This window comes from Abramis brama (assembly GCF_963993115.1).
Source record: "Abramis brama genome assembly, chromosome: 3".
Taxonomy (NCBI): Eukaryota; Metazoa; Chordata; class Actinopteri; order Cypriniformes; family Leuciscidae; genus Abramis; species Abramis brama.
The window spans coordinates 39,213,320-39,501,677 of NC_139965.1; the positions used below are offsets into that span (position 1 = coordinate 39,213,320).

General features: G+C 37.4%; 12 protein-coding genes across 36 annotated transcripts in view; 5 read left to right on the forward strand and 7 right to left on the reverse strand.

The window, feature by feature from the left end:
* The window catches only part of crtc3 (CREB regulated transcription coactivator 3), a 48,522-nt gene extending 31,413 nt beyond the window's left edge, over nt 1–17,109 (reverse strand). For all 4 annotated transcript variants that reach the window (XM_084107609.1, XM_084107608.1, XM_084107607.1 and 1 more), the window contains exons 1-3: nt 15,690–17,109; nt 6,895–7,005; nt 6,126–6,254 (exon numbers count right to left, since the gene is read on the reverse strand). In XM_084107609.1, coding sequence (XP_083963735.1) covers nt 6,126–6,254; nt 6,895–7,005; nt 15,690–15,821 — 372 coding nt within the window. In that variant the 5' untranslated portion in view covers nt 15,822–17,109. The remainder of the gene's footprint in view (nt 1–6,125; nt 6,255–6,894; nt 7,006–15,689) is intronic.
* Nucleotides 17,110–22,043: 4,934 nt separating this feature from the next.
* On the reverse strand, nt 22,044–73,623 carry iqgap1 (IQ motif containing GTPase activating protein 1). Its single transcript, XM_084108540.1, has 37 exons — nt 73,391–73,623; nt 70,107–70,209; nt 46,243–46,399; nt 46,072–46,149; nt 45,819–45,895; nt 44,502–44,569; nt 43,969–44,082; nt 43,617–43,795; nt 41,632–41,719; nt 41,377–41,540; nt 39,774–39,858; nt 39,426–39,589; nt 38,155–38,315; nt 36,714–36,838; nt 36,461–36,624; nt 32,522–32,612; nt 32,258–32,425; nt 31,931–32,073; nt 31,633–31,803; nt 31,419–31,502; nt 31,125–31,196; nt 30,942–31,011; nt 28,126–28,490; nt 27,877–28,040; nt 27,502–27,726; nt 26,971–27,111; nt 26,292–26,376; nt 25,452–25,684; nt 25,221–25,353; nt 24,921–25,023; nt 24,703–24,838; nt 24,365–24,452; nt 24,066–24,275; nt 23,778–23,944; nt 23,540–23,662; nt 23,305–23,413; nt 22,044–22,860 (listed from the first exon to the last, which is right to left on the reverse strand). The coding sequence occupies exons 1-37, from the start codon at nt 73,434–73,436 to the stop codon at nt 22,747–22,749; spliced, it is 4,968 nt and encodes a 1,655-aa protein (XP_083964666.1). The 5' UTR covers nt 73,437–73,623; the 3' UTR covers nt 22,044–22,746.
* Nucleotides 73,624–75,295: 1,672 nt separating this feature from the next.
* On the forward strand, nt 75,296–76,326 carry cartl (cocaine- and amphetamine-regulated transcript-like). Its single transcript, XM_084109856.1, has 3 exons — nt 75,296–75,510; nt 75,784–75,858; nt 75,995–76,326. Exons 1-3 carry the CDS (start codon nt 75,379–75,381, stop codon nt 76,100–76,102), a joined length of 315 nt encoding a protein of 104 aa, XP_083965982.1. The 5' UTR covers nt 75,296–75,378; the 3' UTR covers nt 76,103–76,326.
* A 12,969-nt stretch (nt 76,327–89,295) lies between these two features.
* Nucleotides 89,296–90,215, forward strand: cart3 (cocaine- and amphetamine-regulated transcript 3). Its single transcript, XM_084107482.1, has 3 exons — nt 89,296–89,562; nt 89,668–89,751; nt 89,921–90,215. The coding sequence occupies exons 1-3, from the start codon at nt 89,401–89,403 to the stop codon at nt 90,026–90,028; spliced, it is 354 nt and encodes a 117-aa protein (XP_083963608.1). The 5' UTR covers nt 89,296–89,400; the 3' UTR covers nt 90,029–90,215.
* A 2,697-nt stretch (nt 90,216–92,912) lies between these two features.
* Nucleotides 92,913–98,369, reverse strand: cdkn2aip (CDKN2A interacting protein). The gene is made up of 4 exons (XM_084107403.1): nt 98,240–98,369; nt 97,458–97,704; nt 96,391–96,512; nt 92,913–94,311 (listed from the first exon to the last, which is right to left on the reverse strand). Exons 2-4 carry the CDS (start codon nt 97,700–97,702, stop codon nt 93,752–93,754), a joined length of 927 nt encoding a protein of 308 aa, XP_083963529.1. The 5' UTR covers nt 97,703–97,704; nt 98,240–98,369; the 3' UTR covers nt 92,913–93,751.
* Nucleotides 98,353–108,899, forward strand: tubgcp4 (tubulin gamma complex component 4). The gene is made up of 18 exons (XM_084107402.1): nt 98,353–98,556; nt 98,920–99,048; nt 99,144–99,266; nt 99,361–99,414; nt 99,939–99,995; nt 100,095–100,174; nt 100,271–100,472; nt 104,663–104,828; nt 104,915–105,039; nt 105,835–105,885; nt 105,966–106,071; nt 106,167–106,274; nt 106,364–106,508; nt 106,601–106,778; nt 107,673–107,807; nt 107,891–108,007; nt 108,410–108,549; nt 108,627–108,899. Exons 1-18 carry the CDS (start codon nt 98,479–98,481, stop codon nt 108,637–108,639), a joined length of 2,007 nt encoding a protein of 668 aa, XP_083963528.1. The 5' UTR covers nt 98,353–98,478; the 3' UTR covers nt 108,640–108,899.
* A 1-nt stretch (nt 108,900) lies between these two features.
* Nucleotides 108,901–136,795, reverse strand: tp53bp1 (tumor protein p53 binding protein, 1). 9 transcript variants are annotated; one of them, XM_084107394.1, is made up of 29 exons: nt 136,632–136,795; nt 133,257–133,462; nt 133,089–133,167; nt 132,922–133,003; nt 132,747–132,808; nt 132,191–132,304; nt 132,033–132,087; nt 131,548–131,708; nt 131,320–131,446; nt 131,025–131,113; nt 130,746–130,945; nt 129,078–130,365; nt 128,857–128,973; nt 128,508–128,708; nt 125,892–125,958; nt 125,565–125,648; nt 122,096–122,387; nt 121,935–121,994; nt 121,602–121,751; nt 119,531–119,751; nt 119,114–119,260; nt 118,438–118,826; nt 116,090–116,281; nt 115,390–115,572; nt 114,640–114,828; nt 113,270–113,364; nt 112,991–113,187; nt 111,857–111,993; nt 108,901–109,188 (listed from the first exon to the last, which is right to left on the reverse strand). In XM_084107394.1, the coding sequence occupies exons 2-29, from the start codon at nt 133,434–133,436 to the stop codon at nt 109,007–109,009; spliced, it is 5,340 nt and encodes a 1,779-aa protein (XP_083963520.1). In that variant the 5' UTR covers nt 133,437–133,462; nt 136,632–136,795; the 3' UTR covers nt 108,901–109,006. The 9 variants fall into 9 exon arrangements, with proteins under 9 accessions (XP_083963520.1, XP_083963525.1, XP_083963524.1 ...); XM_084107399.1 differs by having other exon boundaries at nt 133,257–133,394; nt 136,632–136,793; XM_084107398.1 differs by lacking the exon at nt 136,632–136,795 and adding an exon at nt 134,760–134,907 and having other exon boundaries at nt 133,257–133,394.
* Nucleotides 136,796–139,215: 2,420 nt separating this feature from the next.
* Nucleotides 139,216–168,923, forward strand: map1aa (microtubule-associated protein 1Aa). Of its 3 annotated transcripts, none has more exons than XM_084108988.1 (8): nt 139,216–139,361; nt 140,649–140,750; nt 156,353–156,435; nt 157,861–158,001; nt 158,107–165,091; nt 165,199–165,431; nt 165,636–165,832; nt 168,230–168,923. In XM_084108988.1, the coding sequence occupies exons 5-7, from the start codon at nt 158,257–158,259 to the stop codon at nt 165,789–165,791; spliced, it is 7,224 nt and encodes a 2,407-aa protein (XP_083965114.1). In that variant the 5' UTR covers nt 139,216–139,361; nt 140,649–140,750; nt 156,353–156,435; nt 157,861–158,001; nt 158,107–158,256; the 3' UTR covers nt 165,792–165,832; nt 168,230–168,923. The 3 variants fall into 3 exon arrangements, with proteins under 3 accessions (XP_083965114.1, XP_083965115.1, XP_083965116.1); XM_084108989.1 differs by having other exon boundaries at nt 165,636–165,809; XM_084108990.1 differs by lacking the exons at nt 139,216–139,361; nt 140,649–140,750 and adding an exon at nt 149,925–149,993.
* Nucleotides 168,924–171,758: 2,835 nt separating this feature from the next.
* ppip5k1a (diphosphoinositol pentakisphosphate kinase 1a) lies at nt 171,759–204,196 on the reverse strand. Of its 8 annotated transcripts, none has more exons than XM_084108956.1 (30): nt 204,113–204,196; nt 200,035–200,518; nt 198,909–199,104; nt 197,612–197,702; nt 197,410–197,495; nt 196,752–196,906; nt 194,870–194,971; nt 194,551–194,712; nt 194,299–194,420; nt 194,065–194,166; nt 193,841–193,927; nt 193,667–193,742; nt 190,944–191,053; nt 190,311–190,396; nt 190,098–190,223; nt 187,496–187,617; nt 187,221–187,403; nt 186,969–187,110; nt 186,632–186,855; nt 184,614–184,741; nt 184,404–184,518; nt 182,755–182,862; nt 182,491–182,604; nt 182,217–182,357; nt 181,977–182,070; nt 181,006–181,131; nt 175,894–176,073; nt 173,817–173,954; nt 173,553–173,666; nt 171,759–172,894 (listed from the first exon to the last, which is right to left on the reverse strand). In XM_084108956.1, the coding sequence occupies exons 2-30, from the start codon at nt 200,182–200,184 to the stop codon at nt 172,314–172,316; spliced, it is 4,161 nt and encodes a 1,386-aa protein (XP_083965082.1). In that variant the 5' UTR covers nt 200,185–200,518; nt 204,113–204,196; the 3' UTR covers nt 171,759–172,313. The 8 variants fall into 8 exon arrangements, 7 of the variants coding, with proteins under 7 accessions (XP_083965082.1, XP_083965086.1, XP_083965083.1 ...); XM_084108960.1 differs by lacking the exon at nt 175,894–176,073 and adding an exon at nt 179,553–179,615; XM_084108957.1 differs by lacking the exon at nt 175,894–176,073 and adding exons at nt 179,553–179,615; nt 180,632–180,661 and having other exon boundaries at nt 190,098–190,396.
* Nucleotides 204,197–204,654: 458 nt separating this feature from the next.
* mtfmt (mitochondrial methionyl-tRNA formyltransferase) lies at nt 204,655–212,644 on the reverse strand. The gene is made up of 9 exons (XM_084109226.1): nt 212,154–212,644; nt 211,860–212,060; nt 211,637–211,759; nt 211,404–211,506; nt 210,221–210,296; nt 210,000–210,091; nt 209,832–209,910; nt 209,086–209,162; nt 204,655–205,027 (listed from the first exon to the last, which is right to left on the reverse strand). The coding sequence occupies exons 1-9, from the start codon at nt 212,351–212,353 to the stop codon at nt 204,830–204,832; spliced, it is 1,149 nt and encodes a 382-aa protein (XP_083965352.1). The 5' UTR covers nt 212,354–212,644; the 3' UTR covers nt 204,655–204,829.
* Nucleotides 212,645–214,539: 1,895 nt separating this feature from the next.
* Nucleotides 214,540–232,633, reverse strand: znf280d (zinc finger protein 280D). 2 transcript variants are annotated; one of them, XM_084110345.1, is made up of 18 exons: nt 232,318–232,633; nt 231,533–231,695; nt 231,221–231,447; nt 230,843–230,945; nt 227,315–227,542; nt 226,710–226,757; nt 226,533–226,618; nt 225,273–225,499; nt 223,087–223,244; nt 221,675–221,775; nt 221,453–221,599; nt 220,740–220,874; nt 220,379–220,590; nt 219,838–219,978; nt 219,689–219,751; nt 219,434–219,552; nt 219,316–219,343; nt 214,540–215,767 (listed from the first exon to the last, which is right to left on the reverse strand). In XM_084110345.1, the coding sequence occupies exons 2-18, from the start codon at nt 231,693–231,695 to the stop codon at nt 215,329–215,331; spliced, it is 2,625 nt and encodes an 874-aa protein (XP_083966471.1). In that variant the 5' UTR covers nt 232,318–232,633; the 3' UTR covers nt 214,540–215,328. The 2 variants fall into 2 exon arrangements, with proteins under 2 accessions (XP_083966471.1, XP_083966470.1); XM_084110344.1 differs by having other exon boundaries at nt 227,315–227,545; nt 232,318–232,404.
* Nucleotides 232,634–234,287: 1,654 nt separating this feature from the next.
* tcf12 (transcription factor 12) overlaps nt 234,288–288,358 on the forward strand; it is a 116,301-nt gene continuing 62,230 nt past the window's right edge. Inside the window, exons 1-5 of one of the 4 annotated variants that reach the window (XM_084108264.1) lie at nt 234,288–234,553; nt 235,480–235,572; nt 236,558–236,630; nt 264,282–264,355; nt 275,672–275,774. In XM_084108264.1, the coding sequence (XP_083964390.1) occupies nt 235,501–235,572; nt 236,558–236,630; nt 264,282–264,355; nt 275,672–275,774 (322 nt within the window). In that variant the 5' untranslated portion in view covers nt 234,288–234,553; nt 235,480–235,500. The remainder of the gene's footprint in view (nt 234,554–235,479; nt 235,573–236,557; nt 236,631–264,281; nt 264,356–275,671; nt 275,775–288,358) is intronic. The other 3 variants (XM_084108265.1, XM_084108267.1, XM_084108266.1) reach the window with 3 other exon arrangements.

Below are 288,358 nucleotides of genomic sequence, written 5' to 3' on the forward strand. Positions count from 1 at the left end.
GGCCACAGTAAAACCATTTTAGACCACTTCATAGTTGAGACTGTATGTTATACCCCATATCATTTGTATGAAATCCCTGGCGTGACTGTGTAAATACTGTTGTCGATGCTCGGCCTGGGGAGAGAGATGATGACATAAGCCAGGCGGCTTGGATTACGAGGGATCCTTGCTAAGATCTAATTAGCCCATGGCTGCTGAAGCGGTGTGGAGAGACAGGGTGGCAGTGACAGCACCTTCATCTCAGAAGCTCCAGGATGGCGTGGGTGAGCTAACCTTTCTCTCTGACATTTCACACTCGACCCACACCGCTCGCCCTCCAATAGGACATGATTCCAGAAATACAGACAAAGCCAAATCAAGGCATCTGGCATGATATATGCGGCTTGAAGGCAACTACATGGGTTAGGAGGAAGTTGGACAGCGTTAGGTTGGCTGGCGAGCCTGTGAGAGAGTGTAATCTTGGCAGACGCGGTTGAATCGATGGGAGCAAAACAAGCCAACACTGTGAGGGACATCTGGCAATAAAGGGAAAAAAATCAAAGTGAAAGCAAATTTGGCCTTTGAATCCTCACTCATTTTCTCTCACTCAGCAGAATTAGAGTGGCATGAAAATGAAATGCTTTAGACATTAAGAGAAAAGCCTTGTGGGTGAATGTTTGTTAAGAGAGTCTCTGTTTATTTCGATTAGATGCAGAGTGAGGTTTTAAAGGACAAATCCAGTGAAAAATGAACCTAGGGGTAATTAACACATGGTTACCGAGTCGATCGTTCCCTGCGATGCGTTTTCATGAAAATCGAATGTATAGAGTTTTATCTTTAAAAACAGATTAGCTCATAACACTAGTATATGGGGCACAGAGTAAGTAAAAATAAATCGCTAGTTAATACCACTAACAAGGCTCAAAATAGCCTCACACTAACACGGTAACATAATGAGGGTCCATACATACAAACCGAAGCATTGAGAACTTTGTAAGTGTACAGACAGTTTAATAAGAAGATACTTTATAAAGACAGTACATTACGCGTTGACATGCAGGAGCCATCTTGGAAAACAGTCTCGACTAATCGAGCCACGAACGCCGTGCTACGTTAGATTTCACAAACGCAATTCCTATCGACCAGCTATCCTATCGACGGCGTTCGTGACTCGATTAGTCGAGACTGTTTTCCAAGATGGATCCTGCATGTCAACGCATAATGTACTGTCTTTATAAAGTATCTTCTTATTAAACTGTCTGTACACTTACAAAGTTCTCAATGCTTCGGTTTGTATGCAAGGACCCTCATTATGTTACCGTGTTAGTGTGAGGCTATTTTGAGCCTTGTTAGTGGTATTAACTAGCGATTTATTTTTACTTACTCTGTGCCCCATATACTAGTGTTATGAGCTAATCTGTTTTTAAAGATAAAACTCTTTACATTCGATTTTCATGAAAACGCATCGCAGGGAACGATCGACTCGGTAACCATGTGTTAATTACCCCTAGGTTCATTTTTCACTGGATTTGTCCTTTAAGTTTAAGAAGATTTAAAAATTGTTTTTCTTTTTAAAGAAAATGTGAGTGGCGTATGGCCGTGAAAAACATGACATCATAATGACAGGGTGTTGTCAGTGGTTTCCAGGACCATCAGTGTTATTTTAGTATTATTTATTATATGCTACTATAGTAATTATTAATATTTTGGATTAGGTTTTATTTTTATATTTTCAGTTTGCATTTTAATTTACGTTTAAGTTTTAGTCATTTTGTTGTGCTTTGGTCATTTTTATTAGTATCTGTTTTCTTTAAAACATTTCTATTTGGCTTTCTACAATAAAATTTTTTTGTTTCAGTTTTAGATTCAGCAAATTAGTTATTCAACTTAAAAGGAAATTAGAAATGCTGCCTTGGCAACTAACTGAAATAAAATAAGTTGTTAATCTAAGAATTATATTTGATTTCAATTAAGCTTTATTTCAATTACTGAAAACGATTTTGGTAACATTTTACTAATTGAAGCCACAGGTATAATACTTATCTCCAGTATTCATTGAACACACCTTTAGAAAGTATAATGCTTAAAAGTATAAAGTATAAAAAAGGAATTTTCAAATATTACAATGCATTTTAAATTTACAATTATTTAAAGCTGCAGTAACTTTTTTGAGTTAAAAAAATTTATCCAAAATAAATTTGAGCAAGTACATAACCAGCCAGTGTTCAAAACTATCTGCTCGTCTTCAAAACGGTAAGCTTGTAATAATGATTTTAATTCCAGTGGTACTGGTGGATTTCCGCGGGAAATTCGAGCATGTCTTTGCGTCATTACATCACATTTGTGCACATAAAGAAGGTGTCCCGGCTAGTAGGCTGTGTTGAGTGTTGAGTGTGATGTTGGAGGTGGAGATTTATAACCTTTTCTCACAGCACTTGATATAATTAAACTTATCAATTTGATGGCGGATCCAGAAAGCTTCAAACCAGTGGCAACTGGAGATTCACTCGTTCGGACTTCAGAGTGGCTACAGAAAAAAAAGAGACTGCAACCGGGCCCATGCGAAAACAAGGATAATATCGGAAGGGCATTAAATGTAGTCACGCAATGCTGATGTTGTTAACATTAACAATTTGAGAACAAAGTATAATTTGCACGGTTTGACGTGATATAAGCGATCGTTAGATTTAATCAGCGCAATTTACTGCAATGCTTTTTTTCTCTTAGTTAGTCAGAACAAAAGTGGATGTTACTTGTTCAGACGACATTTTCCAGTGAAAATTCTTATGTTGGTCATACTTCCAAAAAGTAGAATCTGTGATTCCGAATGCCAGTATCCACACCGGCGGCGCGGTGACTGACAGCCGCACATTCTCCTCAAAACACTGAATTCATCCGCGCTGTGCCGTGCCGAGGCACAACGCACGTAAAGTTGATAATTCCACGAATAACTGCAATTGCAGATTTCGAACAGAGATGGAGACAAAGAGGAAATGCTACGGACTGCAGCTTTAAGAAAAGATATGATTCATTATAACAAACATTATGAATACCATTAAAAAAAAATTATAATTACCACAATACTAACACCAAAATAGGAGAAAGAGCGGCATCAGCACTTGAAAAATCATTTAGTCTCACTACTTAATAAAGGTGATTGTGTTTTGTGTTTCATTTGCGGCAGTTTGTGCGTTGACTTGATGAAGAGATACTCAGCTACTCATCTGAGGCGATGCGTGTTGCAGTAACGCTGTCATTTCTGGCTATAACATGTCATATAGCCTATAACACATTCTCACACATTTATTTAAAAAAAAATTTGGAGGAGCAAAAATGACATGTGGTTTCAACAACCAGATACATTTACACTTGTCTATTTTTGTTTGGAATGCGTTTCAGTGGTTTGAGACCATCTGATCAGAGAAAACGAATGAAGTGACCAGGTGTAAACAGGCACTAAGGTAGTGACAACTGAATTAACATTACATCAAATTGAACGACTAGACGTTAATGACGCATTTGAACATGCATGGCTCTCATTTCTATCAGCACTGCAAACAAATAGGGAAATACATCTCGTCTCATTCCCACATTTTGACAAGTCCTTTTCTCTGCACCATAGTTGCTTTCACAGGCCCTGTGGTCTAAGGGCACCACATACATTAAAGAGTCCATAGAGACATTGCTGCCAGATCATTCTAGAAAAAGCAACAACTGGGTTAAACATAACAAGCCCAAAATAAGCAATCTGCCTCACACAAATAAGCCTAAAATAATGCTAAATATATATATCTCACAACTGCCCATATTTATAAATAAAAAATCTCAAAGATCTGAAGGATGCTTATAATAAGCGGACATGCCAACACTGCCAAAAAAAAAGCGTACGGTTTAAAGCAAAGGCTTAAACAAAAAGCAGTAAAATGATGGTTGTCCTTGTTACTGACACACATAATAAATCTAAAACACCAGGATTTAAAATCACCCCATTCCTGATGTCATGATTTTTCGCTGCACACCCTTAACATGTGTTCCTAACTACTCGTGTCTCTCCATCAATCACAAGAGCGTTACTGCTGTGAGAGTGAGATGTTGAGTACGACCGTCTGATGTTGTTCTGTACCTGGATGTAGACAAACTGTACTGCATACCAAAACTGCATCCAAAAGATCAAACTACTAGAAATGCATGACTGAAGTTCCTTTTTAACTATGCTTTTCATTTTTGTTTGTTCATCTCATTTCACTACATACTCTTTTCTTAACTATTCTCAACATGCTGCCTGTTTTTCTAAATATCAATTAATTAAAGCAGTCCAACAACAAGTTAATAATAGTTTTAAAACTATATACAGATAATAGATTTTAGTAATTACCATGCTGGCTGTTGCTGGTTCATTTTCTTCTGCCTTGGGATCTGACTCTGAGTAAAACATATATGGCTCTATTATAGCACTGGCCATCTCGAGCATAAAAATGCAGTGGGCATTTACTTACGTTTCTGAAAAATGTAATTCCCCTTGAAACTGTTTTTGATAGAGAGCTCAAATGGTAGAGCATGGTGCCAACAACGCCAAGGTCATGAGTTTGATTGCAAGGGAATGCATGAACTGACAAAATGTATAGCTTCATAAAGCAATTTAAGTCGCTTTGGAAAAAAAGCAAAAAGCAACTACCAAAATGTAAATGTAAAATCAGTCACAAACATAGAGGATGAGTCCTAACTTTAAGTATGAGAAATAGTAACAGTGATGCACTACAAACAAGTCGGAATGAAATCAGTCTGGACTCTTTACTGCATCAGATTAATATGTGTTCGTAAGCCGTCTTATTCATATGCTGAATTCTCAAACTAAAAGCAACAACAACAACAAAAACCAGAAAGTTCTGAGCCTAGAGCAAAAAGCTTTGAAGACGGTAACAACCCAGCTAACCATTTACTCATTAAACTCATTAAAATTATTTTCTTTGTTTCAGAGAAAACTAGAAACAAGTGTCAGCAATTAAGGCAAACAATCAAAAGCAAAACAATACAAACAGACAACGAGGTGAAGAAAACTAAATCATCTGAGACTCTGAAGAAACCCGTGAGAATACGCAAGAATATCTTCAGCTCTAGGGGAGGGAGTGGCTCACTTCACAGAGCAGAGTTCTGACAAACAGGTCCTGCAGTTTTTAGCATGACTGCGGTCACCATCACAAATGCCCTTTTCCCGCTCAAAGAAGAAGGGCGGCCGTGGCGCACAGTGTGGAATTACTTTGAACCCATCATTCAAAGTTCTTACGCAACTCAACTTTGCCACACTTTTTTTCCTTCTGTCTCCCTCACACTGTCTTTGTTGTCTTTTCGTATGACATGGCATCTGAGCAAGTGGGCCATTCCCAAACTACTCCAATTTTAATGACTACTGAGTAGCTTCTTTCTGTGTTTATAGATTTTTCAAACCCCAAAAGCTCTCTCTGGCTTTAAAAGACCGAAGATGAAATCAAAACTAAATCAGCAAAATACTCTTCATGCCCTAAACATCTTCAAAACAGAATGGTAACTCAGAAAGCATTAGGCCTTTTTATTTTTTTATTTAATCTTTAGCACTAAGCTAAATCTGCAGACCGAAATTATTTTTTGAGCCCACAGACGACTAAGCTTACAGACAACCACTGAAAAATTAATGAAAGAAATCCATCAACTACACAAGCGAGGAAGATAAAAGACCGGCCGGGCCGGCGTGGCGTAGTCAGTGACTTCGTCAACCTGCGTGATGAATGAATGCAGAACTAGCGGCAGAACACTGAAGACGATCTGCAGCAAGGTTTATTAATCACGCACTAATGAGGACACCAGAGTACTGATTTTTAAATCTCTAAACGGTTCTCATGAGAGGGGAGAAAACAGCAGGTTATTGCAGTTACCCACTCATTCACACCCACATTGTAAGAGAGGGAATATCAATACATAGAGGATCATCAACAGCCTGAAGCCTAAAAAAAGCTTCCCACATGAGCAAAGGTCAACATGTATGACACACACACACAACATTCTGAGCTCAAAATAATGATCCATCTACTAGCTTAAATAAAGACCCTCACAGATTATAAATCACTATTTCCCTCTACAAAGACCTTCACAGCAGTGAACTTAAAGGATATCTGCCGTCCGTGCTTGTCAATGGGCCTGCGGTGTGGTGAGTTGATCCGATTGCGGTCTCGATGGACCCTCTCCACCAGACCATGGTGTCTAGTCCCTCGCACAGAGTCCAGACCGGAGGGAAACACCCCCTGTGAGGAAATAAAATGTTGGTTAACATTCTGCACACAAATGCATGAATCTGTTTTAAACGCCTTTAATAGTAACAGCCTAAAAATTGTCAGTGAAAATACGGTGTTCATAATTCAGGACTGATAAAGCATGCAGAATACACACACACAAGTAAAGTATTCAAAGTGCCACCATTAGCTTGCATCCCAAGGTGAATTCAGTCTACTCCAAAGTGCTTTTACCTCTCTAGGTTTGGTTTCTCATGGCGAACAAAAAGTAGGGATCACTGCTCGGTGTCTCAAAGAAGCTTTATTCAGAGCAACAAGAGCACTTTCACCTGAAGGTATACAACACTGTTCTCCATAGGGGATAGACACAGATACAGTTCTTCGGCTCTTGGAGCGCACCGCTGTATCAAGTGTACTTGTGGGGATAGCCGTGTACTGAAGGAGTAGGCGAAGTGAGGGCAAACTAAGAGGTGAGGACAAACACACTCTTTGTTTTATAAGGAGAAGGTTTGCAATTACCGTCTCTTGACATCGTTTATCTGAGGGTAGAAAAGCGGAGTATATGGCTGGAGATTATCTTCTCCTAAATGAACATGACTAGCTGGACAGATTTAGTAGACTTTGAGAAGCGGATGGAGGACAACCCGGGTACCTGGAAATCAGTGCTGGCATTGCCTATCTGGTTGACGTTGGGCAGCGAGCCACCGTAGTACTGTGCCCGGTTCTGAGACAGACGGAGCTGCTGGATCTTCTGGTACTGCACCTTTAATCAAGAGGAAGACACAGTGAATGCATTTGAAAAAGAAAGGAGTGTGAGAGTCTACCCAGGCATATTATAAGGTGTTGCTGTAACATATTTGTATTTAACTAAGGTGGAAATTCTTGGAAGTGTGTTTGGTTTTAAGTGTACTTCTGAACCAAACTGGAGGACAGTGTGAAATTTGTTGTTCGGCAAAAGTAAACAATGAAAATTATCAATTCTGATCAGGCACAAGCAAATCAGGAGGCGTTCCTTCCTCCCACTAACCAAAGGACAAAATTTGAATCTCAAAGACTGACCTCATTTAATGATATCAATGGGTTACTACACATAAGCTCAAGTCCTCTTTTTAATCCAACACACTGACATTAAGCCAGAGCATAAAACCTGAGCTACGTCCTGCTTAGTTGTAAGGGCTACATTATATATATTATATATATTATGTAAGGGCTATATATATATATATAGCATAATCTGAAACACATCGCTGCTAAGATATCAATGAAATACAAGAATTCCATTGAAACACAAATTGAAACCCATTTTTTGCCAATAAATAGAGCTGCTCTTTAAAATTGCGATGAAGCAGAAGTAGCGACAGATCTTCTCCTTCATACATATGAGTGAAACAGATTGTCGAAAAAGAAAAAAGAAAATGTAGGGGAGATTTATATCTATTGGTGGTTGATGTATGGCATACGTCACCAGTTTTTAGTCGACGGGGACTAATTGCACGTTTATATTCATTTAATTACTTAAATATATACTGAGGAGAATACTAAACCATAATGAGCGTTTAATATATATAGGTGTAATATAGCCTATTCCGTGCTCAAGCACCGGCCAAAGTAATGATTATGAATGTGTCGGGAAAAATAGCAAGGAGACATTTAAATTATTTATTAATAAAATATTGATTTCTGAGTCAATGTCAGCTGCAAAGATGAAGCTGATGATGGTGACTCGCCATCTCCGCAACATAGTCAATGTGCCTATATAGAGATATGCGCATTTCATACGGAATATATAAGCAGAGAGTATTTCTTTTCGTTTTGAATTGGTTTAGTAAAAGTGGACATTTCAATCTTTCTAAAGATATATTTCTCATGTCAGTGAGGCAAGTAGCCTATAAGCTGAGTTTTGGTTCATTTTTGTGAAGCGCTCCAGTTCATGGAGACCGAGACAGCAGAAAGCACATCCTGTTTGATTTCTTTATCTTACAAAAGCACATTTTCATGTTATTGTGAGTTTACACAAATAAAAGTAGACCCTTTACAGTTTTGAATGATGAGTATTTTTAGTCGTTTCCACTGTTGTGACAAACACTTGGATATGTGCCGAATAATAGCGCACATCTAGGTTAACGTTAGAGCGAGCCGCCATGTGAAGTTGCTACTTACATGTTTCAAATGATAAGCCACATTTGAGATTGATGGATGATAGGTGAACGTTTGGATTTCCTGCCCAACATACTGTAACTACCACAAAGAACCGCCGTTAACAATCTGATCCTCACGGGCTGCGTGATACAGATTTTTTTTTCTGCGACTACAATTTTGGTCGACAAAGCCTCTTCTAGACAACTAACGTTTAGACGACTCTTAGAGGGCAGCGCTATTGATTATCATCTCTATCATGGCAAAACTTTCAACCGATTTTACTGACAAATAATTTTCTGAGCACACATACTCAAATCGTACGCAAATGCACTTTACGCGTGTACTGAACTAAAGAACTTTTGCGCTTTATTGCGCTTATACTGTCAATTGCTCACAAGGTTATGTCAAAAACACACAATGTTCACATCGTCTTGGCATACTTGTTCCAATTTATAATAAAGATATAAAACAATAAAATAAAGTAAAGTGAAAAAAGATGTGGGTCAAAACAGCTTGCTTTCTTGTGACACATTTCCTTTTGACATCTCTTGCCCCTTTGTAAAAAGACACCCAACAAGCTTTACTTGCATTGAACCAAAATTTGCTATCTTGCTATGACAGGTGGTATTAGAGGGAGGGACACTTTCATTCTAGAGAGCAGAAAAAAATCTGTTCAGTCAGTGCATGATGTGTTCATCTTTTTGGTCGGTTTTCCTTAAAATAATTTTAAAAAGCAAACTTTACCAATTAACTGTGCTGCCGTAATTAGATGTCAGAAATTCATATATGATGGCTTCGTCCACAGTGGCATCTACCAACATAACCTCACTCTAGATTATTGTGTTTTTTTAAAGAAATGGCCATAAAACAACAAAACACAAGATATTCTCTCACTCATCACACACACCGTTTCAAAGCGTAAGCAAGATGCTGCTTTAAATCCAGTGTTGACACTGTTCCACAGCTCAGAAACGCCATGGAGTTTAACATCCAGCCTTTCAATGTACAGCGTTATCAAAACAATGACACCCCAGCTGTGGAGCAGGACCAAGCTGCTTAGTGAAGCTGAGGATTTCCCTGGGAGAGCGTGCTTAAGCTTATGCTCTTCCTCTCCTCTGTCGACATCACAACATTGCAGACGATGGTTACTACATGGGGTGGCACCAATATGAAAAATTTGGCCGATACTGATAGCCGATAATTCTTCGTATTTGAAAGCCGTCGCCGATAACCGATATTTTGGCTAATAAATCTAAATGTGTATTTAATTTCTGAGAGCCTGATTTCGAAAACAAAAGATTTAGCATTAAAAGAAATGTCCCAAGCACTTCAACCTAAATCAAACATATACAGCAGTAGCCTAGTTTGAACCACTGATTCCTTAACTTTTCAAATTAAATTTTACACTCCTATGGCCAACTTACCTTAATAATAATAAATAAAATAATCTACTGCCTTACAAATAAACAAGTAATGCAAACAAGTCATTGGACAACATTACTTGCGTATAAAGAATCAAAATGCATGTGCCATGGATAAATGCAATGGAATAGCCTCCGCACGGACAATAATGAAATTATTTTAATTAAACCATATTGTTGATGAAAATGATACGAGAAAAATAAAAGAGCTAGTTCTTAATAATAATGCATCAATATCTTTGAAAAACAAACATCTGAAATGAATATTACTGTTTCAAATAACAGCATAGCTGTTTGAGCTGCGTGCGCTGAAGCTGAATGAAAGCCATAAACTGAAGCTTTCTGTTAGCGGGTAAATTAAATCAACGAAATGCATCCTATTTGAGATTAATGAGATATTTATACACCATAAACATATTAGGCTATAATTTAAATCTGCATAAAATGATGCAAATCCACAAGTGAACTTGAACTAAGTTACATGCTTATCAGAATGTGTAACTCCTGCTGTGGATCCGCTCTTCCCATAACAACAACGCGTTGAAACACGGTGACTAAACCCAAAGAATTCAATATTACAATAGTGTTCTCATAATGTTATGTAATATGACAGTCCCCCAATCATAGTTGTTAATGTTGTGCATTGCTGTTTGAGCTACATGCTCTGAATGCATACACACAAAATAAACAATGTTACTACAACTTACATTATTTTGCACAAAACAAAAGGCTGTGAATGCACAAGCAAACTCGACTGTCCTGTCATGAAGGTGTAACTCCGTTGTGGATGCCCATAACAACGTGCTAAAACACGGGCGCACAAATAATTCAAAACATTCTTAAACAGAAGTGTTTTCATTATAATTTTATATTGCCTATATGACAGACTTGCGCTGCACATGTTTTACTTAACTGTATTTTCCTTTTCAAAGTGATTTCAATCATATTTCTTTGGTCATTTTTTTTGAGAGAGATGCTAATGGTCCTGTCCGATTCAATGATCTATGCTAAGCTATGCTAAAAGTGGTACCGCCAGACCCGAAGATCGGCTGAATGGATTCGAAAACGGTAAAACTCAACTGTTTAACTCTGGGGGAGTTGTAAAATGAGCCTATTTCCAAAAAAAGTGGAGTATCCCTTTAAGGAAATAATCCATAATTTATCGGCTTTATATTTCAGCCAAATTGTCTTATCGGGTCGATAACTATAACATTAAAAATGAACATATATCGCTGATACCGATATGGTGGAGTTCCTACACTCAAAAAAATATTATTTAGGCCTAAATTTAAGATTACATATTTGAATTGCATATAAAACGTCCATCCATTTTGATTACACAGTTTTAACATAAACAAACTAATAATTTTAATGTGAAGCACATTTGCCATACATAAAAAAATTATTTAAGAAAAAGAGTTAAGACAGGTAAGATTTCTGTAATAGTACTAATAATCAGATTTTATATTTTAAATACTCAGCAAACAGGTTTATATATTTCTCATTAATAAATCTAATTTGTTTCAATCTCAATTTTACCTAACTGAATATTGCTTGCTTGTTCTATATAATAATATTCAAAGTCAAACAGTAATATACTATGCCATGATTTTTAGGGGAGAAACCCGTTTCATTTATATATGACTGACAAAAATGCCAATTTCCCCAATTCAATATTTTCCTCATGCAGTGGTGCATTAAATTCTCAGTTTTTGTTTTTTAATATTGTTAACTTTTACTAAGAAACACTTAAGATGAAAAATGGTACTGGTATCTTAAAACAAAGTGGCGGACACTACACTTTTTGTTCCATTGACTTTCATTCATGTGCATGTGAATGCTGGAGACAAGAAACGCAAGCGAAGAAGTTTTTGCTGCGTTCCAAAGTTCAAGTTTGGTGAACTCTGACAATTTGTATCAATTGAAGAGGTCTGACCAATAGAAGATTGATACGACACTCTTAGCTGAATTAAAAGAAGTATAGTGCAGTAGATTACGTTCAAAGTCTAGTGACCGTGGCCTAACAGAGACACCTTGATCCACTACTTGCATAGGCTGCACATGCCAAAGGACAGTGAGCACGCCTGCAGCTGGATGACTTGCAAACATGTAATGGGCTTATGGTCAACAAGTGTTGTAACAGCACACAGACAAGTTCGGTTTACATTTCTGTTTATCACATCCTACTCAAAACGGCAAGAATCACTACAGCTCTGCAAAACACCTGGTCTTTGCTTTCCGCCAAATCTCTCAGATCCACAAAAAAACATGATTGGTATCAAATCCGTTTCTACAAGCAGACATTCAAAGCATATCCAATTCTGAAGCGTGTTCTTGTTTCTAAAGAAGACAACTGTTTGACAAAAATTGTCAAATGATCCCTCTGTTGATACCAGTTTAATGTGCAGACAGACACCATAATTATAATGAAGCATTTTGTAGATTCACTTCCTCAAAGTTTACAGAGTAAACACCGTGGCAATGCTGTTTATTTTAGCTTCTTGAGAAATGTTGAGAAACCAAACACAAAGAAAAGTGGTCACTTTGACATGCCAGAAGCATTGTTAGTCATTTCGTTGTAATTGACACACTTCGCTGCTTACTTTGGGATTATTGCCATACAGTATACACTCATTTCATTGGTGGATCATTGCCAACAAGGTTTGGAAAGCTACAATACAATGTAAATGTTTCTGAAAAGTGCAATTCCTACAACAATCTTTTTTTTTCTTTTTTTTTTTTGTCTGTCAGCTCTCCACACAGAAACATTTGCAATTATTGATGTAGTATTGAGCGGTTTTGTTAAAGATTACAATGTTTAAAAATTAAAGGTCCCGTATTATGCCCCTTTTCACAAGATGTAAAATAAGTCTCTGATGTCCCCAGAGTGTGTATGTGAAGTTTCAGCTCAAAATACCCAACAGATCATTTTTTACAGCATGTTTAAATTGTCATTTTTTGGGGCTTAGAAAAACGCGCTGTTTTAGTGTGTGCCCTTTAAATGCAAATAAGCTGCTGCTGGACGACCCAGGGGGCGGAGCTTCACGAGCTCGCGCTCAGTCTGTCAGGACAATTTCATCTCACGGAATGATGATAATATCAGAAACTCTCAGTAACGGTGTTCATTTCGAGTCGGACAATAATGCCTACAGAGTCAGAGTGCTGTACAGAGATGGAACAGGTATAGTTTAGTAGTTTAATTACGGTTATTATAACGTATTTGTCATCTGCTTGTATGTATCCATTATTAATAGCCTACAAGTCTGCTGTCTGAATGATGATCAGACATATACTGATGAGTTTAATAAAGTTTATTGTACATCACACAAAAGATGAAGCGTCAGTTTTACTTCAGAAAATCACGTAAGAGCTGAGTAAACACAGTAAGTTATAAGAAGTGCGCAAGAGTAGAGTTGAGGGAGCATTCCTGTGGGCGGAGGTTAGTCAAAAAACTGTTCTAGTGACGTCATTAAAGAAGGAAGTAGAGGGATGTAGTCCAAACGGGCCGTTCGATGTAGGCGACTTCTGTTAAATAAAATATCTCGCTTGGCATTGAACTTTAAGCTTTATAATTTTACAGATATTATTTATACTCTAACAACAACATTACACACTAACTAAAGTTTGAAACATGGGATCACGAAGAACGGGACCTTTAACAAAATGTGTAAAATTCAAGAAATGCTTGAGATAACTTGCCTCTTTTTTTTACCTCTCTGAAATGCAAGCATTTTCCTCTAGGGCTCATTCCATTGTTAAGAAAGATTGTGGGTAAAGAGTTATGACTTTAAACTCTGACAGCGTACTATAACACAAACACAACCATGTTCTTGTGCCCTAGAAGAGGAGGCAGCCAAATCATGAACTGGCAGATCATGTTCATTCATTCCCGCCTACAGACTCCACACAGAGACAGAGTGCTGTCTGACGCTGCTTTCTGGTAAAACACTTCCCACTGGTGAAAGACCTACAGTTGAACCACTACACCTGACCGACATTTCTTAACCTTTCTCTAAGCCATACTTCAAACGCTAAAAAGAAATCCATTGCAGACATCAACAAAAACAAACTCAAGATACACACAAGCATTTTTCCACAACTAACAGTAAAGCAGCCTGAACATGTTCTTTTACTGGTCAGTCCAAAGCTAGGGGATGATGTTCACCATTACAAATGTTACTCTAAATGTTTACATGAAGTCCATGTAAATTAAACTGAAAATGCAAAGCAGCTCAGCACAATAAAAGCCTTTGACAACATGACCCCAACAAATGTTTACCACAGCTTCTGACAAAACACCAGTTACTATTTCTTGTTTAAAATCATAAATTAGCCTATTAAGTGAATCTTCTCTGGGGGAAGAGTTAGGGTAGTCAGTGACCACACAATATAAAATCAGTCAAGTTTTAGCACTCTTTAAAAAATAAAGGTTCTTTATTGGCATTGATGATTCCATGAAGATCCTTTAACATCCATGAAACCTTTCCGCTGCACAAAAGGTTCTTGATATGAGGGGGAAACGTTTATTCAGATTATTAAAATGTTCTTCACTGAGAAAAAAAAAAGTTTTTTTAATAACTGTGGTGGTGGTGGTGATGTGTGTGTGTGTGTGTGTGGGTCTTCTATGGCATTACTGCGAAAACTTTTTTTGGAAGCCTTTATATTTAAGAGTGTTAAATGGCTTTTACGTTCTATTCTGCTGATTCTTCACTCACTGGAATACTTGATTCTGGTTCAGTCGCTACATCATGCAGTCAAGTATTTCTGAATAACGATTGATGTCAAGGGCAACACTGTATAGACCAGGTTTGGTACCATTCTGGGCATTATTAGTGGGGTAATTTACGAGATACATCATAGGATCCATTAGCGCCTGCACTAAGCCATCCGGCTGATTTCTCTAAATAAGCTCTAACTTTAATAATGTTCAACCAAGGGAAAAAAGGCTTCTAGGGGGGTGTTTGGCTCGAAGTCATGGTGCAAAGGACCCTAGGTTGATTTTACTCCGAATCATCCCTTTAAGGCAGGGACACACCAGGCCGACAGTCGGCCGTCAGCGAGCATCTGTCAGGCTAGATTTTGCGGTGCGTTCCACACGATAACCGTGACGGGTTTATTTTCCAATAACAATTGACTGACTGTACATTATCCATTACAAAACGCAAGTAAATAAACACCCTCCACATATCCAAAAAGAGGTGCAAATTTAAAAACTTTACATCAGATTCCTCACACTCAAAAAGTGTAATAATAAAAGTGTATTCAAGTGAACTAATTTACATTGTGATTCTGTTTGAAATCACATACAAAATTATTTCAAACAATATTTTTAAAGACAACATTTTATTTCAACTTCTCATAGACTTGAGCTACCCCCACCCCACATATCCACATACACCATAGAAACATCTCTGTTTCTGTGTTCATTGACTCATTCTGTCATGTTATTAACACAGTTTTATTGTAGTAACAATAGCTGTGGTAACTATGGTATCTTGGCTGAAAACTATGGTTGCCATAGTGACTTGACTGTCTAGGCGGGTCATGACTATCAAAAACATCTGTACTTAAAGAAAAAATACGATTGTTGCTACTCACAGCTGAGACTAAACATAATGAACAAATCATGAAGTGATGACTAGAAAATGTGATGAGATCAATTAAAAGTATGATCGCTTTAATTATGTCCGTGTGAATCGAATGCGTGCAGTGTGAATGACAGCAGTCAGAGAGCCGCTGACATTCCCATCCCTTCTGAGCTCGATCTGTCGGGCATTTTACATTCACAGTGATTCAGTTGCGCATAGGACACACTTAACGTTAGGCATCTGCATTTGATGTATGAAATCGAGGGAGTGAGGTAATTTCCTAATTTGGCTGTGCTTACCCTTGAGACGGTGAGGTCTGTCATGAGCTGCTCGAAGGCCCGCGTCTCCTCCGCCTGTTTCTGGTTGTGCAGCGCGATCTTCTCGCTGAACTTCCGCGGGTTGGAGCCACTCGAGCCCGGGGATCCAGACATGGCTGGGCCGCAGAGTTTCGAGATCAACTTCGCAGGGAACTGACTGTTGAATGTTGTCGATACGTCAGTCAAATGTGTTTAAGTTGTCCCTCCATGTCTGAAAAGCGTGTAAGAGTGCAGTCCTGATGCTTTAGAGAGGTTTGACGAGGTCGCTTTAATGACAAGAGCGTTGCCACCATTAATGAGCTGGAAAACGCGACGAAACCGTATAAATAACAACTTAATGGACTTAAATCAGCTGAAGTACAAAGTAACGATAATATATAGGAATTCCTTATACTTATAACGCTATTTTTTTGTATACAGGCGATGAGCCGAATTTGCTAAAAGTTTGTCAGGAAACTGGACATCGCTATATATTCAAGCGTTATGACAGTTTTGTTTGGCATCACTAAAACAAGTTCTTGTCTTGTATCGTGGGGAAAAAGAGGATGAGATGTGGAATACTGTGCAATGCCAAACAAAAAAGCTTAAATAATCACTTGGCTCTACGAAACAAGTTGAGTAACGACTCTAGCTAGCGAGCTAAATACTTCAGATTCTGACGAGAAGCATTTTAATTGTGTGTTTTTTTAACGATTTACGCATAAATATTTAAGTGCCTACCATTATTTATGAATTAAGGTAGACAGTTGTTAATATAACTGTCTAAATGTGTGTAATTGACAGATATTGCTCGGTCAGGTACAGGGTAAAGTCAGCCGTAACAGCTAACGTTAACCAGCTAATGAGCGATATGACACAATCAAAATATCACTAACGAAATGTCACAAACGAACTGTAAATGACAGCAAGCGACCCATTTATGTGGTCAATTCAATCAATCTTATTGCTCACAACACTGAACTGAGTTTCGTGAGATTTCAACAAGTGGTCTCGCCGATGTAAACCTCATTACGCATTCAAAACTCATATAAACAGGTAACTTAAGCGCGACAGCAACTTTGCAGCAAGCAAGGTAGCAAATGAAACTCTGCACCAGACAGACACTCACTGTCCTGCGGCAGGACAACCAGCGGCCAGTGATCGAGCGCTGTTGTCATTCGAGTCAGAGAAAATGTTTAGATGTTACTGATTCGTGAAATGCAGCGGTGAAATCTGATCGTGTAGTCCGCGTGTAAGTTACTCCCTTGGACTCTCTTCTCCGTGTCCATCATCTAGATCCACCTGAGCTGCGATACACCGACTCGTGACTCCACGGCACACATTTGTTTTGTCAACTTCGATCCCTCACTCCGAGTGAAAACAAGCCGAGGAAAAAATAGACTAGCCTGCCCCAAAACTGTATACCAATTTTTTAAAGTTGTGTCCACAAGGAGGCAGTGGAGTTCTCTTAAAGGGACACACAGCCCTATTATTCATGTTAAAGGTGTCATATAGAACGTGCAAAAATAGAAATTGAAAACTTCTACTCTTCAAATCCTACAAAAATGTGGTCATGAATTACTAAATAGATGCAAAAATGAATGTGTGTGCATTATAATACTGTTATATTATGTAATACTGTTGTTGTCTTGGCAATAAACTGAATTAAGTTTATGAAGCACTAAAATTAGTAACTGGAACTAAATAAAAACTAAAACTATCTAATGTGAAAACTAAAATAAAAAATAAATTAAACCTAAATAGCAAAATCTGTGTGTACTTCTACTGACAAAAGCACATAATGAAATGAATACAAATTAAACTAAAATTAACATGAAAACTAAAGCTAATTCAAAATATTAATACAAGTGGAATAAAATCTAAAATAACACTGAGCAGCACAACTGTTTTCATCATTGATAATAATAAGAAATGATTCTTGAGCAGCAAATCAGACACTGAACACTGGAGTAATGATGCTGAAAATTCAGCTTTGCAGTTATGTATATTACATTTGAAATATATATAAAAATAGAAAACAGGTAAATAGTAAAACAGACTCTAGGTTGCCCAAACACATGAATTGATATTTAAAGGGAATGTGTAGGTTTTTAGGTATTTTATTATCTAAAATTACTATTTTTATTCATAAATATGTCCTCAATGGTATACAAATACCTCTGCTAATTATCTGACTTATCCTCGTAAATGAAGAATTTATTATCTTTATATACATGGGACGGGTAGGTCCACGGAGGCTTCCATGTAGTTCCGCCATCTTGAAAAACTATAATAGCAGAGAGGGACAAAAAGTACTAAGCCAACGCGTTTTCGTTCAGAGCCAGCGTCACGTGACTGAAGTCAACAGAAGCGGAGGAGCAGAGCAGTGAGAGGCGCTTGTCACTGCCCCGGCAAGTTTAAAAGGCTGCACTGTATGGTTATTTATACACCGTTCATTCATACATATGCTGAGTCACAGGATAAGGAGTCCTCGTCGTCCAAAAAGTCCAAAATAGACTGTAAAAGGAATCGTGACCGGAGATTACAAAAAACAAGGGTTAATGTCGGGATAGCTAATGCAGGAGAAAGCTTTCAAAAGAGATGGTGAAGTTGCCTGCTTTCTTCTCGACAGGTAAGTCAATGTTACGGTCTTAACACTAGAAGTACCAGAATTCCATAACTACTAGAACTGCCGCAAGCGGTCAAATAGATTCCAAACTATATATCTTTAATGATAAATACCCAATTGAGAGATTAATGCATTTATTGTATTAGGATATCTTTTAAAAACAAAACAACACCAAACTGTACATTTAAACAAGTTTAATTATACATTTATAAATAAATAATATCCGTAGATGTCCTGAACAAAATGACAGAGTAGCCTAGCCTGTTTTCATGCTTCCACTGTTCGATCGCGCCCGCGCCCGCACCCGCCTACACACACATCTTGACATTGCAGCCTGTTCATTATAGCCATAATAAAATAGTCAACCTAACATATAAAAATTCCACTGCTCTGTTTATATAGTCAGTAGCCTGGTACAATTCGTAGGCTACCATTTTTGCGCGTGTGAAGAGGATGATTTTTCCGTCGATATTGGAACGTGAGTGAAGTAAAGCCTATAATAAAGAATAGTTTACCATCCAAATACATTGCAAATGTTGAAACATTTTGATTCTAATTAGAGAGTTACGTGAGCCTAACGCAGCTTATTTCACTTTAGCTTATAAAGTATTTAATTTTGGCTTGTGTATAGTTATTTTTTCATTCTTGTTCTGTTCTGAATATCATTACATTTAAATGATTTGTTGTTGAATATGTTTTGTGTATTTTTTTTACCACATTTTATTGTTGTGTATATTGGTATAGCCTATAATAATACCGCGAAATTCAGTGCGGTCAATCTGACCGTCTATGGCCGAAATAGGTAAATATGTTCATTTGTTTTTTTGCCTTATGTGTAATTTATATGAAAAACATTTTAAATGAAAATACGGACACTTTTAGGAAAAGTCAGGTACTGGCAGGATTTTATTTATTTTTTCAACAAAGTTATTACAGATATAAAATTCAAAATGACCGCCATGGCACTTCTAGTGTTAATTACAAGCTTTTTTTCATTGCTTGGTTGTGAACTTTATTATATAGACAGTAGAACATTTATAGTTAAAAGTTAAACAGACTCTTTGATGAATAGCAGCTATTGAGTAAAGTAGAGAAGGCCCTAAAAACAAGGTTGTAAGTTTTGTTTGTTCAAAACTGTAACATTCGTTTGTTCGTTGTGTCAAGTTGCAGTTTGTTTGAAATAACAAACCAGTTCACCCGAAGGAAAACTCGATGAAGTGCTATTATAAGACATCCTGTCATAGCTTTTTGGTACATAACGGCTACCGTAGATGCAACACGCATTTGAAAATGTGAGGCGCTGGAGAGCACTATTTGTTTGAATGCAAAATACTATTTCACCGCTAGATGGGAGAAATTCCTACACAATGTCCCTTTAAATCCACATGATCTCAGTAAAATAAAAGTAAAAAATAGACAGAGTGACTATGACTGCAATATCAGTTTGCCTTTTTTCCTAACACTATTCGTTCTTTTTTCAGGACCGTCCGTGCCACTTACCCAGAAATCTTCCACCATTGATCATATTTACTCAGGGCCTCCTGGCTGTATACTTCATCCTCAGTTTTGTTGCGAAGGCATGTGCAGATCAGCTGCCATTTTTCTTTTCATATACAAAGAAATGAACCCTGCGACATTCATTTAGTCTATAGTTCCTTTATACTTAAAGAAGACCTCCATTGTGCCCGTTCTAAGAAACCCATCACTATGGGCAAAAGAGATAAAAGGAGGATAATATGGCCACTGCAGTCCATAGTGTCTTGTCATGCTCAGATGAGAGAAGCATGTGAGAATGATCATATTATTAAAAATATAACTCGGCATTCAATATCAAAGTGACTTTATATACTGTAGCACTCTTCTCTACTCCCTGAGCTGTAAATATAACTCCATTATTAACTTTGCAGTCAATGTCCTGATTAGGTCCCCTTTATGTAAGACGTTTAATTAAGTGACATCTAGTTTGCAATTTTTCTTTTTTGCATTTATTGTAAAAATGTCAACTAGTCGGTATCATCGGCCAGCGCCCCGAAACATTTGCGAGGCTTCAGGTGACCCGAGTTTGAGATCATAAAACTTGTGGCTATACTGTCCTTGCTTCCAGTTGATTCTGTGAAAAGCAGAATTGGAATATTTTCGTAATATTTAGAACCTAACTGTACACTTGTATTATCTATTTATCATTAACTATTTCAACATACCTGTTTTTCTGTTATATAATTTATATATTATTGTATTTATTGTTCATTTGAATAACTTTTTTTTCTATATTTGCAGTTTTCATTTCAATTTTAGTTTAAGTTTTAGTAATTTTATGTGCATTTTTTAAAAATTAGCTTTCATTTGTTTTTATTTTAATTCTTCAACTTATAAGTTAGTTGCACAAGTAATATTACTAATTGTTGTATTTTTTTATCAAATATTTATATTTTCTTTTATTTCAGGTTTCAGTTAACAAAATAACTTAATTTCAGTTAGCAATAATAACACTGGAAAGTACAGTAAAAAAAAAAAAACCTACACACCTACAACCTTTTCTCATGAATTCAAATGGTTAAAACTATTCAGAGGCCTTTATACTTTTCAACTTTTATAAATAGAAATGCCTAGTGATTAAATCTCTGTTAATAGGGCTTCAGTATTGGAAATGCAGTATGTACCATTTACATTACATGCTTTTTCAAAAATCTCATTTATTATGTTATGCTCAGTTTCCAGATCCCTATAGTATAATATACTGTTGCAGCAAAGGCTATAGCTATATATATATATACAATTGAAATGCCCAAATATTAAACCAGATTTTTATCTTTACATATCACAGCATCCCTACATTGTGTACAGCATAATACAAATTAATATCGAAGCCTAATTAATTGCACCTTTCAAATATAAAAAAATAGAATGATCATCTGAATGTGTTTGGGGTTCTGAACAAAGGCAAATTCTGTATACATCATTCTCCATCCCTGTGGTTTTCATTTATACAGTTTATTAATAGTTTTTCAGTGAAACAGCTACTTTAACAACTGACTGCTTGAGCTATCTGCAATTCATGAAGAGGAAAAAAACAACATTACATTGAGTAGATATTCAAGCAAGCACTTTGTGTTTTGAACCATACACTGAGGTCAAAGAAGATCAGGTTTGATTACTTTCTGCCGTATGAAACACTGGACAGTGAAATTTATCATCCCGTGTCATCCCGACTACATTTAAAGTGTTACTGGTGACATTAGCAAAATGACTTTACATTACTGTTACATTAAAACATTTTAACCATTCCATATCAGAAAAAAATACACACCTTCATCCTGCTTTATAAAACCTTTGTATAGAAAAAAGTGTGGCATTTTGTTTCAAAAGTACAGTAATTGAGAACATCCCAGTCAGACATAAGACCAGTTACATAAGTTTGATGTTCTGCTCTAAAACCTGAATAATTTTGTTTAATGGACTGAATTTAAATCCAACTTGATATTTGCAATGGTTTTTGAATAAAATTCAAAGAAAATGTGTCTGTACATCTTTTAAATGTAATAATTGCTGTGTTTATTATGATTACTGCATTTTCTGAACATAATAAGTGTATAAACCAGCATTACTAATCAGTCAAAATATATAATCATCATTCAACTTTCTCTTTATATATATATATATATATATATAAAAAGAGACATTAACTGCAACAGCAGACAATGAGATGGACTGACATTATAAGCACAATGTGTTGATAGGATAACATTTTCTCAGCAGTTTATTCAAGTTAAGGCACCTTTTTTTTTAAAAAAAAAAAAAAATGGACACAAGGCTGCAAAAATTAGAGGGACGTAAACTTAAACTCATCCAGCATGCAGTTTCCAAGTGCTCAAAAAGAAAAAAAAAAGTATTCCATTAGTATTCAGTTTTGTATTAAGTATTCCATTAAGTCCTCATTTTTGACCAGCCAATGAACCTATTCATAGCTAGGTTTTTTACAAATAAACAAAAAAAAACAATTGCTCTGATAAATATATTTTGGTAACATTTCGAGGAATGTGGCTATAACACTCATCCGTTTCCTATACGATAGGGATATGAAGAAACAGTTTAGTTTCTCCTAAAGAATAGATTAGGTAATAACAATTTTCATTTTACATATAACATGTACAGTATTCAAAGCTCATGCAAGGACAGTTTGCAAAAAGATCAAAGCAAACTACTATTGTTACTCTTTTGGACTGATAATAAAAACAGAAAACAGTCAACCATTACATATCTGGAAGATACAAATTGGTGGTCTACGACAAGTATAATAATGTACATTCAAGGAATCTATCCTTCGAGAAAGGCACAAAAGGTACACAGACATACTCAATATTTCAACTGTAAAGATGCATGTGGTCTGGGCTTCACTTTGTGTGCAACAGTCTGTCAAGTCCCTCTGAGTCTCTATTTGCCATAAAACTTCTTGTTGAGCAGGAAAATGAGGAGGTTAACATTTACAGTAGCTCGATCGAACAGCTTCATCACTGCCACCCCCTCGTACTGCAACTGGAGCAGGTCCTGATATTAAAGAGGACAGAAAAAGACATATACAGTTAAGGCCCATTCACTCCAAGAATGATAAGTCTAAAAAGGCATATATATATATATATATATATATATATATATATATAAAAAACACATGAGCAAAAACGTTCTGTTCATTATAAGCGTGCACTGCAGTCATGTCAGCTCTTTACAGTCTGTTGGATTATGATTGGCTGTCAATGTCAGCTGAAAAAAAATCACTCTGAAAGTCATTTCAACAATATCGTTCTTCTGTGTTGGTATCGTTATAGTTGTGGTGTGGACTTCCCTATTCTTACAGTTTTTGAAATGGTTTCTTTATAGATAGTTATCTTTTGGTGTGAATGGGCCATTAATCCTTACAAAAATCAAACATTCCTTCCGACTATATTAGATACAAACACACACAAAAAAAAATATCAAGGGAAGAACTTTCACCTGGTATTCTAACATTAATGTCTCCAAATGGACTCCCATAAGCTTAGCTTTCACCTCAAACACTCCCACAATCTCAGATGGTGAGATCTCGAAAATGACATTCTTATACCTGTAAAAGATAAAGCATATTATCATCAAGGACAACAAGAGGAAATGCAGATATATAAACGCATAGTACGATAAGATATGAATACAGTAGATGAATCCAAATGCACAACAAGTTGTTGAAACTCACTGATTTGTCTGCAGATCCTCAATGTCAATGAGCACTCCCTTTTCATGCAGACGGGCTGCAGTGTACTTCTGCGATACCTGCTTGCTCTTCTTTGCCTTACTGTCTCCAGGTTTCTTAGAAACTCTGTGTGTGAAGCAAAGGCATTTTCCATGAGCGTAAGACAAGAGCTCAACAGCAATTATCCAATCAGAGATAATGACATGAACTAAAATGGACAGTAAACACTCCAAACACTCACTTGCCCTTGCTGGCTAAATTGTCCATGCAGGTCTTGATGTATTGATTGTAGTAGTCAATCTGCACATTGTAGAAAGTGGTCTTGGAGTTCAGACCAGCATTGGTCTGCTGAAGCTTGACCAATTCTGCCTTTCGCCTCTGACGATATCGCCTCTGGTTCCGGATGTCCTACGTCAACAAATAAATCAAGACGTTTTAGTATAAAATTAAATGGCGAAATAGAAATTTCGCATTCAAGTACAGTCTGAAAATCCCAGAACGCAGAGGTCAGAGGACATAGGAACGGTACCTTGGCAATGTCATTGATAAGATCCTGGTATTTCTTCTCAGGGTGAACTTTACCCAACTCTCCTAGTCTTTGCAAGTTGCTCTTGATCTTATCCTTCTTGCCTTGCAAGGTAAGGCTGTCATCCACAACTGGTTTGGCTTGCTTCATCTTCTCCGGGGTCTTAGCATCACGAATGGCTCGTCGCTGCATGGCACGCTGGTACTCTGCTTCCTGTTTCAAATAAAAACACCAACATGAACAAAACAACACTGCTTTGATGGAGTTTCTTTTTCATTCTGAAATTCCTGCTATTATATTACCTGCTCTGGTGCAGCTACAGTCTCCAGGATCTCAGTAAGCGTTTCTCCTGGCTGAAACCTGATCACATCTACTATGAGCCTCTTGGTGCTAAAATGAACAAGATGAATGGACAAAGATTCATGGTAAATACTTAGAAAAGAAGCAAAACCGCATTAACAAGTAAAAACATTAGTTGCAGAACATAGTGAGCCTGCCACATTGCATTATCAAATTGTCTTCTCTGGGAAGGATTTGGTAAAATGAAGTATCTTAGGAGGCATCATACCTTTTGGAACTGCCTATCAAGATATCTCACTAGGTTTTGGAACAGAACAATTGAGTAAGGCTTTGTCCTTACTTGAGAAGGAGAGTCTTGGCATCCATTTCAGCATTGGCCTCATCAGGAACATCAAATTTGTTGGTGAGGGTGAGAGAGACTTCTGTCTTACCCATCATTTCCTTATTGGGATCATCAGCGGGAAGTGGGCTCTCACCTATGAGAGAGCAAAAATCCATTACTCTGACTCAGCAGGACCTCAGCGTCCTGACACATTAAAGCATTTCTCAGAGGCTCACCTATTAAAGACTCAATGGTGGGCACCTCTCCTAGGTCATCTAGCAACTCATGGATGGGATCATTGTGGTCTGGTGCGATGGCATCTTGGTGATCCAGCAAGAGCTAAAGAAAATCACACAAAATATTCAATCCTGAAAACCAACTATACTGGATGTGATCTCTTCCATAAAGGTGTGGTCACTTTAGCAAAATTCAAAGGAAAAAGGATCCATTGTCTATTATCAATAGTGTGGTAATGCTTAAAGCAGTGCTCAAAGGATTCCTCTTGATGTGACTGGACCTTTAGTCTCAGATTTTACCGTGTGAGTGTTGATGATCTCCCCAATGGAAATGTAAATCACAGGCTTGGTCAGGGTGACCAGGTCAGAGTACTGATCCACATTGAACTTGTCTTCCAAAGAAGGGGCGTCACAAGCGGACAAAAAGAAACGTCTGGGAGACAGAAACGTTCTTGCATCAGCATGGGTATATTATGAATTAAACTGCTAAAAATGAAGAAACAAACAGAAGCATTTTGATGTCACTTGTACCTAAATTTCTGGTAGGAGTTGGAGAGGTATTCATTGATGGGGTTCAGATGAGCATTGTCTCCAAGAAACATCTTGTTGGAGGCGGCATGCTGCAGCATTTTGGCAATTGATCCCAGGTTTCGCCTTTGTTCTGTGGTAAGCTGACCTCCAGCAGATAAATCTATGATGTCAAAGGCATCGGGAGCCACAATGGCGGGGTTCATGTAGCGGTAGTACAGCAGGTTGCCCACAATCTTAAAAGATAATAAGGATGAGTATGTTTCTTCTTCTCAAGCAAGTACAATATATTTGGAATTTTTTTAAAACCTATTATACATGTTTCTATATTTGTGCAATTAAAGATCTTCTGCTTCTACAAGGGGGTAAACAAAATTACTGAGAAAAAGAGAAGCAGCAAGGCAAGAATAAGAAAGATGTGGCTCACCTGGGCTGGGTGCTCATCAAAAACCTCTTTAAAAGGGTATAAGCAAGGGCCAAGAGGAGAGCTTGAGCCAGGGCATAGAGAAAGAGAGAGACAGAGCAAGTGTGGGAGAGATAGATAGAAGAAAAGAAAGGAGGAGGAATCTCTTTCCAGGAGAAAAGGAAAGAGATGGAAACCACATTTAGTATTCAGAGCAAGGAGCCTGTATCATCACAACAGAATAGACGCACGAGAGCAGAGACATGCTCAGGATTAAGGACAATGTTCCAAAGTGGGACAGCAGCGGGTGCCAGTTTAGCAAAGAGGTAATCAGAGTGTTTAAGACATCTGAATAAAGCCTGTCTTAGTCTGGAGACTAAAGTGTGCAATTACATCAGCCAAACGTTGGTGTGATTTCTAGCAGCTGTGATGTAACAAACCTTCAAAAGCTCATCCTCTGTGGCATCAGGGAACCTTTCATTAAGTGTGTCCTTCAGCGTCTTGGCAATGAATCGCATGCCATATCTACAGCGGAACAAAATCAATCAAATGTGCAGAGACTTACACCAGTGTTTCCTACAGAATTCTGCTTTTGATATATATTTGAATGTTGCTTTAGTTTAAATACCACTTACTCTAAAAATAGTACACTTAACATGGTTCAACGCTACCTGGATTACTTTTTTAGTTTTTAATGAGTCATTAAAAGAACCGATTCATAAAGAGTCATTTGCTGTACCAATCGGTGAAGTAAAGGCCATATAAAACCTTTTTTTTTGTGTGTGGTACTCTGCCTTTTTAACTCATTAGGTTTATTTCAAACTGCAAGCTCAGAAAAATATGATTCAGCTGCGGCACAGCAAAAAAAATTAACAGCGGTGTAATATTAACTTGTACAAAAGCATGAACAAAGAAACAGCTCATGTAACATATGTATTTGAATATTCAAATCTGGGCTTGCTAAAAGTCATTTTCATATATTCAAGAATGATTTATGGTAGGTGCTTCTAAATATAGATGCAAGACATGGAATTTGTTGTTCCCAGGGGGAAATTCAGGTGGTGGATATTAGGTACACGCATACAATTTTATCCAGCAGTGGCAGGTGTGTAAACTCACGGGATTTTATCCACAGAAACAATTATGGCAGAGAGAAATTTGTCTGTGACCGTCCTCATGTTCTTGATGGAGGCTTCCAGGCGGGTACGAACCTCCTCGTGACTCATTGCCTGCTCTGGAGTCACATCATATGGCAATTTACTGCAAAACAGAATAAGGGCATACTTAAAATAATTTAAATTAATAAATTATTATTATTAGAATATAAAAATAATCTAACTCTAAATTAAAATGCGAGAAAAAAAACACCCAATCAGGATGTAAACAAATCATATTTCTTTATATTTTCCCTCAATAACTACTGTTTTTAATCGAAGAACTCACAGTTCTGGAAGAGAAAACATAACCTCTAGAATCACAAAATTAACTATAGTTAAATAATTTTATATATAAAAAAAATTAACCACTTTAATTTAATTTATCTTTTTTTTTAATTTTTTTTTTTAAAGCAGGAATATATTAGTGGGGCCTTAAAATATTGTGTTCCATGACGAGAAGCCTTCAAGTCAAAAAGGTTGAGGAGGAACACACCTGGCCTCTCCTGTTTGACTCTCCATCTGGTTCACCCAGCTCTTGTATATGTCAACTGGGTCAGTTTTAATGTTGAGAGTCTTGTCATCCATGATTTCCTTCACGACCGGAGCCAGGATCTGACGAAGGGCGTTCTGACCTCGGGCTCCTCTGTTAAAGCTCACCACCATCTTAATGACTGTGGGGTTTCCTGTGACGATCTCCTGGATTTGGTCCACTTTTGATCTGCATTTACAAGACAGAGAGAGAGAGAGAGAGAGAGAGAGCGAGAGAGAGAGAGAGAGGGAGATCGCTGAGAGATCGTAAAAGAGTGCAAATGCATCTTGATAAATATGGAAAGAGTATATCATTTATGGAACATCACTCAGTTCCTACTTGATTTCCTCTTGCAGGGCTGTTTTGAAGAGATTGAGCAAGAGGTACTCCTCACGCTGATTGGAAGCGTAGTTGTACAATGTGAAAATCACAGAATCCATGAACTTGGTCGATTTGTTCTGGGGCATCTGAAAGATCAGCTTGGCCAGATAGGTTGGATTTGTCTGAAGAAAACAGAGAGGAAAATGAACAGGCCTGCTGAGACACTGATTTTCAAACAATTGTTGGACTAAATTTGATGAGGTTTACCTGTAACAGGTAGAAGAGAAACTGATATGCCTCCAGCTTGTCTCTCTTCTCTTTACTGAGAGCCTTCAGGCCTCCTTTCTGCTTGTTCATCATCATGAGGTTGGACAGCTCACCCTTGTTCTTCTTGGTGAGCTTCTTGCTGTGAGAGACCACCTCCTGAAGGGTGATCTTGTTTTTTACCAGCAGGCCAATCTTAATGTCCATCAGATTAAGGTCGTTCTCCAGCTGCTGGTTGGAGCGGATGTTGGTGATCACCTCCTCTCTTAGCCGCATCAGTTCCAGCTCTTCCTGGAAGTCCTGGTCGCTGTGGTCCAGCAGGTGGACAAACTTACGAACAACTGCCATTGGAGGATCATCTGCGTTGACTGTTAAAAACAGAATTTGGAGTTTGTGGTTTTTTTTGTGTCTATGCTAATAGGCCTATTTCACAAAATGGCGACCGAGACCGGAAGTAGGGTAACGATACTTCCGGTCGCGCCGCCGCCCGCTACGATCGCCATTCATTCTCAAAATGGACTGTGAACAGCTTGTTTTCTCTGGTCATTAATATATCTGACAAAAGTAAGAATAGCAGATGTTGTCCGTTTTGTTGATAGTTTTCATGGAGCTGTGACAAGATCGAAATTGGACAAAGGTTACAAATTATTCTTGACGTTTGCTTACATAAAAAAAAAAAGTTCCATTCATTTAAATGGCATGGCACTTGATGACTAAGCTCACACTTACTATAGCTAAACAAAATAAATAAATAAATAGAAATGATGTCTGATTGTAGGCTATGTTTGGAATCTAGTGGCTTTTGTTAAAATTTCATGTTATTAGTGTTAGTTTGTCCCGGAGATTGCAGCAATCTTCCACTAGTGACTAGATTATGGCTCATTTTTCATGTTACCACCATGAATGAAACTAAGAATTGTACATCTTTACAGTGAATTTGACCTAACGTTGCTAGTGGGTCTAATAATGAAATTAAGGCAAATAATTAAAAAAATGGTTAGACTAAAAACATGAATGAAGTGAGTGATATTACATGTTTTAAAAAATCATGATGTTACAAAATCACATTTTACTGTCGGGTCCCCTTATGAAAAGAAAATATATTTCCCTATATATGAATGATCAATATATTGAATGGTTTAACAGTATATTTGAAAATATACAGAATAATATATTGTGTTAATATTACAATAGTGAATAATACATAAAGAATTTTTATATATTTAAAAATGTGAGACATATATTTACTAATATATCATAATGTATGTAATTTTATATTCAGTAATACGCTTCATAATATACAGGGATTAAAGTTCTCAGTCGCTACGAGAGTATACGACGGATTTCCGTCAATATCAGCGTTCCCCCCGTCCTTATATCTTAAATTCACTGTTCATAATTTTAATGCTGTAAATATGCTTACATTTCTCAAATAGTGTAATAAATGTCTTAATTTTAGTTTGAATGGGAAAGACGAGGTGATTCACCCTGCTTAGGGGGTTGTGATCAAAGCCTGGAGTGGAGCAAAAGCATGTTCCTCTCTCCACTCTAAGCGTTCTGTTATCACTCCGCTCCTGATCCACTCCGGGTTTTCCAGTCCCGCTCACGGAAAAACTGCTCCGTGTTCACTCATTTTTAAGAAAGTTACAGAAAACAACTTCTACAAACAATTTTAATTTGCCAACAGTTAATAATAATAAATAAAAGTGCATGACGTGGAAATCAGATGACGTGGAAATCAGATAACAATCAAGTGCAATATAAACATGTTTTGTCAGGGCATCACTCCCGAACCGGCATCAACACTCCATTTTCAACATCTGCTTCCTCCTTCACACCACAGACACGTCTTTTTGTCGTCTGTGTCTGGCCTGATTTAACTTCTCCCCCAGTTGTTCCATGAAAACCTGCAAAGCACGGCCTGCGGTGTAAGATATCTACGACCGGACTCTCGTAGATTCGTAAGTTACACGGACTTCATCCTCCGTGAAGTGCTTAACACACAAAAAAGTGCCCCTCTTCTCTCGGTATAGCCCAAATCCAGCGCTTTTTCAACATTTCGTCACAAGAAAAGCTGTGCAATAATAAATACGGTTGTTTCTTCTATGAGTGCAAACATAAAAAGGTACGCAACAGGACTGGCCGCTTTTAGTCTCCGCATTTGTCCTCCGACTGCTACTGCTAGTGCTTTCACCGGAAAAGAGTTTACCCTACTTCCGGTCTCGGCGGCCATTTTTGTGAAATAGGCCTATGGACTTCTATACAAGCTGGTGGAAACAATTTGCATGTATACACACTTAAAATGTACAGTCTTTTTCTTCTGGGACAACAGAACAAAAATATTGATGACTCATCCTGCACTCTAATTTTTGTCCAATCAAATGTTCTCTTGAATGTCCCTCCCCTTAAAGGGATAGTTCACTCAAAAAAGAAAATTTCTGTCATTTAAATATTTGACTTTCATTGTATGATACCTTCATCAAAAATACCTTCTTTTATGTTCTGTAGGATAAATAATGTCATACAGGTTTGGAATGACATGAGGGTGGGTAAATAAAACAATTTTCATTTTTGGCATCTGCAACTGACCAGCAAGTAGAAAATTAATGTCCTTTAGCTGTGACATAAAAAAAAGCCTTAAAACAAAACGCCAACACGGGAAAAGAACTCCGGTCAATAAGCCATTTCGTGGTCTCTTCAAAATTGCAACAGTATACTGAAACAACAAATGCATGCCATAAATCTCCATAGATTTTTGAAGTATGTTCTAAGTGAGAGGATGTGAAACAAAATTTAAAGGAAGTACATGAAATGCTTACTGAGAGTTTTGTAGTCATCCCTTGCTTTGTTGGCTCGAATGAAAGCCTGAATTTTCACCACATCATTTATCTGAAATGAGAAAATTGGAGGGAGAACATTAAAGACCGTCCACTGTGTGGTCAAAGATCAGATTATATTAAATATAAAAATACACAAGTCCTTTGGTTTGACTTAAAACTCACATGGTCTTTGAAGTACTGAAGACGATCTTTGTATTTTTTGCGAGCTTGGTGCATCCTGACCATTGATTGAATCTACAGGGACAAAAATCATATATTTACCCACACTCAAATTTCACCATATTAAGATTGATCTTAACTCAAATAAAAGAGCCAAACCCAATAATTAGGGGATGACCACATATTTTCAGCTGTGTAGTGTATAGCCTAGCGAGTATAATCCTGACATTTTATGATGCAAGAAGCATGGCTCTTATATTCCATCAGAATTTCTCATTATGATTCTCATCATCTTACCTTGACAGCATCTTCAGAGTGATCCTTCAGGTACTGCTTCCTGTTATTGAACTTCTTTCTTTCCTTAAAGCCTCTCCAGTGGGCCTATAAAGCAAACAGAACCAGATGGTCATGATTGACTTGGTACAGACCCATAGATGTTATGAAATATTTTTTGCATTAATGTCCTGAAGTCTTGTTTAGGACTAACTGAAGGAAGAAAGAGGAGAATGACCTGTATGCATGTAACAGACGGCTCCTGAGTCGTCAAGAACCCAAGACGGTCTTTCATTCCACGTCGCACCAGAAAACCACGGCACCGGGCCTGCAGTTTGGCGATCAGACTCTCGTTGGCCAACCACAGTTGCTCTCGGTTATATGCATTGGTTACTCCTGACACAACAGACTACAAAGACACAGACAGTACGTTAATCAGGTAAAGAAAAAAATTATTATATAATTATAACAACAAAAATATTATGATTTTTTTTAAATGATATATAATTAAATATAAGTCTCAGTATAAGATTTACCTGTATTTCCTCCTTGTTGAGCTGAGTGTTGTTCGGAATGAACTCTGCAGGCGTATCCCAGGTGCCCTGTCCAGTCTTGAGGTTATAGTAGTAGTTGTGTCCTCCCTTCACCCAATGTTTCATCCATTCACTGCCATTATCCCCTACCAAAAAAACGCTATTACTCTCTCAGTCACAATGTGTACATTTATGACATGTTGTGATAGAATATTTATCACCAAATAGTTTCAAATAAATTATTTTAACTGAGAACATAAGTAGATTTTAGAGATTACCATAGATTTTTTGTACCAAATACCACAGAATCAGCACAAGAACCCATCTCACCTTCCTTATTCTTCTCCTCTTTAATTCGAAACAGGTCATCCTGGTAGGTTTGCGCACACTCAGATGTGATTCCATACAGACCAGAAGAAGGTGAACGCAGGGCTGCCAGTGTTTGAGAAGCGTCCTTGTTATCCACAGCCTCATTAATGGCCTGGATCGCCTGAGAGACTGAAGGTGGACAAGAAGATCATTCTTTAGAAAAACTGAGATTATTCAATGAATCCTCGTTCATATTAAAGCTAAGATTGAAATGAGGATTATTACACTGCAGAGCTTCTTCTGAGTCCTTGTTGGCTCTCATGATAGCATCCTGGATCTCATCCAGCCAAAGCACTGCAGAAGGATCTCCGCATTCCTGGAAAGACAAGAAAACAAAACAAGGAATCAATTACCAATGAATGACCATTTCAAAGAATTAAGATGTGTTCTGGTCACTCTAATGAAATTTCATTTCTATTATTTGATTTGTGCTGTAATTTTGATGACTGAAAAAGGATTTATAATTTATAAGTAATTTCTAGCTAAAAAATGATTGAGAACTAAGCATAACTATAAACATTTATATTGGCTATAGATTTTTCCATGGATTATCTAGGACTGGAAATTACACTTTTGAAATTGCAGGTTTTTCAGGATTATGGGAATTCTGTTCCAAGGCGAAGCAAGTTCTGTGCAACCAAACAGAATTGCAAAAAAATATTCGTGTTTTCAATAAGGATTAAGCAATTCCAACTAGATTTCGATTTTTGTAGTTGGTTAGGAATAACACTCATATGGGCACTAAGTGTCAGTTAAACCTTTTGTAATGAGATGATTAGACATTAAACAAATAGTCGACCAAAAAAAATGAAAATAATGTCATTACATACATTTGTCAAAATCCAGGTTTTGGAATCAGGTTTGGTTTGGAGTCAATGATGACAGTATTTTCATTTTGGGGTGAACTGTCACTTTAATTCAATTAACAAAAATGTTTTGACTGTCAACAGGAACAGTATAATGAATGTAAAACACATCAAGGTCATTTAAGTCACAACAAATGCTGTAAGAACTGTTAGAGAGAAATAGTATTTAATTATTCAACAATACAACTTCCAAAATTATATAAACGATTACACTGCCTTTCAGGAAAATAGCACACTGTCCATCCGAAAGTGCTGAGGAGAACTATAAACAAGACTGAGATGACTGACTTATAATCTAAATATGTAGGGGTACCTGTATCATTTTCACCACTAGATGAATCACATCTGCATTATTATCATTTGCAGACAGTTGTAGGATAAACACATACTAATGGAGGGGTTCATTACTACTACCACCAGGTGGCGCAGTTGCCCTATCATAGTAGTCCTCCTAACCGCATGCTGAGCTCAGTTTCCGGAGCACGATTTGCGGCTCTCTGATTTGCCGAATGCAAAGGTCCCTCTATGCAGTCCGCCCGCCTTTCTTGCAAACGTACAGCAGCGCAGCACACCAAACCTGAGGGTGTGGCAAATTGTGCAACAGAGGAAAACGTTGTTCCTTCAGGGTTGATAAGGCTCCGCTTCACTGTGTTACAGTTCGTCGGCTGTATAAAACCTGAAAGCCTGCTGAATTAGAGTGCAAATAAGACTTAATGTGTCCCAGTGGGGTGGAGTAGAAATTATCAGGATCTGAATATCTGAATAAAGTCTGCCAACTGTAACTAAGGAAGTGAAAAAGGGTGTGGAGTGTAATGTCCAAGATTACATTACCATCTTTTCTGGGCTTGTTTACAACCCTGAATGACAGAAGAGGAACTACTTTTTTAACACAGGATGTTACTACTAACAAATATACTACTAAAATCCATATTAATAGTTGCTGTGATTACTGAAGTCAAACAGAAATGCCTTGAATTGTTATTCTCTGTCAGGTCACATATCTCTCCATCTTTTGAGATCCTTGCTTATTGGAGATCATTTAAAATTGCAGAAGTTAAAAAAACAAATGAACAAACTTCCTTCCAAACCACTTCCTGTCAGTTGAGCAGATCTGGTATTATCTGTGCTTCACACTTCATAGTGACCTCAAGCTAGCGTAAGCCTGGAGGAGTGATGTCAGCGCTAAAAACCCTTTACTGAGCTACACCAGCTAACAGGACCAGAATTTTGCCCTTTTAAGGCAGAGAAAAAAGTCATCAGCCTTGTTATTTCCGATGCTTGTGCAAGTCTTTTTGATAGGAAACACTTTGTTTTTCCAGCCATGTTTTTCTTTTTTTGGGGGGGGGCACATGGGTTCAGAACTGACTTTGGCAGCAATTACGAGTCCCAAGAAATGTTTTATCATGCGACCCTCTACTAAAAGAGTAGTTAAAGGGTAAATATCATTACTTAAACTAGTAAGAAAATCCCCAAAATTTGGGATTTGGTGTCCATAATGCCTGTGAACGGGTATTCTGGATACTTTCTCTAGAGCTAAAAGATTGCTCTTTGCCTCAGAATCTTCAGTTCAGCTCTGAACCACAGTGGTACACTGCTGTGGTAAACCATGGCCTTCTCTGTGCCCATTCACCTATATCTCTGAGGTTTCCGTTCACGTCCACGGGAAACATGGGGCGTGGCTTAAAACACAACTGAAATACCCTAGACGTGAACCTCAGATTAGAACCAAAATGTTCTATTATCCTACAGACAGAAACCTTTTGAAAGAGGGACTTGTATAGCACTTTACTATGTAATACTTGTAATACTACACCCGAAGCGCTTTACAATCCTATCAGGGGGTCTCCCCTCAACCACCACCAGTGTGTGCAGCATCCACAGAACAACAGCGGCAGTGCGCTCAACACACACCAGCAATAGGTGGAGGGGATTATTATGAGGCCAAGATTGATAAAGGCCAATGGAGGGAATTTGGCCAGGACACTGGGGTTACATCCCCAACTCTTTATGAGAAGTGCCATGGTTTTTCTTAATGACCACAGAGTCAGGACCTCGGTTTACCAGCTCATCCGAAGGACAGATGACTTTCCTCAAAAGATAAGGTGAGATGAATCTGAATAAAGTCATTTTTACATATTACAGTCATTTGAAAATGTAAGGGGGTTTCTACTGAAAAAAAGAAGAAAAAAAAAAAGAGGAGAGCTGGCCAATAATAGCCAGACAAAATACGAGGGTGAGGAATGAGACTGTATGAGCGCAAGTGATGTCATTAGACTTGAGTCATGAGAAGCTCAGACTGAAAACCCACATGATGCAAGTTTAGAGAGAGAGAGAGACACACACTTTCAGACAGGGTTACACGGTTAATCGAAATAGAATAGAATCGTGTGATTTAATCAAATAAATATGTGCCGAAACTTCTGCTCCACATGAACTCTATCTCTGTAAGCATTGTGAGTCGCTTATAACATACATTTGGGAATCTTCCAAACCTTGTAATGAGAAGCACTTATAAACAGCTGTTAACAACAAAAGAGCTTTAAGGGCTTTCTGTGGGTTTCAGCCAAAATAAAAGTCAAACATATTAGTATTGTCATTTTACAGTTTTACTGTAAAATAAAGTTATTATTATATTTTTCGAAACCTTTTTTTACATATAGTAATATCATAAAAATGTTTGGTCAAATTGCACAGCAAACCTAGAGCTTAATAAATAAATAAACAAACAACGAATAGCAATTCAATTTTTTGTTACCCAAAACATGCAGCCCTATTTTCAGACCTTAGACTTCTCTTGATGAAGGGATTCGATCAGCTGTTCTCCAAATAAGCCAAACTCATTAAACGACTAAGAATGCAGACCCTCCTCACCAGATCACTTTAACTACGGCTATCTTCACACATCAGCAGAATACGTCTGAAGAGCTAAATAATATTTTTTTTAAACTGAATTTTGAAAATGAATTATGTTTATATGTGTTCACTGAATACAACCACAACTAGCTGCCTTTGACGTCACTGACATCTGTATGACATAACGCGCACTTCATGGCAATCAGTAAAGTTAGAGCTGTAAACCTAACACAGGTTATAAAGAATGGGAGAAAATGCTATTGTGTGTTCAGAAAGTGTGACAAACTTCCATTAGGGTTTGGACAGAGGAGGAAACAAAAACTAAAAAATGGAACCGGATATGAGAGGATGAAAGCAGCGGGAGTGAACCAACATGCTGAGTGGTTCAAAATAGATATTAAAAACTATTATTGTTATTGTTATGGGTTTGTATAAGAGTACGTACGTGGGCCTTCTCTCTCCTTGCCTCCTGCAGTATATCATAGTAATGCTGGGCCAAAGATGGATCTATATCTGTTAGCTTGGCGGCTGGGTTCTGTAAAGCATCCATTGTCTTCTGTAGGTCACCCTCATCCAGAGCCTCGTTGATCAGACCAATAGCAGCAATCCCTGAAAATGCAAGAGGACACGTACACTGTTCATAATGGAGAACAATCTGAATTTGCTCCGCTCATAATGAGGATGAATGCCATGCTTACTTTCATGCTCTTCTTGAACAGTACCGTTGACCTGGTCCACACAGGCCTGGATGTCATTCCAGGTGAGATAGTCACTGCCCTCCTCACGGGCAACTGCCTTCAGACGTATCAGCTCATCTATATACCTGCAGGGAATCAACAAGCAGTGGCTAAAACCAGGAAACAATTTGGCATCTTCTGTAGTCAACATGAAACTCATTCACAACACATTTTACTTTCGTGGTTTGGCATATTTCTGAGCAAAACAAAGTAGGCTGGGACCTAATTTTATCAATCGGAAACTAATTTGATCGTTCAGTACACTAATTTGTTCCATACAAGTATAGAGCCTGCAAGTTAGCTAAAATAATGCCTAAATAGCTATTTGGCTAATGGTTGACAATGTAATGGCCCATGCAGCCTGTGACTTTCAGCTGAAAGGAAAGACATTCCAGAGGCCAAGTAATAATATCACACACTTACTTAATGATTTTAGCCCTGGTTTTCAGCTCACCGACAGGTAATGGAGACAAAAATTCGGTGCTCGTTCAAGCGAATGACAATCGCTGTTTGAATGATCAAAGACGCTGAGAAATCCAATGAACCACTGATGACCAAGAGATATTTATCAAGTTACATATATTTAGACTGGTCTGCGAGTACTGTTGTGTGAAATTTGTTTTGACTTGAACTGTCATCGGCGATGTGGTGTAAAAATAACAGTAATCTGACGACTCTGGGCCCCATTTACACCTGACTACTTCTGGTCTTTTCACAATCAAGATAGGGGTTTTTAGTCATTAAAATACTGCACAGGTGCTGTTTATGGATCACAAGTGCTCAAAACTTGCATTTTGTTCAGGACGAGGACTTTAATGCCAACGTTGCCACACTTCTGGACAATGCCTGCCCCACAAAGCCATCCGATCAGAAAAAACAAGGTGCAAATGCCTTCCGAAATGCTTTTGAGACGGATTTAAATCAGATCGCTCAAACCACTTCAAGAGGTGGTTTGAGACATGTTCCAGATGAAACTGGACAAATGTAAATGCATCTGGTTGTAGAAGGCACATATGTAACCTTAACTCCTCCAAAAATGGTTAAAAATATATATATATGTGAGAGCGTGTTATCGGCTACCGGCTCCTGGTGGCCATATATGACAGCACTACTGCAATACGCATCGCTACATTATGGCCGACCAGAGATGAACAGTTGAGCATATTTCTTCAGCAAGCAGATGTGCAACACTGCCACGAATGAAATTCAACATTTGGCATCACAGACTGAAAGCTCAACAGAGTCTTTTGCATTAAAAGTGGTGAGCACTTTATTAAGTTACAAGTGTAAATATGGCCTTTGAAAGCCATGAAGTGTATGGGTGGAAACCGTGACATAAGTTGCTGTATTTTGATGAAAGGCCAAGATTAAGACATTTGACAACCACAAGCCTTATTCTCACCTCTGGGCGTACTCGTCCTCTACATTGCTGAGGCCGGTGACGTTACTGCTGAGCTGTTTCCACACCGCTGCCCGGTCCCCGACATCCAGCGCCTCGTTTATCAGCACTACCGAGGACAGCATCTCCACAGCAACCAACAGCTCGGGGTGAGACAATGAGCCCTGTGCATTCCAGCAAAGCACCAAAATCACTCACACTAAACTAAAAGGTTACAGTTCATCAACTTATGTAAACTGCATGTAAAAATTTGCTGCTTACAAAGGCATCATAGTTGCACAACTTGAGGCCAATTCACACCGCACAGACAAACAAACAAGTTGGCCGTTGGATTTAGAATTTTATGAAATATAACTGTCATGTTCACACTGCCCCAAAAGACACGACAAACTCTGATTGAACATATTCAGTCGGGTGAATACAAACCCTGACCAACGCTGACAGGGGTAACACAATGATCCGACAAAACCCAACATATCTGTTTATTGCCGTTTGTCTGTGCTGTGTGAATTGGCCTTTAAATATGCTGTCTCTTAAGATGCCAAATTTTGACTATATTCTAAGTCAGAATTACATGTATCCTTCTCAGAGAAGGCAATCCCAGAATTCATTTTGACAAGTGAAAAAAGATGCCGGAAATCGTGAGAGATATGTCAAGAGCAGGGCTGTCCCAGTATCAGATTTTCACAACCAAGTTATTCACAATAAAGGTATTATCATGGTATTTTTTTCAGTCAATCAAATTTTATCAGGTCAGTGCTATCAAATTCATCTTTAATCTTTGGCCAATGAATCACACTCAAAATACAGCTGTGCAGAGTTGCGGAGAGAGAGTCTTATTACAGTATTGTGGCATTAGCTTGGCAAGCGCACACCAAAAACTGATGATCGGCACTTCCTGCACCCTAGTGTCTAGCTCCTTGTTTTTTGGGGGTTTTTTTTACAGAATTTAAAAAACTGGCAAGCTCATTTTTTCAGGTGCAGGTAGAGTGTCTCACTTTCATCCGTCATCTACACAAACATGATTTTGTCTGACCGAAGTAGTCACACACTGTGTCAGTGTCTTTTTTTTTTTCATTTGAGAAGGGTCACAATATCGCCACCTGGATCAACCAGAGTGGTGCTGGATTGTTTACGATATTATTGGATGTGTAGTATTAACATGATAATAATAATAATAATAATAATAATAATAATAATAATAATAACTGGAGACAGTTATTGTCTCATTAGAAAATAATGTGCAAGTGTGAGCAGAGATTGTGTGTTTTAACCTCTGCGCTCTGCTGTTGCAGGCTGGCGAGTTCTCTCTGGTACAGATCTGCAGCACTAGGATAAACCTGCGGCAGCTGGGCATCTGGGTTCATCAGTTCATTCACTGTTTCCTCTGCTACACCTTTTCTGATGGCACCATTAATCCTCTCCACTGCCCGCAGCACTGAGATACACACACACACACATCTCATTGTTCTTTTCACAGAGTGACAGCTGTAGGACAGCATAAATGAACACATAAAAGAGAGACAAAGAAAACACTGGCGTCTCTGATGTACGGTTCTCTGAACACACAAAATATTTCATGAGTTTAAAAATAATGTAGTGATACATAAAAGAGTACACACATCTTTGATAGTCCGCTGCATGCGAATTGGCTGCCTCTACTCCACTCTGCATCTCCTCCTTCACCAGCGGCTCTCCCGGGGCATTCTAGGCATGAGGAAGAATGACACAAGCCAAAATGATGAGATACTTTTAGAAAGAGACCGTTCATATTTTTCACAGTTTGGTTTGTATCACGAATCAGTTGTGGTACAGTAAAGAATTGTTACTTCATTAATAGGGGTGTGCAATGATTAGGAAATCTGAGACCAATACAGATAACCAAAATTTTGACATCGTAAACAGAGGCCAATGTAAATCTGATTGTGATATTAATATTTACTGCTGGTTTTTTGTTTGTTTTTTTACTCACTTTTAAAAACATTAAGCCATACGCTGCAGTTCTAAGCTTCAGTCAGTAAGATTTTTAAGAAAAAGAAATTATAACTTTTATTCATCAAGGATGCATTAAATGATTAAAAGTGACGCTAAAGACTTTTACAATGTTACAAAAGATTTCCGTTTCAAATAAATGCTGTTCTTTTGAACTTTCTATTCATAAAAGAATCCTGAGAAAATGTTTCACAGTTTCCACAAAAATATTAACCAGCACAACGGTTTTCAACATTAATAATTATAATAAGAAATGTTTCTTGATTTCTGAAGGATACTGAAGACTAAAGTAAAAATATAAATACAATATATTAATTTATTTTAAACTGTAAAAATATTTCAAAATATAATTGTTCTTCTCTGTAGACTTCTTACGGAGACCAATTTTTTTAACGGTTCTGTATATTGCAGAAAGAAAAAACTCTTGCAGACGAAAATTTTAATTTTGTGATATCTACAATTTGCTTACCCTTTTTGGAGTTTTGTTTAGGATTAAGTAGCACAAATCACTAATAACTAAGCATTTTTAAAAAAGACGTCTCAGTGCCGTTATTACAGGATATTTTTATGCGGAATGAACTCTTATTGCTGTTATTATGGTCAGGCCAATCACATCGTGTATAGAGTCGGTGGGCGGGGCTTTACATAATGACGACAGAGTTGTGACGGTTCCGCGTGAATTCCCTGCTACTTGAAAACAAAGAAGAGCTGCTGCTGCTGGCGAACAGCGGTCTTTCGAATCGGCTTTGGCCGCGACTCTGGAGGACTTGGAGTTATGCTTTTCTTTGAGAAAAGAACGGCACTGAAGTCATTCTTAAAAAAGGAAGATGTGTTCGGAGTTTTGCTGACCGGATACAGCAAAACGGAAAACGCTCTGGTTGGTTGTAGCACTATCCTATTGAGTGCAGAGGGAAGACAACCGTTTATCCCGCCCCTCGGATTGAGCCCTGCCAATGGTGTGTTCCCAGACCCAACACCTTGATGTGGGTCTGGCTTGTCAGGCTAATGGTTATCTTGACCAGCATATATTTCTGTTGAGCTCTGGGCTTTGTCAGAGATGTGCAGTCTGACTAACTGTCCCTGAACTCTTGAAAAGGGACAGCACATAATGCATGTGCATTCAATATTCAGAATTCTAAAGGCATCATTAGACAATATCGAACCTCGTTGACAAAAGACAAAAGTTGACCAAACTATAAGTGGCAAACCATTGCGAGGAGCAGAACCTGTTACCTGTTCCTTCTGCTCTCGATCGGCCAGCAGCTGTTTGAGGTACCATCCCTTGTTCTGAGCCTGCACTGACTGCAGGCCTAACGCAGGGGAGCGGAGAGCGTCATACAGCTTGTCCTCATCCTCGCCCAGCAGGGCCTGTTCTGCCGAATTCAAGGCTTTGGACACTGAGAATCAGCACAAGCACAGAACTCAGATAACATCCTTCACTTCAGAAGAGCACAGAGAGATGGATGTAGACATGGGTGAGGAACATACGATTGACTTTGTTGATGTTTCCCTGGATTTCAGCCTGTGTAAGCAGCTCATCGTAAGCATCCCTTTCAGCCTCAGCATTCTCGCCAATCTATACCACAGAAATACACATTTCATTCAAATCTTTATCTTCATACTATGACACAATGGATAGATTATCAACAATGTTGTTATTGTAAACTAAAACTAAAAGTATAGTTTTCATTAAATGAAATAAAATTTGAAAATTAGAAAAGAAACGTACGTTTTAACAAATATTAGAAATGTTGCCTTGGCAACTGATATAAAATAAGCTGAGTTTGAAGTACTATTAAAACTGACATAAAAATAAATTAAAGCTAATTAGAAATATTAAAAAATAAAAATAAATAAGCACATAAAATTACTAAAACTTAAATTAAAATAAAAACTGAAAAAATAAAAAGCTAATTTATACTATAATGGTATATAAATAATAATAAAATTACACTGATTGTCAATATTTTTTTAGCTGATTGCATCACACAAATAGCGCTCTACATTTAGTTAATTCCAAAATATAATCTGACATATTTTTGCTAAGCTAAAAAAAAAAAAAGTACATTTATTTATTTAATGGCGCTATTTTTATTGATACATTTTATTGAGTAAAATGTAAGCATGTTTATGGCAGTCTGCTGTCTTGAATATATTTCAGTGATCTTGTTGCAAAGCTTCATATTTTTAATCATGAGGGGTGCATGCTTGGCCAGAATTTGTTATTTCAGTTAAATTTATCCAAGATAGTGGACAGAATTTAGGAGAATTAATATTTTATTATAAATGTATAATAATTATGCAGCCTACTATTTAGAGCAACCTTCACATCACACTTCTGATTAGGGATGCTCAGAATTAACCAATTAACCATTTACAAACATTCAGAATTTCGAAAGTAAGTTTTCTAGATATTTTGAAAATAAAAGTAGCTATATAAACTTCAAGCCAAAATTTATTTAAAGCGAAACTGAAACAGAAACCGACGTTGGGCTCACGTAAATAACCTCTATCATTCGGCACAAATCCAGATGTTTCCATATTCGCGATGTATTTGGATGCTAAGCTATTATTTATTATGTAAACTAGGCTTTGTACTTCACTCGCGTTACAATATCCACGTGAAACATCATCCTTCACATGCGCAGAAATGTGCTTGGCATAACATCCCAGTCGGGCGGCGCTCACACTGAACGGCACAGATTGCACTATGGACTATTTAAATTAAGCCGTGTAACTTTTCGTATGTTTGGTTTGACTATTTTATTTTGATAATGAACAGGCTGTGATGTCATGTTCACAAGAGCTGATAGGCTATGTTGTGTTTTTTTTTCTCTTATAACAGCGGAAACAACTTAAAATACTCCGTCATTTATGGTTATACAGATAAGAGTAAGACGACATAATTAGAAACTGGGTTTACTTTTATTCACTCACAATAAAAACAAAACATTGTGCTTTTGTAAAATAAAGAAAACCAACAGGATGCTCTTTCTTCCGTCTCAGTCTAGTTTTTGGAGCGCGTCATAAAAATGAACCGAAACTCCGCATAGAGACAACTACTTTTTTCTTTCGTTTTGTAAATCTGTGAATTATTTCAGTGATTTATATTTTGTGTATCTAGTCCTTTTATACATATATTCTTGTTTTGTTTTTCTCCGTTCACAGAAGAACTGCAGGTGCGTGATATAAAACAAAACCTCTCAAAATCAAATTTTGTTATTTTTAATGGGTCATAGACACTTATCCATTCTAATTTAACATAATCTTGTTGGTTAACGATTAAATGATCAGTTAACGAGTTTCGGTTGTCGGTTAGAAAAAAAAGAAAAAAAAAAAGAACATCCCTACTTCTGATGCCTTAAAATGCTGTCTAGCTAGCCAGGCCGCTAGGTTTACTGACAGAGATTTACAACCTTAGTTACCCAACTATTACAAATCTTTTAATAAGAACAGTACAGTGCAGTTCGTACTCTCTTTCGGGAGTTGGCCACTTTCTCAGTCTTGGCCTGGAACAAGGTGTCCTGGTACTGCTGGGCAGCGCTTTCATCCATCTGCAGTAACATGGCGTTTGGGTTTCTCATGGCAGCTAGAGTACCCTCAGGGACTCCATGGTCAATGGCGTCATTGATGGCGATAACAGCAGCGTGCACTGAATCATTGCAACAGAAAATAATGCTGTTCTCAATGTAAAACAGATCGTAATTACTGTGCTGTTAAACTCTTGGCTGTGCAAGTTAAGTCTAGTTGTTTATGTTTACAAGGGAAGGAGTTGCGCCAAAGAGCAAAGACGAATTCGACTTTAAAAGCAGAAACAATACTCACAGGCTGCTTCATCCACTGACAGTTCGTTAGCTAAAATCCCCCCAATTTTGCTGAATGATGGCATTTGAATGTTGTATTTCTCTAATTCAATCTTCATGTTGTTAATCTCCTCCTCTGAAAAGACAAAAAACAAACTCAGCACACAAGTCACAAAAAAAGGGATTATTTGTCTCAGTGGAAAGAATTCTGTTTGTTTTCAATTTTTTTTTATACAATAAGTATCTGGATAGACTCAGGATAAATACTGCAATGTCATGCTGTAATAAGCATGGTAACCTTTTGGAAGGTAATCTTGGCTGTGTGTTTTTCCTCGCTTTAATGTGATTGGCTGGACATTGTTCTCAATAGGTCTGGTAAATAATGTTTTCCGTTCATGGACTTGGCAGGCAGTTTGGGCAAGCCAAAATGGCAGGAAACACTCATACAATTGATGATGATTTTCACATTGACCGCAGCTCCCAGGAACAGGGGCTTTTCCAACTGTTATTGTATAAACTCAAGCTTTTGTTTGATACCACAGCGAGCTGACTCACCTGTGAAGGCGACCTTGCCATACAGGTCTGTAATCTGGGGTGCAAGGCCAAGTTTAAACAGGTAGAGGCTGTAGAGAAAACAGAAAGAGATCATGAGAAACTAATTTCCCAGAGGAGAGCGATCCTATTCCACAGGTGTGTGCGGGAAAAGGCACTCCTGAAAAGAGAGTCAGATGTTATCTGCATGACTTTCAAGTTTAACCCACATCCCTTCATCAACATTTGCTACAGAGACCCACAACAGGATTCAGTACCCCTCACCCCACGTCAGGCCTCTGCCAAATTCTCGCCCCCTAAATGCTGTTATTTCCTGTTTCCGAAGGCCAGATTTATGGCCTTTGGGCCCAGTGTCAATTCTGCATTGAGCAGGAATGTGAGAGTTACAAATGGCAGGATTCTCTAGCCTTATGTTAAGCGCCTCAACAGAAATCAGAACAGGTTTCCTCATTAATTCTGACTCATTAAATCCAAGTGTAGTGAAGTGAAGTGTAGATGCAGATCAAATCTACACAGGGTCATTCCCTTGCACTTCAAGGCATGATTAACATAATTTAGTGAAGTGGTTAATTTACATGAAACCCTGAATGTACTAGTTCACTAAAATGAATAATAAGTGTGAGAATGAACAGACTAACTAAATGATTCACTAAACAGAAGTATTAATTTGCTGCTGTTCAAAAGTTTGGGTGGTACGAAGTCTCTTATGCTCAACAAGGCTGCTTTTATTTGATTAAAAAAAAACAAATCAGTAAAAACAGTAATATTGTAAAATATTACAATTTAAAATAACTTTTCTATTGTAATACATTTAAAAAAAAAAAAAGCTAATTATTTGAATTAAAATTATTTTAATTATAAACAAAACTTAATTTTCAGCATCATTACTCCAGTCTTCAGTCACATGATCCTTCAGAAATCATTCTAATATGCAGATTTGCGGCTTAATATTTTGTGGAAACCATGATACATTTTTTTCAGAATTCTTTGATGAATAGAAAGTTCAAAAGAAATGTTTAGTAACATTATAAATGTCTTTACTATCAATTTAATGCGTCATTTCTGAATAAAAGAAAAAACTGACACCAAACTTCTGAACGGTGGTGTATGTAAACTTAGCAGAGCTAGATAAATGAGAGAATTATTTAGGAGAATGTTTAACTGTAGTGCTGCGTGTGCGTGCACTAGTATTTTGTTACTGGATAAGCTCTACAATTATGAACACAGCAGAACTACTGCAACACAAAAGAAAAATAAAACTATTTATTTTTAATCTTTTTTTCCCATATTTGTGAATGAGCACAGAGACACACTAGGTACCTGAGAGCATGTATGCAATAGATGCAGCGGGGCATGTTCTTCCTGTCGTAGATGTCTGTTGTCTCAGGATAGAAAATCTGACAGGGAGAGACAAGTATAGGTACTTTGATGAGATTGAATACAGCATTGTTTCCAAACATGGGAAAGGAGATCAGAGGCAAGCTCTGTCATGTTAGTGACTCAATGCAGCCGTAGAGAAATGCTGCAAATGACAGAACCATGCAGACTCGTGTTCACCACCTACACTCCTCACCTTAGGAAGGCCTTTATCTGTCATTGCATTCAGCCATTGGATGATATTGTCTGTGTGTCTGAAATGGAGCCCAGTGGCCTACAAATGGGACAAAGAAGCAACAAGTGAATCCATACCTTCTGCTTTTTCCACATCAGTGCTTTTGAAAATGGTTTTTAACTTAAGTCTTACCTTGTAACGTGTTTGTTCGCGGTCATAGATCCTTTTGATAGAGACCACACTGGGAGCGAAGAAGTTTCCCAGCTTGGCCAGATACACACCGTTCCTCAGGCCCTCCTCCAGCTCGGTGGTGGGCGGAAGATCCTCATTTAAACACGCTTCAATCCATCTGAAACACAAAGACACACGGCATTATATTCAGCAAGGTAATGCACACTTTTGTACACGATGCAAGTTACTAAGTTACAACTATCTAAGCAATGCAAAAGTATGCTATTATAAAAGAGACTTGCTATAGAGTCATCGTGTTAGGCTTGCTCATTATATTGCATTTGTACGGCTTGGCAGAGTTTTCAAATACATTTGAATACCTTTATATAGTTTAAACCTCTGGGGGATGTACTCAAATACAAAGTCAAATATAAAAGAGCCCGGTACAAAAGGTGGCACTCATGTGAAAATAAACACATTAGCACACCCTGTTCTCTTTTTCATTTGTTATGAGGCTTTATTACAACAGGGTTTTGTCCAAAGACCAAAGGTTATATCATGTGCATCACATTGACAACATTCTCCTGTACATTTCAACCTGCTAAAATGAACAAAAACATTCCAAGGCGGCCAAGAAATGTTTTCAAACAGAAACCACACAACCTGACAACATACATCAAATACTGAACATCTGGAACATACGTTAAAAACAAAAACCAGGTTCTGAAAAGGAGAACAAAATATCTTGCTCTGCTATGGTTGCCATCTACTTGCAGGTCAGATAGATGACGTAACAACAGATGATGATGCAAAGTTCCCATGCGATTTACATGTAATTTACATAATGCTAGTTGTCTGCTTTGCAAAGGCTAATTCTGTTTGTTCTAGAAAAGCAGCAGACTCGCTATGTCCGTTTCTTAAAGGCACAGTTACCCATAGATTAACTCAAATGTCATGATGCTCCAAAACTGAATCACTTCAGATGTTATCCCTTTTGTGTTCTTCAGAAGAAAGCAGAATGTGACCAGGGGACCGTTTAGCTTCAAAAAGCACCCAAAAAATATCAAAGTAATCCATACAACTGTGCCATCCAAATAAAGCCATACAATATCTTTGTATAAGGAATTTACTTTTGCACTTTTTATAGTAGTGTTCTTTTGCACCAAGAGAACACATCTATAAAAGAACAATAGTAAAGTATCAGATTCAGAACATTTTCAACCAGTATCATCAAGATCTATTTTCCAAGCTGGAATGTTTTAGTCCAGATTAAAATGTGAAAATGCATAAGTCTGAAAACAAATATAAAGTATTTAAGCACATGGTGATGTCTGATATACACCACAGTGAATACACAAATCTAAATGGCTATTTGAAAACATCCAAATACTGTTTGACTTCCTTTCATTAACTTGTGGGCATCAGAAACAGAATGTTGCGCAGCACTGCTTTGTGTACAGGGGTAACCGGGTTGATGGAAAAAAAAAACTAATGTGCATTATAAAAATCTAAACAATTTGGATAAGCTATATTAAATTATTTGATGTATTTTAAGTGGCCATGAGAACAACGTGGATGTTACCAAAGACAAGTTCCCCCCAATAATTCGAAATGACCAAAATGTACCCCCCAATATTATCAATGCTGCTCTGCCGCCCTCCATTACACACTGTGACTGCTCTGTTTCTTGTTATGATGACAAAACGTTTTTAGGCTGGTCAGCTTCAGCAGTCTAGTGGCACTCAATGTCAAAATGTTTGAGCTGGCCAATCAAAGCAAAGAAGCAAGGCTTTACTAGTGTACAAGTGCGAATTCCAGCATTCAGTTTTAAAGGTGAAAGAGTGCAAAGGTATTATGCAAATAGTCAAATATGAAATAACGATCTGAACAATTTACATCCGCCAGATCATCTCTCTAGGTATTGCCGTTACAGGTGATTTTTGTTACAGTGAGGTGTAATTTTAAACTAGCCTGATTTAATTCATATCTAGATAGTCACACACTATGAGCTTAATCAACTTCACAGGTAAGAGCAAAAAGTTTTGTAGAAGCTGCTTCATGTTTTGACCAACGTATGCAAATTCAAACAACACAATCTTAAATGTAGTGGAAGTGTTTTTGTGGCTGGGCTGTAGGCCCACCATAGACACTAGGCGCGTTTCCACTGTCGGGACCAAACATAGACAGTAAAAGAAATGGACACAGCGACCCCGTTGGATTCAAAGGAGAAAAGTGAAGTCAATTAGAAGCACTCACTTCCTGATGGCTGACCGTACTGCGCAGACTCAAACTGAGCTTGACGACGTAGATGTGACGTGAGCAACCCGTCTGTCTTCTAGTAGCTGTGCCAAGAGAAATCTAAATCATTCCCTTCCGAAACTTGCAGAGGCGGAGAGCGTGAGTAGGAGCTGTCCATGAGATAGGAGCAGGAGCAACTTTTGCTAAGTATTCTGATTAATTATTTTGTCATTTTGCCTCCACGTCCCCCCGATTGCCCGCGAGCTTCTCCTCCTGTCCATACGGTAATCTCTCTACTGTGCGACAGAGAGTCGCGTGGTCATGACGCAATCGTTAGCCTATTTTTACAAAAACGGCTTCTACGGGGCCATAACGTAAGATACAAGGTAATGGAGCCTTTTATACATTTTCTTGTTTCTTTAGAAATAAATAATGGAAAAATTGAGTCTTTAAACGCCTCAGATGTAAAGTTATTCGCTGTCAAAGTGACGCCAAAATGAATGGGATCCTTTTGATAGAGACCACACTGGGAGCGAAGAAGTTTCCCAGCTTGGCCAGATACACGCCGTTCCTCAGGCCCTCCTCCAGCTCGGAATGCTAACAGCAGGTGGGGGTCTGCTAATCAATGGCGGCGCCCGGGGAAGCTTCAATTTTTTCCGAATGATTGCCCCCCTGGGACCAAAGCAGTCATGCTAGTGCGTGCCAGAGCTAGTCGCGTTTCCACTGTCACTTCCAGGGTTTGATCGGGCCTCGTCGGGACTTCCTCTGGGCCAATGGCCATGGTTTTTTGGCCTGCCGACAACCTCGGTCCAAAGCGGGCCAACTCGGGCTTGAGGAGTGGTTACGAACAGAGGCGGAGTTTACCTGAGTCTGGAGACGGCAGCGCAGGATGATTTCATATAGCGATCAGCTAATATCAGCATTAAAGACTTTTAAAACCATTTTAGCTCAAAACTCACTTTCATACAGCAGCGAGTGTTTGAAATAACTTCTGTTTGTGATCCGATGTGGATTCTGATCACCGAATAAGGCAGAAATATTTACATGCGATGCAAAAGAATATAGGTGCTAACCATTACCACAGTAAACATGGTAAATACGGCCGCTTGAAGAAATCAAGACAAATCATATAGGCTTTCACAATCATGTATTTATTTTATCTTTCAGTGCGTCTCATCATCTCTTTATATACCGGACTGTCTGATATCCATATTTTGCTCCGCATTAAAATAAACCAACTCCAGTTTTTCGGGACCTTCCTCTGTTTCTCTGACTTAAAATATAACTGTGGGACTGTCACTGCGAGAGTGCTAAAGCTCATCAGGTCGTATTTTTGGTGGAAAATTTGAAGAAATTATCATTCTTTCTAAATGTGATGTTAAACACTGTCCTGTGACGACAAAAAAACAGAAACAGATGCGACTGAATAAGTACATGTGTCATCTTTCTTTTGAGAAATAACAGTAAATACCACTTTATTTCTGTGTGAATAATGTACAATCTTGACATAAATTCATTATTAGCCAAGCCCGGCCCACTGAAAGCCCTGGCTCGCACTGGCCCGACAGTGGAAAGGCGGATACTTGGGACAAGTCTCCCCCAATAATTAGAAATGGCCAAACTGCTGGTCTGCCTCAGCAGTATAAGCGCTCGTCAATGTCAAAATAATTGAGATGGCCAATCAAATCAAAGCTGATTTGATTTGGAATATATATTTACTTTTATAGTAGGCTATGTCAAAAGCTGCCAGGTAAACCAAGAAATTGGTCAAACTGGCCAATGGTGATTCTATTGCCACATGTATTTCGGTGTGATCTATTCCATGAAAGTGAAAACGGGTATCATTATTGCACTGCATGAACTGCAGCAACAGAAAGGCTCTCTAACTAATCTGTGAACGTCCACACAGGACACACATTCATAGCAGCAGCACAACCCTCCTTTCATTCCCTCTCTCATATGAAAAACTGCAATGGTTGGGAGACACACACACAGACAGACACACACAGGAGACACACCAAAGTCGATGCTTTTAATGGGGCCAGAGAATAAAACCACAAAAACCCTGAATTCTATCATTAACAGAAATGAAACTATTCATGAGTTGTACCATACAATATGGAGACATTTCAAATTGAATCCAATAAAAACTGAGACTGTAGCTGAGAAAGTGTAACAATATCTACAACAACAGACTTCCTTTCAGTGACACAGGAAGACAAAAGCTGCACACAGTTCACAGGTCATTCCAATAGGAAGAGAAGAGATGAGAGTGAGCTCCCAAGGAAGACACACAGAGGCTTCCCCCTCCGGTTATGTAACTCCAAGAAAAATATGAATGGGTCATATTGTGAGAACATTGAATCAACTTGTCCTCATATTTTCCTTGAACTTTTGAAATTAAAGTTTCAACTATGGCTAGATCAGGGGTGTCTAGTCCCCCGACAGTTCAGCTTCCAGCAGGCGTGTTGAGGCTAGTTGGAGCAAACTCTGCAGGACAGTGGCCCTCCAGGACCCTGGACTAGATGATGAATATTAGTGATATTACTGCGATCATTTTCCTGACTATATATGATTAGGGAATATTGTGATATTAAAAGTTAATTCATAAAGAGAGTAAGCCAAATTCTCTTCCCTTTTTCCATCTCACGACTAGCTGATATGCATCTGCTTCAAACGCTCTCGTATTTGTAAATATGATTTTAAAATGTTCCTTTTGTGTCCACTTAGTAAACAGCAGTAAGTGGTCACTATGTCTAAATTATAATTTTTTTAGCTCTTGATTTTGCCGTAAACAACTTGTACTTTGTAACATTAACTGTTCTATATTTTTCCCTTAGGAGGGGGAATATGACCTTTTTACATTTTTCAAGAGCAAATGCAAAAATATCTATAAATATCCAATATCATAAAAATCTGGAAAAATATTGAGATATTAATTTTTACCTATATTTCCCAGCCCTAGAAGTACTATGAAACATTACTGTGACCAAGAACGGAAAAACGTCCTCTCCAGTCCAAAAAGAACATATTTAGATCTATGAAGTCAGAAATCCCTCCACATTTTCATGACAACGACATTGATTATTAATTTCTGTATTCAAATCTGTACCTGAAAACTACTGTTACACCTACCTGAAAAACATGAAAAGCACTGTTTATTTTATTAAGTATCTTTGCTCTATTGTATTTATTTGTGCTATTTCTTGTAGTTTGATTATTTGTTCTTATTTTCTTTTTAAAAAAAATTGTATTATATAGGAGTCTTAAAGGCACAGCCTCAAAAAAAAAAGTTACATCCAAGAGAGAGGAATGGTCAGAAACAGTAAAGTAACTGTTTTAGAAAAAAACTAAAATCACAGGATAAACATATTAATCACTTATCAGTAAATGTGTTATCAGTAAACATCATTTTGAATGTGACTCAACGATTCTTAATGCATTAACTTCACCTTTTTCTTTTTTACCACTTTGGTTCTTGAGCCGCCTCACAGCTGCAGACCACAAACAGTCACTTCCTCACACATTAAAAAAAACTTCAAAGGCAAAGTCCTAGACAGTTACTCCACCAATCAAAGCACAGCACTGCACGAGGGGGAGGAGCCTTTAGAGGGAGTACTTAACACCACTGCTCCAGCATTTGAGTTTACAGGCAGTTACAATTCTGCTCATAAGTTCCCCCTGCAAAATCTGAATGATGTAATATACATAAAATAAATAATAAATTATTTTACATAGAATACTTTTCTCAGTTATAAAGAAACTTACACAAATTATCCTTTAAAGGGTTAGAAGTTCCCTTAGATATTAAAGGCATATTCAACCAAAATTAAAATTCTCTCATCATTTACTCATTCCAAACCCATAAGACTTTTGTTCATCTTTGAAACAAATGAAGAGATTTTTTATTGATTCCTGAAAGGTTTTTGTCCCCTCCATTGAAAGTCCAGCTAACCAAAACTTAATTTCAAAAACGTTATAAAGGGTTATAAACTTTTAAGGGTTAGAAGCTTTTATTCACATGTAAACATACATACAGCACATTACATATTGTACAGTAAAAACAGAAGCTTGTGCGTGTAATGCGCTAGAAGAAACCTCATTGGTTCCTGTGAGTGTGATGCACAAAAAAACCAAATGAGTATACATGAGTGCCATACTTGTATGTATGCGTGTCAATCATTGTTTAAATTGAATCTGTTCATTATATAAAGTGCTTGAATCTCTTCAAAAGACTTTGATTAAACTTCTTCCTAGTCTGTAATAATGATAATGTCGTCTTTATCACTTTTTGGGATCTTTGAAGTTTTGTTTGACATTCAATGAAGGGCTATATCTCTCCCACTAGTTACCTGTCAGTTCTCGATACTATCCTATCGAAATAAAGGCAAAAACAGCGAAAATAAAATCAACTTGTGTTAACCAAAAGTCTTATGGATCTGGAACGACAGATTATGTCAGTAAATTATGACAATTTTATTTTTTGTCATGCGTTTCCTCTTTGAGCAAAACTTTGACTGCAGTTAGATTAAGCAATTACATGTCTTCTAAAATGTCATGTAAACACTTCAGTTAATCTGAAAACATACCAGTATTATTTTGACTAAGACTAGACCAAGAAAATGTGACTAGCTCAACTTTGTTCAGAATGTTCACATATATTGGACAACAATTGGCCTTAGCATTGTTTGCTTGTTCCAAAAGACCACAAACTGTGACCACAACATATTTTTCTCACTATAAACAGAGTGTGCCATGAAACAACCAGCTGTACACCTGGACCAGTTCAGATGGGCAGAGAACAGGCAAATCAGTGGTGGAGCTTATCTGACCATATTGAAATATCTGACTAATATCATCCGAGAAAGGCACAGACACACCTTCTACCCAGCAGCATTTCATTGTGACAGCAAAAACTAAAAGAACTACATTTCGTCTCATATAAGCATTAAAAATGCATCAAAAAAGATTGGATTATGGCAGAAAGATAATGACAGGAAAAGCCCTGGCACGAGAAGGAGAGCATTTCACAGCGTGCAGTAGCCAAATACTCCATTACATGCTCAGCTGCAGAGGAGGAATTCAGTGCAGGACGACCTCCATGATCAGGTGCCACAGACACGCAAAAGCTGCGTCGCATTTCGAAAGCTGCGACCTCGCATTTGTCAGCCGCATACATCATAAAGGTTGTCTTATTTCAGAACAGAAACCATTATAAAATTGACTTATTCCTAGTGAAGCATAAATTGTTGTAACTTCTCAATGACTTTGGAATGTAGGGGTCAGTTTACCGAAATGAATCAGCCTCGATGTACGCAGCCGACAAATGCGACCTAAGGAGGATGCAGCCTACGAAATTAGACACAGCACCAGACTGAGCTGAATCACCTCTCTACAGGAAGCCGCTGTCTGAAACTCACTCACCCTGAAACACCCCAATGAACTGCTGCTTGTTTGCCAAATCTTCAACTCAGGGTTCCTACTTCGTACACATTTTCCATTTAAAAATTCCAGACTTTTCCAGACTCAAAATTCCAGATCTCCTTCCAAACGATTTTTCAGACCAAATTTAACATAAATGGTTCGCACAGCATTATTTTCGGCAAATAGTACAGTAATCTGTAAATATTTGTATTTTCTCTGTTTTTCATGGTTTTCTCAAAATTATAACATGCACTTGCATAATGAGGAGAAACCTAAAAAAAAAAAAACTTTATAACCTGCATAATATTCACCTCTGACACATGACTTTGATGTTGCATGATCACCAAACAGCACTGACATTATCAAACCACAAAGTACAGTCTGAATTAGATGATTGTTTGCTCCTTTATCTGTTGCTGGTTTGAGTGGCACACGCACATTCGTTTAGTGAAGTTCAAAAGAGACTCGATAATGGTAAATAATTAATTCAGTCAGTGTTCGACAATCAAGCAATCACTAAACTTTTACCATGAAAACACTCTGCTTGTAGGGCTGGGTACTGACAAATTTCACAATTTGATTTAGATTCTTAAGCTTGCGATTCAATTAAATTACGATTTTGTCTAAATTCCATTCGATACTGATTAATTGAGGTATATATATATCAGGTACAATTCAAGGCAAATGTAAGGGGAAAAAAAATGTCTCAACTAATTCTGTAAACTATACAGGGTTTATACTCTATACTCAACACAACTATACTCAATTTAATACTGAGGCAGCTTTATGTGCGCACATTTTGGGTGTGAGCACAAAATTTGCAGGAATAAATTAAATTATGCACAATACACACAATCCCCCGCCGTAATTCTAGCCCTGTAACAGCAACAATATTCATCCGGAGAAAAAGAAACGAATGAGAGGGAAGGTGGGTTTGTGTGTGACTTACTGGTTTCATGTTTCTATTCTGCAGAAAATGAGTATTGATAGCATTTCAGATATTTCAGTATCAATATGTATCGAAAAAACGATATTTTTGAAAACACTACCTTGGCACTTGGTTTATTATTTCAGATAGCTTTAAAAAACTACAATTGAAAATGTATATATTATATTTTTAAAAATTCAACCCGTCAAAGTGGCTAGTAGGAGGAGTGACTGCGCATCACGCCACTGCTGAAATCCAGCCACACTTTGAGTGTTAATGTCAAGCCCTGATTATACCTATTTAATGGCATAATAATGTTTCTACTCTATATTTTTTTGAAATATAAGCATTTAAATATTAGTATTTGGGCAATTGACGTGACGTGGCTTTTTCACCGTCACAGAAGATAAAAAATAATTTATTTCACATTTTCATGATTTTGAATACTATAAATGGTTAAACATTTTCTTGTTTTACATGAATTTGTTGTTTAAATACCTGATTTATTTTTTATTTTTTTACAACTTTGAGCCAAATCTCAAAATCGTCCTATGGTGTGACGGTAGACAACATTATTTCATAAATATTAACTTTTATAAATAAAGAAAATAATGTTTAAACATCTTAATGAACACTCCTGGCATAATTGTGCAAGTGTCTATTTCACTAAGTGGCCATCACTTTTCCTATACATACATTTCTAAAAGTGTAGGAATTCAATAAAGTTTGTCACAGAAAAAAATGTCCTTTGGTGTTATGCAATAACCTGATATTAAGTTGGGCAATATCATGGACAACTAAATTTAGTTGAAAGACCCCATTCAAGGTCATGTGACTGAAGACCCCTATGAAGCCCATGAGCAGTGCACATGGTAAGTATTTCTCTCAGAATTGTTCAAATATTTAACTATGTTTTCAGACCAATGAAGTTGTTAAGTTTTTTGTCCTTTAGTGTGACACTCCTAAATTTAATTTTTAATTTTTCTAGTATTAGCATGGTTATTAACTGCCACAAAAGCTCAAATGTCCTTTGGTGTGACATAAAATGTCCTTTGGTGTGACACTTTGGCCTGTCACACCATAGGACACAGATGTCACACCAAAGGACAAGACCTCCTTAAGAAGCTTTTAAAACGAATATATAAAGTTTCAACAAAAAAACAAATGTTATAATAAACACTATATATTCTGACTCTTTTTATGCAATGACTATCTTTGTCCTTTAGTGTGACGTTTTGTCCTATGGTGTGACAAACATAAAACAACAGAAAAATATACTTATTTAAAAAAAAAAAAAAAGAGTGAAGTTTGGCATTAGGGGAGTTACAATAATATCTCCTCTTAGATGGGTACAATTTCAAACAGTTTTGTAAGGTTGGCGAAAAAGTTATTGACATTCGTAGGGAAAAGTTTATCAAGTCCATCTATCCATGGTGAAAATGATTCTAATTAGTACTTTCATGTAAAATAAATATCACTTTAAGAAAATAATGTTTTAATAATGTGAACAATTCTGTCTCAAGTATTTTTTTATGTTATTTAATATAATTTCTTAGTACTTTTTAAATGTCACACCATAGGACACATTTACAGTACTGTTGAGTGAAAACGTGAAAAAAATATGTGAAGTCATTGACAAAATGAGTGACCACTACTATTTTCTGAAACTGCAGTTTTCATACTCCATAAATATATGTATTTTTTCTTAAAAAGTTATGTTTTCCAAAAAAGTACTTTTTCTTGGCCATTTGTCAACTACCCATTTATTTAAACATACATTAAATATTGAAGAACATGTTAAGTAAAAATACAAGGAATATGCAATACAGCGCATATATTTAGCAAAATGCTCCTCTCTAGATGTCTAACAAGTTTATAGTCATTGAATGGCTTTGAGGTTAATGTAACATTATGTGACATATTTACAACCTTCCAGGAGATCTACCTACCTGAAGAGTTCAGATCCAACCCTGATCCAACACACCTAATTATCTAGCGCCCCTGAAGATCTCAATTAGCTGCTTCAGTTGTGTTTGATCAGGGTTGGAGCTGAACTTTTGCAGGAAGGTAATGTTAAGCCCGAGACACACCAAGCCGTGTATATATATATATATATATATATATATATATATATATATATATATATATATAAACATTTGTAAAATGTAGTTTTATATTTCTCCATTATGCTTCATTATGATTATGCGGTTCACAGTACTTCATGCGATTGTAGTTCTTTCCCTCACTGAAGCTGTTGAGTACACAGTCTTCTACCTTTGGATTTTTGTTGGATTTTCAAAAAATGTTTGTCTTCATATCAAAGTTTGTTGTGGTGTGATTCACCTCATAGCTGATTGGCTTGGTTCACGACTTAAAACTCTTTAACCAAGACTCTTTATTTTTTTTAAATCCCTATGGGAGAAATGAATGGAAAAAATATTTCTGGAACCAACGCAGCTGAAAAGGGGGGCGAGCACTGTTGCACTCTATTGCATACATCTGGGAACCGATACACTGGTCCCAAGATGTATTTGGATCAAATATCTACAAATAAATAATACAACACATTTTCCAAAAAACAAAAAAAAAACACAGAGTTAAGCACAATACACCACTGTGAAAAAATACTCAATGTACTCATGCTGTCTGACACACACCCAAGTGCATGTACAGAAAGTCTCTCTCAAACCTGATTCTGAATTTAGTTCTCTTTCAAGGCTTTTTGCACTTGAATGGTCAAATGCAGGCAAACTTATGTCAATAGTATTCAAGTAATCAGAATTTATTTAATTTGTGTCTTTCTTAGTATTATTGTATTTGCCCTGTTGTTTGTAATTTGCATCGTTGAACTTAGGGCCCTTTCACACCTACCTTGTTTGGTCCGGATTTTCTGACTTTTCAGTTTGATCCGAATCAAAATTACAGGTGTGAAACCTCCCCCGGACCACGGTCCGAACCAAACAGACGAAATTTGGTCAGACGAAAAGAGGTAGTCTCGGTCCGGATCAAACTGAACAAAGGTTTGGTTCGTTTCTAGCGTGAAACAATTTTCTGTTTGGTTCGGACTTTCAGACCATTTACAGGAAGTTCCGGTGGTTCTCGCAGGATTGCTTACAGTCTTCTTCTCCTTTCCTGCCGGCAACGATAAAATGTTCACACAACGAGGACGTTCATTTGGCAAATTTGAACTAGCCTCGAGTATTAGTTGGTGCTGCAGGGAGTAATGCCGTAATAATAACAGTATAGTGGCAACGATATGCGTCTGTTCATTCATTCTTGTCAAAGTTTTTGTCAAAGTTACCCACCGAATTGACAACACGCTGACGTCAGACGCACGTCCGTTCAATCAATGTCAAGATGATGACCACAGGACGCAAGTATGTCATGTAAAGTTCTTTAGTGCGCTCGCATAATTGAAATGTGAAACCAAACCAAAACTTACCGAATGTATAAAATGTATCAAAACATGAACTTTGGTTCGGACCTTGGTGCGGACTTTCAGGTGTGAAATCTCCCTAAGTTTAATAATAAGTTGAAACAAAATAACAAAAATGTGAAATAAACAAGAAATTACTCATACGACGACATTCAATTTGTCATAAATCACCCACCCTTAAACATGATTCACTTAATCTTGCTGACCATAAAGTGTTTTGACATTTGTCTTCATTTTGAACTTCTGTTTGTTAAATATTTTGCTTGAAAAGTGATTGTACTATATTTTCCTAAATATCAATTCAAGTATCACTTATTTTAGTTATCTAATGCAATGACATTTAATGCGTAAGTGTCCTCATATCCCACTTTTAGGGCCACTATATAAGTATTTGGAGTAGAGGAAATGGACCTTGCAGCCAACATCTCCAATTTCCCAAACATTACAGACAAGCTTAGGCATCAAAATGGGTCTGTGGTTTTAAAACGAACAGTCTCCCCTTCCTCACTTTAGTGTGTGACAATGGACTTAGTGTGTGCTTCTTTCATTGGTATCACAGCTGTGACCCAGGGGTCAAGAGACCCTGTACAGTATTTCTGTTTCAAGAGAAAAAGTCATTCACGGAGGACAAATAATCTCACCCCCACATATTCTCACAGAAAATGTTGGAACTCTTAGAAGTCTAAAACCAAATATGTATCAAATAAATAAACTAAAAATAACTTGTCAGGTCAAACAGTCATCATAAAAACATGGACTAAGGCTCATTTCTTGAAGCCAGAGCCAAGTGGACGCTGCCATTTTCCTGGGAAGAGCACCTGTGAAAGGCTTGAGGGAAAAAAAGCAGTGGGTAATGAAGGGTGGAGCAGACAAACACAGGGGTGTGGGCTTTTTCCTGTCCAAACAAGGGAGAGGCTGTCTAATGTGTGAGTGAATGAGAGCCGTACTAAAGCAAATCACATAATGAACAATGACCTCATGCTTCTGTATAATTATAATTCTATAACTTAGCAGAAGTAAGAGAGTGAAGTATCATTGGTTCCCCCTCCCTGACACCAAAAACATTCATTTTCTCACCACCATTGCCTGGTGATTTACAGGTAATTACCAGCAGCTAAAACACCGAAGCTTGACCCTACATTTCTACAAAAAAGCAGAAATGCACTGAGAATCATTTTGGATCAGGACTCCTGAATTAAAGGGATAGTTCACTTTGAAATTAAATTTTGGTATGTTTTAGCTTACCTCAAGGACATCCAAGATGTAGGTGTCTTTTTTTCCGCAGTAGTTTCAATTTTTATATTTTTAGGTCAAACCGTTCTTGTCTGTCAGTCATATAATGCAGGTCTATGGTCACTGTCTCAAAGAGCATGCACAGAGTCCAAATTAAAACAATTCCCCGTCGTCCAAATTAAACAATTTCCCATCGTAAGTACACATTGATGGCCTAAGACACGAAACGAGCGGTTTGTGTGAGAAAACGAACAGTATTTATATCGTTTTTACCTCTTATACACAGCCATGTCCAAGTGATCTGATCTGATGTGTACGCAGACTGGTGCATAGATATATACACTAGATGTTGCTTTGTCTACGGCAGTTCATTGGAACGAATGTCTTTAAGGCGACATCTAGTGTATATATCTATGCACCAGTCTGCGTACACGTCACACACCAGGATGCGCGCGCGCCCTCAGATCACTTGGACGTGGCTGTGTAGTGGCTGGACGACGGGGAATTGTTTTAATTTGGACTCTGTGCATGCTCTTTGAGGTGGTGGTGGTGACCATAGACCTACATTCAATGACTGACAGACAAGAACGGTTTGACCTAAAAATATCAAAATTGAAACTACTGCGGAAAAAAAGACACCTACATCTTGGATGCCCTTGAGGTAAGCTAAAACATACCAAAAAACATACCAAAATTTAATTTCAAAGTGAACTATCCCTTTAAAACTAAATCTTACCTAAAGATTCCCACCCCTACTGCAAATAAAAAAAATTCTAGATCTAGTCTAAAGTAGTGTTGTCACGGTACCAAAATTTCAGTATTCGGTACCAATACCAGTGAAAATCCACGGTTCTCGGTACCAATTTCGGTACCAAAGCTTAATTTAGATTAAATTTACATAATTATATCACATAAGTGTATATCACAGTTACAAAGATGGAAACTGTAGTATTAAAAACACTTTACAATAAGATTCCATTTGTTAGATAACATTAGATAAAATGACCTAACAACAAACAATAGTTATATACTGTCGCAATTATTCTCCTTTAGGGGTTCATTTAAAAATACATTTTTAAAATCAAAAGTTAACATTATTTCTGTTAACATTATTTAATGCACAATGAATGAAGTGAACAAACATGACCAATCAAGTGTTTGTATTAATTAATGTTGTAAAAATATATTGTTCACTCAATGTGTTATGTTAGATAACGCATTAAGTGATGTTAATGAATGGTATCTTATTGTAGCGTTACCAAACTATACAGGAGATAAAACGTGTTTTATTTGACTTGACTGTACTTTTATTTAATCCAAAACTGCATTCATATTTAATTTTAAAAGGGCTTTTTAAACCTGCTAGGAGTTATCCAGCCAAGAATAAGACTAGAACTGCTTTTCTGACGGACTGATATTAATGACGGCTTTTTATTTCTCATCTCCATAAATATATCTATATAGTTCCTCTCCTCTATATATAAATAGGCTATATATAGTAGTAAAGCTAATGCAAGGGCTAGAAATCAATTAATTCTTTGCTAATACTTCCTCGTCATCATGGAGAGCGCAGTTCGCACCGCTTTCTCCTTTCCACAAGCGCTTGTTCTCCCGTGGCGTCTGTTGTTGCTATGCATCCATGAACATAGGCGCGCATGGAAAAACGAGCGCGCCGCTTCTATTATGAGCGCGCTTGCCCCGCGCCATTTGAAATAATGTATCTGCACGCGCAAAAACATCAGCACCACATCAGCAGCACCGCCGGTCGCCATGTCTCAGCGCTTTTATGAAGAGGACGCAACTGCACGCGCTTCGGGCATGCACGCGCATCAAGTACCGGGTTTGAGAAAACCTGGTACCGTGACGTTTAAAAAAAAATTTGTACCGAAGTACCGGGTCTTTTGACAACACTAGTCTAAAGTATTTTCCGAGGCAAATTAACTGCCTGCCACAGATGCTGTCCATAGAGTTCAACGTCACAATGAAATGGAAGTAGCAACAAATACGTACAACCTGAGTGGGGTTTCAGCTAACTAAATGATTGAGCATAAAGAGAAGTCTGTCATTTTCACTAGATCTAGTTATATGTTGATTTACAATATGAGGTCAAAAAATAAAACGTATGCATGCATGGATGAAAAGTTCACAATAAGATCTAGATGCATTTAAAAAATAGATTACATTTTCATTTCATGTCAACTAAGTTACAGTTACTAAGTTGTGTTTAAATATTTTTTTAAAGATGTAAACAATGGGCAGCCTATTGCACAGTTCCCCACATCCCCTGTATTGTTACAATTATTACAGCTCTATTCCCTAAAGGCAGCCAAGGTTTCTCTACCTCACTCTGAAAGCATATTTAAAACTGCCTGTAGCTCAACAGGAAATTGCATGAATGTTTTTTTTTTTGTAATAAGAGGAACAGGTCACTGTTTTTATAAGTGAATTTAATACAAATTTGGACAGACAAGCAAACTATCATTAAATTTGCCCTTTCTCAGTCTGCTTTAATTTTACCATTTGTGGAAAAAAAAATTGTGGAAAATAGCCATTTTCCAACCTATTCAGTTCTCAGTATTTTGTGGTGGTAGTTTAAGCACAGAGAGCAGCCTAAATGCCATTCACACTGGCAGTGATCTGCAGAATTCTGTGAATCCCTTCTTTTCAAGGAAAGCAACAGCACCTGTGGCGTGATGTGGGCAAGCAATGCGACAGAGTTGACAAAAGTTTAACTTTAGAGATTCACAATATTATTGAAATGTCATCGGAATTGGCCGATAAAGGCTTAAAATGTAACGTATTGGTCTGATATGAAGATTGAATATAGATATGAATATGCCTTGCTGATAAGACAACTTGTTGATTATGCGTCTGCATAACTCACATGTGTGCAAGGAGTGCTAGTGATAAGATCAGCTGTGGTGTCATTCTTGAAGTGAACATATATGGTGATTAGATTCACTCTTTCGGATTGCCATCTTGAACTTGAGCATGCGAGTGCAGAATGATGTGACTGGTTTGAATAAAGTACTGCAGGGATAATATCAAAACCCGGAAGACTATGGCCCAGTCCCAAATAGCACCCTAAACACTCACGGTCTTCCTACAAGTCCACACTTTCGCGATGTAACGCTGCTTTGACTGCCAGGACGAAGCCTTCAGTGAGAGCTCTGCAAAAGTGCGCATCGAGGGTGCATATCGGAAACCTAAAATGACAAATGGTACACCTTACGGACTCCTGGACATCACAATCATGCGTACATGGCGGCCATTTTAAGTCCACAAGACCGTAAGTTCATATGAGGTGTGCTATTTGGGACAGGGCCTAATTCGCCATTGGTTCTCTTAAGATTTTTCCATGAGATTTTAATGGGTCTTTCAATTTATGAGTGAAATAAGGTCTATGGTAATTAGGGCTGGGTAAAAAATATAGATTTCTCGATTTTAATCGATTCTCATTTTTACGAAACGATATCGATTCTTAAATCCCAAGAATCGATTAGTCATCCTGTTTTCAGTTGATGAATTAATGGAGCATTGATGCGCGCATCCCATCCAATAAATCTCAATAATCTTTGTGCTTTGTTATTATTGATATGAAACAAAGTCTCAGATTTCAAATTACGTCCATTTTCTTACGAAATTCAAAAACATAATTGCCGTTTTGGCGCTGTGGCGTGAGATCGCTCTGGCGCAGCTCAGTTCAAGAGAAGCAGCAACGCGGAGCGCACATGATCTTCTCTTCCGCCTTAATAACACCAGTTACAGCGCGAAATAAACACGAATGAGCATCTGAAAGTGTGTTAGAAGATAGAGTACAACTTATTGAAGTCCGTATCATGTCACATGGAATCGCTCAATCAGTGTTTCAACCGTGGAAAGACGTTATAAACAATGTCATGTAACGTCACATTTACCTCAGAAAAACCATATCCAGTGACCATAAACTCGTTAGTCAGCTGGAAAAATTAACTCTAGAGAGGAGCATTTTGCTAAATGTATGCACCATATTACATAATCATTATAATTTTTTATTGTTCTTCAATATTTAATGCATGTTTGAATAAATCTGGAAAGTTTTTATGACAGCCACCATTTCAATTTTTATATTTTCATATAACTTTATTATTATAAAAATAAATAAAAGTGTATTTTAAGTATTTGTATACAAATCAGTTAATTTTTACCTTCAATATTATAGTAGGCTAATGAAGCCTATAGGCTACAACTGACTCCCATAGTTTACAAGAATTTTGTTCCATTTTATTTTCCAGTTTTCCTTGAGAAAATTTACAATGTATTGTACCTGATATCCAAAATAATCGATACTGAATCGAATCGAATCGTAATTGAAATTGAATCGAATCGCAAGCTTGTGAATCAAAATCGAATTGAATTGTGAAATCTGTGTCAATACCCAGCCCTAATGGTAATCATGTCTTGGCGATACTTCAATGTTTTGCTCTACAATGTAAACCACACACACACACTCACATCCCAAACGTTCTTATCTAGTTACTTATTAGAAACATACTTTTTTTTAAATAAACAGAACAGCTACAAAATTCACGTTTTTTATATGGTTGTGTGTAACATTGTAGAGCAAAATGTTCAAGTATCGTCAAGTTATTTTTACCACAGACCTTATTTTACTGTAAATTGAAAAAACATATTATAAAAACCCATAGGACAATCTTGAGGGAACCAGTGGCGAATTAGTCTTCCGGGATTTGATGTCATCCCTGCACAACTCTATAATGACGTATTTTTATAGGCAAACCTGGAAGTTAGTATCACCCTGGTCCCCTCTACAAAAACCCAATAGGATATTTCTTTAGCCTAATAGGATATTAGGCTTTTGGATTATTCACCATCACTAAGCATCCAACAACTCTTTCAGTCTTTGTTTAAAAAAAAAAAAAATCTCAGAAAGTTTGAATTATAATAGTTTGCAAGAACCGATTATAAACACAACAAGGCTTTGAAAGTGCACTATTGAGTAGATGAGTTTACCTGTTCGGTTGATGACATTTAATGTCCTATAGTCCCATATAGCCACTTGCTAGCAATTGCCTTTTACAAGACAAGTAGCCTAAAGGCTTTAAAAAAAAATGTAAATAAATCACAAGAGGGTATTATTGATTGATTATTGAAAATATATTGGGCTTGTGTTCACCACAGACCTTATTTCAAACATTTAACCAAAAACCGATAAAAATAAATAAATAAAAAAACCACACAATAGGGGCTCTCTCTCAGAGTAGTTATAGGAACTCAGTTTTGGAAATAGCCACTACGGCGGTCCCCCGATAACTAAATTTTCCCCTAGAGCCATTGTCTTGGTTGCATTGACACCGCCATTAAGAACTCTGAAGTGATGTAAGATGGCCGACAGCAATGTCATTTAATCGTGGTATTCAACAACATCCACAAGTTGTGGAGTTTGGAGTCATAAGTTATGTGATTAAAAGAGCAAAAAGGAGGGCTAAGAGATTAAACCTTCCATGACAACTTGCAGTGCTATATCATCAAGGCTGAGAAAAGAACACAAGAACACAATGGCATGTGTTCAGCCAATCAACATACACTTCCATCAATAGTAGTTCCTATTGTGCTGGGTTACGACTCTACTCTTAAGAGCTTATTTAGTCCACCCAAAGGCATTACTATAACTAAAATCATTCCCAGTCCCTGCGGTGCAAACACGGCAAAAAGTGTACTACTGCCAAAAGTTATAGGAACAATGAAAACGTTCCTCCAAAGCCCCTACTTTAGGACGACGGAACTGGAAGTGCTAAAATGCTAACTCGTTTCTGTGTTTTGGCCTACAAAAATACATCATCCCTGCACCACTCTATACCAGTCAACAGTCACTAGCGCGTGCAACAGCCCCCTCCAGGTCCTAGAGCCCGCCAAGTAAGAATTTTATTTATTAAGGGGGAAGTAGAAAAGTAGAAAAGTCTAATAAAAAGAAAAGTAAAAAACACAAATAACAAGTTACTTCTTTTTCTGAATAAAGCAGGAATTATCATTAATATAATATCATTAAGAGTGTACTCACACAAGGCGATCTGAACTGTGCCAGAGCATGTTTGACCCCCAAATTCTGGTTCGTTTGACTAGTGTGATCGCTCCGTACCGTGCCCGGGCAGTTTGCTGAACCGTCCCTGGCCGGCTTGGAAGAGGTGGACAATCGCGACAGGGCACGGTACAAGGCAACCGTGCCTAGTGTGTGAGTACACCCGAAAATCACGTGTCTAATTTAATAGTAAGAAAGTATACCCTAAATGCTGAATAAAAATGACTACATGACACTCATAAATTAATTTTTTTTTAATATACTATACAGTTGAGTTTATTAATGTGTAATATTTCACACTTCTCTTTTTTTTTTTCAAATGGATGATGAAAATAACTTGAGTCCTTGGAGCTCTAAAGAAGCTAAAGGCGACAGGTCTGAACTGACCTGGCACTGAACTGATTTAACCATGCAAGATGCTTTAATAGCCATAAAAGAGAACTAAGTATTTTTCAAGGAAAAAAAGGAAAGCATGTAACAAACTACTTTTTACTGATGTGATACTAGCATAACATGCATACTTCTATGCAACATAACAGAGGAATCTAGCATAGGCTACACCTTCACAAAGTTATGAGAGGTGCGGGTGTAGTTCAGAAAGGACCAGTTTTGAAGGGCTGAACCAAATATTCACACATCCCAGTGTGAATGCCAGCAATAGCAGCGGTGAACCATACAACTATGTTGAGAGATACAAACCACAGGTTGCATTCTCTCAATCCTCGCTCACACTTCTCTTTCCCTGCATCCTCAGGATCAATCTCTTCTCAACATTTACAGTACAAAAACCTACAATTAACAGCAGGCAAAATGGGAGGTTTGTATAACACTCCAAAAAAGACGGCAAGCTGCCAGTAGACCTCATCATGACACAGCTGTTTTCCCAAGATGCTTTACACTTCAGCTGAGTAATGTTGTAAGGTCAATGAGGAAATTTTACTTGAAAAACAAAAGCGGAAAAAAAGCATCTGAACTGCTAGGTAATCAAAAATGGCTGACTCCCCCCACAAGGTAATGCATGCAACTCTACATGCAAAGCTGTGATCCTGTGCCCTTCTTGACCTTGCTGACACCAATTTTTACAGCAGGTCTCCTTCTGTTGAGCTCATACTGTTTAAATTTCCAGAAGCCATCATTCACTCTTAGAACCACATTGTCTTGAAGAATCCTTTAATGCTGAAATGGTTCTTTGTTACCCCTTTTCCACCAAGACAGTGCTGGTGCCGGTTCGGAGCCGGTGCCTACTCGCGAACCAGTTCTTTGTGTTTCGACAGCCAAAGAACCGGTTCTCGGCCAGGAAAATTGGTTCCAAAGCGGCACCAACTCTTTGCTGGACTAGAACTGTTCTTTTACCACGTCATTCTTACATCGGGGGCTGGGGGCGGGGTTATTGTCGAACTTCTTCTCGAACGTAACCTCCGTCTATAGTAATCCAGACGAGCAGCACAAATGTGTTCTAAACGTCTTCTTCTGACTCCAATATAGGATCACAAAGCCAGGAGAAACATTTGCAGAAAGACGATGTAATTGCTATGCTTGAAGTTGGCGCAAGCATTTCTGGGAAAGCTAAGACGTATGGCAACGTACACAGTGACGTAACGACGTCGTTCGCTGGGCTCTCTAGTCAGTGGAAAAACAAACAGGTTCAGAGAAGGTTCGCAAGTTGAACCAACTTTGAACCAGCACCAGTTCCGAACCAGTTCTTTTTTGGTGGAAAAGGGGTATGTGTAACAGTTTAGGGTTCTTTATACCCGCACTTATAAAAAAAAGTGAGCAATAATACTATGGAAGTCAGTATCAACTGTCTGGTTACCTACATTCTTCAAAATATCTTCTTTTGTGTTCAACAGAGCAAAGAAACTCATACAGGTTCTTTATAAAATCAATAGGGTTCTATAGCACTTTCAAAGCGGTTCTATTAAACACCAAAAAGGGTTATGCTACTGTTCCAAAGAACCTATTCTAGAACCATTTAGAACCAAATGAGTGCTCAAGAGTGCAAAATAAGAAATGGCACAGTGGTTCCTAGATAGTCACAGATGGAAATAAGAATGGATAAAGTAAGTGCAGAATTTGCATTACATAGCTCAGAGACCAACGCAATTCACTTGAGCAAACCGTCATACAGAGCAGGCTTTCATGCTTTAAAGTAAACTGTGGTATGGAAATAAACCAAAGATAAAAGCTCGTTTGGAAATATCAGCACAGCGGTATTCTAACAACTAACACAAATCCACAAGCTTTTGCTTTCAGACACTGCATATAAACCTGCAAAATTCCCATCATACCGCAGATCGCCGTACGTCACACTCGCTGCAAACTCCAAGAATTCTAGAGATCAAGCCCGAGGGCGAATACTGTCAGCTCAACAAGGTCTGAGAAAGAAACTTTCTCTCGTCCTCCAGGCAAAAGCCTGATGGATGACGTCAAGAATAGCAACAATTTGGAGTTTTAGTTGATTTATTAAAGTGCAGGCGCACTGTAAATTTCGGATGCCACAGCAGGCCAAATGAGGACACCTGAAGAGGGTATAAACAGCAGAATGACCTTGACTCTTTTGACCTTATCTGCTCTCTTATACAGTGGAGTTTCTTTCTCTCCCACTATGTCACGCACTCATTCCCTCAAACACGCAGACACCGGAACCAGTCTCTATGACAACCTCATGTTGCCACAGTTACAAAGTGAGATACTGAAATCAACAGGGACTGACTCACTTCCTCTTGCACCACTAATGTGTCTTTGTGTATGTAATGAATGCACTGACAGGCCTTAATCTCCAAAAGATCCTAAAAATATAGATACAGCTGATTAGAGACTTAAATAAACTTCTACTTTGGCATGTAACTCATCACACACCTTTTGTGGTACCTCGAAATGTGTGGTTTGATGGAGCTGAGCCATTTCTTATCCAAGCCACCTAACTAGACCTAGAAATGATCTAGAATGCTTAACCACACAGCAACATGCCTAAAATCACTTACAACACATTAGCAACTGCACATAAACAGCCTGAGGCAAGCACTACTCAAATTTACCTATAAAAATGTACAAATCTGCCCAGCCATTCAAAAGGTTAATGTCAGTAAGAAGTAGGGGTTTTTTATTAAGAAATTAAAGGGGTGATGAACTGAGAAATCAAATTTTCCTTGAGCTTTTGCCATATAAGAGGTCATCATACAATAAGAATATCCTGTAAGTTTCAGAATTGAAAACTTCCTTGCTAGTCCAATAAAAGCTTTTATTGACACCAGGCACAGCGAACGACAAAGTGTTTCAAAGTGGGGATCTATGACGTCAGAGTATCAAACCCCGCCTCCACAGAAGATGATCAACGCCTACTTCAACACTGCCTGTTTAGCCCCGCCCACCGATTCACACATTACATGAAACTCATTATAATATGCAAAACTGTTATCCAATCATAGCAGTGGGCGTTTACTTCCAAGTCTTCAAGGCGGCACGCCCATAAAAAAAACCGAGCGTTTCAGGAGCTAGGCTCAAAACCAGGGTAGAAAATAGCCTATTACTTATTCATTTTGATGAATGTAAAAACCAAGTGAACGTCCTAAGTTGACCTCAGACAACAATAAAAAAAAATTTAAAAAGCCAGTTCATGACCCCTTTAACTTCTTTTCATCAAGGACGCATTAAGTTGATCAAAATTGGCAGTAAAGACATTCATAATATTACAAAAGATTTCCAATTCAAATAAATGCTGCCCTTTTGAATTTTATATTCATCAAAAAATCCTGGAAAAAAAAAAAGCTATCATGGTTTACAAATAAATATAAACAGCAGCACAACTGCTGTTTATATCGATTCAACATGGATAATAATAGGAAATGTTTCTTGAGCTGCAAATCGGCACATTAGAATGATTTATGAAGGGTCATGTGACACTGAAGACTGGAGTAATGATGCTAAAAATCCAACCCCAAACTTTTCAACAGTAGTATTACGCACTCAGATCTCACTTTCCACACACTCCTTGAAAACCGGTTTTAATTTACAGGACAATTCACCCAAACATTTCAATTCTGTCCTTATTTTCTCACCCTTATGTCATTGCAAACTTGTTTGACCTTCCATTTGCACTACACAAAAGAAGATACTTTTAAGAATGTTTCAACTTATTTTGTACATAAAATGAAAATCTTTAGGGTTCAATGAAGTTTTGAGCCTTCATGGCTTTCACTGTGTGGACAAAAACAGCTGAAATACTCAAATATTTTTCAAATGTTCCACAGAAAAAAAGAAAGTCTTACAGGTTTGGAATGAATGGCATGGGGGTGAGAAAACAACGGCTTTTTTTTGGGGGGGGGGGGGATCTATCTTTTCATGGAGAGTGAGTTATTTAGAAATTCACTGTAGTCAGGTCTTGCTGAGACATGCAGATAGAAACCCAAAATCATGTGACAAATATTCATCCCAGAGACATTAAATAACCCCCAACTGAAAGCTAAGCTGCTATTTTAACCGTAACTGTTAACCGTCATGAAGTAGCACAACTGCCGAGGGGCTGAAATGGAGATTTGGACTCTTACCGTTTAGCCTCCTCCAAGTGGCACAGGTATTCATAGGCCATGTTCTGCTGACGCCGCTCATCCATCTCCTCAGCAGTGAGCCGCTCCACACCATCCAGGACAGCTAAAATGACGGGGGAAACATACGAGACATGAGAATGAAACACACTTACTGTGCACTGTTCAAAAGTTTGAGGTCAGGAAGATTTTTATTTCTTTTGAAAGAAGAAATGTTTCTTGAGCAGCAAATCAGCAAATTAGAATGATTTCTGAAGGATCATGTGACACTGAAGACTGGAGTAATGATGCTGAAAATACACATTTTAAAATATATTAAAATAACAGCCTTTGTTCAAAAAGAGAACAGTAGTAGATATATTTCTCACATACTGTACATAATCACTTAAATACAGTCACCCTCAAACGGTTAGAATAAAATGTAATTAAACTGCTCCATTCTAACCAAACCGTTTCAGCAGTTTATGCAAACTTTGTAATATACATAACGTCTTATGACCCTGACCTCTGTGATTATTCCACATACTGAAATCATTTAATCTTCAAAAAGAAGATAAATCGAATTATTAATGGCCGCACATACTTCAGACAGAAGAAATAAGGAGGAAACTTTGGAAATACATATTCGTCTGTAAAAGACCTTAGTCAGGACAGACACCATACTGAATTTTATGCGAATGAAAATGACACTGTAAGGGACAGACTTACAGTCTATCATGTAATTTTCAAAACACACAACTTTCAAAACCGTTTCATGGATTTTTTGTCGACAAAGCGTTTCTTTAGAAAGATGAACCACAACAGTACAATCTATTGAACACACTTGTACTTCTATCCCTATTTTTTTTATTCCTGCCAAAATTTAAATACGGCCTGAGATTTGAAAAGCTTCTAGGTTTGGTCTCTAGAGTCGTACAGGAACATTCAAAATGGTCTGAACTGTTATGATCCACTTTGGACCTATTTGATGCATTAGATGCATTTGTAAGTCAAACCTCTTTTGGAAAATAAACATTAAGGGAATAAATCAGGCTGCAAGGCTCTAACTCTGAAAACAGCTTTCATCTGAGGGGATTCACATCCCTAGCAGTCAGAGTGAGTAGATCCTAAATTGTGAATTTTAATAAACTTTAAATTTTAAAAGAGAGTGAGTGAACCATAACAGTATTCCAGTCTTAGATTTTGAATTATTAAACCTCAAAACAATCCTTTACCCTGCAACAAACTGCAGAGAAACCCAATTCAAAATTATGTTTGCATGTTCAGACGTGAACAGATCTATGACGAGGGTAATCTTAAGGTACTATGTCACTCATTACATTCTTCAGTGAGTGTTTCAGGCACTGCTCTAGAAGGTTTTCCAAAAACAAGACTATTAATGGCATTTTTCCATTGCATACAGATAAAAAAAAGTCTAGAAGATAATAAAATTACATGATTCACCCACCAAATAATTGTTGTTCAGAGCTAAATAGACTCAAGCCTCCTTTGAACTGTTATATTACCATACCTTTAAGTAAGTAATAACTAGCTTGCAACAAGAAAACATGTAAAATCTGGCATTTCATTTGTGTGAACCAATCTGATTCTTCTGAACAAATCATTCTCATTAATTTCCATGCACTGAAGTCTCTCCCTTTTTAATTGCCTTTAATGACTAATATTACAAACCCATAGCATTCGAGAACAGGCTGTGAAGGAGGGAGCGTATTTTTAGCTGAAACAAACTACTTGCCGAATAGAAGTCTTACTTTGGGCGAGTCAGTGTGTTCAGACTGAATTAGAGTGTGAAACTCAGTTTGTGAAAAAGCAGAATGAACTCGGACATCTACATTAACAACAAATATTGTTTGTTCAGTTTATCATGCAAGTCAATCCTTCACAGAAAAAAAAAAAGAAAAAAAAAAAGAAGCAAAGGGGACTGAATAAATCTGAATGTTTAAAATTTACTGATGACCAATGACCATGCAGAAATAAAGTCACCAAGGTTAGGTTAGGCCAGGTTTCACAGACAGGGCTTAGACTAAACTAGGATTAGGCCTGAATTCAATTAGGGTATTTAAGCAGCTTTTGAAGACGTGCCCTAGAAAGAAAAAGAAAACATTACTTTCTTGAGACAAAACAATGGCACTGACATATTTTAAGATATGTCAGTGCAAATTGCTTTCAGTTAAAACAGCTCAAACATGCATTTTAGTCTGAGACTATAAGCCGTGTCTGTGAAACCGGGGGTTAAACTCCCATTTACTTTATTTACTATAGGCCTAAGTTTAATTTTTATACTTTGATTAAAATCGTGCAGTTTATTTAAACCATTGTTTCAGTCAACCAAGTGTGTGTTTTTTTTACGAATCGATGAGTGAATGATTCGATGACTCGCTCATAGCACACAAAAAGACTCGTCTCCACCCACCGCCATAAAGCCCCACTGAACGAATCAGTAGAGCATCTAAATGAATCCTTCTAATTGATTCAAAAGATTCAGGTGAGGTGATTCACACCACTAAAGCGAAATACTGTATATTTCAAGCTTAGAAAAGTGAGTGGTTTCGCAGTTGTCAGCTAGTGAAACAGATCATTGAAACTGTATTAGAACCAGAAACAGTTAACCGCCTTTACTGCAGCAAAGTGACTCCATAATTAGTCTGTTTGGTTTGACTGGGTGGAAATAAATAGCAGCGCGCGATACAAAGACGCGTTTTTCACTGGTAGTGACGTCCGACCTTCAGTGGCGCGATTATGTTTAGGTTGATTGGTTTTCTGAATAATAAAGTCAACACTCATTAATGAGAGAAAACTTCGTTATGGGCTAGATCAAAACCACTGACTAACGTTACTTAATAAAACTCTTCTTTTTTTTTTCAAACGGTCTTGTCTATATCAAGGGTGTGCAGAGAGTATGTACGCCGTGCGCAGATATTTCATGTTCAGTTTATATTTCTTGATTAGTACTGCGGTTATCTCAGCATAGAGAACTGAATGTCGATGATTTGTGTAAAATTGTGTAAAATTACATTAAAAACAACATGTTTGGTTGCTCAAAAACGCTGTCCATGTGATCCCGCTCGGTTCGCCCCAGCACATACAGTATTATAATGCGGAAGTTGTTAACCATGCCGATGCAAACTTGAGCATTAAAAACACGAGCAACGGTATTAAAAGCATCAAAAGCAATTGAACGGCACTTTCTTTGAATTAAAGCATTTGTATAAAATGAAAAGTTTTCTTGTAACACACTGAGCAACATGTTTCAGAACGCCTAAAGAAAACGTATTACTATTACTTACACCCATATCTCGGTCGCTGACCGTCTGTCTCTTCAGAAGTTGACATGTTTTCTCAAAAAGTTAGTCCTATTTCCTTATTAGTTCTCAACGCAGATCTATGTCCTTTAGGATTTATATTTAGACCTTGAGAAGGCACCTCTGGCCCCCTTCTTACTTCGCTGCACAGTTTCAGTTACTTTTTTTTTCTTCTTGAAAACCCACTGATGTCATGGGCGTGTTCCTTCCTAAATCCTGAAGTATGCGTTTCAGGAAACACCCATTTCAAGAAAATCACTTCAAAACTTTTAACCGTGACTGCAGCGCCCTCTACAGGCCACACTGGCTGCCACCAGTGATACCAGTGATTCTCCAGCAGGGGTCCTAAGCAAACTTCCAACACATTTCTTGAAACCATCCCTGCGTCCCAATGTGCGTACTATCCACCCTATCTGCCCTAAATAGTATTGACAATTACTAATATCATAATGTCATAATAGCCTACTATTTAGGATGGATAGTATGCACATTGGGACGCAGGCAATCACTCACTTTCTGAAAACCTTAAACATAAAACCAAATTTTTTAAACCACATTGAGAGAACCTCTGACTCTTCTGGCAAAATCAAACAATTGCCTCAAAATCATTTTACCTGTGCTCAAAATAAAACAATGCTTTTAGATCATACACACACAGCGAGTCAATATTATGAACACTACAGATAATTCGTTAGACATTACATAAAAAATGGAGAACACAGAATCCAAAGCATGCAGTTACACAAAAAAGTATTGTGGCAAGGTAAACAAATTTTGCAATTATGTAAAAAAGTGTAGTAATGACAACTTGTTTACTGTATGCACTGCAAGTATTGTACTAAATATATTGTTTAGTATTGAATGTCTATATATTCAGCACTTAACTGTGAAAATACAGTGACCCAACTACAATAGCCAAAAAGCTTACAGTATAAAAACTCTAAATGAAAAGCATGTACACTCAGAAGAGTTGTGCAACTGCAGAATCAAGGTCAGTGAGAGAGATTGATTCTGCTTCAGCATCATGTCTTCATGTTGGGTCCACATTGTCCACATCACAGACAAAGCCAGATCCAGCCTTGATAACATCCTCCACATCTCTTGCTCTTTCTCGTCCTCCTCCTCTTCCTCCTTGTTCACCACCTCTTACACATAGGCTACTCTTCCTCCTCTCCCTCTTATTTTGTTTCTATCCATATCAACATTCTGCACTGCACTGACATTTTGAGTCAATTTTGGCACTCTGAACTGACTTGTATTATGTACAGTATGACCACATAATTAGAAATAAGTGTGAACAATTTTGAGTCGTTGTGTGTAAACGATGACAACTGTGTTGTAGTTGTGTTTAGCTTTTGCCTGCCTGTGTTTAGCGTTTCAAAAACACTAGTGCATCGCAGAATGTGTTTAGAGTTTTCGTTTATATACTGTCTATGAGAGTTTTGCAACAACAAAAAAAAGAGTGCTTGAGATTTGCAAATGGTGTCTTAACGATTTATTCAACAAATTGGAATATGCTCAGAGAATGGGATTTCATGTTTAAGCAATTCATAAAAACTGTAGCCTAATATGAGCTCATACAAACGGCAGAAATAATTATAAAATAATAATAAGGCTGTTCTATTCTATTCTATTCTATTCTATTCTATTCTATTCTATTCTATTCTATTCTGTTCTGTTCTGTTCGTGTTTCTACAGCTGCAGTATATGCCTGCATAGTAAACGACAGCAGGAATGAGAATTGCCTATTGAACATGCAATAAACCGCATGTTTGCCTACAATCTCAATTTCAGGAAAATAAATATCCTTTCTTTGCCCAATAGCTGACACGATGTAAGTGAGGGCGGGGAAAACCAGTTTATAAAGCAGCCAGTGAACTGTTAAACACTAACAGACCGTGTTTACTACTAAGTGACCCGCCTCTCCTCACCTCAGTGTCCTGTGACCCGGACAGTTGACTGGAGTCTGGACCATGTCGAGCTCAGAGATACTGTCCGGACTGATCATAGTCGGCCTCTTTATCGTCATGTGCTCCGGACAAACTTCACTAGAACTGTCCTCGGAAGACACACAACTGTCCCAGGATGAAACGGAGAACGAATTAGTGAGTATTCGCGAAATGAAACGCCTTTTTATAGCTTTGTTTATATTTCTTTGTAGCGTGATATCTTTTGACAAATGTGGCCAATTAGACGTGAACCAAAAACTGAATAGGCTAATTGGTTGGTGAAGTGTTAAAATTGTTTGTGTTTATTTTTAGACTGGTTTCATCTAACTTTGAATAAAAAGTATAATTATTTTCATTTATATCTTAAAAAAAAAAAAAAAAGGCTATTCAGTTGCTTGGTTTTTTTTTTTTTTTTTTTTTTTTGCATAGGTTGAGGCTATGACTGCACTTTTGGGGAGATATAAGACCAGTTTACCAACTTCAGAAAAACGTGGCATTGCACAGGTAAATATTGCTCCATTTCTTTGTCACCTTTTTTTCTTCATATTATATGTAATTTGCTTAAAAGGTCTTGTAAAACAACATGATCACGGTCTTCACATCTGATCATGAAATTCTTTCTCTCTGTGTCTCTCTGTAGTGTGCTGTGGGGTCCCGCTGCGCCATGAGACTTGGTTCACGCTTTGGAAAATTGTGTGAATGTGTCAGAGGATCCAACTGTAACTCATTTCTTCTGAAATGCATCTGAATCATTAAAAAGAAGCAAATCCATCATCCTTTCTTGATGCATAATGTCATGCCTGAAAGACGCAGGGTGGAAATCTGTTTTCTGAATCACTTGTACAAGATCTATGACAACAAGTATTTATCAAAACGCAGAATGTAACAAAACAGCATGGGTTTTATGTTTATTTATTTATTTATTTATTAATGGTTGTCTTGTGTTATCAATAAACATTATTATTCTTCAGCACTTCTTATTGTCTTCATGAATTGTGCAGTTATTCAATACACCCTTAACAAAGAAGTTAGACTAGTTTTAATTCTGAAATAAAAAAAAGTTGGTGCCTTAAATGTTTTAAGCACAATCAACTTGGATGTTTAAGTCATATTAAATTACATTTAACTTGAGTCTTGTATTACTTATACAAAAAAAGTTGAAAATTGTTTAACTTATTTTGATGAGTAAAAGCAATGTACATCAATGCAATGGGGGGTCATCAACTTAAAAAAGAAACTTCAGCTGCTTAACACTTTTACATTTAAGCAAATATTCAAACCGGGAATCTGTGATTAGAGTATTTCTCTTCACACACATTAGAGATTTTTTTTATTTTTTGGTGGTCAAGTGGCTTCCAGTGTACTGAAACTTTATACATCAATTCATCACAATACCAACAGTGACCAGACGAGTAGCCTGATTAAAAAGTCAATAACAACTATAATACTATAATAATAACTATAAAGCACTGAAAATTTGGTCACCAAAATGTTCAGGCCAGTTACAATGTTTTGGGATACACACACACATATATATAGGCAGGGATACATATACTGTATATCCATATCCGCGCCTGACTCAACTCAACAGCTTTTACGGGTGCTTTTCAAGGCAGGGTTAGGTAAGGTAAATGTAAATGTAGGTAAATGTAAATGTAAATGCAGGTAAATATATATATATATATATATATCTTAGACAAGGAGTACAGCCATCAGAGGTGTTTCTGGGAGTACAAACAGGCAAGTCAGATGTATTATGGGCAATGTAATTCATATTCTCACTGTGAACTTGATTGGAACATGCAACGCCCATCACAAATCGATTTGCAGAAATATAAGCAATAATTTAGTCTACAGAAAATGAGAAGTATAAAGTGCAAAATTCCAAATTTTAATCATTGGCTATGTGCATCAGATGTTTAAAGTCAATGAACTAGAAAATTACTAATTTAAAGATCCTGCAGTTTTATTGCCTTTAGGAAGAACAGAGACGTTATTCCTGAATGCTTTCTGGCAAGACAATAAAATGACGCAGTGTCCACAGAATCTCAGTTCATGAGGGCATCCAGGCCATTATGTTTGGGTTTAGACGCTCTTAATTACAGTCAATCAGGGTAAAACCCAGGGGTTCAATTGTAAAGTTGTCTGTGTGATCTATGCCCTGTCCTCATTGATCTAGAGAAAGAATGGCGTCCTCTGAGGAATGATAAAAAGCATATTGTATAAGATTAGATTGGTATCACATGCCATTTATACAGTATAGGTACAATCAGACTTTCCTATTGAAATACTATTCCTGCTTAAATACACAAAATATGTTTTCTGTGCTGATGCCTGTCACAATTAAGTGCGGAATCCAACACTGAATGGAATACATCCAGATGCAGTTATTATGAAAGACCCACAGCTGTGAAATAGGATGTAAAGTAAAAAGAGCTACGAAATGGATAGGCCTTCATTCGAATCCGATGAAAGATTATGAGCTGTTCTTCAATGCTGGATGTCATGATTTACACATTACATTCTTGCATTTAGCTGTATGACTTAAATGAGGCTCTATAATAAGACTGCAGTGTGAATGTTTCCCCTGAGAAAGAGCACAGTCGATACATTGGTAGTTGAGAGTGCAACTTTCTGGTCCATTTCTTGAAATCGGTCAGTTTAGTGTCCCCTTGAGATTCAGTGGTGCATTATTTAGCTGTCCTGTGTTATACACACGCACTCTGGCACTTTATTGATCCCTAAATAAATATGTTTAACCTGTTAGTCATGAGGCCAAACCACTGAATTATTCATTGTTCCATTGTGTCACTGAATAATATTATGGTGTAATACACAACTTGCTGCACTGTGTTGTTTTGTACCTCAGTTTTCCTGCGGGTGAAGGATTTTTTAACATTAATATATGCCTTTAATGTATTTAAATATACATTTAAGTTACTGAACAATGACAGAAATTAATATTAATTCAGGGCACGTGTTGAAAAAAGCTGGTTGTTATGCATTAAAATGTTTATCTTATTTGGAAATTGGATTTTATTCATTTATGGCCTACATTTACAGTTTGATTGTATAAGACATTTAACATAAACAGTAAGACTTGCTATTTGATTTAATCTGACATGCTAATTACAATGTTTAAATGAACCCATAATGACTGGGGTTATTATTTGTTTTCAGCATGTTTATGGCTCATAACATATCTGGTAATCTGATTAAATGGTCCGAGTGATACAGTTAATGCATGTCTTGTGTTTTTTTCATCACTTTTATTATGACAGGAGCTTTAGTGTTGGAAAATATGTCTGTAATATTACTAAACTACCTGTGAGCTGCAAAAAAAGGGATAATTACCAGACCTCAGCATCAATATTTCAATGCACAATTTCTTAGGTAAGGTAAGGTTTGATATAACGTGAAAATGACTCAAAAGTACATTCTTTGTTTCCTCAAATATGCGTGTATTGTTGCCACATATAGAAGCCAACATCTATAATACATTGCATCAGCTAAAAGAAATGGGAGACCTAAAAACACAACAGTTCAATGAAAATCACACAAGTTATCATTGAATATCTTGTAAATAAAGCAGTTCTCATTTGCGTTTGGGTTTCAGCTGTGGAGTGCTGGTAGTGCCTGCTCTATTCTTTATTGAGAAAATACTAATACTAATTAAACGTTTTTTCTTTGTTTTTATTATTTGGACAGTTAATGTTGAGTGGGAACTCACTATTCAGCTAACTACAATTTAAACCCAATCCTCTTCACAGAATAAATATTAATATACACAGTAAAAACTGTGATGGCATGATGCCAGAATTGGAAAAATAAATAATAATAAAAATATATACAATAATAAATTACATTCAAATGTAATCAAATAAACTTTCAACAAGACAGTAATGAACATTAAAACATTCTGCAACAGATAACTAAAAATATTCTGGCACAGATATCCGTTGAATATGAAGATCAGAGCGGTAATTGGTTTCTGAGGGTGTCCGGCTCATTTGAGTCCTGCTGTGACAGATGCGGGATGACTGTCCACCCTCAGTGACACCTGCATTTGATCTTTTTCAGAATGATGTGGAATGAAAGTTTTTCAAAGTATTTCACTTTTGTATTATGAAATGAATGGCAGTATGAGAAAGTGTGCTCTCTGTATCAACCTCACTTACCCTTTCTTCCTTTTGAAGCCATTTTTTTTTGTCCTTGTTTCCTTTTCTCTACAGCTACAGCTGCGATCACTGGTGAGGATTCGTCTCTGATTTATATCTCTGACAGTGAAGAGATATTCTGTCCGACCATTCTGTTTAAAGCCATAAAATTACAGGTACAAGTACAGTGCATGTAAGGTGAATATAGTGTGTACTGCAAGTAGGCTATTGTGTAGTATCGAATGTCTGTATATTCGGCACTTGCATACTGTAAAAATACATGTAGCCCGAATGCAAAAGCCCAAAAGGTCAAAAAAACTCTTTAAATGAAAAGCATTTTACGGTACACTCAAAAAAGTCGTGCAACTGCAAAAATAAAAAAGAGAAAGATCCAGCCTTGACAACACTACACGCCTTGTTCTTCCACATCCTCTTCTTCCTTGTCTACCACCTCTTACTCTTCCTCCTCTTCCTCTCTGATTGTTTCCATCTATTGTTGTTATCAACAGTCAGTGCAGCTGTGTCACCTGTGCAATCTGAGCTGGCTTGGAAACAAGAAGAGAAGAGAAGAGAAGAGAAGAGAAGAGAAGAGAAGAGAAGAGAAGAGAAGAGAAGAGAAGAGAAGAGAAGAGAAGAGAAGAGAAGAGAAGAGAAGAGAAGAGAAGAGAAGAGAAGAGAAGAAGCAATGGGTAGTGGAGATTCATTTGATTAAAGACTATCAATTTTTAAAAAAAATAATGATGTTCATGGATATCATTTATAACAAATACTGTAATGTTCCACAAAAAAAGAATAGCCAATTTTGATTTCGTGGTGACCTTAAGAATTACTTAATTCAAGATAAATAACTTTTAGTGAAGTAGTATGTCCTCATAATGATATCAAAAACAACCAATGTTTGTTATTTACATTGAACACTAGATGGCATTGTTTGTTTAATTATGAACACTGAGTTTACAACTTATTTTATTGAATATACAATAGGCATATAGTCCCTTTTACTAGGTCATATATATTCTAAAATGCTCATCAATACTTTCAAAAATAAAGATATTACATCCTCCTTTATAAGCTTAGAACTTAATGAGATTTGGGTTGAGTAAAGTCATCCAAATTTTCATTTAGAATTTTCTCAATAACCAATATGATATTAAATGAGTGGAAAAGCAAATACAGCTGAGATCTGATATCGGTCTCAGAATTTCATAAAACGTATAATTAAGAAATTGCAAATATCAGAAGCGAGACATTCCAGCAGGGAAGATAACACAGGCTTTGTCAGTCCTCAGTGGAAGGAAGCAGTTAGTGAGAGACTGAGTGAGTCATTAAGTCTGCAATAATCAGCTGCTCACTTCTTTAATTATTTATGCTGTGTAATTACGTGGAGCTGGTGGAGGAGGCTGGCAAAATGAAGAAGCGCTTGTTTTTCAAATAAACGCTCATTGGATGATGGAAACTCAATTTGCTGTCGGAAAGGACGTGTTGCTTTGTGTGACACTTGTGTGCAGGGTTAATGAACAGCTACCTTGAGTCACTTCCAGAGATATGTGCAATCTATCTAAAGCTGCTCGGCTGACACTCATCATTCTGTCCTCTTTGTATCTTGCAGGTCACCTTCCCTCTCTGACGAGCCACCCAAACATGTCCTGTATTTCTTCTTGGCTGCTGCAGTGAAAATGACAGGAACTTTGCTTTCAGAAGAGGCCATTGAGGCTCGCTGGTTCTGTCTGAGAGAAAATCTTATGGACTGAACACGTTAAACATTAAACTACTCTTTTACTTAAAATATTTATTTATTAAAAAGGTTAAAAATACACCGCAGACTATAAGACAGACATTATGTAACTTCTCTCCATCCACAGAATTTGCTGGGTCTGAGAATCTGTTAATACATGTAATGCGAGGAAAACCTATAAATTATATACAGGTGCTGGTCATAAAATTAGAATATCATCAAAAAGTTTATTTATTTCAAGAATTCAACTTAACAGGTGAAACTAATATATTATATAGACTCATTACATGCAAAGTGAGATATTTCAAGCCTTTATTTGTTATAATTTTGATGATTATGGCTTACAGCTTATGAAACCCATGAAATCAAAATCCCAGAAAATTAGAATATTACATGAAATCACACAGTAATTACACAGTAATACCATGGTCATTGAACCAGGTTTTGGTTCTTTTGGCAGTGTGGGCAGATGCAAATCTAATTTTATGACCAGCACCTGTATTATGTATAATATATTCACTGCTCACCATATATACAGAATATATATATATATAACATTCATTATTGTCATAAATATTTTACATTATTTATTAACATTGATTATGAAGATAATGTTAGTTAATGTTATTGTTTGTTGCATTGTTTGTTCATGTTAGTTCACAGTTCATTAACTAATGTTAAAAGATACAGTTTTTTATTTTAAAAATGTATTTGTAAATATAGAAATTAACATTAACTCTTAAATAATGATTTAAATAATAAATAACTTGACATTTTTACCCAAAAATTCTATATGTGCCAGTAATTCTTTTAAAAGGTCTTTATAAATCATTATAATAATTATTATTATTATTATAAAATTCTATGTTAGTGATTCAATTTTCTTGAAGAGAAGAATTCCTCTCTAAATATTTTCCGCAGAAGTCACCTAAAGTTCTTCTTTTGAATTTATTGCCTTATTACTGTCCTTTTCAGCCCGCTTTATTCTGTTATGTTGGCGTTAGCTTAAAGATGTGAAGCTTTTGTCTAAAAATGGATTTGAAGAGAGTGGGTGGAATGGAAGTCGAGTCGTTAAGCAATATTATAAAGCTTAACATCACGATAGCTATACAGTGCAATTAGGGAGATAAGAAACCCCTCGTCAGAATAAATAAAGCTTTGTAGGCAGGGCAGAGTTGAGGCAGATTTTTCAGAGACCCCTAATTACCTCACAATGACGCACAACATCTCAGACCGTGGACCCCGGTATGTGCGGACTGCCTTTCTAACTATTTTGTGAATACATCACTGATGTTTTTGCCCCAAACAGAAAGGAGTGGATGTAGAAAAGCTTTCACTTTCTGTCTTTGAACTTAATTTAGGACGATTTGGTGGAACAAATAAAACCAATGCAGTATGCATGCGACAATGTCAGTTAAGAACAAACGTTTTAACAAGACAACTGTCAATCCCATTAGAGAAATGATTCTTCTTCATGCTTCAAAGGCATCAGGAGTAAAGATGTAAATGGGAGGGTTTCATTATTCATCAACTTAAACAGGAACATGAAAAAAATATCAAAAGACAGATGATTACATCTGCGAACAAGATCCCCTACCGAAACCCTCAGCAGGAACAGAATGTTGCGCAGTGTTATTTAAAGAAGCGTATTGTACCCTTTGCTTTGCTCTGTGTACTTTTTTCCCTTTAATCTTCTCCTTATATGACAGGTCAAAGACAGACTTTGCAATCAAACAAGCTCGTTCCTATCTGCTCGTCCTTTTTGCCTCTTGTTTATCATTCTTTACCTCATCGAGACCCCGAAACACTCGAACTGCTCTTTTGCTATCTCATCTGCTCTCTAGCCAGTGTTTATGATAGAGGTGAGATGGGTCCGCTCAGTACAAATAGGCTCAGCTTGCGTATTAATAACAGCTGTAGGGATTCTTGAGTATGTGGCGATGCTTTTCTTTGACAGATCTTGAGCGTGTCGTGTCTTGTAGGATACCCAGGATGTTGATGGATGTATCTGTTAAGGAACCACACTAACAGGCACATCTGCTGCTGTTATCTTAATGACTGATGCAATCAGTGGACTGGAGTGTGGCCGTCACTGACACATGAGATAATCTTTGCTGCACAATAAGGTGACCTGATTCTGTCTCTATCCATGCTGACATCTAATTTTGCCCACTGGCCACTTCGCAACTTGATTAACTGACTCGCGTCCCGTTTATCAGCTTCATTTTTTGTGTTTTGGGATCTAAAGGCTGTCTGAAGCATGTTTGGCTTGTGTTTTGGGTCTCGGAATTGATTCCCTCCCTCTGACATAATGGGGAGTCTGTTTTGTGCGTTGACAAATGAAGGTCTGGCGCTAACAAGGGACCTCTGGCTACTGGTAAAGTGTTATAGCCCTCAGAGTAATTGACAGTTCAGACACAGCTCTTCCTCTCTCTGGGTTAGCGTGTCCCCCTGTTGCTATGCTGAAGCTCCTGAAACTACATGGTTTCTTTGTTATCCTTTTTCATTTACATTTATGCATTTGACAGATACTTTTATCTAAAGCAACATTACATTCAAGGTACACATTTACATTTTTATCAGTTTTTTACAGTGGCCGGGAGAGCTCAATGCGCTGCAACTTAAGAAAACACATGCAAATTGAAAAAAACACTAGCAAATAAAGAAAACATCTTCATCAGTTTGACAACACATGTGCTTCAAATACTCACAACACAACCAAATACAGAAACGCGCTGCAAATACTCACATCGCAACCAAATACAGAAACACGCTGCAAATACTCACAATGCAACCAAATACAGAAACACGCTGCAAATACTCACATCGCAACCAAATACAGAAACGCGCTGCAAATACTCACATCGCAACCAAATACAGAAACAAGCTGTAGATACTCACAATGCAACCAAATACAGAAATGCACTGCAAATACTCACAATGCAACCAAATACAGAAACGCGCTGCAAATATTCACATCGCAACCAAATACAGAAACACATGGCAAATACTCACAATGCAACCAAATACAGAAACAAGCTGCAAATACTCACATCGCAACCAAATACAGAAACAAGCTGCAAATACTCACAATGCAACCAAATACAGAAACGCACTGCAAATACTCACATTGCAACCAAATACAGAAACGTGCTGCAAATACTCACAATGCAACTAAATATAGAAACAAGCTGCAAATACTCACAATGCAACCAAATACAGAAACACGCTGCAAATACTCATATTGCAACCAAATACAGAAATGCACTGCAAATACTCACAATGCAACCAAATACAGAAACGCGCTGCAAATACTCACATTGCAACCAAATACAGAAACGCATTGCAAATACTCACAATGCAGCCAAATACAGAAACGTGCTGCAAATACTCACATTGCAACCAAATACAGAAACGCATTGCAAATACTCACAATGCAGCCAAATACAGAAACGTGCTGCAAATACTCACATCGCAACCAAATACAGAAACAAGCTGCAAATACTCACATCGCAACCAAATACAGAAACGCATTGCAAATACTCACAATGCAACCAAATACAGAAACGCGCTGCAAATACTCACATCGCAACCAAATACAGAAACACGCTGCAAATACTCACATCGCAACCAAATACAGAAACAAGCTGTATTGTTTCTGTATGAAATGTGAAATGCACTGCAAAATATGAAATGCACTGTAAATACTCACAATGCAACCAAATACAGAAACGTGCTGCTAATACTCACAACGCAACCAAATACAGAAACGCGTTGCAAATATTCGCATCGCAACCAAATACAGAAACGCATTGCAAATACTCACAATGCAACCAAATACAGAAACGCGCTGCAAATACTCACATCGCAACCAAATACAGAAACGCGCTGCAAATACTCACATCGCAACCAAATACAGAAACAAGCTGCAAATACTCACAATGCAACTAAATATAGAAACGCACTGCAAATACTCACAATGCAACCAAATACAGAAACGCAACCAAATACAGAAATGCACTGCAAATACGCACAATGCAACCAAATACAGAAACGCGCTGCAAATACTCACATCGCAACCAAATACAGAAATGCATTGCAAATACTCACAATGCAACCAAATACAGAAACAATCTGCAAATACTCACAATGCAACTAAATATAGAAACAAGCTACAAATACTCACAATGCAACCAAATACAGAAACGTGCTGCAAATACTCACAATGCAACCAAATACAGAAACACACTGCAAATACTCACAATGCAACCAAATACAGAAACGCACTGCAAATACTCACAATGCAACCAAATACAGAAACGCGCTGCAAATACTCACAACGCAACCAAATACAGAAACACACTGCAAATACTCACAACGCAACCAAATACAGAAATGCACTGCAAATACACACAATGCAACCAAATACAGAAACGCGCTGCAAATACTCACATCGCAACCAAATACAGAAATGCATTGCAAATACTCACAATGCAACCAAATACAGAAACAATCTGCAAATACTCACAATGCAACTAAATATAGAAACAAACTACAAATACTCACAATGCAACCAAATACAGAAACGTGCTGCAAATACTCACAACGCAACCAAATACAGAAACACACTGCAAATACTCACAACGCAACCAAATACAGAAACGCACTGCAAATACTCACATTGCAACCAAATACAGAAACGTGCTGCAAATCGTGAAACGTGCTGCGTGCTGCGTTGATCCTAGTTTTTGCTGTCCCTAGGAATCAAACCTGTGATCCTGTTTGAGCTATAACAAAGCTTTTATTAACCATGTTCGATGAAGCAATATCACAGAAGCAAGAATGCTGTTCAGAATATCATCACGGCTCTGACTGCCTTCAGTTCAACAAACAAGAGACAGTTTTTGCACTTGACCAAAAAATTTAATTTTTTCCTCAAATTCTCGCAATTTTGGGGCATATGTTCCTGAACGTGATGAATGATGGCATATGCTCAGCCTCAAATATCGCTCTGAAGCGGTATTAGCGATAGTGGGGATTTAGTGCAAAATATCCTCTATTAATGCACAGACTGATATTATTAGTGTATAATAACATTTTCATTAATTTTTTTTCTTCTTCCAAACTATTTTCAGGCATTCAGATCATCTTAGATTGTTTTGTATATAACAACTGCTGATGACTGGCAGAACATCTTCACTCTTTAAGTGATGGAAATATAATGAAAATCAAGAAAAATTAAAGGAATTTGGGATCTGATGTTCTGCTTTATATCAATGCTGTGATAAATTAAAAGGAGTCAAAATCTTCATGGTATGAAAATAAGACTCAAGTATATCAGATGTTAATTTACTTTTAATTTTTCAACAATTGAGAGGCAATAAGGCTGTAATGCACTTAACTTGATCACCTGAAGGAAAAGAGAAATCACACACCCACACAAAATCAATTCCAAAGATCTTTCCAGTAACTCGACTCTCTCAAGAGGATTCATCCGGTAGAAAAAAGGTGAGAGGTCATCGACATGCCCGCCAAAGGAGATCACAAACATCTTTGAACCAAACAAATGAGCCAGGATCTCAGAATTCGGAGGAATACTTAGATAAGTCAGGAAGATAATGAATTCCTATCTCACCCACACAACACTCCTGCATCGTCTTTGAGATTTGCCTTCAAAGGACAAAACCCATCTTCCTCTTTGCTGCATATAAACAACCTCCTTCAGTGGCTTAGGAAGGTTTTCTATAGTCCAATAATCTTAATGGGAACTTTAAGGTGAGAGTTTATTATTAAAAGATGTCAGGCTTTCTTTGTTGTATAGGCTGTTTGGCAGAAGATATGTAATTTCCTCAACTTAAATCGGAGACAAACCCTATTAGAGGGTGGCGAACCAAACTACCATTTGCAAACTGTCAAGTCAAACTGTGTATGAAGTCTGCATGGACAACAGCAAAACTTATGCTCAAGTTACTGCAACTGCCAGTGTGTATTTTAAGTTATATTCCTTTCAGCCATTCTCACACTTGTTCTGGATTTGACACCCTATAGCAATCCTGTCCTATCCGGTAATCATCTCTTCAAAAATGGTCTACACTGTTTTGACAGGAACGACACCCTCAGGACCTTATTTTAGCAGTGTGGAGAAATTTTATGCAAATAATGACCGTGAAAAGTGAAACATTTTGCTGGTGTTATACCACTGACATGTGTGCTTATGCATATGAACTATCTGCCTGCACAAAACTGAATCATTTTTCTTGGAAGGAAATTAAAATTGAGCTCATTTGACGTGAGTGGTGAGCAAAACTACCCCGACAGTGGTCGTATTAATAAACAGGTAACCGTGCAGAAGGACAAGTTTCTGACAGGCAATAATACATGTAGTAATTGGAATGATATGACTCATGCAGCCCACAGAGCAGTCAGACGGACCCGGTTTGATTCCTGCCTCTAACTGACAAAAGATCCTCATGAAGCAACTGAGACCGGATCAAAGTGAGGCTTGGCTTTGCATTAATCAGCAGGAAACAACAAAACAACACTTTGTGTGCCTAGAATAGGATTAATCAACAAAAAATGACAAAAATCTTCAATGGTAACCTGTGCCAAATGAATTTTTTGGCCAGAGAAAATAACTTTCTTGTGTGCATTTAAGAAAAATAGCATTAAGAATGGAGGACCATTCAGTTTCTCTTTGTCCTGGTCTTTTGCAGGTTTTCTTTCTGGCAAGCTATTGATGTTCCTTTTGGACGTTCAATAAAGACTGTGCATGCTGCTTCACAAAAAGCAGACAAACTAGAGATGAATGCAAGTAGGACAGCTGGTATGGAGGAACACTTAAGCTTCATCATCTTTGTGTATATTTTTCCATTACTAAAAATAAGTATTATGGTCATGCTAAACTAGTGTGGGATGACAATAATGTTGTTATATAACATATAATTTGAATATATTTAAAAAGAGGGCCATTTTATATTTACATTACAAAAACAGTGGGTTGAGGGCATATAGGGGAGAGCGGGGCAGGTTGTCACATAGGGATTTATGAGATTAGTGGTTTTGTATATTGGTTTCTATTAGTTATACGAATTTAACTTTTTACATATTAATATTTTTTGTAATAAGTGAACACAATAAAACCACCTTAGCATAGATTTAGGATAGACTATAGGCTGAAAGGTTGAAATATGTTCTCAGGACAACAGTATTTTCATACCAGGTTGAGTCACATTAAATGTCACATTTAGCTGTTTTTGTTCCAAAAAACTAAAACAAAAAAAAATCTTCAACCTGATTAAATCTTAAACTTTGGTTCTAAAGCACTCTGGCCACTTTCAGATGGCCAGGATGTGAGACCAGAAAACCAGGTATTTTTGAGCTATTTCATAATTTGGTAACACTTTAGTTTAGGGTCCAAATCTCACTATTCACCAGTTGCTTATTATATTACTAGCATATTGGCTGTTTATTAGTACTTATAAAGCACATATTAATGCCTTATTCTTCATGACCATATTCTACATCCCTTAATCCTACCCAATTCCTAAATTTAACCAGCATTTCTAAACTAATTAGCAGTAATTAGGAGTTTATTGAGGAAAAAGTCATAGTTAATAGTTAGGCCTAATCTTAAGTGTGACCCATAATGTTACCAGTAAATTTTACCATTGTGGTAATTACCATAATTGTACCATTGTGGTTTAAACATGCTTAAAAAAGTCAACGTGTTAAATGAAGTGTATCTTCTTCCTGTGCAATGATGGTGGAAATACTTTAAACGTTTTTTTTTTTAGATATGTGGCTATACAGATTTCAGAAATAAACAGTGACACCTTGTCCCGTTTCAAAAAACTTCTGCTAAAACACTCAAAAAGCAGAATCATATACAATAATAATATGCAAAACAATTACCAGCCTAAATCCCCTTCAGGCGTATTTCTGTCTTGTTTTGGACATAAACTCGGGAGCTTTACGCAATGAGTCATCGTCTGCGTCCTTTTTACGCATGGGCAAAAATCAATGTGTAAGGTGGAGCAAAAGAGGGACCGAAGTGAGTGGTGTGTCACTGGAGCAGATATAAGGTGATTGGACCGCGGGAAGCGAGTGTTCACTTGAATCTCAGTGCAGAGGACGCGTTCAATCTTGGCTGTGACCATGGAGAGCTCCAAACTCTGGACGACAGCGATGGCATGCGCTGTGCTGCTTTCTTGCATTCAAGGTGCTGAAATGGACTTTGACAACGAATCTGACTTAGAAACGAGAGCTTTGAGGGAGTTTTACCCAAAGGACCCGAATCTGACCAACGAAAAGCAGCTCGTAAGTATTGCGTAATTCTCTTCGCGTATAGAAAACAAATGTTTCTCCCTTCTCAAAAAGCAATTTAATGACACTTACTTTTGATTGATTAATTACTGTTCACAGCTGGGGGCTTTGCATGACGTTCTGGAGAAACTGCAGAGTAAACGCATCTCACTTTGGGAAAAGAAGTTTGGACGCGTTCCTACAGTGAGTAGCATAAAATAGATTTTTCACTATTTGATATTTAATAACACTTTATTTCCATAATAATAGAATGGATTTTGTCTAGATTCAAATCACAAATTTACTATCTACATTTATTCACAAAAACGCTGACAGTGAGTTATCTAACACTGACGATTTGCTTTCACATCAGTGCGACGTTGGAGAGCAATGCGCCATCAGAAAAGGCTCAAGAATCGGCAAAATGTGTGACTGTCCACGTGGAGCGTTTTGCAATTACTTTTTGCTGAAGTGTTTGTAAAGACAAAGATGGATTGTGAGTTGGAAATATACACATGGTATTACAGATATTTATATATTATGTGATTTCTATTTTTATGATTATGAAGCGCTATGAGAAAAACATGAATTTGAAAGATTGTTTAATTATTTGCTGCTCTTGATGTGTAACTAAACCTGAATAAATTGTGTGGACTTTTGTTTTCTAAGGCAGTCTGTCTGTTTCCTCTAGTATAATAAAGATATTTTGTTGTGGCATATAAATTAAATTGACACCTGACTTACTCCTCAATACACATGACAAAACATTATGCACTGTAAGAAAAATCAACTTACTAAAATAAGTTTTACTTAATAAAAGTTTATTTTTTTCCCTTAAGTAAAATCAAAAGTGGCAACCTGCAGTGAAAAGTTCACTGCACTTTTTACAGATGAAGAAAAATCGAGTTAAAATCAAGTAACTGAACACTCAAAATGTAATTGTACAAATTGTACAATGTTAATAGAAAAATTAAACGAATATGTTGTTGGTTAACACATCCTAAATTATGATCAAGATTAGTGCAATTGTTGGTTGCAGGAAAATACATAATAGGGTAACACTTTACAATAAGGTTCATAGTTAACATTAGTTAACTAGTTAACATTAACTAATGAACAATACTTCTACAGCATTTATTAATCTAAGTTAATATTAATTTCAACATTTACTGATACATTATTAAAATCAAAGGTTGTATTTGTTAACATTAGTTAATGCACTGTGAACTAACATGAACAAACAATGAACAGCTGCATTTTTATTAACTAACATCAACAAAGATTAATACTGTAACAAATGTTTTGCTCATTGTTAGTTCATGTTAGTAAATACATTAACTAATGTTACTAATGAACCTTACTGTAAAGTGTTACCCATAATCTTTTTGAAGCTATACATACCAAGTCTTGATTTTTGAATGTAATAAGTTGACTGAACAATAATATAATAATGACATATCAGGGAAAATGTTTTATAAAACACATCACCTCGGTTTTCCGTTCCTTTTCATTTCTTCAATTCGTCTCACACATCTCAATCTGCATGCATGATTTCAACAGCTTAAATATAACAAGGGTTTAAAATATGTGACATTTCTGAATTACAAAAAGCCTCTGACTCATAGGAGAGAATGAGGAAAAGTGCACAGTAAGTACAGGCTGTCCCATGATTAGCTCTGAGACGTCCAGCCAAGCAGAAAAACACACCCAAATTCCCTCAGATGTCAATCAAAGTTGGCATTCAAATGGGTGCTTTCACTTCTTGTTAGGTTCATTTATGTTTGTAAATATTTGAAAGAGTGCCAGCAGAAGAAGAGTGGAGAACGACGGGAAATACGTGTCTGCTGTTTCTGGCTGGCACTGAGGAACAGGTCAAGCACATCTCTGCATAAAAATAGATGTTGATGGGCCTCGTTTTATATAACAATCAAACCTCTGTGCACCTGTAAGCCATTTCATATTCAGATATCATAATGATTTTTCATTATTCATTTGACTGTGTAATTGCATTCAGGTTGCTGGAGAGGAAGCTAATTTATTATGTGATGCAAATATGAGGAAAGCAGAATGTGATGTTTAATAAAATTGTCATTTGCTTTAGGTAACAATTAGCTCTGCTCGAAAAAATGACAACTGAGGTGATGTAAACACAATAATCCTTTTATAAGCAGATTACATCCTGCAAAAAAAAGTATTTTACGAAATAAATATATTTTAAAATATAGCTGCAAGCTGTAATCATCTTAATCTTTTCAAATATAATGTGTTTTTGCTGTAATTTTTACAAGAAAGTCCATCATGAGTCTTCATTGACAGGGTTTGGATGAAACAGCAATACATTCTAGCTTCACAATAGACAAATGAAAGCAAATCCCTCCCTTTTACTGTTAAACTTATTATTATTTTACTGTCTAAGACATGTGATCAGTGCATGATGACTTATATTAAACAGTTAAGTTTAATTGCAACTCAAATTTTGTAAATCCAGAAGATATCTTAAGGTCCGTTTTTATTTGTATTTATTTCTATAATAAATAGATGTGGCCTTTTAACTTTTAAAACGTTGTATTTGTGTTTAACTGCTTAAACTTTAACCTTAATGCACCATATGTGATAATCAAACACAGACACCAAATTATAAATAGCACACATTTCATTTACATAATGCCATAAACCAGTAACAGTAATGCAAATTATGTATCTTTTCAAATACAGTATGCCTTTAAATGTCTCTTTAAGGAAATATTATGCTATATATTATATTAAAAGAGCAAAATGACATTGTTTCCTCAATTTAATTGTACATCAATATATTAGTCATGCCTGACAACTCACAAATAAGCTGTATTCAGTATATTTAGGATATATATATACACACACACACACACTAATGATGCAGCTTGGCATATGTACACACACACATACATTCTTGTACATCTATCTTTATGAGGACATTCATTGACATTCAATCAATCTCTAGCTGCTTACCCTAACCTTGCCCATCACAACTAAGTGCCTAACCCGAACCCTTACCCTAAACCTACCCTTAACCTAATTATAACCTTATCCCTAAAACCAAGTCTTGACCCTCAAACAGGCCCTTAAAGGGGTCTCAGATAGTGAGGACCGGCCAAAATGTCCTCACTTTTCTCTCTTTGTTCTCACTCCTGGTCTAAAACTCAAACTGGTCCTCACAAAGATAGTTGTACAAGTACACACACACACTATATATATATTTGGAACCACTCCATCAAGTCTGAGATCTCTACAGCTTACGGTCTCTGACGTCTAGACACTTTTAGCTAATTTATAATTAGCAAAACAGTACAAATACATCTGGTGTAATTAACACAAAACCTCTGGTGCTTGGAGCCCTAATGAAGTTTATTTTGATAAAATAGTGAGCACTAAGAATGTTTATTTTTAAAATGTCGCTACAAAACAAAACAAAAACAGAGGGATAGACAGAACATAATATGAACCCCAGGTAAACGTTACATTAAACCAAACATTTACACTTCATTGATAACTCTGCTTCAACATTCATCATGACACAGGTGGCGGTTTTTATTTGACATTCAAAAAATCTGCCCAAAGGTCCACAACAACAGCATTACCAATCTCTGTCACAGCGGTAGAAACGTTTCATAAATAAAAATCGTCCAATATATGTGAAGCGAGGGGAAAATATACAAAAATCAAGAGCGTCACAAAATCTAAGCATCAAGCTAACAATAAACATTTTTTTACTGTACTTTTATTATTTTATTGTTATTGTTTTATTAACTATATTTGTACAAATCCAATCGCTGTCAACTGCAGACTGTATATTCTCAATGTAATGCTTCAGAAATAAATAAAACAAAAGTCATTGACATTTATACTAATTAAAATAGCCGTTTTTAAACCGCCGACGTTTTTCATAGGTCAGATAGAACTACAACTGCAGAAATGAAGATCTAAACCATCTCAACTTCACAACCACAAACCATAAACAAGACTCTAAATCAACAGAGCAAGCCTTTTACAAGCCACAAAACTGACCGGCGGCACTTGTTTTTTAAGATCCTTTTACACACAACTAAATAACTCGGTCCTTCTCCATAGTGCCACGATCATACGATCATAACTGAAAACGGTCCAAATGAAAATCTTTGGGACGTCTCCACGGCTGAATCTTTATATCTTATAGCAGGATGGAGCTCTACTGGTCTTCCTGAAAGGGATAGCTGAGAGCTGGAGGGAAAACATGGCTCCTGGACTGTTCATCCAGCAGAACCAAATCGTCAACGTCTCGTCCTCGGAACCTGCGGCGGCAAACCTTCACTGTCACTTTTTGCCCTTGAAATACTTTGAGCGCTTCCTTGGAGGCCATTGCCTTGGCGGCGCACTCATCACGCCCGTAGCCCGTACCCATGTAGACGGTGCAGCAGCGCAGTTCACACACCTGCCCTTCTTTTTGGGTACGTCCCATAGGCAGGTCAGGAATGTCTTTGAGAGGTACAAACACACAGCTAAGACTGGCCTTGCATGACTCCACACAACTGCGCAAGATTTCGTAGTGTTCCAGGTTGGGACCGAAGCCACCAGCGGACACGAGCTTCCAAGCGACGGCCTTGTAGAGTCGATTATAAAAGGGCTGGTGTTCTGCGGGAGCTCCCGGTGGAGGGCCTGATTTCAGAGTGCTCCCAACACTCTTCGCATGAGCTTTAACATCTGGATCATTAGGTTTAGCCCTCTTACCCTGGTAATCAGCATCCAGTTCTGCAAAATACAGGGGGGGAAAAGCTCAGCTGTTATGCTACTGTTCAAACGTTTGTGGTCGGTAAAAAAGAAAGTAATACTTGGTAACACTTTATAATAAGTATACAGTAACAAAGGTTTGCAAACTATTTTAATTAATAGTTTATAAGCTCTAGTTAATACATTAATAGTTCTTCATTCATTGTCACTGTATTTAACATAGTGTTATTGTTTAATTAGCTCATAAAGAGTTAGATAATGCTTTGTCAACAACTCATTACCCATTTAGATTAGGTCACAGAAAATCGGAAAATGTCATTAATTAAGTGCTTTGAACTAACCTTTATTGGATTCATATTCAGCGTTCCTTCAAATGTTTACAAATACATTAAGCCTATCCCCAAAGCTAAACATAACTACTTAAAAAAAGTAAATAACAATGTTGTCAATATGAAATGCATACAAATACTCATTAGATCATGTTGTTAAAATACATCAGAAAGGATAATGTAATGAAACTACAGTTTATCAACTATTAATTAACTATAAACTAACAGTTTGCAAATTATGATAAATACGTCATTACTGTATACAGTACGTATTATATTACCTAACAATGTTAATCAGAAAGGACACATGGAACTGATCAAAAGTGCCAACAAAGACATTTATAATCTTACAAAATATCTTTTTAACTTTCTATTCATCAAAAAAATCCAGATAAAAATCAGCACAACGGTTTTCAACACTGATATAATAAGAAATGTTTCTTGAGCATCAAATCAGCGTATTAGAATGATTTCTGAAGGATCATGTGACACTGAAGACTGGAGTAATGAGCAATGAAAATACAGTTTTGCCATCATAGGAATAAATTACATTTTAAAATACATTACAATAGAAAACTGTTATTTTAAATAGTAATAATATTTCACAATACTACTGTTTTTACTGTATATGAAGTCTTGGTGAGCATAAGAGACTTTGAACGGTAGTGTACATTAGTTTTTATTTGTCCCCGTAGGGAAAGTGGCTTTTCAGCAATGTTCACATGCATCATAAATTGGCATACAAAAAATGTTTTAATAAAAAAAAAAAAAACACTAAAAAGGCTAGAGGATGCCTCTTATCACTCACAATATTGTTTGACTTGTTTAACAATCCCTTTTTATAAATACCATCTATACTATGCGATGTATTCCCTAACAAATTACTTGCCATTATTACAACTTTCCTTACTGACTTCTTCTGTACTTCGGTAGCATAACCATACCAACAAACAACACAGAATTTCATGACACTTTTCATAAAAGCACCATAAAACATTCAGTTGTGGACATTAAAGGAAGGCAATTTCTTTAAGAATACTCTGTCGTGTCGTCATACTAATGTAACTCGTCAGCACGTCCCATTTAAGCTCATGGTCTAGCACTATGCCAAGGTATTTATAATTTGGGTCACACTATATTAGGTGTCCTTAACTACTATCCTTACATTAAAAAAATGGATACAATGTATTTATTGTGCTTGCTAAACAGCTTTTGCTGCTGTTGAGGTGGGATACAGGACAGGTCTGGTGGTACGGGCAGGATTAAGGCTGGGTTAAGTGTAAGAGAAGGGTCAACAGTGTAAGCCAGGGTTCACCAATCTCGGTCCTGGAGGGCCGCTGTCCTGCAGAGTTTAGCTCCAACCAGCTCCAACACACCTGTTTGAAAGTTTCTAGTATGCCTAGTGAGACCTTGATTAGCTGGTTCAGGTGTGTTTAATTGGGGTTGGAGCTAAACTCTGCAGGACAGCGGCCCTCCAGGACCGAGATTGGTGAACCCTGGTGTAAGCATACATGTAGATGTAATTACAGAAATTAATTACAGCTATAAATACATGCAGGTATTTTTTTATTTAAATATGAATATAAAATGTAAAAAAAAAACATGCATGTACACAAGAGCATCGTATCAAATGATTAATTTAAATGTTAGTACAGTACAGTAGTTAAAGACTCCTAATATAAAGTGGGGCCATAATTTGTAACTGATAGTATTGGCTCCCCATTAAGTAATGTATTATTTCAATGACACACATTAAAGATAGTCCATTTACCTGAAACTGCAGGCCTTTTAGTTTCCCCCATGATTTCATCTCTAGTCTTTCGCTCAGGAGCCTCAATCACAGTGATTCCTTCGGCCATCTCATTTATTCTGTCCATTACAGGCTGTGGATATCTGCATTAAAGTCAATGACATAAGAGTGTTCTCAATAAAAAAGGAAAAGTTAAAAAAATAATAATAATCAGGTTTAAAACACATCTGACAATATTAGAAATGTATTAGAAGTGTGACGTGACTTTCATTTGGTAGCCGTTTTTAAAATATTAATATTACTAATAACAAAAATGTTCCAATGATAATTTATTTTAGATGATATTATGCCAGACTATGTTTTCCTTTCAAGAATTTCATTCTTTTAACCTTCATTATAATATCAGAACAGTTCTATCACATTCGCATTTTCTACTTTATGTCTCCCCAAAAAACATGAAAATTAATTTTAATATAGAAAATGTAAAATATGCTTAGCACAGAAGAGATTTATTTAAAGCCATTTTATGTATGTATTGTACACTACCGTTCAAAGTCTAGGGTCGAAAAACAAGGCTATTATGAAAAATATTATGAAATACTACAATTTAAAATAATATAGTTAAAATGTATTCTATATATTCTAAAATGTAATGTATTCCTGTGATGGCAAAGTTGAATTGTAGCCATTTCAATGCAGTAGCTATTACTTCTTTCTTATTATCATCAATGTTGAAAACGGTTGTGCTGCTTAATATTTTTGTGAAAAAGCTTGAAAAAATGTTTTTCAGGATTCTTTAATGAATATAAATTTCAAGACAATTCATTTGATCTCTCATAACATTATAAAGGTCTTTACACTGTAAATTTTGACCATTTTAATGCATCTTTGCTAAATAAAAGTATTAATTTAAATAAATGAATAAATAAACCCAAACTTTCAGGTAGCATATTTCAGTGTAAATTAATAGATCTGGCAAAATGAGATAAATGTCACTGACCCGTTTAGAACTGATGTTATACGAAAGGCATTTTACGTTCATGAAAACAACAACAGCTGAACAAAGTCCATGATAAAATGACAATTACCGACAGCCCAAAAACACGTGGTTGGCCCAAACCATAGACAGAGACAGTAGTCTGTCTAAAGTAGGACTTGGGGTCCCAGGTTGGATTGTAGGAAAAGCCTCCATATTGCGCAGGACAAACTCTCTCCTTGCATTCCATTGTTTATTTGTCTCACAATATCCTCTTAAAGATTCCACCCAGTTCACCAGGTGTGGATTCTGACTGAGGAACTCAGAGACGATATCTGCTCCTGTCCCCGCCGCCATCACTGAAAACATGTAAAACAATCAAAAGTTACTTTGAGAAGTTAAAAAGCAAGTGTCCCACACAGCAGGTTTAAAGGCCCCTGATGAGGGCTGGAATTCTAGGCATGTTTCCCAGAGACAGACAAACAAACAAACAAACAAACAAACAAACAAATAGTTAATCAGTGGTTGGCAAGGTACTAAATCTGCAGACAGACAGAACAGCTCATACATAAACATCAGTATACATAGGCTATTCATTTTAGGTAAGAGTGCTCAGTGTTAAGTTCACAGTAGTTTAAGGCTTGTTTTCATACAAGATCGCACAGATTATTTTTTAGCAGGTTATCACGATACAGTTACTAAAGCATTTTAATAATGCATTTAAATGACCACTTTGCTCATCCTGTATGGATTTAATGACTCCAATCTCAACTTCAATTTTATTTCATAAGAGTCCAAGCAGTCGCAAGGGCCAATCAGTATGTAAAATAATGAAACGGCAAAACACACAATAAAAATGCAACAGATCGTTAAGAGAACATAAACAAGGTTTACCTCTAACTATATTATCCGCAGACAAGTCTTCATCAGCTGTATGTAGTAAATGTATTATGTTAAATGTGATTGTAGTGCAGCTGTCTGAGCACTTCCCCTGTCGCGCTCGAGATTTGCGTCATCAACGTGCGACGGGGTTTTGGCGGTGCACTGCAAAATAATGATGAGAACGTATTGCCTGTATTTTTATTATCGTGTGTTTTATTTGAATACGCTATTTGACTAGCAGCGTCGGTAAAATGATCCATGAGTTGCTTCTGGCTCTCAGTGGATATCCTGGGACCATATTCACATGGAATAAACGGAATGGATTGCAGGTATTTTATACAGTATTCTGTCAGTGATGCATTTAATAATATATCTCTATTACAGAATGAATAATTTGCATCATGGCTGTACTGAAACAGGAAAATATTTTTTAACTAACATATCAGTAGTTTTTGTTTCACATTTATAAATACATTTATAAAAAAATATCCCTTAATGTTGCAATGCATTTACATTGAATACCACGGTAAGATAATCCATAAAAAGGTATTACAATGGTGCATGCATGCCCCAGACATGGTAATATCATGGTATTCTGAAGTACTTCAAAAATACCATGTCAAAAAAGCAGTACTTTGTTGGTAACGCTATGCCAGTATAAAATAAGTTGCATCAAGTGTTGTTAATTACAGGTGTCCCAGGACCTTCCATTCCTCCACCCCAGTGAAACCAGTGTCCTCAATCGGCTCTGTAAAATGGGCACTGACTATGTGCGCTTCACAGAATTCATAGAGCAACACACGGGTCACGTCCACCAACAGGTAATCAGATCATATTCTTCATGCATTCATTGATTGTGTGTCAAGGACATGATCAGATCGAGGCAGAAGTGTGATTTCTTCTCCATGTCTCACAGGAGCACTACTCCAGCCAGCCGAGTCAGTCTGGGCTTCATGGCATTTATCTGCGTGCGTTCTGCACTGGGCTGAACTCTATGCTGCAGCCCTATCGACAGGCTTTACTGGACCTTGAAAAAGAGGTTGTACATTTGGAGTTTACATTTGAAGTCCTTATAGTGCTTTTAGGTCCATATTTGCAGATAATATTAAACTATTTCAATTTTTTTCTTACAGTTTCTTGGTGATCCACACCTTTCTATTTCTCATGTAAACTACATGCTGGAACAGGTAAAGAGAAAACTTGACTTTTTACATCTGATCCACTGAAATATGTGGAATTATCTTACACTACCGTTCAAAAGTTTGGGGTCAGTAAGATTTTTTTTTTCTATAGTTGTATTTAAGGAAATTAATAATTTTATTCAGCAATTATGATGCATTGAATGACTGTAAAGACAAAAAATCTGTTTCAGATAAATGCTGTTATTTATAATAAAAAATTCTGGAAAAAATGTATCACAGTTTCCACAAAAATATTAAGCAGAACTGTTTTCATCATCAATAAGTAATGGCTGCTGAAAATTAAGCTTTGCCAACAAAGTGATAACATTTCACTAGATTTTTTTTGTATTTTTGATTTAATAAAAGTAGCTTTTGTGAGCATAAAAGATTTTTATAAATCTACCTGACCCCAAACTTTTGAACGGTAGTGCATACAGTGGTTTAACTCATTACATAAATCCAACTAAGTCCCATATTTTTAATACGGACATTGAGTATATGTCTAACTTGTGGTTTATTCTTTTGTTCAGTTTCAGCTTCTCTTCCCATCTGTGATGGTTGTTGTGGAGACCATCAAGTCTCAGAAGGTTGGTAACAGGATGAGTGCCACCTGTTTGCGGTAAATGATTAGAAGAGTGTATGGTTGGAAATAATAACCTTCTGAAACTTTCCTCTTGTTTCAACAGATTCATGGCTGCCAGATCCTAGAGTCTGTGTACAAGCACAGCTGTGGAGGACTGCCTCCTGTCAGGACGGCCTTGGAGAAGTGAGCTCTCAAAAACCCTACAAAAAACCCCTAATGCTTGAACGTAAGACGCATAATTCTATTTTTACTGCTCTAATGGTAGTGTCTGTTTCGCAGGATTCTTGCAGTGTGCCATGGCGTGATGTATAAGCAGCTGGCTGCGTGGATGCTGCACGGGTTGCTGCTGGATCAGAGTGAGGAGTTCTTTGTCAAGCAGGGTCCCAGTGCTGGCGGAGCCACAGCTGCACAGGAGGAAGAGGAGGAGGACCTGGGTATCGGAGGGCTGAGTGGAAAACAGCTCCGTGAGCTGCAGGATTTGGTGAGCGACTAAGGATGCATTTGCTTTACATGGTTCAAGTGACCCAATTCCGATTTTTTACAGATTGGATATGACCCATGAATATGTAAGCTGGAAAAAAGCACATGGATATTCTCAGATCGTTTTCAGGAAATAAATCTGATGTGAATCAGAACATGCATTTGCGTCTGCCATGTAAGCGGACAGATTCCCCTGTCAATGCGAGTCATACATGATGCCACAGTGGTGAATGACTTCAACAGGTGGACACCGACCTCGATCACATGACTTTGTTTAATGACGCAATGAAGGACGAAAGCTCAACCCCTGTTTTGCTGACCTTTTTTCTCCAAGTTTACAGTGTAAATGCAAATATTGAATATGGGTCACTTTTAAAAGAAGATGTAAGCTGGTCTTAAAAAAAATCGGATATTGGGCATCAAGACCTGCAGTGTAAATGCGGCCTAAATACCTGAACAGCACTTCCTGAGACTGTGTGATTCAGGCTAGGTCATGTGTCTGAATTCTCAGGCTCTAAACGTAAACTTTCATATAAATGAACGCATGGAAGGATGAGGATTTTTTTCTACTGGCCCAATAGTTAAGGTTTTTTTTTTTTTTTACTTGTCCTGGGAATATTTTCAATGGCTGCACCACAAACAATGATCAAATGTTTCTTAGCAATTCCTTGTTTGTTTGTTTTTCCGTTTTTCTTTTAAGAATATTTGTATTTATTATTTTATCAATTTTATTCAATTTAATATATTTAATATTGTCATATAAAAGTTTCCTTTACACAAATATTTTTTCCTCCAAACATCCCCTAGCAAAACATCTACTATAATGATACATTTTTATCTTAGCAATGTATTTTTATATATACCTGTATGTAAAAAATATTTCTATTTAATATTTTATATCATCATCATCGTCTTTATTTATTTGAGCATCTGAGTTCCAAAAAGTTCTACATAGTAACAAGGTTCAGCACAGTAGGCAAAACTAAAGAAGGATACATGCGCAAATGAATAAGTAAGTAAATAAATAAATAAAAAACGTGGATATGATGCTCAAAAGGAGTAGGCAGAAGCTTAAGCTTATTGACGCCTACCCCCTTTTATACATTTAAGCAGTAGATACATTTACTATAATCAAGAAGACAATTGACACATATTTATGTTGTCCTATTCCAGTAACTATACAATCAACAATATTAACTCACAACCATTCTGCTGATTCCAAGACAAGGAAAGAAGACTCCTCAATAAGTACAAAACCCCATCATTGCCAGTAACAACTAGTCACCAATCTTTTAATTTGATCTTTTGTTCCTTGTTGTTAATAATTCAATGCATTTAATGGCCACAATTGTTTATAATTATAAATAGTTTAATTATATTATCTTTATTATCTTATATTATCTTTTTAGTTTGCCAGTCACAAAAATACAACATAAATAGATTGCTCCGCAGCTAATTCCATTTCCACACTTAAAGACATTCTTCCATCCTGTACTTAGACAGTATGACTTGTTTATACTTTGATTTGAATTGATAAATGGATGGGCACTGCTTGAGTTGGGCTCTCAGGTTATTCCAGAGCCTGACACCACACACAGACACACACATACTTTTCCTCGTAGTTCTGAAAGCCGGGAAAGTTGGCCATAACCTCTCAAATTGTAACAGCTATCTCTTTTTATAAATAATTTTTTAATATTTGCTGGTAGTAGGACCCAATTTGATTTATACACTAATTGTGCAGTATAAAAATCAATTAAGTCCATAAATTTAAGCATGTTACTTTGTAAAAAGAGTATATTTGTATGTTCGAGGTATCCTACCTTATGAATAGCTCTGATTGCTCGTTTTTGGAGTACTACAAGGGGATGTAGGGAACTTTTATAATTATTACCCCAGACCTCAATTCCATAGGTTAAGTATGACAAAATAAGACAGGAATACAATATATACAGCGCCTTGTAATTTAAAACGTACTTAGCTTTGTTTATAATTGCAATATTTTTTGATATCTTCCTTTGTATGTGTCCAATGTGTGATTTCCAGCTCAGTTTATTGTCTATCGTGATTCCCAAGAATTTGATTTCTGTTACTTTTTCTATTTTAATACCATTTATACTTATCAGTAGTTCAGGATTTTCCTTATAATTGCCAAACATGATCATTTTTGTTTTGTTTAGATTGAGTGATAATTTGTTTAAATCCAACCATGTTTTAAATTTAGCTAATTCCCGATTTACATCTTTTATAAGTCTATTATAGTTATCATTAGAATAAAATATGTTGGTATCGTCAGCAAATAACACAATTTTTAATAAATCTGATACTTTAAATACATCATTGATATATAAATTGAATAGCAAGGGTGCCAGTATAGACCCTTGAGGCACCCCACAAACAATGCTCATACATTTCGATTCAGTGTCCCCCATTTTAACAAATTGTTGTCTCTCCTCTAAATAGCTTTTAATCCAGTTCCCAGCAACTCCCCGAATACCATATTTTTGTAATTTTTGTACAAGGATAGAGTGATTGATGGTATCGAATGCTTTCCTTAGGTCTATAAAGATTCCAACAGCATGTTTTTTGCTGTCTACAGCACTGGTGATTTCTTCCACAGCATCAGTAATAGCCATAGTGGTCGATCTTTTGGGTCTAAATCCGTATTGCCCTTCGTTAATTAACTCATGCTTCACAATAAATGTATCCAGTCTGCTGTAGAACGTTTTCTCCAATATTTCTGAGAACTGTGGCAGCAGAGAGACAGGCCTATAATTTGTAAATATATGTTTACTTCCATTTTTAAATAGTGGTAACACTTTGGCTATTTTCATTTTGTCTGGAAAAGTTCCAGTTTGGAATGAAGCATTACATATGTGTGTTAAGGGTTTCACAATACTGTCAATTATTCTTTTTATTAATCTCATATTTATGTCCAAATAATCCATAGATGATTTATTTTTACATTTATTCACAATAGTTTTGATTTCAGTCTCACTCACGTCAGAGAGGAAGATGGTTTGAGGGTTCCTTTCTATAGCTGAATCCACCATTGTGTTATTACTGCTTGCTGGGATTTTGGCCGCTAATTCAGGACCAACATTTATAAAGAAATCATTGAACTTATTAACAATGTTTTTCATATTATAGTTTTCAGTGTCATTATCTATAAAATAATCAGGATATGACTTGATTGTATGATTGTCTCTTAAATTAATTAAATTAACATGATCAATTTTCATTTAAAATTTTGGTTACACTTTACAATAAGGTTCCATCTGTTAACATTAGTTAACTAACAACATTTGCTACTACATAATTAAAATCAAAAGCTGTATCTGTTCATATTTTTATTTATTTAAATTCATCAAGAGAAGGGGTAAGCAACATCAAAAGGACACATGAAACCAAAATGCGATGTTTAAATATTTATTAGGAAAACAAAATTAACAAGTATAATGGAGAAACAAGAAACCAAAAATAATTCGAAATAGTTTAACAACAAAGAACAAACCAATAACAGTACTTGAAAGTTCCAACTTAACAGAGGCAACCAATGAAAAAGGAATGCAAATAAAATATTTCCTCTTCCCTACCATGCTCCGCTTCAGCGTCCTTTTATACTCAATCAAGAAGCGCAGACAATGAGACGCAGATGCGCAAGGCCGGACCTAAACAAACACATACAGAGTAACACTAACAAATGTATTACTCATTGTTAATGTTAGTGAATGCATTAACCAACGTTAACCAATGGAACCTTATTGTAAAATATTACCAAATTTGTTTTTACATATTCTTTTTTCATTAAAAAAAGTAAATTATTCAATCAATATAAATAACACTAAAACAGCATTAATTAACATTATAAGCTTTTTCTGGATTTTTGCAAAGCATTGTAAAATGTATCCACTTCACACTTAGAAAATAGATGCTCCCTGGCAAAACATCTACTATAATGTGATGAAATATTAGCTATTTTTATGTTGTTGTTTTTTTAAAAACATAATCAAAATAAACAGCTGCCTTTAAACAGCCATCAATAGAAAAAGATTGGCAGCGGAATGGTGTAGTTACTAACCAGCCAAACTCTGTCGGCTTGTGCATGAATAGAAATTTAGCATTTTTTTTACTGGCTGTGATTTATTATAACAATTTATACATTTTCTGTTCATTTCTGTCCCGCTGTAGAGACTGATCGAGGAAGAGAACATGCTCGCACCTTCTCTGCAGCAGTTCTCCTTGCGTGTGGAGATGCTTCCCTCATACATCCCTGTTCGAGTAGCTGAAAAAATCCTCTTTGTTGGAGAGTCAGTGCAAATGTTTGAAAACCACAACCAAAGTCCATCCCGAGCCGGTGAGTGAATGAGCGTTTTGCGTCCGTTGTTCAGGTGTGTTCGTGGTGGTTTTGTTTCGTGACGCTGCCCTCATGTGGTTGCTCAGGGTCTATTCTGAAGCATCAGGAGGACATGTTTGCAGCAGAGCTCCACAGACTCAAACAGCAGCCTCTCTTTAGTCTGGTGGACTTTGAGAATCTTGTGGATGGCATTCGGAGCACAGTGGCTGAGGTTGGTCCAGTAACTAAATTGGGTTTTAAAGCTGAATCCCAAAATGTGAAACATGTCTATAACATCTCTGGGTCATATTTCGCAAGATGAATGAAGCCCATTTTAAGCCATTTTGACATTATTTTCATATATTCATCATATATTTTCATCCCTGTCTACAATGTGAAAAAAAATGAGGTAACACTACCATAAGGTCCCATTAGTTAACAAATGGATTAATGAATTAACTAACAATGAGCAATACAATTGTTACAGTATTTCTTAATCTTTGTTAATGTTAGTTAATATTATTTAGAATGGATCTGAGCTAACATGAAACTTAATTCAAATCAAAATCAAAACTTTCGATTTTAACAATGTATTATTAAATGTTGAAATTAACATTAAAAATATTAATAAATGCTTTAAGGAGTATTTTTATTGTTCCTATTAACTAATAGTTAACTAATGTTAACAAATGGAACCTAAGTAATTATAAAGTGTTACCAAAATGGTTTGAAATTTCAATTTTGAAAATATAGTGTTTTGTATTAGTAAAGAGAATCTAAAAGATGATTAGATCAATAGCAGAGCTCCTCCAGTCATGGAAAACGTGGACATATCAGGAAATTTTAACATTGTGATTTCACGCCTGGAAAATTCACGGAAACTTGTACACTTGTACAATGCAACAAAGTTACATTTTGAAACGTCAAACTGAAAACTTTTTTTCAAGGTGAAAAATGCACCCGCACTAATAGCTCTACAAAATATCAGTTGGTGTCCAGATGAAATTGTGTTTGTCTTTTCTTGTAGCACTTGTGGACTTTGATGGTAGAAGAATCTGATCTTTTGGGGCAGCTTAAGGTAAACAGAGCGATTTGTTGATGGTATGCTTTTGCTGCCGCACTTTTGCTTTCACAATGAATGAGTTGTTGCTGTTTTAGATCATAAAGGACTTTTACTTGTTGGGGCGAGGTGAACTGTACCAAGTCTTCATTGACCTTGCTCAACATATGCTGAAAACCCCACCATCTGCTGTTACTGAACACGGTATTGATTCATTTTTCTTATAACGCATGAAATCACCCTCTTCAAAATCTTCCATCCTCTTCATTATTCCTCTGATTTTGCTATTTTTGTTTCAGATGTCAATGTGGCATTTCAGCAAGCAGCTCATAAAGTGCTGCTAGACGATGACAATCTTTTGCCCCTCCTGCATCTCACCATAGACTACCAAGGGAAAGAAAGCAAAGGTATTGCCTAACGACTAGCATTTTTAGCCCTAACCAACCCTGTGTCCGCATATTAAATACTTTACATAATTGTATAATTATGCTCGCAGAGGCTTCTGGGAATCGAGAGGGCACCACTCCTCCACAGGAGAGTTCTCCTCGTGAGGCTCCGCCCACTGGCTGGGCTGCGCTGGGATTGGCTTACAAGGTTCAATGGCCCCTGCATATTCTTTTCACTCCTGCTGTGTTGGAGAAGTAAGCCGTTGTTTTATATTGGCCATGTAATATTATTATTCCATTAAGCAACTGTATGAACACCACGGCGGTTAACCCATGCTTCATTTCAGGTATAACGTAGTGTTTCGTTACCTGCTGAGTGTGCGTCGTGTCCAGTCCGAGCTGCAGCACTGCTGGGCCCTGCAGATGCAGCGCAAACATCTTAAATCAAACCAGACGGACGCAGTTAAATGGAGACTCCGCAACCATATGGCCTTCCTAGTGGACAACCTTCAGTATTACCTTCAGGTTACAGCTTCATCTCTTTGGCTATTTTGCTGATGATGTGACAAAACGTGCGCTACTGTTTAAAGGTCAATAGTACATTTTTTTATGTTTTTGAAATAAGTCTGTTCACTGAAGCTGCATTTAATTTATATACAAAAATATTATTATATTATTTTATTCCTGTGATGGAAAAGCAGAATTTTCAGCATCATTACTCCAGTCTTCAGTGTCACATGGTCCTTCAGAAATCATTCTAATATGATGATTTACTGCTCAAGAAACATTTCTTATTATTATCAATGATGAAAACAGGTGCCCTGCTTATAAAAGATGAAATCGATTTATTTGAAATCGAAATCGTTTGTAACATTATGAAGGTCTTTTACTGTCAGTTTGATCCATTTGATGTTTCTTTGCTGAAGTATTAGTGTTTTTACTGATTCCCCCAAGTGTACATGCATACTAATAGGTCAGTACCACTATTGGGACCTATTAAGATGTCAACATTGCATCTTTATAATAAATACCCCCTATTAACATGATGAATGATAAAATAATGAAAACAATTAAAAAATATATTTGGTTTATCCATTTAAAAACTTCCATGGCCCGGTTTCACAGACAGGGTTTAGATTAAACCAGGATTAGGGCTTCATTCAATTAGGAAATTTAAGTACATTTTATAAATGTGACTTAGAAAAAAATAAAACATTACTGGTGTGCATCTTGAGACAAAAAAACAATGGGACTTTTTACATGCACACAGATTCACCAGAGACAGTGTACCATTTGGACACTAAATAATATTTTTAACATACTGATCTTGCATACTGTTTGTTGTTTAGTATGCAAACTGAGACCAAGCTGAAGAACAATGAATATATTTTAATATTATTATTTTGCATTGTTCTTCAGGTGGACGTTCTGGAGTCTCAGTTTTCGCAGCTCTTACAACAGATCAACTCCACACGAGACTTCGAGAGCATTCGATTGGCCCATGACCATTTCCTCAGCAATCTTCTTGCACAGTCTTTCATATTGCTCAAGCCTGTGAGTGTCCAGAACAAATCTCTTGTGTATCCCAGATTCTGTGTTCTGCTTTTGGTTAAACGTTCACTTTATTTCTCTCCCAGGTGTTTCACTGTTTGAATGAAATTCTGGACCTGTGTCACAACTTTTGTTCCCTGGTCAGTCAGAATCTTGGGCCTCTGGATGAAAGAGGAACAGCCCAGCTGGATATTCTTGTAAAGGTAGCTTTGCTTGTGTGAATTGATTTTGAAAGTCAATTTCTGCCACATAAGAAGAAAAAAAAATCATGCTTTGGTAAATCATAAATCTAAATTAAGATAAAAAGCTGAATTTGAAATTGACAGTCAGAATTATGACCAGTTGAAATTGAGTTTAAGTCAATTATGAGTTGAAACGGAGATAAGTGAAATAGTCAGAATTAAATACAATTTAAAAAAATAATTGATTTACTAAAGTTTTTTTTCTTCTTATGTGGCAGAAATGGGCTTTTATAAATTCTTCCATCTGTAATAATTTCAAAATCTTCCAAATCAAGACTTTGTCATGAAATTATGATTTACCAACATGTTTTTAATGTGGCAGAAGTGGGCTTTGATAGATATTGCTGTACGTTTACTTCCCAGGGATTTAGTCGTCAGTCGTTCCTGCTCTTCAAGATTCTTTCCAGCGTTCGGAACCACCAGATAAACTCTGACTTGGCACAGCTGCTGTTACGACTAGACTACAACAAATACTACACGCAGGCAGGAGGCACGCTGGGAAGGTAGTCATGAGTGATGATGCAGTGCTTTAGTCAGCTGATTCATGCAAAAATGTAACGTGTTGTTCATTGTCCTGCAGTTTTGGCCTATAAAGTGGAGCTTGAAGATCTCAGAGGCAAACCTCACACAATGGTGCATTTCATCTTAAAACAAGCCCAATACAATACTTGTTGATTTGTGCATTAAATTAATATATTATAGGGCTCACGTCACTGCTTGTGTCCTGCTTTTACCGTCCTCTCAACTACCCTATGCCATTTTACAAAAAGTAAATATTCGTTGACATGAACACTTCAAATCTGCAAATACCATGTGCTTTGTAATCTCTGTTATGAAATAAAACCGACAAGTGAAACAATCACGATTTCTTTATTTCATAAAAACTATGTACAGTAAAATGCATGCACTAAAACAGAGGACATTTAAAAGACACGCGAGACGACACCAGAGGACGGTGGTTTACGTAGACGGGTTGTGACAGAATTCAGAATTGCTGTCATAGCTGAGGCACTTTCCACAGATCAAGCTCTGAATCAGCCACTCCAGAGAGACGACAGGCATGTCCGGGGCCACACGTTTCAGTTCCTCAGAGGCACGTGCAGATGCTGTCACTGCCAGGTCTAACTTCATGTTTGTAATGTCTGTTAATCACAGAATTGACATCACGTTATTCCATATGCTTTTCTAATCACTTTGCCACCACCAGTTTTTTGTGCATACTTAAAGGTACACTATGTAGCTTTTGTTCAAAATTTAATGAGCGAGTACATCAGAAGTCCAGAGTCCGCTCTTTGGGTCATGGCATGCCATTTTGCACGGTCGAGCGCACTGTTCAGCAAATTACACCCAAACAGTGCGCTCGTGCAACATAGCATGCCATGATCGGAAGAGCAGACTCTAGGTTAAAGGATGAAGAAGAATATAATGAGCGATTATATCATGAATCCATCTTTCAAACCATGTTTTTGTCTTATCCTGAATCAAGGTTATTATAGGTTTGCATTTTTAAATTGGTATTTATTTTAATATTTTCAAATTTCCTATATATTTCAGTTAAGTTTGAGTTAGTTTCATTAATGGTTTGTTAGTTTTTGTTTAGTTTTTATTTTGTGAACATTTCTATTTTGGTTTTTATGTTTAGTTTCAGTTTTAGTAACTAGAGTTAACAGAACACTTCCACTTTCCATGATTATTATGATTATTCTTTTATGGTTATTTCTATGATTAATCCTTTCAAACATTATTCTTGTATTGATCCATTTATGTTTGTCTATTGCATCTTTTAATATCATTAGCTGCTTTCCGACCGGAGGAACCTTTTCACAGTTCCTAGAACTATTGGCTAAAGTACCCGGATGTCGGCGTGTTCGCACCGCAGGAACTAGGAGCGACTTTAGTTCTAGGAACTCCATTTGGAGGAACTAATTTAAGTCCTACTTCAGAGTAGGGTCTAAACCAGCACTATAGGAATTAGGAACTACTCGTGACGTTAGTGTACGCTGATTGACCGAACGCACGCGGAACACCAGCACCCGCCATTTTTAAAACAGCTATAATGTAAACACACAGATTATAGCCTATATATTTACTCCATAAACTAACTATACAAACATGGAAAACAGTGATAGATGGGTCTCTAAACCTTTATGCTGAAGAGAAAATCCAACGCAACTTTGAGGGGACCAAGTCAAACATGATTGTTTATCTGCCCAGCTAGCAACACTGGACATCAACCACACGGCATAGGCTAATAACCTTTTTTTCATATACTGTCTACTTTCTATAACAGTTCTATCTAATAACATATTAAACAGTACTGTTAGACAGATCGCTAACTAATAAACACAGAGAATGCGAGCATTGTTTTCTCTGGCGTTCTCAGCGCCGCCAAAATAAAAGTCACCGTGCTTGCGTCACTCCCTTACCCCTCCTACCAGTTCCTATGGCCACTTGGCCAGTGCGAACGCAAACAGCAAAACCGAGTTTGGGGGAGAGTAGTTCTTAGAACTGTTTAGAAGTGGACAGTTCCTAGAACTAAGTTCCTGTAACTACTTGGTCGGAAAGCGGCTATTTACTCATAGTTATAGTCATATTCATGTGTTCTATTCGGACCAGACATTTAGTTTACTTCTTCTCTGACAAATATTATTTGTGGGCTAGACATGCTATTTGTTATTCTCTGTTTCCTGCTCAGTGTGGTATCTTGTTAAGTTTCACATAAGATGGTTATCTTACCTGGAATTAAGGGTACAGCTGTATTTGCATAAGGTCTAGACATGATGAAAATACTTATCTGGCCATTTCTGCTTCTTGGGGCTGGTTCACACAGAAAGCGGTTTTGCTGAGAAAAACGGAAAAAAGACGCGGGCGAGACTCGAGCGCAACGCTCATACATTTAAAATAAAGTAGCGCAGTCCAATGGAAAAACAATTATTTATTTTTGCTAATTACTATTTTATTGCAGTTAGTTTTTCAGTAACTGTTGTTAGTTTTGTTTAGGTTTAGTTTTTCATTTATGTTGAAATTCGTATTTTATTTCATTTTACAAAAAAAAATTTGACCAATATATTTAGTCTTAGTTTCAGTTTTCGTTTACGAAAATAACCTTGTCCTGAATCACTATGATACGCCTATATTAAGTGTTTCTATTAGGACTATTTTAGACCTGGCGGGACGACAAATGCTGCGGAGTAGCCCAGTACCTGCGTGACTCGTCATATACAAGAACAGAAAAGTAGCTCCAGCTACAAATAAGACACATGCAATTTTGTTTATTAACCACTAGAGTGCCAAAAGTTACATAGTGTACCTTTAAAGGGCCTATATGCGTTTTTCTGAAATTTAAACTCGCGACTGACACCTGTGGTCAAAAAACGGAACTGCTCCTCCTTTCTGCTCGCTCTCGTACGTGCACACTTCACAAGTCATCCGCTGCAAAGAAGTCAACATTATGTTTACAGAGGTAAGAACAGTCAAATACATATATTGTTTGAGAAACTAAGTTTGTTTGCTGACTAGCGGTGGTGGCAGAGTGATCTGAAACGTTTAACATGAACGCGCTTGACGTCACATCCGCAGACAGCGCGCGAAAAATCCGACCCGACAGAAAATAGGAAAAATAGGATACAGGCTTATAGGTGCACCCACTGTGAGCTGACAAGGTGTCAGTATGCTCATCAGGAGATGTTTGAGTCATAAATGGTCAAATAAAAAGGCTATTGTTACGTTTATTTTGGGGAAAAAGTTGCATATAGGCCCTTTAAAGCTACATCTACATTTTGCTAATGAACTAAAGGTACTGTTACCAACCAGAAATGTCTTGATTTTCTTTATGGTGATGAACTTTTGCTGCACCACCCATGGAAAGCAAAGAGGTCCACAGATCCACACGATCTTCTGATATCAGCATCACCTTCAGTGCTTTAAAAGGGTTCCCACGAGGATGCCTGAGGACAGGGAACACAAGAAAACACTTAATCACAAAAGAAAATTCAAGCACCCAAGGCTTTAAGGCAGCCAGCAAAAAATTAAATGTATTCAACAAAAAAAACAAAAAAAACATTTGTTTGTAGTCTGATAAAAATTAAAAAAGCATCTGGATTTTACAAACCCAATCCAAATCAAGTCCATAAGTGATAAAAACAAATTATTTATGTGCCTTTCTCAAACTCAAAGCAAAATATCACACAACATCTACATACATATAAAAGTACAATAGAAAATCAAAACAATCATACAATTATATATTCAGATCAATAGGGAAATAAACAAGTCCAATAATCCCTATAAGTGAGTTTAAAAGATTTTTTAAAGCTTTTCAGTCTGAATTCGATTAGATTTCCAGTACATTTTTCCTATGATTTAGGACATGACAGTTTAGTCACACAAAGGGTAGTGTTGTCTACAGCTGTGTAGGAATTATCTTATTTACATTATTTAATGGTGACAGTAAATGCATGAGCAGTTCAAAAACATTAAGAAGGAATGTGTGAAATACAGTTCTGACTTGGTTCAGTTTTAAGAAATTTCTAGTTTTCAGTGCTCTTTTTACAATCAGTTACTCTCTCAGGTGTCTTGGCATTATACTCTTAATGGTACACAAGTCCTTGAATGGTCTCACGCCATCTTATCTCTGGATCTCCTGACTGAGTATCAAAGAACGCTGAAATACACTAGTTAAAGGCTAGAATAGTCCTGAGGTCTAGATTAAAACAAAGAGGAGATTGTGCATTTGCTATAGCTCCCAAACTTTGGAATAGTAGCTATATCAGAGCCGCTACTACAGTTTATGAGTTTAAAATCATGGCTTTTAACCAGTGGCTAACAGTTTATGTGATTTATTGCTGTCAGTATCATATAGTTATGTAAAGCACATTGGTCAACATGTGTTGTTTTAATTGTGCTATATAAAGACTGTCTCATCCAAACAAGACAAGCTCTTACCACTCCACAATGCATCCCTCTGGCCCCACACCAGCAGGAAGTAGGTAGTTCCTGTAGTTGAGCAGCTTTTTCTCCTGGCAGCAGTCCTTCACCCACATCTGAGACACACAGGGAACTCCACCTGCCACACACAGCAGGTACTTCCTGGTCCGACAGTGCTGGTCGGCAATCAGCAAGCTCTGATAGGCTGCTTTACACTGACGATGCAGAAAACACACGTACATAAAACATGCAGCTCTGGCAGGAGAGAGAGGAGCTGTTTGAAATATATGAGCTCACCTGTTCTTCATTAAAATCAAGCAGGATCATTCCTCCTCCCGCCTCCAGCTGTCTCACTGTATAGTGCTTGTTATATGCGGCTCTCAGCACACAGTCTAACAAGAGACAAACTACATCATCACAGTCCAATACAAAACGAAAGGTTCTGGTCTAGATACACAGTATACATGTAAGCAATAAGGTACGAGATGCTGTGCTGTATCGTGAATAAGTCACGGCTGAAGGGCGTTGGTAGGCACAACGCGAAGCTGTGATTTATTCACGAAACAGCACTAGCCTCGAGTACATAAGCTTTTATAAAACGGTTACGACACAATACAAATATTAAAGCCATAAAATATGTATCAATGCAACTTTCATGAAGTAAAATCACTAAAAGCCTTTCTTCCGCTAAAAAAAAAAAAAGTCCCTGACCGTGAACAGCAACAGAAGTTACATTATTATGTCATTAGATGGCAGCAAAGACTGTCTTTATGAGTGAGTCAGTCAGTAGGGAAGACTTTTATATCGAAAGGACTGAAACTTGTTGTGAACACGGAGGAGCAAGACGCAACTGACAAATGCTTTGACTAGTGCTGTCAGTCAGGGCACAGGAAAACCCATTAAAGGACAAGTTCGGTATTTTACACTTAAAGCCCTGTTTACAGATCGTTTCTGATGAAATAGAACGGTTAAGATTAAAATTTGGACACATGCTGCTGTCCCGAGAATTTTAGGTTTCTTTCGCTCCCCCCCCCTGTATTTACACTTTTGATCAATTTATCCTTGCTGAATCAAAGTATAAATCTTTTTGACCCCAAGCTTTAGAATGGTAGTGTATAATCGTAGGCTACTGCAAATTCTAGTTAAAAATAACCAAGCCGTTTTTTCCCACGTTCCATAATACATAATAAACAGCAATTCCTTAAAATTATTAGCAAATTAGAAGCAAGGAATGATGGGACGACATTCTTCTGCAGCACTTCACACTTCAAGGAGAATTGTAGACTGACATGACACTATATTTAACAACAGCTCGTTCCGTGCGCCATACGTCATATAATGGCATTTCTACGTCATTGTACATGCGCAGTACTTTCCAGTTTCGGTTTCCAATCCGATCAAGTGTTTACATGTCCTATCGAACAGATTAGAAAAGGTTTAAATCAACCCTTTACAATCCGAATGAAATTTAGCCAATTCAATCCGATTGACGTGGTTATTCCGATTGTGCTACTAGTCTGATTACAATTGGATTATTAGGGTTCATGTAAACGCAGCTACTACTTCATGCAGTATGATGCTTCATTTTATATCACCAGCAAAATAACAGAGCCTTATAAACAATGAACGCTCAACACATACGGTCTTTATTTGTTCTAACCCCTCACCTTCATCCTCATCTCTGGTCTGGTGGTCGGAGTCTCTGTCGCTTTCAGAGGATGCTGTCAGCATGAAGACAAATCCCATGAAGAGAGAGGAGTTTTCAGGCAGAGGTCCATGTGTCGCCACCAGGTCATTGGGGTCAGGGGGCAGGTCTACGCCACTCCCAGATGTGTTACAAGCAGCAAGACGCTGCCCTGTTGAAGTAAAACAGAAACAATGAAAACACTACTTTGAACCCGACTGTTGAGACTGGGTGTTTAACAAAGAGCCCATAGGGGATAATGAACTGTGAGGAATTAAAAACAAACACCACTCCCATCTACCCTGTTGAGTGCTCACCAACACAAAAGTAAAAATACATCTTATGCCACATACCAGTTGCTGTTTAGAGCTGGAGATCTGCACTCCATTAAACATCAAAAGCAGTATTTGATCACATCTTCATGTGGTTTATCAGACGTTTTATATTGTAAAACCAGACGGTTACATTCAAGAACGACAACACTGAGGAAAAAGGCACTCACTTGGTTTTTCATTTTCATATGTTTGAGTTCATTTAAAAATACATTTACAGATTATGTAAAACATAATTTCATAGACATTAAAATGAATAAAATATTGCTAAAACCAATAACAGTAAAAGACCAAATTAGGCGATAAAATCAGGCACATAATAAAACATTCTGCTAAAATGAAGCAAATGCTTTGCTCCATATTGTTGAATTAATAAAGTCTGTCTGCAAGGGGCATCGTACCCACTCTGGCCCCTCCCCCCCTGCGTCCTCTCTTCGCAGGAGTCCTTTCGTCCTCTGTGCCACTGATGAGCTTTCGTTTCCCAGAAGGCCCTGGGTTTCTCGGGCTGTTGCTGGAGCTGCGGGTAGGTGTCCCTGCTCCACTTGAGTTCATTCTGCGTCTCCGCTTTCCTTCTACCAGGTTATCTGAGGACAAAATGACACTGTAACCAATGTACCAATGTACCAAATCTAACAAATCTGGTGCTGTTTCAGAGTGTGCTACAAAGAGATTTGTCAAAGTTTGGCTATGGATGAGTTAGTAAATTCCAAGAATTTCATTATATGGTAACACTTTACAGTAAGGTTCATTAGTAACATTAGTTAATGTATTAACTAACATGAACTAACAATGAGCAAAACATTTGTTACAGTATTTATTAATCTTTGTTAATGTTAGTTAATAAAAATACAGCTGTTCATTGTTTGTTCATGTTAGTTCACAGTGCATTAACTAATGTTAACAAATACAACCTTTGATTTTAATAACGTATTAGTAAATGTTGAAATTAATATTAACTAAGATTAATAAATGTCAAATTCATTCTTAGTTCATGTTAACTAAGGTAATTAACTAATGTTGACTAATGAACCTTATTGTAAAGTGTTACCCATTAAATTATCTTAGATGTTTGTGTCCAGAACAGTCCAACTGAAGACTCACCAAGGCTGATATCAGATGCCATGGTTTGGGGTGTCGATGGTTCGTAGGGCCCCAGTCCATACTGCTCCCTCAGGCGGCTGCCTTGCTCCATGCTGAGAATCACAGATGTTCTGCTGTACCACTTACTCTGACCATCTTTCTCCACACAGTAAAGGAACTCAGAGTCTTGAGTCTTGTGACCTTTCACCAAACCTGATCACCAGAGACACAGAAAAATAAAGATTAGTAAGTAGAGGTGTGAATCTTCACTTGCCACACGATTACGAATCAGAGAGCAACGATTTGATTTTAAAGCGATTCTCGAAGCATCAAAATGCATCTTTTCCTCCAAGTCTTTTATTAATAATAATTATTATATTAACAATCACAATATTATAGTTAGTATTTAGTATTAGTATATTATAATAGTTATATTTGTGATTTTATCTTTGTTATTAAAAACACAATATAAGAAATAAACTAATGTAATTACCAGTGCTTTACATTTTTTCATTTTATTTCCATTTTACAGACGCATTCAAATAAGAAATAATACAGAATTTTAATATTCAAATCAAAAATAGTCACTGCATAGTCTTTTGTGTATTAAAGGGATACTTCACTGATTAGCATTAAGCTTTGTATCAGTAGAAACCTAGTAGTATTTACAAATAACCGTGCTTCCCTCCCTCATGTCCCCCTGAGACGAGAGATTTCTGTTGGGTGTCTGGAAAAAAAACTCAGATGACGCAAAAATCTTAATTTTGCATCATCGGAGGCTTTTTTGGCCAGAGGCTAGAGACTACAGCCAGTAGTAGGAGCTAGTTACGCATGTTTTCAACCCGTGGGATCTCACGATAAAACGTCGTCTTTTCAGTTTCGAGTCAACTAGTAGCCTAGTTGTGTCATTTCTTCCGATACTGCCCTCTGTAACCGGTAGGCGTGGCTTGGGAGTGGCCTCGTAGGGCAGCGAAGCAAGTGCATTCTGGGAGTTGTTGTCTTTCATCCACATGAGCCAAAAATACATTTTCTGGCTTTTCTCAGTCTAGAAGGCACCAACTTCTAAAATAATTTCACATTTCTACTGCATTAATGACCCAATTGCACAATTAAATACACATTCATCTTTCCAGCGGTGAAATATCCCTTTAATTACAAATAAATGTATTATTATTAAAGCTACAGTTATTCGGTCAAGAGCAGTGAGTGATTCCCTCTTTTCTTTTATTTGATTAACATTATTAACACAGACAGATGCAGGTTTATTATATTAAGACCTAATGTACGGATCTTATATGATGTTACACATAAGATTCCCGAGACAAAGATAAATAAAACAACAGGAAGAAAGATAGACAGACACAAAGATAGAATAACAGACAAAGACAGAGAGACAGACAGATAGGCAAAGATATAGAGCCTAAGACAGACAAAGATATTTAACAAACAGACAAACAAAAATAAGGATAGATAGCATGACAGACAGACAGAAACATATTTAGACAAAAAAAAAGAGAGACAGACAGACAGACATAAAGATAGAGGGACATAGATGGACAGAAAGATAGATTGCCAAAGATAGACAAAAATAGATACATCGGCAGAAAGACAAGATAGAACGACAGACAGTCAGAGAGATATGTAGACAACGTGAGAGGAGCTGTCCAATCAACTGTTAGTAAGTAAGTCTATTGCTGACATCACAGTTCCAAGCGAAGGAGACACCGCTGATAGAGCCGCCACCTGGAGCTGCCACCTCATATAAATCTCCTGTCTGGGTACATTCTGGCTCCCCAATACGTCACAACATCGGGCCAGAACTGCATTGTCACGAAAGTTATCAACTGCACGTGTTTTTAAGCCTTGCCAATTTTATCATTCAACCGCACATTTCGGCACACGGAAAGCTGTGTCTCAGACAGCGCGCGAATACTAAATCGGGTTCATTTACATGCCTGTCGTCGCGAGCATCCTAGTAAACAGAGCTGGTTGTGTCTCAAATGTGCATAAACCGTCGAGAAAGACAATGCATGTGTATCAGTGTACTGGATCCGTGCATTAGGTCTTAAAGTGACAGCAGCCTAATATTCCTGCTGCTGTTTTTAATGTCAATTAAACAAGACAAAAAAATAATAATAATAATAATAATAATAATCACCCTCTGCTGCTATTGACTAAATAACTTTCGTGCCTTTAATAAAGATTAATCTATATTTAATTTATACAGTGACGACTATGCAGTGTTATTTTACATTTGATTACTTTATTCAAATACTGTACCTGAAAACTACTGTTAGACCTATCTGAAAAACCTGAAAATATAGTATATGAATACATAATGGTTCATAATCATTTTTAGTCCTGCTTACCGATATTGAAGTACTCCTCTTCTGTCAAGGCAGTGACCTCCGTCTCCAGAGGAATGGGGTCGCAGAGCAAGATATCCTTTCCTTGCACTTCACATTCCTGGTTGTCATCGAATAGAAGGCGGAAATGGTTCTCTCCCAGGTCTCGAGTGATACTCCCAGAATAGAAATAAGAGTTGGATGACCACTTGGCCAGCACACGCAACCCAACAAAACTGCTGGACCCAGTGCTGTTGTCCGGGGAGGTGGTGTTGAGAGAATCAGAGTGGCACGTAGCACTGGGCTCAACTGGGCTGCCCGGCGCTTGGGCATGTCTTTGGGCAAAGGGCTCCTCTTCTGAGGATGATGCACCCTGGCCATGGGCACCACCTCTCTGCCCTGTCCTGCCACCTCTGAGAGTCAGTATTAGCAGGGGATGGAGAGAGCAATAAAAATAAGAAAATTGTGACACCATGAGCATCACAACATCCATTAAATACGTAAACTAACAGAGCGAACGTCCATGATCCACAAAGGAAGAGCTAAGTTAATACTACTATCAGACATTTTGGGGGAAAAGAGCAAGAGTTCATGCAAGATGATTAAAAACAGTGGTTTTATGAAGTGGCTATAAATTAGTGGCTAACTGTTGGTGCAAACAGTGTCTTGGACCGTGGCAGCCTACCCAGGAGCACCTCACCTGGACAGCGGGCCGCGGGAAGGAGGCCTTCCTCGCCGGGCACGGCCACGGGGGCTCAGCTGGGTGGTGACCCGAGACCCCCGTGCATCCGTCACCTCTGACCCCACCACCACAGTGTGGGTCCTCGGCTGCTGCCGCCCGCCCCACCTGGGGTTCAAACACACACAAGGAGAGGATGCGCTCAGCAGAAACGCCCTCAACCAAATGTGCATGGGAGCAGCAGCCATGAGGGGGTACTAAAATCAAACCGTGTCTAATAACAAGAAGGTGTGAACATGCTTGAAGGAAACATTCTGACAATCACATGCATGCAAGACATTCTACGCAACTACTGCCATACAAGTGTGACCGTTTCCGAGATCGGCGTGTTAACCGCAGAGTGTTAGTAACGGAAACGGAAACAGAACAACTTCTTACCGGCCAGATTTGGCCCCTCGGCTGGCGGGCATGAGGAAATCTGGCATTCTGATGGGGCCCAAGCCCCCGCTGCTTATCCCACTGGAGCTGTGGTGTGATGGGGCCTTTGAGGAGAGTGAACTGACATCAGCCAGGTCTCCTGATGTCATTGAGCTTCCTGTGCGGGATGGGGAGATGTCATTATCTATGACGCAGCGGTCCACCACGGGTTCCTCTGACTCCTTGGACAAAACATACAGAAGATGTTTGTTTAACAGCTTAATATGTCCTTAAGACCTTTGTCAATGTTTTTTCGACATGCAAGTCATTCATAGGACGGAGACTGAGAACCAATCATTGAAGGTGCATTCAGTAATATTTTTCTCATTAAAAATGTTTACCCCCTAAAGAAATAAAAAGCAATTCTCAAATATGTTTAATATCATGACTCCAGCTATATCAGTAGCTTCCTAAAAGCAGATTCATTTTACATGCAGCTGTGGCCAGAATCACGAAACATTCTAGAATAAAATTCTTCTTAACTGCTATTTTCTTCTTATTTTCAAAAGTAAGAATTAAAGCTGCACGATTAATCATTAAAAGATTGCAATCTCGATTCAAATACCCAAGCAATCTCATTTCTAAATGGCAACAATTCACCTGGGTCTATTAAACCTTTGACAAAATCACACCAGAAAATTCAAATCTGTGTTTGTGCTGCCGCTGACCCTGAGGAAGCAGTCATCATGTATAGCTATGAAACAGCTTCACAGTCTTTTCAACCACACAGTATCATTATTTCTGTGTTACAAAAAAAAAATGTTTTTTTGGTATAGTTCAGATGATTGATTCATCCAGTAATGAAACAAGTGAAGTATTTATGAGTGAGTCATTAAATCATTCATTCAAACCGTTTTTTATTTCTAAATAAGTCATTCAGATTTATTTAACATTTTAAACAGACAGCTGCAATTAACATTTCTCAGAACCTCTAGTAAATGACATGTTACTTTGTTAAGTTGCTGTTCGGAATCTTGGGAGAATCGTGATCTCTGTTTAAAGCAAAAAAATTGTGATTCTGAATTTATCCAGAATTTGTGCAGCTCTATTAAGAATTAAGTTAAGAATATTTTGTAATCCCAAAACATTTCTTAAGAATAAACTATTAGCCATAATAAACTAATCTTTTTTTAAAAGATTGTTCTAAAGACAAAACTTAAGAAGATTTGGAATTCCTGAAAAGAATAAGAATGTTCATAACAATGATTGTAAATAACCTCTTAGAATTAGGGTAACATCCAACTTGTATTTGAAACAACCGAATAATTTAAACGTTTTCCTTTTGGGATTTAAGACAAAACATTACAAAATTAAACTAGCTACATGTATATTACTCTTACTAGGGATGTGCACGAGTACTTAGAATTGACCCCAATGATCGCAAACAATGGATCTCATTTACTAAGCATGTGTACGCACATATTTGTGTGGGAAATGTGCATACGAACGATTTAAAAAAATAAATAAATAAAATAAATAAATAAATAATCACAATTCACCCAAAATTTCGTAATAAAATGTATTCAAAATGAATGAAAAAATATAGGAACAACTGAAACCACACATACGTAAAAAGCACTTACTCTAGACGGCCTTATAATCGTGTTAAGAATTGATATTTCATCCTAACACGACTATAATTATATTGAAGTAAGTTGTATTAGCTGTATTATACACATTAAAAAACATAACAGGAAGAGCTGGACTCCCATCAAGCTGGAAATAGTGTGTATATTTATCGTTATTATGGTACAAAAAAAAAAGATTTCTTAAGAAAATATTTGAGAACCTCTTAAATTTTTCAAGAATTGTATTTAGGAACATTCTTATGAACCTCTTACGAGGATTTATGTGAATCTGGTCCCTGGTCGCCTCATGGGTGCTGTCATGTTGAGATCACATGACCAGCCAAATGCTACCCAGTAACCTCTCAGTTATAAGAAACTTTTGCTCATGGAATAAATGAATCATGCCTGAACCAAAATTATTTTCTCTAGATCAGTTCAGTTTTAACCAAGGCAATGCATCTTACTTGGGTAACCTTGCGGTCCACTTCTCTGCCATCTTCATAGTAGACATCTGTAATGGTGCGAGTGACCGTTGTTCGAACTTCCTGAATGGTGCGAACATGTCTGCGCAATGAGGGACCTGACTGGGTTCTGGTGGGTGTGCTTGGTTCCCCCTATAAGAGTGAGATCAAACTTGAAGATGCATCTAAAAAGCTACATCCTTATTTAATCATTTAATATTTAATAATACTGGATTTCCTAGAAGCTATGACAATGTGCAGGATTGTTTTTCTTCCCTTTGTAATGCCTAACATGTTTACAAAAAAACATTATAACCATTTAGTGAAGACTCTTACCCTTCCAGACAGGTTATGTGGTCCAGACAGATCAAAACTAGTTTGCTGAGACACAGCTTTCTGACAAACCAAAAGAGACAAAGGAGAAAAATATAACATATGGCACATATTAAAGTGCTTTATCATTAAATTTATCCTACAATAACCAACCACTTTCTTACTTTGCTGGGTGGGCTTGTAGTCGAGCTAATATCCACACTGGTTTGCTGTGACACGGCTTTCTGTCGGACAGGTGTTCGAGGTTTGTCAGAAGTGCTGAGGACCTCTTGTTCCCTGGCAGGGGAGGACAGACCACTGACCAGAGGTTCAGAGTTGGCTCCCGTACCACCAGGATGCAGAGATACAGCTTCAGTGACTCGGCCGGAGGTTCTGCTGCCCGCTGTCTCTTTCGGGCGGTTGGGAGACAGTCCTGAGTCATTAGTGTTGGTGGGACTGAACAGCTGGCTTGGTTGCCTGTTGGAGAAGTGGAAAGAAAAGCAAGTGAAGGCCAAAGTAAATTTGTTTAATACAGTGCAAAGGACTTTAATCATTTTAATGTTTCACTTAGCGATAGACAAGAACAACATATTGACTTATAAGTGACTTGCACAATAATATGGCTGCCCAAAAAAAACAATTGCAATTTTTCATGATAAAAAAATGAAAAAAAGCTGTTTGCGGTGCTTGTTTGTAGGGCTGCACAATTTGACCAAAAAGATTATATATCAATATGACTATAAAATAATAATAATGATAATATATAATTATTATTATTATTACTATATAAAAATGTAATAAAATAAGAAATATTGCTTTTGTAATATTTCACAGTAAAATATAGTTGAGAATTTAAGAAAAAGATTTCAGATAAAATATTCAGATATTATAAACTGATTGAAGAAGTAAAGCAATAACATAAGATTGAAAAATTATTCAGCAACACTTTATTTAAAGTTTAATTGCACCTATGAGTTGTATTTAATATCAGTCAGTTGGGGGGAGTTCATCTAAAAGTTGATGACTGTGTTTTGTTACTATATTTAGCTATCAAAATAGTTTACCAAAGAAATAATTCACCAAATAAAAGAAAAAGAAAAATCAAACAAGGTGAAGTACTTTTCATTTCTAAAGTATTTGGGTTTATTTATTATACAAAGCCCTTTTTGACGATTTTTCGAGAATAACTACATATATAAATAACTATATAGTTACCGTGAAATAAAATTAGTCATACCGTGAAACAGAATTTTGGTCATACCGCCCACCCCTAATTCATTCACATAATGCTATAATTCATTAGCTATGTTTCCATCCACACGTTTTTATTCGAATTAAGTGATATCGAATGAAAAATGCCTTATGGAAACAGTAAAATTCGATTGAATTTCATGAATATCGACTCAAATGAAATACGTCCGGTCTCATCGGATTTTATCTTGATCGGTATACGGCTTATGCGATAAACGCTGATGGAAACGTTATTTGCCGAATATCGTCGGGCATTTACGTGCATCTGCATCATCATAGCAATGTGTTGATAGCGTCGTTGTTTTCTTATTATAGCTTGATATGTCGCTATCAGCTGGCACACAAACACTATTACAACTTGTGCAATATTGATCATTTGTTGGTAGATGGCGCGATCCATTTTGTCTAGCAAAACTTTGTTCGCAAATGTTTGCTTGAATGTTGTGCGATTCAGTGCGAAAATGAATGGAAACACCTTAAAATGTCTCAAATCAATTCGATATACCAATTTGATCGCAAAACAGCATGTGACGTCATTACGCACAGGTTTTTATTCGCTTTAAAGCCGTTGGATGAAAACACACTTCCACCAGCTTTATTCGCATGAGTTTTTTTTACCGAACTTCAGATAATTCGATTGACAAGTGGATGGAAACTTAGTCATTGATTCAAATAAATGTAATCGTGTGCACTATTTTATCTCTGTGTCTGATTCTGATGAAAATAACAGTCATTATTACCCTTCCGGTCAAATATTGCACTGCAAACATAACAATAACAGCTTTAAGTTGTCAATGCTGGAAAATGACCTTAGGGTATAAGCTCCGCTACGTGTCGGGCGGTTCTTTGCCTTTATCCCTTACTTAATTAAATGCTGCCTTTGCAATTAAAAGGCAATATCATGATTTCAGTTTTATTTCAATTAATTGTGCAGGCTTATAACGCAATGATAATGTTCAAATCAACTGATGGTTTCTTAACAAGAATCTAAGATCACCAGATGAACACCTCAAGGAACACAGGCCAAAGACAAAGGACAAAACAAAAAGCATCCCAACCTTGAGCAGTGGAAATGTGTCATGCTCTGTTGTACGGCTCTTTATAGCCCTGACCAGGCAGGAGTGCCACTATCAAACCTACTTTAAGTTCCTAAAGATATCCAACACCAGGGGAAATCTATTTATAACCTCAACAAAAAAGAATTCAAGGTCAGTTGTGCCAAAGACTATTCCTATGCAGAGTCTACTCTAGAGACTTGAGAAAGGGCTTTAGGCTTACACTGTTTAGGAGCACAAATACCCCCCCAACAGCAGGCCTGATCTCCTTATGAACATCTGATCAACAAATATATATTGATTACACTTTCACTATTGATCATTTTCATTAGTAAGTAACAAACATTATATAATGCTTAACATAATACTCGGTAGTATGAATAGACTGATTTTTTTGGCTGAAACAGGATGTAAACTCATCAGGAGTGACAAATATGCAGAGACAAAACATTTTTAAATATAAGCCTTAAATTATGATTTACTGTCCATTTTACTGTCCACAAGGACTCTACATTATATAGCTCAATATTACTATACTAATGATTGATTATTATTAAACTGTTTTATTTGAATAAATTATAAACATTAAATATATTACTATAATAATCCTACTGTAAAATAAATGTACTGTTTAATATTTATATACATAATTATTATTTTACAGAGGAACAGTAAAATTAAAATTAAAATATTCATGGCTATCTTGTTTTTTTTTCTTCTTATATTTAACCATTAAACCACAGGTCTTGAATTTTGGAGGAGAACCTCAGATAGACATTATAGCTTCTCTACTGTTGACAACAGATTTCATTGCATTGCAAGCATTATCTGCAACCTGAAAACACAAGCTCATGAGCTGCTTGTGTGTAAAAGAGCCCAGCGCGGCGCTTCACCCATTATATTTTTGACAGCACAAAAGGCGTGGTTCTCATTTCATTCCCTGTGACTCCTCGCAGACCCCCACTCTCAATTTAAAATGATCTATTTTGCAATATGTATTGATGCACTATGCCTTAAATTCACACTGAGTATCACAACGTTATAATTAACAGGGCTTTCTACACTGCCCACAACATCCATTAGGGATTAATAACAACAACAATATTCTGATGGTATAACATGTTTTGATCAGTGGTCAGATGTCACTCGCACAGTGCATCAAAATCATTTTTTGCATTTGCACACCATAATTTTCAGTCGCAAATGCTCATTGTGAGAGCATATAATTCAAAATACCTGGCAAACCAGCATGACACTACTTTGTAGTGCATAAACAACTTTTACCTCTAATGAACATCCAGAGGTGATTTAAAAGTGACATTATTCTCATTTCAGAGGAGTGCAGTACCTGAGGGGAGGATCACTGGACTCTGCATGATCCTCTACCTGGACCTGCCTGTGGGCCTCCCGAACACGACTAAACACAGAAGGACTAAACGACAGAAAGAGAAAAAAAACAGGGAAATATCCCACATCATGAACAACAATGAACACTAAAATCTGCAGTTTTGTCCAGTATTTTAATGAAATGAAGTCTAGTGTCGAGGCATTATTAAGGATCTGCACTGCAAACGTGTTAAAAAGAGTAAGTCAGTGAATCAGGAGCTGTGAGTGACAGCCGAAAAATGAATACATCCCACTGATAAGCTTCTGCATAGCAACCACTGCAGGTTACCTGGTTACAGCCATGGCAACAGTGGTAGCCTTGGAGACAGATCCTTCCTCATCTGTTAATGATGGTTCTGGGGAAGCATTAAAATCAAGCTTGATGGGTTAAGCTGTAGACCACTTAAAAACAGAACCAGTATTTACTGACATTATACTACATCAAAAATACCTTAGAATTAATTAATTACATCTGAACAGTGTATAAGCATGATTTAAATAATAAAAACAAAAGCATAATAATAAAAAAAAAGATTAAAATGATCCTTTCATGTAATATATTGTATATATAATTAAAAATCTAATATACAAATAAATGAAATAATACAAATAAAGATTATATATTATAATAAAAAAAGTTTATATATTATTCAATAAAATATTATATATTATAATAAAATATAGTTTATATATTATTAATTATATATTTTTATATTTGTTATATAATGTTCAGATGTAATGAATTAATTCTGTTTTAAATAACAGAAACCAAAACATATAATTAAATACATACACAAATTATATTTTATTATAATATATTTTTTGTCTTATTATATTTTATATTGTTATGTTATAAAATAAGCCATTCAAATATCAAACATAAATAAATATAATACAAATATAAAACAATATAATTAAAATTCATAATCATAATTAATGATAATAATGTGCTTTTGGTTTGAGAAGTAGAGGTGTGCAATATTGACAAAAAATGATATCTTGATATTTTCTGGGATTTTATCGATAATGATAATTAGACAATATTTTGCTGAGTGTGTTTATTGTGTCGGTACCTTGGCAGATTTAGGACTGCCGTGGACAGCTAAATCTTAAAGTTTTTGTTTGTAAAGTTTGTGATGGTTAGTTCGCAGCAGAGACAGAAATTATCTTTTCCAATCTACTTCATCCAAAGTTTTAAATGGATTTTTACCTTTTATGGGCTTTTTTTTAACCTAATTAAATGTAAGCATCATATTTTGTGTCAAATTCTTACGTTTAAACAATAGAACAAAAAGAGTCCTACTACTACTAATAATAATAAAACACAATAGGGCTGTTGTTACCAATCAAATGAAGTATCAACAAAATTCATCTTTGCAATGCAGAGGAAATACAGAAGCTGCATCTGAAGTGGCATTTAGATGCATTTACACAGACTGTTTAATGCAGCACAGAGGGGACATGAATGCTTTTAAACTGCAGTTACAAATACCTAATGTTTTGAGGTTTGAAATATAATTCGTTGAATATTGATATTTTGAAATGAATTGTCATGATTTGTAAAAAATGAAGATACTTTAAATGTAAAATTAAAAACCACCAGTAGGTGGCAGGCAGCAAGTCACAGTTAATGATAGAGTCATTGAGTTTCAACTATAGCTGCACGATTAATCGTTAAAAGATCGCGATCTCGATTCAAACACCCAGACTTATTTCTAAATGACAACTAGTCCGCTTTGTCTATTACCATGGCTGTTTCGCATCAAGCATCAGTGGAGCGTGTGCAGCGTGAGTCGCTGTCCATGTTAATGAATGAGAGGGTCGGCCGTCACGCTTCCGACATAAACACTCATTCATTGATATGGGCTCCGCTGACGCTTGTGACGTGAAACAGGCTTTACACCAAAGACTTTAGGGACTTTGGTTAACCTTTGAAAGCACAATTATCACACTGCAACATTCAAATCTGTGTTCACGCTGCCGCTGATCTACAGAGAGCACTTGCCATGTAAATGTACAGTATGAAGGAGCTTCACAAACAGTCTTTTCAACTACAAATTATCGCCGCCTTGTGTTGCTTAGAGACGCAAAACAGTCCTGTGGCTTTGTTTGGAACTATTTTCGGTGGCGAAATAGAGCAAAAACAGGCAATATTGTGTCTAAACTGTGAGTCACTGAATGTTGACCTATTGTTTATTGAACTGTTGTATAAAACCAATATAACATTTGTAATCATGCTGATATTTGGAGAAAAAACTTGCACTCTTTGTGTGATATTAACTATATTAAAGACACGAGTGCAACAGCCAAACACATCCGCCAAACATAAAAATAGGGCAATGGAATGCAAAAACCTGTAAAGTACTACTACTGTATGTTTGATAATTCATGTTTGCATGATGGTGACGGGCTGAAAGGTGCTGTTATTTTCTGTTTTTACAAAACATTTGCTGTAAAAATAGCCTAATACTGGTGTTATTTATTGCTATTCCTCTTTGGCTAAGAAATATTCAGCATTTTTTATTTTATATTATTTCTGAGTATATAGGATATGTTTAAGATAAGTTTGTACAATATTTGCCTTCATATTTCATGCATATTTTCTGCAAAGTTATTTAACAAATAAGTCATTTGTTTTACATTTGCACCATGTTGATCACTTCAGGTGTGGTGCACTTGGAATAGAAAATGTAACCAGATCGTTAATAAAGAGAATGTTACTTGAATCTTATTGTAGTTAAGTTAAGTCGACTAGTTAAACATTAAAAGAATTGAAATTGTGAATCGGTTAACAGTTCTGAAAAAATAAATCAAGATTTAATTTTTTGGCCATATCCCCCAGCCCTAGTGAAAACGTCAATGTGTCAGGAAATAAAATATAAGAACAACAAAAAATGGCTTTTACTTTGCAGGCTGAAATGTTCTGAGCCCGAGCTGCCCTCCTCCACCGGGGTCACCAGTTTCATCCTGAGACTCAGTTTCCCATCTTGCTCCACTGCAGGTGGCTCTTCACCCTCTCTGCTCTCCTCTACCGAAATCTCACTGGCTGCCATTGTCGTCTCCCTGGTAACGTCTGCCTCTGACGGCTCTGAGAACGAGGTCATCTCTGCAAAACATCAGAAGGGCATGAAGAAAACGAAAACACAACAAGAACACGGAAGTTAAGAGGGAGGGGTGTGCAGCATCAGCTCGGCATACTGATGTTTAAACACATCTATCCAAATGTTATGCAACGAAAAGAAGGGGACACCCACCAATAGGAGTGCTGTGCCTCGGTGTCTTTTTCAGCTGACTAATCTGTGGAGGAGTTGCACCCACTGCCGGGCGGATCAGCTCACCCTCTTTGGGCAATGTAAAGTGAAACGGAAGCTCTGGACAGGAAATAAAGGAAAAGAAAACAGCTAGTTGGATTTACTGAAGGCTGGTTACATAATCAACAGGGAGAATAGATCATTTGTTTGCAGCTTAATCCCACCTCCCGAGCTGTCGCTCAGACTTTTGTTGGAGGCATTATCAGAGTTCACTTTGTGCTGTCCTGAATCACTGGGCTTTGTGCTCTGGGACTTGGTTCTCTCAAGCTGTAAAGGTGAAACCTCATTAGATCCCAACGGCTGAGACCCTGAGATCTTTGCCGCGGCCTCACGTTTGTCCTGCACGGAGCCTCTCACAGGTTGCGAGGAGCTTATGAACGGCTGTGACCTCCCAACCTTTACTTTCTCCTGAGAGACCCTCTGGCTCTCTTCAAGCACCATGACGCTGAAGGACTCCTCTTTGCTGGAGGAGTGCTGATCTCTGCTGGGTACACACTGGGACGTCTCCTTCTCCTTCTCCCCATTCTCCTCCTCCATGGGTTCTGGAGAAGGCACCTCACTCTGAGACAAAGCCAGGTTGATTCCAGTGTCATCACCCTTCACAGTCTTCTGGATCTCACTTTCATCCATCCACTCTCCCACTTCAGCATTTCTAACACTGTCTGAAGTAACACTGTGGCTGTGTGTCATGGGTTGACTGAGTCTCTTGCTTTGACTAGCATGTTCTTTTTCATTCCCTGTGTTCTTTTGGGACGACACAGTCAAGACTGACTGAGACTGTTGGGGGACAGGAACAGGGGTTGCAGGTCTATCAGCTGATGGTGAGACTTCAGAACAGACAGCGGCTGTGGTTTTACTTGTCTGCGGTGAATTAGGGGTGTCTGAAACACAGTCTGCACCGACAGAAAGCTGGGACGGAGTCGCACCCGGAGTAGCACTTATATTCTGGTTCCCTACATTAACAGCCTGCGAGAGCTTTTGAGATGGGTTACAGTCTTCTGTTTTTTCAGGTAAAGCACTTGTACTTTTTGAGTCAGGCACCTTGGAAAGACTTTGAGAACTTGATGTTTTACCGGGATCAGCGTCCATACCATTCTTGCTTGCAGTTTGTGAATGGTGTTTAGGGCCCGAGTTACTCTTGTCAGCAATAGCAGTTCCTTCCTCTCCCTCAATCTGAGTGGCTTGGCTATCCTCCTCCACAACGAACAACTGTGTCTTCTGAGTAAAACTGCTGTTTTCACTGTCGAGTTCCAACTGAAAGCACCCGGTACCCTCAGAGGGTTGTGCAAAGCTGCTTGAAGACTTTTTTAGCTGCTCCGCTGGGCCGCTCTGCTTGGGCAACGCGGACTCGGTTGCTGATGGGCTGTTTTGTTGAGACAATTTCCTCTTTGAGCTCTCAGTCCCTTGACTATTGTTTCCAGGCTCAAGACTTGGAGTGGAAATAAACACGTCCTACATTGAGAAAACATGGAAAGTATATTGTAAACAAAAGAATGTGCAAGAGATATTTAATTGAAACTTTACAGACTAAACACAAAGTTAAGGTGTGGTCATATTAATGAAATTTCTGCAAAATAGGTCTATTGTCTACTTGTGTAAAGCACAGATCACACAAAAGAAACTTTCAAATAAACTAGCTTTCTGTTGGTCAACCTGGCAAATTCACATGACCAACTTGAACCCGTTGTGAAACCTGTGTGGGGGAAACTTTCGCAACTGAACTGAAATTCCCAATTGTGTGGATTCCTATTGAAATGGCTGGATTTCACCGCAAAATTAGCCCAACAACGGTCAGTGCGACCGCACCTTTAGTCTGAATAATTGATGCTTACATGTGAGAATTCAGGCTGGCTGGGGACAGAGAGGCTTTTCTCCAGAACAAATCCAGGGGTATTCTGGGACACTGGAGTGGAGGCAGTGGGTTGTGGTTTGGGGCAAGGGTCCATGTCCATCGGCTCCTCCTCTCTGCCTTGTGGTTGGTCATCAGGTGGGGCTGATGTGTCCATTGGGGATTCAGCAGCTTCATTATCATCTAAATGGAATAATTTATAATGCATTTAAAAAAAACATTTACATTACATAAGCCTTATCTGTATGTGAAAAACACTTACTTTGCTCTTTTTCTGTGGGTGAATTTGGGACAATGTAAGGCGTTTGGCTTAAATGGTCCTGAGTGGCAGCCACAAAGTCAACAGATTGCCTGTTAAGGAAAATGGCCAATTACTGAACACCATAATTCACTTTTTTTCACTGTACATAGAGAAAAGTGAGATTATGTAGCATATATGCTATATCAGACATTAGAATATCATGTCATTAATCAATACTCTTTAAATAGCACAGATTGTTAATTTTACCCTCCAACCAAAAATGTTTTATCAATAAATCTTTGTCATAACCACTTACTGTGAAAGACTCTCCTGTACAAGTGTGCCCTGTCCAGACAGATGAAGCAAGCGAAGACTATGTGCAGGTGTGGATGTTGGAAAGTGTTCTTTGAAGGTCGCTGAAACGCTGCTGTCTGCCTTGGTGCCTGTTATAGTGAACACGATTCAACAATAAACAAATCAAAAACCATAATTAAGCAAGAACACATAATGAAAACAGAAAATGGAATAATTCGAGTCTACACACCATTTCTCTCCTTTTCAAACATGTCATCCTGAGAGGAAACAAGCACATCTTCTTCATCTTCTTGACTGTCAGGTAATTGAGAGTGTAATATAGCCTGAATACTGAGCTTTCTGCTTTCCCCGTCCCGAGGCTTCGAAGGACAGCTTGAACTGACCTCTGACCTACAATATCATCAGGAAAATTAGAAAATGTCAAACTGAAAAACACACACAGGCATGTTATCATTAGTTAGAACTGCACAATCATTGGGGGGGGGGGGGGGGGGGGGGGGGGGGTCCCTTGATATTTCCCAGACTGCTTACAACTTTCCCAGACTTACTGAAAACTAATTTAAAGCCTCTGATTCAGCAATGCATTAATGCGCACAACAAAAAAGTGTGATACTTTTCACAATTAGTTAATCACAGAAGCCATAATCATATTTATAATCTTGCTTGTTTTCGATTAATTGTGCAGCAATGCTGCTTTTGAAAATAAACTCTTGCCCTGCAGAATTTCCATCCTGATTGGATGATGTCCTTTCTGAACTCTTCAATCCACCTGACAAAGAAAATTAAAAGAACCCATTAAAAAAAAAACTTTGAGAACTTGAAAGACTAATGGGCAGCAGATCAAGTGGTTGCAGCAAAACTTAAACACATACATTGGCTGGCTGGCTTCTGAACGTCTTTTTGACATGCAGGAGCTCCATCCCGCTCATCTTCCTCAAAGACACCCTGGCTCTCCGACAGCTCCAAAAGACCGAACTGAGACATCTCTGTGATCAGATCAACACAATCATTCATTTATTCTGCCCAGCATAAGGCAGCATACTCTGACGTTAATGGCCATGGTGACACTAACCTGAAGCATGCTAAAACTAAAACCATTAAAATAAAGTAATTGAAATAAAACATAAATATTAGATAAAAAAACATAACTTTTAAAAATTAAAATTAGAAATGTTGCCCTGGTAACAAACTGTAATAAGTTAAAGTACAAAAATTACTAAAAATAAAAATAAATTAAAGCTAAATAGAAATATTTAAAAAACTAATAAAAATGACAAAAGCACATAAAAAAAATTACTAAAACTTAAACTATAATTAAAGTGAAAACTGAGTATATAAAAATAAACTAATAAATACTATGAATAAATATAATAGTATACAAATAATACTAAAATAACACTGACATGCATACATTGTTTGACATCTTACCATGCGCCTCTGTACAGTGTGTGGTGGAGTTCGCCTCAGACTCCATGTGCTCTGTAACACTTCTTCATGAACAATTACAAACACAGATAGCAGATAAAACAAGCATTAAAGATTTTTAGTTAAACAGAATATTTCTCTCTGCTTGGAAAATGTAAAAGCTTCATATTTTTAGTACCTTTTTGAAACAGGAAGAGGGCAAACTTCAAAAACTTGACTATGCTCTGTAGCTGCTGGACCCAGGTTAGACTGCAAATTGTCTGAAACAAATCAAAAATTCTTTATCAGTATGTATTGTAAACAAATAATAATTGAACGTTTTGGTCCATGAAGTAATAAACTTACCCGAGTGGGCTGTATTGTCACTCTTATCAATCGGACTGTCAGTTTGTAAATGACTTTTAGTAGGGGAAGAAATCAGCTCCTGCAAAGACATGGTGACTCACTATCAACTTTCAGAAGTTTTATGAAAAATAATAAACTTAGATCACACTACTGCCTGTGATGCCTCACCAGCACTGGGCTTTGTGAAGTGGGCTGCAGGTTAGAGAGGCGACGGGCGAGCAGGGCACGGTAGCTGGTGTCAGGATCGTCCTCCAAGGCCACACTGTCAGGCTGGGAGTCCTCTACTATGAGGCAGGGGTTTTCTGTCTGAGGAAAACTTGAATCAAGATCACTCTCACCAGGATCCATAAGGATGGGACAGGGTTAGCAGGTGTCTACATACACAGAGATTAAAGAGGAGGGTTAGTACATAAAGATGACTTCAAATTAAACTGACTGAAATAAGTAAATATGACTTCCTAATTTAAACTAGATAGGGTCATGTGTTTGTTTGTATATTAACTTCATAAATGTCTATTATTGTTATTAATAGAAGCAACTCAACTTTTAGCAAGAGAAAAGTTGGTAATGTGTTTCTTAAAGGGATAAGTTCACCCAAAAATGTATATTTTGTTATCATTTACTCACCCTCAAGTTGCTCTAAATCAGTTTCTTTTTTCTGTTGAACACAAAAGAAGATATTTTGAAGAATGATGGTAACCAGAGAGTAGCCATTGACTTCCGTAGTATTTTTATTCCTACTATGGACGTCAATAGCTAACTGGTTACCATCATTCTTCAAAATATCTTATTTTGTGTTCAACAGAAAAATAAATTCATACAGGTTGGAACAACATGAGGGTGAGTAAATGATGACAGAATTTTCATTTTTGATTGAACTAATAACCCTTTAATGATTTTTGTGAAATGATTTTTAAAGTTTCAAATACTTTAAAAAACAAAGCAGAAAGACAAAAATTCTCCTCTGTGTCAAAATATTGAGTAATTTACTACTGTCCTGACTTCCTTTGTTTTGGTCATGTATTGGTTTCATTTAAAATCTTACTGTTTTTTTGTAATTGTGCCTGGTCACGTGATGTAAACATGGCGGCGCCCATAAGGGGGCGAGTCGCTCCACGTAGAATAAAACAGCTTTTCTTTAGAGAATGTGTGCATGGAGTCACCCCATGAGATTGTACAGTATTTTGATGACATTTCCAAAGTATTGTTTATTTCTATCTGTAAAACATTATTAGCAAATACCAAAAACATGATTAGTCTGCACATTTAGGTGTTTTGAGTAGAGTAACTTACTTTCGTGTGTCTTAGACGCTTACCAATGTATTTTACAGAAAGAAAACAATTTAATTTATAGAAATGAAGATCTTTAATCGCGAGATTTCCTGCCTGCATGCTGACGGCACGAAACGTCGAGAGTAAAACCCCCAAAGTAAAGTCGATGCAAACAATTTCATGAGTACAATCAATGCAAAACTAACATTACTATTTACTAAAGGAACGCCAGGAAATGCACAAACGATTTACTAAAACTCAAATCGACACATATGTGGATTAATTACACAGCGCATTTTCCCATGAAAAGCCTTTCCGCAGCTTTTTCATGGAGAAGCATGCAGCATGAACCTATCAGCCCTTCCTGTAAAACACAGCGGAAGAAAATTGTGATCTTACTGGCTGGATCCCTGGTAGGTGTTAATCCATCTCAGCGAACGCGTAACATTTTACAGGGCATGCATATACAGTACTTCTGTATGTACTTTTAGCAGCCTAACCTTAGCGAAAGCTTTTACTTCGCGGCAAAACCCCTGCAGGAATACTCGCCGTTGATTGGTTACAAAAGTTCTTGTCTCAACCGAACGGCTAGAATACCTGTTTTGATTGGCTGAGAGAGAAGCTTGAGGCGGGGTTTTGTAGTCTGACTACAGATAAGAAGAAACTGGAATTGCGCAGATGTTTAAAGGCCTCGTGTGTTCTCGCCGTGTTTTATTTACCAATCTCCAGCTGCAAAGTCCTTAAGTTAAGAGAAACTTGCTTATAATTGTAAGTGTATTATTAAGGGGGTTCTTAACATAAGGGCCTTGCTGCAACTTACACCAGTCATTTATCCGACCGCCATTGATACATCGCAAGACAATACATCAAAACACGCCCACTAAAAGCAGAGTCCCAATAAGACACAAAATATCAACATATGACCTAGAACTTAATCAGTGGCTACAATATTTATCTAAACATATTTTAACAATAAAAATATATTATCTTGAGTGGTTTGATTTAATTCACAAGTTGATAAATTGCGTCATTATTGTTTGATCTGAGACATATAGCTTTAAGCTGATATTATTATTACATTGCCAATAATAATAATAATATCTATATTAATAAATTAAACAAACTCAGGTAAATAACATGGGAGCTAGTTCTTTATCTTTAGGTCTGAGAGAAAACCTTCTAATTTATTTTCAAGGATCGTTGAAAAACAAAAACAAAAACAAAAACAAATGGCCCACACGTTTCAAAAATAACTTTCTCAATGAATTGATTATTTTTTTACTAGGCCTGTATGTCACTAGAAAATCCAGTAACTCCTTTTTTACGTCATGAAGATGCCTTTTCTGGCCTGTTCTCAAATGTTGTTGTTGTTGTTTTTTTTTTCAGGTTTTTTTTTTTTTGCTTTTAATCAAAATAATGTAGGCTATAAAAACTACATATACTATTTTCAGTCTTGCTAATTAGCTATATGATTATAGGCTGTTTTTCAAATGCTATAGTAGGCCTAATCGTCCTTTTATTTTTTTCATGTTGAACCCTGTTACCACGATTTTGTATAGTAAACAACTGATCATTGAAAATATGTAGAAATATCAATTTATTCAAACTGCTCAATTTAGTGAATTAACTACAAGGTGCTTCTTTACCTTGTAGTTAATTCACTAAATTGAGCAATTTATAAACTGTAAAAAATGTCAACCCTGTCATAACTACATTTCAGGATATCTTAAAATGTATTGTTTTAGTTTGTAATGGCATAATAAGCAAAGTGTTTGTCTGACAGTGTTTAAATCGCCACCAGTTCACATAATGACCCATAAACCTGCTTCAGCTCTGTGTTGAACATGTGTTGTTGTGTTACATCGCATCATGCATTTCATTGGTTTAGCGGCTGCAAACACACAAGATGACATAATGTCGATACCAATGATTGATGGCTGCTTACTACAGGCTTAGAGACATTTTCCAAATAATATTTTTAGCTACGTATCCCCAAAACACCACATTTCTTAACAAGCACATGACAGCTATCATACCCCGTCGTCTCTCGCTCGAAGGCATCTGGTAATGCGAACAACAAACGACGCGTTTATCCTGTCGACATGATGTGCTCACACTGTCTGACTGGGAACCTTTGTTATATTAGACTAACAACGCCTTTATAACAGCTCATTAAATCACTTCGTCCACCACCGGTCAGAAAGCATCGCGCTGGAAACACAAAATGCAAGTCACAGCGATGGCGACAGCTTACAAAAACGAGTCCATTACCTGAGAAACTGATCCTGTGCAAACCCGCAGGCTTGTCTGTTTCTGGAAGAAAGCAGGAAGAAAAGGAAAGGTTGTGCGAGTCGATTATCTCTATGAAGATGATGGGGTGTGTGTGGGACACATGGGTGTCACTTGACGGTGCCTTGGCATCTTTTGATATGCGCGCGCATGGTAATTAATAGGAACTAAGATATTTCTAAACGCACAGGAATACAATAGAGCCAAACGATATTGTTATTTTAGTGACTTACTTATGTTAACGTGTCTGTTATATTTTTAATTTGCCTTTGAAAGCTCCAAATTATCCAAAATGAAACACTAACATTACATTTAATGGTTAAAGTTTTGTTGTGTGTGTGTGTGTGTGTGTGTAAAACAGTGAATGTTAAGAAAGAAATGCGTTTGTTTTTAGCAGACACCAAACAACATTATGACACACAGGTCACATTACTGGTAATTACCATGTAGATGAGAATACACAATGTTCAGATTAGCCAAATGCAATCATCTACAAAAGATGACAGTAAGGGTCCATGTCAAAGCAAACCGGTATGGGGTGAAGTGTGTGAACAGATTTGTGTAAGTGGACACACATTAGGACCATCAATGAGGAGCAAAGATGAACAAGCCTATTAATCGGGTCTCTATGCATAAATCTTCAAGAAAAATAATTTTTCACAGAAGTGGCCAGGGTGGGATGTACAGGTCATTGGTGGCAGCTGACATTATGACTACTAAGTACAAAACACTAAAATAATATAGAAACGTGTTACTTAACTATATCTATATTCCAACAACCAAGAAGTGCTTCAAAACTGGAACCAAATACAACACTGAAGGAGCTATGACTTAATTGATAGTAAATGATATCAAGAGCACTCCAGAAAGCTGATCAGTACTATATGAGTGTGATAAGAAAAGAAAAAAAATACATTTTTCTAAAATAACTCAAGAAGATTTCCAGTTTGACAGTGAACCATCAAAAAATGGAAATAACAAATGAGATCAGAAATTTACTTTGTCCAAAATATCAAGATTATTGTAGCTGAAGAGATTTCTGAACTTTTGGAAATAATACAAACACTGGTTTAAAAAAAAAGAAGAATTAAATTAAATTAAGGGAAGCTGCCACCTTAAATGTACAATATCAATACAAATTTAAAGTGTGTGTGTCCTGGTAAACTCTACATTATGGGGACAGAATGTCCCCACAAAGTTGGAAATATCCAAAATCCTTGTCCTTGTGGGGACATTTTTGGTCCCCATGAGGAAAACAGCTTGTAAATCATGTGATGTTTTTTTGAAAATGTAAAAATGCAGAAAGTTTTGTGTGATGGGTAGGTTTAGGAGTATAGGGTTAGTGTAGGGGGAACAGAATAGCCCTACAGTTTGTACAGTATAAAAACCATTATATCTGTGGAGTCCCCATAAAACATGAAAACACAACGTGTGTGTGTGTGTGTGTGTGTGTGTATTTGAACGTACACATCTGTGTAGCCTATATTTGTTACTTACATATTGATATTGATTTTGGACAAAGTATCTGATCTGATTTGATAACATATTTAATTTTTTTGATGGTTCACTCTCAAGCTTTCTGGAACATTTATTATGTTATCTTAAGAATTGGTTTCGTGTGTGTGTGTGTGTGTGTGTGTGTGTGTGTGTGTTTTTTTTTTGTTTTTTTTCGCATAAAATGGGTCCTATACAAGTGAACGCCATGTAATGTTTGTGCGTTGAAATAAACAGCAGAGGGCAGTATACAATCCTTCTCCTCATGTTCCAGTGCCTGCAGTAAGGACTTTGCAGTAAACCTCTTAAAGAATGCTGACTCATGACTAGAAATGTCATACATCAGATATCAGCCAGTAAAAAGCCATACTAACACAAACCACTAAACCCTGTTTAAAAGATTAAATTTCATCTGCAATGGAGAAGCATTGCACACAGTCATTTGCATGTGTCAGTCATTCATTTATGGAAAATAATCTTTGGATCATATATCGTGTGCGAATTACAAAACTCAAATCTTAAGATTAATAATGACATTAAAGTTACAGTAGCGAGAATTGGCATATTTGTTCCTTTGTTTTGTTTTTCTAATCCTAAACGGCTGCCGGACTAAAGACCGGGATATATTTCAATTACTCAAAAAACACTGACGAGCGTAACACTCGTCTCGTTGTGTTACAAGTTGTCATCATGATAAAGTATATGATGCTCTGCAAGGATTGTGTGGCATTTGATTGCCTCCTGACACAAATCTTGACTCAATAACATCAATTTACTCTGGATTAAATCCGGTTTTCTTTTTGCAGTCATTTGCAGATGAAGCGTAAACAACTCTTTCTCCCAGGTGTCTCAGAATACAGCATTGATAGGATAGCAAAGTTGTCATGATGAAATGTGGCAGTCGTTATCCAATAGCAGGCCGTGTTTTCCGAGCCACTCTCCCCGCTCCTCCTCTTATCCCGCCCCCTGAGTGGGCTGGAGGCTGCAGTTGTCATGGAAATGCAAGAACTCCCTCGGATCCAGATCCGGTTACCATGGAAATGCCGCTCGGAGATGCTGCGATAGGTCCTCAGGAGAAGCGGGATATTATTCAGCACCCTGGACAGCAGCGCTGTGTCGGTCCTCCTTTCTGCCAGACGCGACACTACATTCTCATAGTGGTCGGAGAAATTTCAACAGATCACCAGCTAGATTCAGTGAAAGAACACATTAAACGGGGTGAGTCGACAACTTTTAGGTTTTCTACTACCTATGGGTCAGCATGAAGAGTTCAGTAGTCACGCATAGACCACTGCACACTTTATTTAATGCAGAACCGCATGAACAGCTGTTAATGACTGAGCATCCACTGTAAAAAATTTGATTATTTTAACGGTTAAAGAATGTAAAAATGCTACGGTAAAAAGCTGTTATTTGGTTAACAGTAAGTTTCCTTATATCCACTATATCCTTATATCCACTATATACAGTGAATAGATCTAACTTTACATTTAATGTAATTTTACAGTAAAATACTGTTAAATTTGCAGTTTGTTGTAGGCTATAATTTATAAAAATGTATAATTTGTAAATTGACATTCCCTGACACATTGACAAAGCTCTTCATAATTTGGCTCCTATCTAGCTCTCAGATCTTCTTCATTTTTATACTCCTTCACGTTCGTTAGATCATCTACATTTGGTGGTATACGGGCTTTCAGTTCTTTTCCATACCGTTGCACATTCGCCAGTTGGATTCAATTTCCCTTTTTCGAAGCTCAGATTAAAACTTATCTGTTTAGAATAGCTTTTAGTGATTTGACTGTTTGATTTGTTGATTGTATGTTTGATCTGTTTGTCTGTCTTTTTGCATAGCTTTGTATTTTACTGATTTACTTTTATGTTGTACGGTGTCCTTGAGTGCTTTGAAAGGCGCCTATAAATAAAAGGTATATTTCTTCTTAGGTTTTTTTTGTCTTATCAGTATTGTACAATATGGTTTAATGTTACATCTAATGTTGTTAAACTGATGTTTATTGCATTATTTTGATGTAGTGTGCTACCATGATGCTGTTGTGTTTGTGTGAATGACACTATATAGCACTTCCTCATCTTATGGAAAAGGTCCTTGTGATGAACATTGATTCATCATGTGACATTTTTTTATCATCACCACCTGTTTTTGGTGGTTTCAGTGTATTACAAAGGTACAAAACAGACATTAGTACTTAAAAAATGAACATTATATCAGTTAATGACATGCCTTAAATTTAGGTCAGATCTGTACAACCTTATTCTTTACAATAAATGTACAAATCTTGCTACCATATTTTTACGATACATTTCTGGCAACCACAGCTGCTGTTTTTTACAGTAAATTTCACAGATTTCTTTTACAATGTACATGTATGCATATCAGATGATATCATTATGTATTTTTTAGAAGTTATATCAATGATAAATTTGAAATCTCTGTATAATATTGGATATTGTGTTCTGTTGATTTAATAAATGTGCATCTAACAGGGATTCTGTCGTGGGATATTGATTTGACCATTTGTGACTTGAACGAGGAACTGAAGCTCTTTGAAGCAAGACACTCTGCCCAGTTCTCGTCAGAGGTGAAAGGTCAGTTATTAAAGTTTCAGAAAGATGATGTATGAGCTTTTAAGAATTATTGTGGGGGGGGGGGACTTTTTTGGGGGGAAATTCTAAAAATGAATTTTATTATTTAACAAACAGCATGTAATGATAGCCATGTTTATTTGTTTCTTATCTTTTTTTTCTTTTTTCTTTTTTTAAATCATGCAAAACCGAATATTTTTAAGAAGCCTTTGATGTTGTGAGATTCAGATTCTGTTTGCTCTGCCAGAATCACAGTATTTGTGAAAGCAGGAAGCTTCCTGACATTTGACAGGTAATAGATTATGAGAAGGTGAGTGTGAAACAACAGTTATGTGAAATCACATGGAGGAAGATTAGATTGCATTGATGCAAGGCCCTGCCAAACCCACCGGAGCTCTCGTAGCCAATGAAATGGCTGCATTCTGTTAATGCGCATTGTTGGAGTGCATTTGTTTACTGCACCTCGTTTAATTCCCTCATAAATATTCTACTTTCAAGTCAGTGTGGCTCTGTTTGCAGGATCAACATTTGTATGGTGTGAATTGTTCAGCAGAGTACATGCATTTTGGAGTGTGTGGTGGATGTTTTTTGCCCATGGTATCTGTTCTTGTGCTTCAAGGATATTCATAATTCATAATTAAGCAAGACTGAGATCCGCATGTCGGCAGTTAGTTTGTATATCTCTTCTCCGCCAATGAATATTGTTCCACTAGAATCGAAAGCATCAAGCTTTGCAGAGACGCATTATAGCGACACTCCCAGTCCCGGGACTGCAGGACAACTTGATAGTTTCACTTTAAATATATGCTCAACTTGTATATTTTATTACAAGCTCTAAGTATGAAGAAGAATAAATGATAGGCTGATAATATTTGGACTTGAGTTATAAAAATAAAATTTTTTAGTATGTGGTTAACTCAAAAAACCCCATAAACATTATGTATCTATTATAAAGCACATAACGTTTGTTATTTTCTGTCTGTCTGTATCTAAAGTGGCATTTCTGAGCAGCACAGCTGATAACATCATGCTATACTGCACACTGCAACCATCAGCAGATATGAAGCTAAAGAGGATAAAGCATTAAATCTAAATTTACTTCCTCTGCGACGTGGCATCCCAGCACCCACACGCATACTTGCAAGCACATGATTGCATGGTCACTCTTATCACTCCTTGTTTTGTCACCTAATATTTCCCTTGTCTTTCTTAATCTCTCCATTCTGAGACGATGTAATGTCATGGCTGCAATCTAAATTCCCTGTTAGCCGGCCTCCAAACATATGGTTCCTCAAATGTGACTGCTGACTCGCTATCTATCGCTGCATTAATTAATCATCAGTCCCTCCTTCTTTATGTATTGATGATGATATCTTAAATAATATATTTTCCAAATGATTTCCTCCTCTTTCTGTTCACTAGAGAAGCAGTCCATGCGAGTCCCTATCAGTGTATAGTGAAGTCTATAATGGGCTTATGGGTGTAGATCAGAGTGCTTGCAGGTGGGATGATTTAACCATTTCAGCACCATGCTGAGGTTTAAATGCAAGAGAATCTGGGAATTGAGGAAACTCAGAATCGAAGACCAGGAGACTCGGTTGTATCTTCAGCGGGATTCTTTATTGAGATCGAGCTGTTGGAAGCTGCAGTCATCAAGTCTGAATGAAGGAGCTGTACATTGTATTTTATAGGCTTTTGGTGGGCAGTCCTTAAAGGTGCGGTCCTTACACACAGCCTTAGAAGTGACCACTAAAACAAAAGCATCTAAAGACAATACAGAAACTTACCCCTGGCTATGAGCTAATACTATTCAGAGGTGACATCTTTAGATCAAAGGAATAAAAGAGAAGGATACACCCAACCTTAGAAGTGCCCACTAAAAGTGCCCACTAAAGTGCCAACGGGTTTCACAACATTATTAAAGAATTTGAGCCCCATCTGGTTACAAGAACTAAGATGAAATCAATATCACTTATAGTTGACTCCCATCAAAGTGGAGAGAACTTGGTTAGAAGAGAAGACACAAATGGTTAATTGTTATTACAGTGTCTTTTAAAATTATATTCCCACCGATCCATAACATGCTTGATATTGTTCAAGGGCTAATGCAGCTGTACTCAAAGAGTGCTGTTATAGTTACTAAAACCATAAAACAAATGTTATGCTTGTCCCCGGTTTCACAGACAAGGCTTAAGCCAGTCTCACACTAAAATGCATGTCTGAGCTGTTTTAACTGAAAGCAACTTGCACTGACATATCTTAAAATATGTCAGTGCCATTGTTTTCTCTCAAGATGCACACCAGTAATGTTTATAAAAGGTACTTAAATGCCCTAATTGAACTAAGGCCTAATCCTGGCTTAATCTAAACCCTGTCTGTGAAACCGGGCCTTGATAAAAAAACTATATAGAATTTTTTTTAAACTAATAAAAATGGCAAAATTACTAAAACTTTAATTAAAATTAACATGCGAAATACAAAAATAAAAGAGCCGTTTCAAATGTTGCATCTCAGTGATGCTAAAATAACACTGCTGATAAAATACATTTTACCAACAGTGGCCTGTTAAGTTATTGTTAAGACACCCTTTGTTTTAATGATTTCCCCAAGCCCTGTGAGGGGGAAAAGCTATTCTGCTGTGTGCACTCAAGTGAAAGATGCAATTAGCAGTCTGAATAAGGGCAGGACATAAAGTGATATAATGCTCCACCACTACTGAGAGACAAAAACGCTCTGAAGCCAGAAAGGCTTTTTCTCACTCTCAAGGGCAGACTTTGTAGAGAGCCAGCAAAGTGTCAATCCACTGATCTCTATGGTCAACTTCAAAAGACCAGTTCAAACAGTATTTGGGACCAAGGAAATTTATTGAGGCCAAATACTGTTTGAACTTGGGCGTTAGAGCAGAGGTGAATGAATCAGTGTTGCTACAAGTCTGAATGAACTAAGCACACTGAGAAAGCTCTCCCACATGTGGGGTACAGGAATCAGCACTGTCATTTTTGTATTATTTATTAGGGCTGAGTAAAAAACATTGATTTCTCGATTTTAATCGATTCTCATTTTTACGAACCGATATCGATTCTTAAACCCCAAGAATCAATTAGGCTAGTCATCCTGTTTTCAGTCGATGAATGAATGGAACATTGATGCGCGCATCCCATCCAATAAATCGCAATCATTTTTGTGCTTTGTTACTATTGATATGAAACAAAGTCTCAGATTTCAAATTACGTCAATTTTCATTAAATAATTGAATGAGATCAAACATGTGTTTAAGTTGCTAAGAGTGGTTGCTAGGGGTGTTGTGATACATAGAACCGTTGGGTGATGCGGTAAAACACAGCTATTGACCAATCAGAATCAAGGATTGGAACTAACCTTTTTATAATATTTATTAATATTTTGAATTAGCTTTTATTTTTATAATATTCAGTTTTGTTTTTGGTCATTGTTTTTCTGTTTTTTTATATAGCCTACATATTTTTCTATTTAGCTTTAACTTTTCAGTTTTGTTTTTAATCATTTTAGTACTTCAATTTAAACTTATTTCAAACTTCCAACATTTTTTACTTTTTTTGTACTTTTTTTTTTATTTTTAGGTTTTTCGTCTAATATTTTTATTTTGTTTGAGGTTTATTTCAGCGAAAACAACACTGGGAAGTGGAGCATAAACAATGATGTTTATGTCATCTGTGATTTCCGACAGGCTGAACAAATCAGGTCATTTTTTTCACATTGTTGACTGGGTCATTTATTTTCCTTCCTGAAGAACCTGAACTAAACATCAAACAAAGCGTATTTGAAGCCGTACATGATCACTTTTGACAGAAAACCACACTGAAGTACAAAAGAGGACTGTCTTCTTTTGAAAGCTTTCAGCTGGGTATTCTGTAGGCTACACTGATGGTTAACAGAAGGTAGTTTCTATAGTTTGTAAATCTGGCTCATTCATATGTGATTCAGTGAATTTCTATGACAGAACCCCTACATCCATTCAGTAACAGAGTTTGATCTGGTCCAGAAGTGGACTGACCCTGTGAACTACTCCTGTCTACTACTATTACCTCTAATTCTGGCTTACAGGCAAAAGCTGCATCTTTTCCAGCAGAGAGTCTTGAAAACAAGATGTTCTTTGTTTTTACATGCGGGTCTGCCTTTTTTGACAGTGACAAGTCGTTGTCTTTGTAAGCTGTGGATTTTTCTGCTAGTGCACACAGCGAAACTAACTTCTATCAATAATGAATTCCTATATTGGCTTACAAGGTGGATATTACATCCAGTTATCTCACAAACCATAAAAAGCATGCCCATCCCACAGGTGCTTTACAAAAATACTATTGAAAAAAATGCAAAACTGTTGCACCCAAAAGCACGTCATTTAGCGTTTCACCACCCACACAACGTTTCAAGGGTTTAATTTCTCCCATACATTCCATTATTCCATAGATGCTTATCCATATTCTCAAAAAATATGAAAATGTTTTTCATTGTAGTATGTGTCAGTGGAGAGATGTATTAGTCCATGTCCCGCCACCATATGTGCAGACAGACTTGCTGGTTTTGTTTGCGGTGCATTTGAGACAGAAACTGAAAGGGAGACGTGTGAATAAACTCTTTCAGTAATGAGATCAGGGGAGCAGCTCCTCTTCTTCTCACTCCGCACAGAAGCGCTCCCTCCACTTCATCTTGTGCTCTGACAGGTGCCAGTCACTCTGCTGCTCTGTTCTGTACAAAAATGGCTTGCTTTGTTTTAGCCAGCAGTGGAAGATGATGGATGAGGACTGAGCATGCTCGGTTCGGATGGGCTGCCACTCCTGCAGCTGTGCTTGGAATACTGATCAGGATGTGAGTGCAGTGTCATCATGGCTGACTGCTTGGAAATGTCAGAGCACAAAACCAAATGACTTTTAGTTAATGCAAGGTGTTAAGCACATGAATAAGAGCAGTTCTGACTGTTCTTTTATTTATATAGGAAGAAAATGCATCCTAATAGATGCATGAATAAAAATATGCCATAGATAGATAGATGGATAGATAGATGGATGGATGGATGGGGTATTTTTAGACTAATTCAGATGGTTATTAGATAAAAGATAGGGGTGAATCTCAATTGCAAAAAGTCTCCCAATCACATGAATTCACCAATATTTATATGTATATTTACATATATATTTATATGTGACCCTGGATCACAAAACCAATCATAAGTCGCATGGGTATATTTGTGGCAATAGCCAACAATACATTGTATGGGTCAAAATGATCGATTTTTCTTTTATGCCAAAAATCATTAGAATATTAATTAAAGATCATGTTCCATGAAGATATTTTGTAAATTTCCTACCGTAAATATATAAAACATTTATTTTTGTGAGTGAATGCAGCACAATCGCGAACATAAATGGACAACTTTAAAGGAGATTTTCTCAACATTTAGATTTTTTTGCACCCTCAGATTCCAGATTTTCAAATAGTTGTATCTGAGCCAAATCCTATCTTAACAAACCATACATCAATGGAAAGCTTATTTATTCAGCTTTCAGATGATGCATACATCTCAATTAAAAAAAAAAATGACCCATGGTTTTGTGATCCAGGGTCACATTTGTATTTATACATATAAATACTTATGCACTTATCATGTATATAATATATATGTATATATAATGTATATATATTTATATATATAAATGATAAAATTACAGCATTGACTTTGAAATAAATATTATGATGAAAGTGCAATCTAGAATTCCCATATGTGTTGCTATTCCCATATGTGCTGTTGCCACCTGAAACTTCAGCCAGGGATTTTACAACCGACACAGATGGATGGGTCCTTGAACAATCATTAGAGATCCCTTTACCTCCCCAGAGGCAGCAGGGAGGAGGCTGGAATGGTCACCATGGCCCCAGCTGTCTCGGGCATTGTTCAATTCATTTAGATTTTTCAGCAATACGCCGCACGTTAATGACTCCGACCACAGCTCGCTGCTGTAATAGCCCTTATGTTTAGCACGTTTGGTTGTAAAAGCCTCCAAATGTGCAGTTGGGACTTAATTGCATGAGTTTCTATGTGATGCTCAGAGCATAATTAAATCAATAAACAGGAAATTGACAGGGCGGAGAAAAATGAGTGATGAGTGAGTCTATCATCAGAGGAGCAACTGCAACTCACTCTGACAGAAGACGAGGAGACGCCATTCTCAAACCTAATTCAATAGCTTTTACATTTGTTTATGAAAATTTCATCTTATTATATGATATCTAATTAGAGTTTAAATGTAATTAGTTCACAGTTGAAGCTATTTATACCATAATTTCTCTTTATCTGCTGTATATGTAGAGGATTTTATTTTGAAATAAAATGCTAAAAACTGCTAAATCTAATCTTGGGAGACTACACGCCATTGAACATGGAGCTGGTTTTTCACAAACATGAAACTTGAGCTGTTAAGTGAAGTGTTGATTTGTGATTATCTCACCTCAACGTTAGCACGGGAAATGCAAATCTTGTCTTAGACAAGAGTGTAAAAGTATAAATCTCTCCACTTATGAAGCCGAAGCAGAGAGGGCTTTTACATTGGTCTGGTGTGTTGATTAATAATTCAGGATGGGCTATTGATTCTGCTCTTTTATACCCCTGCAGTCTGCACATGAACACTGTACGTCAGCATGTTTCTCATGCTCAGGCGACTCCAGTCTGCTTGATGGTGACATTGATTGCAGGGCTGGATCTTGCACCACACACACCACAGTGAAACCTGAGCCCACGCCCAGACTCTGGACCAAAGGTCTTAGCAAAAATGGGGGGTTATTGTTGTAGTAAGCAAAACCATGATTCCCCACTGCTAGGGTGTAGTAGAGCATTAAAATAGATTCTGTAAAGAATCTTGACCTAGGAAGACATTTGACGTGCTTACAGAAGCAGGATAAATCAAGCTTTCCATCTACATTTTTCTGCTGCAAAATTCTACAGAAGAGGCTTTAACTCTGTGGTAATGTGCTAATGCATCACCAATTTTGCAAGAGCAAGCTTTTATCTTGGGAGTGTATTGAATGGATGAAATAACTGAGATAATTCAAGAGATGGACACAGGCTGTCTAGCAGCAAGGGTGCGGCAGCCAGGCTGCTGCTTTGAACAGTTGCTTAGGATATGTCTGGAAGTGTCTATTTATAATCTTGTAATAGCATCAATTTAAATTTGATTTAACAAATGCAAACCCTTTTTGTAGCAGCTAGACGTGGTCATCACCTCCGGCTATTAAAAACTCAATCCCTCTATTAAAACCATCTTTCAAATGGAATTAGCTAAATCCAGATTTTCCTCATTTATATTTTGTTTTTGTTTTTAGCGCAGTTTGAATATTACTATAATCTCCAGATTGGACAGTGTCCTCACACTCCTACTGTAAACACAATTCTGCGCTGGCTCACTGTCAGGCCAGAGTCAGGCGAGAGAATGCTGATGGAGTGCAGTTGATGGGGCAGGTTTTGGCAGTCTTGCCCTGCAGCTGTCGGTCTGGGATCAGCTGTACGTAAACTGCGAAATGGCCCATCCTTGTCATTCTTGACAATTACAGCACCTATAGGCTGAAAAATAGAGAATTGCTTATGTTCATGTTGAACATAAACAATATTGTAATAGAATATATATTTAAAAAATGACATGCAGAGATGCATCATGCTCTTGATATGCAGAGCTAGAACTACAATCTTGAAAGTGATTTATTAGACGGGAGGAAAAAATGTCCGATTTTAATGTGTAAACTCCTAACCTAGTCTCGAGAGAGATTTTTGGATTGTGTTTTGATCTTCAAGATGACCAAGAGTCCAGTATTTGTTTATTATTATTACTGTATTATTGAACAGGTAGCAAAATGTAATAAGCCAATAACGGCAGTAAATTGAATTAAGAGTGGTGAATCTTTGTAATAATAATGCATTTTATTATAGAGAGCTTTTCAGGGTACTCAAAGATGCTTAAATTGTTGTTACTTAACTGACCAGTCTTGGGATGGGTCATGGTAAAGGTATTTCATGATGCAAAATATTTATTGGATGTAAAGGGTGAATACAGGTAAAGTGGAAAGCCTTTAAGTGCTTTCTCAAACTCAGAACCCATTTTTTACCTGTTATTAGCAAATTGGGCTCCCTTTATCTCAGTTCACTGTAAATTTAGAAATGTCATATAAGTGATTCTATAATTGGAGATACATTTTGCATTTCAAAAAGGTAAGAAAAACTGTTCGCTAACAGAAATTATTTCCAGTATCTCCAGTAAAACATTCAATTTTAATAATTTGGTTAGTGCTTGCCAAACACAAGTTACTTCCAGACTACTGTCAACATTGTTACTACTTGGTAACAGGGTTTGACGGTAACAGAATTGACCATTTTAAACTTTTTAGCCAAAAACTCCACTTGTTAGCATAAATGCTAAGAGCACATGGCACTGATGAAATCATGAATAAAAGACGTTTAAACAACCCACTGTGTGATCAGTGATAAATTCTGTTTTCCTTTTGATATTGTGGTAACAAAACAATTTTAAGGTTTTACAAAATAACTCTTGGTGCAAGAACTTTTTAGATTAAAATATTTTCTCAGAGAGAGCACACATACCTTCAGATCTTATCAGTGGGGGAAAGTGACATCAATTCCACCAATTTAAAGGCAAAGTATGGTACAGGAACAGAATTGACCCAAGATTTATGGGCACACATTTCATATAAAAGTTATTTTTAAACAATTTAATGTTGTAGAATTAGGAAAATTACTATATAGGGCTTTTATAAATAAAATAAATGAAATACTACCTAAAGTAAAATTAAATATTTTGATTACACAATGATACATGATGGATAAAAATACACTGACTAATTCGGATAACAAGATATCATGATTTTCAGCTATATCAGACACCTTTTACAGAAAAGATTATATTGTTATGGCCTGTAACATCTTGTGATCCATGACAATGAGTAACAAATAATTAAAATAATGAAAAATATAACCATTTGAAAAAGCAGAAAAAATGTATCTGCAATCATAGAATCACCCACATATATACAAGGTCGAATTAAAGCGGCATAAAAATGTATCACGTAAATGTGATCACATTTCTTATTCTTCAAGTGTCATCAAGTGCATACAGGCTCATAGGCCACACCCACACCCTCTCGCGCACTCGCGTGTCTGTGTGCGCGCTCTCGACGTACGATACGCACAGCTCAGCATCAGCAACGGTAGGTCTAATCTGTCATATAATTCTGCAGATGTTTGATTATTGGCTTATATGGTTCAAATATCTTGATCTCTGACCGATGTTATTCATTCATGAAATGTGCAGTATTGCTGGTATAGTATCGTGTCAACCGCTTACACTGACTGTCTAGGTCTGTATCGCTTTTGGCTTGTTCACGGATTTATCTAAAGGTCGCAGAAACCCAAGCTGTTGTAAAGCGAGTACGATTATGCCATCAGTGATAGTGCATGGAAGTAGTACAGGATCGCACTGTACGAGGAATCTAAGATGCTGAGGTGATAAGCAAAAATCTTCGACTGCATTTGGGAAATATTTGAGCTAGAATATGAGGGAGAAAATTACATTTTATTTATCATTTGTTTCCTTACTTTTGCTAGATTTGTTTTCTATTTCAGTCTATTTTTTCTCAAGCCACTACAGTTGCGGAATTTACATTTGCTAACACGGATTTTGTCAGAAATCGCCACAAAAAATGCAATTTTGTGGAAACACATTATTATTTCACCGTGACCCAGATCTTAATTGTGATTCTGATTATTATGGGATGCAGCAGGGCATCTGAGGAATCTGTTACTGTAGCGCGCCGCGCGCGCTCGAGTACGCGTCACCGCGTGAGATAAAAAAAAGTGCACCGATTCCACAGGCCAGACATAAATCTCATAGATTAGTTAATTAGGAATCTCTGTGAAGCAGAACCAGAGTGATGGACTGAGATATTTGCTCGTTGTAAACAATTTCATCTTAAAGGAATAGTTCACCTTGAAAAACCATCATTTACTCATCATTTACTCTTTACTCTTGCTTAGACTGCTATAGTGTTTCAAGAGCGAATTACTGTGGAACACATACGGAAACAAAGATCGTCTCTGGGAAAACATTAGCATCTTTTTTTTTTTTTGTATAGAAGAAAGTCATAAAGGTTTGGACCAGGATGAGTAAATGATGACAGAATAGGCCTAGTCATTTCATATGGACACACCTATTTGTCATGTGAAATGGTTATAAAAATATTGTCTTCAGTATGCATCTTGTTTGATGTGCTCATAACATGTCAGTTGAGCTGATACAGATAAGTGCTTCTTGTGTTTAGAACGGCAGTGATTGAAACTTGTGATGATCGCTGATGTGGATTGTTTAAAAAAGCTATCAGCCATTTGCTTCGGTGAGGTCAGATGCATTGATGGAAGGAGAGAAGGATTTTACTTCAGCACCATTCTGGCCCCGTTTCAAATGACTGGTTGTGTGTGTGGCCTGGTAAACCCTACATTATGGGGACAAAATGTCCCCACAAAGATGGCAATATCTGAAATCCTTGTCCTTGCGGGGACATTTTTTGATGTTTTTTTGAAAAATGTTAAAAATGCATAAAGTTTTGTGTGATGGGTAGGTTTAGGGGCAGGATTGAATATACAGGGATAGAATATACAGTTACAATATAAAAATGTCTATGGAAAGTCCCCATTAAACATGTAAACACAACGTGTGTGTGTGTGTGTGTGTGTGTGTTTGTTTACCAGTCCTTTACACCTGTGTTATCATTATTGTTCAAAGAGCATATGGCATGACCGAAAGCACAAGCACTGTTTTTTGTCCCTGGTCATTAATCCTCAAAAGCGATTATGGATGCAAATTATTTTTGTATCATTTTAAATGGGGCCTTGAAGCTTTCAGTTTATTTGCACGTAACAAATCTTTTCCAGAATGGGCACTTTAAGGCCAGTGCCCCTCTGTGCTTTGTACAATTTATCCCTTTTAGTCATTTATTGCATTTAAATGAGCCATTTGTATTAAGTCAACTCATATCCCGCATTCATTCGCTCCAGCTGTTTACAGCGTAATGGGGTCCATTACACCGCAAGAGCACATACAAATGACTGAGAGCTCAGCACTTGTCTTGCTTTTCTATAAGGGGACTCTGTCTCCCTTGCTTGTTAACAAGTATTTGATCGAGATAAACTTGTTGCAGTGGTTTCAAAGGCCAGTTCCAATGTAGTGCTCAGAATTTCACTGCTATAAGATTAAGTGGCTTTAATAAGATTGCAGCTGCTTATTGAATCACTACCCCTAGATAAAGGTTTAAAAAGTGTTACACACCTCCTCTCTCTCTCTTCTTGTCTCTTCGTATCACACACAGTGTGATTCAGAGACAGCTGAACAGCGATCAAGGACAGGGCAATGAGATAACATTGGCTCAACAAATGTAATACTTCTCTCGTACAGAAGTTTAACGGTTATCTCTGTTGTGTTCAAGGACTTGACATGATTAAAATAGTCATGATCCAACAACAGCTGAACATTTTTAAAATGTAAAAACTTTTGATTCGCTTAAATGATAATGAAGTGTTGAAACATTCAGCCACGAGGCGATCACATTTACACCTCATTTTCCCCGATGAGTGAAGAGCCAGTCTTGCAAGTATAGTTGCAAAATATAGTCAGTATCTGGTGGGAAAGCTAAATTAGACCTCAGATTGTCGCTCATATTGCCATATCTACTTTGAAATTATGATCTTTTTACACAAAAGCATGTGTCACTGTTCCAAAATGAGCTAATTTGTGATTTAGGAATAAAGATTTTGGAGGCATCAAAGGCAGATATTAAGTGTGACTTTAAAACTCTTTAAGCCTGTGAGGCAATCAGTCAGTTCCACTAATTTCTTGCTGGTGAAAGCGTGTCAGTCGCCTTGGATGACTTGTGCTTATCATTTAATCCTAAAAGCCAAAATTGCTTGTGAAGCTTAAAATGCACAGAGTAAAGATCTTCTCTGGATTGTTGTCAAATCTGCATTTGACTTTTACCAAATTAGTCTTAGCAAGTGTAAAATACATCTGACCCCATTTGTCTGTGTTTTACATTCTCAGTTGAGCGACACTGAATTAGCTAATTTTAGAAACCATCTGCTGAGCTGCTAAATATTACTGTAACTGTGTACATGATTCAAGTGAATATAAATCACTTATGAAAATAAGTTGTTCTAAAATAATATTTTATATATTTATATATTAACTACGGGAAATTTATTTACTGTGTGGTACTGAAATAACAGAATTTCATATCATCCAGATCATAATAAACACAGCATACTGTATGTCCAGTGCCTGATTATTTGACTATTCTTAACCTTATTTAGTGCAAGCCGATAACTCACAGAATAACCCATGCTGGCTAACTGTTTGTGGAAAGAGCTTAATTTAATTGTTTGCTTCACAACAAATTTGTTCCATTTATTATTAACTTACAAATTAGATCATTTCAATGTAAATTAAAAAAAAGGGAGTCCTAAATAAAAATCTAGCTTTGGAATAATGTTCTTATAAAAGCACAAAACACTTCTACATCCTGGCATGAATTAGAGTAGAATTTACAAATGCATTTCTTCAGAATGGTAGTAAGGTGAAGTTGTGTGTATGCTCAATGTCACAGGAGACCATGCAGCCTGATTTAGCTGCTCATAATGTTATCTGTTCTCCATCTCAAAGCGAAAGCACATCTGAAGGTCATGTTGGCAGCTGTCCCAAAGCATCTTATTGGTTCTGAAGGAAAGGATATCGTAATGATGTCAAATGTCTTGAAAGTCAAATTTCAACCTAGCAAATAAAGGACCAGAATTATTTGGAGTTTAATATAACAAGCTACAGTTCCTTAAAAGGTTTCCATTTTCAGATAAACATTGAAAATTAAATGATGCTGTTAGAGTCTGAAGTAGGGATGGGGCCGATCCGATCCAGTATCGGTATCGGGACCCGATACCAGCGTAATTCACGTATCGGATTTTCCCGATCCAACCTGCGGAGATATCCGATATCCATGAGTCATGTCTGCGCTTTAATGTTGTCTGCTGAAATGACTCTAAAAGTCATTCCCGCCGGCGAGTCTGCTAGCTGGCAGCAAACTGCGGAATGGATTTCCTGAATGGAGGCGCGGCTCAATGAGACACAGAGTTATGAGAGAAATCCGTTCCGCAGTTTGCGGCTAGCCACATGTCCGCTTTGTGTAAATACTTCACACTGGAAACGCCGCAGAGCAAGACAGCTAACGTTAAATGCAATGTTTGCAAAGCCATGATTCAGAGCTCTTTAAAGCTCCCTCGCGTCGTACAACACAGCGAACGCAATCAAACATTTTAAAAAGCACCACGTTACTGTGCGTTCACACCAAACGCGAATAGCGCGTAAAATTCGCGTCTAGTTGGACGCTTGATGCTGATGTTGATCGAGCATTCATCGAGAGAGTTACTGCATCGGAGCGAGGATCACCCTTCAGATAGTGTGTGTGTGTGTGTGTAAGCTGTTTACACTTGCACTTTTCTTATATTTCAAGACTCTAGTATTTGACATTTTGCGAATGTAATAAATATTGACATTACAATCAATTTGAAACCCTTAAAGTTGCATATTTGTTTTCAGAATGGGATTTTTCCTGTTAACAGTATTTCCTGTTTTTTTACTTCCTTTTCTGACCTTATAATTTACCTCAAGTTGCCTTTTGGGACATACATGCATACATACATACATACATAGCCTACATACATATCATACTTGCATGTTGAGAGAAGTTTATTTCAGCATCATATAAAATAAACAATAATGATAACAAAAATATTAAAGCAAACACAGCTCTGGTATCGGAATAGTATCGGTATCGGCCGATATCTAAATTCAGGTATCGGGATCGGATCGGAAGTGAAAAAATGTGGATCGGTGCATCCCTAGTCTGAAGGTTAGGTTAGCACTATTTTTAGTCCACTGCTACCATCCAGAGTCCATTGTGTGATCTGCCAGAAAATCTGATCCACACTCTTACATGAATTTTTTGATTAGACAAAATTTCTTTTTTATTTTGTGGGAGTTTGTCCAGACATGCTTTAAAATGTAAATTTATCATAGCCTTTAAAAAAAATGAAAATTCGGTCACTCATTACTCACTTTCATTACTCACCCTCATGTCATTCCAAACTCGTAAGACTTTCATTCATCTTCGGAACACAAATGAAGATCTTTTTGATGAAATCTAAGAGCCTTCTGTCCCTCCATTGACAGCTACGCAACTACCACTTTGACGCTTCAAAAAGTTCATAAAGATATTGTAAAACTAATCCATGTGAATGAAAGTCCAAATTGTCTAAAGAGACTCGATCAATTTATATGATGAACAGATTGAATTTAGGCTTTTATTCATTTATAAACATTGATCAGCAAACAAACAGAAGCTCAACCGAACCTGCTTGACGTGATAACAAACCTCTTGCTGAAGCTCAAATGTGCTGTGTAACACAAGAATGAACCTCATTGGTTCTTGCGGAAGCTCAAACATGCTGCGTAACACAAGAATATACTTCATTGGTTCTTGAGGAAGCTCAAATGTGCGTAACACAAGAATGAACCTCATTGGTTCTTGAGGAAGTTCAAACGTGCGTAACACACAAGAATGAACCTCATTGGTTCTTGAGGAAGCTCAAACATGCGTAACACGAGAATGAACCTCATTGGTTCTCGCACATCAAGCGAACATGCTTGTGCTTCCGTTTACCACAACTGATGTGTGAGTTAATGAATGTTTATATGTGACTAAAAGCCAAAATTCAATCTGTTTATCATATCAACTGAGGCTCTTTATAAAATTTGGACTAAAACGCTCAATACATATGGATTAGTTTTACGATCTCTTTATGAACTTTTTGAAGTGAGAGTATGTGAGGACTCGGAGCCCAGTCAAATCCTCAGTGTGCTATTTAAGTCCACACGCCCTTGCTCCTATCTCACTGCTGTGAAAATGACCCTATAGAAACCGTATAGAAGGATCTAAAGCAGTGACGTTTTAAACAGCCAATGAGAGCTATGTGCTTATTATAGCCTAATAATGCACAGGGTCACATATTTTGTGTGTGTGTGTTTCAACTGTGCGATGCTGGATTTACATTTTCAGCAAGAGAGAGGATTTTTTCACCCTTTTCAGAAATGCTGCAATGCGTCGTGCAGCACCAAGACTGGGTCAGTGTAACGCAGCTGGCGGCAATAGCCAGCTCACCATCCCCATGGCAACAGCCAATAGATTTGCTTGCAGGAGCTTTGCAATATTGTTTTGATTAAATGGAATTGGGAAGACTGCTTTCACAGGATTAGTGTATTCTTGCACAGGAGCGGGAAGAGACAATGAACGGAAAACAGTAATTAAATGCATGGAGGCAGTAATTGCATCATTCCAGTAGGGTGCAACCTTTATCTCTTATGTTTCTCAATATCAGATGCAAAATTCTTCAAAATAAATTGTATTGTCAATAAACATTTTTTTTAAAACATTCGTTGTTTTCAACAACAAAAAAATATATTTTCTTTTAGGACAGAGACTTTTGCAATACAAGAGTGATGTCCTGGAGACTGTTGTGTTGGTGAATCCTTCTGAGGAGAATATTGCTATAGAGGTAATTGTAAAAAAGCAATTTTTTTCTCTCTCCAAGTTCTTTCAACATTTTATTTGCATGCAACCACATACTCATCTAAGATATCAATTATACCGTTAAACTGTTAAAGGCACAATATGTAAGATTTTTGCATTAAAATATCCAAAAACCACTAGCACAGTGTTATATATTTTGTTGACTTGTGTACTTACATTATCCCAAATGTTACCAACAATGTTTAAATCAAGAGAAATCAGCTATTTTAATCAGTGTAACGTCCCTTCTCATTGCTCCACCTGTCAATGACGTCATATCCGTTTTACCCTCGATTTTACTTCCATAGAAGCAATGGAAACACCACAGATGCTTTAAAATATATTGTATTTATTTGACAGGTGAGCAACTGTATGAGTTATAATTCAGCACTTGCTGAATTTTTCATTATAATGAAATAAAATAATGTGAATTTAAGTCATCAAAAGTAACTGCAACAAAGTTTAAGTTCAGGGAGGAAGGAGGCGGGAACTGGCAAACGTTAAATGTAACTTTAATTATAATAGACATAAACAACAAAAATGAAAGGAGTGCCAGCAGCCAACTGCGGCATATAGGCTTAGCATAATTAAAACAGCAACGTAAAAAACGTTTTACACCTGGTATTAAGATGCGTTTTGGTCGATTGGATCACAAGTAGACAAAGGAGACACATACCCGTTTACATCTGGTGTTTTAATCCGTCTCTTTTGTCCACTTTCAACCACTTCTGCCCTGATTTCTTTGAGGGGAGGGTCTATGGGTGGGTAAATGTATAGTTTTTTTTCAGATCTTTCGATGTAATGGACGAAATAAGCTCACGCAATTTACATATGTACGATGGAAAAACACACAGAGAGCAGAAGCTGTCGTTTCTCCTCTGATAGCTGCAAGACCACGGCGAATGCTGCAAGTGCGTGTTCGAAATCAGGAATGGTGAAAGAACATTGTGCTTGGTACATTTCTCATCTTCAAACCAAACTTGGGTCTTCAGCTGACAAAGTTTAAATCCTACCAGGTTAGCGCGCTTCCCGTAATGTTTACGTGTTAAGGACCTCTAGAAGTGGTTGAAAGTAGTCAAGCGCCAAACATTTTAGACTCCGTTTTTAGCACCTGTATTTAGTGTCGTCCACTTGTGATCCGATCGACTAAACCGCATCTTAATACTAGGTGTAAACAGGGCCTCAAATACATCAGCTCATCCATGAACATGATTTCTGCCTTGAGTCCCGTCAGATTGCTTTCCATCTGCTGCCTGTGGAGGTGAAGACAACAACTCCCATGATTTCATGCTTATTAATTGCGTCATCAAGCTACACTTTTGTTATTGTTTTGAATAAGCAACCTCTAGTAGTGAAACTTACATACTGTGCCTTTAAATATAACAATAAATGCATTATCTTTCTTTTCTAGTTCAGAACACTGCTCTGTGACTCAGCAGGACATAAGTTATTGGTCCTAAGTGGGCAAAGTACTGAACAGACTGGTGACATTATCCTGCAAAGTGGAGTGTTTGGTTGGAAAAATTTCTCTGACATTCTCTCAAGTCGTAGGGTAAGTAGCTATTGCACCATAATACTTCACACAGCACTTAAGCATTTACTTTTTTTTTTTTTTTTATTGAACTTTTAAGAAACATTTTTCTTTCTTTCTTTGTAGATTAAAGATCTCTTAAACCAGCCATCCACAGGTCAGCAAGCCTGTTTGACTGTGTCCTGTAAAGGAGAGGGGGGCTGGAGCTCCCTAGAGTACGTACAGGACCAGAGCTTACTGAAGTACAGACTGAACCCTGAGCCTGTGTTGCCTGAGATGGAAGGTGTGAGCGAGTTCACAGAATATGTCTCTGAGACAGTGGATGTTCCCTCTCCTTTTGAGCTCCTGGAACCACCAACCTCAGGAGGGTTCCTCAAGTTGTCCAAGCCATGCTGCTATATCTTTCCTGGAGGACGGGGCGACTCTGCTTTGTTTGCTGTCAATGGCTTTAATATTTTGATTGATGGTGGATCAGACAGAAAGTCTTGTTTCTGGAAGCTGGTCAGACATTTGGATAGGATTGATTCTGTTCTCCTTACCCATATAGGGGCAGATAATCTCCCTGGCATAAATGAACTGTTACAGAGAAAAATCGCAGAGCAGGAGCAAGAGAAGAGCCCTGGTTCAAATACCTATGGAGACTGGATGAAAAACCTGATCTCACCAGAGCTTGGTGTTGTGTTCTTTAATGTTCCAGAAAAGCTGAAGATGCCTGAATCCACGCTGAAAGCAAAGAGGAGCATTGAGGAGGCCTCTCTTACATTGCAGTACCTTCACAAACTAGGCATCAAACCTGAGCCTCTATATAGAGTTGTAAGCAACACAATTGAGCCTTTAACACTCTTTCACAAGTTGGGTGTTGGTAAACTAGACATGTATATTCTGAATCCTCTCAAGGACAGTAAGGAAATGCAGTTCTTCATGCAGAAGTGGGCTGGTAATAGTAAAGCTAAAACTGGCATTGTCCTGTCCAATGGCAAAGAGGCTGAGATTTCTGTTCCTTACCTCACATCAGTGACAGCTCTGGTTGTGTGGGTACCTGCCAGTCCAACTGAAAAGATTGTGAGAGTACTGTTTCCTGGAAATGCCCCACAAAACAAAATATTTGAGGGGCTGGAAAAGCTGAGGCATCTCGATTTCTTGCGATATCCAGTTGCCACTCAAAAGGACATGTCATCTGGAGCTCCACCTCCACTGATTAAACAAACTAAAATGAAGCTGAGAACTGATAGCAAAGAAAGTCTAAAATCATCCACTAAAATGTCTTCCACTACAAAAGCGAGCAAGAAAGAGGCAAATGAAGATATTGAGTCAAAGAGTGAATCTGTAAAGGAGAACTTGAAAGTTGAAAAGAAAGAGAAGAAAATGAAAGAGACTGTTAAAACTCCGAAACCACTGAAACCTAAGACGGCGTCACCCGATTCACTTAAGCAAGAGAAAAAGAAACTACAGAGAGAAAAATCTCCTAAAAAACATATCAAGGAGAGGGCATCTAAGACGGAGGAAAAGAAGGATCAGGAAAAGATAGACACAAAGAAAGAAAAAACAGATGTAAAAAAAGAGGGCATAGTTAAAAAAGAACTCAAAAGTAAAGAGGAGAAGAAAAAAGAAAAAGAAAAAATTAAGCCAGAGTTGAGAAAAATCACAAAACCTGACTTAAAGCCTTTCACCCCTGAGGTGAGGAAGACTCTGAACAAAGCAAAGGTTCAAGTGAAGCCTAAAACAGAAAAAACTAAAGCTGCAAAGGAGCAAGAAAACAGGCCAGCTGCTAAACAAGCTTCAGTGGTGAAACGGGAGAGTGATAGGTCCTTAGTCTCCTCCCCAGAGGATCTTACCAAGGATTTTGAAGCCTTGCGACTGGAAGAGGAGCTTTCCAAGCCCAAAGAGAGCAAAATACTCCCAAATCTGCAGTCTGCAATGGACACTGTTGTCCCTCACATTGAATCTCCTGATGAAGGAATAACTACAACTGATGTTGAGACAGAGTCCCCTCATGAGGAAAGGGTACCATATGGAGTAAACACAAATAAACACCCCTCTAAAGCCACTGATAGATTTGAGGATGAATGTGCTACTACAGAAGATGACATCGAGGATGACTATACCGCAAAACTGAAAAGTGCTAAAACATCTGACTTTGTGGAGATGGGTGAAGTTAAAAAATGGCAAGAAAATACTAAAGAAGATAAAGAGTTTGAAATGAAACCCAAAAAGAGTGAAAGTGAAGAAGATGAGGATGTGATTGAGAAAGCAGAGATAGAGGAAGCAGAGGATATAGTTCATGAGACGGAGCTCAAGTACAAGTCAGATGAGGCTAGGAAAGAAAAACTTGGAAAGGACTGGGAGACAAAACAAAGTGACATTAAATCTGCCAAACCGCTGGGTGCTGCAGAGCATATTTCTTTCATCCAAGATGAGACCATTCCAGGCTACTCTGAGACAGAGCAGACCATCTCTGATGAGGAAATTAATGAGGAGACAGAGGAGAGAATCCCACATCTTCAGTATGATGTCGGCTCTTATGACATCTCAGTTCCTGATGAACCAGGGACTTTTGACACCATCCATGGCATGAAACCACCAACCATATCTGTTGCTTCTGAGTTTTCATCAAAGGGTTTTGCAGTAGACCAGGAGCCAGTTCTGTCAGCTTATGCATCCAATATAATTGCGGCTCCATTGGCTGAAGAAGAGCATATATCATCAGCCACCTCCATCACCGAATATGATAAATTATCATCCTTTGCAACATCTGTTACTGAAGATCAGTCTATAGCATCTGTGACAGCACCACCTACTGAAGATGCAGGAAAAAGCTCTTTACTCTTAGATACTATAAATAGTATACCATCGTCCGGACAGACAGATGCCACTCACGGAAAGGAGTACCTCCACTCTGCTGGAACTATATCTCCAACTTCTTCTTTAGAGGAGGACAAATGTTTTAAATCACCTCCTTCAGAGGAATATCTACCCATTGTGCCAGAAACAGAACCTACAGTGAAGGCTACAGTTCCCACAAATTATGAGGATGAAGAGGATGAGGAAGAGGATGAGGATCAGACACCAAATGTTGATATGCCACTTGGAAAGATCCATGAGGGTTACGCATCTGCTGCCATGCTCCAAGACATTGAAAAAGCTTCTGATACCTTTCCCTCATCGGCTGCGCCTATTTCTCCTCCTGTGATGTATTTTGGCACACAAGAAAAGGGACTCTCACTCTCTAAGGATGAATCTAAATTGGGCGCCTCTGATAAAAGTTTGTCCTTCTCACCAAATTTGCCTTGCACCTCAGAGACGAGTATTATCTCAGAGAGTGAAGAAAGATGCCTCAGCCCAGATGACAGCACTGTGAGGTTTGCCTCACCTACACAATCAGGACCGACCAGCAGTAGCTACTCTCCCACTGAGGAAAGGTCACAAAAGCCACTGATTATGGACAAAGATGAAAAACTAGACAAGGAGACTTTTGACTCTCAGAGGTATATGACCCAAGATGCTCCTGCTGACAAAACGTCTGAAAGTGTGAAAATAATTGATGATGAAGTGGACCCTTTTGGAAAGGGGTTCTCTAGCACTAAAACTACAATATGTGACTCTGAAGAGGACGAAGATGAAGATAAAGATGATTATTATGGAAAGGGAAGCTCTAAAGTGTGTGGTAAAGCTAAATACATAGAGGAGAGGGAGTGCACTTTTCTTGATGAAGAATATTCCAATGAGGCAACACTCCTAAAAGAGGAGAAGCTGTTTGAAAATGAGAAAGAATCTGTGGATAAGGAAGATAAACCACAAAATGTGACCTACTTGGACCATGAGCACAAATCCCAGATGCTCAACTCAGGAGAGGAAGATGAAAGTGAAACTGAGGATGGTACTTACTCAAGCGTAAAAGGACCACAGGACAAGTTAGATTCCATGTCAGCAAACCAAGGCAAAAAAGATGCGTCATTCTCAGAGATAGATGACCCAAACGTGATCTCTAAAGACAGCGATAAAAGTGTCCACTTCAACTTATATTCCTTCCCAGAGTGTGAGAAAGGCCTCAAAGGGGAATTTGAGAGGGTGGTTAGGCAAGATACACCGTATGTCGGGAAAAGTTTTACATATTCTGATGTGTATGACAGTAAATCAAGTTCAGTGGATTCCTACTCTCCAAATCTGCCAGCTGAGCACACTTTTGATGATACTGATGTTACTCTAAAGAAAACAGAAAAGGAGGATTCCATAGAATCTTCCACTGGCAAACTTTCTGACTTTAAAGCATCAGATGCAAAGGAAACATCATTAGCTTCATATAGTGAAACACAAAGTGTCTACGGGACACCACAGTTTAGAGATAAACCTGAAGGAACATTCTCTGAGGAAATAAATAAAGTTGAAGAAAAGACAATTGAGAAAACCTCACCTGCTTCAGCAGAGAGAGACCCCTTTTCAGTTAAATTTGAAAAGCCAGATTTCAGTGGGATGGCAGAGGTTGGTGCATCACAATCAGCCCATTATGCAGCTGACAGCTTCATCTCTGATTACAGTGCTAAAAGTACGAGTTCTATGTTAGGCCAATCTACATTTAGCACAAAAGAAGTAATAGCTGGAAACATGAAGATGTTTGCTGATGGAGAGGATGAGGATGAAGAGGACGATGAAGATGATGATGATGAGGAGGATGTAAGTGATAGTGATACTGAAAAAGGTGCCAAAGACAGACAAGAGAAAGATGCCCAGTGCCCACTGACTAGTGCTATCAGCACTGTACCTACTCAATTCCAGGATGAAAAGAAAGACACCATTACTAATGACTACAGCTTTGGCTCTGAAACCTATGGGAAATCTCTAGGTTCATCAACATTTGAATCCACTCTAAGCCATGAGGGCCCCAAGGACTCATTTCAAACTGCTAAAGGTGATGCCTCATCTTTTCCCAATGAAAGTCAAATGACAATCTCCTCTGGATTTGAACATTCTTCAAGTGAGCAGAAAAATAAGTTTGTAGAAAATGATGAGAAATTTGTCAAGTCATATTTGCCCCTCTCAACAAAGTCTGCTGAAGATAAATACTCTACTCACTATGATGGCAAAGATATTGATTTTGACAAGCAGAAGACACCAGATGCAGCAGAGAAAAAAACAGCAGACCCTGTTTCATTGGGCATCGGTTACACAACTATGTCAGCCACAGCATACTCTTCTTCCTCTTCTTACAGTCATTCTTCATCAGCTTCAGCATCTCTGTCCACAAGCCACCAGTTTGGGGATGAGTTAGAGACTCCAGCCTGTACTGGAATAGAGTACTCATCTTTCAAAGATGAACATTCACCAGTAGTTGATTCACCCTTTTCCAGTTCTGGAGGGCAGGCTAAGGATGAATATTTAGAAGTGTCCGAGAAACTGACTCCTGCAACCACTACTGCCGAATCCACCCCTAGTCTTGCAAGATTCTCACCATTATCACCCTTTGAGGAGATCAAACCTTTCCCTCCACATGCTGGTACTTGTGTAAGTGATAAGAAAGATCCTGCTTATTCTACAAGCAATATCTCAGATCAAGGCCCACAAACTCAGTGCTTTTATAAGCCGGAGTGGGACGAGGACTCAAGATTACAAGCTGAATTTGGTGCAACTGGACCTTATTCCTCAATCCCTCCGACCACACAGAAAGACACCATGCCTGAAGATCTGTATGGTGCTTCATCAACACTGACATTTGAGTGCCCTGAAAAACAGTACTATGAAGACACAGAGAGTAGTGAAGAGGAGGATGATTATATGTACGAAACTGAACAACATAAACTTCAGTACCAAAGATCTGCACTTACAGCTCAAGCAGACAAGAAAGATGCCTCCTTTTCCTTGGGTGAGACAATAACAAAGGACATATCTTCTGGTTTGGGAGCCACTATCCCAGATGCACTTACATCATATCCTTCCTCTTTCCCTGAGGCCAGAAAACCAGACACAACAAATGGGCCTGCAGAAGTTAGTTTGAGTGCACCAGAGGCTTTTGGTGGAACCAGCAAGTTGGGGATAGGCTTGCCAAAAACGGAGACAAAATGCCAAGAATTTGATGTAAAGAAAATTAGGAGTCCAGGTGAATGGGAAGTGCAGCAGAAACGAGACATCTACCCAGGGGCATCCCCACCTCACTATCGACATGAAGATGAGTATGAAGAAGAAGAAGAGACTGAGCCAGAGCACCCAGCCCGTCCTCTTTCCCTCTCCACAGACCAACCTTTCCAACCCTCTTATTATGCAGACGATCCAAGCAGACACGATGATGACTCTGACTATCCTACAGATGTTGGTATCCGTCCACATTCATCCAAAGCTTCCCCAGGCTATTCTTCCTGTGAGTACAAGCAGAGGAGAGGAGACACATCTCCATCATTTATCAACCCAAGCTTATGCCAACTTTCAAGTGACGAAGAAAATGAGGAACAGAGAAGCCAAGCATCTGATCAACAGCAACCTTCTGGGAAGACAAGATCTCACAAACAACCTCGCCACCAATCTCACAGTCATCATGGCGAGGACAGTGAATTGCAACGCTTCTCTGGAGCCTTGGCTGCTGGGATTAGTGCCAGTGGGGAGGACACCCCTCCAACTTCTGTCAGTGAGCCGTTGCATTCCCAGTCAGATTCTGATGTTCCACCAGGTACGGAAGAGTATCCATCGATCACAGCAGAAAGAAATAATGACTCTGATGAGGATGCAGATTACCTGCCTGTAGATAAATCATCTGGAGCTTATGGGGGGAAGCACTACTCATCTATGTCACCTAATAAAAATCATGATCCCCTCCCATCACCAATGAGGGACCCTGCTCCTTATTCCCCTCACCCTGATGTATGTATGGTTGATCCCGAGGCTCTGTCAAGCATAACAGACAAACCAGTCAAGAAAGATACCAAAACAAAGGGTTTACGTAAATTAAGTAAAACAAAGTCCTCATCTCCTGCTCGGAAGACTGATGCCAGGCGGAAGAAGTCCCCATCCAAGGAACCCTCCACTCACACCACCTCTCTTAGGAAGAAGGACATGGATGATGATCTGTCAAGGTCAAGCCACAACACAGGCAAAGGTCTTGTCAATGGCCTTAAGAACAGTGCAGGTATGAACAAACATCTTATATATATGCAGATCAAGATGAGCTGTTGTTTTGTTTGCCAACATTACACCGACAGCTAATTTTTGTGAATTTTAATTGTTTCTTAAAAGGTTCAAATTCTGCAAAATTCAGTGCAGCTGTGCCCCCTGGTCCTCCTATCTATGTGGATCTGGCCTACATTCCCAACCACTGCAGTGCTAAAAATGTGGACCAGGAGTTTTTCAAACGTGTTCGCTCTTCATATTATGTAGTGAGTGGAAACGACTCCAGCAGTGGAGAACCGAGCCGTAGTGTACTAGACGCCTTGCTAGAGGGAAAGGCACAGTGGGGATCCAATCTACAGGTATAATATTTCTTAATTGGTCTCTCTGTTTGTCTCTCTATAGATATCAACATTGGAAGTTTATAATTTGCTGATTAATTTGATGGATATTCTATGGATGCTATGCATATACAGTAAATGGGGGGTCAATGAATGAAGCTCACTGTGCTATTACTAATACTTTGCTATACTATTTCTCTTACTCTTACTCTGTACAATTTGTAGGTAACATTGATACCTACTCATGACTCAGAAGTGACCCGTGAGTGGTATCAGCAGACCCATGAGAAGCAACAGGAGCTGAAAATCATGGTCCTGGCCAGCAGCAGCACAGTTGTGATGCAGGACGAGTCGTTCCCTGCCTGCAAAATAGAGTTCTAAATTCAACATGGCTCCCAGGTTCACATCTTTACTCTCAAATGGTCCGTTACAGCCTTAATTGTAGTTTACTCAATTTATTTTTAACTTCCCATGGTTTAAAACAGCACATGTTGTCTATTGCCGTAAAAACCCAAACCTAAATTATCATTTAGAATGCAAGAGAACAAAAGGAAGACGTGCCTTCACTTTTCAGGGTGGCTTTTCCCTTTACGTTGCACAACACATACATACAAACATAAGGTAATAGATTTCTTGCTGAAAATTCTTAACCCTTAGATTTTCGGCCAAATTTGTTTAAACTAGTTTTTATGGTCACATTATCAGTCATAGTTTTATACTGAACAAGGTTACCAAACGAGTGTGCTAAATACAATAAAGTTGATATATACTGTATAGCCTTGTTTACAATGATATTTAACTGAAGCACAAGTATACCTCTTTACTTATTTTTGAACAAAAGCACCAGAAAGTCACCAAATACTGCTTCTCAACTGGATTAGATACCCCTGCTTTCATCTGATTAGTTCATGTACACTTTCTTATTTCAATGAAACTGTTGCTATGAGGCCCTGATTTATATATCCTTCAAGCTTCATCCTCTTACATAGCACAAACACACACTCTACATGTAAAACAATCTTCTATTAATCAAGGTTTCCCACATTCAGATACCTACTGTGCAAATGGCAATTGAGGCTATATAACTCAGCAGAGAGTTTAACAAATACCTGGGTGCTAGTATTTCACAAATAGGAATTTAGGTAACAAAAAAGATGAAGAGATTTAAAAATAAACAAATAAAAATGCATATGCTGGACATGTAGTTGTGCTGCAACTTATGTGCTTTGCACAAAATGACTTTACATTCCTGACCTTGCTTTGAATTTGTATAGTAGAATGACAGCATCAGCAACATTCAATTAATAATAGTAATTAAAGATTGCTACTAGATCGGGACAAAATTCTGTTTGTAAATGAATGCTGAAACACAATTGAATAAAGAAAAATGTTTAGATGGTAGGTTTATTGTCAACACTAAATAACAGAGGGGAAGTATTGGAGTCAAATCTTATTTTCTCATTAAATGATGTATAAAGTGTATGTTCACAGAGTTTATGATTATTTTTAGTGTTTATGACATTAAGAAGTATGTTTTATTCCTAATTTCGTCCGATTTTGAAGAAAATTCTTTATCACCTTGTAATGATTTCCCCTTGATTTCTATTGGTTATAAAATGTATATAAGACAAAATTGCTTAATGTAAAGGAATGGTAAGAAAGGATGACTGAGGAAATGCAAGCCAAAGTTGCCGGCAATGGAAATGCATGGTATTCAATGAATACATTTATGTATGAAAGTTTTTTCCATGTTTTTGCATAGGGTTATATGACATAAGTGAGCTACAGATACTGCACTTAAACCTATTCCAAAAATGTTATTGTGTGTTCAAGGTTATTCAAAGCAAATTGTGTCTTTTATATGAGACATAAACCTTTATCTTAACCGGTACTGCAAGAGCTGTTGTTTTCCAATCAATAAGCGATGATATAGGTGACATTTTGAAATATAAAAGGAATTTCTTGATTCAAAGACTGGCAAGTTCACTACACTGTAAAAAGTGATCAGTTGACTTAACTTTAAAAAAAGTGAAGAAACATTTTGCCTTAAAATGATTAAGTAATAAACTTAATGCGTAATTGAAAAAATTAAGTTATGTGAACTTGACAATTCCACATAACTTAATTTTTTCAATTATGCTTTAAGTTGATTTACTTAATAATTTGAATGCAACAGGTTCCCACTTTTTTTTTAAGTTTTAAGTTTTTTTGTTTGTTTTTTGTCTCTCTGTTCAGAATTAGCAGTGATGGACAGAAAACATGCTGTCATAATACGCCCGGAATTGCAAACGTTTTTCTTTGTGCATTTTTAAGGTTTAAAAATATCTGATCATATGACACTACGGCTCTTGCCACAGAGCAGGATCAAAGATGAAAGGAATAATGATCTTGTGTCGTTGACTAATGGATAGAAAACTCTGTAAAAGTACTGTATGCACTGCATGTATATTACCACGAGGTAACAGCCTGAACATGCATTTAAGCACTGCTATGCTTTTAGGTCCTTGGCTCAATTCATTTCTATATTAAAGAAGGAAGGTTGTAAGTGAAAACTTTTTTTTTTCTTTTTTTTTTCATTTGGGTCAAAATTGAATCTTTAATATTCATACTGTTCACAAGATTTTAGTTTTTACAATTCTGATTTACATAGTCTCTGTTATTGGTCTATAAGATTTGATTGTTCATTCATTGGAGAAAAGTCCATATTTACATATAGACAAAATGAGAGAATACTGTATGGTTCAGCACACTCCTTTATATTTCTCTGAGGAACAATGTATGAGGATACACGGTTAATGCTTGCCTCTAATGTTTTTAAGGTGCTGTAACTTTTGAGCTACTGGTTATTTGGCTGTGCTGCAGAGATGTTCTGCGTGACATGGTGAAACCCAGATGTGACTTCGCAGTACCACAGAAAACAAAACAAACGCATACAAGTACCAGACTGCAGACTGCCAGATCAAGTGACTAGATCACTGATCACATTTTATATTCAAGATTTGTAAGTGTCTTGTGTGATTTATTTATTTATTTATTCATTTTTTGAAGATGACGACTATATGTTTCGAAAAAGTTTGAAAAATAAAATAGCCGTGATGTGCTGTGCAAAACATCCCTTAGTTGCAATGTTGAGTTCGCCATCTCAGTAGAATCAAAACTGAAATATAGCATTCCATTGAGCCTAGCTGTTTAATGCATGTGATCTTAATTTCGAACTTGTATGTAATAGTTCATAGTTATATTAAATAAAGTACTATTTTAAACATATTTAAAATGATAAGGCACATATAACCAGGCCGCGCTATCATTTCCAGCGTGCAGTGTTGTTAAGAAAATGTAGACTTGGATTTATTTTTCATTTTTTCATGTTTTCATTGCGTTTGCTTTTATTTTTCTCTCTCTTTATGTGCAATACTCTGTATCTTTCTTTAAGCTCTCTAAATGAGTGTCTACAAATATGTTGTAGAAAGGTAAACCTGATAATCACTAATAAAATATGTTAATGGAAAAATATATCAACAGGTTTTTGCCTTTCCTTGAGTCAGCTGTCAGAATCATGGAATGTCTCCCACGAAAATCTAATGCGAGTATACACTTTGGTAACACTTTATTTTCATTGAAATAACACTTTTATTTCAATAGTCCACTTTAGACATTCTACTAACTATAAGTAACTTTGCAACTGCATGTCAACTTATTCTACTAACCCTATAACTTACAGTCTACTAATACTCAGTCTACAGTAACTCTTATAAGAGTATGTAGTTACATGACATGTAGTTGCAAAGTTAATTACAGTTAGTAGAATGTTTGGACCATCGAAATAAAGTGTAACCACACTTTTATTGTGGATTTACTTTTAAGTAAAATAAATTAAAAGTACATATGCCAAACATTATGTAGTTTTATACAGAGTTATGTTAGTAAGATACTATTATAGTTTTTATCAATATTTTGAATTAGTTTTAATTTGAGTAAGCTTAAAAAAAATGTCGTGTTTATTGCAGTTAAACTAATGTTTCCTTGGCAACTAGTTGAAATAAACAATTTTAAGGTTTTTTTATAGGCTATATTTTCTTTATTTCAGTTCATGTTTATTCAATTAATTATTTTATGGTTTTACATATGTGCAGTTTGATATAAAACACTGAATATTGATTAAATTGAATACTTTATTTCGATTTCAAGCCTGATAAGACTCGTTTTGATTCATTTACTGCAGTAAACAGCTTGAATAATATTAAAGCAAAGAATGTTCTAGAATTTTTAACACATTGACATGATTCAAGGGTTTGAAAGAATAGCAGCCTGAAAGAAAAGCGAGCTGAATTCACATGACGATGACATCACTGTCTGGGTCACATGCCTATTATCTCTTCTTCCCCTCCCTGTCTGTTTCTGAGAGAAAGGCAGGGAAATGAACAACAACAGCAGTGTTAAAGAAAACAGAAAGCAGTGCTTGGCACAGCAGCGGGATATGCCAACAATGCCCGTACTGTTCAGTGATCCTAATCATATGGAAATAAATACATTTTGGATTCTGTTTGCTGGTGGGACTTGAATTCAGATGTATTATTAATGTGTGATATACTATGAAGATTGTTCACTATGCCTTGTTGAATATGTGTTTCGGTTGCGGTAAACAGAAGAAAAACCCTCCAGGTGGTGAAGGATAAGAACCTCGCTGTCATGCCAACGAGTACGAGGATGAATAACGGTTAGAGATAATGATGCTTACGCAAGTGTACACCAATTGAGACAGTAAATTAAGTATTGAAAATATGGAAATGTCAGACCTTAGCGAGGAAAATCAAGTGAAATAAGGTCCACTTGTTAAATACAGAGAAACCTGGTGCTTGTTTTTATATCTAATCAGTGCAGTTCACACATAAGAAGTCATGAAAAGACAATTGTTTTCTGTAGACAATGCCATTTTTATTTGAAACACTGTAAATCAAAGTGGCATTTAATACTACAGCACAGACGGCATACAGCACCAACAGTACGACACGTTTGAGTTGAATCTATCAGAGGCAGATGCTTTAATATGTCAGTGATTATAGAAACAGTTGTCAGTGGGTTCAGTGTGCTTCGCTGTACTCTGAGCAGAATGGAATATTTCAGACGCTGAAATGCTCTTCTCTAGATTCTAGAGGTCTTGCAAGCTCAGTGGTCCCACATCAGTGAGAGTCAGTTACTTTTACACACACATTCTGCATGCTCAGTAAACAACGTCCACTATCCAAGGTTTACTTAATGTTTTTATCCTGAACAGGTTCAGATCAAAAGAAAAACAGTACAGTATATGCTTCTGAAAAGCATCATCTTTCTCTCTTTTTTTAAACAGTAAGCAGACAAAACAATTTTTTTTTTGTGTGTGTGTGTGTGTGTGTGTGTGTGTCATGGTAATCTCGGTACACGACACTCTTCATTTGATTTCAAACAGGAGGGTCACGGTACAAAAAAGTTTTTCATTTGTCAAAAAGGTGAAGCGAGAGAAATGTAGTTGAAATGAAGACCACTATTTCATTTAAAACCGCGAGAGCACTGTATGTTTTACAAAAATAAAAAATAAAATATAAAAAAACGAGACTTACTCATCTGCAGTCTCATTGTTAAAAGTAAGCTGCATATTAGTCAATAAATATATATATATATATAGACTAAATATATATATGTATTTTATAATGATTTAATAAATTATGACAGTGGTTTAGCAAGCTTTGGCAAACGGTAATAAAATGGTAGCGTTAATTTAAAGGAATAGTTCACTAAAAAAAATAACATTCTGTCATCATTTGCTCACTCTCGTGTTCCAAACCCATAGGACTTTTGTTCATCTTCAGAACACAAATGAAGGTATTTTTAATTAAACTTGAGAGATGTCCCTCCATTGAAAGTAAATTTCAAAATATTGATATTCAAAAATATTCAAAAAAAGTAAAAGAAATATTGGCAAGTATTCTGAAAACACATGATTTCTTTATATGATGAACAGATTTAATTTAGGCTTTTGTTTACATAAAAACATTGATTAATACACATACATAGAGCACATCAAATATGGAAAATGGAAGCTCAAACGTGCTTGAACCAATGAAATTTCAGCTTGAGCTTCCATTTACCATATTTGATGTGCTCTATGTATGTGTGTTGATCAATGTTTATGTGTGAATAAATGCCTAAATTAAATCTGTTCATCATTTAAAGTGATTGCGTTTCTTCAGAAGACTTGATTCGCTTGATTCATACACATGGATTACTTTTACAACGTCTTTATGACCTTTTTAAAGCAAAAAGTTTCCAGTGGAGGGCCAGAAACTTGGAGTCAAGGGCCAGTCTTATGGGTTTGGAACGACATGAGAGTGAGTTTTTTTCAGAATCTTAATTTTTTGGTGAACTATCCCTTTAATATGCATTTAGCTGTGTAAGTTCATTATTCAAGAGCTTGACTAAGTACTTTAGCAAACACAAACTAGTATCAAATATCACGTCCCTTTGAAAAATATCTTCCAGACCAGCTAATGAAGAAAAAAATGCAGTCGTTTGGAGACAAGGAAGATAATATGTGCACGTAAAAATGTTTCAGTGCGTCTAACAGCTTATGTTTGCTCACTGGCCGTAGGACTAGAGTGATGCTTTACACGGGAAGCATCTCTGAATAACACTACAGAATTAAACACATGGAGAGTTTATTACGATTTTTAACGGGAGCATTTGAACTTCAAGTTCAAAAGGTGACAATCGCAGGGAGGGCCTCCATTTATTCCCTTAAATTACGTAGGCGAATCCCACTTTGACTTGTTTGGGACTTTATAAAGGTCTGAGGCACTACAGCGAGAGCATGCTGGGATGGGACGAAGGGTGCACGTGTATGTGGGAGCTGCCCGGTCTGCGTTTCCTTCACGGCTCAGGCACATGTGGAGCTCCCACCTCCAGTGGCGTCCCAGGGTGTGGCAGGGTCCCCCCCCACACATCAACCGTTTCCTGTGTATCAAAGAACTCATCCGGCTCGTCGGGCGTGAGCGGGGTCTGGGCGCTGGAGCCGGCCTCCGAGCTGCTCTCTCTGAGCTCCAGAAGCACAGGCAGGGAGCCGGGCATCCCGCAAAAGGACTCCGTCAGCGGACTGTCTGCCAAGAGAGAGCAGGGAGGAGTGGGATCCGCAGGGGCCGGACTTGACACTTCATCACGGCAGGGGCTCTCTGTCAGACACTGGCCAGCAGAGTCTGCGCCGTCCGCTTCTATTTCACTGGGTTTCTCCGGGATGGGAGATGGTATGGAGGGTAGGGGGTCTTCAGAGGGGAGGCTGGTTTCAGACGTGGAAGACACACAGTGGCTGTTGTTGTGAGGGGTCGGGTGGATCTCCTCGCTGCTCTGCGGCGTGAGGGTGATCTTCTCACTGAAGCTGAAGCGAGGAGATGTGTCAGCCGTGGTGGGAGACGAGGGGCCGGCGCTCGACACTGTACTTGAGGGACCACTGCTGTCTGCATGGAGAAACACACACACAAACACACACCATTATTTGGTCTATTCTGCAAAACAGGTGCTGTTTGTGTAAAAGATGACTTCAGACTTGTTTTTTTTAAATGCATCAAGAAAAATCCAGTAACTTTATTTTACTTTGACGTTTTTTTTAACTAATTCTCTCATCATGAGGATGCCTTTTTTTGCCTGCTCAACCCCTGTTTTCACTACTCCTTGATGTATTAGCAAAATATACACAGTTTAATTTAAAGATATATGAAAATTAAAAGCTAGCAATTATCTTTATTCTTTCTATTTATATATTTTTTGGATTTTAGTGGACATACTGTATTATTAAAAAGAATCAGCTCTGTTACCGTGACTTTGTATAGTAAAAAACTGATCATTGAAAAGTGTATATTTGTTGAAATCAACAGTAAATCCTTATTCTAAGAAGCAAAATCGTGAGCACGAGGCTGTCGTTTACTGCCAACCCTGTTACCTTACATAATTATATCCCAACATACATGTAAATGTATGAATTTAGCTTGCAATGTGTTACATATGTTGGATGGACCAGATATTTAAATGATGTTTAAATGTTAACAAATATCATTGTCCCATGCCGAGTGCTGAGAGTATTCTCCATGTGAATTAGCTTAGGGTAGCAGTACTTACACCAGGGCGGCCGATCAGAGCGCTGGCGCATTGAAACAGAGGAGGACAGCACTCTGTGAGGCATGTAAGATTCCCCTGTGGGCTGATTCTGGGAGTCAAACATGGCTGAGAAAGCTACAGAAGCGGAGACAAGCGCACACAATTAGGACACAAGTGCATTATATTACAGTATCAAAAGAATTGAGAGTGACCTAAACATATCCCATGTTATTAGTCATTTTCTGGGTTACTTAAATCCATGTAGAGTGGTGTTATGGGCATCACCTCTGGTTGTCCTGGTGTGGGAATCTCCTGCATTCTCACACACGGCCGTCAGGAACTCGTTGACTTGTTTTAGTGAGAGCGAATTGTGGAGGGTCTCGAGGGGGTAGATGGAGGGCACCATGGAGCAGCCTTCAAAACCTACAGATGAGAGAAGTGATGAGAGAAAACAGTCCTCTATTCAGACATCAGTGTACACCCAAGAAAAACTCAACAGTCTATAACCACTGAACCAATGACAATAGTCATTCCACCTACTGCCAAACCCTTGTTAGTGACAGAACCACAGGCGGGAAACATTCAGACATACATGCACACAAACAAACCCACCTCATCCTCTTACCATTCATTCAAGACTTGGTACATACAGTATTACATAGGAAATCTAAATCTACATTCAAAAATGAAGACTAATACATAATCTGGTAGAAATGTAGCTACACACACACACACACACACAACTTTAAGTAAAACAAAAAAAGTTCCATTGTTAATGAATTGTTAGTCTCTATGCACTTCTTTTAGTTGGAAAAACCAAACTCTTAATGTAGATGAAAGCAACACGCGTAAATTAGGAGGGAGCTGGCAGAGACGGGAATAAAAACAGGAATGGATGTGAGAACTGCACCTGCAGATCATCATGTAATCGGTGCATTCATTTTATAAAAGGAGACATGTATTTCATGACAAAACATCACTTCTGACTATTACTTATGAAAATGGAGAATATAAATAAAAAACAAGCAAGAGTATGATTATGTATGAAGTAATAGCGATTTAAATAATTATTGAGAGTTTAATACATTAAGAATTTGGAAATTAATAACTCACATTTGGAACAGAAATTTACAATATTCCTTTTTCTTTCAAATCATATGCCACTATCATGCAAGTCAGTCACTGTAACTGTTACTTTGATACGTCAGAGAGTCGATGCGACTGTAAGCTGACACAGTTGCAATCAGATGCCACTGGCATGCGTCTGCCACACAACACACCCCAGCGAACAGCAGCGAGAGCGAGAGATCACTCCTAATGCTTCTCCATCCTCTTCTCTGAACAGCGCTAAATTCAACATCAAAACATGTTTCAATCTGTTCTGTCCTCTTTCTAAACGCTGGTCTGAATAGCTTGCAAGAGTACCAGCACAGGTGACCTTCTTAAGGGCTAATTTATTAATTCAATCCATCTGGGAGCGTTAACAAAAGTCAATTACAATCTTTTGTATGGTGGAATAAATAAGAATTGGTTAAAAAAAAAAATCTGAAATATCACCTACAAAAAATATTGCATGTTATTTAGTTCCCTTTCATTAGCTCATTTTCATTCCACTACCATTTAAAAGTTTGGGGTCGGTAAGATTTTTGAATGTATCTGAAAGACATCTCTTATGTTCACCATGGCTCCATTTATTTGATCAAAAATAAATAAAAACAGTAATATTGTGACTTATTATCACCATTTAAAATTCCAGTTTTCTGGATATATTTAAAAATGTAATTTATTCTTGTGATGGCAAAGCTGAATTTTCAGCAGCCATTACTCAGTCTTCAGTGTCACGTCCTTAATTTTGCTTAAAATGTTTGTGCAAACCGTTTTTTTTTAAATTATTTTCTTTAATGACTAGGAAAAAAAAAACGGCATTTATTTTTAATTGGAAAAATTTTGTAACAATGTAAAAGTCTTTACTGTCACTTTAATTTAATTTAATTGAATGTGTCCTTGCTGAATAAATGTATTAATTACTTAAAAAAAATTAAAAAAATATTACTGACCCCAAACTTTTGAACGGTAGCGTATTTTTAACAAGAAAACAGCTTAGCAAATTAAGCAATTTTACATTAAGCACAAGATTAATCACAATTTTTTAAAATGTCCTTTTCCTGATAGCCCTAAAAAAATATTCACAATCTACATAAACTTCATTAAGTTAAAGAAAAAAAACAAGAGCTGTGTCACTGCAAGCTGCTTTCCCCAATAACACAGGCATGCTTCAAACAGCAGAGGCGCTAGAGCAAAGCTGAGGCCATTACTGCAGTCACGGCACAGCAGGGCACGGTACGACCTCCGCAGGGCTGACCGTAGAGGTACTCTAGTGGGTCCTGGCCAGAGATTAACCAGTTGCGGAAGAGGCGGAGATGGTAGGAGCATTGATGGAGGTGGTGGGCAAAAGCACTGTCCAAACAGAACGGGTGGCCAATATTGGGGTCGTTGGAAAAGCGCCTCAGCAGCTGGGCTACCTGTTGCTCTTCCAGGGGTTCTGAGGAAGAAGAGGCAAAGCAGGGAAGAGAAGAATGGGGAGTAGGGGTTGGAAAGCAGATGGGTGAGGGCATGGGGTCCTCATGGGTACAGAGATTACCGTTTCATTACTTAGCATGCTATCAGAACAACTCCCCACAATAGGTCTGACAGCGTTTAATAGACACTTCTCCACATTTAAACACACCTAAACATGGGCCTGAGCAACTGGTCACCAGCAGGTAATCCCAAGCAAACACACAGCAGCACTTAAGTCCGTTGTAGTCCACCGCCTTCATCCACAATGTACAGTTCAATGCACAGAGAGTGCAAAGGAAACAGTACCATCTCCTGGAGTCAACATTCATCGCTTAAGGCACAAGACCACAAGGGATTCAAGGAACAACTCACTAAGCTATACACAGACATGGTCTACATTCCCACACTGGTGACATGGTCTACATTCCCACACTTCTAAACAGATCTACTTTTCCTCACACTGTGAGTTCTTCAGCGTGCACACGGACACCGTGTAGTTAAATTAAATCAATCGTCCTGACTGGATTAAAGCTGCACAGTGGTATAAAGATCTATCATTACCTGAGCCAGACCACCATAGAGGTGGATAAACTGCCACAGCAGAAGTGTCATCCTGTGTGCCTGAAGTGAATACAGTGCTCAGTGGAGTCAAACATCACAGTCCGACTAGACTACTACACCATGAGAAGGTCACATCATTACAAAAAATATACACAAAAACTTTGTGGTCAGTAAGATTTTTTTTTTTTTTTTTTTTAAAGAAAATAATACTTTTATTCAGCAAGGATGCATTAAATTGACCAAAAGTGACAGTAAATACATTTATAATATTACAAAAGATTTCTGTTTCTTTTGAACTTTTTATTCATCTTTCAATCCTGAGAAATATATAACCTTCGACAAAAATAGTAAGCAGCACAACTGTTTTCAACACTAGTAATAAACGTGTCTTCAGCAGCAAATCAGCATATTAGAATGATTTCTGAAGGACCACGTGGCACTGAAGTCTGAAGAAAATTCAGCTTTGAACAAGGACCAAAGGAGCAAATTACATTTTATAATACATTACAATAGAAAACCGTTATTTTATATTGTAATAATATTACTGTATTTTTGACCAAATAAATGCAGCCTTGATGAGCATAAGAGACATTTAAAAATCTCTTACTGACCCCAATTTTTTTAGTTTAAAGGTCATTTTTATACACTTTTAACATAGATTGTTGGTAATGTTCCTGATTGATACTAATATAGTTAGACAAATGACCCTATTCTATCTGAATATTTGATTATTTAAAAATTGTAATTGCTACTTATTTAAATAATTTAAAAATATTACAAAAATGATTTTGTTTGTAGTTTTGTTGTAAATGTTGCTAATGAATGCAGTTTATAAAGAATCTTTTACGAGCCGAGGCAATGAAAAATCAGGCTCAGCGGCATGAATGCATACTTGAGTTTCATTAGGTTCATAGTCTTTGTCATTAGATCATAACCAATTGTTCCAACACAAACACACATTTGTTCATAGTGTGCATTTTCTAATTACTTCAGTTGTTTTTATAGTAAATCAGTAAATTATATTTGCTACACCCAACACTACTCGTTACAGAAACCTTTCGGCCTTTTTGGATTTTAATTAAAACATTATACAATCTCTTTATAAGCCGTTTCATCATGTGCACCATTGGGAAGGGCCCACAATGTAGAAGATTGCAGGTTTAACTATCCTTGTGGTGACATTTGATACCCATCTGACCCACATTTACACACTTACCGGGAAAACACAAAAGTATAATAATTAGGCTGAATGAATTTAATTTGTTTAAACTAAAGAGTGTGCACTCATTTCAGAGACATGAAGGCAAATGAGTATTTCTTATTAACTACAGAGACATAATTAGGTTGGACGAAAGGCTCCTACGTGAAAGGCTTCGAGAGCTGGATGGCTGGGAATGTGTGGTGGGTAGAGAGTGTGGGATCTGGCAGGGAATGGGATTGTGTAGGTGGATCAGGGACCATCTTAAGCTTTGCATGAGATGTACTGAACACATACAGGACTGTGTCCAAATACACCTACATAACACACTGCAGTAATTCACATCAGTTTACAAGCAGCTCTTTTGCATTGTTCTTGACCTTTGTTATCACCTCCATTCAGGTTTGTTTATGCTAGACAACATCTCCGGACATCCTTTTGATCACAACATATGGAAGACGATTATTTTCCAGAGAGAGAAATACACTGATATCATCTTAACCAACATAACATAAACATGCAGATTATGCACAGCGCATGTGTCTATAAATTAAGTGTTGAGAACCACAAAAGACGCTGGCTAGGAGTTCATCTGTTTCTGCAACTCTCATTAACTGAAGATTTCAATTTGAAAGAAATGCTAGTCGTTTTTAGCATTTCCAAATATAATGGCCTCTTTTACTGTAGACAGACTGTAGATGTAGAGCGCTGAGATTTTAAGCTGCCTCCCATGAAGAATCAAAGGGAAACAGGGTAAAATACTCCTTGGCTTCATAACTCGACATTCACAACATTTAACATAATTACAGTGCACAACCACATTGAATTTAAATAAAAAAGAGAGAAGATTAATGGGGTAAAAGAGTGTCAGGTGAACCACTTCCCAGTGAACAATCCCCGTCTGCTATTAAAACCTGTCAAAACAGTGAAAAACACTGTTCATTAATACGAGAGCTAACAGGGGAAAGGTTTAATCACCAGTGTACTGTCCAGTAGTGGCTCAGATTCATTATCTTGAATATCTATTCATAATTGTACACTTAAAAAAAAAAAAAAAAAAAAAAAAAAAAAATCATCATCTTAGTATCTCAGTATTTTTGTTATTGTTTTCATAGAAATGATCACAATCTAAATTCAATTACTTTACAACATCGTACAAAATATTACAACTTGATTTCAGAGAATATATATTATCACTTTATTTTTCTCAGTGAATTTGCTAATTGTTTTTTAATAACCTAATTCAATATATTCTCTCTGACATACACTGCTGTTCAAATATAATGAATCTTATGTAATTTTGCTTCCCAAATGTAAAACCAGACAAAAATACTGATATAAGAACATGATATTTTTTGCAGCGTACTACACTCACCGCCCCACAGACTTGTGCACATACAAGCACAGGAAACACAAACACGTGCTTAAACTCATCCACACAAACAGTCAATCGTAAACTGATTAACATAGAGTCACTGGGTGCGAGTGAGAGTTGTCCGCAGGAGGTTTCAGATAGCGACAGTGGTGTATGTGGAAAGGGTAAGAGGCTGGTTGAATGTTTAAAAAGATGGCAGAAATCACGTGAAAGAAAACAAAACCAACAGAAATTTCCGAAATGAAAAGAGGCTTCCATTGGCATGCAAAACAAAGGGAGGTGGAGAAAAAGAAAAAGTGGAAATATACTTGAAGAGAAGCAGACGTACCATTAGTCGGATGCTTTGCAAACGACACAGAAAATCGCTTTACTGCCGGCATAGACAACAACTCTGAGGAAATAAAAAAGGTCACTAGTTACCATTTTTACAGTACACCTGTATAGGATGGGGATGGTGTTACAGAGCTGAAGGTGTGAGACTGTCAAGGATAGTAGGGTGAGGAGTGTAGTAGGGCTGGGTTTCTACTGTGACTACAGCAGGATACAGACTCAGAAACACTGGGACAGGAAGCAGGAAGAGCAGCGTTTAGTGTCTCAATGTGATTTAGACTTTTAGCTAAAGAGTGAGAATGTTTCATATTACGAGGAAGATGTTAATCTCACAGATGGGTTCAACTGAGGCTATTCCTATTCAAGTAAAAAAAGAAAAAAGAAAATGACAATAAGAAGACAGATCTTTATCTGCTTAATTGTCTTCACAGAGTCACCACAGTGAATGAGTGGATCTATTTATAACGCTTTAGCTACAGTAATATTTTGGGCTTGTCACTTTATGGGCACTTCTCTACTATAAATACAGATGCCATCTTATCAGACGTCATCTCTCTGAACAAACAAAATGGTGGACAGAAGCATGAAAAGCTTGAGACGGTCAGATCAACCCCTTACCTATGTCATTTAAGCGGCTCTGAGAGCCTGTAGCGTAACAGCAATGCCTTCACAGGACACAACCACACACAACAGTGAAGACAAAGAAACTAGGGAATGACCAGCCAGTCCTAGAGACCAGCCAGAGGTTTAAAATGAAGCTAATAAGGATAAATGAACAGGCTCATGTATACGATAGTAACAAATGAGAAAGTAAAGTTAGAACTTAGAACTGCAAAACTGCAGTAAAGAAAACAGGACACAGGAAATGGGAACTGAAACGGGGAGAACGCCAAACAATGTGACACTGACACCTTGTGGACAAAGTGTTTCACCAGGAGCGTAAAAACTGAACATTCTGGAAGGAATCGGTATGTAAGAGCACTCCAAAGAGCACTGAATCATTTATCAAATTTAGTAATAATTTCAACACCAATTTAATGGGTAATAGTTTGCCGTTCACTAAATCTACATTCTTACCATGTTTTTGCTTCAAACTTTTTTGGATTCCTGCAACGGTACACAAAAATATGTGCTTCCATTTAAATGATGTCAAGAATAAAACACTGCTCACAAAAAATTATAAATGACAAGAAACAAAAGACAATTTCAGAGAGACAATAAATGACACAGCAGACTCCATGAGCACCACAACACCACACATTCAAGACCATGAACATGAACCAGATGTGAAATGGTGAGTATGACAGCGAGATGTGTGATGCACCATCAGGACCTGATGTAACGAGAGTTCTTAATCCTAAACTTTACAGGAAGTGCCCTTTACCTAGATTTCCTGTATTGTAAACTCTTTTATTATCTCTGTGAGAGAAGGAGCTGGACTGAGCACATACCGTCTTTATAGGTCAAACTGCCTGAGGAGAATTTTTTGCGGTGTGTGCGTGCGTAGTCCTGAAGGTTGGGGGCACTAGAGGAGCCCCCCAGGACGGTGGTGCTGAAGAGACCAGCGCACTGAGAGCCTGCAGAGGGGGTTAGATCACGGAATTAGTGTGCACACCAACCACATGCACTTATTAATCAAAACACAGCAGTTACTGCAGAGGGAGTGAGAGGACTATAAAATCATAATATATGACTCATGCCAAAACCATTACGGTTTGGCGAACCTCAATGACAGGCTAGTAGAGTGAAATCTAATGAACAAAAGACAGAAGCAATGTTCTGGTCAGGGAAAGTATATACATTATATCTATTAGGAGCAATTATGAACACAAAAAAAACCTTAGCAAAACAGCAGATCAGTATGATATTAGTGAACATTAGCGTTCACGTGTCATTGATAGTAGATTACACAAATTAACTTCAAATCTACAGATAGTTAGGTATGAAATATGTCGGACTGCATGCAGGATTATGATGCTAATTTTCACCCTTGTCAAATGTTTTTTTACCATGCAAAATGTTTAACTTTTAAAATTGCAGCAAATTCAAGGCACTTTCTTTCATAGGCGTATAAAAAGCCAACTAAACGGTCATCACAGATTACAGCACTAAATAAAGCACTCATTTATTTAAAACACAGTTTAAATAGGCTACAGCAAAACACAGAATGATTAATCCAAAATGTCTAAAAATTAACAGCAGCATCCCACCATCATGCAACAAACTCCGTCTCTGTCTGGATCTGAAGTGTGTATCCACCAATTTCCTAGGTAACGTCTATGCAAGTGGTCAGCTAATGGCTTTTACACCCAAAATAACATGCAATATAGTGTTGCCTTGGACTGAGAGGGTGTGTTCCTGTCAGGGAGAAGAGATAAACAGCAGTTGTTGAGGCTGACTGAGACAGACACATGATACCAACCTAATCCGCTCTGCTTCATCTCTGGAGACTGACGTGAGCAGGAGGGGAAGAGGCGATAGCTGCCCCCTTTAGAGGATGAGCTTTCCGATAGGACCTGTGCACAGACACAAATAGAACTGTTGAATTATGGTACATAAAACCCAGCCTGATTCAGTCAATTTGACACCACAGAGATTTACAAAGCACACTGTACAACGGTTGGCATAGTAGGTTTATTGAGTGTGATGGCGGCTGTGATACCTCCATGGAGCCAGTCTTGCGATTCCGGATCAGAGGGGATTTCCTCTGGGTGCTGATGGCCTCCGAAAGGGGCAAGGCGCGGTCGGGTTCATCTCGTGCAAGATTTTCCAAACTACCAGGGTCTGTTTGCTTTTGGTCATTCTATGTCAACACACACAAACACAGACATGGAAAATTCTGCTGAACCATTTTTTATTTAATAACAATTCATTAGCTGAACAACAACCTAATCCAATACATGATGAGAAAATGTAACAAATGAAAGTCTGTATACTTCAGCAGAGGCTGGACGGAAACCAAATCCCATCGGAGCGCTCTCCTCCTCAGATACTTTGACCCCAGGGCTGAAATGCAGTTCCACATGGAAGCGCTCTTCAGAGGATGGGTCCTGAGTTAACACAACATCACAACTGTCACATTTCTTTGAGACTACACAGTCCTTACTCAAATAAAACATTGGACAGCTCAGTTATGACAGTTCACTTATGTTTATTCTGTACCTCAGTTGAGTAGAACAGACAGTGAGAGCAGGATGTACCTTGTTGTTGTCTTCGTAGAGCATAATGACGATCTGGGTCATGTAGTTGAGCTCAGACACTGCACTTAGATAATCCATGGCTCTCTTCCACTGCTGGTCCTTCTCCTCCTGAAACATCATATGTATCCTTTAACATTTAACTGAAACCTCAATCAAAGGTTCTTGTTAAAAATAAAAAAAGTGTTCCTGTTCTCTCTTATTTTTCTGCATTTGTACTTTTGCAGTAGCTTTTGTACTACTTTACCTTTGTGAAATAAGTAGCATACATTTTTTTTAAAAGAGTATTTAATACAGGAATAATATACTTTAAAAGAATATTTTTAAGTGCAAACTGAATGTAATGTTTTCAGATGCTTAAGTGGATGTTGACTGCAATTAAGTGAAAATGGATAATAGTTAAAATTTATATTAAATGCATTTTTTTTTGACACACTAAGAACTTTAGGACTTCAATACATCTTTACAGGTAATTTCATAATTACTTCTATTGTCTTTGAAACATGGTTAAAGTATCCTGCTAAATGTACTAACAGTCATTTATGGTAAAGTCACCTTTATTTATATAGCGCATTATAAAATACAGATTGTTTCAAAGCAGCCTGACTGGGACAAACAGGAAAATAATGACAGATAATGTCAAATGCTGACAGAAAACGCGACAATTTGAGTGAAGAAGAGACCGTATTCTAACCTTTATAGTCCGAAGTATCCATTCAGTACAAACTCGATAGAACAGTCGGCAATGTGAGAACGCGCAATGCTAGAGCTTTTATGTAAACAGGTTGCGTACTGCTTTCACTGACACCGCAAATAAGAACGTTAACCCAGGGTTTAGGAATGTACAATGTGAAACATCAGTTTATGAATACCCAGGATTAACTGTTAACCTCGGGTAAATTATGAGCAGTGTGAAACGTGAAGCAAGATAACCCAGGATTCAGTTTACCCGGGGTTTAGAATGACCCAGGATTAACTATTTCAAGGGTGAAAACAGCAGCGGTTTCTTTGGGTACCACTTTACACAAAGCAGCGCTGCGCTATAAACACTACTTTATAGAGAGGTAAGAGGAAATGAAACGCCATCGAAACTATTCTGAAGACAGTAAGTTCCCTTTAGCGATACATTCATATAAACCCCCACCCCCAATTCAATATTTATACTTTTCTTCCTTTATTATTTCAAGCATAGCTTGTTGTGCCTGGTGCAAAATTTGCTCTGTTGGCACATCTGTGTTCTCCTCTTTGTATCCGTTTTCTGCCAAAGCTAATTTATGGCCGATCGACCAGTGCATCTCTAGCTGAATATTATCTCTAATAATGAAGTTGCAATTCAGTAAATTAAAAATGTTAACTTTAAATTAAATATTGAATGACACAATACAGTTTACAAATTATAATCAAGTACTTTGTATGTGCTTTAATATATCAACATATCAAAATAATTGTACTTCTTTGAAAGCAAAACAAAAGATTATTAAAGCATACTAATTAAAAATGTCCTTTAAAGTAAAACGTAATTTGGCAATATTACAAAGTGCACTTTTTACATGTGTTAAGCATAGTCATGAAAGACAGTAGACAGGACTTATGTGTACGTCACTTCGATTCTCTATTTTCCTCGTCATTTCTCTTTATAATATAATACTTACATCCAATAGGCCGCCATAACGGAAGATGCTAAGCAGGGAGTGGACGTGACTCTCACTCGTGAAATACAGCCGAGTTCGGACATGCCTGCCTGGTGACAGCACACCACGTGAGTATCTGGGATACAAAGATATGGACAAATTTATTATGGTCAATAGGAGAGACCAAATAAAAGAAAAAGGAGAGATAAGAGTAAAAAACAGGGCACTCACAGAGGATGCAGCTTGTTTACAGACTCGTCCTCATGTGTCCTCTGAAGGTCCAGTAGAATTTTCTTTACTAAAGGCAGACAGTAGGCATATGCAATATCCAGCTTTTCCACGTTATTAATGCCATACTCCTAAAAAAAAAAGTAGATTACAATCAGATGTACAATAGCAGATCCTGGCTTTGTACTAGGTAGAGGTGTTTTGGGGGGAAAAAAACAAGTAAGGGATAATCCACGGTTAGCTGTGCATTAAACGATTTTAATGCATGACGTGGAGGCAAAGAACCGCCTGATGCCTCTACAAAGTGCATTAAAATCGTTTTAACAACTAACCGTGGATTATCCTGTTTATACCATATGGTCATATGCAAGCACTGACAACATAAAAGGTTAGATCACCCAAAATTGAAATTCTGTCTTTAATTACTCACCCTTCATGTTGTTCCAACCCCGTAAGACTTTCGTTCATCTTCGGGAACACAAACGCTGTTACACTACGTGAACTCACTCAGAGGCCCACACAGAAGAAAATGAATAGCTGAATAAAGTTGTTATTTTAGTTTTTAGTATTCTCGTCACTTGATAAACTTGTGGTTGAGCCACTGTAGTCACTTGGACTATTTTAACAATGTCTTTACTAACTTTCTGCGCCGGCAAGTTTCAATTACAGAGAAGCCGATGGAGGAGTGAGACAGCTCTTAGATTTAAACAAAAATATCTTAATTTGTGTTCCGAAGATGAATGAAAGTCTTACGTGGTTGGAACAACATGAGGGTGAGTAATTAATGACAGAATTTTCATTTTTGGGTGAACTAACCCTTTAAAGCTGTTACTGATGTTTGCAGCACAATATTTGACCGAAAGGGAGAGAGAGATTTGTACCAGCATCTGTTCATTGTCTCTCTCTTTTAACAACGAAGCTGTGAGTTTAATTACTTCAGAATAGCGATGTAACCCCCTCTTTGCTGAGAAATATAATGTGGCGATTCAGTAGCGAAGCTATTTTATTACTAAAAGTTACAGGCCAGTGTTGGCAAGTTTCTGTACTCCTGAATGTTTCAGTGTGCGCAGCGCGATCTTTGATCTCTGTGTGCGAGTGACGTTTGTGTGTGTGCTCTTCAATGAAAACAGCGCATTAATATAGAATAGTGATTAAACTGACTTGGAAATACCTGTGCATTAAATGGTTTTTTTGCACACCTTCCAGCCAATCATATTTGAGTATTCAGAGAGACCACGGTATAACAAAAAATAAACAATATTTTATTACCTAGAAGACTAGATTACAGTACACAAGAGTATCACTATTTTCGATAAAGAAGTCGATACGACTCCCATTCAACAACTAAGTAGTTCAATTCTACTGCTATTAGCAAGGTTTATATTTTTAAATAAAACTAGAAAACAAAACAAAAATAAAAACATTTAAATTTCTTGAAATAAAATAAAAAAAATATTAAAACTGAAATACAATAAAATAGTAAAAAAAAAAAAAAAAAAAGGTCTTTCAAGGGTTGGACCCACTTTTGCCTTCAGAACTAACTTAATTTTAAGGCAACATTTCTTATTTACATTTAGTTTAAGTTAAAGTACTAAAATAACTCAAACTCAAACTAACTATAACCTATATAGACCTATTTAAAAATAAAATAACCTACATAAACTAAAATTAAAATGAAAACAGAAATTACAAATATAAATTCTAATTAAAAATATTTAAAAACAATGATACTAAAATAGCACTGGCTGTTAGACAAAAATTGTCAAGAAGTACTTATAAGGGTTTAACAATAATTTTTTAGATTTAGTTTTACTTTTTGTTAACTTTGTGTTGTGGTATCGAGGGCTGGGTGATATGTGAATAAAAAATTGAAATAATTTTTTTTTCTTGAAGAAAGTAATAGCTAATGCTCGTGAAAATATCTAGTGAAATACTTGTTTTCTGAAAAGCCCCATTCACATAAGCAAATGAAGAAAAATAAACTTTAGCTAAGGGCAAGACATACAGATTTCCTCACACACCTGAGGTATGACAATGTCGGCTAGAGCTCGAGAGAGCTTGAAGAGTTCCCCTGTGTCCTCCAGGCCCAGGGAGCTGTTGTGCTGCACGTCATACTTAACACAGTCATAAATGTCAGGAATCTTGCTGATGTCGTAGCGGCCGCTCTTCATGCGGAAGTCCCTTTCCAACTTAGACCAGCGCTGCAGCATCATCTCCAGTGTCTCGCTGTGGTACAGCTGTAAATCTGAGAGAGGCAACTCAAACTCATTTACTCAGGTTGTATCAAGTTTATCTGTATGGCCTTTTAAAGTGCGCTTTTCTTTTCTGTCTTTTTTTATGTGAGCACAGAGCAATCACCTGCTGATTTGGGGTCTTCAAGTCTTTTGCGGATCTGTGAGGTGAGGCTCTGGACAAGGGTGTAGACTTGATCACACATACTCACTGGATTCTCCACAGCCTTCATAGAGTTCACCAGAGAGCTGCTGCATGTTGGAGCCAGCTGGAGAAACAAAAGAGATGAAGTGGACACAGATGTGCTTTTCATATCAAGTCAGTGGAGGGACTGAAATACACCCCATAGTTCAAAAGATGTTTGACGCTCTGATTTACCCTGTCAAAGTCTTCTTCTGTGAAGATTTGATCTTTCTGCATGATCTCATGAAGTCTGGCCTTAACCCTCTGCTGACAGCCGCTGAGGGAGTCGATATCGTTATCCAGCAGGCCGTTCATATTTGCACTCTTTACCATCTGGACCAGGATGGGTGTCAGTTCCCCTTCCAGTGCCAAGAGACCCTGCGAGGCAGACAACCAACACCAGGTTAACATCCTCTGATAACTTTATATCTTTAAACCTTAGAAGACCTGTATTTGTTGTGGCTGAGGACCTTTGCAAATGCAGCAGCAGTCATTTGCACCCTGCCCTCATCCGAGGCATAGATCTTGAGGTCATGCCGGTAGGTGCTGTGTAACCTGAGCAGGCCACAGCCTGGAAAGCCAGCGTAATCCCCTATAAGTAGTCAAGAACATAACATTCACAGAGAAAAACTTGGTGAGACTAAATAGACATATAGGACAAGGGTAATCAACCCTGTTCCTGAAAACCCACTGTCTTTCCGGGGTTTAGCTCCAACCATAATCAAGGTCTTAACTGACAATTAGAGGCATGGGTGTTGGAGAAGGCTGGAATGAAACTGCAGGATAGTGGGTCTCAAAGAACAGGGTCAAGTCTGAAGGTTAACATGTCAATGTTAACATGTCCAAAAGGTTATTTTGCTGTAAAATCTCATTCACTCAAATTTGGCAACCTCAGACACATTGAACCAAGTTTGATGTCACTGAAAGTAAACACCATTGGTTGTTCCATATTACACAACCAATCAGTAAGCAAAACGTAACTGCAACTCTAATTTGCAAGATAAGGAAGAATCAGTGAACAATGGTTAAAATGTAAGTCTTAACATAATGTAAGCGCACAATATAGTCATATGAACAATATGGTTTTGTGACACTTCTATGGAGTGAAAGAAATTTAAAAAATACCGCTGCACAGAAAAAAAAGCAGAAATTATAGCTAAGAACAAACAGGAAAATGGGAAGCATATAATACGAAGACTGCTGATGAGGCACTGGGTTTTATCCCAAAATTGGGTAACACTTAATAATACCTTACATTTTATAAACTTCAAGGATCTTATAATAAATGCTTCACAGATCTTTGGTTAATAGAGTGCTGCAGGGATGGTGTATTTTTGTAGGCCAACCCAGAGGTTTGCATCACTCTTTTGGATTATTGCAGAAAAATAAGCTCTGTGACAAAAGTTTATAATTCTTACACATTTTGTTAATCAAGATAATCTTCACAAAAGAACATGTTTATGAATATTGAAGCTTAAATACAATCTGCAGCAGGTGAAGTTAAGCTATAAAGAACTTCACCACAGTTGCATGACATCAACGTCACCAAATGCCTTTTTCAAGATACGTAAAAGCTAGAAGAATTCACGAGTGGGGTATAACTGATACTAGTAAAAAACTACTAGTATTTTTATGTCATAGAATAAAACGTGAAACAAATCCTGAGCTTGTGTTAACCACAGGCATTTAACCAAAAACTCATTGAAAAAAGTCCATTGACTTTAGTTCCTAAATGCTCATTTCCTGGTTTTAGGACTTTTCAGCACTCTATGTGCATTACATTTTTGTTTAATTAGTCATTACTCAACTGTAAGTCAGTTATTTAACTATGGTTAATATATTCCTATTTGAAAGTTCACCAAGTACTGATTTATTAAGCATTATATAATGTTTGTAGATGAATGAATAATGAACATTATTAAAATGTCATCCGATATTGAGTCACCGTCATTAATATGAATGTTAAACAGTTAGATTTAGGTATAATGTTGGATTAGAAAGGTGTAATAAGGTGCTGAAAGCATGAGATTTGTGGACTCTAGAAAAATAACATCTAAAGGGGTTCTCAACTCTGGTCCTCGGTCAACAGTTTTGCTCCAACCCTAATCAAACACACCAACACAGTGCCAGGCGCGACGCAAGTGCCTTTTGCTAGTTTCAGCCGACGCAGTTATCATTTTCATGTCCTGCGCCACGTTGTTTAAATAGCAAATGCATTTGCGCCCATTTGTGAGCTGGTCTGAAAACGAGGTGTGTTCAGGCGCATTCTTGGTACGTTGCTATTTTGAGGCAACTGAAACCTGGTCTAAAGTTTTAAAAAAAATTGCGCGTCGGCTTGCTGAAAAGATGCTCAGCTACTTCTCTGCGGTGATGCTGCTGCAGTGCTGTCATATCTGGATACCGGGAGCCGTTATAAAACGCTCTCGCATGTTTAGTTTTTGCCATTTTAGGACGAGTAAAATTTACATTTGTAGCAACAACCAGATGCAGTTTGTCCAGTTTTATCTGGAATGCGAAAAAAAAAATCTCTTTCAGTCTTTTAATTAATGGGAGCTATCCAATCAGAAAAAACACATGAAGTGACCAGGTACACATGAACGATGTTACCACAATGCAACACATTCATTTCGATGTGTGTGGAATATTTAATAAGGACTCGATACTGAATATCTATACTGAATTTATAGCATTGACTATGTATAACGGAACAAGCTGCAAAGCTGTCAGCCAGTAACTTGTGTGCACGTGATGCGTAGTGGTCACGCTGCACGCTTTTATTGACTTGCATAGTTTAATTCTTACACTTTAATAGTATATATAACTCCTACCTTAATATAACAAACTGTGTTACTATGAGGAATGATTACCTCAAAATGCAGATCTGTATGCAGGTACAAGGTACTTTATCTGAATGAAATACATACATCTCTCTCACTTTTGCTTAAGTGCCAGCGATTAACCCTCAGCGTGCCAGTGTTGTCACGCCTGCCATAGGTTGCCGACCCCTGGCTTAGATCATTAAAATAGGGCCCCTTACTGACAGACAAACAGGAGGGTTTTTTTTTTTTTCACCTTGCCCTCCAGGATACATGCAGCGGAAAGCCCTGCCAAGTTCTTCAGCCTGAACTCTGCCCGCTGGAGTCAGCTCTCCCCCCCACTTCAGCACCAGCAGTATAGAGGCGCCTTCCTTACGGGTATCTGCACAAAACACAAACAGCAGCACCATAATGCATGACATGATTAAAGCCAAACACGACTGAGTTTCTTGATCAACAATCCTCATACCTTCCTCCTCACTGGATGTTTTGGGCTGTCCATGAGGAAGGTAGGTTAGCTGAACTTTCCTATTGATTCCAGAGAAATGACCATACCTGAAAAAAGAATAGAACAGAACAGGGACAATAATGTAATTAGGGTATCTACAGGCCCCAAAGTTTACTTTCCACTTCCCTGTTCTTGACTGACATCTATATTAACATAGCCAGAAGCACCTGCCAGAACAGCTGCTCAGAAATCCATTCAGTGCATCTATGAGTGATGCTTGTCAAGAGTTGTGAAAGGGGACACTGCGATTTCATTGTGTCATAGGACAAAACTTAATACTGAGATTCTAAAAATACTGCATGTTGGGAATATCACTGAACATAGTATTCATTTACAACATCCTTCAACTGAATCTCCTTTAAGACATGTTACATATATCTCCTTAGATACACTAGAAACATTATTGTATTTTTCTGAAAGAAAACATCTGTTAAGAATATGATGGAAATTAATGTATTGTTTTATATAACACCCGAGCTAGTAAAGCTTGTGTCTGGAAAATATGTCGTGTCAAAAGACTTAAAAGGAGGCCACCAAGGAAGACTGCAAGTGTGCCAGTTAGCATGGCCCAGTTAACATCTTACATTAACGTACATTTCTAGAACGGTCTTCAGTTGTTCAAGCTTGGACTTCTTCTCCTCAACTTCACAGTCAGTATGCTGTCCTATATCTGCCAAGAGTGTCCTGGTAATGTCCAGAACTTCCTGTGGAAACACAGATAGCACAGCAGGGTTTAACAATAAATTAAAGGTTTAAATGAGTGGTTCTCAAACAACGGGCCAGGGGCCCACTATGAGGGCTCAGCAAACTTCCAAGGGGGCCTCATGATGACTTAAAATTATGTAAAATAAGACACAACAAGTATTGAAATAAGTTTAAAATTAACCAAAATCAAGGTGTTTCTTATTTTAATTTATCCCCTCAACAACCTTTTTTTTTTTCCTTTGAAGCACCAGGATTCCCAGAGTCTTGGAAAACCTCAATATATGAGGAAGCCTAATTTTAAAAGTTTGATTGTAGACCTGGGCCCTTATGTATAAAACTTCTAAGAAATGCTCTTAAGAATAGTCTTAAGCTTTGACTTAAGTGTCAAAAAATTCTTAGAAAAAATTAGGACTTCTCGAAGTGCTGACTGAAGTGGCACTTCAGCTGTGAACTAAGGACTACAATGATGTCAACCCAAAATGGCTGCCCTCAACCACTGAATAAGCCGATAGTGAGCCTGCAAGGGTGAGGTCACCGCAGCATGACACCAATCATTTAATGTAATTATAATAAAATAATTTAATTAAGACACTGAAACTTTAATATTGTAATTTATTAAAAAAGAAAATTGCTTTGCATTGTGCAAAATTATCACAAATTAGTATTGATGCTGTGGAATCCTTTTCTATTGATAGATGTCTCCTCATTTACAGTTGGAGCAATGATGCAAACATGAGTTCCATCAGTGGATCCAACAACTCAGGGAAGCTTGCAATCCTCATAAAAGTGGCTTGATTTTGCTGCAAGATTTGAAGATCAGTTGGAAAGTCAATGAACTGCCAAACAGTAGTGGCCAAAAGTGAGGCAAAGGAAAATTGTCAGATTCACACAGTATTAAAAATGTGTTAAAGATTTTGTAAGCATATTGTGTAGTTGTGCTTGGAGTCAATTGTTTATTTTTGATAACACAATGAAACATGCCAAACTGTAGAAATATTTTTTAGCCAGGCTATCATACAAAGAAATTATGAACACATGAAAAAACAAGAGAGGACAATGAAATATTAATAACTGACTATAAGCTTTTTAGTTTTTCTAAAACCTGTAGCTGTAGTTTGCCCTTTTTTGCCACTTAATATTCAACAATATTAATGATCTGCCTGCATTGACACCATTGTCTGAGAACTGAACTGAGCTGGACGATGACATGACTGTTTTCTCCAGAGCGAATACATAGAAATAAATAAATAGATAACTGATGATTTTTACAATGGAAATGAATCAGCACTGAACTTACTTAAGCTGGACAATGACACTATTTTCTTCTAGAGCTGCTGTACAGCGAAAACTAACTTTTCTTGTAATCAATGTAAATCTGGTTTGAAACAATCTGTATTGTAAAAGCACATCACTTTTGGCCACTACTGTACATTTGGTGTGGTCAGTTTCACAATAGTGCTATTTCAGACCCTGCTTACTGTGGAATGATGAGCTCAGAGTCATCTGCACTGCTGCATTTTTCCAGTCGCCAAAAATTGAATTATTACTTTAATTTAATTTAATTTCATTGCTATAAAATTTCTTAAAGGTTAGTTACAAAAAGAATATCTTGATGATCAACTCCGTCATCATTTAACTCCAATACATCATATTTTTGTTGAAAAGTACATGGCCTCCTCCTCTCTGCTGCCATCTTGTTACTCCTAATTAGGTTAGGATACCTCTCCAGCACTCCTAAATAATTTAGGAGCTGAGACCTAGTCTTGACACTTAGGAACCTTTATGAATCACACTTATTCTTAAGTTTAGGAATGAGAGTAAAATGATGTAATTCTTAGAATTTTGACAATGCAATTATTTTATTTTTAATTATGATTATTTTAGTTTATTTTTTTAATTTACAGAAAACAGCAGTTCCCATAAATTAATAAGGGGTCAATAAGGTTGAGAACCAATGGTTTAAATTCAACCAAAATATAAAACATAAAATCTATAATAATAATAATAATAATAATAATAATAAAAGAATTTACAAAATTGTTACCTGGGATATATTGGGCCAAGATAGTTTATGAAATGAGTAATATATTTGAGGAGTTGGTATTGGAGCCTTTATTTTTGATTCTTGGTTTGCCTGATAAAACTTCGATTTTATCAAAAGAAAAAAAGACTGTAAAATCTTTTGCAGCTAGGAAAAACATTTTTGGATAAGTGACAAGACTCTGACTATATCGGGATGGCACAAGATGTTGATGGAATTAATTCCGCTGGAATATTCAACTTGTCTAGTTAATGGTCAGCCAGTCCAGTTTTATAGTGTCAACTATTCTGCAGAGGGGTTTTCCCATTCATGTGCCCCAAGTACATAATGGTTTTAAACTTGTATTGCACTCTGCAGTTATGTATTTAGTGTATTTATTTATTTTACTTTATTATCTTATTTATTATTTTTTTACTCTTTTAGTGACCTAGGATAAATGTGCTCATTATTACTTCAGCAGAATGTTTTATTGTGATTGAATCTTTTTGTGTGTGTTTCTGTTTTAAAGTTGGAACATGTTTAATAAATGTATTTAAAAAAAATAAATGAATAAATAAATAAAAAATGTTACCTGGAGTTGTTTGGGTTTCTTTAGCTTCAGCTTGCCCGTTTTATATCCACCATATTTTTCAAAAAGCTCAAAAAACCTAGAAGAAAGGAAAAAGCACCATATTTTTGCTATTTGGATATCAGTAATACTTTAAGACAAGTGATTAAGTCTATTAAGCAGGTGGCAAGAACACACATGGGATTCCGCACTTCCATCTTCATCTTCTGCTTTGGTGTACGATCTCCATGGCGGATCACAGCTATTACGCAGCGCAGCTCCATCCTAGCGAAGAAGAAAAAAAGTAATTCTGATGCAATATCATAATAGGTCACTTAAGAGTGGACACCTTAAAAATATATGAATGTTGTTGCATTAGACCAAAAAAAAAAAAAAGAAAAAGTGTAGCATGAGATACGTACATGGTGCCTGATGTAGTGGGTACAATAGGAATGTCCTCTGCCTCTGTAGGTATGGACCACGGGATCTGGAACTGAGGAGCCAGCTCCCTCATCACAATATTTCTGAAAGAAAGAACAAGCCAAACTAATCCTGTTGTGCAATTTTGCAACTATATGTTAATATGTTTTAAATACAAAGATTTTGAATCTTTATCTGATGATAAAGATCTTTATCTTAATCTCATTAGGCTTTACCCCAGGATCTTAGCACAGTCGTCATAGTATTTCATGGAATTCTTCACAAAGCTAAATCCGTTGACATCACACACATACGAGTGGCCGTTGGCTCGGAGGAGGTCGAATCCACACACTGTTTGCTAGAGTGTAAAAAGTATTTGAGAACAAAATCAGCATGAACAGGTTAAACCTTTGAAACATTTTCAGTCTGCAAATTCTTTCTTGTACATTCATAATTTTATTCTTGAAACCAAGAAACGAGCAGCTGACCTTGAATGCCAAGCACACTTTACGGGCCACAAGCTTCTCCATGGCAGTGAGCATGACTGGGTAGCGGATTTCTTTGCCTTCACTGTCTCGCTCAACTTTCCCGTCAAGTGCAGGGGACTTACGAGCTTCTGCGTGAGCGTAATCTGGCCCAACTGTGTACACCTGTAACAAAACAAACACGCACAAAAGAATGTTGCTGCTTCTCTAAAAATTTACAAACGAAACAAACACGCAAGAAAGCAGAACTTTGCTCTATATAGATCATGAGCAACAGGGTAATGCAATCACCGAGTAGAAAAGAAGGTAAATGATTTAGTACCTTCACATCTGTTCCATCGGTTGGCATGAACTCTTCATAGATATAGGAGCCAGTTTTCCTCACATTGCTCTCTGGAGAGTAAACACTACTTCTGCTCCCAATCTGAAACAGACACACATTCACACACAAATGTTACGATTTTGCCATCGTGCAACATATTAACAGTTTTGTACACAGTTTTTCTATTAAACTATAGTTCATATCACTGTAGGCAGTTCTAGGAAAGCTACTTTGAACATAGCTAACAAAGTTGCTCATAATTCTAAGCAAATAAACTCTACAAAAAAAAAAAATATTATAAAAATTATACACTACAAGTTACAAAACAATAACTAGTATTTAAGCTATTTTGAGGGGCGTTTTTTTTATTTATTTATGAGAATATACAATTTATTTAAAAGACAGCGGTATTTAATTGGCAACACAATGAGCATCACAATTAAGGTAACCGTAACAAACTCAAACACATACATTTATATTAAATACAATTGATAAAACTAAAATACATCCTAATTTATATAACTGAACCAAATAAACATCTGAATTTAAAGCTGAAGTAAAGTGTAATTTTTGTGACACTAGTGATACCAAATGTAGTAGTTGCTTTTCAATAAGTTTCATGAACATTCCCCCATCTGGTATTGGTTGAAAAAACAGATTGTTCTGTCCCAAACTCACAGCATTAGCTGGGCCAGTGTTACTGTGTCAGGCTGGTCGAGATGCTCAAAAAACAGAGTGAGGTTTTGATAGAGCCACACTGTAAAACTTTCCAGGGAGTTAACATACAGATGGCTTGCTTATAAATATCCCAGCGTATTTAACTGGGATGGTTAAGTAGTTAAACACTTAAGCTTTAACCATTTATTTTGCAACAAAAAAGAATATGTAAAATTCAGGGACAACTACAGGGCAAGAGTGCTCCAGGGATGATGTAATTTTGTTGGCCAACTCATAAATTAGCATTATTCGGTTCCCTAAGCAAAAAGCCAAAAGGGTTGTTCTATTGGCTTTAGTATCAGTACAGAAAATAAGCTCTGTTACCAACAAAAGTTTATGGTTCTTACACGCTTTGTTAATCAAGATAATATTCACAAATTACTTTTATGAATTTTGACACCTAAATATAATTGCCAAAAGTAAAAAGCTACAGATAGGCTATAATTATAAAACACCACAGTCACACAACTTCAAAGCCATCACTATTCATTTATTTAAAATCTACAAGTTGAAAAGTTTGAGATATAGTAGTTATAGTAGAATATTTAGCAAGATCGCAAATATAACCACAACGAGGCTGTACAAGCTGACTAATCAATAGATGGGTTTTCCTGTTCAGCATAATAATATTTAATGTCCCAGACAACCTGTGTAGTTCCATTTAGCCAGTTGTTAGCAACTGCCTTTTTCAAGATACGTAAAAGGCTTAAAAACAAAATCACAAAATGTGATATGTTGTATACTGATATATTATGTTGTAAAATAAAACTTGAAAATATCCAAGCTTGTGTTAACCACAAACCTTAATTCAGGCATTTAACCAAAAACCCATTGACTTCAGGACAATGGAACTGGAAGTTAAAAAATGCTGACTCGTTTCCAGGTTTTAGGACTTTCCTGCAGCACGCTATAACTCTGCTTGGTAAATCAGTTGTTTTAAATGAATGAATGAATGAGCTGCTAAAACAAACTGAGTAGTGTTACTAGTTGCTCCCCAACATAGACTGTAGGATAAACTCTGCAATTATGTCTTTTTTTAACACAGCTGACGGGGAAGGCTAAAACAAATGTCAGCATGTTCTTCTCCGTTTGCTGTGCTTGTATGACTGAGCGGATGCAGCTCAAGCTCTATGGAATAGATAATAGGCAGCCACTGCAAAAAGACCTTCCTGAAGAGGCGTTGGCTGCCTCCCCCGGCTGAAGTTGGGTAGTAGATGTACACATTATGGTCCTCAGCAGAAACGGGCTTCTCTACGAATGGTTTTAGAAAGACTTCGCCGTTAACTTCAACTTGGTCTTCTCCCTCAACCAGGTTACACTCTGTGTCAAAACAGGAAAGAAAAGGCCAGTCAAAACAGAGTTCCAGTGAATAGAAACAATATCTGAGCAGATAGACAGATAACACAGTCATCATCTGAGACAGGACTGTAATGTGGATTTATAGCTGGGTAAATATAGCACTTTGAGTGTCATTTGTTTTAGAGCAGAATAAATTTATTCAGGTCCTCAGGGAACTGTCATAGCTGCCAAGAACATAACGGCTCAGTGGATGCCAGATGGTCACATCATGGACTTCAGAGCAATATTTGTATCCTTGGCCTGTGAAACACTTAAAATTGCTCTACATGAGGGGCTATATTTACTTGGAGACTAAAATAAATCAGTGCAGAGACAAAGCAGGACACTTTGCTAATATTTCTACTTCACTGTTGGATCATGAAGAAATAAGCAAGCAAATAACAAAAGAAAACTCTTTAAAAAGATATCAGGAAAACAAAACTTTAGATCCTCAAAAATACTGGGGGAAAAAAGCTTTGACTGACCATCAGGTTTGTCAGGGTCGCGGTTTAAAACGGCATAGCGTGGGAGATCTATCCCCTCCTCCTGCAGGATACGATACACCTCCCTCCTAAAATATTATTAACAAAGGACAGAAAAAGCCTTATTCGGGTATCATACAGGATGCTGAAATGTATGCAAATATGAGATATGCAAAACTGTGGTTAATGAAAAATATGGTTATACCTATCCTGTATGTAATACTGCATATTAAGATCATTGATGAGCAGCGGGTTACGGAGCTTTGCGTAACTCACTGCCTTATCCAGGGGGAAGCCTAATTCAAGAGAAAATATTACTGTTGGTATTATGGGCATGCGAATATAAAAATGGCTTGTCAAAGACACAACACACTGGTAAACAAATATGTAGACTGTTTATCAGGTATATTTATATACCAAAGAACAAGACTTAAGATGTGGTCACAATTTCTGATGTTTTGCTAATTTTTGTGGGCGGATTCCAGTCAATTTAATAGGAATCAAAAATGCAATCTGGAATTTCTTATGAGGGCGGAAGATTTGACTTTGTGACCTGTGCTTCATACGGCACATTGCTACACTATTGACAACGGACCTTTTTGTATGCAAAAATTCACTAATGTGACCGCACATTTTTTGCCTCATTAGATTAGCTAATGATGCAATAACGTTAGGTAACTGAACAGGAGACCCCTTCAAAAAAGTTGCTTCATTGAGTGGTTAAAGGGATGGTTCGGAATAATTTTAACCTAGGGTCCTTTGCACCATGACCTCGAGCCAAAAAAAACCCTAGAAGCTTTTTTTCCCCTGGTCGAACATTATTAAAGTAAGAGCTTATTTAGAGATATCAGTCGAATGGCTTAGTGCAGGCGCTAACGGATCCAAGTATGTATCTCGTAAATCAGTGGTTCTCAACAGTCCTCGGGACCCGCTGCTCTGCACATTTTGTATGTCTCCCTTATTTAACACACCTGAATCAGATCATCAGCTCGTTAGGAGAGACTCCATGAACTGAACTGAGTGTGTCAGATAAGAGAGACATACAAAATGTGCAGAGCAGCGGGTCCCGAGGACTGGAGTTGAGAACCACTGTCGTAAATTACCCCGGTAGCGTTAGCATAAGCCATCAGGCAAGTGTTATTTAAATAAACTCCTGATGTACTTACAAACTTTGCAATGCCTTGTTTTATGAGTACAGAACCTATTTGTACTACTGTAGAAGTTTGGTACCATTCCGGGCATTATTAGTGGGGTAATTTACGAGATACAACCTTGGATCCATTAGCGCCTGCACTAAGCCATTCGGCTGATATCTCTAAATAAGCTCTAACTTTAATAATGTACGACAAAGGGGAAAAAAGCTTCTGGGGGGGGGGGGTGTTTGGCTCGAGGTCATGGTGCAAAGGACCCTAGTTTGAAATTACTCCGAACCATCCCTTTAATACTTCAGTGGAGAAACCTTATCTAAAACCAGCTCAAAAGGGCACAGACACAAAATATACCTTTAGAGTGAAATGAGATCAGGCAGTCACAGAGTGGCCACTTTTCCACCGGCTCATTGAGTATGATGTCCTCTGGAAAGATGACCACTGTGATGTACTCAAACTTGCAAAGACGTTCCAAGATCTGAGTCATGGGTTTGGACTTAGATTTCTTCATCATACAGCAAATCCCCACCACGATCTGACGCTCTGGAGGCTAAAAAAACAAACAAACAAACAAGGATTTAAATGAGATATACATCTACCTAAACATACTTTGTTATATGTACTGACGTTAGAAAAAACTGAAATATACAAAAATGTAAAATACTAAAACATAAAAAATTTTAAATTATTAAAAAAAGAAATTAAGCTTCTAAAGCAATATACTTAATGTGGTAAAAGGAAGCAGTTCTTTTTAAACAGTAAAAATAGTAAGGAGTAAAAAATGTTTTAAAGAAATTAATACATTATTCAGCAAGGATACATTAACTTGATCTAAAGAATGCATTAACTTAATTTCTATTCCAAATCCCCAGTTATTTTAAATGATAATGATATTTTATAATATTACAGTTTTATCTATATTTTTGATAAATGAAGCCTTGGTGAGTATAAGAGAATTAAAAAAAAAAAAAAAATTCCAACCAACCCCATACTTGCACATTTGAAAAGAATAGCTACCTTTTTGCATTGCAAAATAAGGTGGACATGGACGCATGTTTCCACTTCAGAATAAAAAGTAAAACAGGTAACTGAGAAGGTGCAAAATAAGAAATGAGAGAAAAAAGAAAAGAAAAAAAACTCTCATAGTTCTTCACACAAAAAAGATAACCCAAGTTTTGGGGCAAAAATCTGAAAAATGTCCTCAGATAAGCATGTACATGTGGTAACATCTTAAAAAAGGGATACTTTCAGTAAACTCTAGTCTACATTTTATTTCAGTTGGTAATGGGGAACCAAAGATCAAATATTTGATGTCCGATGTGTTGCTACCATAATTCCTGCTTCTATGGCTAAGAGTCTTTAAAGAAGTCTTTAATGTTACATAGAAAATATGCTTTTGTTCTCAAACTATTAAATCCCCAGGTACATGAAGGCAAAACCTCTCCATTAGACCAGACACTCAGTTGAAAACCATCCGTACCGAATCATCCTCCAGGTCGTCTTCGTACAGATCCATGTCTGTCCTCATGCTGGCGTAGTCGTCCAGGCCCTCGCTCTCATCCTCCGCGCAGCCCACGAAGAATCTGGGAGCGCTGCGCTGGCTCTCGCCGGGGCTGCTGGGCTCTGACATTACAGTCCACAGCGGCAGCGACCCTCTGCTTCCTGCCGCGCCATCTCACGCCAACACGCAGAGCTGGAGGGGTGCGCGGCCAGACCAGCTCTGTACCCAGCCTGCAGGAGCAGTGGTGGTGTCACCGGCAGAGTGTGTGAGTGTGAGTTAGTGAGGTGGAGGGGAGGCTGAATGAGGCCTGCCAAAGTGCACGTAAATAGTTATAGGGAAGGATGTGAAGTGATGGACTGATAACACAAATTCATTCTTTCTAATGTTGATGTTTTTCAGAGATCTTTGAGAAGGGATCTTTCTCTATGTGTCTCCATGCTTATGAAATACAGCATCTTCTTTCCTACAAAAATAAACAAACAAACAGGCTTGATCAATAAGTGATCCAGTCATTTGGTGCACACATAAAATCTCTGTGAGAGGGCTGATGTTTGTATTATCTCAAAGTCCATTGTATGATGGTCACTGAATGTAGTCCTTATTCAATTACAGGGATAGTTCACCTGAAAATTATAATTCTGATATAATTTTTTTTTTTTTTGCACAATTATAGAACAAGTATAAAACATCTGTTACCATCTCTGAAAATAACCACAAGTAAAAAAATAAATAAATAATTCAAGAAAATACTACAAAATAAAAGAGTATTTAAGAATTATATTTCACAGAAAACCTTTATTTTACAGAAAACTACAGAGTGACCTGTTAACACGTAGGGGGCCTATAACTATAAATCATAAGAAAGGTCTAAGGTTTTATTCTAAATATAAAATTACTGTAATGATACAAATCTGTGATGGTAATTTCTACATTTTTGTCAGGAAATCGAATGCATCCACCGAAAGAGAAAAAACTACAATGTGCACTTCTTTACATTTGAGAAAAAACATGGATTTGCTCATAATCTTTCTTTGCTATTTTTGTACCCAAAATAAGGTGTTGTGATAATTAATGAGTACACAGTAATGTAATGCCTGTTTCATTCATACTCGTAGCCGGAGGGCACCCTCGCACAGAAAGTCCACAAATGAGACTCACATGCCTGGTTTCACAGACAAGGCTTAAGATAGTCCTAGACTAAAATGCATGTTTGAACTGTCTGAACTTGAAAGCAACTTGCAATGACGCATCTTAAAATATGTCAGTGCCATTGTTTTGTCTCAAGATGCACACCATTAATGTTCTTTTTCAAAGGCATGTTTAAAAAAGCTACTTAAATGTCCTAATTGAACTAAGGCCTAATCCTGGTTTAATCTAAACCCTGTCTGTGAAACCAACCCAGGGCCAGTTGCATAAATAAATATAACCACTAACTTAAGACTGTCTTAAGAACTAGTCTGACCAACAAGCAGTTAATTAGGACTAATCAGTCTCTAACTTTTCAGATTCAAATTAAAGATAGACCAATCTACCTTTTTATGTAACTGAATTAAAAAAGTTATGACCTGGGTTTTGAAAAAAAAAATTAGATGACTAACTTATGACTAGTCTAAGCAGTTTATGCAACCGGCCACAGACCATAAAGTCATAAAACTTATGACATTCCAGGAAATCCCTTTTATGGACAAAGGCATCCAGCTATTGCTGCAGCAGCCGCTGAATAAAACGCAGATAGAGACGTTTTGACAGATGATACATGAAGACAATAAACATACAATTGCGGCAACATATGGTTTATCTGTGTTCTTCTAGACATTTGGGGTATTTTCATAAGAATAAAGCATATTTATCAATCCGCTCTGATCCTAGTGCTGCACTTCACCATGAAACACGCTGTGCATATATTTCTTTATTTAAACAATTACAGCCTTACGGTTTAATTTCGGTTAATCGTGCAGCCCTAGATAAACCTCATACACAAACACAAAAACAAGCAGCTCGGTCTTATACAACTGTATCGCAGGCGTGCTACTGTGGTAAATTTATTCATCGCCCAAAACATTTGTTTAGTAACATGTGCGACATATGTTGCACTGCACAGCCCTGATGTGAACAGAGCGGTTTAATCCAAGTCTTCCGAAGAGACATGATCACTTTAATTGACGGTAGCAAAAACAAGTAAATGTCATACTGCCGTTAAGTGCGTACACTACACCATTTACATAATGCTCCAGCAGACAGCGAAATGCGTCACTATAGGTAATTGGAGGTGCTACAACATACTGCAACATGATCCGTAACAATAGGCTTGTTCGATTTGAACAGGTGTTGTGCCGAATTTCGACCCCCTGCCAAATTATTACCCCCCTCGTTGAAGTCAGTACCTGATTGCCTAATCCTAACCCCACCCCTAATCCTAACCCCTCCCCTAATCCTAACCCCTCCCCCACAACTATTCCTAAACCTACCAATACTAGGGGGGTAATAATTTGGCGGGGGTCGAAATTCGGCACAACACCTGTTCAAGTCGAACAAGCCTAACGTCAGTGGCATATGACACAATCCATCGGCACTTGTCTAAGTTTTAGTGGCACGTGACAATGACAACCGGATGTGTCACCGGATGTGCCACTAATCATAGCGGCCAATATGTATAATAATGTGCCAATGGCTTCTGTGCATAAGATGCCACGCCCCTTAATGTTAATACCGCCTCTCTGATTGGTTACATTTAATTACCCATTAGCAGGTTTTGACTCATATATGTGCTGGATTTTTTAAATATTCAAAACAGCAGGACTTCTGTCTGTGTCATATTGCTTAATTATCATGTTACAGCTCCTGCCCTCACGTCAGCAGATTCTTCAGTCCAGACTAACCACAGAGCTCTGTTCTCAGATATTTTAAATACATTTGTGCCACTGTAACCATCCACACTGCAAAATCAACCCTTCACGTCAGCTGACTGACAAACATCTACACTGAATAATATAAAATAATCTTTAAATTGGTTAAAGAGACACCCCCACACTCCAATCTCATTTGACTAAAATGCTTTCAAGTCATACATATTTTAACTGAATCAACTAGGTAACATGATGAAGGTGGTAGCAAGCCTGAACAGTTGAATAATCCTGTAAAATAGTTAACGTTAGATCTAATAAGTAGGATAAATGTGCAGGAAACCTCATAACAACACACTTCAAGACTACAAGATTCAGAATAGTTTGAAAAAGCTTCCAATTTTCCAAAGGCATGCATCAAGATACTTGGGAATATAAAAAAGACAAATGAATCGATTGTCCAGTTTGAATCCATTCTTGCCATACATTTTATTTTGGGTAAAGCTGGTTCCATACTTAACACGATTATCCATCAGCTGCGCAACGTATTAGACGCTCCGAATCCCGTTTAACCTACACCTGTTCAATTGCTCGAGGAACTCTAACACAACTTGGCCATAAGCTCTGCATAAGCTGTTTTTCTACAGAACACATCCTATATGCTATCTACGACTATTGATTACTAAAGGTTAACGTTAACTTACACGTATGCTGATCGGTTTATGGGGAAGGTCAAAGTCTATGGAATTTCACATTACACATAAAGCGTGTTTTGCTAATATCTGAAAACATAGTATTACACATGTATAACGGTGACAGCCCAGTCTACGTATCAGGTTACTAGGTAACGGTTTCAAAGCTGTATACCAATGAACATTGCAATGAATTTCCCATTAAAATTATATGAGCGAACAAACATAACATAACATAGAATTACAGCGTAATGAAACCCCAAACAGAACAACGGGGGGAAAGTACACTTTATATAATTTCTTACAGGTTTCCATTTATAAATATGTAAGAGAAGACGTAAGTAGGTTGTGTGGGCTCGCTAGCTAGCACACGGCTATTCGTTAGCTCAACGTAAACAAGACACTTTTCTTCAGCTATTGTGAAAATTGAATGACAATGGAAGCTAATTTTCGGCTACATTAAAGCTCTTTAGTTTCATGCAATAATGAGGACATAAACGGCATTTTCCAGTGATGACTTACTACGTGAAATGCGAGGCGGTGTTGATGGTTTCACAGCTGTCCTCGGATTTGACAGGTTGTAAATGAAACCGAACTTTACTTCGGACGCAAAAATAAACAAACGCTTCAGCCAATGAGAGAGCAGGATTTGCAAACAGACCTCCGTGCTTTACGTGTGAGGCGATAAAAGGGCGGGACTTACGTGGCAGCAGCGGGACTTTATTGCGCCTTAAGTTTTGGAATAGGGATAGTTCACCCAATTTTTTTTTATCTGTCATCATTTACTCACCCTCAAGTTGTTCCAAACCTCTAAGAGTTTCTTTCATTTGTTGAACACAAAATAAGTTATTTTGAAGAATGTCGGTAACCAGAAGGTTGACGGTAGCCATTGACTTCCATAGTATTTTTTCCCCCTACTGTATGGAAGTCAGTAGAGACCGTCAACTATCTGGTTACCATAATTCATAAAAATATCTTCTGTCTAGTATTTTAGATCAAAAACTATCATAAAAAATCTTGTGTAGCTGGTAAGTGAATATGAATCAATTAAAATAAACATTCAATTTAACATCTCAAAAATAATTTTATTGTATTCACATTCGTTCACGACACGACCTGCAAACATACAGCCAATTACTAAATACAACATTGTCTTAAAACAGACAAAAATGTTTTCAATGACATTACAGTGTTGTTTATATGCGATAATTCATTCCGTGACTGCAATAAAGCCAAGCTTCAAAGTGAAGTGTTATTCTGCAGAAGCATATTATTGTCCTGTCCTCCTGGCAAACAAGTGTCTTTATAACTCTGGAACAGACAGGTGTTTGAGGAGGGAGATTTCCTCAGCACGCTCTGATGTAGATATCCATTAAAAAAATCTGATGCTGACAGCCTTTTCTTGAACTTTACAGCTTTGAATCCAACCCAGCCATCCTAAAAATGATGTGGAGAAAAAGACAGACAGACAACAAAGTGCTAATTGTTACATAATGTCAACCTAACAGTAAAATGTGGGCAAACCTATGCCTGGTTGAATGGTTACACTATTCTTTTGATATAACGATTGATTGTACAATTTAGAACTGAATATAGTAAAATACAGTGTAACGAAAAAAATAAAACCAATGCAAAATTATTTTTGGTCATTGAATATGGGTTGAAATTAGGGATGTCCCGATCACGTTTTTTTGCCCTCGAGTCCGAGTCCGAGTCATTTGATTTTAAGTATCTGCCGATACCGAGTCCCGATCCGATACTTCTAACTTATATTGCAAAAACAAAAAAGAATAAAGAAGAGCGAAAAAAACAGATCCAGGATGTTCCTTATTTTTTATTTAATTCACCTTATTTTAACATTCAACAACTCTGTTAACAAACAGAGCACTTCTGTGAGGTAGCTTGAACAATCAAGTAATAAATAAATTCTTCACTTTTGGACTTTAGAGAGGCGGCGCGGCAGTGCGTAGCAGAGCAGGAGTGCCGTGATCGTTTCGGCGCCGAGTCTATTTTTGCTGCGCCGCTTTTGCTGAATTAAAGTGACAATACATTGATCATGGCCAAAATACACCGCAGTTTTATCCAAAAAGTGCATTGATGATATCTATTGTGTTTTAAACAGTCAATCAAATGACCAACAGCAATTTAAAAAGAAAACAAATGTCCAAAAACAAACTTAAACTTAAACTTATTGCCATAACAATAAAAACAAAGATGAACCAAAAGTTATATAAATGAAATTATTAATAAAATAAGCTTCTTGACAAGTCTTTTCTCTTAAATGTATTTGAAAACGAAAAAAAGCAATGCCAACTTATCCATTATAGACTCTGTCTGTACACAACCCCCCAGCAAACACAGAACGTTGGCACAACGTAGCCAACCTTCTAACAACGTTTTAACAACATGGCCAAAAGGTTGCTATAACTACGTTGTGTGGTGAAGGTTGTTACAGCGTTGTCACAATGTTGGTATTAAACCACCGTTCAGGGCCATTGCTTAAGGTTGTACCAACGCTGTCTTGACAACCACTGGACTACATAATGTACTCGTCACTGCCCTGAAGCGCGAAAATCAGCCTTTTAAATTCCAACCACCTGTTGTTGGGCTCATTGTGTTCTCATTCATCATCGAGCAAGGATACGTGAGTATTGCGTTTAGCCTACCTCAGCTATCAAACACAACCTACAACTTTAATTATAATGTGATTAATGTAGCATCGCTCGCACTGTTTAGTTTTTCGTTTGATTTTTCCGCTATTTAGTCTCATTCGTTTCTTTGCTCCTCTGAATTTGTGGATGTTTCCCCGGTGACACCTGCTTTCGGCTACTGTCCGCCATACAGACCCGGTTTTGTTCTTTAAATGTTCTGATCTGCCTTTTCTTTTTATGTTTTATTTATTATACTTAAAATAAATTTGTATATTCCTTTATTTCTTTTTTTTTTTTTTTTCACAAATGTATGACTTTTGGAAGTGCAATTTGATTATATGCAGTTTTAATAAAGTTGAATTAACGAAACCTTCTGTCATTTTTACTCTTCAAAGTGTAGGCTACACTTGCAGGTGTTGATAGCCCCATTAAATAATAATATAGATAAACAATAAACGATAAAAAGTATAATTATCTAACAAAATACACCATATAAAAATATTGTCAGAATGTCGTCTCTCAGTTGCTGAATGTCGCGCAGCAACGTTGCTACAGCCCTGTCACGTCTTACAATTCTACGTTGTTACAATGTTGCGAGCACGTAGACAGCGACGTTGCCATAGCAGAAATACAACGTGCCAGAGACGTTGCCACAACGTAAATGTGTTTGCTGGGCCGCGGTTCAGCCGCGCGTGACAACGCTGCCAGTATGAAAGCAAAACGCGCGTGTCCTGCTCCTGCTCACCATACGCACTGCTCCTGCGCTGCTTACACTAATAACGCGTGCAGTGTGAAACCGCCGTAACTCTGTGTCACCGCATAATAGAGGTGTTAAAAAATAATGAGAATATAAATACATATATATCCGAGTCCTGATCGGGAGGTAACGTCCGATTCCGATCGAGTCTGAAAACACGCGATCGGGCCCGATTTCCGATCACGTGATCGGATCGGGACATCCCTAGTTGAAATAATATTTATATATTAGATAAAAAACACTTGGCTTTGATAACTATTACTAACTGTAAATAAGTTTTGTTCAATTACTAAAAAAATAAAATAAAATAAATGACAATATTAAAACAAACAAAAATGAAAAGCACATAACATTTATAAAACTCACACAAAAACTGATTAACTAATTTATTATTAATAAACACTATAATAGTATATAAATACTATTGTTATACTAAAATAACACTGGGTACATCACACTTATATAGTATAATTTATTGTAGCTTGGGAAAAAAAGCATTGGCTACACCCCATGATCCAAGCATCTTCCACCAATATACCCAGCAGTGTAAAGCTGTTTACTTGACCTCCCTCATGACATGGTCTGGTTGTCTCCCCAACCCAATTGTCTCCAGTTGACAACAGCCCTGATTATATACAGTTATAAATCTGAATTTTAACTGTATGTGTCCACTGGCACAGACGAAGTGCATCATGAGTGGTGCACTGCTTTCAAAGTAATTTTTCTATGGAAACTGGACAAAAGGGGATTGAGAGCAGAACAGTGTGATCATTAAAAAGATGGGAAAAGCTTAAGGGGAAAAACTCGATGTACATTCTATATCCACATCACCAAAGTGGCAGGCCTCTGGCTGTTTGATTAGTATTAAAGTGCCCCTATCATGCTATTTTAAAGGCTTTTTTGGAGGTCTCCTACAACAGGTTTACATGCATCAAAGGCCAAAAAAACTGGTTCATTTTCTCATAATAAACATTGCACACTAACGACTGGATGGATGAACCAGTCTCTCTAAATCCCTCCGTTCCGCGAGCAACTCTGCTCTGATTGGCCAGATGGCCCAGTCTGTTGTGATTGGTCTATCGCGTACAGCGCCTGTCAGAAGCTACACGCTCATTATCATAACTGAACGTCAGCTCTGTCCGGAGGCTACCTAAAGCTTGGTGATTGTACTGTAAAGACAGTAACGATAAAGTAGATTTTACCATATCAATCTGAGCGCAAGTCTGATGGTGAAACATTGGAAGAACTAGTTATTCAACTCGAACCTCCATTGCAAGGACGACTTGAGCAGGATGTTTCTCAGTGACACTATACTCAGTTTGAGGTACATTATAAGACGGTGCATAAATTAGCCGAGCACTAATGTGAATGACTGATGTAACAAACGTCTGTAAAACAAATATTGCTCCATCCTTTATCTTTACTCAGAGTAGAAAGAACGACAGACGATCTGCATTAATAGATGCAGTTTTAGGTAATAGTGGCCCACAGCTGATTAGCAGAAGTATTTCAGTAAGACAGTAATAATGTGAGTTAGCCAGTTAGCTGGAAACGTGTTTTGCACATAGAAAATATATACATCAATAATTATTCATATTTACAGGTTGTGATTTTGAGGAGCAAGCAAATAAGTCCAAATAAATTGGGTACTGAGTCTGACCCATCTTTCTAGAGCAAATGTTTTGCTAATCCCGCGTTGAACTAAAATGACATTTGAGGGCTGGTCAAGTTGTTCGACGGTGTACAATATAGGAGGGCATTATGCAAATTAATCTTCTAGTGACGTAGTAGAACCGTAAAGCAGTAGGATTCGAATGAAAAACGACTCGTGTTGGCAGTTCAGAGTCGATTCTTTCTTTTAGGAGACAATAACTTTATTTATTGTGCACTTTCAGCTTTACAACTTTGCAGAACGTTTACATTCACAAACAGCTATATTACACACTGCATGAAAGGGAATATTCGAAAAACCATAATGGGGCACTTTAAGTGTATTTCTTCTGTGCCAGTGGACACCTGTGTTTGTGTGTGTGTGTGTGTGTGTTTGTGTTTGTGTGTAGTAACATTTCCAAACTCCATGTGCATACCTTGCAGCGAACGAGTAGGATATTGGATTCTTTCTGATAATGGACAGACCCTGGTACTGCAGATAAACATGGAGCAGCTGCAAAGAAAGGTGAAAGAAAGTGTGATCCCTTACATTACTCTTTCCAGTTAGTTATGGCGTTTTCAGACCTGTAGATTGTTTGCTTAGTTCCGAAAAAGGGACTTAAATTACTACAATGTCTCATTATCTCCTTGGTTTAATTTCGATTTTGGAAGGCAACAGCGTACCCAAAATGTGTTCGTGCAAGTCACATGTGCTTAAAACCTCTCATTGGTGCAAGTGCACCTGTTCATGTTCCGGAATTATGCTCAGTGTTCATCCATCAAGATACATATAAATTAAATTACATAAATTATTAACAGTACAGCTGTTTTGGAGGAGAACAATGACATTTTAAGACGAAGAGGTTCTTGGTTTTCAATTGCAAAAAGTAATTATTATACAACTTGGTTTGTTGGTCTGATGGGTTAGATTGCTTTCTCACCACAAAGAGAACCGCTCCAGAGTTTTCAATCTGGCCAAGACCAACTCATTCAGACAATCCTGGACCAATTATTTTAGTGTGTATCTGAATGCAACTGTCGTGTCCATACAGCATATACCTAAACGAACCGAAATAAGGGAGAAAACGTGCCATATTTCCAAAACAAAACCTCTAAACGAGCCAGGTGTGAAAACGCACAGTCACGGCCAAGACTTCATCATCAAATAAGCAACTCTGGTTACCTGTAAACAACACGTTGCATTTGCCAACAAAGTCCAGAAGTTTGACGGGATTGCCCATCCACATTGTTTTCAAAGGAATCTGATAGAGGGGGAAAAAAAACACTGTTTAACGTTTATTAAAGCAACTGATGTAAATGTATATGTTTCTCAGGATCTCGTTAATCCTACCCGATATCCAATAGCTCGAAACAGCCGATCAATGTAGTCACAGCTGTGCTCTTCCCATATTATCCAGGCCATTCTGGAGCTGATTTTGGGGGCTAAGGACAGTAATATAGATGGTTGTTTCATGCATTTCATTTGTTTTAACATTACTCTCACACAGTGATCTTAGTGCTTTAGAATTTGCTGACGCTCTGTTTTGGACATTGCCTTTTAAACACACTTACCAAACGATGCCCCCTCCTTAGGTTGCTCCTTTCTGTTTGCTATCCTTTCTGGAAGATGTTTTAGAGTGTCCATCAACTGTTGATTTAAATATGAGACCGAAGTTTTAAAAGTATTTATGTGAATCAATGCCAAACAGTGTTATTGTTGCAAAAGCAAAGTGAATAACCAAATCTCATGGCAAACTGTAAATAAGTTTATCATTCCTGCAGCTCAAACAGTAGAGCATAAAGCTAGCAGAGTTGTTTCCACGGAAATGCAAAAACTGATATATGAATGCAATGTACACTACCGTTCAAAAGTTTTGGGTCGGAAATAAATCACTTATGCTCACCAAGGCTGAATATAATTAATCATAAATACAGTAATCAACAGACATATTGTGAAATATTGTTACAATTTAAAATATGTGACCCTGGATCACAAAACCAGTCACAGGTATATTTGTGGCAATAGCCAACAATACATTGTATGGGTCAAAATTATAGATTTTTCTTTTATGCCAAAAATCATTAGGCTATTAAGTAAAGATCATGTTTCATGAAGATATTTTGTAAATTTCCTAACGTAAATATATAAAACATTTATTTTTGTGAGTGAATGCAGCACAATCGCAAACATAAATGGACAACTTTAAAGGCGATTTTCTCAATGTTTCGATTTTTTTTGCAACCTCAGATTCCAGATGTTCAAATAGTTGTATCTCAACCAAATATTGTCCTATCCTAACAAACCATACATCAATGGAAAGCTTATTTATTCAACTTTGTCAATTTCAGAAAATTTACCCATGTGACTGGTTTTTGTGGTCCAGGGTCACATATGTTTGCAATTTGAATATATTGTAAAATGTAATTTTGTGATGGCAGAGCAACATTTGTAATAGCCATTACTCCAGTCTTCAGAGTCACATGACATGATCCTTCAAAAATCATTTTAATATGCCGATTTGCTCTTTTCAGAATTGTTTGATGAATATAAAGTTCAAAAGAACAGCATTTTGTAGAAATATTTTGTAGCATTATAAATGTATTTACTGTCACTTTTGATCAATTTATTGGGTCTTTGCTGAATAAAGATATTTTTATATATTTTGATGAACACAAATTATACTTCTACTATATACTACAAACACAAGATATTTTTAATTACGGAAACTAAAATACGTTAAGCGGTGGAAATTACCATTCTGGAGCCCACAACCGCCAAAGTAGCTCCAAGCTCATCCGCAGTGCAGTTCTTTGGAATCTCATACAGCTCTTGCTGAAGAATAGGGCCCACATCAAATCTGATATGAAATAAAAGCCATAAAATAAAAGACTTGATAGTTGGAAAAGAAATATACAGAAATATTAAGCATCTTTCGTGTAACTTTCATATTTGTCCTGCCATGAACAATTACTGCACATGGTATTTACCTCTTAGGTCTTATTTGCATGATAGTCACTCCTGTGACACTGTCACCATGTAAAATCGTATGAAAGACTGGAGCAGGTCCCCGCCAGCGTGGCAACAGACTAGGGTGCACATTCAGGATCCCACTGAGGAAAAAACAACAACAACAAACATAAATTATCATGTATTATGAGCTTACAACCATTCGATTAAGTCATGCGCTTTCCCTGAATCCTCATTACTTACTGTGGCATTTTGTTGATGACGCTCTCCTTGATTAAACAGCCAAATGACACCACCACACCAACATCAAACTGGGCGCTGAAGTCCACATCTGGCCATTGGTGAAGTGGAAGTCTGTTCTGCTCTGCGTACTTTCTGACTGGAGTATCTCTGGACAGCGTCACCACCTCAAGTGAATCTATGATTTTAGCTTTTGAGTCATCTCTAAAAAAAGAAAAGCAAACTAATAACATAAATAATGCAATAGGGTTATTAGCAAAAATAGCAATGCAATAAAAAAAAACTGGACATCATTACCGAGACACATGAAGCCGTTTCAATGATTCCAGTGCAAAATCATCACTTCCAAAAAACAATACTCTCCAGGGTGGTTTTGAAGCAGATTGTGTTTGAGTTACAAAAGACTCGTTTCTAAGACGTGTGATGCAGTTGCTACAAAGTCCTTGAGACAGCAGACGTCCCCGATCAATGACTTTTAAATAGCTTAGGCTCCACATACTCTGATATAAGTTTTCATAAATGACAAAACATATCTTTAACAGCTAGCAAAATACGAAACTCCTCTACGGATAAGCACGCAGTAGTCACATGAGTCATTCTAACATTTAATGCCTACTTCAGTCGAGATAGTCTTGACATTTCCCACAATAACGTGTCCTAATTGTGTTTATAATACTAATACGTTTTCGCAAACCAGTAGATGACAGTTACAAGGTTACTGTAAAGCGCTACATGTACACACAGGCGTAAGTGTGCGTCGCCATGTTGACGTTAACGTCATTTCCGCTAAAAGACATATTGTGCGTTTATGAAAGCTATTTTAATTACAACATTTGCGTAACTAACGATTTTTTTTTATTATTATTATTTTATTTCAAAAGAAAAAAACAAACCGGCGGTGTTTATTAAGTTGTTATTGTTCTTTGGCGATGCGCGTTTTTTTTTTATTAATGCCCAAAAAATTAAAATGAAACAAATACATAACAGGAAATAAAAAACAAAACATATATCACAAAAACAATACTAATAAAATAACTAAGAGCGAGAGGAGAAGAAAAAGTAAAAAAAAAAAAAAAAAAAAAAAAAAAGATTTTTAGTTTTTTATGCCCATTAAAGAAAAAACATAGGAATTATAGTCTACCAGAAGAATTGACTTCTAATTGAATCTTACCCAAAAAATTGTAAATAAATAAATTAGCCAAGTATCATGATCAGATTAACAACTGAATATGAGAATTGGATTTGTGATAAAGAAAAACAATATTAAAGGTTAATACATGTTATGAATTTTTTCCCTTTTCCCCCATTTTTTGATAGCCAGATAAATTATTTAAAAAGGCTTTAACACAAACACATTCACAAAAAAGATGTACAATAGCCTCTTCTACATCACAGAAAGTGAATTTATTTTCAATGTTTTAAATTGAGTAGCCTACTATTACTAGTGTAGCATTTATGTAATAGTTTAAATGTGACTTATTTTATATTGTTTGTTAATAGATATTTGTTTCAGACTCCAATTAACTTTGTATAACGCCATCCATTTGAAAGATGAGCTGGAATAGATTTTCTGTTACTATGATTGCGAACAAAGTGGTTATTGAATAATTTGTCATCAGTAATTAAAATCCCTTCAATTGAAATAGAAGTGTTAAAAAGAAATAGGACTATAGGTTTGCACTCCTTTCAAGAGAGTTTTTGTACCACTAAGTACAATATTATATTCATTTAACGATGCTCCAAAATAAATTTTTCTGGAAAATTCTGAAAAGGAATAAAACTGACCATTGTCATCCATCAGCTGTTATTTAAATTCCATCTTTCAAAAAATAATTATGTAAATAATATTCTAATTGTTCCAAAAAACAACAACGGTGAGTGTTTTTATTTTTTATTCTTATTTTTTAACAACGGTGAGGTGAAAAGGAGTTTTGTTTTTAAATCGAATCTTTTGGTGAATCGGTTCACAAAACCGGTCTGAACGATCGAACCGAACTAAACGCAGGGACACCCACAGCCACAACCGAAAAGCGGTGCCATGACTCGTATTTCTGATTGATACAAGAAGTTTGGGTGAGAATAAACCGCTGAATTATGTCATCAAAATTGTTTATCCGTATTGGTGGTAGTGAAAGGATGTAAATATTGAATGCATGTATCTTCTAAACGTGAGTTTTGCCATTTATTGTTTTGGAGCACACTAACTTATAGAAAAGGATAACATAATAATAATAGCCATCATAATAAAAGCAACACAACTTCAATGGGGACTTAAACAGCTTTTGTGTTGTTTAAACAATACTGCAAATTATATTTAGGTTTTTTTTTTTTTAAAAATGAGCTGAATCATGGAACAACAATAAACACTCATTACTAAAACGTACTCTGGAAACAAAATACATAGGGGTTTTCAAACTGTTTCTGGAGAGCCTCTCCAGCACTGCACATTTTGTATGTTTCACTTACTGAACATCCAGCTCAGATATTCTACTTCTCAGTTTTAAATAAAAGAGATATCCGAAAACATACAATAATAGCGAGGATCAAGGACGGTAAAAACAAAAACAACAACAAAACCCCCCCCTGTAATATGACTCGAAGAGAGCGCACGAGATAAAAGAATCACTGAATCTTTTTTGACCGGTTCTTTGGAAAGAACTTCAAAAGAACCGATTCGCATAAATGAGTCTTCTCATCACTACTGTTTATTGAATTACATAGCATGAATCCACAAGAGGGTGCTCTTCACCAAATCAAGCCCTTACGAGAAAACAAGAAATTGTCTCCAGTAGAAAGGCCGAGATAATACTGTGAATCATAGCAGAACTCTAGTGAATATGTTATAAAAGTTTAATACCGATTAAGACAAATTAATTTCTACAATGTTTTCAGTCTCAATCAATAGGAGAAATGGTTCCCAATGCAGAGTCCTATCCAGATCAAGTACATATAACAATACATTAAACACAATCTAAAAAAAAATATCAGGACGCATTTTTATAATTCCTAAATACAGTATACTGATAAATTGCTGAACTTGTTTGTCCTTTGGAAAGGCAGATGTGGGAATCAGCTCCAAGTTCATTAGTTTTATGTCTCTGTTTTGCGTGATCATCTGTAGAGTCCAAATGGACACGCACAACTGCGGACAGAAGGACTAAAAAAAAAAAAAATCATATGTAGAGAAGAACATTCACATTGCTGCCTTCACAACTCAGTTTCAATCTAGAGGGCGCTTCTTTACAATCCTTACACAAGTACAGAAATATTGTACTCGTACAGTATACAATTTCAAAGTCATGGTTTAGCACAGAATTGATTTCACCTTATTTTGGGTCCAGGAAAAAAAGAGTTCCTATTAATGCATATTTTATATAAAAAAAGGGGGAGATGGAGAGCGAGTCAGCAAGAAACTCTGCTGCGTCTACAGTCTTGCAATGTTTCAGGGGATTCTCAGTCTTGTTTGTTGCAGTTAACCATCCATTTCCACTTGCGGGTTCTCGGTGGCATCGTCCTCAAGGACCTTGGAAGGAGTGAGAGGTTCCAGTTGCGAGTCTGTGTTAACAGAATCAATTCCATCCGTTTTACAAAGAAAATCAGTGGGAGTTATGCCACCTTCACCTGGGAGGTCAGAAATGGGGCTGACGGGAGCCTTAGAGGGTGAGTGAGGGGAAAGGCTCTTGGGTGATTCCTCCTCTGACACATCGAGCGTGGCCCCTTTTTTGTCATCCTTCACCTCGTCTGGTTCACTTTTGTCAGCTCCAAGAACCTCTGACCCATCCTCCGTTACGCTGTCCTCGTTTGGTATAGCCTGTACATCACTGATCTCAATGGGTTCCGTCTCATCTATAGCCTCAGTATCTGATTTAATGGGAAGGAGTTGTTTGGAGCCATCGTGGGTTTCCAGTGACCTGAATTATGAGGTGCAAGAAAAACAGAAAAGCACAGGAACATGAACAGAGTGACAATGCTCCATTAAGAATTATGAGCTGTAATATCACCTGACTGATACAAAATATTATCAGTTATCAGGGCCACAAAACAATCATAATTCAATAAATATATTTTGTATTAATACAATAAATGATTTTAGGATCATTTGTAAGATTTTGTAGCTTTTGTGAAATTTTCATGACAGTTATCCCCTACATTTTTATTACTGCAATTCATTTGAAGGTTTTATGTTTTAAGGTTATTTGTAATTCCCATAATTCTCAATGGTGATTCTCATTAGACTGTCAGTGCAATGAAAAAAAAAAAAGTTTAATACAATGATTTATTTCAAGGAATTACAACACTAATATTCTAGAATATACATGAAAATACTATTTCCCCTTTGCATTACAGTATTAAATTTCTTTTCCTGGCATTACAGTACAGTAATGAGAACTGGGGGCAAGCAAATTCTTTTTTATATATATTTTGGGAGGAAAAATGTTAATGACAGAAATCATTAAATTAAGACACTAAACTGACCGACATAAGTCCTAGCAAACTACACTGGGTTTTAAAGACTTATTTCTTTTTTCCAATGGATAATGTCTAAGTAATGAGTAAGTGATTCTTCCGTTTTGAAATTGATTATTTTCCATTAGAAAGAGACAGAATTTTTTTTAATACAAATATTCTCCCACTTCCCTTTCACAGCCACTTATAAGAATTTATCTGCGTGAATATAACAATGTGTTCTTCAGCTTTAATTAACAGCAAAACTCCTATTTAAATTTAAGTAAGGTCACCCGGATACCACTTAATAGGCATCCCAATTACACTAATGAAAAAATAGAGATCATTTTTTATAATAAATGATATTTCCAAACAATTCATAGGTCAGGGGGGTCTGTATTCATACCCCTGTTTCATCAGAAAAGGTAATTTGTCTCAATCAGGCAAGCTACACTTCCCAGTCTATTTTTACTCTCCTCTTTTCACAACTCTAACCTCTACATTTAACAAAAATACAAATAAGCATATGGTGTCACTGTACACCAATACATCATGCGTATAACAATTAGAGCACATCAGAACGTTGAGAAAAACACCACTAACTTTTTAAAACGGCAACCCTCTACGAACGCACTGAAGCTCGAGTCGTCATTGGCCAGTATATTTTTTATTTTAGTTGCCAGACTTTTTACATGGAATGCAAGAAGAATTAAAAAATTTAACATAATATATATAGAAGTATAAAATAGAAATTTCCAACACTATTAAAGTCAAGTAAACAGTCTGTAATCAAATAAGAACAAATGAGCATAAGTAAACAATAGAACAAAGGTGCTAATTAAAAAAGCAGTGCTTTTCAGGTTTTACAGGTAGTTAGATAGATCAGTATTTAAATGTAAAATAACACTGCATAGTCTTCACTGTCTAAATTAAATATAGATGAATCCTTATTAAAGCTACAAAAGTTATTCAGTCAAGAGCATTGAGTGATTTTTTGCAGTGAGTCTGTAGTTTAACATTAAAACAGACAGCAGCAGGAATGTTAGGCTGCTGTCACTAAGACAATGCACTAGGCATGTGCCGGTATCAAATTTTCATGCTGCGATTAATTGATTGAGCTTTTATCACGGTATACGGTATTATCACGATATTTTAATTGCTCAAGAGAAACAGATGGATTGGGAGGGGATGTAGAAAAAAAACAACTTGCATCACAATAGGTGTAATTGTGATTGTCAAAACATTTGGTAACTAAACAGAATTTTACACAATTTTCACGATTTCAATTCAATTCTTGGGATTTGATTTCAATCTTGATTCAATATTGACTCTTTGGATAAATATTAGGTAGGCTACAGTAGATAGCCTAAATGTTAATATTTCTCTAGAAAAAATATATCTCACATAATGCTGTAAACATACAGAGAGCCCTGTCAGCTGGTATTATTAAAGGTTAAAAATTAAATTAAAAATAATATGGTTTTCATTATAATAACAATTATGACACAAGTAAAAATATATTACAAATGTAATATAGTGCACATATTTAGCAAAATACTCCTCTCTATAGCTATTTTTTCTAGTCAACTAATGTATTGGTCATTAAATGGCTTTCCTGAGGTAAATGTAACGTTCTGTGACATAATTGTTCACCTGCAGTTTTATTGACCTCTTTCCATGGTTGAAAAACACTGATTGATCGATATTATGTATGAGGCATTAATACCTTTCAGTAAGTTGTACTGTATCTTTAAATATGAGGTAACAGATGATCGGTTTACTTGAACTGAGGCGTTACAGCGATCGGTCACGTCACATTTACAAGCGCCAAAACGGTATTTATTGTCTGATTTTCATAATAAAATGGACAGAACCTGAGAGCTGAGAATTATTTCATATGAAAAGTAACCTGCTCTGTCTAGTCTGTCGGTGTCAGTGTCCTCTTTGCTCCGCGATTTTTCTCTGCATGAGAAAATGGATGTGTGGCGCGAGAGCGTGTGAAAAGTGTAAATTGCGTGAGTCTCAAGCTGAATGCGTAGAGTTGACAGCCCTGCTTTTAGAAGGGGGATAAATCCTTTACTTTACTGCCTATGGATAAATCGTCGGCAGCGTTCCTCCTTCCGCCATGCTTCTTCTCCATGTGAGGATTGTTTACATTAGACTAGAGTGCGCACTGCGCCGCGTGCACGCAGTGCTTCATGTGGGGATTGTTTACATCAGAGTGCGTACGTGTTTCGTGCAGCATATACGCAGTGTTTGTTTAAGCGGTTGATGGAAAATAAGCTAATGCGCATTCTATAAATATAAATTCTGATCTATTATTTTTCACGGTATTTTGAAGTGCCCACGATAACAATATCGTGCATATTCATTACCGCGATTTATCGCATTACCGAATACCGGCACATGTCTACAATGCACAGATCCAATAAACTGATACTGTACTAGTGCGTTCACTTTCTCGACTGTTTACGTTCACTTAAGTAATAAACGACTATGTTTACTAGGATACTCGCCAATATGGGCATTTTGACATAATTTTGTGTGAAGTTGTCCGTTCAAGCACAAGACCTTAAAGAGAGCTTAATTCAGTATTCACGTGCTGTCAAGATGCACCTTTCTGGGCGCGCACTTCGGATGTGCAGTTTGTGCACACAAACATTCTCACAGCGCGCTTAAAAACTTGTGCAAATGATAAAACTTGATAAAAAAGTGACAGTTCAGTCAACAAGCCCTGCATATGCACTAAACTTATTTTTTGCCTCTAACTCAATTACAGGCTACTGTAATTATACAATTTACAAGCCACTGGCTAATCAAAGACATTTTTTAGTCGATTTGGTCGCATATGCGAGTGATTTACCCGCATTGTAGAGGGTTGAATGGACAAGCTTTAAAAATAAACAAGATTTTTAATTCCTTAAACTTTAATACATCTTAATTACATGCCATAAACAACTGAAAAACGATACTAAAACCAATAAACAGCTGATAATACAAACAACTTTCTCACCTGTTTATTTCTGATCCTCCATTGGCAACTATAAAGAAATGAAAATAGTATGCAAGTAAGACAATCTGACATCACAAAGAGAATATTTCCGCAGCGAGTTGAGGGTCGAGCGTCATACCTGGCTCCATGATGACCTGGCAGGAGTGGTTTGGCCTGCTGAGCAAATGTTCAGTCATCTGGTCAGCGCCAGAGGCATCTGCCAGAAAGTCACACTTGAGACACACCAGTGTTAGACTCCTTGAACAAAAGCGGGAAAAAAAAAACACTTTCAGTTTCAGCAAGTTCATAATACAAATAAACCCCTCCATCAAATAATACAAATAAACCCCTCCTATTTATATCCCTCCTGTGATATAAATAGATCAAAACTTACCGCAACCCACGTGGAGCCTTCCTCGCTTTGCCAACCCGTACTTTTGAAGAAATGCTGTGAAACCTGCAGTTGAGAAGGTAAAGACCTGCTAAAGATCTGATCACATTCATTTGGAATTGTTCATTCATCCAACCATGTTTTCCCCTTACCTGACCATATGCTGTCTGAAGGCCTTCTGGCAACTTGATCTAAACTTGCATATAGTGCACCTCAGCGATAAAGGATAATGAACGTAAGGGTCCATAACCTCTGAGAGACACTCGACACACTTATTTCCTCCTCTTGGAAGTCTGTGAAGAATAAATACTCATTAACATACTTTACATACATATAACATAACATATACATAACATACATATAGGCTGTGACAATTTTTGTATAACATTTATTATACTTCCGTTGCTACGAGTACGCTAGGGTATGCGTATGTGCGCGTGCCGTAAATTTCATTATCAGCATAGTATGCATGTATGTACATGATTTTTCGAATCACACATTTTCTAATCTTGCATGTGCCTTCATTTTTTTTGCACTAAATAATTGGTCCACAAGATGGCAACACTGGCTGGGACCATTGTTTCACATTCAAATAAGAAATGGAAGAGAAAGGAAACAATATTGTAGTTGTTGTCTGCATTGACGAGAGCTTGTGTCGAAACTGAAGTATACTTTGTGCTAAAGAATCCTCACTTCAAACGTTTAAGCTCATTATTGTGGACGGTTCGGTTAAAGCTGAATTGGCTTGTGGTCTTTGCCCTTCCTCCATTTAAGTTTGGTTTGGTTGTGTTTGCTGGTGTTCTGACAGGTTGTTTGGCCGTTTCAGGACTTGTGGGTATGATGTAGGATTTGCTTGAAACATCAGAACACATTGGTGCACCAGAAACGGAGGCCCGAATTGTCACCTAAAAAGATAAAATAATGCTAATGAGAAGGACTAATGAAAAGTATAATCCCAGATTATCATTTGTGATTAGCCTATGCTGTTTATGTTATACAGTCTATATTATAGTTATTTAACTTTCAATTTTAAAAGATTTGGTTTCAAGCAGACCTTGGTTCCTGGAGGCAATCCTTCAAGGTTTCTTGGCTTCCTATAGGTTCTATGGAAGTGTGTTTTGTGTTCCACTTTTTCCTTGTAGGTAAGGAAATTTAATCTGCACTTCCCACATCTTTGAATCCCCTTTTTCTAGAAAATACAATAAAAGAACACAGAACATATAAAAAGTTAAGTGTTAAGTTACATTCAATAATTAAATTGTCAATTTAATTTTGATGTGATTTATTGCTAAAAAAAATATATATCAGAATTTTCTGAAGGTTATGCACTATGTAAAAATATTGCACTTTTTTTTTGGTGTACTATTGTTTTGGTTGCAAATCTTGCTCTTGGCCGATAAAACTCGTGGTTAATCTGGATTGCTGTTGCCTGGGAGAAGCCCATAAGGAAAAAAACAGGGAAGGTGAATAGAGTAGGCCGCTACTGTCAGCCTGTTATATATTGCACCAAGTTGTTCGGCAGACAACCAAATCAATCCAACCTTAGAGTGAGAGCCAATGGGGCAGCACACAAATGAGTTGCACATTGTGCTGACTTCAGATCAGTGAAGTCTCAAGCTCCAAATACACAGACAAAGAGACAGATGACGTCAAAAAGACTCATATACACACTCTTTGGTTTAAATTATTAAACAAGAAGGCAATAAATCCATTTCCATATCCATACAAAATGCAAATAGAAGCATACATATGAGGTTACACACTCACTTGATGTCTCATGTAGTGTTGCATATACATATGACCACTGCGAAGGACTTTCAGGCAAAAGGGACAAAGCAGGTCTTTAGTGTTTTCATGAACTGTGCGGAAATGGTTATCCACATCAGAGAAGAAGGAGGACCTGTAGTTACAAACCTTCAAGAGAGCAAAAACAAAGTGAGAACCAAGTATTCGAAATAAAATTACACAAGAGCAATGATGAAGCTTTACCTGACAGGCATAGGGCATCTCTCCAGGTTTGTGATTGTCCCTCATGTGCTCTAGAAGCACTTGCTCCGTCTCAAAAGCCAATTCACATATTTTACAGTTGGCTGGGGAAAGAAAAGATATCACTACACTTAAAATATATCAAAACCAAAGTATTCCCCTCTGGTGAAATTCTCATTTCAATTACACCATTAAATGACTATTTTAACCTAACCTCAAGTCCTCCAGGAAAGTTCCTACTCAAGGTTTAAAATCGTAATTATGTGACATGAGTGTTCAAGTGATTTTTGAAAGTTTTTTTATAGCTTTGTTAGAGCAAAAGACTACATTTGGTGTGAAATTGTTGTTTTATATTTTTATCATTCTCATTCAGCAATAGAGATGGAGAAATGTAATTTTGTAGCACAAGTGTTAGCTAAACAACTAGTACTTCCTTCTCTCATATTGCCAGGCTGCTCCACTTTGTGGCTTAAGTCTTCTTCTTCGTCTTCTTCTTCTTCTTCGTCTTCTTCTTCTTCTTCTTCGTCTTCTTCTTCTTCTTCGTCTTCTTCTTCTTCTTCTTCTTCGTCTTCTTCTTCTTCGTCTTCGTCTTCTTCGTCTTCGTCTTCTTCTTCTTCGTCTTCTTCTTCTTCGTCTTCGTCTTCTTCTTCTTCGTCTTCTTCTTCTTCTTCGTCTTCTTCTTCTTCTTCGTCTTCTTCTTCGTCTTCTTCTTCTTCTTCTTCTTCGTCTTCTTCTTCGTCGTCTTCTTCGTCTTCGTCTTCTTCTTCTTCGTCTTCTTCGTCTTCTTCTTCTTCGTCTTCTTCTTCTTCGTCTTCTTCTTCTTCTTCGTCTTCTTCTTCGTCTTCTTCTTCTTCGTCTTCTTCTTCTTCTTCGTCTTCTTCGTCTTCTTCGTCTTCTTCGTCGTCTTCGTCTTCTTCTTCGAAAACTCATGAAACTTTGCACACGCTTCAGAAGTGGTGAAAATTTACGTGTGATATGGTTTTCAAAATTGGGGGGGGGGCAAATACGGTAAATTATTGCCCCCACATTTTGCCCCGGCTCTAGGTTTCACGTACAGGTATGAAATTTGGTACATACATGTAATGACCCAATACCTACAAAAAAGTCTCTTGGAGCGCAGCCCTAAACACAACAGGAAGTCAGCTATTTTGAACTTCCTTCCGTAATTTCCTGATGTTGTACTTTAACAAACTCCTCCTACAGTTTTGATCTGATCCTCTTCAAATTTGGTCAGTGTAATCTTAAGGCCTTTCCTAAAGCCGCCGGGCGGAGGTGGCACGGGTGCGAGGGCCCTTTTCATCGCTGCTTGCAGCTTTAATTATTGTTATGTTTATCTGTGATCTATGAACTGGCCTTTATTCTGGCCAAGAACCACCAACTTAACAATGAAAACACTTAAAAGCGTTGTGACTTACTGGTGGACTCAAAGGGACTGTGGGCGCTCTCTATGTGGCACTGTAGTTGAAAGGGAGTTGAATACTGCCGGTAACAGTGCTGACATGTAGTGTGACTCTCCCAGCTCTCACTGTTCTGCTTCTCCAACTCCAGGTGATGTTTCATGTGGTTCATGAACCTGAGTGAGAGGGAAAAGAACAGATGACAAGGAGCAAAGGATGGCATTACAAAGAGAGAGGTCCAGATAAAAGAATCCTACTAGCTGATGTTCAGCTGTGGCCTTGATTTACATAGCCGTTGAAGAATCAGAGGGCCATATCTCTCAGCGGGTGACCAACTCCCAGCTAAATTATTGGCCCTGTCGACCCTGCAACTTCTTACACATTGAAAACGATCACTGACAGTGGCAATGACCCAGGCGTTTTGCTCAGCGAACACAAAGCAATATACCGCAAATGCAGTTTATGGATGGTGATTGTTTAACGGTTCTCTCATTAAATGACTAATAAAATAACTGAAGCTACAGCCTGTAGATATACAGTCACATTCACGGAGTAAAGTCAAACAATGAAATAAAACCCAATTCAGTCTATTACGGTCCAACACTGTTTGTTTTTTTCAAGTTTCAATTAAGTATGTCACCTCTCTTCCATTCTTATTCTAAGTGTGTGTGCAGAGATTTAAAAAAAAAAAAAAAAAGTCAGTAGGCGTGACACTCGCAACCACAATTGGTTTGCAGGATGCTTCAAGAGACAGTAAGAGTGAGAAGGCATTGGGTACACCTGCAACCTGTGACATTAATGACACTCTTTAAGGTGCCCTGCTCCACAAACAGCTGCTGTCTGGGGAGAACTCAGTCTGACACAAGCGGGACCGCCGTTGACAAAGGTGTGACGACTAAACAGGAAAGCCTTTGATGTGCAAGGAAGTGAATGTCAAACAGATGTACAACATTCAAACAGGTAAACCACCACAAAGTGTCTGCTCTCTCAGGAGTGGAGTTTCCTTTTGCTTTTTCAAAAAGCATCTAAAAATAGACCCATTACATCCTCCGAGAAACATGCCGTTTCAGATGTTGCAACCGAAGTTCTCATCCTATTTTTGAAACGGGTCATATTCCAGCTTTGTCTACAGATTACACTGGATTTAAAAGATACAAATGAGCAGTACATGAACTATCCACTCATCATAAACCGTAATTCATCAAATACGTCTGAAGGGAAGGGAAAATGCCAAAGTTAAAGTAGCTAATGTTCAGCGCCATTGGGAATACAAAATAAAACTCATGCACAGTTAAATATAATTAGCCAAATTACAAACATACGCTATTAAAAGACACCTTTGAACAGTGCGAGGCCTGTGCGTGTGTACTCAAGAAGCATTTGAGCTCCCAAGGGTTTTCGAGAGACAAATGAGCAAATATTCTACTTAAAGTTCACATTCTAACTGTGCATAATAGCCATTATAATACCAGCAATTATACTGCTCTGCTTCTTTATTTAATGATGTGTTGTTCAGGCTGCCTCTCTCCACTCTGCCATTGGCGCCCTGACGTTGAGCAGCCAATTTTTCAGTCAGCGCGTTCTGCAACCTCAGCTCCCCTAATAGGGATTTTTATACGGCTGAACTATGACCCCGCTGCCAGAACTTGGGGTGCGCTGCAAACGCGTCTCCCCATTAAAAGGAGCTTACTGAGGCTTTTCTCACGCCGTGGCTGAGTAAAGTTATTTAATCACAAGAACAGTTCTTATAGCAGCCAAAACTACCTTCCATTATTCATCTGGGGCCCCTAGAGGGAACGGGGGTCTGATAATGTCATCCATCTGAGTGGGAATCCAGTGATGGGGTCTGAGAATGGCTGATTCCCCCCCGTCTCTCCCTCTCTCTCCAACTATTGCTCTCTCCATCTCTGGGCTCCTGTAGCTAATGACTCTCATGAGCAATGTTCCCTCTAAGCCGCATGCGTCACATTGTTCCCTCACAGACCAAAACAATTATACAAAGAAATCAGATTTAAAAAAACGTAGGATTTCTTGAAACGTTTTCATGTGTGACAAATTAAATATCATCTAACGGGACTAAGGTCTATAGAGGTTCAACTATCTCAGCACCAGACTTGGCCACTGACTGATTACAGATGGTTCTTCAATAACATGTAATGGTGTTATAATGGGTGTTTTTTTTATTTTAACATTCATTCAAATACCTTATATTGTTCTTGAGCATTTTCAAACAGCTGTTGCACTTGAATGTGGTGTTGGACTTGAACTTGGAAATCAGAGATGAATCCCCTTCACATTTCCCATAGTAGAAGTCTGAAACCAGCATGATCATTTTGCCTTTGTCAGTCTCAATGACTTTCGGTGAGTTGGCTTGTTTGTCAGGCTTCGATGTTGAGGGGAACACAGAATCCAACAATTCAGGGCAGCACAGCTGAAGAAGAGGGGGGGGGGGGGGGGGGGGGGGGAGGAGAGTGTCATAACATCTCAATACTGCATATAGTGTTGGTTGTAATCAATTACTAAGTTATTTAATTAATTACTGTAATTTAATTCATTTTCCCTTGCAATAAAGTTCCCCCTTATTTCTGTAATTACAGTTACTTCAAATGTAATAACATTAAATACTGTATAGACTACAGAACAGTTATCTGTAAAATAATAATGGATTTAACATCAAAATTTAACGTCTAATGTTAAAATGTATGTTTTTAAAGTAACCTCCCTTGAAAAACTTTGGCGAGTTCGATACTAATCTATGCAATTTTATATTATTTATTTGATAGAATTAAGAACAGTTTTATGTCTATCCTTGTATTGTTCAACTGGTCGAGGATGATATGGGATTTAGAAAGTAATTAGTAAAGTAATGCATACTTTTTCTGTGAGTAATCAGTACATTAATTAATTACTTTTTTAGAGTACCTTACCCAACACAGACTGCATTTCCTCTGAAGGATCAATAAAGTATATCTGTCTCTACATTTCATATTAGGTGCCATTTTTTATTTTCCTATGTAATCAGTCATCAGAGGCTTAAACATGCATGCTTTATTCGTTCTTGTACGTCAAGCAACTATGGTTAAGCTTCTGTTTGCCATATTTGATGATGTGCATTGATCAAATGTTTATATGTGAATAAAAGCCTAAATTAAATCTCTTCATTATATAAAGTGTTTGTCTCTTCAGAACACTTGGATTAAACTGCTCCTTTTGAAGATTGAAATCGTTGATTAAATGGCATTTTAATGGATGAACAAATCATTTAGAGAATATTAAAAATATCTTAATTTGTGTTACAAAGATGAACAAACGTCTTATGGATTTGGAAAGACATGAGGATGATGACAATTTTCATTTTTGGGTGAACTGTGTCATAATCGGTTGTTAATATTTAGATGTAGCTCAGCCTGATTTAACTCAAAGCTGTTGTTAATACAGGAAACAAAAGAAGATGGTAAACCAACCTTCATGTGACTTTTTAAAAGCTGAAAGCCAAACATATTTTGACACCTGGGACATTTCTTTCTGAAGGAAAAATCATTTTCTCCAGCTGTCAAAGAAGGAAAAAAAGATGAAAAGATTGTTGCTTCTGGAAATCCTGTAATACATAATGGCTAAAAACCCATCTATGTCAAGCTTACCTCCTTTGGACACACTGTTGTTTGTGTCATTTATCCTTGTTCCATTATCTGTGGGTCATAAAAAACAAATGTCTATCCTGTCAAGCTTCGATCCTCAAAAAAAAAAAAAAAAGTCCTACACACAACCTGTCACACACAACCTTCCTCTTTCAAAAAAAACCCCAAAAAGGCCTCTGAATTTTCTTTGTTTTTGGTGTATTTTTAATGAATTTTTTTATTGAATTGTAGCTAAGCGCATGGATAACAAACAAATCCCATTTTGTTGTTACTTTTAATTTGCAGTGGCTCAATCATCCAAAAGTTATGATGGGTGGATGGTAATTTCAAACCTTGGTTACAACCTTTCCCTTTGGTAAATAAAACACTAACCTAGAAACACTGATAGAGGACATTAGAAAAACTTTTTTCAGCGGTATTCCAAACACACAGACAGACAAACACACAGACAGACACACACACACACACACACAGACAGACAAACACACAGACAGACAAACACACAGACAGACAAACACACAGACAGACAAACACACAGACAGACAAACACACAGACAGACAAACACACAGACAGACAAACACACAGACAGACAAACACACAGGCTTACCTCTGCTGTTCATAGGTTGCAGGGATAACGTTTTTTGTTTAACTAGTATTGGGGTGATGGTTGGTGTGTTTTGAGAGACTGAAGTAGTGTGGGATTGAGAAGAAAGGTTAGCTGGGGCTTGTACGTTGGACAAGGTCACCACATTGTCCTGGATGAGCTGCACTTGAGGCCTGTGAATTACCCCTGGCTTTGGTGCAGCACTGACCTGTGAAACTATCTGCTGACCTGCTGCTTGGGAAACAAACACACAAAATAAAGAATCACATACCAATTCACCTCATTAGCATTCTGAATGTATCACAGTTTCCACACAAAAAATATTAAGCAGCACAACCGTTTTCAACATTGAGAATAAGAAATGTTTCACTGAAGACTGGAGTAATGATGCTGAAAATTCAGCTTTACCATCACAAAATTACATCTAAAAATATATCCAAATAGAAAACAGATTTTAAATTGTAAATTTAAGTTTTTACTGTATTTCTTATCTTGGTGAGCATAAGGCTACATTCACACAGCAAGCCTCAGTGCTCAATTCTGATTTAATGCTCAGATCTGATATCTTTGTGAGGCTGTTCACATTATGTTTTTAAATGTGGCCAATATCACATTTAAGGTCAGAGACCCTTTTCAAAATCATTAAAGGGTTAGTTCACCCAAAAATTAATGTCATAATTTACCCGTAAGACATTTGTTCATCTTCAGAATACAAATGAAGATATTTTAATGCAATTTTAATGAGCTTTCTGTTCCTCCATAGAAAGCTACGCAACTACCACTTTGACGCTTCAAAACGTTCATAAAGAGATCATAAAACTAAATCACATAAATTGAGCGGTTTAGTCCAAATTTTCTAAAGAGACACGATCACTTTATATGATGAACAGATTGAATTTAGGCTTTTATTCACCTGTAAACATTCATCAACTCACACATCAGTTGTGGTAAACAGAAGCTCGAGGATTGAAATTGCTGTGACTTTGCCGTGGTGTGCCGAAAGCTTATCATTTGAGTGCATTTTTAAGCCTTGCCATTTAAAAACAAGTGTTTTTAAACCGTTCAAGCGCAATAAACACCGAAAAAGAACTCATTTTGTTATATGCTGCTGCTCATACATCACTTGAGTACTTAGGTGACAGTTTACCCAAATAGCCTAAATTAAATCTGTTCATCATATAAAACGATCGAATTTCTTCAGAAAATTTGGACTAAACCACTTAATTCATATCGATTAGTTTTACAATCTCTTCAAGGCTCGAAATTGCAACCATTTTGGTCGCATTTGCTCCCGAAATTGAATCTGTGTGACTTCAAAATTTATGTAGGGGCATTTGTGCGGGTGCAAATAATTGTTGTGGTGCTACCTTTTTTCTAGAGATAAACTAGAAACGGTTTTTAGTTAAAATTTGTCTGATCTCTTTTCTGGACTTGCACACAAACTGCATTGCAATCATTTCTCAAAATGTAAATTGTGTGAAAATATTACAAAGTCTATTAACAGAGGCCAGAGATGGGACACGCTGAAGACGGACACAAAGAGAGCGCAGACGCGCAACAGAGAAAATACCAGGCACAGCAAGATTACTGTTTGTAATGCTTGAAATATAGGAAGAAAAATAATCATTAAATTGGGGTGGGGGTTTATATGAATAGATCTCTGAAGGGAACTGACTGTATTCAGAATAGTTTTGATGGCATTTTCTTTTCCTCTTATCTACATATAAAGTAGTGCTTGAGCACAACTGCTTTGTTTACAGCAGTACCCAAAGAAACGCTGTAGCGCTTCTTTTCCATAAGCGCCACCTGCTGTCACAGAGTGAATTTTCATTTTCATTTAGTCCGTCTGTTTTTGCTTTGTGCAGGTGTCTTATGTAACAATTTCACAAGGGTAAAGTCAGACCATTCTGTATTTGCTCTAAGTCTTGAAATTATGCAATTAAAATTAAATTTAAATCAAAAACAACTGCTCATGCTCATCGCGATTAAAATGCAGTGGTTGCCTCTAACTTCAAATGGCTACAGATGTTTTAGAACAAATAAACAATTTAAAAAAATAAAATAAAATAAAAACCCATATCAGAACTGACCAATTTGCTTGTAAAAAAAAATCTGAATCGGCCATGAAAAATCATGATCGGTGCATCACTACCGTTTTCTTTTCTCTACAAAACGTGGGGTTATTTTTAAATAAAAGAAATCTTTTTATATATAAATTTTAGTTGTGGTGCTCCTTCATTTTCAGTGGGTGCTCCTAAATTTTTGCTGGTGCTCCTAACTTTTTGAAGTTGGGAGTGCTACCAACCAGTGCTACCAGTGCTACCAACTAAAAAAAGTTAATTTCGAGCCCTGCTCTTCATGAACTTTTTGAAGCATCCGAGTGGTAGTTGCTGCGTAGTGACAGTACTGCGTAGCTGTCAATGAAGGGACATAAATCTCTAAGTTTTCATCAAAAAGATCTTCATTTGTGTGCCGAAAAACAAATGAAAGTCTTACGGGTTTGGAACGACATGAGGATGAGTAATTAAAGTCCAACTGAAATCAAAATTGACCCTATTTACTTTGTTAACGCATATTACTAGTCTTGTGGTGAAAAATTAATCGGTGCAAGTTAATACACAGAAAAAAATTGTTTGCCGTCGTAATCTTTAATCAAAGTCTGAAAAGTTATTTCCGGTCTGGAATGGCGTTCCTTCTCTGATGATGTAGGTTTGACGGCTTGGGTTGGGAAACGCTTAACCACTCCCCTCAAACCGTTAGTCTGCTATGAGTGAGAGATGCAGAGGAGGAGCGCTAGCGTAAAACCCTGCCCTCTGTTCAATATTCCTTTTCACTGGGAAATACGTCACAACACTGGAGAATAGTCGTTTGCAACTTCCGGTTCACGCGGACTTTAATGACAGAATTTTCACTTTTGGGTGAACTAACCCTTTTAACGGACATCTTTTTGGCACCTTATTGAGCTTGAAAGGTCAAATACACACACTTACATGTCTAAATGCCCATCTTTGCGAGTAAGTCTTAAGTGAAAAGTTGAGAAAGAAAATGCATGCTTTTCAGTATATTACATTAATGACAGACAGCAGCAGGAATATTAGGCTGCTGCTGTCTGTGTCATTAATGCTAATCAAACAATCTCTCATTACTCTTGACTGAATCACTTTAGTAAGTTTAATAAGAATAAATTTACATTTAATTTACACAGTGAAGACTATGCACTGTTTTTTGTACATTTGATTACAATTTATGTATGGTTTCTATAGGCCCATCTAGGGCTTTAAGTTTTTCAGGTAGGTCTATTTCATTTGTGTCTTTGTTCTATTATTTCTATTGTCCTAATGCTTGTAATTAAGATTCTTTGTTCACATTTTAAGTTAGTTAGGCTAGTATTCGTTTTTTTGTGATATCGTATAATAGATTTTCATAAATCGGATCACCAATATCAATATCACAAAAAAAAAAAAAAGAGTCCCCCGCACCTCCCCCAAGTAGTGTAGTGTGAAAGAAACAACTACACAAACACATTTATACCTGGCACAACAGTGAAAGTGGTTCCTGGTGGATACTGTGACCCCAAAGAACTGATGAACGAGGTGTTGCTGTTGAGATTCTGTGGTGACGCCACAATGTAACCCTGGTAAAGTGATAATGATCATATGAAAATGAAATAATTTAAATTAATAAAGAAAGATTCAGTATCCTGATCAAACAGCCCAACCTATGAAAACACATCAATAAATTCAAATTCATGAATGATTATTAATATTTGCTAAAAATTAACTTCAGTGAGGGGAAGCCTATGGCTACTATGGAATAAAAGAAACTCTTTAATTGTGCTTAGCATTTGTCCAGCACAAATCATCGATTTAGATTATAGATTTTACCTGAGATAAATCAGCAAAGAGTTACCTGATTGTTAATGATGATGGGTTGAGGGGCTGTTTGAGGTCCTAGAGTTGTGTTGAGAGGGATGAGGATGGGGTTGCCACCTGATGGGGCTGAGCCTCTGACCATGAGTGTATGACCTGTAGCCACCATTGCGGGGTTCGGCAGGGTTTGGGGAGTCTTTTGTGATGCTGCCACCATTGAGGGGTTTTGAACCGGGACATTTCGCTGGTTCTGTTGGTTAACGGCACCTGAAGATCACAAAGAACACAATGATAAACATCTCAAGTACAAGACCAGATCAGAGGTGTCCGTATGCCAAAAATGGAGCTGTACCTGGTCTTGTACTGGCCGCAGGCTTGGAGCTACAGATTTCACCGACAAATATTGGTTCATCATCATCCTCGTCATCAACCAGATCTATTAGATTGGTTTCGGGTACTGCCTTCTGCCACGGCTCCAACTCCTCCTCTTCACATTCCATAAACAGCTCAGACATCTGAGAAGAAACAAAGATTATCAGGGCAATGTTTATGTGGTTAACGTAATCACATCAACTCCCGACAAAATACATTATAACATATAACGTTACCAGCACAATTACACCTCAGCTAATGCTTGAGAATCCAGTAATACTAAGATGCTATGAGTTGAAACCAATTTATCTTTGCTGCACACAGGACACAGACTATAGTTATCTAAACATAATTAATTTAAAGTTTAGATGCCCAATTATAGTGGTGCAAAACCTGTGATCCACCTCCAGCAGGCACGATATTGTTATCGACTGTTACTGCGGACACAGACCGGCTAAAATGCTAATTCAGATTCCCAAAAATTCACTCACAGATATTACTAAAAAATCAAAATGCAGTCAAGAAATAAGTGCACAAATGCTAAGAAATCAGAGACGTTCGCACATAGACTTTCTATTTAACGTTAGCACATTATTCAGAAATCTGTTAGCAAGCAAGTCGGCTGTCTGGATGCTAACAGGCTAAAAGCCAGAAAAATAGCAAGCGGCTGCATAGAGAAACAGCGAGACACACAGGAAATGTTCACTGGGTTTATGATAACACAGAGGCAAACATTGCAGATTAAAAAACGAAACTCAAACTTACCTTTTAAAATCTCGAAATATTTACTAACAACATCAGGGTTGATTCAGACAGACACGCTCACCGCGGCATGAAGCGCAGAGACTCATGGGAAATCAGAGGGGCTATTGTTGAGAAACCGAGAGGCTCACGTCTCCCACAGAACCTAGACTTTTTTCAACTCTTCGAAATGTCTTAGATTAAAAATACAGAACATTAAGTTATTGTGTGCTGAGAAGAAATTAAACTATAACAACTACATGAATGAGTCAGACGATATAAACTAGGCCAAAACAAAGACAAACGCCTTCTATAGGCCACATGAACATGTTCTTTGAGTAAGTTTTAGACTTTAAGACTTGCAACGTGATACGTTATACTAAAATTAACAATCGAGTTTCGAAATATTTCAAGGAAACGAATGGATGTTACATTAAAAACAACTAATGTTAGAATAACGTCAGAAAAGTGTCGTACACAGTAGTTTGAAGCAAATAAATGGTGATTTAACAGAATCATAAAGATAATATAAGTATGTAAGAGTTCAATTTGACTATAGCGACTTTTATAGTTGTTAAATAGTCTTGTCTCGCTTCTGTTTGTTTTGACCAACAGGTGGCACTATGAGTATTGTGATGGGCTAGGAGGACGCATGCCATTTATAAACAATGAATGTCATCATCACCAACAGATGATAGGCTAAATCTCGTTCTTTCATTCAGAAAGTTAAGAAGAAATTTAGTTGTTTTTTTTTTGTTTTTTTTGGATGGCTTATCCAAAAAAACAAAAACAAAAAAAAAAACAGCTCAACTGTAAGCTGTTTCGGCTTAGTGACAAACTCTGTGCACCTTTTGTTCTGGATAGGCAATTGGTCTGACATTCTTTTTGTAGTTTCTTGAAAGTGAAATATCTGTGAATGAACTTGATTAAAATTGGTTAATGTTTGGATGTACGTAATGGCGTAAACAATTTCCCCCTGTTCTCTGTTCTTTATGAAGTAGCCTATACTTTCTAGTTTTACTCAATATCAATATTTTGGATAGGCATATCAGTGAATATCCCATTATTATTTTGCAATAAATATTAAACACATTTTAATTTAGAGCATACAAACAGCTATCATAATTGATTGTAGTTCAAGTCATGCACTGTTAGTACTGAGGAATCTGCCATTTATTTGCAGTAAGTTGCTGTTTGTTTTACAGCACATTCTCTATAGTGTTTAATTAGGCTACTCTTATATTGACAACTCAGAAAGACTGTTTTTTGTCAATCAAAAATTGTATGCAGATTAATTTATTTTTAAAAATGAAAATTAGAATATTAGAGTTATTTAGAGTCTATTTGAGAAAACACACTAGTCCAAAAATGTATAATAACAACAAAAACAGCAATAATATTATTGCAAACAATCATACTTTTTAGAATTTCTCATATCTTTGTTTTTCCATAACTTGTCACATCATATCTTATCATACTTAACACAAACAAACACATGTATACTATATTTAGCACTTGCAGTATTATTTATAAGTTTCTTATGTTGTTGCTCTATAGCCTATTCTTGATGTTCCAGCACTGTATTGTGGCTGACTGTGTTGTTCTTGTGCCTGCTGTGGCACATATAGAATTCCAATTAAGATGATGAAGAATAGAAGAAAAAAAGTGTGGTGATCAAAGTTAGGTCTAGTTATATAAGGTTTGAAAGGGGGAATAGCAATGTCCATGTCGACATAGTTTTGGAAAAAAGTGAGCACAAGTTCAAACGGTCTCCTCAGCATGTATGCTGCACTTTTTCCCGCTGAACACTTGACTTAATGCAGCTGGAATTATGTATTCCATGCTTCAAATATACTCAATTTCTCCTTATACTAATAATACACACACCAAACAAAGCCGACATTTATGTGAAGGGAGTTGTGTGGTAAACCAAACTGATTTTAGGAGGTGCTCCAGTGGTCCTTTACTCCCCTAGCAAGGTTGTATGATTCGCCACACACGATATTCATCCGCACCGTTGAAGAACGCTCAAGTCTACGGCTCTGGTGGAAGGATACAATTTCGAACGTCATTGTTGTGATTCGGTTATCGCCAAGCAAAAATGTCTGCCTAAGGGAAACTCGCAAGTTACATAGTGGATATTTGCCAAATTTAATCGCAAAAGATACCGATTTCATTATCTTTCCGACCCGAAACAAGGAAACCTTCGCCGTCATCGGCACACCCGATCGCCCTAGTTGGAATTTTGACAGCAGAAAAGGTAAAATATTGCACAGACTTTCCGAGGGGTTTTGGACTGGGTGAAAGAAGTTGGAATAGCAGAAAAAACGGGAGCCGATATGAAGGGAACGGGGTCGGCATTCGCTTAAACACTTCAGCTTGACATCGCGCTGTTAATTGTCCGTGTTAAAATTAGTGTTTTGTCAGTGCTTATGGTCAATTTTCGCTTAGTCTTTTCATGGTCGCACCATTATTATGAATAGGTAACTGGCAATTTGCAAACAACAACAGCGGCCAGCAGCGTTGTTTGTAAAGTAACCATTCTCCTTTAACAAAACAACAACAAAAGTGTGTATCGGCAGATGTTTTGACAGCGCGTGTGCGTTCATTATGAGCTCGTGACTTTTGATAGCTAACGTACATTGAGGAATCAAACGCATGCAGTTGAAAAATGATGCTGCGGGTCCATGTGTGTGTGTGTCTCTGTGTGTGTGTGACACCATCGAGCAGAGTCTTTCTCAACATGTCCACGTTTGGTCATCCTATGAACCTTATCAGGCCTGCTCTGTTAAATTAAAATATAAGTTAACCTCTTTTCACCGTGTCACCTCATGTCATGCGCTTGCTATTATTAACAGACAGAAAAGCCGTAACCTCGTCTAAAGCTGTCAATAATACGAAGCTGTGGAAAGGAGGTCTTGGGACTGTGTCTTCAGGAGCTTTTTATTACTATTTATTTGAATAACACAGGGTTTTATTCAAGGACAACCAGGTCCTTCGATTGCCCTGGTACCAAGGTGTTGGAAGAGCGCAAAGTTACGCTAAAGACTTGGAGGTGGGGATGTTTAGCAAATGTCAAGCTGCGGATGTTCACCGATGTAATTTGCATAAGCTGTGCTGGCTAGCATGAAGCTTCAGCACACATCAGGCTCTCAGATTGAGGGGAATGATGTTTGTGTTTTGTAGATTTAGTAAAGGATCGTAAGGATGAACCCTCAGCAGCGGATTGCCGCTATCGGGACGGATAAGGAGCTGAGTGATCTGCTGGATTTTAGCGCGGTAAGACACTCAGCAATGATTTTACTTCTAACTTTTGCCATTCGTTCAGTCACTCACTTCTAAGATATGCATGATTAGATATCAAGCTAAAGCCTATATGTATATTTGTATTTTTTCACCAAATTAAATAAAAATCAACTTTTTACAAGTTTTTGCATATATATATATATATATATATATATATATATATATATATATATACTTTATATTTATTTTAATCAATATTTAATATATTAGAAAACAAATCCTTAAAATAAACATGCTTATACTTTAGATGGCAACTTCTTGAATCTGCAATCCTATTACAGTATTTTTCATAAATAAAGTAATTGTTTAAAAATATATGAATATGTGAATAAAAAGGAAGTAAACACTGTAACAGGGCAATTTCAGTCATCTGGTAATTTCGTGCGCAATGGTAATCATATTTTTTTCAAATAAAGACAAGGTAACGCTATTTTTACATACAGCACACAGTGAAAACGATATGAATATGACACAGTGGGCAACTGGATATAGCACAGCATATTTAAAAATTAAGGACGTTTTTCGATCGCGTCTCCTGTGAAGATGATCTTCTGTTCGCATTCACTCACTTCGCACGGACTGACCGTCACTCGCAGTAATAACGCGTTTATGCAGGCTGCAAATGCACAGCCGATATATCGGCTTTGGGATATATCGGTCGACCACTATACACATATATATATATATATATATATACATGCATGCATGCATACACACACACACACACACACACACACACACACATATATATATATATATATACATACATACACACACACACACACACACACACACATATATATATACACTCTCCTGGTTATTTGCACATGAATTACATTGCTACTTTGGGATCAATAAAATATTAATATTTAATATTCTATAAAATTCTTTATTCATTAAAACATGAAACACTCTGTGCAATTTTAGTACCACTTCATTTTTATGTGTCTTCCCATAGATGTTTTCTCCACCTGTAAACAGTGGGAAAAACAGGCCGACCACTCTTGGGAGCAGCCAGTTCAGCACATCAGGTAGGACTTCCCGTGGAAAACCTTTAATGAAAGATTGTCTTCCTCTCACACTGTCCAGTCACCTCCTCTTGAATCTCAGTAAAGTCTTGTTGCTGTTGATTATAGGGATGAATTTCATCCCAAGGTGTTTTTGATTTTGATTTGTCTTGATTAATAAGAAGCAGGTAAGAGAAGGGTTCAGTAATGGTCTTTGAAATCAGATACATCCACTGTTATAATTACACTGAAATGAAAGGCACCACTGTTGTTAACTTGTCATGGCTGGTAGTTCAGTTTTTGCTTTTTTTAAATTGCATAGATTTTTGTTTTTGTCTCCTTGGACTCCACATTGAATTCTGACCGTCTTGTGAATGAAAGGTGAAACGCAGTTCTGTCTAAAATTGAAGCTGACCAAAATGTTTTTTTTTATTTTATTCTTTTTTATTTAGTTTCTTCTATATCTATGATATCTTCTTCAGCCTCCTACACACATTACATACATACATACATACATACATACATATATATATATATATATATATATATATACATATATACATATATATATATATATATATATATATATATATATATATATATATGTATGTGTATGTGTGTGTGTGTGTGTGTATACACAGTTAAGCAGACAGATCACTAGCTTTTCTATAGGTTCAGATGCATGTATGTGATAGTCTGTTTTTATATATATATATATATATATCCTGTCATAGGTGACTAAACGTTGCTGTAAAGATCATCTATTGTCTAATGTGCCGTAGAAGGAGGAAACAATCAAGCATTATTCAATCTCAATGCCTGTTTTATGTAAAGCAACAAAGCAGAGCCCTTGTTACACTCATCTGCTATCGAGGACACACTTTTAGTGGATTACTGAATAGCAGCACAGCCGAGACTGCAAGATGCTTTTGTAAACCTTTTAATAAATGAAAAGTTTACGTACATGTGATCTTGTAATCAGTCTTTGGCTCTGATGTGCTGTGATGTTTTTTAAGGGATAAAAACATCTCTTGCTTGTTTGTTGCTCCTGCCACAACTTACTCAAAACAGCAGTGTTTCAGAGTCGGGTTGGAGACGCTGTGGGGCGTTATTTCAAGCACTGTCAGAGATCTGTGTTTGCGAAGCATCAAGATAGTAGAGAGAAGCCATTTTGCTGTATCCATCTATATGCTAGATAATTCAATATAACTTGGCATTCCTGATTATCAGGTGAACTATATCATGTGAAATATACACCTCATTTTTCACGTAAAAGCATTTGTTAATTGAATGTTTCTGGCTTCCAGTGTCATCCGCTTCCAGTTATTTTTAGCTGTAAAAAACAGCTTCTTATGCTGCTTAATATTGCAAACTGCTATTTCTTAACATATTATTTTAATGTATTGTCTTGATTATAAACACACTGGTTTGTAGCACAAGCATTTTTACTGTTTTGTTACTTTTCTTGCTATTTCTCTATAGTGGCTAATGAATCAAGTCACGCACATTCACAGAAAACAGCTCACTTCCACATTGAAAAATAAGGTGGATAAGCAGGCTATTAAGAGTAGAGTTCGTTAGAATAAAGAATTTAAAAGAATATTCCCAGTTCAGAACAGCATTTGTGGCACAATGTTGATTAACACAAACATTATTTTAACTTACCGGCAGGCACTTACAATGGAAGGGAATTGGGCCAATTTGTAAGCGTAAAAATACTTACTGTTTCTATAGTTATAGCAACAAAACATGAACACTATAACGTGATTTTAGTGTGAAAAAATCACTTACTAAGGGCCGTTCACACAGAACGCATTTTTACTTTAAATATGAACGCAGTGGAACGGGGAAATAGCGCAAATGATGCGTTTTTTAAAAGTTGAAAAGTTAAACTAATTTGATCTTGAACGGCGTGTCATGCGCGAGACGCTGCAAAAGATGCAAGACGCGAGCTAACGGTTATACATGTCCGTCTAGCGCGCGTTCACGTAGAAAATCAATGGAAAAGTAGCGCATTGGAATGGAAAAACTCTTACTGTGTAAAGTTATATCCAGTTTTCATTGTAACTGCCTTGCTGTAACCTCTTAAAAAAGCAAAATAAAATGTTTAATAATTTGTATGGAAATCAGCATTATAACATAAATTATGTCAATTAAGCTCAACTTGTGTTGAACCCGTATTGACTATTCCTTTGAAATGTCCATATTAGTAATTGGCATAAGAGATTTTCATAGTGTAAATGTGCAGTAAGGGTTTGGTCATGTTTCTCGCTAATCTGTGAGACCTTTGTAAAGAGCAGCCCTTGTGTGGGAATGCTGTGATATGCCCTCTGTTTCATCCACAGCTCGGAGAGGCATGTATCACCTGTCTGATAACAAAATTCTCTTTTGTTGTCTCCAACACTGTTATTTCTCATGTCGTAGCCGCTGTGTAATACAGGCATGCTGCATTGTGCAAAGATAAATGTCCTTTGCTTTTTCCAGAAAAATAGCTGTTGAAACAGACCCACCAAGAAGCATTTAAAACAATAGTGGAATAGTGCCATCAGAGGATATTTCTGCAAACACAACTCTTCCTCTGTTAGACCTCACCCAGCGCCTCTTCATGTGGGAGGCAAAACATCAACTAATTGCAGGTCAAATCAGTTCATAAATTGTATTAAATGGTTGCAAATTTATATACTACCATTCAAAAGTTTGGGGTCAGTACAATAAAAAAAATAGAATACTTTTATTCAGCGAGGACACATTAAATTGGTTAAAATTGACAGTTAAGACGTTTATAATGTTACAAAATATTTGTACTTCAAATAAATGCTGTTCTTTTGAACTTTCTATTCATCAAAGAATCCTGAAAAAGCTGGAAAAAAATTATGGTTTACAAAAAAAGAAAAAGAAAAAAAGACAAACAACTGCACATTTGTTTTCAACATCGTTGGTCATAAGAAATGAGCAGCAAATCTGCATATTAGAATAATTTCTGAAGGATCATGCGACACCGAAGACTGGATTAATGCTGAAAATTCAGCTTTGCCATCACAGGAATAAATTACATTTTAAAATATATTACAATTTTTAAATTGCAATGATATTTCACATTATTATAATCAGAATTCTCTACTTCTTTAAAGGGATACTCCACTTTAAAATGAAAATTCTGTCATCATATACTCACCCTCATGTTGTTTCAATCCTTTATGAATTTCTTTCTTCTGCTGAACAGAAAGGAAGATATTTAGAAGAATGTCAGTAACCAGGCAGTTTCTGGGTCCCATTGACTTCCATAGTAGGAAAAAATATACTATGGAAGTCAGTGAGACCAGAAACTGTCTGGTTACTGACATTCTTCTAAATATCTTCCTTTCTGTTCAGCAGAAGAAAGAAATTCATAAAGGATTGAACATAAAACAACATGAGGGTGAGTATATGATGACAGAATTTTCATTTTAAAGTGGAGTATCCCTTTAAAATAAGTTGTTAATTAAAAATGAGAGAAAAATTCTGGATGCATTTATTTATTTATATTTTCGATTCCCAGATAGTTTTTTCTTCCCGCTGCTGTCTGGAGTTTGGCTTGGCTTTGAGCTTTTGAACTTGCACCTGAAGTCATCCTCAGAGAGTGAGCCGAGAGCAGACCTCAGACATCACTCCCCTTATTGTCTGTGGATTAGTAAAAGGCTTTATCTGCTGATTAATAATTAATGAGAGGGGAAGAATCTGTATGATTAGCATTCACAGTTTTATATCCTCTCCGTAAAAAGTCTCTGAACTCCGAAAGAGCCTCAAATATTAAGATAATTTCAGGCAAGAAAAATAAAACTGCCCTGCTGTATAATGAAGATATTAAAGGTGACAAAACCTCACTTGAGCACAGCTTATCATCAAAGGCTTCTCCGCGGATTTGTGAGTTTTGTTTAAAACAATGACGGGAGTCTCTCCCATTTAAGCATGCGTTTGTTTCAAAATGGATTATTATTACAAATACGTTTCACATCTATAACCACCAAACGGGCTTTCAGTAGTTTCTGGTTAAGAAACAAACCTGTTATGTTTCTGAACTCCGGAAGGCATTGTCTCCTGAGACTCCCTCAGCTAGCTTCTGTTTTTGATGTTTCTATATTCATATCTCTTTTTTTTTCTTATTCATTTTAATCCACCCTTGCACTTTCAGAAACTTTTAGTCTTAACACCAAGCTTGCTGGATTTAACGGAAACTCTTTCAACATTTTTCTGACGTGTAGGAAATCTGACATTATATCAACTGTGGGAAAATATGTTATTATTATGCAAAAACAACTTTTTGTCGTGCTCTTTAAAAAAACCATAGTGTGTTTAAGTAAAGGACACCTTCTCTCTGACAGGAGGCTGTTTATTTTTAGCTAACCTGCTGCTTGCTCTGTGAACCATTGGGCCACGTTGCGCATGTGATGCCGTCAGCTTCCTCTGGCAGGGAGAATTCTGGGAGGGTTTTTGGACATCTCTTTTATGTACCTCAGGTCACCTCATGGCTTGGTTATGGAAGATCATGCTGTTGCCATAGCGATCAAGGCCCTTTTGAAGGCAGGTTACTTGGCACGGCATGCGCATCTTTTCCAGCGTTTCAGCAAATCTCCCCCCAACAGCGGATTTGTTGGTGTTTTTGGTGATTGATTTGGATTTTAGAGGGGGGGAAAACAACAACTTTGATGTGAGTTCAAAGAATGGAAATTAAACTAGGGCATATTTAGATTATGGTTATTCTTTCAATATATTTGAAAAAGCTTAGTTTATTCTGGCTGTGATAAATAAATAAGTGTCTTGTGGAGGACAGCTGTGTTTGAAACAAGGAAGAGATGCTGTAAACTTTCACATCTGTTCTGGAGCAGTTTGCTGGATGTCTCAGGTGTGTCATTGTAAGTGAAACAAAATAATGACAACGGGAAAACAATACACAGGATCTCGGGTTTCCAAGAAATCGGGTTTCTTTTCTGCTTTGTTACGAGTAAAAAATAAGATTTTTTATTAACATTTGTAAGTCCCTTCATGCTTTCATGTTTATCCAGAAGCAATAGTAAGTTCTGTTAAAGATTCTCTGTGGTTTTCGACTAACCTTTGATGCCTGGAAAACCAGCTAAAGTCACTCAGGCCATTTGATTCGCCAATTCTGTTTGCATATTTTTGCAGTTTTTCCATTTATTTTGGGGAGTTCGGGGCCAACGAATTGCTAGAAGTAATTACAAGTATACATTAAAACAGCATGCAGCCTTCAACATTTTTTAATTAAGTAAATGTTGCTGTAAAAAGGTCAAGTGAAAAGGTAGTAATACAATTAAGAACAAGTGGCAGGTCTAATAATCTGCATTTACACTATTAAATGTGTATCATTTTACTTTTGGTATACTAAATTGGTATACTTAAAGTGCTAAATTGATACAACCAATTTTGTATATAATGCACTTTAGTTATCCAGAAATAGTGCTGAGGTCCATCTAAATGTTTATTTAATTTGATTGTGCTAAAGTGTAACTATTGCAAGTATACTTTAGGTACACTTTAAATATCTTGCATTTAAAGACAGATATTATACAGCGATCGTACTATCCGTACTAATAGTGATATTAAACACATTTTAGGCTTAATATTAAGAAATGTGCATTGTGCAGAAAAGAAGTACTCCAAATAAAGTTTAATTATAATATTTATATCAGAAAGTCTCATGCGATATGTAGGTAATTATGTTAATAGATTGGTACTATACTTAGTATGAAGTAAATGTATTTTAAATACATTTTGGTATAGGTTTTTTTCACTAGAGACTTGTGGTTTTGGATTAAAACCTGCATTTAAATACTGTTGATACTCCCGAAACTTTGTATTGTGTGTACTTAGCAGCATGAAAAATAAAACTTTTATTCAAATTGTGAATGAGCTGCATACTGAAAGCTAGTCAATAGCACTTCCTTCATAATCACTGAAGCTGTAAATCACCTCAGTTCAGCGTGAGCTCAATAATCGAGTTCTGCACTCTTGTGAAAACTCCCATTAAAATCAGTGAATCTTTCTACATTGCACATTCAATCTCTTATTTACATTGTGTTTATACTTTGTTGCCGGTTCTAATGAAAAGATTCACAAGCACTCAGTCGATAAGCTCACGCTGAACAAAATCTCTGGCATTTTGAGTGGTATTGAGCAAGTTCTGAATAACTTTAGCACTTTGATTGCATTCATCTGCTCATCAAGTTGTAAATAAAAATGTTAATGCGTTAATGCTTTTCACAGGGCGTGAATGGGCGTTTTTTAGCAGCAATAGTGGGTACTGGATTGTTTTGCTGTATACTGGTACCGATAAAATGCTGGTATAGTTAATTTTTTAAAATTTTAGTACCAACTTGGTGAAGTACCGTTTTTTTTGACAACACTAGTATAGTACATTAAATATTTAAAATATTTAAGTTTGTTTCCTGTTGCCTCAAATTTTTTGTAATAATTCAGGCAATGTTTTGATGGTCACAGCTAGCAGCAGACGGGTGGTTGGAGGGGAGCCGTTGAAACATGTTTGGCTATTGTCCTCAAAGTGGAAAAGGAAAGTCATTTCCGAGGAAGAGCAAGTTATTGCATTTTTAATTACGATTATGTAGACAAAGATTTTTTCATTATTTGTGTTTTTCCTTTTTGTGTGTTAGTAAATGCATGTTGACAGTCGCGGCTGCATCCACCAGTGATTTAGCCTCAGGCCGTACTCGCACTAATGTCAGTGTTCTAGCAGCAGTTGAGCTGATGCTGAGAGTCTTAGCGGAAGACATCTTTAACCGTACCCTTCCTGTCTTCTTTCATCATCTTCGACAGATGCGGAAAACTCATAATAGCCTATTTATGGCAATAGCAAATTAAAAGGCTTGCACTTCAACAACTGTTATAGTCAGCAAGAGGCCAGGTTGTGAAATTCTGTACCGCTGTTTTATTTGGGCAGAGATGAGTAACTGTGAACGGGGGTTTTGATATTGAGAGTTGGAGGGGGAAATCCCTGGAGTTATTAATCCCTGTCGGAGCTGAAGGGCTGTGGGCGGAGCCACATCATCCTTTCTTTATGAGAGATCAACTTTCCATCACATTCCAATTTCATTACATATCTGACCCAAGTCCTACTGTATGTGGAAACAAGATTAGGGTGCTGCGAGCTTAAACCGTACCTCAGAATTCAATTTTAAAGTATTCGCCCAGGACTCACGGAGGCACCAGAAACATTTTGCAGGTGCATCCATAATGTCTCCCAACATGCCCATCAGTACTAATCAAAACAGCAGTTATTTCAGAATCATGATGCTTGTCCATGATATGAATCATTGATAATCTCATTATCTTTTTTCTTTTCATTGTTTGTCACTCATTCAATTATGTATGTCAAGTACAGTCTAAGAACTTAAATTATGATGTGCTCAATTTTTACACTTTTAAAATATTTAAAAGTTGTGAATTCATTGAAATATACCTTATGAAATAAGTAAATGTAAATAAAACATTAGATCTGAATAAGTAGATCTGAAAAACTACATTTAGTACCATGACAAATATCCAACAATATGGGCGATGGGACCAAATTCTTATTTCACAGCAATGATATACATCACAATAGTTATTTTATCTAATTCCTGTTATTAAAAAGCAAATTACAAACAAAAGACAAATACAGTGTAACAAAAAAATTTGTTTCATGTGCAATAGGTTTATTTAACATGTAGTTAGAATTAGTACAGAAATGTAATAATCAAATGTAAAAAATAAAATATTGCATATTCTTCACTGTATGAATTAAATAGAAATTAATTCTTATTAAAGCTAATAAAAATGTATTCAGTCAAGAGTAGTAAGTTATTATTTATTTTTTTTGGTTCACATTAATGATACAGAGCAGGAGGTAGATATATTAGGCTGCTGTTACTTTAAGTTTACTTTACCAAACTTAATCGAATATATATTTACATACACGCTATAGCAAAATCTCTAACGATAGACATTTCATCCCTTGGTAACGATATATATCGTCATACCGCCCAGCCCTACCAACAAGTTAAGGTAACTCAAATCATCTAAGAAATAAACGTTAAAAAAAAAGAAGAAGTGATTAACTGTTGAATTTTTTGCCATTTATTTTGCTCTGACCAATTCAAGCATATTCATTCCAAGTCAAATTCAGAGATTTTAAGGTAGTATAGTATTTAAAAAGCCACTGAATTTTTAGTGTATGCTCTAAATTGCCAAGTTTTTGTTCTTTTAACCCCACAAACCTGTTCTGAGGGTCATCTTGCTGTGATGCCCCAACAGCCTGCGGCCGTTCACACTCCGCCTGGCCCCGGTGCGCACCAGCAGGACTGTTTCTGAGAGTGAGCAGACTTCAACTGGGAATAAGAGAGCAGATATTTGGCATGAGTGGGTGCATAATGACCTTTTTGATCTCTCAGTGTCCCTGTGGTTTTCTGAGCTCTCCGAGGAGATGGCACAGCGCGGACCGTAAGAACTGGCCCATTTGGTCCACTCAGCATGATCCACAGGGATTGAAGTTATGTGTCCTCTTTGAATATAAAAAAAACCTTATTAAAATTGAGTATCAGATCTTTTTTGTAATTTCAGACTGGTGGCAAAGCAGTTAGATGTTGAGCTGTGATGCTCATGCAGTTAATGCAAAATTACTTTATAGTAATCTATTCTATTATTATTTTTATTTTTAAAAAATACTTTTTTTTTTCATTAAATGTTTTTGTTTTATATATATATATATAGAAATGGTCCTTATAATGGAAATGTCCTTCCAAACCTGTATGAACACAAAATATTTTGAGAAATGTTTTTTTTTTCTTCATACAAATGGTCGTCAGTGGTCACCTAAACTGTTTGGTTGCCAACATTCTTCAAATGATCTTTTCTGTTCTGCAGAAGACAGACAGTCATACAGGTTTGCAACGGCATGAGGGTGAGTAAATAATTTTTGTTTTTGTGTGAACTATCCCTTTCAAAAAACGATATTCATGACTGTCCGCACCATTACTCAGATACTTCTGTATAAATAGATTTGATCAATCTCTCAAACATGTCAGGTACGCCTTCTGTATCCCTGTCGTTCAGAGTGCCAAAGGCTTCTGTTGTGTTCAAGGCTGCTATCTATCTATCTCCTCTGTTCATTAAACATCACTTCTCCATCCCTCGCATGTTCACTGAAAAACTTTCACCACTTTGAGCGATAAGAGCCAGGTTCGAGCGGTTCGGCCGGGTCCAGCCCTGCTGCGCAGGTGGTGAAGTGGGCCAAAATAAGATGCTCCTTCACGCTGACTCGCACTCGGCCAATAAACAGCTAGTTCGTCATGTAAAGAATATAGCGCTGTTGATGGGGTCACCAATATACACTCCAAACTCGCTGCGTGTGACGGGCAGAGTCAGCGAACGAGTACTGGGCTGTACGTGACCCGTGCCCTGATGCTTCTATCAGGATTTCCATTTTAGATACACAAAACGCTGATGGGAAGAACATTGTAGTGTGGGTCCTAATCCTCTGTAGTAGCTAGCTCAGCCTCCCTCTATGTATAGATTGAGTCGCGAGCACATTTGCACTTAACGTGGCCTGGTATTTTTAGGACTGGAGTCTGAAATGATTTTTTCCTCCTCTCTATCCTACTGTGCAAAATACCAATCAAATTGAAGTTCAATCTCTTCTCTTGAAAAAGACTTGAGGATTAGTGTGTACCACTGATTTGTTCCTCGTTTTTAATTTGTCTTTTGAAGGATTTGGAGTAATAAATTAAAGATGATGTACTCCGGCTAAAGCTTCTGCAAAGCTCTCCGATTTGCATTGTGGAGCCTTGTGCTTGTTTGCTACCATGGTAATTACTGTGATGACATTGTTCTCCTTTAATGTATGAAAATTGTCACATTTACAAGTCCTAGTGTCAAATCAAATGCACTATAATAATGTTAGTCTGTTTGTGGATTTCTGCTTTAGCCTTATTTCGGGCTGTACTTCGAAACCGACACTTGATTCGGCTTTAAAAGCCACGGCTTCCAGTCATAATGATGATAAATGCTCCATGTGCTCGTGGTTGTCGGGGAAAGATTGTGATGGTAGGCCGAGTCGCTCTTGGCAGTGTTGAGACGCTTCTCTTTACCTTGCGATTAAGTGTCAGTGTGTTTTCCCCCCGCCCAGGGCCAGAGAGAGTTAATCGATAGAAAGCTAGCATGTGTTATGTAGCCCGTGTCATTTTGGCTCGGTTCTCCCAGTGACAGATGGGATCTCTGAGGGCAGCGGTCATAAGCTCCTATTGGCTATCAATCAGTTTATTACATCATTAATATCGCGCTGTCGTTTCCTTTTACTCCTCTTCATGGGAGGATAAGTGTTTTTCTTTATGTCGGAACACCCTTGACTCTGTCCTGCCATTAAGAAGGATGACCAGGGATGGTGGTTTTCTTGTGGGAGACAGAAGAGGTATGAGGCCGCTCTTCTGGTTTGGCCGTGCTGTCTGTTAGGCTTGGCTGCTGTGCGTGAGCTCCCCTGTCCTGCCAGCCCTAGCAGAACCCTGTGCTCCTCCAGCGGACCCCGGGGGAGAATGACGTCTGAGTGCCCTTCTGTGACGGCTTATCCTGATCCATGGTGCGAGAATGAGGATTTTACTGATTCACTTTAATTATTGCCATTACGAAGCATATTCCCCAACTCCAAGCTCATTGGGAAATGTGTCAATGTGCCTGTGGGGAAATTTGTGCACGTTTCGTGACATGTCCGTCTGAAGCAGATGAACGTGAATTTGGCAACGTTTTATTGTGTTGACTGTTGTACGTATAGCGACCCTTCGGAAACGAAACTAGTACCCGAGTGCTCTTCATCACACGTGCAATGCTGTACCTGGTGAGCTACTAAGCAAGTTTAGGCTACTACATCTGAGTAGCCATACTGGTTAAGTCATGCAAACATCAAAATGAATTACAAATCATGCACTATGGTAAAAGTGTTTTGATACTAACATAGTATTGTGCAAGAAAATAAGTCTTTATTAATTGATAATCTGGCCCCGTAATCGTGATTTATTTGAAAAGGAATTAAAAGTTTTAGACGTTTTACTGTCACCAACGGTCTTTTCAGCTGGAAACTGCAGTGAATTTTATGTATACGTTTTCTGAGTTTTGCAAAAATGTAGGTAGAGGCACGTTTTCCAATAAGCCTATGTTTATATTCCCTCAGTAATGGCCTTGTGGCGTCGAAGCACATGCCTGCATCTGCTGCATCTGTAGAGTGTGTTTGCCTGTAATATTCACATGCCGTTGCATATGATTCATTCATATTCATGGTGTCGTCCTTGTATTTGATAGAGAAGAGGCTGAAAGTTGCCGAGCGGGAAAGATCGAGTTTGTTTGCTTTTTCTCGGGCCCGGCTGATGAGCGATGCGATATCAGTGTTAGAACAGTCATAAGATAGGGCTCTGATTAAACCCTGCTAATGAGCAGCTCAATAAAAATAAATCTTCCTGATGCAATAAACACCGCCTTGATTGCAAGCACCCGGGGGTGTGACAGCGTAATCCTTTTGTGCACAGCGTGTTGGACGCATGCTTGAGAATCAGCAGTAATCATAGGCACATCTCGTCTGATAAAATAGCGCTTTACATACGGCCCTCTGTCTTTCTCGTTCCCTTTTTATGTGCTTGGGGTAGGCATATCATGGAATGAGTATTTTTTTTTATAAATCATTAAAAAAAAATAACTATTTCAAATAAATACTGCTCTTTTAAACTTTCAATTCATCAAAGAATCCTGAAAAATTGTATCATGCTTTCCAGAAAAATATTATAAATCAGCAAAACTGTTTTCAACACAGATTAAAGTTTAAGGTTTCTTGAGCAGCAAATCAGCATATCAAAATGATTTCTGAAGGATCATGTGACACTGAAGACTGGAGTAATGATGCTGAAAATTCAGCTTTGCCATCACAGGAATAAATTACATTTTAAAATATATTACAGACTGTAGAAAAACATTTATTTTAAATTGTAGTAATGTTTTTAGTTGATTTTTAGTCAAATTAATACAGCCTTTGTGAGCATAAAACACATCTTTTAAAAATATTAATAATGTCACCGACCCTCGTCTTTTGAACGGTAGTGTAGTTGCTTTGCTGGACTTTTCATTTTAGCTCTTTCCCCGCCAGTCACTCTTCAGATATCAGACATCACTCTTTTCCCGCCTTCCGGATCAGATTCAGAATGATGATCAAAACATAGATGAAGTAGATCGAGTCCATCGACAGTCCTATACCTCGTCATGGGTCGACGTTTCATTCGGTAACATTTGGCAGTTTTGATTTATATGATGTTTAATGTTGATGATCGCGTTATTTTACATATACATCTACTTACATATGCTATCACTTGTTTCTGCTTCTTCCAGCCTGTGTTTTGCTCAGGAGATTCTGTTGTCTTTCAGAAAATGTGTATAGCGCCCCCTACCGTATAACAGTGAAAACATGAAAATCCTGAAAATTCCGTCAGTGGCGGGGAAAGAGTTACAAATGTTTTGTATGTTATCAAACATGTTTTGTATGTTACACAACCGGATTAAATAACACTTGAAACAAAACCAAAACCTTAAAATAACTGATACACATATATGTTGACTCCAATTCAGTTCTCCTGGGGTTCAATTAGGGTTCTGTTGTCAAATATTTTAGTCAAATGTGTAAATGTTGTGTAAAATCCAAGTATACTTAATTTAAGCAATTATTTGCCACCATTAAATTTTATTATTATACGCATTGGCCATTGGCTACCAAGTTCTCTAGTATTCGGTATTGTAGCATTGGCCATAAAAAACAAAAAACAAATCTGTTGACCACAAATGCAAAATTCTCAACTGATCGACAGATTTCTATAACGTCTTACCGCCTAGCCCTGAGGTGAAGCATCATGGTTTTGATTTGTTATCAGACTCCTTTGAGAAGACAGTTCAGTTAAGTTAATGCCACACATTGTCCTATGAAACGCAAGGAGGGGGAAGTGGGAGAGATATGCCGTTTAATGTGTGCTCTGACACAACTCAATTTAATTATGTGTTAGAGGAAGGGAAATCTCTTGGATTTACTCCGCAAGCCCCACAGCAGTCTGGCCCTTTTTTATGAGGAAGATAAATTTCTCATCTATTTGGCTTGTGTGCCTTAGTTCCTCGGAGGAGGCTCAAGGTTGGAGGAAGAAGCACCTTTCCTCCGTTTGCGATTGGGAACATATGGTGCGGGGCGCAGCGCAGCGCAGGAAGGAAGTGTGGAAATTGCAGAGAATGAGAGTTTAGATTAATGCATCTGAACTGGGCATGGCCAGACAAATCCAGCACAACCGTGCTGCCCGGACCCCTTAACGGCCCCTCTGCTGGATGGAACGGAGGGGGAAGGGAGAGATAGGTAAAGGAACATTTAAACCCCTGCCTTTTTTCAAAGGCACTGCATTATGAGCTGTAGCACTCTTTATTGATAGGAATTTGAGGGGTGGAGTGAAGTGTGCTCAGCGGGCATGCTGGGTAAATGAGGTAGCCAAGCATCGACAGATAGAGTGGCTTACACAGAACAGTAGGACTTATATACTGTATATATTCGTTCATTCACACCTATAGGAGTGCTCACAGGCTCTTTTAATATCTGGGATTCTTTAGACAAAAAGGGATCAAGCGCTCCTTTAAATATCTGGCTGGTGATGATTTTCCGTAGCCTTTCTCTGTCTGGCTAGATCTCATATAACATGTGCTATCTGAGCTGAAGGGCATGCCAGAATAAGTGCTGGTTGTCGGCACTCTGTGTATGTGACTAGGAATATGCAAACTAATGTAGGCCACAAATGAGTCAGACCAAATCGGTAATTGGCATTTTGGAGCAAATGAGTAACTGGGGTGTAATTTGCTTCATACGAGTCCCCTTGCTGCTTTCATCCAGCCTAGATTTTAAAGTGTATTAGTGTTCAAAGGACAAAACAGTAAATTGTAAGACATCAGGTTTAGTCTTTTACTAAGGGGATAGTTCACCGCAAAATTCTGTCTTAATTTACTCATCCTGGTTCTTTTTAATGAATCGGAAAGACTCCCAAATTTGAGAAAGTCTAACAAATCCCTCACTCAAAAAAAACTCAGAGCAGTTACTGATTCAACATCTGAACTGAACTGTGATTTATTAAACAGAAGTATTATTACAAATTAAAAAATATATATTTTTTAATATATTTTAAAAATGTAATTTATTCCTGTAAATACCGTTATACTTTTTTAGCAGGATCCTTGGATTAATATAAAGTTCAAAAGAACAGCATTTATTGTATAATTTTTTTGTAACAATGTAAAATCCTTTGGGCTTTGTTATGTTTGATTTATTTAATGTGTCCTTTCTGAATAAAAAAAATCTTACTGACCCCAAACTTTTGAACATTAGTGTAATCATTTTTATTTTATTTTTATAATCATAATAATAAAAACTTTAAAACACATACACACTTCACTTGTGGGTTAAAATTAGCACTATTCTAAGTAAGGAATAATTGACGACAGGCCGTTGAATTATTAGAAAAATAATGCACACCCGAGGTGGTAATGCGGTCACGACGCGATAATTATTTATTTGTTAAATTATCTGCAATAAAAATCTGTGCTGCAAGGACTATCCATTTATTTAGCCTATATTCAGTTTAATTTTCTATTGATTATATAGGACTATATACTTTATCTGTTAAAATTAAATTGCATGTTTCCATTGATTGTGAAGCTAGACATTGAAAATTGCAGATCAAGCGCAGGGGGCTAAATGTTTTTTCTTGTTATGAATTGTATCCTATTTTCCGTTATTACAGTTGACTATGCGAAGTGATATGGAACTGTAATGCGGTCAAGAAGACCTGCCTGGAACTACTTTAGCCGTGCATTTCCCTGAAAATAATGCACACCTTAGAACGTTTGTCAACCAATCAGATTCAACGGCCCTGTAGTATAAAGTGGACATATTATATGAGATGTAGATAATATATAGGCAGGGGCAGGGCATCTACCTCACTGACACTCCCCTTCCATTCAGGGGTTGGGCTATTTTGAGAGTCAAATCGTCTCTCTTTGATGCACATAACCAGATTGTTGAAAATCTCAAAACAGCTCCTTGTTTGCATGTAGGAAAACGAACCCTGGCACTTTACAGCCCTCCCGCTTTCGCAATGTTTTAAATTTTAATTTCAAGCTGGCGTGACTCATTCTCGTGTTGATCTCTCTATCTCCTCTTAATCATTAAACTGAATGTGTCAGAAGTGTGTGTGTGAGATATTTAGTGACACGTGTACACACTTTGGTGTGATTCTTCAGTGTCCTCCATGTGTGACAGACAGCGTGATATGACTCTCTGCAGTTGGAAGCGAGGAGGCCGGTCTAATGAAGACGCTTTTCCAGCCATGACAAACTCCCTTGTCACTACCACTGTGCTTCATACTGCTTTTTACGCAACCAACATTTCTCTTATGTTGTCAAACAGCAGCATATCCCCAAATGCAACAGTGTTGGTTTGGTTTTAACACTGGTGGGGGCATTTTAAAATGATATACGCACATGGGCATGCACTAAGGCTGCCCACGACTAAAGATTTCCCTAGTCGACAGTAAGCCATTAGTCGATTAATTGGGGGAGAAATACTAAACCATAATAACGAGCATTTAAAATATAAATTAAGCACTCCAGCACACACATAAAGCTTGCCGCAGCGACACCAGCAAACATTGCTTGAACTCTTCTGAGATCAGACATCCCGATCTCCTGGCACTGCGTATCTATTTGGCATACTCTCTATATGTAAAGTTTTCATTTACGTGCATCTACGTGCAGCTTGACTTTAATTGGTTGTCTAGCTAGCAACAGCATTCCGAAATGTCTTTTGGGTGATTTAAAATTAAAAGAAAATTTTTGTTAAGTTTAATAAGTTATGGGTGGGTTTAGGGAAGGGTTTGGGGTTAGGTTTCTTTCCCTAAACCTACCCATCAAGCACCATATTGGATGAAGAAGAAACCAGACAAACTTCATTCATGTGCAGCAGACACACGAGGAAAAATGAAGGGAGCACACCATAGTTATGTATTCTAAACGTGTTAATGTCTTCAAGCCATGCAATGGATTAGATAGGCTAGCCATTTATTTCAAAACTTAAAGGTATAGTGGAGGATTTTTTACTTCCGGGTGGATCACCTATACTATTGGTCCTCCTAATTGTCAATCATTCTGGTAAATCAATCAAACTTATTCAAAAAGTGGAGAGGGCGGGTCTTATCTAAAATTCGGAAAGATCCTCCACTATACCTTTAATTAACCAAGTGTCTAAAAAACCCTCCAAACAAGTGCTTACTTGTGTAAACGCCACAATAAAAATACATAGAATAAACAAGTAATAAGATCCTGGTTGATGAGTGATGATCTTCCAGCGCTGTTTTAGCTAAGCGCTCCTATTAATTGGCACATTGTAAATCAAGACCTGTCAATCTAAGCGATCAAACCAATCCAAGCACTCTCCTGCTGTAAAACCGTGTCTGATTGTCCCTACCCACTATCCTCACCCACCATACCCGAGATCCAGTTTCCATCAGTTGATCTTCCAAATGACGTTGGAAAACACTGCACCATGACGCGTTGGAAAACACTGCACCATGACGCGTTGGAAAACACTGCGCAATGACGCGTTGGAAAACACTGCGCAATGACGCGTTGGAAAACACTGCACCATGACGCGTTGGAAAACACTGCGCAATGACGCGTTGGAAAACACTGCACCATGACGCGTTGGAAAACACTGCGCAATGACGCGTTCGGATCCCGGAAGTCTTATAGGTTTAGCCAAGCAGCATATCATGTCACTCCGTTATTTACGCACTGTCTTATGTTGTGTTTGGGCTTGTTTCAGATATATATATATAGAGCACTTCTAATATGTCAGCAAGTCTAAAAGCATTCATTTTTGGGCATTACTAACATCCCTAATATGGACAGTTAGGCTATACGTGACACACCTTCACAATTTTTTTCCCTTCAATCTCTGTCTTCTCATATTATGAGAAAGGAACACGATGTTGTTGGGGAGAAGTGTCTTGCTTACAATGAAGCCGTAACACTGGCCCTTGAGAGGATGCACTCTGACGACGTGGAAGTTAAGTTGAACATGTTTTAAATGACAAGTCATGTTTGAGGTCGCACGTCACCTTTTTCTGGTCATTCTTTACCCTCTCGAAATGTTCCCACACTTTGGATTCTCTGCCTGACATATTACCGCATGGATCAGCCGTGTTAGCGATCCGTCACTGCGTGACTTCTCAGACTAGCTGACTGATTCAAATTTAGTCAACCAAGCCTCTTTTTGTCAACTAACAAGTCGACTATTAGGGCAGCCCTAGAATAGACACAGAAATACCTGATTCTGCGAGTTTTCTTCACCAGTTGTTTCTGTAATGCAGGGGTGTCAAACACACGGCCTGTGGGTGCCATCCAGTGGGATGATTTGAGGAAAATTAAATTAAATGCCAAGTTAAATGAAAAAGATTAATAATTTAAAATAATAGTAAATACATTATTTATTATATTTTCATAATATTTTACTGTAGCAGGGCAAGTAAACACTTATTTGTTGTGTGGCATCTAATGCTTCCTTCACATGCTATCAGGAACTGGAATTATGAATTTTTCAAATTACGGCTATCCTGTTAGCTTGCAGTTTCGGGATTTTTTTGTACATCTGAAAATGTTTGTTGAAAGTGTTAGGGGTCCACAGATAAATGTATTTAAAAAAAATTTGCAAAAATAAATAAAATTTATTTACATACACAAATGGATTAAAATCAATCAATCAGTAAATCAGTTCTTTATATATGAAAATATGAAGATGTCTTTGAGGGTTTGTGGCATCTAAAAGATTGAAACCCCCTGTATTCTATTATCATCAGTTAGCTAGTTTAATTCTTACTCTTGTGAATCTGTCCCACAGGAACCCAGGTCATTTTCCCACAGTTTGTGTGAGTTTCTCAGCAATAATCATAATGTGGATGTGTTAATAAATTACAGTTAATTTATTAAACGTTAAAATATTACAGTTAATGAATTTCTCAGTTTTTTCCAAGTCTCCTCTCTTTATTAGGTACAGTATAATAGGGTGGTTATAGCTTGACTATAGTTATAAGTAAATTTCCTGTTCTCCCTTTTGTTTTACTCCCAAATGTTTACATTTAAAGCAGCATAAAGTTGATTCTGCACTGTATTAGTTTCTGAAGAGACCCCTGGTGTAACCAGACCTCTGAACCAATTCTTATCTAGCTAAATTTCCACAATACAAATCAGATGGTGGATATATGTCCTGTCCGTTCATAGCCAAATCTACACCCATGCAATTTTGCATATCAAGGTTTTGGAGATTTATCAAGCTTTGAGGTTTTATAATTGTTTTCTTTTCCTCTGAATATTTTTCTAGCCACCTCCTATATTTGTGGCACCCATCGGTTGGTCTTATCTTATTTCAGGTGAGTGAGTGTCGTTCTGTTGTATGGTATCAGTCACACTAATGAGAGCTGAGCGGTCATCTCTCTCTCCAGAGCATGACTCAGTCCTGGGATTTCATTGCCCCTGCTGATGAGGCCAGTGAGGGAAGATGTTCCTCTCAAGCAGCCTGCGCTCACAACATTTATCCGCTGTGCGCTTCCTCACCACGATCACAGCTTCACCGCTGAACCCCGATGCAGTGGCCGTCTGGGCCTGTGAGGGGAATGTTTGGTTTCCCTGGAAATCTGGCATGAAGCAAATTCCACCGAACGACTCAGACCTCTGGCTTTGTGATGTCACGTCTGGGGCGCTTGTTTTCGCAGCAGTGGTAGGCGACGGTCAATTGAAGTAATGAATGCATTTCTTTTTTTTCGGCCATCTCGTTGCCAGAGCACATAAGTGAGCCACTTGCTTCTTGAACAATTGGTACATTGCCTTTGTTTCTACCCCCCCCTCACTGTGCATCTGTTGTGGAGCGGTGTGGACACCTGTTCAACAATTAAAATCCAGAAGAGAGTCAGGCTGTGCCAAGAGAAATATTTGCCTCTTAGTGAAGGTTGTGTTCGTATGTGCTGCATTTGATGTGATTGGCGATCAGTTCAGCTCACTGTTACACGCGTGATTTGCATTTCGTTCACCTTGTTAAGCACATTTCATGTAGATGCTGTTGATATGAAGGACATACGGGCATCTTAACATGGGCGTCCAATAACTGTGCAAAAATAATTAAGCACATGGGTTAATGACAGGAATCTGAATCTATTTATTTCAGAAATGCACAGAAAAAGCAATTCACAGACATACTATGACTTAACTATATCTCTTGCATTATGAGCATGTTTTTAAAATATACATTTTTAAATAATTTTAAAATAAAATATTTGGGGGATATAAAATCAAATATATTGCAGGGTGATACAACTGTCCTGATATCATAATGAAAGAAAAAAAAAATCATTAAAAGTAATTATTATGAAAAAAGTTGTTATTATTTTAGAAAAAAAAATATTTTAACAAAACTTGTCTTTTGCAATTTTTTAAATCATGAACGCTTATTTTTTATTGACTCATGATATTTAAAGGTGTAGTTATGCATTCTCTTATACATACATCTTCTTGCTTATTATACATGCTTAAGATTATAATGCAAAACTTCTCAAATATTTTGGCCGTTTAGCCTCCGATGGGTTTTATATCCCTGCGTGTAAATACCAGCACTCCCTTCTCAACTGTATAGCCACTATGCCTTTTTGCCCCAATGCAAAACCGCTCACTCAACTAGTCTTTTTGTTATTAACACTGCCGTGCATTACTGACGGTTTTCGTCATGCATGCTTTTTTCCCCTCATTAAAGCTGACACACAGGACAAAGACACTCTTAAAATCCCCAGTAATTCCATGAAAGCAAATTAGAGAAAAAGTCTTGATTAGTCTAGAAATGCAGAAGTAATACAATGTTAAAGAAGAATCTCTCATGGTTGGCAGACGCTAAAACAGGAAAGACAAAGATTTGCTCACAAGGCAGAGCCACTGCCAAGTTAAATCCATATTTAAATCCTTCTCTGGACGGGAGCTGCATGTAAATGAATGCTCTTTGGCATCGTGCTCGAGCGCAGAATCCACGGCAGTTAGGTCGGGATGCCTATGCGTGCATAATTTGCATTTATTTTGGAGCTAATTTTCATAATTAAGCATAAAAAATTACGCCTCAGAAATAATTATAAAGATGAGCTATATGATGCACGTATAGCTGCCGATGCTGGGGAAGAGCGAGCTGAGAGCCTTGATTTTCTTGGAGTTTGATTATACTTGTGCAATTAGTGCATACCCTGCTGAAGACTCCAGATGAAGCAGGATCTGATGTTGGTAGCTTATAACAGATTCTGCACTCAAAAAAGTAGTTTGTTCAATGAACTTAATTAAGGAAAACTTTTCCACGCAATTAGATTAGATCCGTACAGCAAGACTAAAACAAGTTCATTTGAACAAATAATGTTTTGTTGAACCAACTTAACAGATTTAAGTTCCTATGTTAAATAATAACTTGCAGCAACATGTTAGTTTGCTAAAGATAATTATGCGTAGTATTATTATTATTATTATTATTATTATTATTACATGTAACATATGGAATGAACAAATTAGAAGAGACTGTGTCAATACTGGCATTAGCACAGATATTTCTCATTGAGTGAAGCAAAACGCATCATGGTTGTCATGTACATTTATTATGACCGCCGCTAGCGTAGCTAGCGAAAGCGGTCATATAGGGATTGTCAAAGTTTTTTTTTTTTTTTTTTTTTTTGTCATCTACTGAATTTTTCGTCAACGATACCAGGGACACCGAAACACCGGGGAACATGAAATTTGGTGGGCATGTAGCCCCACTAGACTTTTACGGAAAAATTTCGTTTGGTCCCCGGGGGCCACTCCCCCCCCCGCGCTGGGCCCCCCCAAACCCCAAAAATGCAGTTTTTCCTAAATAACTACCTGAACCGTGGCACCGAGGATGAAGAAATTTTTATGGTATGTTGCTCTTAAGGGCCCACATCAACCTAGCCCATAATCACTCATTTGTGATTTGCGCCCCTCCCATAAAAAATGAAAATGCAATATTATTCTGCTTTAATCGCCCCTATCTTCAGTTGAGATGTTCAGAACTGCACCATATTTCATGTGTATGATTAACTTGACATCCTCTGGGGGTATGCTAAGTTTCGTAGAATTTCATCCATGGGGGGGTATAAAATAAATTCATTTATGTGCACATTTAGTGACTGTACACTCATCGGCCTGTAGATGGTGGTGTTGAGCGAAGGGTTGCTGGTTTAGGATGATACTGTCACTAAGGTTGCCAACTGTCCCGAATTAGGCGGGACGTCCCGCATTTTGGGCCTAATTTATTTGTCCCGTGCGTGACCTCCCGTGTCCCGTTTTTTGACAAGCTGATAAACCACTGACTGATACAACAGCAACAGCAGCAGTGCTGACCACGACACTTGAGAATGATCACCGACACCTGTCATCATCCAATCACAGCTTTTTTTAATCACTGTTTTGAGACAAATCATTGTTTGATTTGCGAACATCCACTGCCGTCTGGTCGCTTCCGCTTCAAGCCGGACTCGTCTCGCGCTAACGGTAATTTCCTTTCACTGTCCACGTTTTGATTTCGGCTAATCAATTTTGGCGAATGCAAACAACGTGATTATTGTTCATGAGTCTAACATCCAGCCACGCAAGAAAACATGTAATCTACCTGAGGGAATAATATGCTCAAAAAACATTTCTGATTATTATTAATGTTTTAAAGCTTTTAGAAAGTACATAGAAAGCTTTTGTAACATTATCTTAACTGTCACTTTTGATTAATGTAATGCATCCTTGCTGAATAAAAGTAGGCAATTACTTTATTTTTTTCCCCAAAAAATAATCTTACTAACCCCAAACTTTTGAACTGTAAACCTAGTTTATAATGTTAAAAAAGCTTTCTATTTTAGATAAATGCTGTTATTTTGAACTATGGTTTGTTTGTAATGTGACTTTTTTCATGTATGACATTAAAATTATTTTTAGAATTAAATACATAAATAGGTTAAGCAATACAAATGTGTTTATGTCTGATAACCTTTTAAACACAAACTTAACTGCAGACACTGAAATGACGTACACTGTGTGATACAGTACAAATATTTTGAGTGTCCCTCATTTTCCTATAAATAACCACGATTGTCCCGCATTTTCCTTTTCTGAAGTTGGCAACCCTAACTGTCACACACACACATGCAGGAATACAAACAAACGCAAGCATGCACACACACTGACATCCACACGCACAGACACACACCCATACACACACATACAAATCCACATGCACAGACACACACACACACACAAACACACACGCGCACACACATGTACGCACGCATACATACACACACAGACACACACATACACAAACACACACACATACACACACACACACACACACAGAGACAGACATGCACATACTACTACTTTTTTTAGGTATATACATAAACACGCAATACAGCCAAATTGCTCCACGTCATTTATTTTTGTGGAAAGCCAGTGCAGGCCTGAGCGGCGGTCATATTTTGTACCGCCATGCGGTACATCTAGTTTTCTCATAAGACGCCGTTTCATTCATATACATCACAATAGGGAAGAATGAAAATCACAACTTCCTTTTCATGACTATAAATAGGTATATCTTTTCAGCATCAGCTAAAAGGGTAAAAGCCAATTTGATTAGTCAAAGTATTTTACTGTCATGTTCACTAGATACTAAGCTATCCTCACTATACACTACACACTTTTAAACATGTTCAAAGGCGTTTCTGAATTTTTGGCCTTCAGCAAATCATTTAAAGGAAATCGTACTGTATGTTCAGCTGGGGAATGGGAATTGGGAATACGTGAGCATATTGGTTGTGTGAGCTGCTGTGATTTGGCCACCGGCTCTGCAGCAGTAATGTTTCACACTAGGCGAGTGGGAAGAGTATATGTTTTATAAACCTCTCACACATGGACTGTAGGGCAGACTACTGGTATAAAAGTGATGAATGGCCGTTAAGGAAAGCTATAGAGGCAGGTGAAGCTCTGCACTGCTAGACTGACTCAAGTAAAAGGAACAGTTGTAAATAAGCCATTCGGGAAATGGCAAGTTTTTCAATCACCGACCTTGACGTAGAACATCTCATGACATCGGTCCTCAGTGATTTGGCAGATGGTTAAATTGAGCAGCTGACTCATAACACACTAAACCACAGAAAGGAGGAGGCTGTTTCTCTCTCTCTCTCTCTCTCTCTCTCTCTCTCTCTCTCTCTTTCTCTCTCACACACCACACACACACACGCACACACACGCACTCTCTCTCTTTCGGTTTCTCTGTATGAAACCTGTCAGAGTTAGCTTGTTATACCCAGCGCTTCTCATATGAGCAAGATTATTTGTTTATTTGATATGCTGATAGACATGCTGATTTGATAATTTTTGCAGGAATAAAACTGATGGATAGTCATAAATATATACGAAATTCCTCAATGGTCCTCAGAGAGGAACTTCCCTATGAGGTAATTTCCTCTGTTTAAAATACTGAACACATGTCTCCCCTTTTACACATTCCAGCTCTGACACCGAATGAATTATACCTCCCAGCCTCATATCTGCCTCGTAATCTAATGTTTGCTCTTGTTTCCCATTTATTTAGTATTTTTTCCTTGTGCTCTGATTATAAGTCTTAATATGTGACCTAAAATATGACCCTGTTTACCTAATATTGTGTCAGAAATATTTTCCTTCATATCACCAAAACACTATCCAGAAACATGCTATTTTATTGAAGTACTGTACACATTTTTTACGGGATGTGTTAAATGAGAGAAAAACCCTTGTCTGAGTTTAAAAGGCCCCTGTGGTGACTGTCCTGCTCTGCTACACACACACGACTCTGGTCTGTGTACACTGTGTCTGGCATTAGATCAGACCACACACACACACACACGCGCATGCCTTTTTTAACTTGAAGCTATTTATGTGCCTCTTTTAATCATGTGAGGGCAGAAATTGTGTATAACATAGGCCTATATTGGATGGATAAATTGATAGAAAGAGAAAGAAAGAAGGACAGATAGAAAGATAGATGGATGGAAAAGGATTGGAAGAAAGGGAAAATAAAAATAAGAAAGGATGATATAAAGAGAAAGAAGGATGGTAGGGCTGCACGATAATGGTTAAAATGATAATCCCGATTATTTTGCTCAAAATTATAATCGCGATAATTAATCACGATTATTCTCATTTGAGAAACTACAGAGAAAGAGAAGAGACAGTTAACGCTTTTGCATGAGTATTTGCGCAAAATCCACGCAGATTTGGTTTACACGAATTTCCCCAGCAAAGTCAGTAAACATAATAACATGCCAAATTGGCCAGTGATTTGACAGCGATACCCGCCAAAGTTCATTTTTAGCCGCATTTGGCGGGTTGGCGGGTGTTAATTTCAAACCATCAGACTTCATTTAACCAACAACTTCCTCAGACAGCAAGTCAATACAAATGGCATGATTTAACGTTGAGCGCTTTGTGATGCGTCTTCACATTAGATCTTCTAAGCGACACATTTCGGTTGAAAATGAGACAAAGCAGGCTACAGATCCAGATCGCTCAGCAAATTCGTACTGCAAAGAAAAATAGTCTACTTGTTGATACACACTGAAAACGGTCAGTAGCTGTCGTTTTCAACTGATTCACATCATGAAAACTGGTAAAAACTTAAACTTAAACTTAAAAAAATAGAACAGCGAAACTCATTTAGAAACAGATTTAGTCACGCAAACGGCACAAGTGGCTTGTGAAGAAACAGACTGGCTGTGTAACAATTTCATGCAAACAGAATATCAGTGCTTTTCCCGCAGTGTAGAGCGCGCATGCGCAGGGTTGCCAGATTGCACCGATTAAGTAAAACATGGGGCATAACATGTAAGAGAAAAGCTCTGTTTGGGTAATTTGGGAGATTTAAGCTATTCAGATCTGGCAACCACAAACATCAGTGCTAGTGGGGACTTGTTTACAATGCAAGATAATGCAAATGTCTAATAAAAAAGCGTTTAGGATAAAAAACGAGCGGGCAAATATCGCGACGATTTATTAAAATTAATCGAGAGAGGCAGATATCGTTATCGCGATTTAAAATACGATTAATCGTGCAGCCCTAATGGATGGATTGAAAGAAAGGGAAAGAAAGAAATAAGGAAGAATAGATAGAAACAAAAGATAAGGAATGGTGGATACAAAAATATGGGTGGGTGGATGGATCGAAAGAATTGGAAAGAGAAGTATGAAAAGAAAGAGTGAAAAGAAAGAAGGAAGGATAGATGGATGGTTGAATTAAAAAAAATAAAGATGGATGTATTTAAAGAAAAGAAAAGAAGAAAGAAGAATGGATGATAGAAGTAAGGAAGGATGGATATAAAAAAGAAAGATGAGTGGATTAATTAAAAGAAAGGGAAATAAAGAATGATGGATGAGTGCATAGAATGCAGGAAGATGGATGGATGGATGTAAGAAAAGAGATAAAAGATGGATGAATGGAAAAAAGGATATAGTAAGAAGGAAGGATAGATGGATGAATTGATGATGGAAAAAGAAAGAAAGAAAGAGAGAGAGGGAGAACGAGTAATGGTAGGAAAAAGAAATGATAGATGGAAGGAAAGATGAATGGATAGGAAAGAAAGGGAAGTATGCATGTATGGATGTATAAATAGATTAGTAAACAGCAATCAAACTTTCTGTGTGTGTGTAAATTGTTCACTTTATGCAAATGTTCATTTGATAGTGATTTCAGTTTATATAACACTCAGCCATGCAATGCAAAGCAAAGATCACTTACAGTTTTGCATATGGTTGACATTATTATGAAAATAACACTATACATTTATACATTGATATGCTTTTTTAACCCTCTGCTCAGCGTCAGTGTTTAAGACCACCATAATCCCCCCCGATTGTTTACTCGCATTTGATCCATGTTATAATGGGCTGGAATCAGATAAAAAAAGAATTGTTGAAATGACAAACATGGATTATCAATAGTGTAGAGAGATATTGATGTTTTCTTCCTCTGCAATTTTGAGGCTCGTACACGAGACTGAAGAGCGGAATGTTGTTACCTGCACAATAATATTGGCTCAAACAGCCTGAAGAAGCCAGAAATCATATATCTTTACCCAACAGCCTCAGCCAAATTGAATTTTCAAAGCCAGATATTGTTTTTGTTCATCACATACCAGATGTTGAATCAAGTCAATTGCGTCAACTTTACGTTTTTATTTATTTATCCGTTTCTGTGGCTGTCTTTTGAAACGAGAGGCATTGTAAAATATGAGGTTTATCAAACTTTCAGCGCTCAGCTATTTTGACGAGCTTCGGCAATACATCACTGACAACTCCGAGCGGCCCGGCTGCACCGGCACAGGCTCGTCAGCGCGGGAAAGGGAGCGATGCGTTTTTTTGAAAGTGATTTATGTGAAGCAAAATAAATGACGCGCCATGGCCGGCTTGTAAAGTGCAGCGTTTGAATGGAAGCGTAGCGGATTAACGGCTCCGCTGCTCTCTTTCTGTACTCCTGCCAAGAGAGCCATGCTGGACACGACCACGCGCCATGAGCTCAACATTTCCACTCCTCACGTGGACTGTAGTGTCAACCATTGGCCCTGGAAAGCGTTTTCATAAGTCCAGCAGGGAATGATGATGGGGAGTGCCGACCCCTCCCCCATTTTCTTTTAAGAAAATACATGCAATTTAACTGTCAGTCACTGAATGCATTAGTAAATAATATATGAGATCATTTAGTTCCACTAAAATGCAGCAGAATACAGCAGAACGCTGTGACCATTTAAAGTGTCACCAGGTGTATTCTTTTCTAGTGTTTAAAGGGATAGTTCACCCAAAAATGAAATCAAGTTGTTCCAAACCTGTATGAGTTTCTTTCTTCTGCAGCTATTTTTTAATAAGTCTGTATAACCTTCATTTACTTTTATTTATTTTTTTTGTAATTTTAATACTCCAGCTTAAACTTATTTATTTAATTTAGTTGCCAAGGAAACATTTTCTAATTTTCAAGTTTTTAGACTTAGACTTTATTTTTAAGGTTTAGTTTTAGTCAACAATTTAAAGTTGTGTTCTTTTAGCTTCTTTTATCAAGTTGTTTGGCAGAAGAAAGTTTTTTTGTTTATTTGGAGTGAAAATAAATCTTTTATTTTTGAGGCATGTTTTTCTTTCTAAAAATACCTAAGAAACTCTCTATTTATTGACTAAAGTGACCCCTCCAACCAACCAACCATTTATATGCGTTTCCAACTATAATTCTGTTCACACAGACATATGGATCCGTGTACATGATTGATTTAGTTCTTATTGCATTTTTTTTTTTTTATATAATATACTAAATTAATGGTATATCAACAGCCCAAATAATAATACGAATTTATTTATTTTAATTTGAAGCAACCTGATGAACTATCTTTTTTTTTATTGATGTCTGTGGTTGTCGCTGTGTTAAGGTTGTATTGGGTGGGCATTGATGGAGTTGTGAATCTGTTTTTTGGACAGGTATGGATGAAAGGACAAGCCAAGCATCATGGGCCTCAGGTGGCCAGTCCAGCCCGTCCTATGAGTCCTCTAGGGTAAGACCGGTCTTGCCTCGTCTCGCCTCACCTCAACTCACTCGCCACATACACACACACACACACGACAGCTATTAAATGCGATGACAACACTACGGTGCATTTCCATTTGTCCAGTTCAGAGTTATCTGTCCTCAGCAAAATGAAACATTAGTGTCTGATTTGCCTACAGGCTTTCTATTACCATAATATCACTACTGAGAGTGAGTCCATTTCCTCCTAAATTATTTTTTAGAAAGACACCACATCTGTAGGCTTATGATGGTAGATGCGCTCACTTTACATACTGATAAGAAGAAACATAATCGTTTTAATAAAATATAATAAACTGTGAAGATGTTTCACGCAGGGTCTTCTGGGAACATTTTTCACCGTAAATTTTAAGGTGTTTTTACTTAACAAGACAATACATGTACTTAGTAAAATACCGTAAGGTGGAACACTACCGTTCAAAAGTTTGGGGACTGTAAGCTGTAATGTTTTGTAAAGAAGTCTCTTATGCTTAGCCAGGCTTCAATTATTTTGAAAACGGTAATATTGTCAAATATTGTTGCAATTTAAAATAATCTATTTCTCTATTTGAATATATTTTAAAATCTAATCCATTCCTCTGATGGCAAAGCTGAATTTTCAGCATCATTACTCCAGTCTTCAGTGTCACATGATCCTTCAGAAATCATTCTAATATGATGATTTGCTGCTTAAGAAACATTTTTAAAATATTATCAGTGTTGACAACAGTTGTGCAGCTTCATATTTTTGTGGAAACCCTGTGATGCATTTTTGATTAATAGAAAGCATTTATTTGAAATAGATTTTTTTGTATCAATGTTAACAGTTTCTTTGCAGTCGTTTATCAATTTAATGATCTTTGCTGAATAAATGTATTAATTTCTTTAAAAATAAACCCCAAGCTTTTGAACGGTGTATTTTCACCATAAATGATAAGATAATTCATGGTTTCATACAAAACCATCTTTTATAACTTAATTTAAAAAATAAAATGACATGTAGGCTATTGTCATATTAAATTGATTGTATTTTTACCATATATTTCAAAATAACAGTGATGAGGACTTTATTTAATATTCAATAGTAGGGCTGGGCGATATAACTATAATTATTGCGAAATAAATTCCCTCGAACAAAAGTTCAATAAATGTTCAATATAATGTTTATGTGCCAAAAGTGGAACGAACCAGCTCTACTCGTTTGATCTGTGCCACACAGAACATTTATGAGCTCGGCTCAAACCACAGCACAGCTCGAGCTTACTAGAGCAGATGCGTTTACTCGCTGATCAGTCTCGATCACACGACCACTAAACAGCGCTGTGAGATCCAGTGAGAAGCGCTTAAATTCAGAGTTGTCTCTGTGATTTAAACAGATTAAAACCAGATGAAAAACCATGAACGATACAGTCAGAAGGCTTTCCAATCTACAAATCACTGTAATTTACCAGTAAATTTATTGATTTACTGTAGTAACACGAACTGTAGGATATTCATATCAAATTTTATTATATTATAAATGTAGATGTATTAAATGTATTAAATGAGTAATAGAATATAATTACTGTATTTTTTGTTTTTAAGCTTTAGCATTTGTGCCTTTGTATTTATACTAAATGAATTTAGGCTACTGTTTTTCAGAACAAATACATGTAGTTACATTTTACTATAGTAGTGAGGTGCCATATGTGTGGTTTTACATATGGTTATATGATCTAAATGTATGATATCTAGCTTCTGTCAAATGTTCATTTCTAAGAGACATAATATGTTATATTATTAATTTTGCACCCTGCAATGCAAACTGTGCAATATATATACAGTGCTGGTCAAAATTATTTGCCCCCTTGGTAAATATGATCAAAGATTTCTGTAAAAAATAAATCTGCATTGTTAATACTTTTGATATTGCCAAAATCTAACCTTTCATTGAAGTTAAAGAATTGAAAGTGGGGGGAAAATGACATTATGAAATAAATGTTTTTCTCCAAAACACGTTGGGAACAATTATTTGCCCTTCTTTTATTAAATACTTTCTGCAACCTACTTTTCTAATATAACAGTCTTCTCCTATAATGCCTGATGAGTTTGGAGAACACCTGACAAGAGAGACCATTCCTCCATACAGTATCTCTCCAGATCCTTCAGATTCTCAGATCCATGTTGGTGCTGCTTCTCTTCTCTTCCTGTATGAACCAAACCCATCTTAAGTGTTTGCTGCCAAAAAATGCTTTTTTTTTTTTTTTCATCTGACCATAGAACCTGTCCCGTTTGAAGTTCCAGTCATGTCAGTTACTTTTCAAACGTTCAATGGACAGATGGAAAAAAAAGAGCTTTTTGGCAGCAAACAGTATGGGTTTGGTTCATACAGGGATATGAATGAATGATATAAAATGAAATACTCTGCTGTATCTTTAATGCTGTGGGCCTAATTTTCTGCCAGAGGTCCTGAACATCTTGTTACATCTTGATGGCATCATGGAATCGATCAAATACCAGCAGATAAAAAATCAAAACCTGACAACCTCTGCTAGAAATCTTATAACGGGCCATGTTTGGATCTTCCAACAGGACAGTGATCCAAAAACAAACATCAAAATCAAAAGAAAAATGAGTCACTGAGCACAAAACCCCCCAAAAAAGGAAAAAGGAGGTTGCAAAAAGTATTTAATAAAAGGGGGCAAATAATTGTTCCTAATGTGTTTTGGAGAAACATTTATTTCATAATGTGATTTTCCTCCCACTTTCAATTATTTTACTTAAATAAAAGTTTAGATTTTTGCATTTAAAAAAAAAAATATATATATATCAAAAGGATAAACAATGCACATTTATTTTTTATAGCCATCTTTGATCATATTTACCAAGGGGGAAAATAATTCTGATCAGCAATGTACATGCTATCAAAGTCAGGCAACACAAACCTGTTTCAGAATTTGAATCACCCGTTAACATGCTGAAACTAAGAAATAAATTTTTCTATTAAGATATTTATTTTGTTAAAGTCATCCTGTAGTCAATACTTTTGTCCCTTAAAACTCATCTTTGATCACCAAGATTACATATTTAAACCTTTTTTCCTTGAAAAAAAAAATCATCTTGCCTTAAAATAGCTTGAATGTAACTGTGCCTCATTTAGTATACGCGGTTCTGTGAATATGCTAATTAGCCCCACCTCCACTCACTCACACCAGCTCAGAGATCCACTCATTGATGATCATACGTTGACGTGATTGGTTACCAGATAGTTTGTGACGTCAGAAACACCAGCGATTTTCAAAGCGCGTTTTTGAGATTGTCTTTGGTTCACTGCGGTTTTAAGGAGAAAATACTTATGAATTTGCACAAGGTTTGTCTTAAAGCATATGAAAAACACCACATAGACATATAAACAAAATTAAAAACTTGATTTCACCACAGGGGGACTTGAAACTGAAAAGCATTTTACTTTATGCATATTTTTGACGTAGACATTTTTTTATCATTATAAATGTTTGAATATTCTACCTCAGATTTATGAAATGTTCACCTGTTTGGCAAGTTTTTGTCATGTTCTGACAATAAATTTTAAAACCACAATTGACGTTCTGGTTTCTACAACTTTCACTCAGGAGCAAAAATCGAACTTTAAACTGCCTTTTGACATTTATCGTGATAATTATTGATATCAACTGATATAAAAATAAATGATCCATTTTGCCATGTCGCCCAACCCTAGAAAACAAAAAAAAATTATAACAGAAAGTTGCCTGAGAGATGCCCAAATTGGAAGAAATTCACTCATAACGAAGTTCTTGTTTTTCATTTGCCCCCATTTCCTTAGTGCCATTCTGTAAAATGTTCTTTGGCTTTTCTTTATTTTTTCTTAATTGAGAAGCATTATAGAGCAGCTGCTCCACTCAAAGAACTGTTTTGTTCTGCAAAATCAAAAAAGGAAATGTTTTTGTTTATTCGGTTTGTTAGAAGAGACAGATAAAAGTGCACATACAGCCTACTTGACGTTATGATTATATGTTAGTAGTACTCATGACAAATAACAAATGGTGGAAGTTTTTCCATGCTCGGCGTGTGTGGCTGAACTCAGTTGGTGCAGGAAGCATTGATGCATTCCATTCCATAAGCTCAGAATCAGATTGATTTTCATGCATGCAAATGAAATTCACCTCATCAAAATAAGAAAAAAAATCAACCGTGGTTGTGATTTTTATTTTACGGTGCAACCCCAGTGCAGAGATCTCGCTTCCTATTTGTTTGTTTGTCTTTTCCACGGTGGTGTGTTCAGGGTGCCCTGTATGAATTTCATTTCATGTCAATCTCCTGTCACTTCCTATCAGAAATCAGTCAAATGTCAGAGGCTCTCACACCACATTGTCTTGTTTATTTCCGATGCCCTTCCCCTCAGCACTTCTATAGGCGATGGCTGCGCCCATGGCCTGATTTGAATTATAAGACGGAGACGCATGAGATATCTTTGCTCTAGGAGCATGGAAATTAGTAGTTGTGACATTGCTGGGGATGGGATCAGAAGACAGCTGTTTGCACCTCCACAAACACACACACACACGCATCAGATAAACACAATCTAAGTGTTTAACTATACTAAAATACTGTGTGTGTCTGAGTGCTTGCTTTTCCAAAGAGAAATTGGCATAAGTGTTTATCATTTACTAAGCATTTAACCTACAATTTAATCATCATAATTTCCAAGCCAGTGCCTTCAGCAAAGAAAATTTGCCTCACTTATTTGCACAAATGGCCATAACTTTCCCCCTTATAGTGATGAATCTGTGTCCAATGCTGGATGGCACATTTTCAAAGTTCATCTGTTTTTTCAGCATGTACGTGCATCACAAATCCTGTTGAAATAAATAACACTACATGTGTGATATTCATTATGTACACCACCGTTCAAGAGTTTGGGGTCAATAAGATTATATTAAAAAATGTATATCATTGTTTCACCCAAATGTTTTTGATCATTGACAATAAAAGAAATGTTTATTGAACAGCAAATCATCATATTAGAATGATTTCTGAAGGATCATGTGATACAGACTGTAGTAATGATGCTGAAAATTCAGCTTTACCATCACAGGACTAAATTACATTTTAACATATTTTCAAATAGAAAACAGTTCAATTTTAATAATACAATAATCACACATCAAATAAGTTCAGCCTTGGTGAGTCATTCCAGAAACATTTACATCTTGCAGACCACCAAACCTTTGAATGGTAATGTATATAATTAAGAGAAGGTATTAAAGGGAATGTAATATAATCATGCCTGTATATAGTGGCCACTCTGAACTGTTCTGTTCATGATCAGACTCTGGATAAAAATTAAAATAAAAAAATAAACTTTTTTGGATGTCAGCAGTACTCAGACCACCAACTGTTGTTTTACTCACATTCAGTGCATAATGAATGTGCACCAGGCAGCGCAATGAGACATTTTTGTTTAGTTATGGTTTTTGACGAAGGTCAAATTAAATGAGGAAAAGCACTGTGAAACAATTCTATACGGTAATCATAGACGTTCCTATCCGGACATGATTGGATTTCTCACAGGACCCCAGAGTTAGACGAAAACCAGCAATAATTTTTTAGAGAGAGTATGTAAGAAAAACACAGATGTCTTCAATTCGGACAGAATTAAAATCACAAAGTCTGTGTGTTAAACAGTTATAGAATTTACTTTTACAATACAACTTTTGCCTAGAATTTTGCTCAGATTTTCAGTCTGGACGTGTCTGTGCTAACTTAGTTGCTCAAAGTCAGAGCCAGAAAATCACATGTTGTATGACGGGCACAGACTCGAGCTGAGCCGACTTTAGAATACATATTGTTTTCATTTGTCACATGTCTCTTAGAAACAAAGTGCATGTTTTTGTGTGAGTTTGTTGTGTTCGGAACAACTTTAAAGTTTGGTCTGACCCTCAGTCATTAAGTTGTTAAAGTCCCTGTAAAGTCAAAATTAAGTATGTGTTCTGAGTTTGTCACACCACAGAAAAATGTGTTATTAGCCACCCAGCCAAATTTGAATGATAAAAAAGCTGCTAAGGAAATAAAATAAGCTATCAAAATCTTGAAAAAAGGAGCAGTATTCTCTGTTCTCAAACGCTGGGGGCGTGTCCGCTGGCTGTCATGAAACTACGCCCACTCGCGGGAAAGTTGACTCACGGGCACGCACTGCCGATGATGGCACCAGTTGTCGGCGGGACAGGAGGAGGAAGGCCGAGGCGGGAGATAGTCGGTTCGGCCCCATTCACCAGTAACAGCGGATTATCAGTGAATCCCAGTTGTCTCCGACGAAAGTTTTATAAAAATATCCTGTGTAAAATGATCACTACAGAGGCGGGTGTTGGTGGTGATCCTCAGCTCTCCATCAAGGTGGCTCTTCACAAAATTAATCCACCTCTCCTTGATATGATCGTTTTTCGGAAATTTAAATAAGGACACCGATCTGTTTTGTAAGTGATCGCATCCAGGTAATACGCATTTCCGTGGCATAGCTAGCTAGCAAACTGTAGGCTGCAGCCTCAGCGGCTCCAGTGTGTCAACGACAGTAGGGGCGGGGCCAGGAGCTCAGCGGCTCCGGTGCGTCATCGACAGTAGGGGCGGGGCCAGGAGCTCAGCGGCTCCAGTGCGTCATCGACAGTAGGGGCGGGGCCAGGAGCTCAGCGGCTCCGGTGCGTCATCGACAGTAGGGGCGGGGCCAGGAGCTCAGCGGCTCCGGTGCGTCATCGACAGTAGGGGCGGGGCCAGGAGCTCAGCGGCTCCAGTGCGTCATCGACAGTAGGGGCGGGGCCAGGAGCTCAGCGGCTCCGGTGCGTCATCGACAGTAGGGGCGGGGCCAGGAGCTCAGCGGCTCCGGTGCGTCATCGACAGTAGGGGCGGGGCCAGGAGCTCAGCGGCTCCGGTGCGTCATCGACAGTAGGGGCGGGGCCAGGAGCTCAGCGGCTCCGGTGCGTCATCGACAGTAGGGGCGGGGCAACATCGAACCACCGCTTTAGCCCCGCCCACAAAATCCTGAACATAGTAATGGTGAAAAGCTGTTTAACGGTCTAACTCCACAATTCAGTACTTCACAGTTCACAGTCTTTGTAATGTGTTTTAGCAATACATTTCTAACATTTATAATGTGTTTAGATTTTTTTTTTAGAATTGCCTTTGAAGGGACTTTAAGTAACCATTTACAAAGACAGCAAGTGTATGATGACTTGCTTTTAAAATCTGAACAGATTTTAAAAGTTGTGTAGTGTATTCTAGCTGTAACGCTCACAAGTTACTGTTCAGATTTACTTCTTGATATTAATTGAATCGCAGAAGTGTCCATTGCTCATGGCTAACAACAAAGTTAGAAAGCTATATTCTGAGGTTTGATCTTATCGTGAGAATCTATTGCACAGTATTTTTGTGGTTTACCCTTAAAAAGCCACAAGAGCTTCAACAGAGCTGCAGCTGGTTGCTGTGAAGTGCCTGCTAAAGATTTAATCTGCGTCTTCATCTGTCCCATTACTTTTTCACAGTCTTGCTGCACTCAGATGTCCTATCCGATAACTAAATAGAGGCTACGGCTTTTCTGTATTTCTGTGTTTCCTGCAAAGAACGCAGAATCCTATCGGCTAACGGTTTCCTTGTTCTCTCGCACGGAAACTGTGAACCATTTTAAGCAGGCTCTTTTTCACAAAAGCGACTCTCTCTCCTCCTTCTCCCTCTCTGTAGGCGTGTGATTAGTGGACTGTGAACAGACTGGAGCCCCGGCTAGCTGACCTTGGCCCACAGCCAGGCATCACATCCTGGGCAGCCGTGGCTTCAGGCCTCCCATCTGACAGCCCAACCACCTCTGCCGCGCACCCCGCTGTCCCGTAATGCCTCGCTCCCGTCCATCACGCCACTATCACCCGTCCCCAACGCCTTAAAACGGCACCAGGGCATTCACCTGGGATGCGAAGGAGCATCTGAGATATTTTTTTTTTCTTGAACGGAGTGCTGGTTTGCAACGTGCTAGCTATTTAAAACAGACTAACCATTCGCCGGTGACAGCGAGAGCATGCACAACAAGCCGTGCATTCAGAGATCACAAGGCAGCAGTGATTGATGATCTAATGCTCTCACCGATAGCCTCAACGTCTCATCTTCCCATCCACTGTCCTTTTCCGACACTCTGGGAGATGACATTGGGCATTCTCGAAAGGCCAGGAAGGAAAATATGGATAATAAAGAGGTAAAAGGGATAGTTCGACCAAAAATTTACTTGCCCTCATATCATTCCAAACATATAACACAATTGAGCTTCCACAAAAACCAGTGAGGTTTGTTCTCGCACGATAAGCAAGTAGTTAAACTTCTGTGTTTACCATATTTGATGAGCTCTATGAACATTGATCAGTGCTTTTATGTGAATAAAAGCCTAAATTAAATCTGTTAATAATATAAAACAAGACTTGGATTTACACATGGGTGGAATAGAGAGGGTCTATGGTTAGAGAGCTATATCGTTGATATTGCACTAAATATTGTAAATATTGTAATATGTAAATATTTCTGCATAGCACAATACTGTTTGAAGTTATTGACTCAGAGTGATAAAGAAGCTTGCATGAATAAGAAAATAAAAATCAAGACATGCATGATGTTAGTTATGAAGTGCAAAAAGCCGTGATCTCAATGTGGTGCTTGCACGTTCAATTTCTGTAGTATTAATTAGGGATGCTCATAATAAACTGGTTACCTGTTAACCAACAGTATGAATTTTGACCAATTAGTACTATTGGTTAAATAGTTTAAAAAGCAATTTTTCAAGATTTTTTGAAAACCCTTGCTGCATGTTTAAAAAAAAAAAAATGCTAGGCTATACATTTTTTTTAAACGGGGAAAAAACAGATAATTGGCATAGAAGTTCCATTTTATTATTGCATTAATGTACATTTACGGTAAATAAATTGAAATGTTTCCAAACAATACAAGTACTATAAACATAGCTATAGGCTATTTTATTTCCCCTCACTCCACAATAAATCCTTTCAATTTAACGGTATTCAGAACTGAACAAGAATTAAAAATAAAAGGTTTCCTTTCCATGAACTTGTTTTTGGTGGGCGTCACAAAAATGAACCGAAACTCAGCATATAGCCTACTATTTGTAACACAGTTTTTTTTTTTTGTTTTTTTTTTTTTTGTTAATCTGTTAATTATTTAAGTGGAATATATTTATATTTATATTCAGTTTTTCTCCGTTCACAGAACGTTACGTGACGATGTGTGAATCCTCATGTTCTCTTGTTTATGCTGCTATTTGCACATGTAAAACTAAACCCTTGAAAACAGATCCCTGATTTAAATGGGTCATAGACAATTATTCATTCTAATTGAATTTAATTCTAATTTAACAATCTTGTCGGTTGTCAGTTAGGGGAAAAAACCCTGAATTGACATCTCAAAGTATTAATGACTAAATTAAATAAACCTACTGTACCTGAAAAGCTTAGTTTTTTTATTTGTATCTTTTGTCTATTTTATTTGTCCTATTGTTTGTAATTTGCTTCTTTGTTCTTATTTTTAATAACAAAACTTAAACAAAGTAACAGTAATGACTATATCGTGATATATGTCTTTATTATGAAATAAAATTTCTCATGTCCCGAAATAAGATTTTGGTCGCATTCCCCACCTCCACTTGTATTAAACTGCTCGATTTGTATGGATTATATTCACAAAGTCTTTATGAACTTTTTGAAGCTTGAAAGTTTTGGTGGTATGGACTTTAAATGGAGGGACAGTAATCTCTCAGGTTTCATAAAAAATATCTTCATTTGTGTTCTGAAGAGAACGAAAATCTTATGGGTCTGGAACAACATGAGGGCGAGTTCCTGATGACAGAATTTTTAGTTTTTTTTGGTGAGCTATCCTTTTAATTGTATTTGTGCACTTTAGTTGGAAAGCTTACTAAATCATGCTTACCAAATTGCTGGGGAGCACAGTGCAGTTCTGGGGCTTGTTTTTGCCTCCCACCCCCTCCCACTGTGTCTCTTCAGGGGAGAAGCTATTAGTCAGGCAGTTCATAGCGTTATTAACACAAACGGCAGGGACACGATAGGGAACCTCTCCGAATCGATTCTGCCCCACACAACACTCCACTGCCTTTGAAATTACTCAATCTTCATCCGTTTGGAAAACAGACACAGTAATAGTCCATGATATATATTTTTTTGAAAGCAGAGAAGGAAAAGCCCAGAGTAATGGACGGCCGGCAGCTGTAGGCCCCTCAGGAGAGAGTTAATATGGTTTGGGGGACACATTTGACTGTAGCGCCAGGCGGATTTTCACCGGCTCCAGGATTAACACAGCCACAGAGTATCTTTATTGGGGGGGACTCTGAGTTTTAAAGGCCCACACTGTGACCGATATTTAGACCTAAGCCCCCCAAAGCTGATAACGGTCATGAAAGGGCAGACCTCAGCTGCCGAGGAGAGAACCTGACTTATTTATTCTACTTTTTTAAGTACAAGCAGGCTTTTGGCATAAAGACCTGATCTGTGTCGAGCTCTAGTAAACGCCTCACTTCATCAGTTTTATGGCATTTTCTGATGCATCATACCGCCGTTTTGCATGCACACAAATCCTTACCAGTCTAGCACTTTTTTTTTTTACTTTTTTTTTTTACAATGTACAACGTAGAAATATAATCATGAATGAAGTGCGACAAAAAGTAGGATTGCCGCACACAACCAAAATGTTGCCTAGCAACGGCATTCACAACCGAGCTAGAAACTTCTAGCAGCATCTCTAAAGATGTGCGCTAGCAGTGACACTGATCTTAATAATAATCAAAACACAATGCACTCAATCATTTTTAATGCTTAGAAATCTAATAAAAAGAATGGCTGAATTATTGTTATATCACTATATAGAATGGCAGTGTGTTCACATTAAAGAAAATGGGATCAAATAAACCATTTTAATGTGACATGATTTTTGTTGATAAATGCAAATGTTTCAGTAGCTGTTTTTTTGTTGTTGTTGTTGTTGTTTGTGCCCCATTAACTTTATTACAATTACACAATCGCAACACAAGCGCTATCTTCTCTTCAGTTCTTTTGTTTGCCCTTTTAATGAAATTCATCAAAGACTTTGAAGAAAGTGTTTTTTAATGAGGAGAGTGGAGAAATATCGATCGTTTCGGGGGACAGTTGACCATTTGTGCTCCCCTCTTTTCCCCCAGTAATTAGAGTAGTGTCATAGCACTCAATTAGCAGGTCCAGCTAATAATGTGTTTAATGCTGTGATCTCTTTCCCCCAGGGGTTTGGAGACAGCACTCATTATGCTGATCACTTGAGTGACAGTCGATTAGTGTCCCATGAAGGATTGTCCCCAACACCTTTCATGAGCTCCAGCATAATGGGTGAGTATCCGACCCGTTTCTCTTTCACACCCGTCTTTCTGTCATCAATCCATTTAGCAATGTGTGGACCGATCAGACGCTTCTCTCTGAAGGCAGTCACCACAGGAAGAAGTGCCAGAGATGGGTGAGGGTGTTGTCGTGCATTTAGTAAATGTATATTGTCTCTTATGCTCACCAAAGCTGCATTCATTTGATCAGAAAAACTGTAATATTGTGATATATTATTACAATTAAAAATAACTGTTTTCTATTATAATATATTTAAAAGTGTAATTTATTTCTGTGATGGCAAAGCTGAATTTTCAGCATCATTACTCCAGTCTTCAGTGTCACATGGTCCGTCAAAGATCATTCCAATACGCTGATTTGCTGCTCAAGAAACATTTCTCATTATAATCAATGTTGAAAACAGTTGTGCTGCCTAATATTTTTTACATTTTTCAGATTCTATGATGAAAGAAACGTCAAAAGAACAGCATTTATTTGAAATAGAATTTTTTTGTAACATTATAAATGTCTTTACTGTCACTTTTGAATAATTAAAGGCGTCCTTGCTGAATAAAAGTATTATTTTTTTTATATATGACTTTCTGAAAAATATACATACATTTTTTTTTTTTTATATTATTTATTATATAAGAAAATATTCATGGTTCTTTTTGTGTTAAAAATGAAAATCATGATGATTTGCCGTTCAGTGAGTTCAGATGTTAGGTGAGATTCAGTAACTACCCTGACAGATTCACTGAAGTGATTCACAAAGATGTGTGTCTTTTTTTTATCCATTCATTAATTAGTCATTTGTTCATGAATTGACTACACAACTACACCAATAATATTTATATATAATAATGTAATATTATATATTATGCATAATTAATTGCATATAATATTATTATAGGTTTATATATAATATAATTATATATAATATAATAAATATTATTATTTTTTTAATTTTTTTTGCTGCTGCTTCTCTCACATCTGTCCCCAATTTCTGAATCTTCCTGTGGTGTGACTGTCTTCAGGAGTTGACCCTCCCCCAGGGTGGAAGTCACACCATCATTACAGTTTTCCATCACAAAAGACTGTCTTCTAGCTAGCAGAAAAGCCACTGGCTTCTTCCAATGGCACACTGCATTTTTGCAGAGGAGAGTGAGAAGGGAAGGGAAGGGAAGGGAAGGAAGGGAGAGAGAGAGAGAGAGAGAGACAGAAAGAGGAGTTTCAGGGGTGGTAGTGAAACAAACAGATGGGCCAAAGATCAGCCACGGGCTCTCTCAAATCTCTCCCCTCTTTCCGAAGAGGTGTGTGAAACTCTACTGAACTCGCTCCACTTCCTCTTTTGCTTCCATAAATGTTTCAAATAATTTTCCATCTGTATCAGTTTGTGCTTGTTTGGCCCCTTGTTTTTACTGCTTGTTTGCTGACTCCACAGACACAAAGCATAATACACATTATTCAGCATCAAGATGACGTGCAGTGCAGATTCTGAAAGTTGCACACGCTTATTTCTGTTGTGTAATTTTGGAACATGTTGATGTTGTGGATTATTTTGTCATTGTGAAGTGCAACGTTTTTCTGTTACAACTATTTTAAGTACAACTATTTTCTGTTATAGTGCTATCCTTCTAAAATTCTGTATATTACAGGTATTTTACGACACAAATTTTATTTTTAATAGGCAGGGTGTCATTTGTTTATTTATTTTCTTTTGTGCAGACTTTTTCATGACAGTTGAGGTGATCTAGCCTTTAAATTGTACATTTATATATGAAGAGTTCAGATGCAAAAGCCTCTAAGTGCCATCTGAAATTTTCTTCTAAAATGATCATTTTTATCAAGCTCGTATATTTAAGTTCAGTTATTTCACTTAAATGGCAATGAAAATGACCTATTAATTGTCATTTAAGTGAAATTACTGAATTTAAATATACGAGCTTGATAAAAATGATCATTCTAGAAGAAATTTTTAGATGGCACTTAGAGGCTTTTGCATCTGAACTCTTCATATATAGATATATCTATCTATCTATCTATCTATCTATCTATCTATCTATCTATATATATATATATATATATATATATATATATATATATATATCTCTCTCTCTCTCTCTCTCTCTCTCTCTCTCTCTCTCTCTCTATATATATATATATATATATATATATATATGATATATATATTAAAATTTTTAAGAAATTGTTCATTCTAAAAATCTGTAGTAGCATTTTCTTAGATATTTATCAGGTGAAATGGCTTGATTAGAGTCACAATGGACTCTTTATCCCTTGAACGTGATTGATGGATGTTGTTATATCTGAGGTCTCTGTGTCTGCCGCTATTGTGATGTGCACGCACATGACAGCTTTATGGGCTGCTGAACCCCGGCTCTTTGTAGCATCACCCTGGAGACCGGTTGCCATGTAAGGTGGCAAGTTTACGGATGGGTGCCATTGCACGAAGCCCACCGAAACAAAATGTTATCTCTATGCCATTTGATCTGCGTGTGTGTGTCTTGTGCGTGTGTTTGTGGGTGGTGGAGGTAGGGATGATGTTTGGTTTTCCTCTGTCCTGTTGATGCAGCACTAATTATGCCTATAACTAGCAAAATATGGAAATGATCTGGAACAATGATGTGTCAGGGAATTAGACAATCTGATTGCACGGCTAAATTGCCTGCGCTATCTTGCTGGGATTGGACGAGAAGGCCGAGTCTTATCAAATTGAATTTCAGCAGTAATATCTGGGATTTACATGGAATTACCCATTCCGGAGCAACCTCATTAAATCATCTCTGAAAGGTTATTACTCACCAATGAAAAAGGCACATTACATTCGAATGTGAATGTAATACAATTAAGCATTACCATCACACGAATGGCATTTCTGAGGGAACCCTGGCCTATGAGTTACTCGTGGGTTTATGTGACCCATTTTTTTCCTGTGTGTGCCGTTTAAAAACAGAGCCGTGGTAATCTAAGTGGATTATCTCGAGACAAATCCCGGTGGTCTGCAGTTTCTTGAAGGAAATAGAAATCGTAGGCTGGAACTTGTTTGTTTACCTTTTCAAACTGTTTGCGGCTGATAAAACCTTCTCGAATCAGACACATAAATAAGTGATATATATATAATGTAGCTTAATTTAAACGGTGGAATCTTAACGCGTACACAATCTTATTTGTCCACGCCGTTAATGTAAGAAACGCCTCAGATTTGCTTTAATAAACCATTATCACATTAAGCAGTTTAATTTGAATGCTTCATTTAGTAGTCTTAAATATGCCTGTGGGGGCTGAATGCGTTGACCTGGTTCCATGCGCTCTCTAAGTGAAGTATGACATGTTGAGAGCAGCTTGGGGTTACCTGGGGTCAGCTATTGTGTATGATAATGAACATGTTACAGTTTATAGTGCTAGGCAGATGGCTGGTAATGACTGTTTATTTGACATAACATTTTAATTAGAGTAACCGCTGCTTGTTCTGAATAATGGAGATCCATTTTAAAGGTCACACTCTGTTCTGCTGCGTTTGTATTGGATTTGAGCTTATGTATGAACTGCATATCAGATGTTAGGTGCAAAATGTGATTCCTATCCAGCATCCGCCTTCACTGTGCATTTCCTTAGAGGTTTGTGTCTGAATGGATAGATATTTCACTTTGTTGCATCATCTTTATATATGGCGCATTTAGACCCCTGGGGTGAGTGAATGTGTAGGTGTGTGTTTCCCCATGTGTCTGTGTGTATGCTTGAAGAAAGCCCATGGGAGGGTCTGTGTCAGTGTCGAGGTCAGAGGTCAGTCAGTCTGGGGCGCACGTGCCGGCGCCCTGTTCCAATCCTCTTACCCAGCATCCTCCTCGTCTCTCGGCATGCACGTGGCACCCACACTGTGACGGCTAAAACCGTCCTGCGCTGTACACAATCCTCTGACGCGGCAGCTGAAGACATCGAGTAATGCATAATCACAAACATTGTCCAATATAAATTCAGTTCTGCACAATCCGTTTTCAGAAGCCTAAATATAATTTGTACCAAAATTTAACCCTATAATCAATTTGAAATAACATTGATCAGCCAACCGTAGCGCACCTTCTGTGTGTGCGTTTGTGTGTGTGCATTTGTAATGTGAGGATGGATCCCTGTTGCGTAATGATGACTCTATGTTGAAGTTTTAAGCAATATTTAATAAGGCTTAATGCAGATTTAGATTAAGAAGAAATCTGCATGCACGTAGAGAATCCTGCTTCTTCAGCGCAGCCAGTATTTACTGGTCAAACAGATTACCATCACAAAAGACAAATTAGTTTAGTACTTTGTTGACATTCCAAACTCCATGTGTAACAGTTGGCACGGACAGAGCTGGCCTGGCTTTAGACTTGATGAAACGGTCGACAACAAAACACGGTACATGAGTTTTAAATTGAATGTTCATGGGGAAAAAACGGTGCAATCAGTTGTACATGTGTTTTGCTGTAAACTTCCTGAAGTCTAAGGTGAAGCTTGTTGCTCTGAAGCTCAGGGGAATCTTGTGATTTGCATTAGATGGGAATAACGCGCATACATGATCTCAGGAAGCTGTGTTTCTTGGCAAAACTCTCACCTCCGCTGGAGTTTAGTTCTGGTCTGTCAGGTCACGCTCATTTCCAGTCAACCTTTTTTTCCCAAAGCATGCTGTTAAACGGTCAAAGACTGGGCCAAGCGGAATCTGCGGCTGCATAACTACATGGAAACCTGCAGAATTAAAAAACCAATGATTCATACAGTTGTCTTCTTTCCGTCCACATTTTGACTACTTTGAAAATGTTTTAGTGATGCAGTAAAATTAACAAAATATATGAAGAGTTCAGATGCAAAAGCCTCTAAGTGCCATCTGAAATTTTCTTCTAGAATGATCATTTTTATCAAGCTCGTATATTTAAGTTCAGTAATTTCACTTAAATGATAATTAATAGGTAAGTTGCATTGCCATTTAAGTGAAATTACTGAACTTAAATATACGAGCTTGATAAAAAATGATCTTTCTAGAAGAAAATTTCAGATGGCACTTAGAGGCTTTTGCATCTGAACTCTTCATATATAGTTTTCACTTTCGACTGAATTGGTTTTAGAGGGCAAGAACCATTGATGAAACCATTGACGAAACAGTGACGTTTAATAATAAGCTTCTCCGATGGTGCGTTATGATCATGTCAGCATGTCTATTTCATGCACACCACTTAGATAAGCTACAACAGGTGAACATCTCAGAAGGGTGGATGCTAAAGTAGTAATATGTAAAAATTGTTCAGTTGAAATATGGAGAAATGAGATATGTCTTGTTGCCGAAGAACTTAACTACTACTGGTTTTATTTATCACCTGAGAACACGACACCCTGAACAGCATATTGAGTTCAATTAGCCTACCCAATGAAAAGAAAGAGGCTCAATGAAAACTTTAATTTCGGTTGAGGTGAAAGATTTATTTTGATGCTTCACTACATTTTTTCACATAGCAATATGAGTGTAGTACTTCGCGATTAGATTATCATGTTTGAAGACCCCATGAAATTATTTTACAAGTGCATTTTCCTGTATTCCTGCGTCTTGACAAAACAGGATGCATTTGTAATATTCTTACATCCATGAACCATGATTTGCTTCTTGTTTGGGGAGGAACATTCTTATTCTAAAGATAATCTGATTGGACAAAAACTGATTGGACAGGAATCATCAATATTTTAGTCTGATTTCCTGTAAGAGCAAGACTATACATTTTAAATCTGTTAGAATTTAATTTTGTCAACCTTTAGTTCAACCTCTCAGAGTGTTTGTCATGGTAATGATTATGACAATGTTGATATATTGGGTCTTTGCAGAATAGATCAAGTACGGGACTTGCTACTGCCAATACATACACGACACGCTGCTATGAGCGAGTAAAACATGCTGCTGCTGTACAATAGGGCATTCATGAATTACCTGTAGCAGATCTATACAGGTGGAGCTGGGGAAGGTGGAGGGTTTCTGTAAGCGTGCTGCACTGCTAAGGCAAATGCTACTAACCAAGTATTTTAAGGTTGAGCAGCGAGCTCATTGGCTACTGATACAGCAGGAACCAATCAGCTATGCCCTGTAGAGAATGATGTGATTGCAAGCAGGTTGAGTTAAGAACCGATCAGCCTGCGCCATCTAGAGTTTCACAACGGAACTTTGTATTTATCCTTTCTTTTACCGGGAAGGTCCCATTGAAATCTCTTCTTCGATGGAGTCCTGGGAAGAAAATCACAATAGGGAAGAAAAGACTATTGCAACTTCTGTTTCATGACGACGTTAAGAATCTTATTCATCCATGCATGTTTAATTATTTACCACATACTTTTTAATCAAAACTCAGTTTTCTCAAAACTCAGTTATAACTCTTCTGACTTCTGTCTGGTGACGTATACTGTACTTCTCCAATCATTTAGTCCACTTAAACCCAGTCCCTTTCTTTCTTCAGACATCTGGCTCCATCCAATCAACAACCGATGGATAGAACCAAGTGCTTGTCCTACATTTTTTTTCTTTTATAATAATCAATTATCAATCGGATATAGAGTATGTCACAATAAGGAAGACAAGATCTGTTGCTACTTCTGTTACATTGCTAATTTAAAACTACTAAGCAGACCCATTATGATTGTCCCTCCAAATTAGCACAGAAAATGTGTAAAAAATCATCAGTGACCTTTAGTGCTAGTGACCCTTCATAATGATCTCACTTTACCTCAACCAGTCAAGCGCCCTCATGCAGCTATTACATTCATCTTTGGCATTTGGTGTCTTTTTTACTGCTTTTTTTCATCAAGCCTCTTGATTTTATTTCAAGATGACATGGATTGAATATTTGACTTTACACACTCTCTGATGAGATGAAAGTTTGAGATGAGAGAGAAGAGGACGTTGGATGAAGTCAGTGAAGTTACCATCTCTTTGTGGAATTCTGGATTTCTGCTTTTATTCACACTGATGGCTGAGAATCAAAGAGAGACAGAAGATATTACAAGGACATTTCCGGACTTCCTTGTATCTGAGATGTCGAGTAATTTGCTGTTCTGGTATCTGTTCGTTCGAAGCAACTCAAGAATGATTTTCAGCTGGTTAGATTAGTTTGTTTTATTTAAATACCATACAGCGAGTCCTCTCTCCACTCTCTCTCCACTACTTCTCTCTCTACTACTCAACTCCTCTCTCCTCTCTACACTCTCTCATCTCTACTTCTCGCTCTCTCTCTCTCTGTGTGTTAGTGCAAATGACTGTGTGTTTGTCACTCGCCAGCATTTCAATCCATGTGCCTGTCTATATTTTTAACAATGCTGACTGTCTTGTGGATGCACTCACGTTCCTGTGGCCTGCCGCACATCCTCTCTGTTTTAATCTGCTTATTATTAGCAGCATCAACGCACACGCACACACACACACACACACACACACACAGCCCTGCTCACTACTGAAGTGATTCAGTAAGACTTTGCCTTCTGTACTCATCTTTATTTAGCTGTGTACGTCAGAGCTGATCTCAGAAGACACGTCTAGTGATTGCACCCGTGTGATATCGCCTGCTAGATAAAATCTATTAGTTGGTCTAAATGTAACCCATGAGCTTGTGTTCCTCACCTGGGACATTAGGTTCACCAACGCTCCCCCAGGTCAAATCTCTATTTCTGTCTCCTCCCCAGAGAAGATCATGGCTGGTCTGGCACCTAAACGGTCCTCTCGCTGTACGAAGATGGCAGTAGATATTGTTGAAGTGTTGCTGTTGTTCTCGCCTTCCCAAATGGTGTAGCCTTAGCAACAGAACGCAAAGGTGAACTGTGTGAAAGGCGTCTCAGATTCTCAGACTGCTTTACTAGTGATGGCTATCACACCACAATAACTCTTTAAATTGCTCAGTTCTTGTTTTCAAATCATTTTGAATAAATGTTGTGTAAAATGTTTTAATTTCAGTAATAACATAGTAAGAAAATAATTGCCGTTCAAGCTGTTTGTGGTCAGTAAGATTTGTCAGTGTTTTTTTAAAGAAGTCTTTTATTCTCGCCAAGGCTGCATCTATTTGATTATACAGTAAAAACAGTAATAGTTTGAAATATTATTACAGCTTTAATAATTGTTTAATATTTTAATATATTTTAAAATATATTAATTTCAGCAAAGCTGAATTTTCAGCATCATTACAATATTGGTTAGTGGCTGCTTTTAGGGATTAAAAAATATATATATATATATTATTGTTTAAAATTACTAATAATTTAATAATACTGGTAAATTTAATCTATAACAAATCTCAAAATGAATATGCATTTTTCATATTGTCATGATATAAATTTTGTGATGCCTAGATTTACTTGTAGCATTAATAATGATTGATTGTAATTTTTAGTGTTTTATTCATTTATTCAAAATAGTATAATTTATTGGTGTATGACTTTTATCAGTATCACTCAGAAGATTTTGATACATTTTTGAATGAAGGAAAATCAATCTTCAATCTCAATCACAAGCTTTTATTGTGCAAAAGTTTGTGTCTAAAGCCACAGTATAGCTTTTAGGCAGTCCATTTCCTTTAGTGGATTGATGTATTCGGTTCATATCACTCTATACAGTATAGCCTACTGCAGTTTTGACCGCATGCCTGGATTAGCTCATTGTTTTGAGTGCGTCACACAGGTGGTTTGCAGTCATTTAATCTCTCTCGGTGCACTTCCGCTATGTGCAAAATAATTGTGGAACGGCACACTAATTTCTGAAATTTGCATCCCAACTTTCTGCCTGCAGTGCGTGTGGTGTTAGCGTGGCGCTCCCGTGCATGCCGCGCCGCTAAATGAATTCTCCATGCATAAGAGAATTGTTCTCATCTGTTTCTCATCTCCTTTGATGAAACCTAATGGCTTTCCAGGAAATGAAATTACGCAGTCATTTAGTGACAATGCAAAGTGTGCAGAGCGTTTGGTACCCCAGCTGTGTTTTTTTCTCTGTGCACAAGAGGAGCAGAACACAGTGATGCCAAGATGCATCTCGCTATCCTTTTGTTCAGCCGAGGGAAAGGAAAAAAAGATTTGTCCCAGTGCTCGGCTTGTCTGTTCGTATCTCGTACTGCATGTGATTTATTTATTTATTTGCTTTTTAATTATTCCTTAAGGCTGAGCATGTATGCTGTGTTCTGGCTCCCTGGTGTGTAGCGTTGGAGGCAGGTGTGTGTGGGGGGCCTCTGAGGGCCTCCGATCCTCTGATTGTGACCAGGTGCTGCTCAGGTGCACGATCCCGTAGAGCGGCTACACAACACAGCAGGGCCGCAGGTGCAGTCAAGAACACTCTCTCTCCACCTCCTCCCTGTATACCTCCATTTTATCCTCCTCCTGCCAGTCACTCATTTGCTCACTAATGCACTCTCTTTAGCGTGTCTGTCTTCCACCTAATCGTCCAATTATGTCATCATGTCCCTCCATTTGTGTTCACTTACACCACCAAGCAAAAGTTTGGTGTCGGTAAGATAAAAATAAAAATAAAAATTTGTCTCTTATTCTCACCAAGGCAGAATTTATTTGATCAAAAATCAAGAAAAAACAGTAATATTATAAAGTATTATTTATTAATTTATTTCAAAATATTTTTTTTTCTAAAAATAGTTTTGCATTTGAATGTATTTTAAAATGTAATCTATTCCTGTGATGGCAAAGCTGATTTTTTTTTTTTTTTAGTAGCAGCAATTACTCTGGAGTAATGGCTGATGAATAGAAAGTTCAGAAGAACAGCATTTATTTGAAATAATCTTTTGTAACATTATAAAAGTTTTTATTGTCACTTTGAACTAGGTTCGTGCTCTTTTCCCACATTAGCCCACTCTGTGTCCTCCGCTCTTTTACAGATGTGTTTTGTCCATAAAAATGCATTATTCACTGCTGTAAAGTGACATGAATGGTGGATATTTTGGTGCAATTAATCGATAATCACATTTGTTGTCGATTAATATTTCCATTACTGATTATTAACGTTTTTTGTTGATAAGTTATTGCAGGCACTGTATATATATATAAACATGCACTGTAAAGACCAACTCGCTGTTTTTTCAGCATCTCACGCCATGAGCACTGATTTTTAAGATGCTTTCACTGCCCTGCATCAAGCTGTTTTTGAATGCAAGAACACATCCTTTGTGAACGGCTCTTGTGAATTAGTCAAGGTTGTGAATACTTAAAGAAGGCACTGTACATGACATTTGAGCAGCCTCAACTTTAGCCACTCGCACACAGGAGTGTTTATGATGCTGGAAGCAATGTGTGCTGACACAGGCTCAGAGCAGACATCTGTAGTGGTGTGGGAGTCTGGTGGCACTAGTGTGAAGTGTAGTGGATGTAGCTGGTCATTATGCAGAGCTCCAGGGTGCGCTTATCTGTTACTGCGCTCAACCAAGCGTGAAGAGCCCAAGACGGCCTGAAAGGCCACAAATCCCTCTCCTCCGCTTCTACTTCTACCAGCGCCCCTCCTCCCTTCCATCCACCCGTCATCCGCCCTGGCTTCCCCGGGCCCGGGCCTCTGTGCGGAGGGGGTGAGGCGAGCGGGCCGGCCAGCTGCAGAGATCAGCTGGGGCCTGGTGCGCTCATGTCTGCAGGGCTGTTCGCAGAGGGCCAGGAGAGTTCAGAGCCTTCAGGGGAGGCGGCAGAGCTGATAGAGCCCTGCTGATAGAGAGGTCCTGGGAGCTTGCTGTCACAGGCCACTGGGGGCGACCGAAATTGCAGCCTGAGCTAATCTGTCTACAACGAGTCTATGCCGTATAGAGTTCTGTTATCAAACGCAAAAGCAGGGGAAAAAAAATCATGACAACAAAATCAACAAAAATATGAATGGCACACTGAAAGGTTAAGCCTGAAGTATATATATATATGCAAGTAGCGCTTCAAATTCTCAGCCATCTAATTGTTAGTATGTGCTTCTGTTGTACATGCTCTACTGTGCATATCTGTGCTGTTAAAGCCAGTGTATTAGTATTATTATTATTCAGGTTGCTTGCTGTAAGCATGTCAACAGTTCAACTAACTTAAGGATTCCCGTGGTGAATCAAAACCTGGAAATATCAGAGAATCTTAAAATTGTGATTTCCAGGGCTGGAAAAGTCATAGAAATGAACCAAATCCCAAGAATTTGACATTTCTGAATTTAATATAGCCTAGATGTATTTTTTATGATTTATTGTTTATATGAATATAATTTTCAAAGTTCAAAAGTTTGGGTTCTGTAAGATTTTTTTAAATCAATAATTCTATTCAGCAATTATGATAAAAAATGATTAAAAAAATGACACTAAAGACTTTAGACTTAAAGACTAAAAACTAAAAAAAATCTATTTCAAATAATTGCTGTTCTTTTTAACCTTGTATTCATCAAAGAATCCTGAAAAAATGCTTCACTGTTTCCCTTAAAAATATCAACCAGCACAACCAGTTTTAACTGTGATAATAATAAGAAATGTTTCTTGAGCAGCAAATCATCATATTAGAATGATTTCTGAAGGATCATGTGACACTGAAGACTGGAGTAATGATGCTGAAATTTAGCTTTGGTATCATAGGAATAAATTAAAATGTAAAATGTATAGAACTAGAAAACGTTTGAAATATTGCCCTTCTTGAGTTCAATCTCTATTAAAGCAATTTTTAAAAAACATTATCCTGTCATCACGAACGACTGGAAAATTCATGGAAATTCATCAGTCAAATGGTGTGGGAACCCTGTAATTTTTCTGTCCCGGGTATTGCGCCAAAGGCACTTTCAAGGAAAGTCTGTTCACTCAGCGGCCATATTTGCAACGTCTACGGGCAGCTATTTCGGGCATCCAAGTCCTTTCCACTTGAATAGGGAGTCCTGAAATGTCAAAAACTGCTTGACAAACTCCCAATTAAATAACATTCTTCAAATCAGAAACAAAATCTGAAATGAACTGTCCCATAAATTGTTTCTTATGCTCAAATAGCGTTTAAAAAGCTTATTTTTCAGGCTAGAACCACCAATGGTTCCTGAGCTCGTACCTCAAAATACTGACTGTTTCTATAGCAACCAGAGCTTCTAATGGCATCTGCAGTGACGCGATTGGCTCTTTTATTTAGAAACCGGTACTTATTCTGCCATGAAAGTTGCACTTTCTCCCATTCATAAGTAACATGAGTGCACCATCTTTGTATATCTAAAGTCCATAAGAATGCAACCCATACTTACGTTCTGACACATTTCAGAAGAATGCAATGCTTGAAACTTAAGCTCATGTAGCTGGAAGTGTGTATGTCCACGTACTTGTGTAGAAAATGTTTCAGGCCTTAAAATAGTTTGATTCTTTTATCTTTGATATCTTGTTGCCCGATACTCATGATGGTGTCCAGAATTGTGCCAGATATCTCAATAATGCGTAATGACACATGAAAATGCGACGCCTACGTTCTGCATCCATGTGCAGCACAGTTGGATTTACTCAGTAACACAAACAGCATGTGGCACTTTGAGCTTTGATGACTGTATCATTAGCTGGCATTATTTAATCCAATCCCGTTACATGCATAACGAAGCCTGAACAAAAAAC

Excerpts from the sequence above, each read along its gene's own strand:
- ppip5k1a (XM_084108955.1), bottom strand. The coding sequence starts at position 200,184 with ATGTCAGAGCCCAGCAGCCCCGGCGAGAGCCAGCGCAGCGCTCCCAGA. Across the intron at positions 197,703-198,908 it reads GATCTCATTTCACTCTAAAG|GCTTCCCCCTGGATAAGGCA; the intron begins GTATATTTTGTG and ends CTCTTGAATTAG. Across the intron at positions 172,895-173,552 it reads CTCTGATCGGCCGCCCTGGT|ACAGCAGTGGTCCCTCAAGT; the intron begins GTAAGTACTGCT and ends TTCTCCATGCAG.
- cdkn2aip (XM_084107403.1), bottom strand. The coding sequence starts at position 97,702 with ATGGCGGCGGGGACAGGAGCAGATATCGTCTCTGAGTTCCTCAGTCAG. Across the intron at positions 96,513-97,457 it reads CACGTGTTTTTGGGCTGTCG|ATATCCACAGCCTGTAATGG; the intron begins GTAATTGTCATT and ends ACTTTAATGCAG. Across the intron at positions 94,312-96,390 it reads TAAAAGGCCTGCAGTTTCAG|AACTGGATGCTGATTACCAG; the intron begins GTAAATGGACTA and ends TGTATTTTGCAG.
- iqgap1 (XM_084108540.1), bottom strand. The coding sequence starts at position 73,436 with ATGTCAACTTCTGAAGAGACAGACGGTCAGCGACCGAGATATGGGT. Across the intron at positions 31,804-31,930 it reads TCAACAAGGAGGAAATACAG|TCTGTTGTGTCAGGAGTAAC; the intron begins GTAAATCTTATA and ends GTGTCTTTGTAG. Across the intron at positions 31,012-31,124 it reads TTCAGTACTTCAAAGACCAT|ATAAATGATGTGGTGAAAAT; the intron begins GTGAGTTTTAAG and ends TTCTCATTTCAG.
- mtfmt (XM_084109226.1), bottom strand. The coding sequence starts at position 212,353 with ATGTGGAGCCTAAGCTATTTAAAAGTCATTGATCGGGGACGTCTGCTG. Across the intron at positions 210,297-211,403 it reads CGGTTGTGGGCTCCAGAATG|TTGATGGACACTCTAAAACA; the intron begins GTAATTTCCACC and ends TTAAATCAACAG. Across the intron at positions 209,911-209,999 it reads TTCGAGCTATTGGATATCGG|ATTCCTTTGAAAACAATGTG; the intron begins GTAGGATTAACG and ends CCCCTCTATCAG.
- tubgcp4 (XM_084107402.1), top strand. The coding sequence starts at position 98,479 with ATGATCCATGAGTTGCTTCTGGCTCTCAGTGGATATCCTGGGACCATA. Across the intron at positions 99,996-100,094 it reads AGACCATCAAGTCTCAGAAG|ATTCATGGCTGCCAGATCCT; the intron begins GTTGGTAACAGG and ends TTGTTTCAACAG. Across the intron at positions 106,779-107,672 it reads ACCTTCAGTATTACCTTCAG|GTGGACGTTCTGGAGTCTCA; the intron begins GTTACAGCTTCA and ends ATTGTTCTTCAG.
- tp53bp1 (XM_084107394.1), bottom strand. The coding sequence starts at position 133,436 with ATGGATCCTGGTGAGAGTGATCTTGATTCAAGTTTTCCTCAGACAGAA. Across the intron at positions 131,447-131,547 it reads GTTTGAAAAGGAGAGAAATG|GCACCAAGGCAGACAGCAGC; the intron begins GTGTGTAGACTC and ends TCACTATAACAG. Across the intron at positions 130,366-130,745 it reads GCCAGCCTGAATTCTCACAT|GACGTGTTTATTTCCACTCC; the intron begins GTAAGCATCAAT and ends TTCTCAATGTAG.
- cartl (XM_084109856.1), top strand. The coding sequence starts at position 75,379 with ATGTCGAGCTCAGAGATACTGTCCGGACTGATCATAGTCGGCCTCTTT. Across the intron at positions 75,511-75,783 it reads ATGAAACGGAGAACGAATTA|GTTGAGGCTATGACTGCACT; the intron begins GTGAGTATTCGC and ends TTTTTTGCATAG. Across the intron at positions 75,859-75,994 it reads AAAAACGTGGCATTGCACAG|TGTGCTGTGGGGTCCCGCTG; the intron begins GTAAATATTGCT and ends GTCTCTCTGTAG.
- cart3 (XM_084107482.1), top strand. The coding sequence starts at position 89,401 with ATGGAGAGCTCCAAACTCTGGACGACAGCGATGGCATGCGCTGTGCTG. Across the intron at positions 89,563-89,667 it reads TGACCAACGAAAAGCAGCTC|CTGGGGGCTTTGCATGACGT; the intron begins GTAAGTATTGCG and ends TACTGTTCACAG. Across the intron at positions 89,752-89,920 it reads AGTTTGGACGCGTTCCTACA|TGCGACGTTGGAGAGCAATG; the intron begins GTGAGTAGCATA and ends CTTTCACATCAG.
- znf280d (XM_084110344.1), bottom strand. The coding sequence starts at position 231,695 with ATGTCTGAGCTGTTTATGGAATGTGAAGAGGAGGAGTTGGAGCCGTGG. Across the intron at positions 219,979-220,378 it reads AATGAGCTTAAACGTTTGAA|ACTTCCAAGAGGAGGAAATA; the intron begins GTGAGGATTCTT and ends TATTCTTCACAG. Across the intron at positions 219,344-219,433 it reads CCAGGTCATCATGGAGCCAG|TTGCCAATGGAGGATCAGAA; the intron begins GTATGACGCTCG and ends ATTTCTTTATAG.
- map1aa (XM_084108988.1), top strand. The coding sequence starts at position 158,257 with ATGGAAGGTGTGAGCGAGTTCACAGAATATGTCTCTGAGACAGTGGAT. Across the intron at positions 165,092-165,198 it reads TGGCCTTAAGAACAGTGCAG|GTTCAAATTCTGCAAAATTC; the intron begins GTATGAACAAAC and ends GTTTCTTAAAAG. Across the intron at positions 165,432-165,635 it reads AGTGGGGATCCAATCTACAG|GTAACATTGATACCTACTCA; the intron begins GTATAATATTTC and ends TACAATTTGTAG.